The sequence below is a fragment of the Salmo trutta genome, chromosome 16 (genome assembly GCF_901001165.1).
Source record: "Salmo trutta chromosome 16, fSalTru1.1, whole genome shotgun sequence".
NCBI lineage: Eukaryota > Metazoa > Chordata > Actinopteri > Salmoniformes > Salmonidae > Salmo > Salmo trutta.
The window spans coordinates 39,632,671-39,899,665 of NC_042972.1; the positions used below are offsets into that span (position 1 = coordinate 39,632,671).

General features: G+C 42.7%; 3 protein-coding genes across 8 annotated transcripts; 1 reads left to right on the top strand and 2 right to left on the bottom strand.

Moving 5' to 3' along the window:
- Positions 1-2,251: 2,251 nt before the first annotated feature.
- Positions 2,252-25,086, top strand: LOC115150748 (protein-arginine deiminase type-2). Of its 2 annotated transcripts, XM_029694362.1 has the most exons (17): positions 2,252-2,500; positions 6,567-6,698; positions 7,605-7,773; positions 8,244-8,313; positions 8,835-8,896; positions 9,204-9,321; positions 9,584-9,736; positions 10,878-11,071; positions 12,042-12,145; positions 12,267-12,378; positions 12,629-12,736; positions 12,843-12,994; positions 15,407-15,554; positions 15,799-15,892; positions 18,398-18,474; positions 23,717-23,842; positions 24,088-25,086. In XM_029694362.1, exons 3-17 carry the CDS (start codon positions 7,738-7,740, stop codon positions 24,319-24,321), a joined length of 1,788 nt encoding a protein of 595 aa, XP_029550222.1. In that variant the 5' UTR covers positions 2,252-2,500; positions 6,567-6,698; positions 7,605-7,737; the 3' UTR covers positions 24,322-25,086. The 2 variants fall into 2 exon arrangements, with proteins under 2 accessions (XP_029550222.1, XP_029550221.1); XM_029694361.1 differs by lacking the exon at positions 6,567-6,698.
- Positions 24,438-193,892, bottom strand: LOC115150747 (rap1 GTPase-activating protein 1). 4 transcript variants are annotated; one of them, XM_029694359.1, is made up of 24 exons: positions 193,512-193,892; positions 156,356-156,392; positions 106,610-106,645; positions 57,146-57,239; positions 44,375-44,422; positions 43,958-43,996; positions 43,599-43,784; positions 43,129-43,232; positions 41,000-41,078; positions 40,809-40,862; positions 40,357-40,440; positions 39,994-40,094; positions 39,510-39,639; positions 35,968-36,123; positions 35,656-35,727; positions 35,473-35,559; positions 35,055-35,195; positions 33,886-34,005; positions 31,579-31,688; positions 28,362-28,478; positions 27,712-27,865; positions 27,458-27,569; positions 27,267-27,367; positions 24,438-26,686 (listed from the first exon to the last, which is right to left on the bottom strand). In XM_029694359.1, the coding sequence occupies exons 5-24, from the start codon at positions 44,411-44,413 to the stop codon at positions 26,603-26,605; spliced, it is 2,070 nt and encodes a 689-aa protein (XP_029550219.1). In that variant the 5' UTR covers positions 44,414-44,422; positions 57,146-57,239; positions 106,610-106,645; positions 156,356-156,392; positions 193,512-193,892; the 3' UTR covers positions 24,438-26,602. The 4 variants fall into 4 exon arrangements, with proteins under 4 accessions (XP_029550219.1, XP_029550215.1, XP_029550220.1 ...); XM_029694355.1 differs by lacking the exons at positions 156,356-156,392; positions 193,512-193,892 and adding an exon at positions 114,192-114,325; XM_029694360.1 differs by lacking the exons at positions 106,610-106,645; positions 156,356-156,392; positions 193,512-193,892 and adding an exon at positions 69,479-69,577.
- A 27,768-nt stretch (positions 193,893-221,660) lies between these two features.
- Positions 221,661-243,054, bottom strand: LOC115150749 (solute carrier family 2, facilitated glucose transporter member 1). 2 transcript variants are annotated; one of them, XM_029694364.1, is made up of 10 exons: positions 242,665-243,054; positions 235,153-235,248; positions 228,517-228,677; positions 228,123-228,363; positions 226,058-226,220; positions 225,630-225,817; positions 225,416-225,520; positions 225,201-225,302; positions 224,836-225,039; positions 221,661-224,657 (listed from the first exon to the last, which is right to left on the bottom strand). In XM_029694364.1, exons 1-10 carry the CDS (start codon positions 242,680-242,682, stop codon positions 224,460-224,462), a joined length of 1,476 nt encoding a protein of 491 aa, XP_029550224.1. In that variant the 5' UTR covers positions 242,683-243,054; the 3' UTR covers positions 221,661-224,459. The 2 variants fall into 2 exon arrangements, with proteins under 2 accessions (XP_029550224.1, XP_029550223.1); XM_029694363.1 differs by having other exon boundaries at positions 221,661-224,660; positions 242,665-243,052.
- Positions 243,055-266,995: the final 23,941 nt, after the last annotated feature.

Consider the following 266,995-nt stretch of genomic DNA (forward strand, 5'->3'; position numbering starts at 1 on the left):
GAGGGTAGTACGTACGGCCCAGTACATCACCGGGGTCAAGCTTCCTGCCATCCAGGACCTCTAAACCAGGTGGTGTCAGAGGAAGGCCCTAAAAATTGTCAAAGACTCCAGCCACCCTTGTCATAGACTGGTGGTACCGGAGCGCCAAGTCTAGGTCCAAGAGGCTTCTAAACAGCTTCTACCCCCAAGCCATAAGACTATTTTGCATTGCCCCCCTGCTGCTACTGCTATCTATGCATAGTGACTATAATAACTCTACCTACCTATTACCTCATACCGGTGCCCGCACACACTGACTCTGTACCAGTACCCCCGTATATAGCCCTGCTATTGTTATTTACTGCTGCTCTTTAATTATTTGTTATTCTTACCTCTTACTTTTTTGGTATTTTCTTAATTTGCCTCGCCTGGCTCACCAACTACTTCTCAGACAGAGTTCTGTGTGTCAAATCAGAGGGCCTGTTGTCCGGACCTCTGACAGTTTCTATGGGTTTGCCACAGGGTTAAATTCTCGGGCCGACTCTTTTCTCTGTATACGTCAATTGCTGCTGGTGATTCTCTGATCCACCTCTATGCAGACGATACCATTCTGTATACTTCTGGCCCTTCTTTGGACACTGTGTTGACTAAACTCCAGACGAGCTTCAATGCCATTTGGGACGGCAGGTAGCCTAGTAGTTAGAGCGTTGAACTAGTAACCAAAAGGTTGCAAGATTGAATCCCCGAGCTGACAAGGTAAAAATCTGTCGTTCTGCCCCTGAACAAGGCATTTAACCCACTGTTCCTAGGCCGTCATAGAAAATATGAATTTGTTCTTAACTGACTTGCCTAGTTAAATTAAGATACAAATAAATAAAAATAAATACAACTTTCCTTCCATGACCTCCAACTGCTCTTAAATGCAAGTAAAATTAAATGCATGCTCTTCAACCGATCGCTACCAGCACCTGCCCGCCCGTCCAGCATCACTACTCTGGACGGTACTGACTTAGAATATGTGGACAACTACAAATACCTAGGTGTCTGGTTAGACTGTAAACTCTCCTTCCAGACTCACATTAAGCATCTCCAATCCAAAATGTAATCTAGAATCGGCTTCCTATTCCGCAACAAAGCATCCTTCACTCATGCTGCCAAACATACCCTCGTAAAACTGACTATACTACCGATCCTTGACTTCGGCGATGTCATTTACAAAATAGCCTCCAACACTCCAGCAAATTGGATGCAGTCTATCACAGTGCCATCCATTTTGTCACCAAAGCCACATATACCCCCCACCACTGCAACCTGTATGCTCTCGTTGGCTGGCCCTCGCTTCATATTCGTCGCCAAACCCACTGGCTCCAGGTCATCTATAAGTCTCTGCTTGGTAAAACCCCTCCTTATCTCAGCTCACTGGTCACCATAGCAACACCCACCCCAGCAGGTATATTTCACTGGTCACCCCCAAAGCCAATTTCTCCTTTGGTCGCCTTCCCTTCCAGTTCTCTGCTTGCCAATGACTGGAATTAATTGCAAAAATCACTGAAGCTGGAGACTCATATCTCCCTCACTAACTTTAAACACCAGCTGTCAGAGCAGCTCACAGATCACTGCACCTGTACATAGCCCATCTGTAAATAGCCCATCCAACTACCTCATCCCTATAATGTTATTTATTTTTTTGCTCCTTTGCACCCCAGTATCTCTACTTGCACATTCATCTTCTGCACATCTAGCACTCCAGTGCTTAATTGCTAAATTGTAATTATTTTGCCACTATGGCCTATTTATTGCCTTACCTCCCTTATCTCACCTCATTTGCACACACTGTATATATACTTTTTTTTCTTCTATTGTGTTGACTGTTTGTTTATTCCATTCCATGTGTAACTCTGTGTTGTTTGTGTCACACTACTTTGTTTAATCTTGGCCAGGTCACAGTTGTAAATGAGAACTTCTCAACTTGCCTACCTGGTTAAATAAATGTGAAATAAAAAATACATAAATAAAAAACTGCATTGTTGGTTAAGGGCTTGTAAGTAATCATTTCACTGTAAGGTCAAATGCAATTTGACTGCTATGCCATTTTAGCCACATTTCCTTTTTGGGATCCTTATCCACCTGCACAGTAGGTGGTGGAATGCACATCCAATTGTTGCGTACGCCATTATACTCTAGAAGACTTATGCAAATTGGCATTGGTTTGCTGGGTAATTGCAGCCTCATATTACATGCAGAAAAACACCCCCTCAACAATAGGGCCAATCCTTAGACCTGTATACACTACACCGCCATGTCTCATTCCATAATTCTGATTCACTGCAACGTAGCCTATCACCATGAATGTTTCCCAGGAGCAAGTTTCTTTGACCGGGCACCCTAATCTCTTTAATAGGAGAATAGCCACCGACAAGCCAGTAGACCAGATGTACCAACGGACATTTCGCCTCGACCTTGACAAAACTTTGAGGGCTCTTTACGTTGTCGGCACAGTGTTGAAAGTGAACCTGAACAGGTAAGTGTCCATGCTACCCGACCCAGATAGAATTGTCTCTTCAGGCGGTAGTAGCTGGGTAGCCCTATTATTGTTAGCTAGTGTAGGAGACAAATTGACATTCAACACACTGATGTAATCTATTTTTAAATTGCATTGTTGGGAAGGGCTGGTAAGCAAGCATTTCACAGTAAAGTCTACACCAGTTGTATTCGGCGCATGTGACAAATACAATTTGATTACCTTTGAATTAACAGTAGCCCCGTTTGTCCCCGGTTTCCTTGTTTTGACTATCACATGAACATTGTTTTATTTCGTTAACGAAATTGTAAGCTATATGGCGATGCTACGGTGCAATAAAAGGTGCGCTATACAGAGATCGTGCCCCCATTTCCTCGTTGCTAAAATTGTTTCAATTCTGACATTGAAAATGTGATAACAAGCAAGTATACCCATACGGAAAAGTAATGTGGCCATATGATAATATATTTATAAACGTGACAAACATTTAAAATGTTATGTATTTTAATAACATACATCTTACACTCACAAAAAGTGATGTGTACAGTACCAGTCAAGTTGACACCTTATTCAAGTGTTTCTTTATTTGTACTATTTTCTACATTATAGAATAGAAGACAACACATGGAATCATGTAGTAACCGAAGTGTTACATCAAAACATAGAGATTCTTCAAAGTAGCCACCCTTTGCCTTGATGACAGCTTTGCACACTCTTGGCATTCTCTCAACCAGCTTCATGAGGTAGTCACCTGGAATGCATTTCAATTATCAGGTGTGCCTTGTTCAAAGTTAATGTGGAATTTCTTTCCTTAATGCATTTGAGCTAATCAGTTGTGACAAGGTAGGGGTAGTATACAGAAGATATCCCTATTTGGTAAAATACCAAGTCCATATTATGGAAAGAACAGCTCAAATAAGCTGAGAAATTAGTCCATTACTTTAAGACATGAAGGTCAGCCAATACAAACCACAACGAACTTTGAAAGTTTCTTCAAGTGCTGTCGCAAAAACCCATCAAGCACTATGATGAAACTGTCTCTCATGAGGATCACCACAGGAAAGACCCAGAGTTAACTCTGCTGCAGAGGATAAGTTCATTAGAGTTACCAGTCTCAGATTGCAGCCCAAATAGTCCGACAGTCCAGGTCACAACAGGTAATCCCACAGATATTGTTCTCTTTACTCCCTCTCTTCATATAGCACTTTGTTCAGGCTGATTCCTCCTTTATCCCCAAGCACTCCCTGGCTTAACAAACAACATCCTTGCCTCGTTGGGGCAGGAAGTCCATATAAGGCTCGGGGGTGGAGCCAGCAAGCTACAAGATATCTCCCCTCAATAACCACTCCTCACCTCTCCCTGCCGTCTGCCACAATACATAGAGTATATAAGCATATATGGGCATATGTTTCCACAATATATGCCAATACAAAACATACAGTATAAGTAATATACATATATTGCCATATTACTTTCCCATATGGGTAGTGTAGAGAATCATTGTACCATCTAAACAGCTGTGAAATTTATTTTCCATAACCAAAAATATTTTATTTTCAGCTGTTTTTGAAGCTGGTGAGCAAAGATCTACGACTTCTTAGACTTGTTTCAATGCGAATGACAGATCTATAGCTCATATTTCTATGTGAATTTGTTCGGGACACCCAAAAAGTTACGTATTGTAGCTTTAAGATACAATCAAAGACAGTACAGTATGAATATGGGCTAAAACTGCTTCTCCAATAGAAATCCCTGATCACATTTATAGGTGATGTCATGGCGACGTTGGCTAGATAAACTCATACGTAGAAACACGTCATCGTGTCTAACGGTCGTCTCGCACCGAACTGCCCATGTGCTCAAATATGGGTTGTCGTGTTTTATTTATTCATTTATTTGAATTGGATTCAAAATATTTACTAATGTCATGCGTTGGTAAAAATGGTTGATTTGAGGCTAATATACAATAATCTCTGTTATTGTTTGTGGAAAAATGTACCCCATTTGTTTTATTATTCAGCTATGAGTAAAATTAAGATGGCACACAAGATTGTAATAGTTACTATAGACAATTTGTCTAATGTAAAGTGGTGGTGCCATTTCATTAGCCTGAGAAGTTACATCAAATATCAAATGATGGTGATATATTTTCAAGTGACTAATTAGGCGACATGATCAACTGACTATTTTGTTGTCATATATTTGGGATATTCCAACTGCATAAATACACTGCTCAAAAAATAAAGGGAACACTTAAACAACACAATGTAACTCCAAGTCAATCACACTTCTGTGAAATCAAACTGTCCACTTAGGAAGCAACACTGATTGACAATAAATTTCACATGCTGTTGTGCAAATGGAATAGACAACATGTGGAAATTATAGGCAATTAGCAAGACACCCCCAATAAAGGAGTGGTTCTGCAGGTGAGGATCACAGACCACTTCTCAGTTCCTATGCTTCCTGGCTGATGTTTTGGTCACTTTTGAATGCTGGCGGTGCTTTCACTCTAGTGGTAGCATGAGATGGAGTCTACAACCCACACAAGTGGCTCAGGTAGTGCAGCTCATCCAGGATGGCACATCAATGCGAGCTGTGGCAAGAAGGTTTGCTGTGTCTGTCAGCGTAGTGTCCAGAGCATGGAGGCGCTACCAGGAGACAGGCCAGTACATCAGGAGACGTGGAGGAGGCCGTAGGAGGGCAACAACCCAGCAGCAGGACCGCTACCTCCGCCTTTGTGTAAGGAGGAGCAGGAGGAGCACTGCCAGAGCCCTGCAAAATGACCTCCAGCAGGCCACAAATGTGCATGTGTCTGCTCAAACGGTCAGAAACAGACTCCATGAGGGTGGTATGAGGGCTAGACATCCACAGGTGGGGGTTGTGCTTACAGCCCAACACCGTGCAGGACGTTTGGCATTTGCCAGAGAACACCAAGATTGGCAAATTCGCCACTGGCGCCCTGTGCTCTTCACAGATGAAAGCAGGTTCATACTGAGCACATGTGACAGACGTGACAGAGTCTGGAGACGCCGTGGAGAACGTTCTGCTGCCTGCAACATCCTCCAGCATGACCGGTTTGGCGGTGGGTCAGTCATGGTGTGGGGTGGCATTTCTTTGGGGGTGCCGCACAGCCCTCCATGTGCTCGCCAGAGGTAGCCTGACTGCCATTAGGTACCGAGATGAGATCCTCAGACCCCTTGTGAGACCATATGCTGGTGCGGTTGGCCCTGGGTTCCTCCTAATGCAAGACAATGCTAGACCTCATGTGGCTGGAGTGTGTCAGCAGTTCCTGCAAGAGGAAGGCATTGATGCTATGGACTGGCCCGCCCGTTCCCCAGACCTGAATCCAATTGAGCACATCTGGGACATCATGTCTCACTCCATCCACCAACGCCACGTTGCACCACAGACTGTCCAGGAGTTGGCGGATGCTTTAGTCCAGGTCTGGGAGGAGATCCCTCAGGAAACCATCCGCCACCTCATCAGGAGCATGCCCAGGCGTTGTAGGGAGGTCATACAGGCACGTGGCCACACACACACTACTGAGCCTCATTTTGACTTGTTTTAAGGACATTACATTAAAGTTGGATCAGCCTGTAGTGTGGTTTTCCACTTTAATTTTGAGTGTGACTCCAAATCCAGACCTCCATGGGTTGATAAATTGGATTTCCATTGATTATTTTTGTGTGATTTTGTTGTCAGCACATTCAACTATGTAAAGAAAAAAGTATTTAATAAGATTATTTCATTCATTCAGATCTAGGATGTGTTATTTTAGTGTTCCCTTTATTTTTTTGAGCAGTATATTTGGATCATTCCCTCTATTGGACTGAAAGGACTGTTTGTGCATGGCATTTGTATTCAGCGGAGGAGTCAGACCACATGTTCTTAACAGAGGGAGTCTGCATCAGTGATGTCTTTATGCTAGTCAACAGACTCTTTTGTTATTCTTACAAGCTGCCAATTCATATGACACCAGTCTTGCCAATCGAGGGCAAAGATACAGTGCAACTGAATTAGACGGGTTATGAACAATTATGGCCTATGATTTTGACGTTAACAGGATAGAAAAGAGTGTTAAGCCCAACACAAACCACCATTCTGAAGAAATAAACCTATCGTAGGGAATTCCAACTGGGATTTGAACCCAGGTCCAGCGACTGTCAAGCCAACACGTTAACCGTTACACCAAGAGGTAAGAACCTGTTGATGAGCTAGCTAGGTGTTAAGGTCGCTACAATATTGTGGAACTGTCGTGCCTCTGAGGCTGTGGTAGGTTTATTGGAGACTCCACAAGATATTATTACACAGCAGATACAGATGGTTTCATAACAATGGTATGTGCAAAAATGAAATGCTTCCTCTCAAGGGACATTTCTATTTGGTATTTTTTAGAGTAGCCTAGACTGTTGTTCAGGTAAATACTATTCTTCCGTGAAAAACTCTGTTCCTTTGGCATGGACCACCTCCCTGGGCCAGCCTGGAGCCCTGGACTTCAGGTGTTAGGTTTTACAGCCCGAGATTAATGTTTATAAACAGGTGTATACTTAGTATAAACACCTTGATGTAGTTTGATATATATAATATATATATACTGTAAGTACATCCTTATTGCCAGTATTCTTGTGAAATTATACTAGTGTAGGTTGACAGTCCAGTATTTCTCCCCCTTTGGTATGTTACTCATTTTAGAGGGATGTAGAAGACATCATACCTCTACGATGACTGTAACAATGTAACTGTAGAACGAGCACTACCATCTGCTGCCTCTGGAAATAGGAGATTATGAACTGTACTCACTGCTGGTGGTCCGCTGCACTATAGGCACAGTATATTCACTTGTTCTCTTATATTCTTTTCTTTTGTGTCGTTGACTGTACGTTTGTTTTTGTGTAACTCTGTTGTTTTTGTTGCACTGCTTTGCTTTATCTTGGCCAGGTCGCAGTTGTAAATGAGAACATGTTCTCAACTGGCCTACCTGGTTAAATAAAGATGAAATAAAAAGAAATAAATTGTGTTGTCTCTTGTTATTGCTATAGATTTGTGCAAGCAAAGCATCAGGATGTGACGTGTAACTGTCACGTGTATGTTTTTCCCCAAGGAGTGCCCCTCCCAGCTCCACGTACTTCTCTGTGAAATGCAGCCCCAACGTGCAGTACAGGATCACCCCACCCCCAGCGAAGAGTGGACCAATCCCCACCCCTTTCAATGGGAATACAGTGCTTCTTCTCACCATGGACACTGCCAGCGAAGTGGAAAATGATAGCAAGGTAAAGTAGGCCACAGGCACAGCCATGAAAACTACTCTGAGACGTCAGTATGTGAAATCATATTAAAATAATCCAGAGTTGACTATTCCCCCTTGTGACTGAACACGCTGCAGGGAAGTATTTAATTAAGACAAGTATCCGCAGCTCCTCTCAAGAGTGGCATGCAAACCACACGGAAATAATGCCAATGCGGCCCTGTCTCAACCTGATACCAGAGAAATGTCAAACGTTGGAAAGTGAAGTGGTACACCACAGTGCCAGTCCTATTGATAAGGGATTCCAGGGTTATGTTAAGCCAGTGCCAGTTCCAAAATGGGCCGGGTGTCCAGATTCTCCACTGAAGTAATGTACTGTACATATCTGGACAGGAATATAACATTGAAGACCCCCCATCAAAACACAACCACTGCTTTGGTCTAGAGATGTTATTACTTTACCTGTGACTTTGTAAATGTTCTCCTTTGTTGCAGCTATCGGTCATGTTTTATGGAAAGAAGAAGGAGGTGTTGGGTAAAGCTGTCGTTCACCTCACCGCTTTTGGTATGTCATGTCATGCTGATGACAGGAGAGCACACACATATAAACTACTCTGACCCCATTAATACCATACCTTTTGTACTGTAAATCTGTCAGTTGTACATTTTCGTGTTAGACAATCTGCGATTGCTACATCCATTTATGGATCTTTTCAAATAATGATATACTGTATATCCATTGATTCTTGAAGAATATAACCTCATTAGCGTAGGTCTACTATCGTACCACATCAGAACCCAAAATATAAGCTTGTTTTACTCCAGTGTTTGTAAGCTATGTAAACAAACACTGTATGGTCTCAAAACATGGTTAGAACTATCATTTTATATCATGAATGGTCATCTCTATGAATTTGTGGTTACATTTCTCTAGTGGTTACATTTCTTTAGCCCCATCCCTCAACTTTTTACAAGGGGCTTTGTTTGAACTGCAGATGGCCCCTTTAAGGTATATTTCATTAGTCTATTCTAGACCCAAAGCAGCTTATGAGCTTCAATGACACAGAGGCCCTGTCTATCTTGCAGAGATCTCCCTGGATGTTGATGCTGATCGAGATGGCCAGGTGGAGAGGAACAACCCCAACAAGGTTAGTTATATCTGCTGGGTTTGTCCAGGCAGGTTGCTTTCAGCACAGATGTCACTATCTCTGTCTCCTAACACAGCAGGACACAGAAGGAGACGCTCTAACATGAATAGGCATGTCAGAAGATTAGTGTTCATGCTATAATCCTGGAAGATTGTCAATGCATTCATAGGAAATTCAATTGAATGTTGTACTTTTCCACTCAGCTGTAAATGTAATCTAACCTCTTGCAAACAAATTGGGAAAAGCTAATTTGACAGGGCAGTGTTTGTTTGTTTGTCCCTGAATGAGAGTGTTCATCTCTCTTCAGGGATCCTGGATGTGGGGGCCTAATGGCCACGGTGCCATCCTACTGGTCAACTGTGACTCAGAACACACCTGTCGGAAGAGCCTGGACAGTGAGCATGCTGAGGTCACCAGAGTCTCAGGTATAACAACATCCAAGTCATCCTGGTCTACTGAGCTGACAGCCAGGCTGACAGTGCTGCAGGCATTGCAATAAATCAACATTTAAAGGCTGCAGGTCTCTTGTGTGGATTCATTAGAGAGGAGCAGCAGTTATGTTTGTGTTGGCTAAATACAAAATGCCTGAGCTAGGAGTGTCTTGTTTGATTAGATGGATCCTTGTGTCTTGTGTGGTTGATGGGTTGACAATTGATATACATTAATGCCAATATTTCGAAATGTCAGATCTTAAAGATATGTCCCCCATGGTGCTGCGGACCAGTGGCCCGGCCAAGCTCCCAGAAGGCTACAAGTTGACCATGCACATCTCCCAGGGTGATGCAGAGTGTGTGAGGGTCTTCAGGACCAGGTCCACAGCAGGCATGCACCAAACACTGAGTGAGTCAAATAAATTATGTAATGATTTCAGTCTGTTCAGATCTTGTATGTGGTGTGTGTGGCTGTCCTTGCATGTACAACGGGAGTGTCAAACTCATTCCATGGAGGGCCTGTTGTTTGCTGGTTTTATTTTTTTCCTTAAAATTAAGAACTAGACAACCAGGTGAGGGGAGTTTCTTACTAATTAGGGACCTTAATTCATAATTCAAGTACAAGGCAGGAACGAAAACCCGCAGACACTCGGCCCTTCGTAGAATGAGTTTGACACGTGATGTACAATGTGTGTACAATTACAGTTTTATGGCTGAATATTATATTAATGGGAGGTTAAAGAATTTAAGGAAAGTGTGTTTTATCACTTTACCCCAATTTGCTAAATGTTACTTAAGACAAAATCAAGATGTCAATATTCTTGCTGTTTTTTGTAAAAACATTTTTAAATGACAAATTAATTGGAGCAAATTCAGAATTTGCGATTGAGTTGAGGTCCAACAATTTTTTAAAATTTTTTATCCCACCGCCTCTGAAAGAGACATACAGGTTGCAGCCACACTGGGTGCCTGTGTAGCAGGTGTTGTGGGGGGTTAAGTGCCTTGCTCAAAGGCTCAACAGTATCTAGGTTTTGATACCAGCAATCCTCTGATTGCCAGGTCACATCCCTGTCAGACCCAGGATTCAAACTTACGGTTGCTGGTTCGCCTCTCTAACCGCTAGGCTACCTGCCGCCCTGTGGTTAACTTGATAACATTTGTAAAGATCACTCTGCCATATCCTGGTTGCTAATATTCTAATAGTTAATTTCAGTTTATGTGACAAAACAAGTAAATATAGTGTAGAGAATCCTTGTACCATCTAAACCACTGTGAAATATATTTTCCATAACCGAAAATATTGTTGCTTAAGCTGTTTGAAGCTGGTGAACAAAACTAAAAGAAAAAGATGGAAAAACTAAACTTTAAAACATGAAGCATAGAAATAGTGCACATAGACCTGATCTACTGCTTCTTAGACTTGTTTTCAATGAGAATGACAGATCTATAACTCACATTTCTATGTTAATTTTGTCAGGTCATACAAAGTGTTACATATTGCAGCTTTATGCCAGCCCTATTATTTACATTTAAAATATTATTTACTGCAGCAGAAAACCTGTTTTACAAGAGCTTTGTGAAGGACTACCCACTAGTGGTAGGAGGTGAGGATCTGTCCAAGGAGGTACCTTGCCTCTGGGGAAACTCTGAGATGAACTTTTACGTTGAAGGCCTGAGGTTCCCTGACAAAGACTTTGAGGGCTTAATCAGCATCAACCTCAGCATGCTGGAGCCGAGCTCTCAGGTACGTTGTAGTTTAACACTTTTATTGTTTGTTTGTTAGGTGTGCTTGCTGAAAGCAAAGCACAACTTTAGAAACTGTTCATACCTATTATTATTCCACTGGGAGCTCTAGGGCCAAAACCATAAAAGCTACCAACACCAAAACAACTTTAAAATGTGCAGACTGGCACCGGTCAATGTGCTTGAAAAATAAATGTTTATACTACTTATACTTTTCACACTACAATCATTTTTGCATAAATCCCAATGCAATTTAATGGCCATAGACACGAATGGGAAAAATTCAGGTCATAACTAGTCTTTACCGTTTAAGCTAGAAACACCATTCAAACTTTAAAAGGTGCAGACCGATCTGGAATAGTGTGCTTGTATACAGCTTTTTGATACCATTTTATGCTTTTGAACTATAACCATTTAAAGTGTACTTAAAAGCGCCATAGGCTTGAATAGGAAGTATTTGGATTCGCCTCTGCTCTTGAACTGTTAAAGCTACAAACACAACCCCAATGTTGGCATGGGTAGACTGACTGAACTTAGATTTCTTCAATACAGCTTTTTGCTACCATTCCTACTTCATAAACTAAAATGCTTGTTGTATCCCCATTTATTTAAATGGCGGAATGTAGACTTCAATATTCTAAACTGAAATCACAGGCACAAAACTCTCAGAATATTCAAACAAAAATATTTTGAGCTTAAAAACACTTGGTGTGTGATGATATAGTACTTACCCTAGCCTACTATATTAGCCCACTATAACCTCTATTGTAAAATAGGTCACTAATTAACACAGCCTATGAAAACTATTACTACTGCCATCACTACCACTACTACTACCATTTCACAACAATAAATACTTTGACTAGCAAGCACACCACATTTACGTCAATAAATGTAATTTTCTAGTTTAAAACTTCCAAGGTTATGTATCTCTATCCTGGACTCATGTTTTTTTTCTTTTCTTTTGCCAGGGCTTTCCTGAGACGCCCATCTTTACAGACAAGGTGGTGTTCCGAGTGGCTCCCTGGATCATGACACCCAACACACTCGACCCTGTGGAGGTTTTTGTCTGCCGGTGAGAGGCAATGATGATGATGATGATGAAGAAATGATGATGATGGCATTGATGTTGATGGAAATAATGATGCCAGCTGTAAACGTACTGAGACAAGTGTTTTTGTGCATTGGTAACACAGCACAACTGATAATGAACAGTTCTTAAAGAGAATGAGGAGGCTGGTGGAGAACAGTGGGTGCAAACTGAAGATTTGCCCTGAGGATATGAACAGAGGAGACCGTTGGATGCAGGTACTGTAAGCCGTGGGATTCAGCTCGGGGTTCAGCCATTTTGTGCTTGAACTCTTTGTCACTTGAACACTTTCCAATTCCAACCTGTTTTCAATCTAAACAAAATGTCTTCCATATGTTTGCTAATCATTGTGAATTTAAATTCTAGATACCCACTTCTTTAAATGAAAGACATCAGAACAAAGACCGGTGTCTTGTTTCTAACTGCACTAAAAAATGTATAGAAATGTAATGGAGGTTTCTCTCTCAGGATGAGATTGAGTTTGGCTACATTGACTCTCCTCACCAACGTTTCCCTGTTGTTCTGGACTCCCCCCGAGACGGAGACCTACAGGGCTTCCCTTATGATGTGCTACTGGTAAGAAAAGGCATTCACAACACCTAGAGTTAAAATGTACTTATCTCTGAAATGTGAGTGGTGTGGTGGACCTGTGTCTTAACCTCTCCCTACCTGGTGCCCTCAGGGCCAAGACTTTGGCTATGTGACTAGGACAGCATATGGCAAGGAAGTGAGCAGCCTGGACTCGTTTGGTAACCTGGAGGTTAGCCCTCCAGTCACTGTAAATGGAAAGAACTACCCACTGGGTAGGATCATCATTGGAGTGGCCTTCCCCACGTGAGTGTAACATATACACCTTTTAAACCAAGACATTTTCCCGCCAACTTTAGCATCCCACCAACTGTTTGCAGACTTTTATTTATATATGAAAGGTATTGCCGGTGACAAAGCTTCTACTTTTATTTCCGCCAAATGACCTAGTCATGATTGTGGTAAAGTTCTGCCAATGGCTTAGCATGAAATGTACTAAGGCATGTCACTTCACCCATCTCTATGCATAGCTCACCACATGGAGGGTTTTCTTAACCACAACTGGATGGATTCATAAAGAATTACTGTGGGAATAAATATTCCTGAACAACGAAAATATGGAATACAGTACGCTAATGCAATTGAAGGCATCAAATTGTTGGTTACTGAAACTCCCAAAGTAATCAAATTGTTATAATAGGCCTACATTTGAAGCAAAAGCCTACAGTGGGGGAAAAAAGTATTTGATCCACTGCTGATTTTGTACGTTTGCCCACTTACAAAGAAATGATCAGTCTATAATTTTAATGGTAGGTTTATTTGAACAGTGAGAGACAGAATAACAACAAAAAAATCCAGAAAAACACATGTCAAAAATTTTATAAAATTATTTGCATTGTAATGAGGGAAATAAGTATTTGACCCCTCTGCAAAACATGACTTAGTACTTGGTGGCAAAACCCTTGTTGGCAATCACAGAGGTCAGATGTTTCTTGTAGTTGGCCACCAGGTTTGCACACATCTCTGGAGGGATTTTGTCCCACTCCTCTTTGCAGATCTTCTCCAAGTCATTAAGGTTTCGAGGCTGACGTTTGGCAACTCGAACCTTCAGCTCCCTCCACAGATTTTCTATGGGATTAAGGTCTGGAGACTGGCTAGGCCACTCCAGGACCTTAATGTGCTTCTTCTTGAGCCACTCCTTTGTTGCCTGTGTTTTGGGTCATTGTCATGCTGGAATACCCATCCATGACCCATTTTCAATGCCCTGGCTGAGGGAAGGAGGTTCTCAGCCAAGATTTGACGGCACATGGCCCCGTCCATCGTTCCTTTGATGCGGTGAAGTTGTCCTGTTCCTTTAGCAGAAAAACACCCCCAAAGCATAATGTTTCCACCTCCCAGGTGCCTTGAGATCATTGACAAGATCCTCCTGTATAGTTCTGGGCTGATTCCTCACCGTTCTCATGATCATTGCAACTCCACGAGGTGAGATCTTGCATGGAGCCCCAGGCCGAGGGATATTGACAGTTCTTTTGTGTTTCTTCCATTTGCGAATAATCGCACCAAATGTTGTCACCTTCTCACCAAGCTGCTTGGCGATGGTCTTGTAGACCATTACAGCCTTGTGTAGTTCTACAATCTTGTCCCTGACATCCTTGGAGAGCTCTTTGGTCTTGGCCATGATGGAGAGTTTGGAATCTGATTGATTGATTGCTTCTGTGGACAGGTGTCTTTTTTACAGGTAACAAGCTGCAGTTAGGAGCACTCCCTTTAAGAGTGTGCTCCTAATCTCAGCTCGTTACCTGTATAAAAGACACATGGGAGCCAGAAATCTTTCTGATTGAGAGGGGGTCAAATACTTATTTCCCTCATTAAAATGCAAATCAATTTATAACATTTTTGACATGTGTTTTTCTGGATATTTTTGTTGTTATTCTGTCTCTCACTGTTCAAATAAACCTACCATTAAAATTATACACGGATCCTTTCTTTGTCAGTGGGCAAACGTACAAAATCAGCAGGGGATCAAATACTTTTTTCCCCCACTGTACTTGCACGTGGTCAACTATTTAAGTACCCAGATGTTGTGAAAATAGGATCCTGAGACTCGCATGCTTTTGAAAATCCAGATTGCTATTATTTTCTATCAGTATCGTGTCTGTTTTAATTAACAAAATAAATATTGATTTCATGCATGGCGTAGCGATGTAGTGTATATAGGCTACACAGACCAGTATAACAAAATTAAACTCAAAATATACCATTATATTCTTTTGAAAATGCATTTTATTACTTATGTTTCTTAGGACCTAAAATGAATTATTAATGGATTTCATTGTAATGGAGTATATTCACTGGATTTATTAAAATCTATCCACATCTACTCCCAATCCTAACTTGCTGGCATGTGCATGGGAGATATAAAAGGCTTACCCCGGCACGAATGTGGTAAAAAAAACATTGCTCGATTTTTGTATTTTTTTTATTTGTATTTTTTTACAGGCAACATACCGTAAGGACTGTCTGTAAAGGGTAATAACTAGGGGTTAGCTGCTTTGAAGGAAATTCATCTGTTTTTTTAGATACCAATATTTATCTTTAGTTGATTTAAGACTTCAATAACCTTCCTGGTACTTCCTTCTATAAAGTTCTTGCTAATGAGTATGTGGAACATTCAGATAAGTCTGTGGCCAGTGGTGATAAGGTTGTTTGACTTTTCAGGGCTACTAAGGGCCGCAACATGACCAAAGTAGTGCAAGACTTCCTGTGGGCTCAGAAAGTCCAGGAGCCCATTGCGTTGTTCTCTGATTGGCTCCTGGTTGGGCATGTGGATGAATTCATGACCTTCGTCCCAGCTCCGGACAAAAAGGTACAAATCTTCACAAGGAAAAATTTTTTTTTCACTCTTTCAAAAAATTATAGTAAAATGACATTGCTCTGTAATCTAGAGTAGAAATTAGTGAGATCCTTTGAGCACCAGAATTGTTCATCCCATCTATTTGCACTTGGACATGACACAGACTTTGGCTGCCCTGTGGTTATGTGATAGTGTAAAGCTCTCAGGATGTCAAAGGAAGGGCACAGCCAATGTTGTCTTTGTCTCCCTTTTGCAGGGATTCCGGCTTCTGCTCGCCAGCCCCGATGCAAGCTACAAACTATTCAGGGGCTTACAGAATGACGGGCATGGACAAGCCAAAATGTTTGATGGTAGGCCTTCTGTTAGGGTGGGTATTCCCAAACTGGGGTACGTACGCGCAATGCCGTTGGGGGTACGCCGACATTTTCAAACAGTCCATTTAGATTTGCCAACAGGGCTAAACATTTGGGTGAGGTTTTTTTCTCGCTTGAGTAGCCTCGTTTCACTGCCAAAAATAAAATGAAACCATCTAGTGTTCAGAGAAATAACAACACAATGTCAAATACAGGTAGTCTAGTCAAATAATTAACATCCAATCACATTAACCGTTTCACTCTCGCGGGGATTCCACTAATGGTCCGTATGTAGCCAAATGTAGCTGCTGCTCATTCCGTTTGTTCAAAAATTGATTAATGGTTAAAAAAAGTAAGGCCCGCGTCCATAGAGACACATACCAGCTCTACTGGTAGTACTGCTACTACCAGCAGTACTACACCTGCACCTGTCGACGACACAAGTTGTTCTAGTTCCACGAGCACATCCAATGCTAGCATCAGTAATTCTACGTTTGTTGTTAGCCCAGCTAGCATGGACACTGACAGTTGTGAATCTGATGCAGCCGAAGAGCTACTGCCCCCTTACCCGGGAAAGCACCGAACAACAGACCGGGACGTTGGACCAACGAAGAGGTGCAAATATGATGAGAACTACATTGATTTGGGGTTCACTTATATTGGGAGTAGTGCCTTTCCTCAGCCACAGTGTGTTATATGTGCAAAAGTACTATCTCACAACTCAATGAAACCTTCACTCTTGCGCAGACATTTAGAAACAAAACATGCCGATTTGAAAAATAAGCAACAGGAGTTTTTTGAGCGAGAATTAAGATGACTTCCGAGTAGTAAGACATGTATAAAAGCAACAGATACCATTAATAAGAAGGAGCTAGAAGCGTCTTATATGGTGAGCTACCGAGTGGCTAGGACAGGCAAGCCCCATACTATTGTGGAGGACTTAATTCTTCCTGCTGCTGCGGATATGGCTGGGACAATGCTTTACTGTACTGGACAGCTTTGTGACATCCAATGGACTTTGGTGGTCAAGATGTGTTGGTATCTGTACTGATGGAGCAAAAGCCATGACAGGGAGACATAGTGGAATGGTAACGCGCGTGCAAGCAGTTGCTCCCAACACCACTTGGGTACACTGCAGCATCCACCGAGAGGCTCTTGCTGCCAAGGGAATGTCTGACAGCTTGAAAGATGTTTTGGACACTACAGTGAAAATTGTTAACTTTGTTAAAGCAAGGCCCCTGAACTCTTGTGTATTTTCTGCATTATGCAATGATATGGGCATCGACCATGTAATGCTTTTACAACATACAACAAGTGCGCTGGTTATCAACGGGCAAAGTATTGACACATTTTTTTAAATTGAGAGACGAGCTTAAAGTTTTCTTTACTGACCATAATTTTAACTTGGCTGACCGCTTGCATGATGACGAGTTTCTCACACGACTGGCCTGTTTTTTTCTTGCCTGAATGATCTGAATCTAGGATTACAGGGACTCTCCGCATCTATATTTAACGTGCAAATTGAGGTTATGATTAAGAAGTTGGAGCTCTTCTGTCTGCATTAACAAGGACAACACAAGTCTTTCCATCATTGTATGATATTTTGTGTGCAAATGAACTCAAGCTTACGGACAATGTCAAATGTGATATAGCGAAGCACCTGAGTGAGTTGGGTGTGCAATTACGCAGGTACTTTCCCTAAACGGATGACAGAAACAACTGGATTCGTTATCCCTTTCATGCCCTGCCTCCAGTCCAGTTACCGATGTCTGAACAAGAAAGCCTCATCAAAATTGCAACAAGCAGTTTTGCGAAATTTTTATTTAATCAGAAGCTACTGACAGATTTCTGGATTGGGCTGCGCTCAGAGTATTCTGCCTTGGCATATCGCGCTGTTAAGACACTGATGCCCTTTGAAGCCACGTACCTATGGGAGAGTGGCTTCTCGGCCCTCACTAGCATTAAAACTAAATACAGGCACAGACTGTGTGTGGAAACTGATTTAACTCTGAGACTCTCTCCAATATAACCCAACATTGCAGATTATGTGTATCCTATCAAGTACACCCTTCTCATTAACCTGTGGTGAGTTATTCACAATTTTTGATTAACAAATAAGGTTTTATAAATAACATGGCTAAATAAAGAGCAAAATGATTGATTATTATATAATTATTCGTGCCCTGGTCCTATAAGAGCTCTTTGTCACTTCCCACGAGCCGGGTTGTGACAAACACACTCATTCTTATGTTTAATAAATGTATCGTATAGTGTGTGTGGCAGGCTTACAATGATGTCAAAAAACAATATTTGAGAGTGTGCTGACCCTGGTGCTAGATGGGGTACACAGCTGGAGGTTGAATGTTTGAAGGGGTACGGGACTATAAAAAGTTTGGGAACCACTGTGTTAGGGGACTCATTTCAGCGTGTCTGTGTGTTTCACTGTATTAATAATTGTATTTGTCACTCATCAACACCAACTTGAGCTTTTCGATCCCACAGGTCTTGGAGCAGAAGAGATTACAGTAGATAAGATTTTGAGTGATGAGAAACTCAAGGCAGAAAACAACTATGTCCAGGTGAGGCCAGAATGACTAGTTACTCAGAAGCAAGCAGAGCTTTGCATGGCTTGGTTTTTTCCCAAGATGGCGTAGCAGTGCAGACGTGTTTTGTTCGTCCTCGTGTACTTTTGTATTTTTTTTTTTGTATGTATTTCAATTTTATTTTCAGTCTCTTTTCCATTTTAGTTCAATTATACCTTCCGGTAACCTGCCTCACCCAATGTGATATGGAGCCGCTATTATTTTAAATTTTTGACCTTATAGCAAGAACTATCTAGCCATCAGAAGCTAACCAGCTAATTAGCTACAAGCTATTTAGTCATTGTTAGCCACTGCTAGCGGCCTTTACCTTCTGCACAGATACCAGCCCTTTTTTTAGCCTGGATAATACTCGCCAGCCTACCAGTATCGGACTGTCTCTCTACTACAACACCGGATTCCTGCCGTAATCCCAGGACCATTACTCCTGATCTTCACAGCTAGCTAGCACCCACCGAGTTACCTAGTACTGAAGCTATCCCTGAGGCCCACCTCCCGGCCTACTCAGTTGTTCACCCGGACTCCACCCAAACACGGCTTGAACCAACTACTCCACCGGATCCTCGCCGTAAGCTCTTGACCTTGGCACTGGATCACCGCTGCTACCGAGTGGCTATAGTGGCTAATTCCCCTGCCCCGAAGCTAGCACCAGTTAGCCGTGAGCCAGGCGCATCTCCCGGCTAGCAAACTAAATTACTATAACTAACTACAATACCTCTTTTGCCATCTGGCTTGGATCCTTTGTCGACACGGCGCCACCACGACTGGTCTGCCGGACGAATACTCCATCTGCTGTGCCTTCAACCTGCCTCCGTCGGATGTCGGAGCAGACGCTTCTACTAGCCCTGGGCTACTAACTTTAAATGCTGTGTCGCACGCGTGCTAGCGTAGTAGCGACTACTCCGCGGCTTCCCTGTTCCATCTATTGCTGCCCCCTGGACCCTATGATTACTTGGCTACATAGCTGATGCCTGCTGGACTGTCCATATATCACGGTACTCCATTCTGTTTTGTTTATCTGTCGGCCCCAGCCACGAACTCAGGCTCTGTGTGTAGTTAACCAACTCTCTCTGCCCAGTCATCGCCATTTTACCTGTTGTTGTTGTTTTAGCTGATCAGCTCTTGTTGTCTCACCCGTTGTTGTCTAGCTAGCTCTCCCAGTCAACACCTGTGATTACTTTATGCCTCGCTGTATGTCTCTCTCAAATGTCAATATGCCTTGGATACTGTTGTTTAGGTTAGTTATCATTGTTTTTGTTTACAATGGAGCCCCTAGTTCCACTCATCATACCTCTGATACCTCCTTTGTCCCACCTCCCACACATGCGGTGACCTCACCCATTATAACCAGCATGTCCAGAGATACCTCTCTTATCATCACTCAGTGCCTGGGCTTACCTCCGCTGTACCCGCACCCCACCATACCCCTGTCTGCACATTATGCCCTGAATCTATTCTACCACGCCCAGAAATCTGCTCCTTTTATACTTTGTCCCCAACACTCTAGGCGACCAGTTTTGATAGCCTTTAGCCGTACCCTCATCCTACTCCTCCTCTGTTCCTCGGGTGATGTGGAGGTAAACCTAGGCCCTGCGTGTCCCCAGGCACCCTCATTTGTTGACTTCTGTGATTGAAAAAGCCTTGGTTTCATGCATGTCAACATCAGAAGCCTCCTCCCTAAATTTGTTTTACTCACTGCTTTAACACACTCCGCCAACCCTGATGTCCTTGCCGTGTCTGAATCCTGGCTCAGGAAGGCCACCAAAAATTCGGAGATTTCCATACCCAACTACAACTTTTTCCGTCAAGATAGAACCGCCAAAGGGGGAGGAGTTGCAATCTATTGCAGAGATTGACAGAACTTTGCAGGCTTACTTTCCAGGTCTATACCCAAACAGTTCGAACTTCTAATTTTAAAAATTAATCTCTCCAGAAATAAGTCTCTGACTGTTGCTGCCTGATATCGACCCCCCCTTCGCTCCCAGCTGTGACCTGGACACCATTTGTGAATTGATCGCCCCCCCATCTAGCCTCAGAGTTCGTTCTGTTAGGTGACCTAAACTGGGAGATGGAAAACTCACACCATCAATCACCATTCTTGGTTGTAATGTGACTATACCATCTGAGGTGATCATACTCAACTCAATTGTTCTGCCACACAAAGACCTCAACAGGAGCTTCAAAAACCAAATTATACTGTAGTTCATTTGCTGCGTTCATTTAGTGTCAAACTAATTAAGGATTGTAGCTTGAAGAACAATGTCACTGCCTCTGGGTTATTGTATATAAGATGACACTGGGTGTTTGGAAAGATTGTGTAGGTTTTAGCCTTTATGAATTAAAGGATGTTATGAGATGGTTGGGAGGATGATAGTGGGTTGGTTAGATTACCTCGATATGAATGTCATCCCGTAACTCCCGTAACAAAGCGGCCACACGCCTGTGTTTCGGTGGAAAGCTGGGGAATGGGCCTGGAGAAATGTAACCACTCAATTTCAGAGCTATGGATGCAACCATGTTGAGGCTAGACAGTGTTTTAACATTGGAGTGGAACCAGCTTTTATTATTTCGGGTTCTGATGGGGTGCGACAGTTGAACTAAGCACATGCGGTATGTATAAGTTAATCTTCAAGAATCAAAGTGGGTGTGCACACAATTAAGTCAAATGGATGTAGCAACTAAGGATTCTAGTTTCACATCCCTATGATTAGCTCTGGATTCACTACCATGTAAGGGAAATTAAAACAATGGGTCCAAAAAAAAATGCATGAAATGTATGTATTCACTACTGTAAGTCGCTCTGGATAAGAGCGTCTGCTAAATGACTAAAATGTAATGTAAAAATGGGATATGCTTAACACCCCGGCAGTCGTACAATCTAAGCTAGATGCCCTCAATCTCACACAAATCATCAAGGAACCCACCAGGTATAACCCTAAATCCGTAAACATGGGCACCCTAATAGACATTATCCTGACCAACTTGCCCTCCAAATACACCTCCGCTGTTTTCAATTAGGATCTCAGCGATCACTGCCTCATTGCCTGTATCCGCTATGGGTCTGCGGTCAAACGACCACCCCTCATCACTGTCAAACGCTCCCTAAAACACTTCTGCGAGCAGGCCTTTCTAATCGACCTGGCCCGGGTATCCCGGAAGGATATTGACCTCATCCCGTCAGTCGAGGATGCCTGATCATTCTTTAAAAGTAATTTCCTCACCATCTTAGATAAACATGCCCCGTTCACAAAATGCAGAACTAAGAACAGATATAGCCCTTGGTTCACTCCAGACCTGACTGCCCTTGACCAGCACAAAAACATCCTGTGGCGGACTGCAATAGCATCGAAAAGTCCCCGCGATATGCAACTGTTCAGGGAAGTCAGGAACCAATACACGCAGTCAGTCAGGAAAGCAAAGGCTAGCTTTTTCAAGCAGAAATTTGCATCCTGTAGTTCTAACAATAAAAGGTTTTGGGACACTAAAGTCCATGGAGAACAAGAGCACCTCCTCCCAGCTGCCCACTGTACTGAGGCTAGGTAACACGGTCACCACCAATAAATCCATGATAATAATAAGCAATAAGCATTTCTCAAGGGCTGGTCATGCCTTCCTCCTGGCTACTCCATCCCTGGCCAACAGCTCCTCCCCCCCCCCCCCCAGCTACTCGCCCGAGCCTCCCCAGCTTCTCCTTCACCCAAATCCAGATGGCAGATGTTCTGAAAGAGCTGCGAAACCTGGACCCGTAGAAATCAGCTGGGCAAGACAATCTGGACCCTCTCTTTCTAAAACTATCCGCCGCCATTGTTGCAACCCCGTCCGAGATTCCTAAAGATTGGAAAGCTGCCGCGGTCATCCCCCTCTTCAAAAGGGGTGACACCCTACACCCAAACTGTTACAGACCTATTTCCATCCTACCCTGCCTATCTAAAGTCTTCGAAGGCCAAGTTAATAAACAGATCACTGACCATTTCGAATCCCACCGTACCTTCTCCGCTGTGCAATCCAGTTTCCGAGCTGGTCACGGGTGCACCTCAGCCACGCTCAAGGTACTAAACGATATCATAACCGCCATCGATAAAAAACAGTACTGTGCCGCCGTCTTCATCGACCTGGCCAAGGCCTTCGACTCTGTCAATCACTGTATTCTTATTGGCAGACTCAATAGCCTTGGTTCCGACCTAGAATATGTGGACAACTAAAAATACCTAGGTGTCTGGCTAGACTGTAAACTCTCCTTCCAGACTCATATTAAACATCTCCAATCCAAAATCAAATCTAGAATCGGCTTTCTATTTCGCAACAAAGCCTCCTTCACTCACGCCGCCAAACTTACCCTAGTAAAACTGACTATCCTACCGATCCTCGACTCATCTACAAAATAGCTTCCATTACTCTACTCAGCAAACTGGATGCAGTCTGTCACAGTGCCATGCGTTTTGTTACCAAATCACCTTATACCACCCACCACTGCGACCTGTATGCTCTAGTCGGCTGGCCCTCGCTACATATTCGTCGCCAGACCCCACTGGCTCCAGGCCATCTATAAGTCTATGCTAGGTAAAGCTCTGCCTTATCTCAGTTCATTGGTCACGATAACAACACCCACCCATAGCACACGTTCCAGCAGGTATATCTCACTGATCATCCCCAAAGCCAACACCTCATTTGGCCGCCTTTCCTTCCAGTTCTCTGCTGCCAGTGACTGGAACGAATTGCAAAAATCGCTGAAGTTGGAGACTTTTATTCCCCTCACCAACTTTAAACATCAGCTACCTGAGCTGCTAACCGATCGCTGCAGCTGTACATAGTCCATCTGTAAATTGCCCACCCAATCTACCTACCTCATCCACATACTGTTTTTATTTTATTTACTTTTCTGTTCTTTTGCACACCAGTATTTCTACTTGCACATCATCATCTGCTCATTTATCACTCCAGTGTTTATCTCCTAAATTGTAATTATTCGCACCTATGGCCTATTTATTGCCTACTTCCTCATGCCTTTTGCACACACTGTATATAGACTTTCTTTTTTTCTACTGTGTCATTGGCTTGTTTATTGTTTACTCAATGTGTAACTCTGTTGTTGTCTGTGTCACACTGCTTTGCTTTATCTTGGCCAGTTCGCAGTTGTAAATGAGAACTTGTTCTCAACTAGCCTACCTGGTTAAATAAAGGTGAAATAAATAAAAGTAATAACCATGCTGCCACCCTACAGAGCTGTATAGACTGGAACAGGGATGTCCTGAAGAGGGAGCTGGGTCTAGACGATGATGACATCATTGACCTGCCCATCCTTTTCCATGTGATAGAGAACAGGGCAGTGGCCTACTACCCAGACATGGTGAGAATACATTGGTTCTACACTAGAAAACCTCATGCTGACCCCTAACCCAGAACCAAAGTACTTCTTACTTTATTTCTGGGACCTATTATTCTTACAGAATGACAAACCTCTCAAAAATGCTGCCAAATCAGCTTTGTAGTTTTGTGATTTTCTACATGTGATTAAGGAGTATGTTCAAGTCATCTACTACCCAAGTAGCCCAAGAGGCATTTCCTAAACGAGGCATATGTCTCTACCTCCAGGTAAACATGATTGTGTTGGGAAAGAACCTGGGCATCCCTAAGCCGTTTGGGCCCAAGGTGGATGGCCGCTGTGCCCTGGAGGCAGAGATGACCTCCCTCATGGGGGGCCTGGGACTCAGCTGCACATACATTGATGACTTTGCCTCTTACCACAAACTGCTGGGAGAGGTTCACTGTGGCTCCAACGTACGCAGGGAACCGTTCTCCTTCAAGTGGTGGAACCTGGAGATGTGAAGGATTTTGGGGGGAAGGAACGGTTGTAGTTAGAAAGAAGGAATCATGCTTGAAATAAACAGCAGTAACAATCACCAGCAGCAGTTGCCTTCAAACAACCACAGTAGTCCTCCAACGGTATTACACCTTTGTCTTTATTAAACATATTTGGCTTCATTTACAAAAGGGTGAAAAGCAATATTTACAAACAAGACTTTGGAACTTGAACAAGGGCTTAAGCGGACTGTCAACGAGAAGAGCAATACAATCACCTGAATCAAGCACATTGCAAATTAGATCTGTTGTTTGAATTGGCTGGGGGCTCAATCCAAATGTCTTGCATGTACAAACAGAACAACAGGACCACAGAGAAATGTGCAAATATAATCTGGAGCCACCAGAGGGTGTAATCCAACTACTGGTATTCAAGCATTTTACAAAGACTAGTGATACCTTTTGTGATAGAATTTTTTTTTAAATATATTTTGAGTTTGTGTGCAATACACACTGACTCCAAAGGCTCTGTTAACATGATGAAACTTAACTTTATCATCTTTCCAATTAATAGTATTTTATTTCATCGTAATCTTCAGAATGGTGTTTTAATGATTAAATGCAAGACTAACTGCATTTTTGATGTAGTGTTACTTAGACAGGGATCCTTAAGATTCAACTGAAAGATTTCCTAAAGATTGTATGAAAACCAAATGTTCTAATGTCAACAGAGAAAGCACAACTAAATTCCACATTGGCTCTTAATTTTATTGAAATAAAAAGTAATGAAAACCATGCCTTCATATCAGTTATTTTCATCACATACATTGGAGGGAAAATGTCTCTACTCAGGCAATGTTAGACGTTTCACAAGAGACCCAGGTTCCATTCATTGAGAGCAGATATGTACAAATTAATAGACATCTGTTTAGTTTTACATTCAAACCAGTTGGTGATAGATTCCAGTTGGCAGAGTCCACCGTTGGATAGATTCCTTATATGAAGGGGGTTACCCTCCTACAAAGCAGCTTAACACAATCATCAAAAAGGCAACTTCAAGACTTGTCACAGTGTAATTATTTTTAGAAATAAATCAGATTTTCAAACTATCAGCAATCTGAAAACGTAGTGCCGGTTTCCCCATCTTTCTCAATCAAAACCTATATGAAACTGATAAAGTGATTGTATATGTGCATTGTGCACTGAATTTGGAGAAGTTGACTGGTTTGGAGTAACACATCACAGGAACAGTCCAGGGACAACACCTATTTCGAGCATGGTACCAGTTCACTGGGGGTTGCAAGCAGATTTACACTATGCACAGTTGTATACACATCCAAACACATACTTTATTCCAAACCACTAGCTTGATTTAAAGAAGAAGCTGAAGACTGTAGTCACTGGACAGTAGCTTGACTTTGGAGGCTGTCTGCTTTGGTTAGGTCACCTTGGTGGAATGTCTGCGGTATTATCTACAGTATGGAACAGGGATGAAGACTGATGAGTCATTTAGTTTGGACACTGGACCTTATCAGTAATTCAATACTTCCATGTTTTTTGCTCAGCTTAAATGGCATGAAATAGGATGAGCATAATTGTTGAGTCAGTAAAATATTTTCCATTTATCAACTGTGAACTGTAATTGTACAGTTTGTTAGGGGAAGTAGTGAAATTGAAACCAGCAGCAGCATGATGACAAAAGTACCTTCTATCAAAAACATGTAACATTTACTAAAAGTTACTAGTCAACATCCACCATTACACTCATAATTGAAACACAAGGATTGATGTGACAACAAAGGATCCAGGACACCAAGAGTAACACATGTACAGTATCATGGTGGAATGTGGTTGATGGGTGCAATAATGTAATTTCTTCCCACAATGGCAACAGGACAACACCCTGATATCCTCCTCATGCATTCCTCCTTAGCCTAACAGAAAGTCCTGTTGTACCTCATACATGGTCTCCTGCAAAACCAATCTATTGAATGCATAAGATCCACCCCTGCTTCGACCTTCAAAACAAAACAGTAAACAATGCCATTGAGAAGACAAGGGAGACTATACAATGAGAAACCACATGAACAGATGCAGGCTAAGCGAATCAACAGACGACAGCCAGAGGCGATGCTGTGTGAGTGGCATTCCTTTTGGATGGGGTGCTGGACACTCCTCTCCTTCACCCCTCTAGGCATGCTGGGAGTCAGCCACATGGAGTTAGAATGAGGGTGGGCTGTAAGTGCATGTCCATGGACCTGGCTGTACAGACTAGACTAGCCTACACCAGGTCTGCCTGTCCCAGCGACTAGCTCTGATCCTCCTCTGCGTCTGTGGTGGAAAACACATGTGCTTGCTTCATCTCCTGCAGGGGGTGCCTCTTATGGGAATGCTGTGAGAGGAGAGAGAGATTGGGGTTAGACCCTATCTGGTCATCACACATAACCAATCCAAAAACAGACATGGGTAACACATGGTTAGTTACATCTACTGACTTGGAAAACTCCAGGTACCTGCTAATGGACACCCATGTAGTGATCAATGGGGAGAGGCTAACAATTCTGGACAAACAGACAGACACAGAAAGAGATTGACAAGGTTAACAAAGACCACAATTACTGAACAACAATGAAGGGTAAGTTTATACATTTATAAGCCCATTTATTAACACCGATATATACCTGTATGTCAGTGGAGGCTGCTGAGGGGAGGACAGCTCATAATAATGGCCGGAACGGAGTGAATGGAATGTCATCAAACCATGTGTTTGTGTTTGATACCATTCCACTTTTTCCACTCCAGCCATTACCACAAGTCTGTCCTCCCCAATTAAGGTGCCACCAACCTCCTGTGCTGTATGTTAGCAGAATGAAATCTGTATTTGATTGTATTCCATTGTACACATCTAGTACAGTGAACGAACGTAGATGTTACAGTGGATCTGATTACTAAAATAGTATAACCAATCTTACCGATGACGACTTATCCTGTGACCTCTCTGTCTTGTCTCGGCTCTCTGCCCTTTTGAGCTCTACCCTTTTGCCCCCCTCAGTCTGATGGGGCAGTGCAGGTGCTGTCAGGGAGGGGCAGAAGATGGGCCATCATGACAAAGTAAACCTTTGGAGCCTTATGGCAGTATTGAAAACACTATTAAAAAGCTCACCTGGAGAGCCGACCTGGCTGGTGGCACTAGTATTGCTCATACTATCCTCTATCCAGGAGACATACGCAAATGAGTCCTTCTTGTGTGGTGTTCCAGAAGAGCATAGACTCTCCTGCAACAAACAAAAACACAAGAGCAAATGTCAGTCAGGATCTTTTTCGAGTGTGTGTCACAATTATATAGACACGAACCTCTATGTTACGGTGTGTTGTATGTTAGTGAGTGAGGGTGGTTTTGAAAACAGTGGCACCTACCAGTCCAGTGTTGTATTCCTCGATGCACACATTATCGTGTTCCTCCACCACGCTGGCAAAGCTGCTAGCATTGGATGAGGAGCGGGACAGGTCTTGGGCCTCAGGGATGTATGGAGCCCTGCAACAGATGGCGGAACTACACACCTGGGTCACTCTGGGGTGACAGGAAGCCTACCGGTTAAGCACGTTGGGCCAGTAACTGAAAAGTTGATGGTTTAAATCCCGAGCCGACAAGGTAAAAAAATCTGTCGATGTGCCCTTGACCAAAGCACTTAACCCGAATTGTTCCTGGATAAGAGAGTCTGCTTAAATGACTAAAATGTAAATGACCACTCTAATACACACTGCAAAAAGTGCAAACTAAACATGCCAAAATATCTTATATTGAGTGATAATTCACTTTTTTCCCCTTTTCTAGTTTCTTATCAAGCTAAATTATCTAACGTCATTGTCATATAATTTGTCTTATTTTAACCTAAAACAGGCTAAATACAAATAAATTATAATATTTCAAGATATTTTACCTTAATTTACCTTCATATGATGATTATCTTGAAAAGTATCTTGAAATATTATAAATCATTTTTTGCAGTACACACACATTCTTCAGCCTGGGTTCAACTGAGCCCTTTTGAGTGCTGTCAATTCACCTGGTTCTTGTGGTGGGCATCTCTGGTGAGCTCTGATTGGATGAGCTCTCTGATTTGGGGTCCTGGGAGATGTGTCCGCTGTCTGGGGTCCTCTGTGTGCTGGGGGACACTTCCCGACTGAGGGAGGTGGAGAGAGAGAGATCAGTGTGCAGTCACAGCAGCAAGATTTGTGACCTGTTGCCACAAGAAAAGGGCAACCAGTGAAGAACAAACACCATTGTAAACACAACCCATATTTATGTTTATTTATTTTCCCTTTTGTACTTGAACCATTTGCACATCGTTACAACACTGTATATACATAATACGACACTTGACATGTCTTTATTCTTTTGGAATGTCTGTGAGTGTAATGTTTACTGTTAATTTTAATTGTTTATTCCACTTTTGTTTATTATCTACTTCACTTGCTAAGGCAATGTTAACATATGTTTCCCATGCCAATAAAGCCCCTTGAATTGAGATCAGGATGCTGATGCCTATCGGTTTGTTGATTGGAAGAGTCAAACACCAACATGTCTCTCCAGTGAACTCACATATCTTCAGAGATGCCAACTGTCACACATTGGCCGTGAGACACACGCATTTGACCCTCTTCTCGCGCTCTCACGGCTAGCGTGTTTACTTTTCAACTGTGCTCCAAATCGTTTTGAAATCAAACCATCTGCTCCTGCGATTCACAGCACTCTGAAACGCGGCACATTAAAGCATATGATTGGTCTAGTTATGTGAGAGATCAAGGGGATTGGATGCATGTTTTAAAGAAACGCCTCTCAGATTAGGGTGGCGCTGAATGGAGAGAGAACGTTCTCCGCTGATTTTATATTTGTCTTAGTTTAACCTAAAACAGGCTAAATACAAATAAATTATATTATTTCAAGATATTTTACCTGTAAAAAGAGTAGCATGGTAGCACTATTTTATGTAAAATGTTGTGAACAAAATTAGGTTGCTGTTACTCCCGTCCATAAATCTATTGCAGAGTGCAGCCCTTTGACAGCATGTTCTAAAATCGATGTAATCCACACTTGCAACAAAAAGGCAGCAGACCTACGTTATGTTTTAGCAAGGAAGTTTGGTGGGGTGACCTGATTCGTAACTGTGAAAATAACTTTGTCAAACAGATTGTGAACCCAAAGTGTACATTTGATTCTAGAGTGGGGAAAAAATGTACTAATAATTTGGTTAGGGTGTAAGGGCAGATTCATGTCATCTTGTCTTCAGGAGATTTTATTATCTATTTACTTTATTTAGTCTGATCAGTGGAACAATTCTAATTCTTAACACTGGGCTAAAACATAGGGTAATTTATTTTCTTGTCAGCAAGAACACTACTGTTATTCCCCAAACGTATTTTATTATTCCACTTCTTACCAATTTTCCCAGTGTAACCACATATTTGAAATTTGATATGCGTACTATTTTTGCAGCCATTCATGGACAGTTTTGAATAAGGAATACAAATAAGCATTGGATATTAAAAGCTCCAGGAATCAAATATTATTTTTGACATGTTAGTATTATGCACATGCTAGGCAGAGATGGTAGGGGGACTCACAACTCATAAACACGTCATATTTTCTCTATGTGGAGTAAGATGATGGCAAGGATATTCAACTAGTAGGCATGAACCACCTGAAAATTGATATTCATTAGATGTTTCTTGAAGATTGGGTGATTTTGAGAAACCCAGCACTTGGGAAACATACTCAGGGGTGGCCAACCCTCCTGGAGAGCAAGCAGGATTTTCTTCCAGTCCTATTTTAAAGAGATAGTCCACCCAAATTATAAAATGCTTGTGTCCTTACCTTGAAAGCAGTCTATGGACAAGGAGACTGTAATCTATGATTTGGTTACCTTCTGCCATCAACCATTAATATAACACAATATCTGTGCAGAGCCTTGGTGTAGTGGTAACACTCCCTGGCACATGTTGCATATAACTTTCTAGCTGAGAACAGGGATCAATCCAACTTTCCCACTGTTTCTAGCATTTGCCTGTCTCCCTATTTCATTTTATTACTATCTGAATGAAGTGTCAAACCACCTAAAAAATCCCCCCCCCCCCCCACAAAAAAAATATTAGCATACTTTAAAATGTATCCCCCCAAAATCTTAAAGTAACAAAGTGGTCGAATTTTGAGTGTTCATTTAATGGTCAAAGCATCCTGAATACACCTGAACTGTGGTTTTTATTTAGATATTTTCCACTCTGGTCATAAACCTAAGCCATGTCAATATATATAGAATTGCAGGAAATGAGCTAGAAAACAGAACAATTTTCCTAGTCCCCCTTCTAGGGATTGTGCCAGGGGGCAATGAAATTCACACAACAAATCTCACTCCAAGATTTCTTCAAAAGTTGGCAGCCCTGTATCTTTGAATGCCTCATCTCTCTCTTTACCCCGTTGTCTCCCATCTCTTGAGGCATAAAACCGTGCCAAGGTGCGGGACAAACCCACTAGTTTGTAACCGTCGTACCATTGGCAAAAAAAAACACTAGGCAATCACGACGCCAGGACAGCGGACAATCACCACCTTACGGAGACACCTGAAACCCCACCTCTTTGAGGAATACATGGGATAGGACAAAGTAATCCTTCTACCCCCCCCCCCCTTAAAGATTTAGATGTACTATTGTAAAGTGGTTGTTCCACTGGATATCATAAGGTGAATGCACCAATTTGTAAGTCGCTCTGGATAAGAGCGTCTGCTAAATGACTTAAATGTAAATGTAATGTAAATGATGTCGTACGTTTTGGGAGGTACTTTAGACAGAAATAAAAGTAAGGAGGTTGTTGGGGAGGATAGGTAGGCATATAATACGAATGTTTTGCAACCTAAACGTTGCGTGTTTGAATCATCTCAGGGACAACTTTAGCATCTTAGCTAATTATAAAATCTAGCTAAACACAACCATAGCATTTTGCAACTACTTAGCATGTTAGCTAACCCTACCCTAACATGAACCTATCCCTAACCTTAACCTATCCCTAACTCTAATCTAACCTGCTATCTAACGTTAGCCACTAATGCTAACGCAACTGAGAGACTTCTGTAAAATGCAACCACGTAACAGCTGACAGCCATTTATAGTGACTTGTGGTATTGGCCTGCACTTCTGATATGTTTAATTTCTCCATCTCTTTCAATCCATTTTCTCTGACACTCCCCATTTTCCTCTTTCATCTCCAGGTAGCCCAAGCCCTCCTCTCACCTCCTCTCCTGCACCTCCTGGATGTTCTCGATCCCGATGGCGCTGCTCCGTCGGGTGCCGAAAGGCCCAGACTTCTTCCTGGTGGGGCTCTTTCCAGGAATGATCAGAGACTGGGGAGTAGTGGATAGGTTAGTCAGCCACAGTACTATATTCCTCTAGCATGACTTATAGTGAAACATGGAGGCTATAGTACACTGTCTAAGATATTACTTGGTCTGTTTTACAGCCAGTGAAAACATGAATTCCATTCAAATATGAGTGAAAGGCATTTGTTAAATGTCATTGAGAGTCTGCACAATGACTCAAATGCCTTCAGTATATGATACTTGCTATCTACAACACATGATAAACGTTATGGGGGGACTAAAATGAAGTGACAGCGGCTTGTTGGTGAAAGACACTTTGAGATAGTCCATCACTTCATCATGAGTGAAAGAGAGGAATTGATACACGGAGTAAGGTAATAAACCAGTAAGTATTCTCACAAACCAAAATCATTTTTGCGATGGATACTCTTCATAAACTCTTTATTACCTAAATGATAGCTTTATTATAACCCAGTGGTTTTACCCCACACTTGAGATGTTGAAAATGATTGCTTCATAAATGGATCTAAAAATATTGGTTTAGGCAGAAAGCAACAGTAATTGAGTTATGCAAAGAGACAGATAACCAGACAAATAAGCGAAGAAAACAGCAGAGAAACAGTGAATTAGAAGGGAGATTTATACATGAACCTCTTCTATTGTTCCTATCCCTATGGCACTGCCGCGACGTCCATGATACCTACTGGGACTTTTCCCTGGGACAAGTAATGACTGAATCACACAGGGCAGTAGAAAGCAGAGAAAGAGAAAGAGGGATACATAGAAAGAGATTGAGAGTTGCAGAGAAACGAAGTCACCATGAGATTTCATGCAGCAGGTAGCATTGGAACAGCAAGGTGCAAATTAGAACATGAGCTCACAGTATACCATAGGACAGAGAAGACAGGCGACATATTGAGCACACATTGAAAGGCCATTCATATTGAAAGCTCGACTAGAGTCCGAGACCACAGAGTGGCATAACGTACTGTATTTGGTAGATCTGGGATGATAAACCAAAAAGTATCGACACCGACCATACCGACAGCTTATCGTGGATATTTTGCAGATATTGTTCACTACGATAAGTAGCCTTTACTAAATAAGTGTGATGTTTAAAATGAAATCAGTTTGCTAATATGGCCGATCGTTAATGTAACAACATTCAAAGTACTATTTTTAAGGGAAACATTGTGGTGCACAATGCTATAAACTTATCCTTCAATTTATCGTTATCATGATCATTTAGTCAATTTATCTTGATTATGGCTTTTCAAAATAAAATATGACAGATAGAGAGAGATACAGGAGGGTCTGTCACAATCCAAAGAGTTAGTATGTGAAAGGGCAGATTTACTTTGGTGAACTAATTGAAAAACAGCAGCTGTTTCTTTGGATTGCCAGTCAGAGTATTCTGCAACAGTGTGTGTCACAAAGTGGAAATAGGTGCATTCATACACGAGACTGTGTACTAACTTCTCGTCTTCACAACTGGCCGCCCGGCACAGCTCCATACCAGATAGGCTTCATGCAGCGACAATGCTAGGCTGCATAAAGAGGCTACAGCAGCACATGCAACACTCATGCCAGCAAGGTAACAAGCGAGGGACTCTGGGTAGTCAGACAGCTCAACTCATCTCTTCTCAACTGGCTCTCAGGTTGTCAGAGAAAGCAAATCTGGATTCAAAATGTTATGAGAGTCTGAGTCAAAAGCCCACTAAGTCTGTAAAAGGGCAGAAAGGGTCTTTGGGATCATTCACATAAGAAACACTTTAAAAAAGGTGCACTAGTGCCTACTTTTACACCTCAACAGATCTGTGAACTGGGTTTCACAATATGAAAATTAATATGGTTTAAGATTGAGCATGACTGTATAACATTATCATGATATGAAAATGACAATCATTGCTGTGAAATTAACAGTGGTTCATTTAAAAATGCCATGGAAAAAGTAATGGAAAATGGCAAACTATGGAGGTGACGGATATGAGGGTTAAGGCGGGGGGCACATATATGAAACAGTGTGTTAAATAAAGTGTTTGAGCACAGGTAGGATAGACAAGGAAGGGAGGAGTAAGGCGTTTGCTACAGACGGTCTAGGCCAATCCCACAGGGCTGAGAGGATAGGGTATGAATGTATTGGGTGTTGTTAGGGGAGGGTCAGTGTTTACTACAGGGGAGTCAGTAGTTAGCCTCTGGTAAAACCAAAAGGGTTACTTACTATCCCTGGGGTTTTGGGGGTCTCGGTAAAGCTGCCGCTGAGACTAGTGGAGACAGTGTGTGGCTTCTTGTTACTGAGGCCCATGGCATCCATAGACTGGCTTCTGCTGCGGATCACCCGCTACATAGTACAGAGAGAGACGAGGAGACACGGTCGGTGAGTGTGTATGGACCCTAACCCTCGCCTTAACCACACTAACCCTGATTCTAATGATAACCAGTGATGGAGATCATGCAGGACCGTATTTGAACACTTGGGGGCAGTGTAGATATGTGAGAGGGATAGAGAGGCCAAGAGAGAGAAGATGTCTATTAGTGTAAGACAATTCCAGAGCTTCACACTGACAGGAAAGTGTAAAATAAGTCTGAGGTCTGAGAGTGGGTGTTCAGAGGAGAGTGATATAATCCTTCAATGTCTTGCAGGTGCTCAGTAGACTCATCCATGAATGATGTGGTGTGGCAGGCAGCCTAGTGGTTTGAGCCTTAGGCCAGTAACCGAAAGGTTGCTAGATTGAATCCCCGAGCCGACAAGGTAAAAATCTGTCGTTCTGCCCCTGAACAAGGCAGTTAACCCACTGTTCCTAGGCCGTCATTGTAAATAAGAATTTGTTTTTAACTGACTTGCCTTGTTAAATAAAAAATAAAATGTGCGGCGCTGGATAGACATAGAGAAAATAGAGAGAGAGAAAAGAGAGAGAGAGAGAGACAGACAAGACCGAGCCAGAGAGGAAAAGAGCATAGTGGCACATGGGTTGCCATGCGAGCAGCGTCATCAGCTCGCTAATGAGAGTCCATTACAGTGTTCTTCAGAGACATAATCACAGCTCCTCCACTGCCATGGCACACTGTCCTGCCCACACTCCACGCTCAGCCACCCTAATGGTCATTGATGAAGGACATAGAGTCAGAGTGCAAGATGCACATTGACAGGGATGCTCCCAACTCCCTGATCCTCGCCTGGTCACATGACACTAAAAGTGGAATGTGATACGGTAACAGCTAATTATGGAATCTTCAACAGCAACAGGGCACTGCCAGAGAGCACTTCCTTTTCTGTGCATTATTTTTCATGTTTGAATACCCAGAATCCCTTCCAGGAAATAATATTCAACCTCTCTCATGCATGTCATGTGCCCGATTAAGCTTGCACCTCGTATAGTGGAGGGTTACCTTAAAGGACTCAAAGAAGCCCCCCCCCCCTCCACCCCCATTCTCCAGTTTGTCCTCGTCCCCTCCCAGGCCCATCATGGACTGGCTGTTGATGTGTAGCTCCTCATACAGCGTCTCCAACAGGGCCGACCGTGTGCGCTCCTGACAACACACATTACGCCAGTCAGAACTATAGAAATCAATCGTATGTAAACACTTGTGCACTTGTTCAACACACACACACACACACACACACACACACACACACACACACACACACACGTGTAATGAGTATGTAAACCGACACGATCCAGTCATTCATCATCACATACAGCATCTACACACACACAGACAGACGTCATAGTAAAGTGGTGCAGCGAGAGCAGCGTGACTCCGCCCCCACACTGCACAGCATGCCGTGGCACGCTCGTGCTCTCACCTCCAGCTTGGCAAACTTCTCAGCCTTGTAACAGGCGTACTCCGCATTTATCAGCTTAGTGAACAGGAACTCATGGAACTCATGTCCCTAGAGAGGAAGGGGAGGAGGAAGGGCTACATGAATATGTTGTCCCTCTCATGGGCTCACCTAGTTTATGTATTACTTAGATTCATGACTTCTCACCTTTTTAAAGATGGCTGGGTCCGGTAGAGCGGGTCCGAAGAAAGGCACATCGTCTCTAGCTGTCACAGACACCTGGAGGGGTAGAAGAGAGGTGAAATGTATCCAAATGACAACAGCCCATTATGCTACCACTAAATCACATAACACTGGCTAGCCCCTAAAAACCTTTATGAGGAAGATAATGGGCAGTCAGTTACTGATTGATTTCTAGTAAGGAATATGTAGGTTGCCTTGGGCCGAATCTTTATGTATTGAAATAGCAGGCTTGAGCAGGGTTATAGACTGTGAGGAGTGTCCCTGGGCTTATAGTACCTTGTACGTGACGTTGTCTGAGCAGGCATTCTCCACCTGCACCACCACATAGGCATGCAGGAAGTTGGAGGCTATCATGTCTGGCACAAAGGGCGTGTTTTCCTCCTGAAACAAGATGGCCACGATGTCGTTGCCTATGTGCCTTTTCCTCTGCAGCTGCAAACACAACAGCACAAACAACAGTGTCACCATTAAGGACATAAACTTTACCACTGCATTAAGGTCAGCCAAGAACACCTAGATTAATTAAACAGGTAAAAACTCCCGTAAATGCATAGTACAGAAACAATTTGTGCTTACTAATTGTAAGTATGAAACATCTCTCTAAAAGCAGTTTTCAAGTAACAGTTGCGGTCATGTGATGCATATTGAAAGGCATAGGGCAGCCTATAGCCCATTCAGTGAGTGGAGACTAAAAAAGGGACAGCCCAGTGAGCACCGTTTTGATTTCAATGTCCACAGACGTCCCTTCAAATCTGAACCGGACCAAATCTGAACAAATCATAGATGTCTAGGTTTCAGACGTTTGGACAGTCAGTACACCACAGTACAGTACAGAACAGTTCAGTACAATACAGTAAATTAGAGTATAGTTCAGTACAGTAGAGTACAGTACAGTAATGTACAGTAAAGTAGAGTAGAGTATTTATACTTCAGTACAGTACAATACAGTAGAGTACAGTACAGAAGAGCACAGTAAAGTACAGTATAATTTACTATATTGTACTTTACTGTACTTTTGTGATTACCAACATTTCGGTTATTTTAAATGACTAATCGACCGACGTTGGATTAATTATTTGAATTCCATTTCGTTCTGTTTTTTTCTATGAGCTCAATGCGCGCATTGCGTAGTTTCTCTAGAGGTAAATCAGATCAAGCTCGAACTGTGCCATGTAGTAGGGAGTTGTAGATTCCAACAGGCACATATTCTACATAGTTTAGTGCAGAAAATGTGGTAATTAACTTCAATGACCATAATCCATTGCACGCCTACTTGTCTGGTCTGTATGTTTCTTTTAAGCCTGCTACGTTAGTGGGGGGCAGACATGGAGAGGGAGCGAAGAGACAGAAGAATGTGTGATCGAGAGGGATAGAGAGCAGTTGCTTCACAAGGTATCTCTACCTGAAAATACATGATCTAAGTGATTGATAGTTGGTATTCAGCAGTCATAAAAGTATGCCTTATTTACTTTGACGAACAACTAAAATTGTGATTTAGAGAGGAGCTCTATAGAGGAGATGATGACTTGGAATGAAATAATAAATTCATCAAATCAAATAAATGTAATATAAACAACAATTGCACATTTTTATTAAAGTAATGTGAATAAATTATGCTAATACTATGATAAGCAGTAATGGGAGGTCACTACCATCATGGGACTTTTATGAATTGTTTTATTCTGTGTTTTTACAGTATTCAACCCACATAATGCATAGTACATTTAATGTTGAAAAAATTATCGAAACCAAAATCGAAATCTGTGATAATTTTCCGAAATTGAACCGACCTTAAAAAGTAGTAATCGCTCAGCACTACTGTCTCTTACTGTACTGTTCTCTAATGTACTGTACTCTACTGAACTAAACTCTACTGTACTGTACTCTCCTGTATTGAAATAAACTCTACTGTGTTCTGCTGTACTGTGCGGTACTGTGCTGTCCAAACTTGTGACACATAGACTTCTGGTCCGGACCGACCAAAATTGGTCTTGTTTGGGAGTGGAGCTCATTACACTAATAAGAAAAAATGTAAAAGACGTATTTTCAACTTCTGTAAAATACGTATTTTCAAATTTAATTCAGAACCGAAAATGAACCTAATTTCAATGTCTGGAAAATCTAATCAAATCAAATTTGATTTGTCACATGCGCCAAATACAACAGGCCTTACCGTGAAATAGACCTTACTGTGAAAATGCTTACTTACAAGCCCTTAACAAACAATGCAGTTCAAGAAATAGAGTTAAGATAATATTTTCTAAATAAACTATAGTGAAAAATTAAATGAAAAGTAACACAATAAAATAACAATAACGAGGCTATAGGTTAGTCGAGGTAATTTGTACAAGTATATAGGGGTAAAGTGATTATGCATAGACAATAAACAGCAAGTAGCAGCAGTGTAAAAACAAAGTGGGGGGGGTCAATGTAAATAGTCTGGGTAGCCATTTGATTAATTGTTCAGCAGTCTTATGGCTTGGCGGTAGAAGCTGTTAAGGAGCCTTTTGGACCTAGACTTGGCGCTCTGGTACCACTTGCCGTACGGTAGCAGAGAGAACAGTCTATGACTTGGGTCACTAGGGTGACTGGAATCTATGACAATTATTTGGGCCTCTTTTCAACTTCATTTTGGTCACTGGGAGATCATATTTCCCTGCACTGTGATTATAGGCCTCTACAGCTTAGCACTTGCTCTCTAACATGTGTTGACTCACTGATCAGTCACCAGTTTGACATGTTATTCTGCACACCACTGTGAACATTGGGGAGTTATTCATGACACCTGTTGATTAATGACATTCACTGCAGAGCAAAGCTCTGCCATAAAATAGCACAGAGCATACTGATAGTATGCATGAAACAGTAAGGCAAATATTGATTTTTAGGGCTTTAGCTGCTGAATTGCTTTATAGTCCTGTGTTTTGGCACTGTGTTTTACACATGAGAACAATCAACCATCTGTTTCAAGCTCTAAAGAAATAAGGAAGTTGTTGTTGTTATTATCATAAAGGCTATATATCTATTCAATAATCACACACACACACACGCACACACACACACAGGGGCCAGTAGGGGCCAGATGGTACCAGAACAGCCACTATGCATGAGGGCAGATGGACAACAAGGGAGTGAGAGCTGTCATGTATAACCATGGTGAAACACAGACACTCAATAATGATCTCAACACAAGCTCAACACCAAGTAAACCTCCACTTTGGACTGCTAGTTGTTTTCCTTCCTCTTCCTCTCAACACATTGTGTCTGCTCATCTTTTCATCTTTGGTGTCACACTGAATCTCTGCTCGTCTTTGCCTACAAGGCCATCTTCTGTGTGCCCACATGGCTCAGCTCTGTTGCTCATTCGTCTGCTGAGAATATGGACTCTCCTTGGGATGACTCTCCCAGGGGGGCAGGTGAGGTAGCTAAAATCACTCACAACAGCAGGATAAAGCATTAAGCCACCAGACTGTCATCAAATTGGAAACTACATGTTGCTCATGCCTAGCTACTCCACATCCATCTTCACGGAAGTAACAACTTGTCATGAAAAATAGCCCCTTCAGGTCAAAGCAGACAGGGTCACTGAGGACACCAACAGGAGAAAATAATAACAGTGAAAAAGCATAACAGTGTTGTTCATGGTGGCTAGTCCCTCGGGCAAAAAAACATTTTCCACAGATTTTACAAACCGGTACTTATTACCCAGTGATGTTACTCAATAGAAATTAAGTAGATATAATATACAGCCAATCTACAGCTACTGACAGACATAATGACAGACAGGATAGGGCCTGTGAGTTGACTGAGACAGTTACCTGCTGGGTGTCTCCCTCTGTGTATGGCAGCTTGGTGGACACGTGGAACATGATCTCCTTGTTGTGAAAGTTAGTGTAGACTGACTCTGTTCCTGTCTGGCCATGGGTGACGTCCAGTCCCCCTCGGAATCTGCAGAGCCAGAGCGTGAACCAGACTGTTACAGCGGCAGCACACGTATTCTCAGTCTTAGTGCAACCAGACAGCCCATCCACACCACTCTGTCTCATCCATCATGTAGTGAATGCGAAGGGCATTTATTCCCTTCCACTCAATCATAATGTCAGTATCACTAAGAATATTATATTGCTCTAAATTGAGAGAATAAGAGCAGAACTACGGTAATAAACATAGATGTTTTATCTCCATGGCTGAAAGACTGCAGTGTCATCACCCAGGGAGTCATGTCAAAGTCAATTCTAATCAATAAGAGACATGACCAGTCTATCATCTGCCATGCCAATGTCTTTCTAAGCCCACTCTTACCCTTTAAAGTCATGGAGCTCAATCTTGTCGCCCAGAAACTCCAAGAACTCCACAAAAGCAGGACTCTCGTCGCTGTTCCCAAAGAGCTCCTCCTCAGTGGTCTGCAGAGAGAAATACAAGGCCGTGAAGAGGAAGTAAGACATCTGAACTCAACAGTTCCACAGGAGGAAGCACAACAAATCCTCTTAGTTTTGGGAGGGAGAAGCTCAGACACCTATACTCTATTAAAAGTGGCCAAGCTGTCATGCAATGATGAGTAGCACAGTCATAATAATACTCCAAACTCAGGAACCCATCAACTGCTATAAATACAGTATATATGACTTTATATGATTTTACTACCACAGGCTATATACCACTCACCTGGCCAAACTTCTGATAAATGACTCCAAACTTGAAGTTGTTGCTGATGACATGCTCATCAAAGGTGACAACGAGCCTTGAGGCCTGTAAAATGATAGTACTTTCAGCAGAGTCAAGGTGAATGTGACTACCTATTAGAAAAAAGGGTTCCCTCTGTGGAAAGGGTTCCACATGGAACCAAAAAGAGTTCTACCTGGAACCAAAAGGGTTCTACAAAGGGGTTATCCTATGGGGACAGCCGAAGAACCCTTTTAGGTTCTAGATACTGTAGCACCTTTTCTTTTTCTAATAGTGTAGCATCAATGTAGAGCAGTGATGATAAATAGATGAGAAATACAACATTAATACACCAATAAATGCTCCTTGCTGGACCATAATATTACTGTATAATAAAAAAGTAATAAAATAGTTTGCTACTCCATTGTACATTTCACGATGAATACAGAGCCTACCTTCGGGTAGAGGACTGGGTAAAATCTGTCCACGTTTACCTCTTCAAACACCAGCTGCAAAATAAAAATGTACTTTCAACTTTTCCTCCTGCCATTGCAACTTTATACAATAACTTTTGTTTCAACTCCACATCTAGAAGTCCCTTTCCAACCATTATCCACAACATGTCCTCTGGGCTCTGTCCGCCTACCTTGGCCATCTGGACCACGTTGGGGAACTCAGTCAGGCAGGAGATAGGAATCACATCATGGTGGGTTTTTAATTTGGTCCTAAAAGACAAAATGTTGGAACAGTCACATAGATATTCACCATTCTGTTTCTAGAGAGGGGATTCTATTTGTTTTCCATGGCAAGACCCTTCAACACTTTGGTGCCATTTCAAATGTGTTTCCTTCCCATTTTGTTGACATCCCTGCTGATGCAAATGTCATGCAGAACTATTGTAGAGAATCTTCCCTTGGATGCTGTGGAAACACAATGGTGATTTGCATAGCCTGCCTTGCCACAACCAACTATGAGCAACACAAACTGTTCAGACCGGCACTGTACAAAATTATTCAGGTGGTTAGTAAATTATTCTTGAAAATATCATTATTTTGACATAAAAACATTTACTTGAATAAAATTAGTACTTTACTCTTCACTTGTTCAACCAACCTAAAAAAATGATTTCAACATAAGATAAATGCATAATATAAACAACTATTTGTGTGTAAAAACAACTACAAGGGAAATTGTGTTTAACTTACTCAATTTTCATAATATTTCCTTTCATCTTAGGAATTTTAAGTTCTTCCAACAACTTGCCATGTGGCTCTGTTTTCAGAGCATTGTGGGTCATTTTGTTTTGTTCAACTTTACGATACTTTTACACAATGTTGTATGCATGTTTGAAGAATGAAAAGCCCATTTCTATATTAGTGTCAAACAATTTGATATGCTTTGAGGTGTAATGGATCATGATGAACGGATATCAAAACCGTTGGGGAAACTGACAATCAATGATGAGACCAGCCATTCGCACCATTAGTAACATCATGAGAGCCACTTTTGACAGAGGCAATACATCAAGCTACAAAGCTTTCAGCTTTACCTCCAATTAGTGTTAGTGGAATGAGCACTGCGCTCAACAATTCCTGGATACAAATGTAAAGTGATTAAATATGTAAAGCCATGTTTAACACTAAGACACGATCAATAAAAGTAACTCATCAGAAATATTAAGTAGATCCAATGTACAAAATCAGTTCTAGATTTGATTAAATTAAGTTGATCTTCACCATTTTTTATGCTGGACTTAATATATTAGTGTTTGTGAAACACCCCCACCTGCAAACTGAGCACACTAACTAACACAGCTACTCTCAGTCATACACCACCTGCAAACTCAGGCCACATTGGAATAGAGAGCCCCGTTCTCAATATTTTCTGTCTTCATGGGTCATTTCTCAGTATAGTCCTTGAGCCAACTCAGTAAATGTTGGTATTTGACGTAACTGAGGTCGTGACTGTACCAGAAGCATGGAAACTGCCCAGCTGATCATTAGACAGCAGGTGGGCCACCCGCTCGCCAGCTTCTTTCTTCCATCAAGCGGGAGGGGGAAAAACAGCCACTACTGCTGGAGGGTTCTCTCAAGGGTTGTAAAATTCATTCACAGCTTTCATGGAGCGTTGAGTGCTGCCTCCCGCCTTGCTACTTTATCATTAGTGTTATAACGGGGAGGAGTTGAGAATTTCAGTGGCCTGTGTTTAAGGCTAGAGTGCTAACTCTGAGCTAAATTAACCTCTCTCTGACCACATAGTGGACCTCGATAGGGATGGAAATGTGGACAGGACTGCTTAGAGGCTGAAGCAGACCGATGCCCTCTCCTCTGCTCTGGGTCAGGTGTTATTGAGCACTTCATGGTGGTCAAGCGCCTGCAGTCCATTATTGACTATACTGTCCAGGAACAGTATTTGTACTGCACACTAGGTGAAGAGAGCCTGAGGAGGCCACAAAGGGAGAGAGATACACAGAGAGATACACAGAGAGAGAGAGAGAGGAGAGAGAGAGAGAGAGAGAGAGAGAGAGAGAGAGAGAGAGAGAGAGAGAGAGAGAGAGAGAGAGAGAGAGAGAGAGAGAGAGAGAGGTTCATGGGAAAGAAATAGAAAGAAAGAGAGAGAGAGAGAGGAAAAGAGTGGCACATGGGGAGAGAAATAAAGAGAGTGCTGGAGACAAAAGAGAATGGGGGAGAACGGCAGTGGGCAATAGAGAAAAGAAACAGGAGAGGAGATAATGTGTAGAGGGAGGTGGCAGGGGAGAGATAAAGATAATTGTACCTTAGCAGCAAGCGGAGGTGCTCCTGGTCCCCGATGACGTCGTACTTCATGGAGAAGACCAGGTGGCCCAGGGCAGTGTCCATGGAGTAGTAGTTAAAGTGTTCCTATAGAGACATTACCAGGAGATCCCCTCAGATAACAACTCATCCATGCCTCAGGCACTTGTTCATTAATTCTCTGACTGGCCTAGTCCCCCTCAGCTCCACTGCTCAAACAGACAGAAGGTCCTCCAGCTAACCTAACAGTGGTAAATACAGAAAATACTTTCATTTGGTAGAAACAGTCTCCCCCCAGGAGAATGACTGGATGTAGGCTCACCCTGTGATGTAAGCAACCCGATGGAATCTGAGCTAGCAAAAAACATACTTCCTTCTATTTCCATTTCAGTTTCAATCTATTCCAATGTCAGCTGGAATGAATACTCCAGAAAAACATGGGGAGCAGAATGCTGCCTATAAGACTATGCTCACCTTGCCCATGAACTGTTTCCTGTAGATCTTGGCAATGCTGTTGGTCTCCAGCTTGATGTGGGAGGCAGCACATGGCTGCTGCTCAGGCCCAGGTGTGGCACTGGATTTGTGATTGGTCCCCTCGATCCAGTAGCCTCCAAACTGAGGCAGCAGGATAAGGGGGAAGGGGCTCCTACGACCCAGGACCTGATATCAACCACGGTGACACAGGTTAATGGTTACATGAAAACAAACACAATACATGGAATTAAATTCAACAGCAGATAAAGGGTTACCACACTGTGGGTTCACACAGAATGTTTATGACGAATCACAAAGCTCTATATGCGAGACAGATTTCAGTTTCAGATTGTTTGTACCTCGTGAACGCTGGGGTAAGGGATATAGTCCTCCTCTGTCTGCAGAGAAAATCACATGTCATACTGATGAACAACATTGTTCTATTTCCCATCATAGTGCCCTCATAAATGCAGCATGTGACTTTTGTGTTCAAAGCACAATCAATCAATATACAAATGCTCAATCTACAAAGCCCATTACTTAAATGATAGGAACCTACATTACATCATAGACTGAAACCACTTTAACTCTGAGTGGGCAACCCAACTAAAACGGCACCATTTTTAGAGTGGCCAACACAATAAACTCAACAATGTATTCACATCTGTATTATCCCCTATTGTGACACTCAGGGCCTTGGCGAGCATCCCTTTGTTTGGATACAGACTGTCAACCCGCTGAGGATATGTTACAAAGTCTACCGTTCCTCGACTCACTTTGAGGGGTGGAGGGAGGATGCATCTCTGCTCGTCCATTCTGCTGCCCTGTGGAGGGAGATGGAGGCATGCCAGGACACAGGTGATATACACAGCTGCACAAAATATTACACTTCTTACTCCAATGCCATTTTTAAACATTTTAATATTCAAGTTCATAATGTCTCAAATGTTCCGCTATAACGAACCTTGGCATTACTGCTACAAAGGAAAAGAGAGACATGAGAAGCTTTCAGATGAAGGGCAATACAATGTTTCAACATATCAACTAGACATATGTAGCATCATGAGGAAGCAAAGGCAGAGAATTCAAATGTAAGTGGAAGAGAAAAGAGAGGGTAGTAACTGAAGCAGAGGAGTGACAGTGTGAAAGACAGGGGACAACAGGGAAGGTGTCATCAACAGCCAGATCCCAGACTACACAGACCAGGGGTCTATTCACAGTATCCAAGTTCAGAACGTGTTTGGGGCATCGAACAGTACTGTATAGAGCAGTGGTGGCATGCAACGCTCTTCCGTCGCAGCTTGCTCAAGCGAACAGCAAGATGAGCTTTAAAAGACAAATCAAGCAGCACCTCACGGCAAATGACCTTAACGTCCCTCATTTTCTGTATATAGTTGGTTTTGGATTTGCATAATATGTATGATATGTAATTGTTTATGTTCTATTATTTTTTATTATTTTTCTTTTGTAGTGTATTATGTTGCGCTTTTATGTTTTTATGTTTGTGGACCCCAGGAAGAATACAGTAGCTGGGGCTTATGCAACAGCTAATGGAGATACATACAAACACACGTCATTGAGATAATCTGAGTGAGTAAACTAACTGAAACAGAAGCAGTTAAAAGGCCCACTGCTTCACGCAAGGAGCTAATTGGTCACTGTTCCAACAGGAAGAGTTTATAGCTTAGAATTAGCTTTGCTACACATAGAGATAGAGACTTTGATAGGCTCTTAAGGACTGATAGCTCTTGGAGCTGATAACGTAGATAGAGGGAATATTCCAATACGAAGACCCAGTATGTATTATGCAGTATAGTAGTAGCACTCATAATTCATCAAACCGTCTAAGATCTGTGTCACTTATGTACTCTACTACGCTGTGCTCATCAAATGAATAAGAATATGAGCTGGCTTTGTCTCCTAAACCCTAACAGTGTTACACAACAAATAAAGCACAAATGTTGTAAACAGGAAACAGGACGAAGACACTTTCCATCGCAGCCTCTCAGAGCACAGAGGAGAAACTACAAAGAAGACAAAGCAGTGAAGATAGTATACAGCAGAGCTCTCAGACCACTTACTGTACCTGCATCCTCTCGATCATTGCAAATAGGTCCGAGGTCTGAGGGAGAGAGACAGACAAATCGAAGAGGGAGAGTGGTTTACTGACTGGTAAAATATGCTGGCTCTCCAGTGTTCTTCACATGAGATTTCACTTGTGTTCATCCCAACACATTTGTGGATATGGAGCTGGGAGTTTTGTTGATCCAAGTCCTATTTTCTCCACAGCCTGCCTGACTCCTCCATGGCATTGATGTGCTGCACTTCTTTCCCAGGCCTGTCACACCACCCCAGCACAACACCAGCCCAACTGAGACTCCATTCAGTATTCACTGAATTGCTCCTCCACACTGGAAAACAATCTCCTGGAAACACATATATATATTCCTCTGAAGGAGTGCAGCCCAGTGCCTCTAAAGGCGGTGGAGGAATATTAAGGCTGCAAACAGCCCCTAACCACCTCAGCTGACTTCCTGGCACTGTGTGTTAACTCTGGACACTCAAGGTGTGTTGATGAGTGACCGTAATACACTTAGCCCATTAGATCAACATGGAATGGGGAGAGTAGATATAAGTCAGCAAATGAAAACAAATGAGATACCTGGCTTTACAAACTGGTTCTAATATTACCCTCCATCTGCCAGCCCTGTTAATTTCTAATCAATAGAAGTCTACTGTACAACTCCTGCAAGAAGTGAGGCAGAGATCCATCAGATTCATACTCCTCTAACCAAAAATCAACACCAATGCTGTAACCTCTTTACAAACTCTATTCACTATCAGCTCCCATTAACTGCAGGATCCATTCTATCCCAGATAAGAGACATTCATATAGAGTAAGAGAAGTAATACCCACAGCCAGGCAGTTGTTCTCCACAGAACCTGTTACCCTGATGCCGGGCAGCTCCACCCTGACCACAACGCATCGACTAGGGGAGTTACCAATTAAAGACTTTGTGAGCTAGAGCGTCACATAGCCAATGATAGCCCAGATTGTTGCGCAGAGAGGCCCTCTCTGTACCATGTAACAAACGTGGAATGAGGTGTCAAGCTGATGTTTCCACATGACAACATACATTTACTATGGGCACACCAGGACTTACTAAAAGGGTGCATACACACACTACTCACATACACACATACTGACCAACATTGGCTTGTCTCAATAAAGCCATGGGTGCAACCCATTGTTCCCTGTGTGAACAAACAGTGTCATATGATACGCTGGTAGATCCTACTGCCGCCTTGAAAACAAACATAAGTGCAAACCAACATGGACCAAATTACCAGTGTGTATCGGAACCCAAAACTAAGATATTACTGTTTTTCATACACAAATATTCACCTCACCAAATCTGTGATTGTGCAGTAATAACCTAGCCTGCACTTGCAGGACGACTGAACTATCTGCCAGAGACAAACAGACCGGTGAGAGGTGCTGACATGATAATGAGTAACAGTGATGGGACTGGAAACTGCACTAAAGACCAACCCTGACCTAATGGTCTCCTATACTAGACTCTCAATTGTCTCTGTAGCTACTGTAAACTGTCCTATCAAAACCAAGCAAACCAAATGAGTTGATCACACATCTGTCATGTTCAACCAATCTCTGTGCACATGAGAAATCAACAAATTAATATGAATGATAAGACACAGCTGTGCCTTCAAGTGAGAACAGCTGTTCAGACTGCTACAGAGTAATGTCGATCAGATATGCATTTAGAGTAACACTACACTGAAAGTTATCTAAGATTACAGTGATCTGTACTACAGTATCACTCAGTCTCTTACTCATTGACAACAGTAAGAATAAATACTTACATCGCTGTGTCGTCTCCTCTGGCCCCGTGTAATAACCGCAGGACTGAGGAACACATGGCCACTCTTAGTCATCCTGAAGTCAGTCATAACTTCAAAACTCAGACTCCAAAAAACAGTGTACTGGTATATTTGTCTCACTGTGTGTGTAGTGACCAGATGGTCAGAGACCTGACTACTACTGTCACTTTACACTGTATTCTACTGCATCTAAAGACACAACAGGAACTGCTGCTGTGTCTCATGTCTAAATAGCTCTGCATGCCCATTAGAATGCATGGGTGTGTCTGTGGGTATAGGTCTGTATGTACTATATCTGTGTGAGCATGTGCCTGACTGTAAAGATCCTCCCCCTCTCTTCCTCTTTTCACACACTCTGTCTGTTCTCTAGGAAGTAGAGAGAGAGAGACACTGCGTTTCTCCACCTCCCACTTTGAATAACTATGCCTCTCTCTGGCTTATTTGCCCTGCCTCGCTTGCTTTGTACAGTTCTCTTTTTTACCCTTTCATATGGTGAGAATACTATCTTCCTCTTTCTGTTCTTCCCCCTCTCTCTCTCAATCCAAAGGGCTTTATTGGCATGGTAAACATGCGTTTACACTGCCAAAGCAAGTGAAATAGATACTAAATAAAAGTGAAATAAACAATAAAAAAAATGTACAGTAAACATTACACTCACAAAAGTTCCAAAGGAATAGAGACATTTCAAATTCTCTCTCTCTCTCTCTCCCTCCCTCCCTCCCTCCCTCCCGAGGACAAAAGCACCATGAACTCATAAACAATCATCAGAGGCCTTTCCCACTCTACAGCATTTCCCCAATAAATGTACTTCAAATAAAGCTTGTTTCTCCACCACACACTACAAACAACTACAAAGTCAAATGGTCTAGCTAAATGAATTATCACACTGGTGATTTGTGATGTTTTATTTGTGCTACCAATGACTGTGTTTCTGTATTTAAATGTGTATGCATATCATATATTTATATAGTATTATACAGAGCGCATTTGGAATTGAGACTTAGGTATCAATATGTCTTCCCTGTTAAAATAAAGGTAAAATAAACACTGTATTGAATATAACAAGAATACACATTGTCTAAACTATCATACACACAGCTGTCAAACTATGCAAACATACAGTCCACGAGTGCCATAGTCCACACATCCTCTGAGCTAAACACATATCATAAATATACATTCTGTACATACAGTAGTCTGCTCAAAACTAGCTTATTTACACTGTAAAGTAAGTCTACCTTCCAGTCTGAATAACGTATATAAACTGCCTTCCATGAACTTAAGAAGAAAATGCTCAATTTATTGATGTGCTCTGTAAACACCATGGTTCTTGATGTTACAGTAAGACCCTCCTTCTTCCTGTATTGACAGCCATTTTCTCCAGGGGCCTTTATTGACCCTGTGAAAGTTTTAATAGGCCTGGTCTCAGATGACTCAGCAGGCTGCAGGAGCCCAAAGAGGGTCTGCTGATACTGCAAGGTCCAGGGTCAGAGGTCAGGGTATCAACATCTCATCTCTTCAACTTTCAGAACAACAAGAAGGGTAAACATTCTGTAGTATATTGGGTTGTATGTGTGAGTAAGAAGAAGAGAAAGAGGGAGGTGAGAAAGGGTAAGAGTCTAGTTGTATTATTATGTGGAAGTGTTTTCTGGAACTCCTCCTCTCTCTGGTACTCACCCACTATCACATTTACAACCAATACTGACCTACTTCCTACCACAGAGAAACACATTTCAGAAACCTCTCAATGAAAACCGATTGGGTTCATTTTCTAATGGCGCTGCAGTTGTACAAGAAGATGAACGCTGTCAGTTCATCCACCAAAATACATTTCTGCAGAGAGAAAATCAATGGACAAAACACTAGAGGGGAGAGTTCTGAGTTTCTATGATGAGGAGGCTATGTATGCAGCATTAAACCTCTAATACCGATTGATGTCCTTAAATAAAACACTTTACTGTGAAGGACCTTTTGTTGTACTGTAGGAAGAGCTTTGAGCGAAGCGTACATTTGCATTAATGGCAGCATATGAAGTTGGATTTTGTAGGATAACACATTGTACAGGCCAGGGATGGGCAACTGGCGGCCCACGGACCTATAAATACAATTTTAAAAAACTCAGTCTGGGTATCTACTTACTGTTGGGAGTTAGAGTAGTAGAATACATCAGGTGCAATTTCAACATTTTGATATGCATAAGCAGTCACTCAATTAGCCCATGTCAGCCAAATTGTTTTAGATTGGTAAATTAGTCTTGCGGCCAGCTATCTAAACTTGTAGTAAGCATGGTTGAATTACTGACCGGGGTGGGGCTAATTGATCATCAGTTATTATATTAAAAACTGAAAACATTAGCCTCCACCCTATGGCAAAATATGTAGAATTGCAGGAAATTAGCTTTAAAACTGCTAATCTTTCTCTACGCCATATGGCAAAATGAGTAGAATTGCATGAAATTAGTTATAAAATGCAGTCTTTTTGTGGCCCCACACCTATCAAAGTTGCCCATCCCTGTTCTAGGCTCTTTAGAATGTATTACATCTCATTTGTCAGTCTGTATACTCAGACTTTATATTAAATAACCAAACTTGGGTTCAGCAGTAATATCCTAGAAAAGGTAAACCCTGTCGATATTGTAAAGATGTGTGCAAATGTTTGAGAACATATCAGTGTATTATTATTAGACGCAAGGCTACAGGGTAATACAGTGCCTTCAGAAAGTGTTCACATCCCTTGACTTTTTACACATTTTGTTATGTAACAAAGTGGGATTAAAATGTTTTTAATTGTCCTTTTTTGTCAACGATCCACACACAATACTCTGTAATGTAAAAGTGGAAGAAAAATGTTTTTTACATTTTTATTATGAAAAATAAAACACTAATATATCTTGGTTAGCTAAGTATTCAACCCCCTGAGTCAATACATGTTAGAATTCCATTTAACGTTGATTACAGCTGTGAGTATTTTGGAGTATATCTCTAAGAGCTTTGCATACCTGGATTGTACAATATTTTCCTATTATTCTTTTAAAATTCAAGCTCTGTCAAGTTGGTTGTTGATCATTGCTAAACAGGCATTTTCAAGTCTTACAATAGATTTTCAAACCGATTTAAGTCAAACTGTAACCAGGCCACTCAGGAACATTCAATGTCTTCTTGGTAAGCAAGACTGAACCAGATTTTCCTCTTATTGCAAACCAGATGCATGTTTTTGAATATTTTTCCGTCCTTTCACTCTGTCATTTAGGTTAGTATTGCGGAGTAACTATCCATCCTAAATGTTCTCTTATCACAGCCATTAAACTCTGTAACTGTATTAAATTAACCATTGGCCTCATGGTGAAATCCCTGAGCGGTTTCCTTCCTCTCCGGCAAACGAGTTAGGTTGGACGCCTGCATTTTGTAGTGACTGGATGTATTGATACACCATCCAAAGCGTAACTGACAACTTCACCATGCTCAAAGGGATATTCAGTGTCTGCTTTTTTTAAATTTTCACCCATCTACCAATAGGTTCCCTTCTTTTCGAGGCATTGGAAAACCTTCCTGGTCTTTGTGGTTGAATCTGTCCTTGAAATTCAATTCTCAACTGAGGGACATTACAGATAATTGTATGTGTGTGGTACAGAGATGGAGTTGTCATGTTAACCACTATTATTGCACACAGAATGAGTCCATGCAACTTATTACGTGACTTGTTAACAGTTTTATTATTGTACTCATTTAGGCTTGCCACAACAAATGGGTTGAATTATTATTGACTCTGTCACACCCTGATCTGTTTCACCTGTCTTTGTGATTGTCTCCACCCTCCTCCAGGTGTCGCCCATCTTCCCCATTATTCCCTGTGTATTTATACCTGTGTTGTCTGTTGCCAGTTCGCTTTGTTTGTTCAAGTCAACAGCATTTAGTGTCTCAGCTCCTGCTTTTTCCAGTCTCTTTTCTCGCCCTCCTGGTTTTGACCCTTGCCTGTCCTGCCTGACCACTCTGCCTGCCCCTGAGCCTGCCTGCCGACCTGTACCTTTGCTCCCCTCTGGATTACAGATCTCTGCCTTACCCTGACCCTGAGCCTGCCTGCCACCCAGTCCCGTTGCCCCACCTCTGGTTTACTGACCCCTGCCTGTCTTGACCTGTCAATTGCCTGCCCCTGGTGGAATATTAAACTATTGTTTTTTTAACATGATCTGCATCTGGGTCTTTCCTTCATACCTGATAGACTCAACACATTTCAGCTTCTCATTTGTAATTAATTTGTAAAAATTTAAATAAAAAATCCACCTTGACATTATGGAATATTGTGTGTAGATCAGTGACCTAAAATATGAATGTAATACATTTTAAATTCAGGGTGTTACAAAACAAAATGTGGAAAAAGTCAAGTGGTGTGAATACTTTCTGAAGGCACCGTAGACATCAACTATTGACATTTAAACACATTGAGAGAGAATAGATCTTTATTGCCATTGAAAGTAGCCTAAACACAAAAAAACGATCAGGAAGAGGTAGAAAGTTGTGCTACTGTACCTACAGAGTACGAGGAAAGTATTCAGACCCCTTGACTTTTTCCAAATGTTGGTACATTACAGCCTTATTCTAAAATGGATTAAATGTTTTTTTGTCCCTCATCAATATAAACACTATCCCATACAGCACTTTGTTGAAGCACCTTTGGCAATGATTACAGCCTCGAGTCTTCTTGGGTATGACGCTACAAACTTGGCACACCTTTAGGTGACTTTTATCAAACTCCAAGCAGGCGGTCATGTGCCTTTTTACTGAGGAGTTGCTTCCATCTGGCCACTACCATAAAGGCCTGATTGGTGGAGTGCTGCAGAGATGATTGTCCTTCTGGAAGGTTCTCCCATCTCCACAGAGGAGCTCTGGAGCTCTGTCAGAGTAACCTTCGGGTTCTTGGTCACCTCCCTGACCAAGGCCATTCTCCCCCGATTGCTCAGTTTGGCCGGGAGGCCAGCTCTAGGAATAGTCTTGGTGATTCCAAACTTCTTCCATTTAAAAATGATGGAGGACACTGTGTTCTTGGGGACCTTCAATGCTGTAGAATTTTTTTGGCACCCTTCTCCAGATCTGTGCCTCGACACAATCCTGTCTCGGAGCTCTACGGACAATTCCCTCAAATCAAATCATAGTTTATCTGTCACCTGCGCCGAATACAACAGGTGTACACCTTACAGTGAAATGCTTACTTAAGGCTCTAACCAACAGTGCAAAAAAGATATTAGGTGAACAATAGGTAAGTAAAGAAATAAAAACAACAGTAAAAAGACAGTGAAAAATAACAGTAGCGAGGCTATATACAGTAGCAAGGCTATGACAGTAGCGAGGCTATATACAGGCACCGGTTAGTCGGGCTGATTGAGGTAGTATGTACATGGTTAAAGTGACTCTGCATATATGATAAACAGAGAGTAGCAGTAGCGTAAAAGAGGGGTTGGTGGGTGGTGGCTGCCGGGACACAATGCAGTTAGCCCGTTTAGCCAATATGCGGAGACACTGGTTGGTCGGGACAATTGAGGTAGTATGTACATGAATGTATAGTTAAAGTGACTATGCATATATGATAAACAGAGAGCAGCAGCAGCGTAAAAGAGGGGTTGGAGGGGGGGCACACAATGCAAATAGTCCAGGTAGCCATTGATTACCTGTTCAGGAGTCTTATGGCTTGGGGGTAAAAACTTTGAGAAGCCTTTTTTGTCTGGTACCGCTTGCCATGCGGTAGTAGAGAGAACAGTCTATGACTGGGGTGGCTGGGGTCTTTGACCATTTTCAGGGCCTTCCTCTGACACCTCCTGATATAGAGGTCCTGGATGGCAGGCAGCTTAGCCCCAGTGATGTACTGGGCCGTATGCACTACCCTCTGTAGTGCGCACTACCCCCCTACGCACTACCCTCTGTAGTTCAATCTCATGGCTTGGTTTTTGCTCTGACATGCACTGTCAACTGTGGGACCTTATGTAGACAGGTATGTGCCTTTCCAAATCATGTCCAATCAATTGAATTTACCACAGGTGGACTCCAATCAAGTTGTAGAAACATCTCAAGAATAATCAATGGCAACAGGGTGCTCCTGAGCCCAATTTTGAGTCTCATAGGAAAGGGTCTGAATACTTATGTATTTTTAATACATTTGAAAACATTTCTAAAAACCTGTTTTCACTTTGTCATTATGGGGTATTGTGTGTAGATTTGATGAGGGAAAAATAATAATTGTATCAATTTTAGAATACGGCTGTAACGTAACAATTGTCACGTCCTGACCAGTATAAGGGTTATTTGTTATTGTAGTTTGGTCAGGACGTGGCAGAGGGTATTTTGTTTATGTGGTTCGGGGTGGTGTTTTATGTAGTAGGGTGTTTGATTTATTATTTCCGGGTTTTTGCGGTTATGTTCTAGGTTTGTATTTCTATGTGGTCTCTAGTCTTTTGTATTTCTTTGTCTAGTTTATTGGGGTCGGACTCTCAACTGGAGGCAGGGGTTTTCTAGTTGCCTCTGATTGAGAGTCCTATATATGGGTATGTGTTTGGTTAAGTGTTTGTGGGAGATTGTTTCTTGTTTTGCTGAGTGTGCCTGACAAGACTGTTTTGTTGTTCGTGCGTTCTTTGTTTGTTATTTTGGTGTTCTCTTTTATTTAAAATTTAAGATGAGCATCCACATTCCTGCTGCGTTTTGGTCCTCCATTCCCGACGACAACCGTTACAACAATACTTTCCGAATGCACTGTATGTGGTCATTGCATAACACTTTAGTCAGATTTTGACTTTGTTTTTCATTGACATCAATTATAAGTAAAAATTAAACTCAAGTGGAAGTTAGAATTCACCCTGGATGTGGGAAGTGAATGTAATAAACAAGTCAAAACTTAAAATCTTAGCTCATTGTCAAATGAACGGTGTAGCGCTCAATGGAAACCATGTGGAAACCATGCATACACACAGAGAAGGGATGTGGGCTGAATGATAAAAGGGAAATACTGTAGAGAAGTAATAACCAGCATAGTGAATAGATAACAGCTCTCTTTCTCAAGCCCCAACATCATATTGAGAGTCCAAGTACACTTTACCTTGATTTCCTTTTACAAGTCCTTTAAGCACACCGTGTTATTGCCCTAGGATAGATGCAATAAGGAGCCTCTCTCCCACTGATGCACTCTCACTGCCCTCCCTTGCCTGGGGGTCTACACGCTACCCATTTTTGTTTTCTGACTTGATTACCAGAGCTACTCTGTGTGAGTGCAATGACGTTCCCTCCAACCATAAATATAACAGTGTGGCAACGCTTCAGTTAGAAGGCGCCTGATAGGCCCAGGACCTGAGGGAGAGACGATTCGCTGTGGCTCATCTGATACCAATGAGTTACACAGCAGTAACATTGACCCTATTGACCATGAATCAATGACTATGATCGCTACAAGGCTTTTGCATACAAGGACATGAACACTTTCAGCTATTCCTGACTATTTCGGTAGTGTTATAAACACATTGTATAACGGAAGGGATGTTGGTAAGATCAGTCAAACTGGGCTGAGGAAGATGGACCTGAATCCCCCATCACCACTGTAACCCATAGCTCACATCACAACTTTCAGCTCACTCCCACCACTTATTCCAACACCAGATCATTGAACTTCCCATCCCAGACCTGTGGAGAGACCTGCCAATGCTTTGGCCACGCCACTCTTCCGTCCACTTCTCTGCAATCATGCTCTCTGATTGACTAAAGGAGTGTTCAGTGTGCACAAAAGCCAATTGGCACGGGCCGGAGAAAATGCATCAGGATCCATTCATTGTGGCCGTCAGCAGCAGACTCCCACATGACCTTCCTCTGGCTAGCCGAGCTGAGGAGCACAAAGAGGCCTCAGTCTCCACTGCAGCAGCTGCTCTGGTCTGCTCTCCTCTGCTCTTCACACATTCATCCATCAGAGGGATTGACTGATGCAGAGGGCAGCAGTGTCTCCAGGACCACCACCACCACCAGAGAGACATCTGCAGGCTGAGGCACTGTACCCCAGCATACAGCAGTGGGAATATGGACCGATATACACTACGGCAATACAGTCTGGACCAAGAGCATTTACCGGATACAGTTATATTGAAGTACTCTGTGATTCATATTCTGCTGAATATGTTTTATATAAGAATGCAATGCATAATCATGGACATTATGCATGACTATAATGGACAGCTTCTTGACGAGGTCACTCACCTATAAACGTGCGCATTACTGCAGACCTAATCTTTGAGTATTCCTCATGTCCAAATGAGTCACAGCACCACAGCACCTGTGTTCATAGAGCAGCATAAATGAATGAGTGAGTCATCTGAGTGAGTGACAGCGGGATTGCAGAGGTTGAGGAAGGACCACTAGAATCTAGACCACAGGAACTGTTTACCTCACTCTAACACTCCAGTTCTGTAATGTGAAGGGTAGAAGTGGGTCTTTGAGAGACAGATATTCTTTATGAGACTCTAGCTATGTGCCTGTGATGAGCTGGGATTCGAGAGCCAAAACACTATGAAATATTTATTTCTATATGTACAATTTATAGTATACTTTTTCATTTTTTTTTTATTAAAACAAATTTACCCATTTTTCTCGCCAATTTCGTGGGATCCAATTGTCTTGTCCCATTGCCGCAACTCCCGTACGGACTTGGGAGAGGCTAAGGTCGAGAGCCGTGCGTCCTCCGAAAAACACGACCCAGCCAAGTCGCACTGCTTCTTGACACAATGCCCGCTTAACCCGGAAGCCAGCCGCACCAATGTGTCAGAGGAAACACCGTACACCTGGCGACCGTGTCAGCATACATGCATCCAGCTTGCCACAGGAGTCGCTAGAGCGCAATGAGACAAGGACATGCCGGCCAAACCCTCCCCAAACCCGGACGACGCTGGGCCAATTGTGGGCCGCCCTATGGGTCTCCCGGTCGCGGCCAGCTGTGACAGAGCCTGGACTCGAACCAGCATCTCTAGCGGCATTGCTAGCACTGCAATGCAGTGCCTTAGACCACTGCGCTACTCGGGAGGCTCAATTTATAGTATTCTGTAAATCTCTCAGCCCCCAGCATCATAAAACTATTTAAGGTGTTTGGTTGGTGCACCCACTAACAACTTCAGGACTATAAAACAAAAGCTTTTTCCTTGGCTGTTGGAATAACCTATGTATTATTTAATCAAAAGTAATAGATCAAAGGCCCCCACAAACAATAGCCTTGATAATAACTTTTGATTTTGACTTCAATGAATACCGGACCCAACCCCAGGAGCTTGTGGCATATAGGCCATCACTCAATGTGAGTGTAGGCCGTCATTGTAAATAAGAATTTGTTCTGAACTGACTTGCCTAGTTAAATAAACATTAAAGAAAAAAAAAAAGAAAAGAAAAAGAAAAAAAATATCAGAGCAGACTGTCCATGAGACTGGATCTGGAGCGATCTGATTGGTGACACCTTTCACCTGCACACAGAGCAGCACAAGGGAACACAACACAGAGAGGAGTGGGGATGAATAGAAAACAGGAGAGAAAGAGACAGGTAAGAGAGAGGCTTGTGAAGAGAGGTAAGAAGTCATGGCTGAATAGAAGAGCTGACAGGGTGGGTGCAGTGGGCGGTTTGGACCCCCCTCTTACCTTTGATAACGAGCGAGTGCGATACGAAGGGTGGGAGTGCGACAGCGAGGGCTCTAGTGTGTTAGAGATACGAGGAATCCTTCCATCCTCTTTCCTGTGGGGCACAGAGGAAAAGTCAGAGTCATTGGCATTTATATATCATGACTTTATGTGGGTATGATTAGAGTCTATTACAGTTGAAAAATCAGGTTAGGTTGTTTTTGAGTGGAAAATCTCGGGTAGAGATCACATAGTGTGAGTTTGGCACTCACCACATTAGAGAGAGAAACATGCTAACACTGTGGATCATGTGACTGAGCTGAATGTCTTTCCAGTCTCTCAATAGTAAATACTTGGGGTTAAACCAGACTTGTTTTTCTGCCTTGATCCACTAGCCTACAGTATTGTTTGCTGAGCCTGTGAAGTGGTGAGGACAGGCTATAACTAGGGCTGTCAGGAAACTGGGATGTCTGAACCATTGAAAAATAACTACTAAGTAATTCTAATTGTATTATCTGAACAACACAGAGGGAAAAGGGAGGTTAAGATCTCCTACTCCTTCCCTCTGCCTGTGCACGTTTTCTCTGTTGACAGGATCTTATTAGCATCCTGGCTAGAGCTGTATACTGAGTCAAAACATGTTACTTCACACAACGTCTCACAAAGCAGTCAACTGCTGGATTGACTGGCAGTCAGGCTTTTAACAGCCCATATAAAATCAATTAATGAGCCTCTGCATTCTGCACACAAACCTTGAGCAGAGGGCACCATTACTGAGCCTTTAAGCTGGAAGCGCTCTATTAACATTAGGTGTCTCTTCTTGAAAAGCATGTAGAAAAAGTTATTTCACCTTAAATTCCTATTTCTAACAATTCAAATAAGAATTTCCAACATTTATTTTTTGCATCTTGATGTTTTTTTGGTGCAATAACAAAGCTCTACCAGGCAGTTAAGCAGTTAGAAGAAGGTCACACCAGCAATGCCATACTAGAATTGCAATTTTCATTGCATTTTTACTAATTTCAACAATATTACAAAAATGACTTTAGGTCTGTTTTAATGGCTTTTATAGGTAGGTAAACATTGTTAAATAAGAACTGATGTTATTATGGTAATTCTGTATGTCCAAATATAAATATTCAATTACATTGAAATGAATATGCTTTCAGGTGGTGTATAGTGCAATGTAGGGGTACGAATGTTTTAACGTTATAATGTTTAAATGAAATTGGGATCTTTAATGTTAATATTTTTTTTAGTATTTTTTTCACAAAATTTTTGTCACAGTGAAGCTGGCTCGCCTGCTTTTTCTCTTTGCTAATGATGCGAGTGTGTGTTCAGTCTTCGGTCTGTTGCGTATAGAATATCCTAGCCTATTCTTTGATGACAGGCCCTGCATTACTGAAGTTGCGAGACATTGTAAGCCAAGAAATTATGAAAAAAAGCATTCCATTGCAAGCTCGCTCGCAAGCTCGCTATGAAAGATGCGAGTGCTTGTGTTCTCTGAAGTACTAATCAGTCTCCTCCGTTCCAAAAATACTGAATCTTAGGAGTCGATTCTTAGCGGAAGACGCGTTCTTTTTCTACTAAATATCTTGGTAAGTCACAGTATTTAACAAACTTTAAAGTACGTTTTTAGGAGAGTGCAGGCAGCTCAAGATTATTTGCTTGACTTCTGGTTGCCTAGTGATGGATGTTAGTGCTGCTTCAGAAGCGGCATTCCTTTACAGAAAAGTAAAATGCCAGTTCAGTGGCGCTTCGAAACTACGGTATATTCGGAAAGTATTCAGACCCTTTGACTTTTCCCACATTTTGGTACGTTAAAGCCTTATTCTAAAATTGATGAAATAGTTTTCCCCCCCCCTCATCAATGTACACACAATACCCCATAATGATAAAGAAAAAACTGGTTTTTAGAAATGTTTGCAAATATATTAAAGATAAAAAACAGAAATACCTTATTTACATAAGTATTCAGACCCTTTGCTATGAGACTTGAAATTGAGCTCAGGTGCACCCTGTTTCCATTGATCATCCTTGAGATGTTTCTACAACTTGATTGGAATCCACCTGACAACCCTCTTGTAGTTTGACGAAAGGCACCTATAGGACTCTGACCATGAGAAACAAGATTCTCTGGTCTGATGAAACCAAGATTGAAGTCTTTGGACTGAATGTCAAGCGTCACGAATGGAGGAAACCTGGCACCATCCCTACGGTGAAGCATGGTGGCGGCAGCATCATGCATTGGGGATGTTTTTCAGTGGCAGGGACAGAGAGACTAGTCAGGATCGAGGGAAAGAAGAACGGAGCAAAGTACAGAGAGATCCTTGATGAAAACCTGCTCCTTAGCTCTCAGGACCTCAGACTGGGGCGAAGGTTCACCTTCTAACAGGACAACGACCCTAAGCACACAGCCAAGACAACGCAGGAGTGGCTTCGGGACAAGTCTCTGAAAGTCCTTGAGTGGCCCTGCCAGAGCCCGGACTTGAACCCGATTGAACATCTCTGGAGAGACCTGAAAATACCTGTGCAGCGATGCTCCCCATCCAACCTGAAAAAGCTTGAGAGGATCTGCAGAGAAGAATGGGAGAAACTCCCCAAATACAGGTGTGCCAAGCTTGTAGTGTCATACCAAAGAAGACTCGGGGCTGTAATCTCTGCCAAAAGTGCCTCAACAAAATACTGAGTAAATGGTCTGAATAGTTACGTAACTGTGACATTTCAATTTTAATTTATTTATACATTTGCAAACATTTCTAAATACCTGATTTTGCTTTGTCATTATGGGGTATTGTGTGTAGACTGATGAGGGGGAAAAAACAATTTAATCCATTTTAGAATAAGGCTGTAACATAACAAAATTTGGAAAAAGTCAAGGGGTCTGAATACTTTCCGAATGCATTGTATCTCCAGAAAAGGTTATATGTCTGCATTTTAAAAGCCGTAGTTTACTCTTACAGACAAACATGTTGTACCCAAGGTGTTTTCAGGGTTATATGACTGCGTTAAATATAACTTTTCGCGGTCATACATATGTAATAGGAAGAAAAACAATACAAAAAATGGCTGTTTAAACATTAAGCAAAATTGTCCATTTGTCACATCCCAAATGGAATGTCCTTCAAAATGCTTTTCTTAAATTTCAAATCCATCCAGGTTCTTCCACCATGTTTCCCACATGTTCAGACTACATTGTGAGATAATATATGACAAAGAGCAGTTTTTTATTACTATTATAGGCATTATTTTACAGGCGACCTTAAGTCTGAATATTGATTAATTGACCCCATGGGTCATGAAATGTGATTTAACCAATTTATGTTGCCTAATATAGTGTGTTGTCAAAAATTGTATCATATTTTTCACCATATCAACCACCTGGTTGAACACTTTCTTGCAAAATTATTGCTTTTTAGCCTTTTTACATTTTAACTATTTATTTTCATATTCCTACTCTTTAAGGTCTTTACTAACAGAAATAATGCAAAATTAATCCCTCGCCAACTGAATTCCTGCCATTTAGCTCATATCTTTGGTGTCTGAGTTCTTACAGCCCTCTGAGTGGGCAAAGTTAGAGTGCCACAACACTGAACTACAACAACCCAAAAGGAAACAAATTATATAAATTGATGCAGGAGTGCTGGGGGAGTTGACGAATCAAGTTCAAGTGAAGATTCTTTTCATATCCACTTCTAAAGCCATTGTCAAAACATGCTCTACCAGCCGGTTGAGAACAGGGTTAAAGGGTTAAGGAATAAGGATTGTCACAACAACCAATCTCTGGTTGGCATGGGAAGGTGAGCTGCTAATATAGAAATCCCCCCACTCACACACAAATACACACACACACTCACACCACGCACGGTCACATGCATGAACACGCTCCGTACGCACGCGCATGTGCACACACACACACACACACACGCACATGCACACACAGACACACACGCACACACAGACACACACACATTTCCATCACATGGCACAGGGGGTGGTTTGGAGGTTCAATAAGCCAATTTACCAAGCGGTCTTGTTTCTCAGAAATACTTTATCTACAAATTGCAGCTCTACTCTGCCCATTAACCCTGCTGCATCCCTCAGTGCACACCACTGAACATCACTGACAATACACTGTTGACCTGGAGCCGAGGTGTGTGAATACATTTCTTAATCTCCTCTATAGCCTTTAGCTACGCCCACTTTTGGCAGCACTTCCACATTCCGATTAGCCAGTCTGCCTACTTCCTGTGACACCGGAAAATAGCTATTTACTTGTCTGTCACAAAGTTGTTCTACACTTGGTGCATATTATCAAAATGTGATGTCAGGTTTGAAGATGTAAGTACTATTTAGCTAAAGTTATTGAACACATCAATAACATGTTAGCCGCCAGATTGAATTAATTCATTGGACAGCTCAAATACATTAGTTAGCTAGCTAGTTAGCGACTGTTAGCTAGCTAGTGAATTAGCTTTAGCCATTCATGATATTTTGCTAGCTAGCTAGCTAGCTATTAAACTACTGTAGATATTTTTTTGTATCAAGCTAGTTATAGCTGATTTAGAAACCGTGGCTGAAGTCTCTACTCAAGTAACTTGCTAACTTGCTTTTTTTTTAAAGCTAGAATGGCTAACATTAGCTTGGTCTTGTCTAGGAATCAAGATGAGGGAAATATGCAAGATGGGATGTGTACAGCGAGAGAGAGGATAGGCGAAGCGAGAGCGATAACTGTGCCCAAAATCTTCTTCTCCAGCAGGTGGCGTTTGTTTTGTTTGTTTTTGAGTTTTTGTATGGAGGTCAATGATAGTGTGTCGAATTTGGTCAACAAAAATGTGTATGGCTTATTTTCTATGTGAGGCTTATTTGATCGAATAGAAGTTTCGTAATGCTGAGGTTGTTACAAGTGTACGAATATAAGTTGGATGTGACATCCCGGCAACTTTAAGAAAAAACACATTAAATTGGAGTTGTTCCTCTTGTATCTGCCCTCTCATTGGCTAGAATGGTCCCACCTGCCTAGCTTCTTCCTGACTGCCTTGCTATTTTAATTGTATGAGAGGCCACTTGAGTATCTGGTCAATACAATGGATAATCTGTGGTACAGCTATCTGTGGTGTGCCAAGACGACATCAGAGCAAGCTGCTGCAAAGATAGGAAGGTTAGGTGCGACCTTGGTAGATTTCAATATATCTTTTTGATTGGCTTTCTAAATGAACTGCTTTTTATGCAAAGTGTTTGCTAGATACATTATGATATAGCTAACTACCTGTGGTTCTCAGTATGCTGATTCATACTAAAGACTAAAAATGGGACCTGGTGCATCTCTGCTTGGCACTCAGCATTAAGAAGATAGATTGGGGGTGAGGCCCTGCGATAGACTAGTGTCCTGTCCAGGGGGTGTACTTGTACATCAAGCTGCCTCACGCTACAGAAACAGGAGTAGATCCTATGAGCCGTTCCGGCTCGCACAAGCTAATGCAACACTTTCCTTTATGTCTTTCCTTGATACCATCCACACCTCTGCCCAACATGGGCACGATGGATAAATAATTTTCAGTCTGACAAACTGTAGGCTACTGATTAACAACAGGTAGCCTACAGCCTATGCGCCCTGTCACCTCTGGCCTGGGAAAACAAAGCCGTTACATCACGCATTTAGCTATATAAGCCCGTTGATTTGCGTCGGTACAAATTGTGAATGTGATCAATTTTACTTTTTAGCCAAGCTTCGGCTGGTTAGGCTACCTAGACCTTTTCATTCCAAATTATTGACTGAAATGAATTTATCAACATAGTGATGACATAGACTATGTGAATAACTTTTTAATTATAGGTGCATACTAGACGATGCAACCCTGCATAAAGCAAGCTCAGCCCTATTCTTTCTCTATTGTCCAATTGTAGTTGTTATCTCTGTGTCCCTATTCATCCTCCCTAGGGTCCTGAAGATTTTTTAAATATAGTGACCTGATTAGAAAAACTCATAGCCCACTGTGAGTGTTTTACAGTTTTATGGTTGGAAAACTGTCCCATAGACATCTAAATATCCTTTCACTATTTACAGGAGTTCAGCTATCCAGAATACATCATTGTTTCAGTGCACCAGGGTAGAGAGAGGGGTGGAAACAGAGACATCTTCACTTTACACCTTCACATTTCATAAAGTTATCCCATGTTTGGTTTATGCATCATTATATATCATCCTGTAAAATAAAGTTAATTGTGTAATCTGTTTTCTTTAACATTACATTAGTAAATGTTGCATTAGATAATGCCAATCAATCGTATAATGGATTCAATCACCACTTGATGAAAAATGATACATATCTCTTTTGGTTTTATTGGCATACTTGCTGTAGTCTGATCTTTTTGGGACAGAATATGTTCTACTAATCTCTAGGCCATTTCATTCATCGCCAAAATTAGGGGGCAGGGAAGAAACTTGCCAGAAGTGAACATGGGTAGTATAGTAGAAGTTGGCTAGAATGCATTGGTGATTCACATTGTCCTATGTAAACATGTAAACAGGGGACATCCAAGAGATTTTATGAACAGTAGTTCTTATAACATAGGTTGACCCTATTACGGCAATAATGGTGCTCTTTGTTTGCCTGCTTCTTTCATTTTGGCTCTATAGTATTTTCAGATGGTTGAAAGTGGTTGTCAGTTTCTATGTCACCCTAGGCAGGCCTAGACAGAAACGCTTCTTTACTAGATTCAATATGAAAACACAGTAGACAGAGAGCTCATGTCAAAAGCTTTTCTAAACCAAAAGCATAGCCGTCATTATACTGTCCCATTAAAAAGCAGGGCCTTGCTGCGCTTTTATGCCAAACAACAACAGCGCAACACGTTGGCATCGGGTATTAGTCTGGTTTAGATAGCGGCTGGGTAAAGCCCAGGCACTAATACACAGGGAGTCACTACAGGTACGGAGCGATTAGAAGGATCAGCCTGAAACCTGTCACCTCACCCCAGGAACACACAAAGCCTGCTTAATGGCTCTGATCATGGGAGCAGAATGTGTGCGTGCGTACGCGTGCCTATCAATGGCAGCTTAAAAGCCACCTAACAACGCACACATACAGGGAGTGTATCATCATCATTTCACTAAGGGTGAGTTTTAACAGAGGGTGAGTTTTAACAGAGGGTGAGTTTGACAGAGATAAGAGATGATGGTCTCACAGTGTGACTGATGACAGCACCAATACTATCCTATATGTGTCACATCACAATACCAATTACCGGGACACCTACCATACGATGAATGTTCTAAAAAATACACTGATACACCAAGTCCAGATCAATGGTTTTGCACACCTCTGAGTTAGCACTATGTAATCTATTTTATTTAATAGTGACACTGGCTTAACTGACAGATTGGTGCTGGTGGTCATCCATGCGTGCCTCAGTTAACATACTCTAACGGAGGAGTGATTGGCAGACAGAGGGAATGTCTTGGTCCAGGGCTAATCTGGGGAACTGAAACAGAGAATGAGTCATGCAACCATTACATAATACAGCTGTCCAAAAATAGCCCCAAGCAAAGAGGACAAGAGGTCACCAACCTTCAATCACAACTGATTAAGATGCCACTACCATGAATGCTATGTGTGGGTGTTTGTTTGTGTGTCCCACACCGACTGTGGAAACTTCCAGTCAGGGAGAGCATTTTAAACCTGGACAGCCTTCCTCCTCACAGTACTGCTGGGTCATGGGCTCTGATAAGAAAATGCAAATTAGCTCGCTCTCCTCCCCTGGTGGGTGTGGAGTACACCTGGAAATACAAATGAACTGGACAGGTTTGCATGTATTGCAACAAAATGGAACGACATTAATTTCTGTAGCCCCTGAGCTGCAGCAATAGAGTGAAAGAGAAAGAAGATAGCGAGAGAGCGGGAGAGTGAGAGAAAGAGAATCTGGAGGGTCCTTTGACCTTGAGAGAGAGGAGAGAGAGAGGTAGAAAGGAGAGAGTGAGAGAAAGAAGAAAGAGAGAGGGAAAAGAAAGTGAGCGAGAACATGTTTGCGCCAAGACAATAGCTCAATATCCTCAGTCCAATGTTCCCAGTTGGGTATAATCCATACCAGTCATACTGTATAAACATATCCGGCAGACCACTGATACGCCTGCAATGTGGAGGGAAAATACTCACTGATTATTGGTGCAACCAAGAGATGGATACCATACAATTTGATCTAGTGATTAACTTCAGCAGCAAAATCAAGTCTGTTGAGGAGTGCTTATATTATAAAGTTTTATACCAACATGTACTTAATGAATGAGGTATCAAAGCGTAGTAAAAGCAAAATCAAGACACAGAGTATAAAACATTTTCATCCAAAGGTATTGAATGTGTCACTGACACAAATTGTTATCTCATCTGGATTGCAAACGTAGCCTACAGACATAAAACCATGAATCCAAGCACTATCAGATTATTGGATCGTTATCATGTATACAACCACTCTACTACGCCAACATGCTAAGTAATCCCCTGCCATCTTAAAGCTAACAACAGCTAGAGTTAATGTTCCTGTCTTCCTTTCCCTCTGCCCCACTCCACTGGTCATCTACCCACACACACATTATAGTTACCGGAGCTTATCCAGCCAGTCCAGCCAGCCAGGACACAAACAGACAGGAGGCAATCAAATAAACTGCAGCAGCTAATGCACAATGAAAGCAGAGTTACTTACTCTAGGCATCAGTGTGTGAGCAGAGCGAGCAGAGAGCAGAGCGCAGAGGCAGGGTCCAGCATCGGATGAAGAAATAAGCGGAAGATCAGCACTGCTCTATGCAGCAGAACCTAGCCAGGAGACCGTTGATGGAAAGTGCTGGAGACACCTATATTCTCTCCTTCTCACCCTCTCCGTCTCTCACCTGCTCTTAGTTTCTCCCTCCCTCTTTTACTTACTTGCTTCACAGAGTCGTCTTTCGCTATCCCTCACCACCAAATGTCTTCCCACTTTCTCTCTTTCCTTCTGTCACTCTACCTCTCTGTCTGACTCAGTCGTAGTGCTCTAACACCTGCTGTCAGAGCTCAGCCTCTCCTATCAGATGATACTGTGGAAGCTCCACCTACCTTCCTCTCACACATATACTCCCTATCTCTCTCTTTTCCTCTCCATCCCTCTCTCTTTTCCTCTCCATCCCTCTCTCTCTTTCTCTTTCCTCACGCACTCTCACATGTACACACACACCACATGCACATATTTTCTCTCTTTCCCTCTCTCCCCCCTCTCTCTCTCCTTTCTCTCTCTATTTCTCTAACTATAACAAGGGAGACGGAGAAGCATGTCCATCCAAGCTGTTAGTTATTGGTTGACTTAGCATTCCTCTCACTGTGACTCCTCAATAAACGAGCAATGTTTATATGAGTGACGAGAGTGCAGTGGGTGCATGGAGTGGTGGAGACTCATGATGTGAAGTGCTAACTCACTCACTCATCCCCGTTGCGCCAGCTGGCGCATAGGGCAGCAACAAAGCCACTCCATTTCTGTCTGTCTCTGGCCATCTTCTCCAGCTCTGCTGATGTTGTTGAAGCTCGGTCTTGATTTATCTCCGCCACGTTGTCTTGGGCCTCCCACTCTTACGTCTGCCCTCTGGAGTCCAAAGGACAGCTATTCTTGGGATAGAGTCTGTACTCTTTCTCATGACGTGTCCAATCTAGCTCCAGCGGCATCTCTTGAGTATGGCATCCATGGCTTCCTGCTTCATTTGCCTAAGTATGTTTGATATTGTGTTTGGTCGGAAGATGTGCATGATTCTCCAGAGACAAGTTGTGTGAAAGATAGATAGTTTTTTCAGGTCTGCTTCTGTTATTTTCCAGCATTCTGAACAATAAAGTAGAGTTGCCAGCACACAGCTCTGGTATATTTTGAGGTTTTATTTGTGCTATATTGTCCGGATTTCCAAAACTTCATAAAAATGACTCTTGCTTTATTGAATCTGGTGCAAATGTCTTTGCTGGTGCCTCCATTATGGCATTTTGTGCTAACAAGGTCATTAAAACTGCGGGTGAACTCCAGGTCCTGTTCCTTGATTTTGCCTGATTTTGCTGTGTTGATGTTGATGGATATGACCTTTGTCTTGCTGCAGTTGATAACCAGGCTGACTTGCTGGCCAAAGGACTGGACTCTGTCAGTTTAGTCTTGTAGATGTTGGTGTGTGATAAAAGAGCCAGGTAATCTGCGAAGTCAAGGTCTTCTAGAGTAGAATACAAGGTCCATCGTTCTCCTCTTGCCTGATCTTCTGTTCACTGCATGACCCAGTCTTTTGACAGGTTGAAGAGTACAGCTGACAAAACACAACCTTGACGAACTCCAGACTTCACAGCAAAGCTCATGTCGCTCGTTCCCACATTGCATGAAAGGTTGCTGTAGAACAGTTTTCTGATGTTAACAACATGGGTAGGGATCCATACATTCTTAAGATCTTCCATAAACTTTTCCAGTGGATGCTGTCAAAAGCCTTCTGGAAGTCAATAAAGTTGATGTAGAGTTTCCATTGCCACTCACTACATCGCTAAATGATGTTCCTGAGGGGCAAAGATCTGGTTTGTACAGCTCCTACCTCCCCTAAAACTTGCTTGTTCGTTCCTAAGCACTTTGTCAACAGAGGAAGACATCTGTTGTTCGATAATCTTGCAAAAGATCTTGCTGGGAACAGATAACAGTGTGATGCCCCTCCAGTTGTTGCAATCGGATAGCGTGCCCTTCTTAGGTACACTTGGTCCAATCTGAAGGTATCTTTCCCTTCATCCAGATGTTAGTGAAGAGTGGGAAAAGGATGTTTGCAGCCAATACAGGATCGATTTTGAACTGCTCTGCATTGAGGTTATCAGGATCTGGAGATTTCCCATTCTTTAGTGACTCGGTGTTAATCTCTAAATCTTCTGGAGCAGCTTCAGGTGTGTTAATTGGAGCCACAGGGGGTCCTCTATTGAGAACCTCTATGAAATGTTCTGTCCATCTTGCTTCCTGTTAATTTTCTGTAGTCAGGACATTGGCTGCCACCAATCACCAGGTTATTTGTGATGCAGAATGTTTCCAGTCTCTCACCGTTGTCATTCATCTCTCCACAGCCAAGCTTCCCCAGTGTTCTCTTGTAGTTGGTGTTGTAGGTGCCAACCTTTGCATTAAGGTCTCCGATGATGAGGAGCAGGTCTTGAGCAGGTGTCTTCTCTACTTCAGATTGGAGGGTGTTAGAGAAAAGGTATTGTTTTTATGGGAGCATAACGTTGGATTATTGTTAGTTTGGTATGTTGTCCAATAAGTCTGGCTTGTATCATTCTGATGCTGATTCGTTTCCATTCTATTAGAGTTCTCTACCCCTTGCTGTAGGATGATGGCGACACCTTCACGATGTTGTCCGTCCTTCCATCCAGAGTGTAGTACTGTTTCTCCAGTGCTGGTTCTCGTGGAACCAGAGCTAGTCCACCTGGCTTCACTCACTCCCAGGATCTGTAGCTTGTATCTCCTCATTTTGTTGGTAACCTGTGCCAGCTTTCCGGATGGAAACATTGTTTGAACATTCCATAAGCCAACGTGCAGTTAGTTTTTGGTGTTCAGTGCTTTCATCTTCACATCGCCAGTTTACCATAGGCTTTCACTGATGGCGGTCATACAAGTCAGGGACTCTAGGAGATCTTCGCATCCAGTTGTTGAATTGTCATTTGTTGCAGTAGCCCCATGCCCAACCGTCCACCATTTCTGGTTTAGGGAGATTTTGGAGTTGATTTGTTAGCTTTTTGTCCAGACAGGCTTTGGGTCGTGTACAAGCTGCCCTGGCGTGTCAAGCCCAACCAACTCCTGCTGCTGTGTGGTGAAAGCCATAACTGAAAGCCAACAGAATATGTTGGTTTGGTTTTAGCAGTTCATACCAGCAGTGCGAGAACCACCAGCAAAGTGCTAAGAGGGACATTATCTACCAGACAAGATATAGTATCAAATCACTCAGTTCCCATAGATACCTCATCACTCTGACAGGCTCTTCACTAACTTTATAAAACCACTTCTGCTCAAATGATCCCATCCAGCCCATGCTCCATTTGACTCTGTGGCTGACAGTCGCTCAAATACCTAAAAGCTCAAGCTTTGATAATAGATTCACATATTAAAATAGTTAAATAGGCAACGGACAAAGTCAGGTATCAGCCAATGATACTAATGAGAGTCTGTCTTTCATTGAGGACAATTCCAATCAAACACAGCCAAGTGAATCTGTAAATAGCATCATCATTAAACCACTATGTTTACCAGGTCTAGAAACCTATCTCATCCCCCACTGAGCCAGACTGATGTCTCTTTCCACCTCCCCTATCAGTCCTTACCAGATGGGCTGCAACTTACAGAGGATCGTATCAGAGAAGCTCCCTCTCCTGGTGCCAAGGTCCATGCTGCCTGCTCCTGTCCTCTTGCTCTGAGGCATGTTCTCTGGCTGCAGCCTGCTGCAGCTCTACACTGGAGGAGGGTCCACCTGGACCTGCCTGGACCACTGAAACTCAGCTAGACAAAGGACCATGGTGGATGCCCATTGTTAGAGAAACCAAAGGCCATTGACGGAAAGAAGACATAGGGCTCTTTTCAATCAGATCCACTTTAGCCGGCATAGCGGTTGTTTGGGGTGTCAGATGTGGAACTGCATTGAATCTGTCAATCCACAAGCTGTTCCTGGCATTATAACTAAAGTGGACATTGCCATTGGCTGCATGGAGTCACATTAACAGAAATTCCATGCAGCCTTGTTTACAAGTTCAAACACTGGAATGTGAGAACTAATCTACACCTCGATTAGGATGATAGAAATCTTCATTATTTCATTTAATGATTTTTCAATTTGAGCAGAATTATTCTTATATATAGCCTACACTTTCTCGTTTTTAACTTCTAACACGAGTGGGGTGGATGTGGCTTCATGAAAATTATCGCAAGAGCAGCTGCTCGGTTGATTTGACGGCTCAAATGCAGTCCTGACACCGGCAAAACATCCGCTATGCGGGTGTCTGCTATCGGCGGTTAATGCTTGATCTGATTGAATCTAGGCCTTAGTCCTGTGGCCCACACCAAGTTCAGAGTGTAGTCTTACAAGTCAGTCCAGAGCTCCCTAAAGCCCATCCAGAACACCCCTCTCAAAACAGTTTTTTTTATTTGCTTTTAACAGCCGGTGGTTTCCCCCTGTCTCTCTCCCAGGTGAACTACTTTGGCACTCAAACAGGGAAGATCCTTTTACCTCAGATAACGTTTCCCCTCAGGAGACAATGACCAGACTAATTCACAGGCAGCCTGGATGGGCTGATGAGGCACGTGGCGTGTGAGGCTAGACACACATCTCAATCTGGGCCTCTCAGATTTTGGCATGGCTGCAATAGGATTAGCAGGGGATAATTGTTCCCAAACAGAGAGAATCAAAAGTCAAACCAGCTCATGGGGAGTCAATATCCCAAATCACTCTCATTGTCAGCCCAGGCAGGGATCCACAAAATGTATTTGAGGAATATTTAGAAAACGAATGTTCTTTGGACTGCGCTGCTAATTAAAGGAATGTACAATACCTCATTTTACTGGAGTTTAAACTGGAGATTACTCTCTCCCTCTCATCTATCAGTTTCTATTTTCATCCCTCTGTTCATTTTCTCCCTTTCCGTTCACTCCCTATCCCTTTGTCACTGTCTTTTCAGTCCCTGCAGTCATCTGTGGAGGCAGCTAGGCTAAACTCTACATTTACACACTGTCATACTGCAGATAATTCACTCCATGCTGAGAGACTAACAATGACTGTGTAGGAGGAGGCATGGTCACACTTTATTTGGATAGTCCGGATAGAAGCTCTACAGATGGTCATATCAACAAACTATCTGTTGATAAACAACTGCTCACTAAGGTTACGGTTATGGTTAGATTTAGAACAAGTATGGGCAACTTTGATGGGGGTGAGGGCCACAAAAAATCTTAACTCATCATGAGAGGCTGCAGTGGCTTGCGGGTCAGCGTACCCACATCCATCCCCACACATGCAGTCATGTCAAATAGTGTCCCTAGCCTTTTGGGGGCTGTCATGTCAAATAGTGTTCCCCTGCCAAAAAGTGTCCTTCCCTGTGTCACAATGGGATTTGATGAGTTCTAGCTTCCGTTGCTAGGGCTGTTGCTAGAATTTTCAAAATTCTGACCGGCCTACGTAATGAACTAAAGCATACGTTGCTATTCTGGTTGCTTGGCTTTATTTTACCTAGCAGTTTTAGTTCTATATCACCTCATAAGTGCTCGCTTAGTTGTCACAAAATTATTACCTCATAATCACTCTCCAAGGACAGCGTTTTTGACGGTGACTACTTGCTGACTACCTACTGCTTCAGAAGACCGAAAAGACTGGAAAGAGAACACTCTTTCTTTACCATATATCGGTTTTTACATAAGAAAATATTGTTAAATAAGAATAAATAATTTAACCTGTTTTTAGATTGACATTGCTAGCTACTGTACTTATTTACCTCAGTCTGCCTAGTCAGCTAGCTAGCCAGACAGTTGTATTTAGCTAATGCTAGCTAGCTAGCTAACTGTTATTGTTGCTTTCTGTTGTATGTAGCTTGCACTTCAATGGCATACCTTGAGAAGATTTTCTTCTATCTTCCAACTAGACAAAGTACTATGAAGGCACCACTGATCTCGACAAGAGGCGCAACATTCAAAGAGGGCTGAGAAATTCACAATTCAGGGTAACATTAAGCAGTTAACTTACATTAGATAACTGGAAGGATTTAGCTACAGTACCAGTCAAAAGTTTTAACACACCTAAACCTAGGGTTTTTCTTTATTTTTTACTATTTTCTACATTGTAGAATAATAGTGAAGACATCAAAACTATGAAATAACAGATATGGAATCATGTAGTAACCAAAAAAAGTGTTAAACAAATCAAACTATATTTTAGATTCTTCAAAGTAGCCACCCTTTGCCTTCCCACATATGCTGAGTACTTGTTGGCTGCTTTTCCTTCACTCTGCGGTCCAACTCATCCCAAACCATCACCTCAGTTGGGTTGAAGTCGGGTGATTAGTAAGGCCAGGTCATCTGATGCAGCACTCCATCACTCTCCTTCTTGATTATATAGCCCTTACACAGCCTGGATGTGTGTTGGGTCATTGTCCTGTTGAAAAACAATTTATAGTTCCACTAAGTGCAAACCAGATGGGATGGCATATCGCTACAGAATGCTGTGGTGGCCATGCTTGTTAAGTGTGCCTTGAATTCTAAATGAATCACTGACAGTGTAATCACACCTTCTCCATGCTTCATGGTGGGAACCACACATGCAGAGATTATCCGTTCACCTACTCTGTGCCACACAAAGACACGGCAGTTGGAACCCAAAATCTCTAATTTGGACTCATCAGACCAAAGGATATATTTTTACTGGTCTAATGTCCATTTCTCGTGTTTCTTGGCCCAAGCAAGTCTCTTCTTCTTATTGGTGTCCTTTAGTAGTGGTTTCTTTGCAGCAATTCGACCATGAAGGCCTAATTCACACAATCTCCTCTGAACAGCTGAGGTTGAGATGTGTCTGTTACTTGAACTCTGTGAAGGAGGAGTTATTTGGGCTGTAATTTCTGAGTCTGGTAACTCTAATGAACTTATCCTCTGGGTCTTCCTTTCCTGTGGTGGTCCTCATGAGAGCCAGTTTCATCATAGCGCTTAATGGTTTTCACGACTGCAAATGAAGAAATTTTCAAAGTTCGTGTTTAGCAGATGTTATTGCGAAATGCTTGTGTTTCTAGCTCCGACAGTGCAGTAATATCTAAAAAGTAATATCTAACAATTTTACAACATTTACAAAATACACACAAATATAAGTTAAGGAATGAAATTAAGAATATACACTGCTCAAAAAAATAAAGGGAACACTTAAACAACACAATGTAACTCCAAGTCAATCACACTTCTGTGAAATCAAACTGTCCACTTAGGAAGCAACACTGATTGACAAAACATTTCACATGCTGTTGTGCAAATGGAATAGACAACAGGTGGAAATTATAGGCAATTAGCAAGACACCCCCAATAAAGGAGTGGTTATGCAGGTGGGGACCACAGACCACTTCTCAGTTCCTATGCTTCCTGGCTGATGTTTTGGTCACTTTTGAATGCTGGCGGTGCTTTCACTCTATTGGTAGCATGAGACGGAGTCTACAACCCACACAAGTGGCTCAGGTAGTGCAGCTCATCCAGGATGGCACATCAATGCGAGCTGTGGCAAGAAGGTTTGCTGTGTCTGTCAGCGTAGTGTCCAGAGCATGCAGGTGCTACCAGGAGACAGGCCAGTACATCAGGAGACGTGGAGGAGGCCGTAGGAGGGCAACAACCCAGCAGCAGGACCGCTACCTCCGCCTTTGTGCAAGGAGGAGCAGGAGAAGCACTGCCAGAGCCCTGCAAAATGACCTCCAGCAGGCCACAAATGTGCATGTGTCTGCTCAAACGGTCATAAACAGACTCCATGAGGGTGGTATGAGGGCCCGACGTCCACAGGTGGGGGTTGTGCTTACAGCCCAACACCGTGCAGGACGTTTGGCATTTGCCAGAGAACACCAAGATTGGCAAATTCGCCACTGGCGCCCTGTGCTCTTCACAGATGAAAGCAGGTTCACACTGAGCACGTGACAGACGTGACAGAGTCTGGAGACGCCGTGGAGAACGTTCTGCTGCCTGCAACATCCTCCAGCATGACCGGTTTGGCAGTGGGTCAGTCATGGTGTGTGGTGGCATTTCTTTGGGGGGCCGCACAGCCCTCCATGTGCTCGCCAGAGGTAGCCTGACTGCCATTAGGTACCGAGATGAGATCCTCAGACCCCTTGTGAGACCATATGCTGGTGCGGTTGGCCCTGGGTTCCTTCTAATGCAAGACAATGCTAGACCTCATGTGGCTGGAGTGTGTCAGCAGTTCCTGCAAGAGGAAGGCATTGATGCTATGGACTGGCCCGCCCGTTCCCCAGACCTGAATCCAATTGAGCACATCTGGGACATCATGTCTCGCTCCATCCACCAATGCCACGTTGCACCACAGACTGTCCAGGAGTTGGCGGATGCTTTAGTCCAGGTCTGGGGGGAGATCCCTCAGGAGACCATCCGCCACCTCATCAGGAGCATGCCCAGGTGTAGTAGGGAGGTCATACAGGCACGTGGAGGCCACACACACTACTGAGCCTCATTTTGACTTGTTTTAAGGACATTACATCAAAGTTGGATCAGCCTGTAGTTGAGTGTGACTCCAAATCCAGACGTCCATGGGTTGATAAATTGGATTTCCATTGATTATTTTTGTGTGATTTTGTTGTCAGCACATTCAACTATGTAAAGAAGAAAGTATTTAAGAAGATTATTTATTTCATTCAGATCTAGGATGTGTTGTTTAAGTGTTCCCTTTATTTTTTTGAGCAGTATATAAATATATGGACGAGCAATTTCAGAGTGGCATAGACTAAGATACAGTAGAATAGTGTAGAAGACAGTATATACAGCTGAAATCTGAAGTTTACATACACCTTAGCCAAAAACATTTAAACTCAGTTTTCACAATTCCTGACATTTAATTCTAGTAACAATTCCCTGTCTTAGGTCAGCTAGCATCACCACTTTATTTTAAGAAAGCGAAATGTCAGAATAATAGTATAGAGAATAATTTATTTCAGCTTTTATTTCTTTCATCACATTCCCAGTGGGTCAAAAGTTTACATACACTCAATTAGTATTTGGTAACATTGCCTTTAAATTGTTTAACTTGGGTCAAATGTTTCGGGTAGCCTTCCACAAGCTTCCCACAATAAGTTGGGTGAATTTTGGCTCATTCCTCCTGACAGTGCTGGAGTAACCGAGTCATGTTTGTTGGCCTCCTTGCTCGCACACGCTTTTTCAGTTCTGCCCACAAATGTTCTATAGGATTGAGGTCAGGGCTTTGTGATGGCCACTCCAATACCTAGACTTTGTGGATATGGATACTTTTAAATCTGTTTCCTCCAGCATCTTCACAAGGGCTTTGCTGTTGTTCTGGGATTTATTTGCAATTTTCGCACAAAAGTACATTCATCTCTAGGAGAGAGAATGCGTCTCCTTCCTGAGCAGTATGACGGCTGCGTGGTCCCATGGTGTTTATACTTGCGTACTATTGTTTGTACAGATGAACATGGTACCTTCAGGCGTTTGGAAAATGCTCCCAAGGATGAACCAGACTTGTGGATGTCTACCATTTTTTTCTGAGGTCTTGGCTGATTTCTTTTGATTTTCCCATGTCAAGCAAAGAGGAACTGAATTTGAAGGTAGGCCTTGAAATACATCCACAGGTACACCTCCAATTGACTCAAATGATGTCAATTAGCCTATCAGAAGCTTCTAAAACCATAACATCATTTTCTATAATTTTCCAAGCGGTTTAAAGGCACAGTCAACTTAGTGTATGTAAACTTGTGAAATAAGTGAAATAATCTGTCTGTAAACAATTGTTGGAAAAATTACTTGTCTCATGCACAAAGTAGATTTCTTAACCGACTTGCCAAAATTATAGTTTGTTAACAAGAAATTTATGGAGTGGTTGAAAAACGAGTTTTAATGACTTCCGACTTCAGCAGTACATATGAGATGAGTAATGCAAGATATGTAAACATTATTAAAGTAGCCAGTGATTTCAAGTCTATGTATATAGGCAGCAGCCTCTAATGTGCTAGTGATGGCAATTTAACAGTCTGATGGCCTTGAGATAGATTTTTGTTCAGTCTCTCAGCTTTGATGTAGTGGCTAGGGTGGTTGCTGTCCTTGATTATCTTTTTGGCCTTTCTGTGACATCGGGTGATGTAGGTGTCCTGGAGGGCAGGTAGTTTGCCCCCTGTGATACATTGGGCAGACCGCACCACCCTCTGGAGAGCCCTGTGGTTGTGGGTGGTGCAGTTGCCATAGCAGGCAGTGATACTGCCCGACAGGATGCTCTTAATTGTGCATCAGTAAAGGTTTGTGAGGGTTTTAGGTGACAAGCCACATTTCTGTTACGCATTCTTCACCACACTGTCTGTGTGGGTGGACCATTTCAGTTTGTCAGTGATGTGTACGCCAAGGAACTTGAAGCTTTCCACATTCTCCACTGACAGCGATGTGGATAACGGGGTGCTCCCTCTGCTGTTTCCTCAAGTCCACAATGATCTCCTTTGTTTTGATGACTTTGGGTGAGAGGTTTTTTCTTGGCACAACACTCCCAGAGCCCTCACCTCCTCCCTGTAGGCTGTCTTTTTACTGTTGGTAATCAAGCCTACTACTGTTGTGTCATTGGCAAACTTGATGATTGACCTTGGTCACGCAGTCAAGGGTCTACAGCGAGTACAGGAGGAGGCTGAGCACACACCCCTGAGGGGCCCCTGTGTTGAGGATCAGCGTGGAGGACGTGTTGTTACCTACCCTCACCACCTGGGGGCGGCCTGTCAGGAAGTCCAGGATCCAATTGCAGAGGGAGGTGTTTAGTCCCAGGATCCTTAGCTTAGTGATGAGCTTTGAGGGTACTATGGTGTTGAACGCTGAGCTGTAGTCAATGAATTGCATTCTCACGTAGGTGTTCCTTTTGTCCAGGTGGGAAAGGGCAACACCATCATTAAGTGTGCAGACGACACAACAGTGGTCGGTCTGATTACCGACAATCACGAGACAGCCTATAGGGAGGAGGTCAGAGACCTGGCCGGCTGGTGCCAGAATAACAACATATCCCTCAACGTAACCAAGACTAAGGAGATGATTGTGGACTACAGGAAAAGGAGGACCGAGCACGCCCCCATTCTCATTGACGGGGCGGTAGTGGAGCAGGTTGAGAGCTTCAAGTTCCTTAGTGTCCACATCACCAACAAACTAGAATGGTCCAAACACACCAAGACAGTCATAAAGAGGGCACGTCAAAGCCTATTCCCCCTCAGGAAAATAATAAGATTTGGCATGTGTCCTCAGATTCTCAAAAGGTTCTACAGCTGCAACATCGAGAGCATCCTGACTTGTTGCATCACTGCCTAGTACGGCAACTGCTCGGCCTTCGACTGCAAGGCACTACAGAGGATAGTGCGTACGGTCCAGTACATCACTGGGGCTAAGCTGCCTGCTATCCAGGACCTCTACACCAGGCGGTGTCAGAGGAAGGCCCTAAAAATTGTAAACGACCCCACCCACCCCAGTCAGAGACTGTTCTCACTACTACCACATGGCAAGTAGTACCGGAGCGCCAAGTCTAGGACCAAAAGGATTCTCAACAGCTTTTAACCCCAAGCAATAAGATTCCTTAACAGGTAATCAAATGGCTACCCGGCAATTTGCATTGGGTCATCTTCCCCCCAACCTGTCTTTTATGCTGCTGCTACTCTCTGTTTATCATATATTCATGGTCACTTGAAATATACATTCATGTACATAATACCTCAATTAGCCCGACTAACCGGTGCCCCCGCACATCGGCTACCCGGACTATCTGCATTGTGTCCCGCCACTCGCCACCCACCATCTACATGTTGCTAGCTCTGCATTTAGTTATATGTCTGTCATATTGAGGTACTGGTATCTAGCTATAAGTTAACCCTGATCAATCAAATGGATAGGTGTAAGCAATTATGGTAATTCCAACATCCTTTAACTAGGTATATTGGCTAGACAGACACCGACAGAGAGAGAGAGGGGGGAGGAGGAAGAAAGTGAGAAAGGATGAGAGTGAGAGAGAGGTGTGTGAAGAGTGAAAGATAGAGAAAGAGAGAAACAGAGAGAAATCAGTGCAAATGTACATAGACTTGAGTTTTTCGAAAACGCTCGTCTTTGAACTTGTTAGGAAATCACATCTACCTACGGGGAAAGGATACCCAGCCACACAGGAGGGTGATTTTCACTGACGAGAAGGAGGCCGTGCTGACCGAGAAGCATGCTGGCCATTTGGGAGTGAAGCACATGATTGCCAAAATCAACCCACGAATCTTCTGGTGTGGGATTGTCAAGGATGTGGATAGCTGGGCAAGTGAAATAACCTTTTGTTTATCAATCACATTGCATTATATCTGAAATTATTTGATTTCAATGAATTTCATATCAGAGAGCACAGAATGTTTAAATTTGTCACTGTGGTTAAAGGTCGGTACCTGTCTAACCTGCTAGAAGTTTGAGTGGGTAAAGACTGTGGTGCTGTAGTTGAAGCCCATCAAAAAGTGTCACAATTCATATTTCGCCCTAATACGTTTTTTTGTAATGGTTGCATTATTTGACCACAGCAGAGTTAAATATTATAGAATGTCAAATCAAATCAAATTTTATTGGACACATACACATGGTTAGCAGGTTATTGCGAGTGTAGCGAAATGCTTGTGCTTCTATTTCCGACAGTGCAGCAATATCTAACAAGCAATTCCACAACAACTACATAATTCACACAAATCTAATTGAAGGAATGAAATAAGAATATGTACAAATAAAAATATGAATGGGCCATGACCGACCGGCATAGACTAGATGCAATAGATGGCAAAAAATAAAATACAGTTTATACATTTGGGATGAATAGTGCAAGATATGTAAACATCCTTATTAAAGTGGCATTAATAAAGTGACTAGTGATCCATTTGTTAGAGTGGCCAATGATTTCAAGTCTTTATGTAGGCAGCAACCACTCTGTGTTAGTGATGGCTGTTTAACAGTCTGATGGCCTTGAGATAGAAGCTATTTTTCAGTCTCTCGGTCCCAGCTTTGATGCACCTGTACTGACCTTGCCTTCTGGATGGTAGCGGGGTGAACAGGCAGTGGCTCGGTTGGTTGTTGTCCTTGATGATCATTTTGGCCTTCCTGTGACATCGGGTGCTGTAAGTTTCCTGGAGGGCAGGTAGTTTGCCCCCTGTGATGCGTTGTGCAGACCGCACCACCCTCTGGAGAGCCCTGCGGTTGTGGGCGGTGCAGTTGCCGTACCAGACGGTGATACAGCCCAACAGGATGCTCTCAATTGTGCATCTGTAGAACTTTGTGAGGGTTTTAGGTGACAAGCCACATTTCTTCAGCCTCCTGAGATTGAAGAGGCGCTGTTGCGCCTTCTTCACCACACTGTCTGCGTGGGTGGACCATTTCAGTTTGTCCGTGATGTGTACGCTGAGGAACTTTCCACCTTCTCCAATGCTGTCCCGTCGATGTGGATAGGATGGTGCTCCCTCTGCTGTTTCCTGAAGTCCACAATCATCTGCTTTGTTTTGTTGACATTGAATGAGAGGTTTGTTTCCTAACACCACACTCCCAGAGCCCTCACCTCCTCCCTGTAGGCTGTCTCGTCGTTGTTGGTGATCAAGCCTACTACTCTTGTGTTGTCTGCAAACTTGATGATCGAGTTGGAGGCGTGCATGGCCATGCAGTCATGGGTGAACAGGGAGTACAGGATGGGGCTGAGCACGCATCCTTGTGGGGCCCCAGTGTGGAGGATCAGCAAAGTGGAGATGTTTTTTTCCTACCTTCACCACCTGGAGGCGGCCCGTCAGGAAGTCCAGGACTCAATCGCACAGGGCGGGGTTGAGACACAGGGCCTCAAGCTTAATGATGAGCTTGGATGATGAGCTTGGAGGGTACTATGGTGTTGAATGCTGAGCTGTATTCAATGAACAGCATTCTCACATAGGTATTCCTCTTGTCCAGATGGGATAGAACAGTGTGCAGTGTGATGGCGATTGCATCGTCTGTGGACCTATTGGGGCGTTATGCAAATTGCAGTGGGTCTAGGGTGACAGCTAAGGTGGAGGTGATATGATCCTTGACTAGTCTCTCAAAACACTTAATGATGACAGAAGTGAGTGCTATGGGGCGATAGTCATTAAGTTCAGTTACCTTTGCCTTCTTGGGTACAGGAACAACAGCCATCTTGAAGAATGTGGGGACAGCAGACTGGGATAGGGAAAGATTGAATATGTCCGTAAACACACCAGCCAGCTGGTCTGCGCATGCTCTGAGGACGCAGCTGGGGATGCTGTCTGGGCCAGCAGCCTTGCGATGGTTAACATGTTTAAATGTCTTACTCACGTCGGTCAGGGACAAGGAGGGGAGGTATGCAGTCCTTGGTAGCACGCCGCGTCGGTGGCACTGTACAATCCTCAAAGCGGGCAAAGAAGGTGTTTAGTTTGTCTGGAAACAAGACGTCGGTGTCCGTAATGTGGCTGGTTTTCTTTTTGTAGTCTGATTGCCTATAGACCCTGACACATACGTCTCGTGTCTGAGCCGTTGAATTGTGACTCCACTTTGTCCCTATACTGACGTTTCGCTTGTTTGATTGCCTTGCGGAGGGAATAACTACACTGTTTGTATTCGGCCATATTCCTGGTCATCTTTCTGTGGTTAAATGCGGTGGTTTGCGCTTTCAGTTTTGCTCGACTGCCGCCATCTATCCACGGTTTCTAGTCACAGTGGGAACAACATCTCCTATGCACTTCCTTATAAACTCACTCACTGAATCAGCGTATAAATCTATATTATTCTCTGAGGCTACCCAGAACACGCCCTAGTCCGCGTGATCAAAACAATCTTGAAGCATTCCGATTGGTCAGACCAGCGTTGAATGGTCCTAGTCACGGGTACGACCTGTTTGAGTTTCTGCCTATGGGGGGAGAAGCAAAATGGAGTCGTGGTCGGATTTCCCGAACGGAGGGCGGGGGAGGGCCCTGTATGCATCGTGAAAGTTAGAGTAGCAGTGATCCAACGTTTGCCAGCCTGGGTACTAAAATTGATATGCTGATAGAATTTAGGTAGCCTTGTTCTCAAATTTGCTTTGTTAAAATCCCCAACTACAATAAATGCAGCCTTCGGATATAAGGTTTCCTGTTTGCATAGTCTAGTGGAGTTCCTTGCGGGCCGTCGTGGTGTCAGCTTGGGGGGGGATATACACCACAGAGACAATAACCGACGAGAATTCTCTTCGGAGATAATAATGGCGGCATTTGATTGTGAGGAATTCTAGGTCCGGTGAACAGAAGGACTTGAGTTCCTGTATGTTGTTACAATTACACCATGAGTCCTTAATCATGAAACATACACCCCCGCCTTTCTTCTTCCTTGAGAGATGTTTATTCCTGTCGGCGTGACGCACAAAGAATCCAGGTGGCTGTACAAACTCTGACAGCATGTCCCCAGAGAGCTATTTTTCCATGAAACAAAGTATGTTACAATCCCGAATGTCTCTCTGGAAAGCAACCCTGGCCCTAATTTCGTCTACCATGTTATCTAGAGACTGGACATTAGCGAGTAAAATACTTGGAAGCGGTGGAGGGTGTGTGCGCCTCCAAAGTCTGACTAGAAGGCTGCTCCGTCTACCTCTCCTGCGGCAACGTTGTTTTGGGTCAGCCTCTGGAAACAGTTTGAATGCCTTGGGTGGTTCGAACAAAGGATCCGCTTCGGGAAAGTCATATTCCTGGCCAGAGTGCTGGTAAGTTGATGTCGCTCTGATATCCAATAGTTCTTCCCGAAAATTATGTCATGGCAAAGGACCTTGTGAAGATGCTGGAGGAAACAGGTACAAAAGTATCTATATCCACAGTAAAACAAGTCCTATATCGACATAACCTGAAAGGCCGCTCAACAAGGAAGAAGCCACTGCTCCAAAACTGCAATAAAAATGCCAGACTATGGTTTGCAACTGCACATGGGGATAAAGATCGGACTTTTTGGAGAAATGTCCTCTGGTCTGATGAAACAAAAAAAGAACTGTTTGGCCATAATGACCATCGTTATGTTTGGAGGAAAAAGGTGGAGCCTTGCAAGTGGAAGAACACCATTCCAACCGTGAAGGACAGGGGTGGCAGCATCATGTTGTGGAGGTGCTTTGCTGCAGGAGGGACTGGTGCACTTCACAAAATAGATGGCATCATGAGGAAAGAAAATTATGTGGATATATTGAAGCAACATCTCAAGACATCAGTCAGGAAGTTAAAGCTTCGTCGCAAATGGGTCTTCCAAATGGACAATGACCCCAAGCATACTTCCAAAGTTGTGGCAAAATGGCCAGCAAAGTCAAGGTATTGGAGTGGCCATCACAAAGCCCTGACCTCAATCCTATAGAAAATGTATGGGCAGAACTGAAAAAGCGTGTGCGTGCAAGGAGGCCTATACAAACCTGACTCAGTTACACCAGCTCTGTCAGGAGGAATGGGCCAAAATTCACCCAACTTATTGTGGGAAGCTTGTGGAAGGCTACCCGAAACGTTTGACCCAAGTTAAACAATTTAAAGGCAATGCTACCAAATACTTCTGTCACACTGGGAATGTGGTGAAAGAAATAAAAGCTGAAATAAATCATTCTCTCTGCTATTATTCTGACATTTCACATTCTTAAAATAAAGTGGTGATCCTAACTGACCTAAGACTGACCTAAATAATCAAATGTCAGGAATTGTGAAAAACTGAGTTTAACCTCTCTAGGGCAGGCGGGACAAAATCGTCCCACCTACGTAACAGCCAGTTGAATCCTGTGGCGCGATTTTCAAATACCTTAGAAATGCTATTACTTCAATTTCTCAAACATATGACTATTTTAGAGCTATTTAAAGACAAGACTCTCGTTAATCTAACCACACTGTCCGATTTCAAAAAGGCTTTACAACGAAAGCAAAACATTAGATTATGTCAGCAGAGTACCCAGCCAGAAATAATCAGACACCCATTTTTCAAGCTAGCATATAATGTCACAAAAACCCAGAAGACAGCTAAATGCAGCACTAACCTTTGATGATCTTCATCAGATGACACACCTAGGACATTATGTTATACAATACATGCATGTTTTGTTCAATCAAGTTCATATTTATATCAAAAAACAGCTTTTTACATTAGCATGTGACGTTCAGAACTAGCATATCCCCCGCAAACTTCCGATGAATTTACTAACAATTTACTAAATTACTCACGATAAACGTTCACAAAAAGCATAACAATTATTTTAAGAATTATAGATACAGAACTCCTCTATGCACTCGATATGTCCGATTTTAAAATAGCTTTTCGGTGAAAGCACATTTTGCAATATTCTAAGTAGATAGCCCGGCATCACAGGGCTAGCTATTTAGACACCCAGCAAGTTTAGCACTCACCAAAGTCAGATTTACTATTAGAAAAGTTTGATTACCTTTCCTGTTCTTCGTCAGAATGCACTCCCAGGACTTCTACTTCAATAACAAATGTAGGTTTGGTCCAAAATAATCCATAGTTATGTTCCAACAGCTACGTTTTGTTCGTGCGTTCAAGACACTATCCCAATGGTAAATAACGGTCACGCGCACGGCACATTTCGTGACAAAAGATTTCTAAATATTTCATTACCGTACTTCGAAGCATGTCAACCGCTGTTTAAAATAAATTTTTATGCCATTTTTCTCGTAAAAAAGCGATAATATTCCGACCGGGAATCTGCAATTAGGTGAACAGCCGAAAGAAAATACAGCACGGGGTCGAATCGGGCACGCGCCTAATTCCTTTGTCCTCTTATCGGCCACTTGGCAAAGGCGATTATGTGTTTCAGCCTGGGGCTGCCTCGTCATCGTTCAACTTTTTCCCGGGCTCTGAGAGCCTATGAAAGCCGTAGGAAGTGTCACGTTACAGCTAAGATCCCCACTCTTCAATAAACAGAGACAAGAAGAACGACTCCTTGTCAGACAGGCCACTTCCTGCATGAAACCTTCTCAGGTTTTTGCCTGCCATATGAGTTCTGTTATACTCACAGACACCATTCAAACAGTTTTAGAAACTTTAGGGTGTTTTCTATCCAAAGCCAATAATTATATGCATATTCTAGTTACTGGGCAGGAGTAGTAACCAGATTAAATCGGGTACGTTTTTTATCCGGCCGTGTAAATACTGCCTCCTACCCCCAACAGGTTAAATGTATTTGGCTAAGGTGTATGTAAAGTTCCGACTTCAACTGTAGGTCATATTCTGTCAAAAATGTTTTTTGTGAGTGTTTTTTTTGTCACAATTTGTTTTAGTTTTTCCGTTAATCAGACATATTTGGTTGGTTAGAGTGTTGGGCCAGTTATCAAAAGGTTGCTGGATCAAATCCCCGAGCTGACAAGGTAAAAATCTGTCATTCTGCCCCTGAACAAGGCAGTTAACTCACTGTTCCCCGGTAGGCCATCATTGTAAACATGAATTTAACTGACTTGCCTAGTTAAATAAAGGATAAATAAAAAAATAAAAAATTGTCAATAGATATCCCTTTCCTACCCTCTCCTCCAGGTTTGGATGAACGGACCAACCAAACCCTCAAGACTGCCATGGGCGAATCCCTTGATGGGTACCAGGAATGGTGGGAAGACAAACTGAAGGTAATTCTCTTTGCACACAGCAGCAGCGTCCAGGCCTCCACCAAGTACTCGCCCAATCGCCTGCTGTATGGACGGGAGTTGCAGCTGTTGACTGAGGTAAACAATGCAATTGTATATACAATTATTGTAATATTGTCTCGGTTGTCTTTCAAATTTGTGAATTACTTAGTGTTGTTGTTTGTCTATTGCTATTTTTGTATAAAATACTTTCAGATCACTGAAACTCCACCAGAGGTGCTCAAAGTTGTCGAACCAGATCAGAACGCCTTCAAGAACAATCTTCAGGCATGGGCTAAGAAGGATGTGGAGGTTTTTGACCAGGTAAAAATGATTGTCCGCTATTAATTTATTTTCTGTCCCTCCAAGACAAATGAAAGATATTTACTTGTAATAATATTAAATATAATTGCATTTATTTCTGTTATCAATCAAGGTGAGACTGAACATCGACAAGGTGCAGGAGAAACAGGAGAGATATCAGAGGAGAATCAAGATGGGGACTAAGTGCTTCGACATCCGGGCGAATGGCGGTTTGGAAGAAGGACGAAAGGAAGGCAAGACCTGGGAAACCTCGCTGCTCTTTCACTCCAAGCTGGGGTCACCATCCATTATGTACCTCTTCAATTTAACTCTTCAAATGACTTTAGGACCATCGACTGTCCAAATCACCTATGTGGTATCCCATCCATCAGAGCCAGTGAGTTACGATTAGTCTGATTCTCTGAGCTCAGAGCCAGAGGGGGACCAGCTTGAGGTAGGCTATACCTTCAAAAACTGTTGAAAAGTACATATCTCCCAGTTATAACGCTGCACTAATCCATCAAATTTTCTCACAGGTGGTTTGTGTCAGACTGGAGGTGGAAGACATCGCCATGCCATCAGCAGTACCAACACTGGCCCAGGGGTTTGTCCAGATAGTGACTTGAAAGGCTAACCACAGGGTCACGTTAAGTAACCTCCGCTGCCAGGTAGGTACTGTTAAGGTGTATGACTCCAGTGATCATGACACCACCCCAGAGTTTAATCGAACATTTAATTTAAATTCAATAACTGTATTTTTACATACCTGATCTTACTTCTCTGTTCCCTTTAACTCTGCTCCTGTTCTCCAGGACCTAGGGGTTCTGCCCAACACCCAGATGTGGATCCACCTGATGTCCTCCAACTTTTTATTACATCATCTACAGCTACTGTTGTTGTCATGTTGTCATTATCTGCTTAGAAAGATTATTGGTCTACCATAATGGGCACATAATATGTGAGATACAAAGATGAACTAAAAACCCTAGCATTGCAAACACTCAGAACAAAGGGAGCAGCAGTGCCTGGACTTCGCAGTCTCTGAGAACAAGTGACAGGCAAAACCTCCCACCCACACAGCACCCTCCTCTCTATTCCACACACAGCACCCTCCTCTCTATTCCACACACCAGAATTCAGTACTTCAGTCTCTGTTACCCATGTGAGTGTTCAAAAAATCTGTGAACATAATGACACACCTGAACCAAAAAAAGATCAATGTTTATATAGTTAAATCTTAAATATTGCCAGGTTGGTTTTCACAGCTGTTTCATATGGTGTTCATTGTTGCAAATTGTAAGGTATCCCTTGATGGTATTTGTTAGTTCAACATTATACATTGTTGTATCCTAACACCTACAATAGATACATATAGTACATTCAGAAAGTATTCAGACCCCTTGACTTTTTCCACATTTTGTTACATTACAGCCTTATTCTAAAATGGATGAAATAGTGTTTTATCCCTAATCAATCTACACACAATACACCATAATGAAAAAGCAAAAAGAGGTTTTTAGACATTTTTGCAAATTTATTAAAAACACAAAATATCACATTTACATAAGTATTCAGACCCTTTACTCAATACTTTGTTGAAGCACCTTTGGCAGTGATTACAGCCTTGAGTCTTATTGGTTATGATGCAACAAGCGTGGAACAACTGTAATTGGGGAATTTCTCCCATTCTTCTCTGCAGATCCTCTCAAGCTCTGTCAGGTTGGATGGGGAGCATCACTGTACAGCTATTTTCAGGTCTCTCCAGAGATGTTCGATTGTGTTCAAGTTTGGGCTCTGGCTGGGCCACTCAAGGACATTCAGAGACTTGTCTCGAAGCCACTCCTGCATTGTGTTGGCTCCGTGCTTAGGGTCGTTGTCCTGTTAGGTCCTGAGCGCTCTGGAGCAGGTTTTCATCAAGGATCTCTCTGTACTGACCACTCTCCCAGTCCCTGCCACTGAAAAACATCCCAAAAGCATGATGCTACAACCACCATGCGTCACCGTAGGGATGGTGCCAGGTTTCCTCCAGATGTGACGCTGGCATTCAGGCCAAAGAGTTCAATCTTGGTTTCATCAGACCAGAGAATTTTGTTTCTCATGGTCTGACAGTCCTTTAGGTGCCTTTTGGCAAACTCCAAGCGGGCTGTCATGTGCCTTTTACTGAGAAATGGCTTCTGTCTGGCCACTCTACTATAAATGCATGATTGGTGAAGTGCTGCAGAGATGGTTGTCCTTCTGGAAGGTTCTCCCATCTCCACAGAGGAAATCTGGAGCGCTGTCAGAGTGACCATCGGGTTCTTGGTCACCTCCCTGAGCAAGGCCCTTCTCCCTCAATTGTTTAGTTCAGCCAGGCAGCCAGCTCTAGGAAGAGTCTTGGTGGTTCCAAACTTCTTCCATTTAAGAATGATGGAGGCCACTGTGTTCTTAGGGACCTTCAATGCTGCAGACATTTTTTTGGTACCCTTCCCCAGATCTGTGCCGACACAATCGCGTCTCGGAGCTCTACGGACAATTCCTTCGACCTCATCAAATCAAATGTTATTAGCCACATGCACCGAATACAACAGTGAAATGCTTACTTACGAGCCCCTAACCAACAATGCAGTTTAAAAAAAATAACAAATAGAAGTAACAAGTAATTAAAGAGCATCAGTAAAATAACAATAGCGAGACTATATTCAGGGGGGTACTGGTACAGAGTCAATGTGCGGCACCGACTAGTTGAGGTAATATGTACATGTAGGTAGAGTTATTAAAGTGACTATGCATAGATGATAACAACAGAGAGCAGCATCGGTGAAAGGGGGGGGGGGTCAATGCAAATAGTCTGGGTAGCCATTTGATTAGATGTTCAGGAGTCTTATGGCTTGGGGGTAGAAGCTGTTTAGAAGCCTCTTGGACCTAGACTTAGCGCTCCGGTACCTCTTGCCATGCGGTAGCAGAGAGAACAGTCTATGAATAGGGTGGCTGGAGTCTTTTACAATTTTTTGGGCCTTCCTCTGACACCGCCTGGTATAGAGATCCTGGATGTCAGGAAGCTTGGCCCCAGTGATTTACTGGGCCGTTCGCACTACCCTCTATGGGTGCCTTGCGGTCGGAGGCCGAGCAGTTGCCATACCAGGCAGTAATGCAACCAGTCAGGATGCTCTCGATGGTGCAGCTTTAGAACCTTTTGAGGATCTGAGGACCCATGCAAAATCTTTTCAGTCTCCTGAGGGGGAATATCTTTTGTTGTGCCCTCTTCACGACTGTATTGGTGTGCTTGAAACATGTTAGTTTATTGCTGATGTGGACACCAAGAAACTTGAAGCTCTCAACCTGCTCCACTACAGACCCATCGATGAGAATGGGGGCGTGCTCGGCCCTCCTTTTTCCTGTTGTCCACAATCATCTCCTTTGTCTTGATCACATTGAGGGAGAGGTTGTTGTTCCTGGCACCAAACGGCCAGGTCTCTGACCTCCTCCCTATAGGCTGTCTCGTCATTGTCGGTGATCAGGTCTACCACTGTTGTGTCATCGGCAAACTTAATGATGCTGGAGTCGTGCCTGGCCGTGCAGTCATGGGTGAACAGGGAGTACAGGAGGGGACTGAGCACGCACCCCTGAGGGGCCCCCGTGTTGAGGATCAGCATGGCAGACGTGTTGTTACTTACCTTTACCACCTAGGGGCGGCCCGTCAGGAAGTCCAGGATCCAGTTGCAGAGGGAGGTGTTTAGTCCCAGGGTCTTTAGCTTATTGATGAGCATTGAGGGCACTATGGTGTTGAACGCTGAAGTGGGTCTAGGTTTTCTGGGATAATGGTGTTGATGTGAGCCATGACCAGCCTTTCAAAGCACTTCATGGCTACAGACGTGAGTGCTACGGGTCGGTAGTCATTAGGCAGGTTACCTTAGTGGTCTTGGGCACAGGGTCTATGGTGGTTTGCTTAAAACATGTTGGTATTACAGACTCGGACAGGGAGAGGTTGAAAATGTCAGTGAAGACACTTGCCAGTTGGTCAGCGCATGCTCGCAGTACACGTCCTGGTAATCCGTCTGGCCCTGCGGCCTTGTGAATGTTGACCTGTTTAAAGGTCTTCCTCACATCGGCTGTGGAGAGCGTCATCACACAGTCTTTCGGAACAGCTGGTGCTCTCATGCATATTCAGTGTTACTTACCTCGAAGCGAGCATGGAAGTTATTTAATTCGTCTGGTAGACTCGTGTCACTGGGAAGCTCATGGCTGTGCTTCCCTTTGTAGTCTGTAATGGTTTGCAAGCCCTGCCACATCCGATGAGCACCAGAGCCGGTGTAGTACAATTCGATCTTAATCCTGTATTGACGATTTGCCTGTTTGATGGTTCGGAGGGCATAGCGTGATTTCTTATAAGCTTCCGGGTTAGAGTCCCACTCTTTGAAAGCAGCAGCTCTAGCCTTTAGCTCAGTGCGGATGTTGCCTGTAATCCATGGCTTCTGGTTGGGGTATGTACATGCGGTCACTGTGGGGATGACTTACTGATGAAGTGGTACTCCTCAATGCCATCGGAGGAATCCCGGAACAAATTCCAGTCTGTGATAGCAAAACAGTTCTGTAGTTTAGCATCTGCTTCATCTGACCACTTTTTTATTGATCGAGTCACTGGTGCTTCCTGCTGTAATTTTAGCTTGTAAGCAGGAATCAGGAGGATAGAATTATGGTCAGGTTTGCCAAATGGAGGGTGAGAGAGCGCTTTGTATGCATCTCTGTGTGTGGAGTAAAGGTGGTCCAGAGTTTGTTTTCCCTCTGGTTGCACATTTAACTTGCTGATAGAAATTTGGTAAAACGGATTCAAGTTTCCCTGCATTAAAGTCCCCGGCTACTAGGAGCGCCGCCTCTGAGTGAGCGTTTTCTTGTTTGCTTATGTGTCACAAGTGTCGTAGTGGAGAGAAGACCAAGGCGCAGCGGGTATGTGGATACTCATATTCTTTTAATGAAAACACACAAAGCATCCACAGGGAAAACAATAAACAGTACTCACGACAACAGGAACAGTTTTGCAGGCTCACAAAACGCAGTGCAAAAACAACTACCCACAACCCCAAAGAAAAACACACACTACTATATAGGACTCCCAATCGAAGGCAACTCAACACACCTGCCTTCAATTGGGAGTCCAATCACCAACCCAACACTTAACACACAAAACCCCTGCCACGTCCTGACCAAAACTAATACAATTGCTCCCTCTGCTGGTCAGGACGTGACATTATGGCAGAATACAACTAATACAATGCGGTCTTAGTGCCAGCCTCAGTCTGTGGTGGTGGTAACAGCTATGAAAAATACAGATGAAAACTCTCTAGGTAGATAGTGTGGTCTACAGCTTATCATGAGATACTCTACCTCAGATGAGCAATATCTCGAGACGTCCTTAGATATCGTGCACCAGCTGTTATTTACAAAATACATAGTCCGCCACCCCTTGTCTTACCAGACGCCGCTGTTCTATCCTGCCGGTACAGCTTATAACCAGCCAGCAGTATGTTGATAGTGTCGTCGTTCAGCCACGACTCCGTGAAGCATAAGATATTACAGTTTTGAATGTCTTCCGTGTAGGTCATCTATTTTATTTTCCAAAGATTGCACATTTGCTAGCAGAATGGAAGGAAGTGGGAGTTTATTCAATTGCCTACGGATTCTCCGAAGGCAGCTCGCCCCTTTGGCCCCTTTTTCTCCGCCTTCTCTTCACGTAAATCACGGGGATCTGGGCCTGTTCCTGGGAGAGCAGTATATCATTCACGTCGGGCTCGTCATACTTGTTAAAGGTGAGTAATCGCAGTCCTGATGTCCAGAAGTTATTTTCAGTCATAAGAGACGGTAGCGGCAACATTATTGAGAAAATAAGTAAAAAATAAGTTACAAAAAACGCAATGAAATGAAAAAAAAAACACAATTGGTTGGGGACACGTAAAACGTGAGCCTTCTTCTCCGGCGCCATCTTATATAGACAGGTATATGCCTTTCCAAATCATGTCCACTCAATTTAGTTCAAGTTGTAGAAACATCTCAAGGATGATCAATGGAAACAGGATGCACCTGAGCTCAATTTCGAGTCTCATAGAAATGGGTCTGAATACTTATGTAAATAAGGTATTTCTGTTTTTAATGTTTTATACATTTGCAAACATTTCTAAAAACCTGTTTTCACTTTGTCATTTTGGGGTATTGTGTGTAGATTGATGAGGGGAATTTTTTTTTAAAGCAATTTTAGAATAAGGCTATAACGTAACAAAATGTAGAAAAAGTCAAGGGGTCTTTCCGAATGCACATATTCAACCACAAGGGTGTACTAATGAGATATGAGAGATTGAAAAATTGCATCATAATAGAGGAGTACTGAAATAATACACTGAAATAATACTATTTCAGTGTAGATAATACTATTTCAGTGTAGATAAGGGAAGGGCAGCTTAAAATAAAAACATGCTAGCCAGACAAGCCAGTGTATGAATGAAATGTATTTGCATATGGATGGAGTGGAAACTCACTGACTTTGTGATCTGTAAGGTAAGTAACAATGTTTCAAGCAGATTACACGTTTTCTTTGCTATTTCCGAAATGTAGCAACGTTTAAGACATGAATTTCATGTTGTTAAAATAATAACAAGGTACCCAAAAGTAGCTTGACGTAATGTTTTCATGATATTAGCTAAACAAAAAACTTCACGGAAATCAGCTTTGTTTGCATACTTTTTGGCAGGGGGACACTATTTGGCATGACAGGGCCCTAAATGAAATTTTGTTGCCACCTCACCTTGCAAGCAAAATAATTTGACAGCGGAGAGAAAACAATTGAAGTTTTAGAGTACATTTTCCTGCAATTCTACACATTTTTCCAAGGGACGGAGAGAAGATTTAGCAATTTTATAACTCTTTGAAAAAAGATTGTGGGGGATTGAGCCTACAAAACGGTGAGAATAAGGTTTAGGGTAGGGGTTAAAGGGGCTTGGGTTAGTTGATAGTTAGTTGAAATGTTACTGATAGTCTGTAGAGCATCTACAGATGAACTCGTACCACTGTACATCAACGTTGTACTGGTACCCCATGTATATTGCCAAGTTGTTGTTACTCATTGTGTATTTATTATTACATGTTTTACTTTTTTACTATTTCTCTATTTTCTTTCTCTCTGCATTGTTGGGAAGGGCCCATAAGTAAGTATTTCACTGTTAGTCTACAAATGTTGTTTACAAAGCATGTGACAAATACAATTTTATTTGATTTATTCAAATAAAATGTTACCGGAGGCACAGACACTATATTGAGTGTGTTGCAGAGAGAGGTGAGGAGAGGGGCAATGGCCTCCTCACTGAGTGTGACTGAAGGAGTAACTTCATCAGAATAAGTAACTCCTGTCTGGCCTGTCCTGGGGCTGTGGGATTCTGACTCATCGTTCCCTCTGAGTCTGCTGGGACTAGGAGGACTACATATGGCTGGCCGCACAGCAAATGAGAACCCTGTCAACCCTGCCTCCCTCCTCTGCTTCTCATAATTACATTGTGTTTGGAACTCTACCTCCATTGATTTTGGCAGCCCTGTGCTGGAAACACAGTGTGGAGTGAGACCAGAATGCTGCCCCTTTCCCCAGTTCCCTGCAGCTCAACGTGATTACACACAGGCAGGCAGCAGCATCCTGGTTCATTTCACAGTGTCAGCTCCAGTCACCAAGACCTCTGGGGATGAAGCGAGGCTGCTCTGCTCCGTAATGAGCCCCAGCCCAACCCAGGTGATCCTTTGTCCGTGTGCTTCAGTGTACTGTTCTGCTCTGCTCTCCACTGATCTTAGTCCAGGGGGAGCTAAGCTCAGACGTATTCCTCTGTGGCTTTTCCTCTGCTGACAAGGTGACTAATTGGGTGATTACCGTCATTAAGTGGACAGCCAGTGGTCTCAACAGGTGCTCCAGGTGGACCTCAGTGGCTGACTGAAGTGCAGTAAACTCCAACAGCAGCAGCAAACAGCATGGCCAGCCATACGCCAGTCTACCATGAATATACCACCAGATGAAAGCAGCAGAGTTAAATATTAAAACTGGCTTCAAAAGAACTGTTGGAGATGGATATGAATCATTCAGGTATTGTTATGCTGATGCACACAATGCCCAAAGCACTGGGATTTGAATAAGAACAATATAAGAACTGTGAATAGTTTAATTTCATTGTTACACTTATAAGTGGGTGGACAACATTCTTCAAACTGCGTCAAACCAGGCCAGATCCTTCTGACTGACGCATTAATTAGTCTGTGAATGACCAAGGCGTGACAACTCACTAATAACAAGTTAAAATTGACATTCCCTTTGTATCTTCATTGAGGTAGCCTACACACTTCAATTCATCTCGCGGCAGCTCCTTTGGCCAATCCCCTGAGCTCATACTAAACAGATTATAACAACCCTTGATTAGATGAGAATGACTATAGGGAAGGCTCACAACTGCATGGGACATTACTCCCTCAATGAGTCTCATCTAATCGATTAATTGCATGAATATATGGACCCTTAGTGGAAGGACTCTGACTGATTAACTAGATCACAGCTAAGTGAATGCACTCTCACATGCTAATGCAGAAAGATGCCGCAAATCAACACAATTCATAACAAGCCTCTACGGATGGGAGGGAGGTAGTGAAGAGGACAGAACACACTGATGCACGAAATGAGTTTCCTCTTCAATCCACTCAACTAGACACGCGAAGGAAGCATTTCTTAGTCATACACTACATGGCCAAAAGTATGTAGACACCTGCTAGTCGAACATCTCATTCCAAAATCATGGGCATTAATATGGAGTTGGTCACCCCTTTGCTGCTATAACAGCCTACTCTCTTCTGGGAAGGCTTTCCACTAGATGTTGGAACATCTCTACGGGCACAAGGGCACTAGTGAGGTCGGGCACTGATGTTGGGCGATTAGGCCTGGCTCACTGGAACTAAGGGAACTAGCCCAAACCATGAAATACAGCCCCAGACCATTATTCCTCCTCCACCAAACTTTACAGTTGGCACTATGCATTTGGGCAGGTAGTGTTCTCCTGGCATCCGCTAAACCCAGATTCATCAGTCGGCCAGATGGTGAAGCGTGATTCATCACTCCAGAGAATGCGTTTCCACTGTTCCACAGTCCAATGGCGGCGAGCTTTATACCACTCCATCCGACGCTTGGCATTCAGCGGTCCCGTTCTGTGAGCTTGTGTGGCCTACCACTTCGTGGCTGAGCCGTTGTTGCGCCTAGAAGTTCCACTTCACAATAACAGCACTTACAGTTGACGGGAGAAGCTCTAACAGGACGAACTGACTCGTTGGAAGGTGGCATCCTATGATGGTGCCACATTGAAAGTCACTGACCTCTTCAGTACGGGCCATTCTACTGCCAATGTTTGTCTATGGAGATTTTGTGTCTGTGTGCTGGATTTTATACACCTGTCAGCAACGGGTGTAGCTGAAATAGCCAAATCCACAAATATGAAGGGGTTTCCACATACTTTTGGCCATGTGGTGTATGTGGTATCACTGAGAAACATTTCCCTGCATGATTGGATGGTATTCACAGTCCCATGCATTATCATGTCATCAGATATGAGGGGGAAACTGGAGAGGTAAATGTGATGGATTGGCAGTCATTAAAAGGAATGGGGAGAGAAATCGCTTTAGACAGCTCCCTTCCTTTGTCACCCTTCAACACATCATCTTCCTAAAGGTATGATGATGTAAGTAGATGATGATTTCAATTCTAATTTCTCTTATTGCAATGATAAGGTAAGTGTTACGGTGGAGACAAATGCTGAGGACAGGGGGGTTTTTCCTATAGTATTAAAATGAGCCGATACAACTATAGCAGGGCGGATGGGAGATGGTCATATTGTTGGTCATATAATATTTCATACTTGAGTGGTAATGTGGGGTTTGGGACATTATTTAACAGGGTATGATTGGTGCAAATTACAAATCTGGAGATGGGCGGATATGTGTGTGCCTCCAGCTGCCTGCTCTCTACTATGCATTAAACAGAAAAGGCACTTCGACTAGAACTGAAGTGTAAAGACATCTACACACTCTTAGTAAAACAGGTGCTATCTAGAACCAAAAAGAGTTCTCCCTGGAACCAAAAAGGGTTCTCCTATGGGGCGAGCCAAAGGAGCCTTTTGGAACCCTTTTTTCTAAGCGTGTACAATCTCCACCAGTCACCTCATGGTAATAGAGGTCATACAGTAGAATGGGTTCTATCTAACTTGTGTAGACAACACCTGTCTGGATCACCACTAAGACAAATTGATTGCTCAGTGAATGCTCATCTTTCTCTGCTGTCCTCATGAGGCCAAGAGTACATGTTCAGTGACTTACAGTACCCAAAATAACCAGACCCCATTCCAATGCATAATCAGAATCAGTCAAGTAATCAGGATCCTAAGCACTCCCATTAGCAATTGAATGAGCAAATTCCGTCCTCCTCTTCTTTCTGTGCCATTAGAGATGCCAAGGGGACTACAGAGAGCAGTTTAACAGGTGAGACATTTACATTTACATTTACGTCATTTAGCAGACGCTCTTATCCAGAGCGACTTACAGTAGTGAATGCATACATTTTCATACATTTAATTTAATTTCATGCATTTTGTTTTGTACACACTGTGACACAGTTCAGCTTTTCCCTCACGACCTGTTGCTACTACCTGCATGCGTTAGGGTGGAGAGGAGGAACATCCTGTTAATGAAGTCCTCCTCATCACTCACCACTGACAAGCACTTCATGACTTCATGACACAGTGCTCTGGGGCCTGAACGGGAACAAGGCTGTGGCAGCAGTCAGAGGTGATACCCATAGGGCTCACTGACTCGCAAATACACACAAGCATGCATGCATACTCACACACACACCACCTCATTAACATTCTCTAACTCCAACAAATTATTACACACACACACACACACACAGACACACACACACACACACACACACACACACACACACACACAGAGGACAAAGTTCTTGCCATTGCTTATAGCTGGGTTATGTCCTTGGGGAAGTGTTATTTCCAAAAGCACAGTTAAGACTAACTCTAAAAATGTCATGACATTCAGAAGATATATATATATATATTTTCAGCGTGGCAGTGAAAAAGATTTAGAGGGTAAGCGGTTCCATAATCAACAGTAATAAAGTTTACAACTGTTTCACTATAGAACATTATGTTGTTAGAATTTCAACATCTTGAAAGGATTTGTAAGATACAGTATGTTGGCTTATCCCAAAACAGTTATTGAGCGGTGGAGAGGGTCTGAGATGGAGATGATTGACAATGAACCACTAGAGGGCACTTGCCACACATACACTGAGGGATGAACCGAGGCGGATGGGGTTTACTTTGTACCCACGGCACAAACTGGTTCAATCAACATTGTTTCCATGTCAATTCAACAACAAAAAATGTATGTGATGTTGAATCGATGTGGAAAACTGACTGGATAGGCAAAAAGTCATCAACGTGTTCTGTGTGGCTCAGTCGGTTGAGCATCATGCTTGCAGCGCCAGGGCTCGAGGGTTTGATTTCCGCCGGGGACCCATATGTAAAAGGTATGCACACATGACTGTAAGTCGCTTTGGATAAAAGCATCTGCTAAATGGCATATATCATATCAACGTAAAGGAATTTATCCCCCACAACTTTAAACCTAAATACAATGATTTTGTGTTGAATCCACATTAGTTGACTCAATGAACTCAATTAAATGTAAGTGGGTAGTGAGTGTCAAGTTAACAGGGTCATTCCACCAATTAGGTGCCTTTTGAGCTGTGTAACTTGGTGAAACAACTATAGTGTCTATGTAACCGATGTGAAATGGCTAGCTAGTTAGCGGGGTGCACGCTATTAGCGTTTCAAATCGGTGACGTCACTCGCTCTGAGACCTTGAAGTAATTGTTCCCCTTGCTCTGCAAGGGCCGCGGCTTTTGTGGAGCGATGGGTAACGATGCTTCGAGGGTGGCTGTTGTCGATGTGTGCAGAGGGTCCCTGGTTCGAGCCCAGGTAGGGGCGAGGAGAGGGACGGAAGCTATACTGTTACATTGATGCTGTTTACCCGGATCACTGGTTACTGCGGAAAAGGAGGAGTTCAAAAGGGGGGTGAGTGTAACCGATGTGAAGTGGCTAGCTAGTTAGCGGGGTGCGCGCTAATAGCGTTTCAATTGGTGATGTCACTCGCTCTGAGACCTTGAAGTAGTTGTTCCCCTTGCTCTGCAAGAGCAACGACTTTTGTAGAGCGATGGGTAACGAAGCTACGAGGGTGGCTGTTGTCGATGTGAGCAGAGGGTTCCTGGTTCGAGCCCAGGTAGGGGCGAGGAGAGGGATGGAAGCAACACTGTCACATCTATTAAGTGCCAAATAAAGTACCAGGGTTGACGACTTCATCTTAAATCAGCCATAAATCCACGTGACAGAGGGAATAGAAGCTTGTTATGTGCAATAGTGAAGAGCATTTGAATGCAAGCTTCACACACATATTTCAATTGTTAAACATTTCTAGCCTGTCTATCTATGGGTAACAGGTTTGACATGTTATGCTTGACCCACTCAGTTTTCTACCACAAAACACCAGAAAATGGCCATAAAGTGTAGAACAAGCTCACCTGCTTTTACGCTATGATTTGACTATTAGATGTTCAATGTCTCGTTTGAAAAAAATATTTAAAAAAGAGAATAGTTTCACCATATTAAAGGGATACTTCAGGATATTTTACTTGCCAAGTGTCAGATGAACTTGTGGATACCATTTTTATGCCTCTGTGTCCAGTATGAAGGAAGTTAGAAGTCGTTTTGTGAGCCAATGCTAGCAGATACCCATAGTCTTCCAGTCATTACGCTAAGCAGATACCCATAGACTTCCAGTCATTGCGCTAAGCAGATACCCATAGACTTCCAGTCATTGCGCTAATGCTAGTTAGCAACTTCCTTCAAACTGCACTCAGAAACATAAAAGTTCAAGTTCAACTGACTCTGGGGATTTACATTTACATTTTTAGTCATTTAGCAGACGCTCTTATCCAGAGCGACTTACAGTAGTGAATGCATACATTTCATATATGTATATATATATATATATATTTTTTTTCCTGTGCTGGCCCCCCGTGGGAATCGAACCCACAACCCTGGTGTTGCAAACACCATGCTCTACCAACTGAGCTACAGTGAAGGCTTATGATGTAATGGGCGTCGTATAAAGGGGACCAAGGCGCAGCGTGTTGAGCGCTCATCTTTACTTTTAATTAACACTTAAACAAAGAAAACAAAACGACAGCCAACAGTTCTGTCAGGTATACGAACAAAACAGAAAACAACTACCCACACAAACCAAGGGAAAAGGGCTGCCTAAATATGGCTTCCAATCAGAGACAATGATAGACAGCCGCCTCTGGAAACCATACCCGGCCAAAACATAGAAAACAAACACATAGAATGCCCACCCACCTATCACACCCTGACCTAACTAAACAGAGAAAACACAGCTCTCCTAGGTCAGAGCGTGACAGGGGAAGTAGATAATGGTTTTCATTGCCAAAATCCCGAAGTATCCCTTTAAAACGAGAGATCAGTTCATATAACCGTGTTGACCTTAAATTGAGAGAAAGTGTATTTTTTACTTTTAAATGAATCACTAATAACATGAAATAAATAATAATCTTCAGAAATGACATTGTCAAAGCAACAAAATAACTATGGCTTTACAGTGATGGTGAAAACTTTGAGAAATTTCTGAGGGTTAAAATCTTCCTAGAAGTCACAGAGGATGCACAGGAGGACATTGAGAGCTTGGGACTATAAGGTTCTACCTGCAAAAAGATGATTCTGAGATAATTTGCTTTAAAGTTCTGAACCCTAATTGGTTTGAAAGGTGGCAGCAATTTTTTTATCTGGTATTCTTTTTAACTTAACAACATTATTTATTCAATAAAAAAAAGGTATAATCTTTGGAAATTATTTCATAAATAGGACTGGTGGAGTTATGTCACACATGCAGCTAACACAGACATAATGTCTGCTCTACCCAAAATTACAACCAACTAATTGAAGCATTACCAGAAAAATGGAAGAGGCAAGTGGAAGGGGGGAAATGTAAGGAACTTGTCTGTCGGCCCTGCATTAAAGACCAAAAATGGTTAAAGAAAATTGTGATAAATAAATATACCAGTTTCATTTATGGACCAAAAAACTGACAGCTGGGCCATATAAATTGCAAAATAGTTGGCAAGAGATTTTCAATGTACCGATTCCATGGCACATGATTTGTGAATTGAAACGCAAAACGAAGCCGGATTCAAAACTTCAAATTTTCAATTAAAATGATTATACAAAATTATTGCAACCAATAGATTGTTATATACATGGGGGATACAATCTTCCCAGCTCTGCAGATTTTTCTACGAGGAGGAGGCAGAGTCATTGGATCATTTATTTTGGTACTGTGCATACGTAGCTTGTTTTTGGAGGGGTGGTAGGGTTTGCAGGGAATAATAAAAATATATTTTAAAAAAAGTGTATATGTGTATGTTTGTACATATGTGTATGTTTGTACATATGTGTATGTTTGTACATATGTATGTGTGTGTGTATATATATATATATATATATATATATATATATATATATATACACACACACACACATACAGTCGTGGCCAAAAGCTATGAGAATGACACAAATATACATTTTCACAAAGTCTGCTGCCTCAGTTTGTATGATGGCAATTTGCATATACTCCAGAATGTTATGAAGAGTGATCAGATCAATTGCAATTAATTGCAAAGTCCCTCTTTTCCATGCAAATGAACTGAATCCCCCAAAAACATTTCCACTGCATTTCAACTCTGCCACAAAAGGACCAGCTGACATCATGTCAGTGACTCTCTCGTTAACACAGGTGTGAGTGTTGACGAGGACAAGGCTGGAGATCACTCTGTCATGCTAATTGAGTTTGAATAACAGACTGGAAGCTTCAAAAGGAGGGTGGTGCTTGGAATCATTGTTCTTCCTTTGTCAACCATGGTTACCTGCAAGGAAACACGTGCCATCATCATTGCTTTGCACAAAAAGGGCTTCACAGGCAAGGATATTGCTGCCAGTAAGATTGCACCTAAATCAACCATTTATCGGATCATCAAGAACTTCAAGGAGAGCGGTTCAATTGTTGTGAAGAAGGCTTCAGGGCACCCAAGGAAGTCCAGCAAGTGCAAGGACCATCTCCTAAAGTTGATTCAGCTGTGGGATCGCAGCAGGCAGGTGTGAGTGTATCTGCACGAACAGTGAGGCGAAGACTTTTGGAGGATGGCCTGGTGTCAAGAAGGGCAGCAGAGAAGCCACTTCTCTCCAGGAAAAACATCAGGCACAGACTGATAATCTGCAAAAGGTACAGGGACTGCTGAGGACTGTCATTTTCTCTGATGAATCCCCTTTCCGATTGTTTGGGGCATCCGGAAAAAAGCTTGTCCGGAGAAGACAAGGTGAGCACTACCATCAGTCCTGTGTCATGCCAACAGTAAAGCATCCTGAGACCATTCATGTGTGGGGTTGCTTCTCAGCCAAGGGAGTGGGCTCACTCAGAATTTTGCCTAAGAACACAGCCATGAATAAAGAATGGCACCAACACATCCTCCGAGAGCAACTTCTCCCAACCATCCAGGAACAGTTTGGTGATGAACAATGCCTTTTCCAGCAGGATGGAGCACCTTGCCATAAGGCTAAAGTGATTACTAAGTGGCGCTGGGAACAAAACATCGATATTTTGGGTCCATGGCCAGGAAATTATGCAAGAATGGGCTGCCATCAGTCAGGATGTGGCCCAGAAGTTAATTGACAGCATGCCAGGGCAGATTGCAGAGTTATTGAAAAAAAAGGGTCCACACTGCAAATACTGACTCTTTGCATCAACTTCATGTAATTGTCAATAAAAGTCTTTGACACTTATGAAATGCTTGTAATTATACTTCAGTGTTTCATAGTAACATCTGACAAAAATATCTAAAGGCAGCAGACTTTGTGAAAATTAATATTTGTGTCATTCTCGAAACTTTTGGCCACGACTGTACAGTTGAAGTCGGAAGTTTACATATACTTAGGTTGGAGTCATTAAAACTCATTTTTCAACCACTCCACACATTTCTTGTTAACAAACTATAGTTTTGGCAAGTCAGTTAGGACATCCGCTTTGTGCATGACACAAGTAATTTTATCAAAAATTGTTTACAGACAGATTATTTCACTTATAATTCACTGTATCACAATTCCGGTGGGCCAGACGTTTACATACACTAAGTTGACTGTGCCTTTAAACAGCTTGGAAAATTCCAGAAAATTATGTCATGGCTTTAGAAGCTTCTGATAGGCTAATTGACATCATTTGAGTCAATTGGAGGTGTACCTGTGGATGTATTGCAATGCCTACCTTCAAACTCAGTGCCTCTTTGCTTGACATGATGGGAAAATCAAAAGAAATCAGCCAGGACCTCAGGAAAAGAATTGTAGACATCCACAAGTCTGGTTCATCCTTGGGAGCAATTTCCAAATGCCTGAAGGTACCACGTTTATCTGTATAAACAATAGTACGCAAGTATAAACACCATGGGACCACGCAGCAGTCATACTGTTCAGAAAGAAGATACGTTCTGTCTCCTAGAGATGAACATACTTTGGTATGAAAAGTGCAAATCAATCCCAGAACAACCTCAAAGGACCTTGTTAAGATGCTAGAGGAAACAGGTACAAAAGTATCTATATCCACAGTAAAACGAGTCCTATATCAACATAACCTGAAATGCCGCTCAGCAAGGAAGAAGCCACTGCTACAAAACCGCCATAAAAAAGAGACTACGGTTTGCAACTGCACATGGGGACAAAGATTGTACATTTTGGAGAATTGTCCTCTGGTCTGATGAAACAAAAATAGAACTGTTTGGCCATAATGACCATCGTTATGTTTGGAGGAAAAAGGGGGATGCTTGCAAGCTGAAGAACACCATTCCAACCGTGAAGCATAGGAGTGGCAGCATCATGTTGTGGGGGTGCTTTGCTGCAAGGGGGACTGGTGCACTTCACAAATTAGATGGCATCATGAGGAAAGAAAATTATGTGGATATATTGAAGCAACATCTCATAAGACATCAGTCAAGAAGTTAAAGTTTGGTCTCAAATGGGTCTTCCAAATGGACAATGACCCCAAGCATACTTCCAAAGTTGTGGCAAAATGGCTTAAGGACAACAAAGTCAAGGTATTGGAGTGGCCATCACAAAGCCCTGACCTCAATCCCATAGAAGATTTGTGGGCAGAACTGAAAAAGGGTGTGCGAGAAAGGAGGCCTACAAACCTGACTCAGTTACACCAGCTCTGTCAGGAGGATTGGGCCAAAATTCACCAAACTTATTGTGGGAAGCTTGTAGAAGGCTACCCGAAACGTTTGACCCAAGTTAAATAATTTAAAGGCAATGCTACCAAATACTAATTGAGTGTATGTAAACTTTTGACCCACTGGGAATGTGATGAAAGAAATAAAAGTTGAAATAAATAATTCTCTCTACTATTATTCTGACATTTCACATTCTTAAAATAAAGTGGTGATCCTAACTGACCTAAAACAGGGAATTTTTACTAGGATTAAATGTCAGGAACTGTGAAAAACTGAGTTTAAATGAATTTGGCTAAGGTGTATGTAAACTTCCGACTTGAACTGTTTATGGGTATGAGTATGTATGTATATGGATATACATATTTACCCCAAAAATATATGGGGGATTGGAAATGAGGCAGACAATTACATTGATGGAAGCAACAATCCATCCGCAATATTAAAGCTGATCCATCCATCTAAAAAAATATATAAAAAAATCTGACATTTACATAAGTATTCAGACCCAGTCCTTTGTTGAAGCACCTTTGGCAGCGATTACAGCCTCAATTCTTCTTGGGTATGACGCTACAAGCTTGGCACACCTGTATTTGGGGAGTTTCTCCCATTCTTCTCTGCAGATCCTCTCACGCTCTGTCAGGTTGGATGGGGAGCGTTGCTAGACAGATATGATGCTGCAACCACCATGCTTCACCGTAGGGATGGTGCCAGGGCACTTTGAATTCAGGCCAAAGAGTTCAATCTTGGATTCATCAGACCAGAGAATCTTGTTTCTCATGGTCAGAGTCCTTAAGGTGCCTTTTGGCAAACTCCAAGTGGGCTATTATGTGCCTTTTACTGAGGAGTGGCTTCCGTCTGGCCTGATTGGTGGAGTCCTTCAGAGATGGTTGTCTTTCTGGAAGGTTCTCCCATCTTCACAGAGGAACTCTGGAGCTCTGACAGAGCGACCATTGGGTTCTTGGTCACCTCCCTGACCAAGGCCCTTCTCTCCCTATTGCTCAGTTTGGCTAGGCAACCAGCTCTAGGAGTCTTGGTGGTTCCAAACATCTTCCATTTTAGAATGATGGAAGCCACTGTGTTTTTGGGGACCTTCAATGCTGCATAAATGGTTTGGTACCCTTCCCCACATCTGTGCATACATTTTTAATAAACTATTTTCGCTTCGTCATTATGGGGTATTGTGTGTAGACTGATGAGGAAAATGTTTTATTTAATCAATTTTAGACTAAGGCTGTAATGTAACAAAATTTGAAAAAAGCCATGGGGTCTTAATACTTTTTTCCGAATGCACTGTATACACAAATTTGAAAGTATGTGGACACCCTTTCAAATTTGTGGATTTAGCGTTTCAGCCACACCCGTTGCTGACAAGTGTATAAAAGTGAGCACACAGCCATGACCATTGACAAATATCGGCAGTAGAATGGCCTTACTGAGGAGCTCAGTGACTTTCAATGTGTCACCGTCATAGGATGCCACCTTTCCAACAAGTCAGGTCATAACATTTCTGCACTGTTAGAGCTGCCCCGGTCAACCGTAGTGCTGTTATTGTGAAGTGGAAATGTCAAGGAGCAACAACGGCTCAGCCACAAAATGGTAGGCCACACAAGCTCACAAAACTGGACCGCCGAGTGCTGGAGTGTGTTGCTCGTAAAAATTGTCAGTCCTTGGTTGCATCACTCGTTACCAAGTTCCAAACTGCTTCTGGAAGCAACGTCAGCACAATAACTATTCACCGGGAGCTTCCTGAAAGGGGTTTCCATGGCCGAGCAGCCGCATACAAGCCTAAGATCACCACTCGCAATGCCAATCGTCGGCTGGAGTGGTGTGAAGCTCACTGCCATTGGGCTCTGGAGAAGTAGAAATGCGTTCTGTGGAGTGATGAATCAATCACCAGTCCGACAGAAAAATCTGTTTGGCCTATCCCAGGAGAACGCTACCTGCCCCAATGCATAGTAACAACTGTAAAGTTTGGTGGAAGAGGAATAATTGTCTGGGGTTGTTTTTCATGGTTTGGGCAAGGCCCCTTATTTCCAGTGACGGGAAATCTTAACACCAGAGCATACAATGACATTCTAGACAATTCTGTGCTTCCAACTTTGTGGCAACAGTTTGGGGAAGGCCCTTTCCTCTTTCATGACAATGCCCCCGTGCACAAAGCGAGGTCCATACAGAAATAGTTTGCCAAGATCAGTGTGGAAGAACTTGACTGGCCTGCACAGAGCCTTGACCTCAACCCCATCAAACACTTTTGGGATGAATTGGAAAGCCGACTGCGAGCCAGGCCTAATCGCCCAACAGTGCCCGACCTCACTAATGCTCTTGTGGCTGAATGGAAGAAAGTCGCTACAGAAATGTTCCAACATCTACTGGAAAGCCTTCCCAGAAGAGTGGAGGCTGTTATAGCAGCAAAGAGGGGTTCAACTCCATACTAATGCCCATGATTTTGGAATGAGATGTTTGACAAGCAGGTGTCTACATACTTTTGGACAATGTAGTGTATGTAGAGGACATTGAACAGAACAAGGCTATATCAAAATCTATATTTGGACAATTTTCTCTATAACAGGCTTTTAAAGTGCAATATTTGTGCACAATATCTCCTTAAATATCAAAGGGACGCAAAAAGGCACTCATTTTGCGGAATGATCCACCAATATCACTGCTGCCATAATAGCAAAAGCAAGAGAGACAGTGGCTGAGTGGTTGGACATAGTCCCCTTGTCACGTACACACGCACACACGCACACCTCGCCGGCTGCTGAGAGAGAGGATGACTGAGGCTATGATGGATTCAAGAGGGATGCGATGGCATACTGTGTTTGATTTAGACCTGCTATCGTAAATCTGACCGAGAAGCTGCTAGTCTTACACAGTGACACCTTTCAGACCTGTATAATGTAGATGGAGTCCCGGACATCCTTCCTATGACTTGAGGATTAAACCCCTTCTTAGTAAGTCATACATGCCCTCCTAAATGATTGATAGCAGTGATGAATGAATTTAATAAATACAGATCAATGGTAGTTTCATTTTTAAGAAATAAGAGAAATTCTCACAAACAAACCTAAAAAAACAAGGCTTTTCATGACTTTGGGATTTTCATCTGCCTGTATGTAGAGGCTGATAGAATTCACCAGAACATAATGACTTACTGAGTGCAGCGAGAGCCCTGTTCAGAGCTGCACTGTTCAGTGGCTAGAAGGAGCCCTGTTCAGAGCTGCACTGTTCAGTGGCTAGAAGGCGTTTCTTCCATTTGGTCTCCCGCTACATTAGCATGCGCTACAGACCTGTTTGGAACACGGCACAGAATGAACCCCCAATCCCCTCTTAATTCAATTCAGCAGAAGTACGGGCCAAATGTTACCGTCTAATGATCCTGCAGAATCATCCTGGTCCTCTATTCGCTCCTTCCACATCCCCCCCTCTCCTGCTGCATTCACACATCTTTTTCTCATACTGCCAAGGACGAAATATTATATGGCCCTACTTCTCAATATTAATTTTGTTACCAGATGCCCTGATCCACAGCCATGACATTAGGCTTCCTCACTGCCAATATACAGCGAGTATACAAAACATTCCATGACATAGACTGACCAGGTGAATCCAAGTGATTCAAGTGATTCAATATGATCCCTTATTGATGTCACTTGTCAAATCCCCCTAAAATCTGTGTAGATGAAGGGGAGGAGACAGGTTAAATAAGAATTTTTATACCTTGAGATAATGGAGACATAGATTGTGTACCCCTATTCAGAGGGTGAATGGGCAAGACAAAAGATTGAAGTGCATTTGAAAGGGGTATGGTAGTAGGTTCCAGGTGCACCGTTTGTGTGTGTCAAGAACTGCAACGCTGCTGGGTTTTTCATGCACAACAGTTTCCCGTGTGTATCAAGAACGGTCCACCACCCAAAGGACATCTAGCCAACTTGACACAACTGTGGGAAGCATTGGAGTCCACATGGGCCAGCATCCCTGTGGAATGCTTTTGACACCTTGTAGAGTCCATGCCCCAATGAATTGAGTCTGTTCTGAGGGCAAAAGGGGGTGCAACTCAATATTAGGAAGGTGTTCCTAATGTTTTATACTCTCAGTGTATGTAACTGTCTGATGTAGCACTTCTCTAAGGAAACCCAAGCGTGGCTACAACAGCAGTATGGAACATTGATCATAGACATATTTGGTACAATATAAACAGTAAATAAAGACATTTGCTGACATCCATGTGATGTTTCATGCCCTGTTATTCTGACTGTAATCAGTACTTAACCAGGGGTGGACAGTATCGCTGGATAAAGGAAGCTATGTGGTGACCTCTATCTTTAAAACCTCTAAGGTAATCTACAGTACTTTTAAAAGTGATCTAGAACCAACTATGCATAAAATTAAGTTATCCCACACAACATTAACTGAATTTCTTAATGTCAAGGAGTGGGGTAAACTCACCATAGACTTCTGGTCCTTGAAAAGGTCTTGTCGACACTAGAAAGAGAGAGAACAAAGAGAGATAGTAGATCAGACTTCTGTCCCACTCCCACTTCACCTGGTCTGGTTTAATCAACTGGGTCCCACTGAGTGTGTAAGGTCATCTAAGACTGATGAAGTGTCTAGAACACCGCATTAACCAAAGACTACAATATCAAAACAGAGTTTTAGGTGAAACTTTGAGGTGCAAGCATCTGGGACTATTTTGGCTGAAAATAAAATCTACGACATTAATATACCTGTAAAAATCATAATTCAGAAGTGACTTTTAATAATAGTGTGTATTTAAAACAGAATCAACCTCCATGGACCCCTATGGCACCAGATGAATGAGTCTATAATTTCCTCTCACCACTTCTCCTCTCTCTCTCCCTCCATCTCTACCTACCTCCCTCCCTCCCTCCTCTGCCTGCCAACCAGCTGATGGGCACGCTCTCAGGCCGAGGCTGACACAGTCTCCTAGGTGAGTAGGCAGACTGGTTGAGGTGCCAGTCAGACAGTCAGAGCCCACTGTAATACCCTGAGCAGGCTGGCACATCATTACCCAAACCCACTCAGTAATACCGGCACACTTCAAATGAAAGTGTTTTCAGCCGTAGCCCACCCAGCCAAGATATGAGAAAAGCCATAGCGAATAGGATTGATGAGATAGAGGGAGCAACATCCCGTTTTATTGTCTTGGCAAATTTTCCATGGATTTGTTATTGGTGTTTGCACGTAGGAAAAGAGCGGTTGAAATTCTGACTACATTTACAGCGCTGCATACAAATCAAACTGGCAAATGCTCTGCCTGGATCAATCACAGGAGCCGTCGTGGGGTTGATGCTGAATAAATGCTGAAAATTGGTCAATCGATCAAGCGCTAATCACCGCTTATCCCTGCCCCCCTGAATACTAAGCCAATCAAACAAATGTCATTGTCCTTCATAGCAAATCAAACTCAAATGAAAGCCATCCATAATGGAAAATAACAAATAGGCAATCAAATACCCAGCCGTCTCTGACGGAAAGAATCAGAGAAATTCTGAGTGGTGCAACATGCTTTAGATGTATTGGTGCCACTGGATGTCTCAGTAGAGCTGAAGGTTCAGTCTGTAGAGAAGAGCCATGGTTTCCCTTGGGATCTCTTTTTTGTCTCTAAATGACAGAAGATATGAGTAACTATGGCTGAGGAGATGAGGAACTACCGAGAGACTTACTACTTGTAGTATGAGATAAGTAATGTGAAAAAACACAACATTTGCTTAACAATCCAATAACCAGAACCAACTGTGTAATTTCTTAAACAAACCTCGCAGGATCGCACCGTTAGTTGATCATACGAACAAGTAGTCCCACCTCGTCGTGCGTGACAACAGGAAATGGCCATGCTCTTTCTCCCTGTTTGTGTTTGACTGATAGGAATAAAAAATATCAGGCTGTCTTTCAGGGGTCTCTCTGCTCTACTTTCTGCTGATTGAGGAAGAACCTCTGTTTTGCTGTTAACATTCCACAGTGGAAAACACGCCTACACAAAAACAATGTCACAACCTTCTACCACGGGACATGCATGTAGGCCTACTCATATACTATGAAGAGTCAACCCTTTTTAAATACACTACTATTACTGAATGGAAAAATAATAAACCATAACACACTGGCTGTAAATGTTACCGGGCATAACAAAAAGCTCACAACAACAATAAAAATACAGAACATGGTATCAAACCAACCATAAGAGTAAAAAACATTTATTTTGGTCTTATCAAATAAATGGCAACGAGCATATCTTAGACAGTGATATCTAAAGCCTGCAGAGCCTAGAGGTTCTTCAAGGGAATCATACTGTGTCTTGCATGACACTTTTATCTTTTGTGTGTGTGTGTGTGTGTGTGTGTGTGTGTGTGTGTGTGTGTGTGTGTGTGTGTGTGTGTGTGTGTGTGTGTGTGTGTGTGTGTGTGTGTATATTCACTCTCTTGTGTCTGACTGCTGTATATGTTGGCATTGGGAGCATGTATTTCCATGCAAATGACCTTGTTTAGATGTTAGTGTGTTGTTGTCTGTAAATGTATGGATAAAACACATTTACATGTGAGCGTATACAAAATTGCATGTTAACAGTATACAGTTGAAGTCGGAAGTTTACATATATTTAGGTTGGCGACATTAAAACTCGTTTTTCAACCACTCCACAAATTTCTTGTTAACAAACTATAGTTTTGGCAAGTCGGTTAGGACATCTACTTAGTGCATGACACAAGTAATTTTTCCAACAATTGTTTACAAACAGATTATTTCACGTATAATTCACTGTATCACAATTCCAGTGGGTCAGAAGTTACACTAAGTTGACTGTGCCTTTTAACAGCTTGGAAAATTTCAGAAAATGATGTCATGGCTTCAGAAGCTTCTGATAGGCTAATTGACATAATTTGAGTCAATTGGAGGTGTACCTGTGGATGTATTTCAAGGCCTACCTTCAAACTCAGTGCCTCTTTGCTTGACATGATGGGAAAATCAAAAGATATCAGCCAAGACCTCAGAAAAAACAATGGTAGACCTTCACAAGTCTGGTTCATCCTTGGGAGCAATTTCCAAACGCCTGAAGGTACCACGTTCATCTGTACAAACAATAGTACGCAAGTATAAACACCATGGGACCACGCAGACGTCATACCGCTCAGGAAAGAGACACGTTCTGCCTCCTGTATGCGTGTGTGTGTAGAGTATGTGTGTGTACTTGCACTTGGCTAGACATTGACCGTTTTCAGTAGCCAACAGCTTACACAGTGATGTCAACACACCACCAGTATTTAGTGTAAATGTTCAGTTTACAAACACAACTCCAGCACTATTCACTGAATGGAGAATACACACCTCATCTGCACCAAATAACTATTTTCTGTATGTGCAAGAGGTCAATGTCCTCATCTTCTCCCCTCTAACCTCTGTGTTGAGAGGGTGTGGTACTATAAAGTGTAAACCGACAATAACATTCAAATGTCAGAGATGAACGGATCGTTTTTGGTAAGATTAGTTTATTTGACATCTCCTGTGCTGAATCTTTAACCACTCCTAAATATACTAGGTGTTTATGCAGTTCCTCCCATTTAAAATATTGATCATTTTCTTTTACATCTTCATCTACTCAAAATGATTGCCTGTGCTAAATTACACCCTCAAAACAGAGCTTAAAATGGCATATGAAAAATGGTATTTTGCGTGGCCCAAATAGATGTCATGCATTTCTAGTTTCACATTGATTAAATCCTCCGGTTTGAAATTACTGCATGTGTCAGTTTTGAACACGCTGTAGGAAGCATTATCTACTAATGGCAATTTCCATTTTTTCTGTGTACGTGTGACAAAGTAATTTCCGCAAAGACAGAACACATAAAGATAAATGATTTTGTGGCCTGAATTCTATTCCTGACAACAATGCATTTGTTGCCTAGGCTATTTGTTGTAATTTCCTTTCACAGCTTCTGTTGAAAGTTGGGGCATTGTCACGGCAACAGTCTTCCTATTTTCTCCTTGAATAAAACTAAAGATCTAATTGAAATATGTGCAGTCACAAACAAACCTTTCAATGTGTAGCCTAAGTCTGTTAGGAAGAGACAATCCCTAAAGCAAAGTGACTATGCTTATTACTTCATATAGTTTTGCAATATTAAGTGTCAATTAAGTGATTTTCAAAGGCTTTCTAATTAATAAAAAAAACATTCCCTGCATGTCTTTTCACTTCTCTGTAGAATGGAGTCCAATACAGCTATTGACTAAACTGAAGGTTGAGATGTCCGTGGTTTAATTTTCAGGGCCTTTCTCTCAAGGATTTCTCTTTATACTAAAAGCATACAGTCAAAGAAAACAAACAGAAAACCTTGTCCAGCCTGAACAAGTACATACAGTACAGTTATGACAGCATGGCTTTTCACCATGACATACAGTATTCCTTATTTTTACCTGAGGCCCACTGTCACGACACCTACGGAAGGTGGCGCCCCTCCTCGCCCGGGCGGCCGTCGTCGCCGGCCTACTAGCTGCCACCGGTTTATGTTTCACGTTCTGTTAGTTAGGCCTAGGTTAGTTACGCACCTGTTTTGTGTTAGTGGGGAAGGGTATTTAGGCTAGCTAGTTAGGTTTGTGGTTTGTGCGGGATTGTTCGTTGTCAGGGTTGATTGTTTGTTATGAGGTTCTGTGTTTTTCCCTCTTGGAGTTACGTTGTATTGTTTTTGGGCTGCGTCCCTGGTGAACGTTCTTTTATTAAGGGTGGTGCCTTTATTTTTGCACACCCTGCACTCCGTTCTTTGCATATTTTTCCGTGTGAATATTTTATTAAACTTTATTCCCGGAATCATCTGTCTCCTGCGCCTGACTCCACCTCTCCTGATTCCTCGTGACACCCACACTGTGTCCGCAAAAGGGTGGAGTATAGCTTTTTGAACCATGAGACTGAACTGGGTCTCGTTTACCAGTTGCGATGTAACTTAAGCAGTACAATGATCGCCGTATCAGATGCATCGTTATTTACCCACCAACTTTTTAAGTGTTTCCCCCAAAAAACACGCAGAGAGATTCGCACGGTGCATCGTTAAACCATGTGTCCATACCCATAGGATCGTAAGAAAAGCAGCGCAGCTCTTGGATCAGTTTATTCCATTCAAATCGTACCTTAACATTAGATTTATTCCACAATACTGATGACGGATCAGCTCCTAGAGAGATATTACCATCTATGGCTGAAATAGGTTATTGAGGCAGCTTATTATGCTTACCCAATAATAATGCACTAAATCATAGATTGGGTACGTCATTGCACACTCGTTGAAACACATTGCTGCAAAAATCCCAAAATATAACTCAATTGATTGAACATGACATCGATTTAAATAAAATTGAAATGGCCTATATAGACCCACGTAGCCTTTGCGTCTTTTAATGTCGTCATCTGTTTTCATTCACTTGTTTGTGACAATTGCAAATAATTTGGCAACTTTGTATTTGGAGTAAACCTCATTCTGAAGTGATCGGCAGTCAGACAGAAAGTCTAAACATCTTGACTCTACGTTTAGCGGAGATCTTCTGTGAATAAAGTAATGCGGAAGAGAAAAAAGGCATCTAATGATGCCCTTTGGCTGCTCTTCGAGTGGACTGGATCACTTGTAGACTGCAAAGGTTTTTAAGAGCCACATTAATAACCAAGGCTCTGGAAGACACCTTGGCTACTAAAGATACATCGTAAGAAGGTTCTAATGATCCTAGCGCTTCGAAGGCTCTGAGAAAAGAGGCCCTGAACAGTGTTGTTGTGTTTTATGTCTTGTTTATAGACAGCATTTCTTTGTATTAGTATTATCTCCCTATGTATTGTTCTTCTCTTATGTCCTGAGTTCCATTAAACATTTATGTGCTCGGGGGATGCTGTGTATGAAAAGATGCATGCAGTTATAAAGATGTGACAGAAAAATAAAATGGAAGAATAAAATGTTAATTTGGAGGAGACAAGGTCCATTTCTCAGAGTGCATATGGCGGTCAGGGGACTATCTAATTTACTCCACAATTCAGAGCACATTCTCACTGTGTGTGTGTGTGGGCGAACACATGCATGTGAATGTGGTTCCTCCCCCACTTCTATAGCTGTATAAACTAAACATCCTAAGAATCTCCCTCTGTCGATAGAATTCACTACAGTGCCAACCATAGCATGTAGAGCCTGAACTATCGGTTGATGCTGGGCTGGAGGATTATCAGCCTTGATGATCCAACTCTGAATCAAACCGTGTCCATGCACACTGTACACACTGTATGCACTGTTCTATTCACACAGTGCCTAAGGGTCAGCCAAAGTGGTGAGGTTGTACTCTGTCTCGTGAGTGAGATGTTTTCCTGCGTGTAGCTGTTAGTGCCCAAGGCCAGGGTCAACAAAATGATGGAAGTTATTCCAGTCCCAAGGGGTTTTCGATGCAACTAGTCTACACAGCATTATACATCATTGAATGCACATCAGTGCTGTGCTGAAGTGTATCATTTACACATCTACAGTAGAAATAGACCCTTATAATGCATGAGCCACATTCACTGTCTAGCTAACCTCTTCATACACCATACCATTTCCTATCCACAGACCACAATAACATTGAATGAATTGTAACATCAGAGTGTGTTTTACACAGAGACCGTATATAACATATAGACCCGTTTTACAGCGTCCTTTGAACTTTGGCCTCACCACCCGATGTCACAGGAAGGCGAAAATGATAATCAAGGATAACAACCACCCGAGCCACTGCCTGTTCACCCCGCTATCATCCAGAAGGCGAGGTCAGTACAGGTGCATCAAAGCTGGGGCCGAGAGACTGAAACAGCTTCTATCTCAAGGCCATCAGACTGTTAAACAGCCATCACTAACATTGAGTGGCTGCTGCCAACATACTGACTCAACTCCAGCCACATTAATAATGGAAAAATGTATGTGATAACTGTATCACTAGCCACTTTAAACAATGCCACTTTATATAATGTTTACATACCCTACATTACTCATCTCATATGTATATACTGTACTCTATACCATCTACTGCATCTTGCCATCTTGATGTAATGTATCACTACCCACTTTAAACAATGCCACTTTATATGTTTACATATCCTACATTACTCATCTCATATGTATATACTGTACTCTATACCATCTACTGCATCTTGCCTATGCCATTCGGCCATCACTCATTCATATATATATTTTTTTATGTACATATTCTTATTCATTCCTTTACACTTGTGTGTATAAGGTAATTGTTGTGAAATTGTTAGGTTAGATTACTCATTGGATATTACTGCATTGTCGGAATTAGAAGCACAAGCATTTCTCTACACTTGCATTAACATCTGCTAACCATGTGTATGTGACAAATAACATTTGATTTGATCAATGCAACAAATTCCAAGCATCCCTCTACCCCAAAAAGCCAAAGCAACAGGTTGAAGTGCACTTATTTCTCCAAATAAACAATCAAATCTAAAACCTATCATGAACCTCTCAAAGGCAAACTAATAAACATACACACCCCCACCATTCCTATCTTTGTGGTGCTGAGAATAAAAACAATAAAATGAAACAGATTACTCTTCTACACATGACTATTTTGTTTTGGTAAAGTTGACCTTGTCTTTAAAACCTAGGAAAGGGGGCAGCTTGACCAAAACATTGACAAAGTCATTTAAGAGCTAATTATGTTTCATTGACCTCCTTATGAGACCACTTCATTAACTTCCAGCGCTAATCAGACGCTAACAAGTTGTAGTTTAGAGCAGACACTGTTGTCTGACCTTGGTATTATCCTTTCACTGCTGGCCTGCTGAAGATGTAAAGCATGATTCCACAGGGGATCTCATTAGATCTTAGGCCTAAGTACTCATCAATTCTTCAGTGATGGAGTGAATTCCATACCAGGTATTACTGTCTGTAACACCTCCCCATTACTCTCCCCCACCGGCTATTTCTAACATGCAGAGAGACAGACATGAGTAAATGTTATCTTTTGTCCGAATGGGCTTCAACCTTACCCTCCATATGCTCCGAAAGTGAAGCTCCTCTTTCTCTGTGACATCCTGCTAGCTAGGGGCTGCTGAGGCTTTCTGGGGAGACTGTCCACATCAGCGGAGTTCAACAGCAAGTAAGCAATGGGAGCAGTCATACATCTCCCCTACCTCCCTCCCTTCCTTTCTCTTCCTCAGTTATTTTCTTTAAACCCTCTAGGCTGACGGAGGGTGCGTGTGTTTTGCAAGAGTACATTTCCGTCTGTAAACATCCCTGTCCTCCACCTCCCTCTCTCCTCCCTCTCTCCTTCCTTTCCTCCTCACGTCTCTACTCCTCTCTCTCAGTACGTCATATCTCCCTCAGATTAAGAGAAAGGTGCGTCCGACCATTCCGTCGCCCTGGTAACGAGCAGGTGCTCCTCTTCCTCACTTATACTGATTCTAAATTCATTTCCAGGCTATCAGAAAGAAAGAACCCACATCCCACTGGGCACAGACGTCAATTCAAAGTCTATTCCATGTTGGTTCAATGTAATTTTATTGAAATTACGTGGAAACAACATTCATTCAACCAGTGTGTGCCCAGTGGGATGTCCTCAATTTCAATCCTCATCCTAAATAGGTAACTTCTTGTGCCATCTTAAATCCTCAGTTGTATTATCACTGAGTTATTCAATAGAACATGTCCTTTACTCAAGTAATCTTAATATTGCACAAGGGAAATGTTGTATTCCTTAGCAGCAGCAGACATATTCAAGGCTCTGACAAAAGTTTGAAAAGTGTAAGTAAGATAATGACCTGTATTGACCTTGTACTTATCAGCTTACCCCTATTGGAATCCCATTACCTTTTTCCTACCCTACAGTCAAGTCAGATAAGTCTATGTAAAAGTAACCCAGTACACCAAAAGGTTAAAGAGGTCAAACCCAAACAAACACACTTGCATCTCATGTAGAAATGTTGATCATACAGAAAGCTGGCAAAGGGTGTGGTACTGGTGGAGTATGTCAGTTGATCTGCTGACAGACTGGGTCCTAAGCCTGTCAAGGTCAACCAAGGATGAGGGATGGGCCACCCCACCGATTTTCCCTCTCCCTTCCTCTGCTCTGCCCTCTATATAAGTGGATTCCCCTCCTACCTGCCCACTGTACCATGGTCAGAGTGTCCCGTCCAGGAACATCTAGTGGTACAGGGTGACCTCTACTCCTCTGTTCTCCATCCATCAGCTGTGGTGTTGGGGTGCCCTGGTGCCTGTCGCACCTCTTATTCAATTAGGCCAGAATGGACTGGGGCTAGACATAGGCTCTTAATCAAATCACAAACATGCACAGAATAGGAGTGTCCTGCCCGCACCAGTCTGCTCCCCTCCGCTCGCCTGCCTAATGCTTTTCATTGCTTGCTCTTGTCATTGAGTGGAGATTCATCAGACAACATCCAAGGGAGATATGACTTTAGGACGTGTCTTCTCCACAGCTTGGCCACAGAGCAATGGGATGTTGACTCTACTTCCATACTTCAGTAGTCTCTATCTAAAGTGGGCTGAGGTAATAAAAAGAAGAATACCCAGGCGCTGTGTTGGATTTTAGTTAGCCATGTTAGAAAGTCTTTCATTGTCGGCAGGGATTACCTTGTCCCATCGCGCACTAGCAACTCCTGTGGCGGGCCGGGTGCAGTGCATGCTGACACGGTCGCCAGGTGTACAGTGTTTCCCCCTGACGCATTTGTGCGGCGGGCTTCCAGGTTAAGTGGGCACTGTGTCAAGAAGCAGTGCAGTTGGGTTGTGTTTCGGAGGACGCACGGTTCTTGACCTTTGCCTCCTCCGAGTGCATACGGGAGTTGCAGCGATTGGACAAGACAGTAACTACCAATTGGATACCACGAAATTGAGGAGAAAAAGGGCTAATAAAAAAATCTATTTCATTTGACAACTGATGATTATATTCTTTGTCTTCATCTAACTTGACCAGTGTTAATATGTCCAGTATGAACTAGCTAATGACAGAAAAACATGATAAAGTATTTGCATAATCAATCATATTTACAAGATTAAACTGAAAAAAAACACATGTTGCTCTGGGGGAATATAGTCTTGGTTCCAGCTATGCTGTCTGTGTGCTGTGTCTGATAACCATAGCTAGTGAAATGTAATTTGTGACCGGTTACATGATCTGAGGCATTTGATACTAGTTCCTACTTCACAGTAGGTCCGTTTGATAAAAAAAAAACTTGCGTAGGATCTGTAAATATGAATAAACATTTCTAATTAGGAGCCTAGTTTAGCCAAGGAGAACGCACCGAGCTAAACAGGGAAAAAGACAGGATCGTTCCTGGCTAGTCATGATTGGCTGAGAAAATGGAATGGTTGGACATGCCGAGAGAAGAGCCCTAAAAATATAAATGCAAAATGAAACAATTTCAAAGATTTTACTGAGTTACAGTTTCTAGAAGGAAGTCAGTCAATGGAAATACATTCATTCGGCCCTAATCTATGGATTTCACATGACTGGGAATACAAATATGCATCTGTTAGTCACAGACACCTTTAAAAAAAGGTAGGGGCGTGGATCAGGAAACCAGTCAGTGTCTGACGTGACCACAATTTGCCTCATGCAGCGCGACACATCTCCTTCATATAAAGTTGATCAGGCTGTTGATTGTGGCCTGTGGAGTTGTCCCAGTCATCTTTTAAAAAATATATATTTTACCTTTATTTAGCCAGGTAGGCCAGTTGAGAACAAGTTCTCATTTACAACTGCAACCTGGCCAAGATAAAGCAAAACAGTGCGACACAAACAACAGAGTTACACATGGAATAAACAAACAAACATAATAGAAAAGTCTATATACAGTGTGTGCAAATGAAGTAAGATTAGGGAGGTAAGGCAATAAATAGGCCATAGTGGCAATATAATTACAATTTAGCAATTAAACACTGGAGTGATAGATGTGCAGAAGATGAATGTGCAAGTAGAGATACTGGGGTGCAAAGGAGCAACAACAAAAAAACAATATGGGGATGAGGTAGTTGGGTGGGCTATTTACAGATGGGCTATGTACAGGTACAATGATCTGTAAGCTGCTCTGACAGCTGATGCTTAAAGTTAAAGAGGGAGATATAAGTCTCCAGCTTCAGTGATTTTTGTAATTCGTTCCAGTCATTGGTAGCAGAGAACTGGAAGGAAAGGAGTTCAAAGGAGAAGTTGGCTTTGGGGGTGAACAGTGAAAGATACCTGCTGGAGCGCATGCTACGGGTGGGTGTTGCTATGGTGACCAGTGAGCTGAGATAAGGCGGGGCTTTACCTAGAAAAGACTTATAGGTGACCTGGAGCCAGTGGGTTTGGCGACGAATGTGAAGCGAAGGCCAGCCAACAAGAGCATACAGGTTGCAGCGGTGGGTAGTATATGGGGATTTGGTGACAAAACAGATGGCACTGTGATAGACTGCATCCAATTTGCTTGCTGAGTAGAGTGTTGGAGGATATTTTGTAAATGACATCGCCGCCAAAGTCAAGGATCAGTAGGATAGTCAGTTTTAGGGTATGTTTGGCAGCATGAATGAAGGATGCTTTGTTGCGAAATAGGAAGCTGATTCTAGATTTAATTTTGACTTGGAGATGCTTAATGTGTGTCTGGAAGGAGAGTTTACAGGCTTCCACATATTCTAAGTTAGAACCGTCCAGAGTAGTGATGCTAGACGTGCGGGCAGGTGCGGACAGAGATCGGTTGAAGAGCATGCATTTAGTTTTACTAGCATTTAAGAGCAGTTGGAGGCCATGGAAGGAAAGTTGTATGGCATTGAAGCTCGTCTGGAGGTTTGTTAACACAGTGTCCAAAGGGACAGAAATATACAGAATGGTGTCATCTGCGTAGAGCTGGATCAGAGAATCACCTGCAGCAAGAGCGACATCATTGATGTATACAGAGAAAAGAGTCGGCCCGAGAATTGAACCCTGTGGCACCCCCATAGAGACTTCGAGGTTCGGACAACAGGCCCTCCGATTTGACACACTTAACTCTGTATGAGAAGTAGTTGGTGAACCAGGCGAGGCAGTCATTTTAGAAACCAAGGCTGTTGAGTCTGCCGATAAGAGTGCAGTGATTGACAGAGTCAAAAGCCTTGGCCAGGTCGATGAATACGGCTGCACAGAATTGTCTTTTATCGATGGTGGTTATAATATCGTTTAGGACCTTGAGCGTGGCTGAGGTGCACCCATGACCAGCTCGGAAACCGATTGCACAGCGGAGAAGGTACCGTGGGATTCGAAATGGTCAGTGATCTGTTTGTTAACTTGGCTTTCAAAGACCTTGGAAAGGCAGGGTAGGATAGATATAGGTCTGTAACAGTTTGGGTCTAGAGTGCCTCCCCCTTTGAAGAGGGGGATGACCGCGGCAGCTTCCCAATCTTTAGGGATCTCAGACGATACGAAAGAGAGGTTGAACAGGCTAGTAATAGGGGTTGCAACAATTTCGGCAGATAATTTTAGAAAGAGAGGGTCCAGATTTTGTAGCCCAGATGATTTGTAGGGGTCCAGATTTTGCAGCTCTTTCAAAACATCAGCTGTCTGGATTTGGGTGGAGAAATGGTGGAGGCTTGGGCAAGTTGCTGTGGGGGGTCCAGAGCTGTTGACCGGGGTAGGGGTAGCCAGGTAGCCAGGTGGAAAGCATGGCCAGCCGTAGAAAAAGACTTATTGAAATTCTCGATTATCATAGATTTATTGGTGGTGACAGTGTTTTCCTAGCCTCAGTGCAGTGGGCAGCTGGGAGGAGGTGCTCTTATTCTCCATGGACTTTACGGTGTCCCAGAACTTTTTGGAGTTTGTGCTACAGGATGCAATTTTCTGTTTGAAAAAGCTAGCTTTTGCTTTCCTAACTGCCTGTGTATATTGGTTCCTAACTTCCCTGAAAAGTTGAATATCATGGGGGCTATTTGATGCTAATGCAGTACGCCACAGGATGTTTTTTTGCTGGTCAAGGGCAGTCAGGTCTGGAGTGAACCAAGGGCTATATATGTTCTTAGTTCTAAATTTTAGAATGGGGCATGCTTATTTAAGATGGTGAGGAAAGCACTCTTCAATGGCTGTGTGAAGTTGATGTATCTTTTGTGGGAATTCGAACACTTGTTTGTACACGTCAATCCAGAGCATCCCAAACATGCTCAATGGGTGAGATGTCTGGTGAGTATGCAAACCATGGCAGAACTGAGACATTTTCAGCTTCCAGGAACTGTTTACAGATCCTTGCGACATGGGACCATGCATTTTCATGCTGAAACATGAGGTGATGGCGGTGGATGAACGGCACAATAATGGGCCACTCATCATGGTATCTCTATGCATTTAAATTGCCATCGATTAAATGAAATTGTGTTCATTGTCCATAGCTTATGCCTGCCCATACCATAACTCTATCGCCACCATGGGGCACAACGTTGACATCAGCAAACTGCTTGCCCATCAGACGCCATACACGTGGTCTGCGGTTGTGAGACCGGTTGGACGTACTGCCTAATTCTCTAAAATGACATTGGAAGTGGCTTATGGTAGAGAAATTAACATTCCATTTTCTGGCAAAAGCTCTGGTGGACATTCCTGCATGCTCCCTTAAAACTTGAGACATCTATGGCATTGTGTTGTGTGACAAAACGGCACACATTATAGTGGCATTTTATTGTCCCCAGCACAAGGTGCACCTGTGTAATGATCATTCTGTTTAATCAGCTTCATGATACGACATCTGTCAGGTGGATGAATTAGCTTGGCAACGGAGAAATGCTCACTAAAAGGGATGTAAACAAATGTGTCTTTTATTTTAGCTCATGAAACATGGGACCAACATTTTACATGTTGCATTTATATTTTTGTTCAGTGAAGATAATCTTTGCTCCTGCTGATTTATGGAAAGATAACTGCTAAAGTGGTACTACATTTCTCAAAAACATTGCTGCCATTAAGTTAGCTGGGTTTAAGAAGAGAGACTACTTTCTGGAGGACAATGTCATGCTGACTCACATGCGTTTACTTGTGTGCGTGGGGTGGGGCTAAGGCTTAAGAGGGTGTGAATGATGCTGAATGGGCATAAACAAAGAAGCACTCTTTAGGAAGTGTGAAAATCTCATAAAAATCTTCCAAAGGGCATTTCTACTACTTGTCTCCTAAGTTTATCAACTTTTGAAGCAGAATAACTTTCCCAGGTTTCCTTCAACTACAATGTAAGCAAATTACTTACATTTTACTTAAGCCTCAATAGAGAAATCTGGACACATTTCTCCAACAGAATGACAGCAGAATCCTCAAGATTGGGGGTCAAACTAATTCCATGGAGGGCCAAGTGTATGCTGGCTTTTCTTTTTTTCTTTCAATTAAAACCTAGACAACCAGGTGATGGGAGTAAATTACTAATTAGTGACCTTAATTAATCAATCAAGTACAAGGGAGGAGTGAAAATCCGCAGACACTCGGCCCTCCGTGGAATGAGTTTGATATGTGCTCTAGATCCATACTACCGTCTCCAAATTATAATTGTTGCAAGGTAATGCACTTTGAAGTGTTCTTTTGACTACTGTTTTTCCACTTCCCCTCCAGAGATGTCCTTTGCTGGGATGCAAAAAAGGAAAAAAATGATTTACCCAGAGTAATTTGTGTGGGGCAGGTGAAAGGGAAGGTCACGTTGGCGTAAATAGTCTATGTCCGCCAGTCTCAATCGCCTATCAAATGGAACATCCAGATATATACATTACAATTATCAATAGGCAGTCCATGTCTACACCACACCATAAGGGAATGGGTATGTTCTGTGGTCAGCCACAAGTAATCTGAAGATGGATATTGCTTAATAAGGCTTGTTGATGGGGAGACTTTATGTGAGTAGAGTTTCCAGCCACAAACAGGGCCGATGGGAGTGTATACTAACATTACAGTGCAATAGCACATTTGTATGGATTTATTTTCACTAATCATTTATCTCAGCACTATTTCTTCAAATATGAAAGTATGCCTTTCCACTAGAGGGTAGCTTGTCCAAAAGAGGTCTGCAGGGGGGCAATTCCACTGTAACGGAATTACGCTGAGACTCCAATTTTCTACTTTAAAATGTATGCCAAAAAAATACATTGATTTCAAAGTTTTCCAAACCATGAAACTCTATGCATAATGAATACTTTGAACAATTTACACAGAACATTTTACTAAAACGAATTTACAGGAAGAACTGCAGATACAATGTTTGTAAACAGAATAAAACTGAGGGAGATTTTAGTGTAATTATGTTACCAAACTTTATCTGCACAGTTCTTCCTGTAAAAAATGTTGTTTTTTAGGGGGGGGTTGTTAAGAGTAGTCCTTGTGTGTAGAGTGCTACAGTTTGATACACTTTGAAATCAATGGTTTATGTTTGGTATACATTTTTAATTCAAAAAATATGAGTCTAAGCTTAATTCTGTTACAATGAAATTGCCCAGGGTCAACAACCCATTACATGATTCTCATGTTAACTGGGAAAGGCAATTTAAAAAAAGTATTAATCAATATGGTAGGGATAAAGCACAGCAAACAGAGGACATAGAAGGCACAGTATGTGGGTATGTGCGGGTGTATTGTGATGGAACGTGGGGTGAGTGTTTTTGTGTTTGGAAAAGTGTGGAGTTAAGTGAGTGAAAAAGAAAAATGGTTGCAAATGCCAGAACCCATGTGTGTCTGCGAGCAGGAGCTGTGACAGAGAGAGCTTTCAATTTTGTGCAGATATGGGATATACATTTTAAATCAAATTATAAATATAGTTCATTTATTTATTGTCCTATCATGATGGTCCCCAACCCTATAGCCTAAACAGCTGAGCGACCCACACACTAAAGAGAAGTTCTTATCTGTTTTATATGCCTACTGCAAGTAGCCTACACGCAGCCAAGACAGAAAGATAAACGCGGTCAGAGACTCACTAAAGCAGCACTGCCCCCTCAAGTGTCTAAGCCTGCCTGGCAGGGTAGGTCCAACAAAGCCAATGCCCCCGGATGGGTGAGAATAATATACAAGGAATTTTTCAAAGCTGCTAATGAGAACCCTGAAAACCTTGTACCTTGTGGGAATTCCGGTGGGGTGCCCCCACCCAGGTAGTGGCAGTGCTGGCAACACAAGCTGCAGTAACCCATTGGGAGGGGGTCACACTCAGAGAATCAGAGAGGGGGCGAATTATTGTGGCCCTGGTGGCACAAAATAATTAAAAGGTCTGACTGCACAGAGATGCTAGGGAAAATGGCCACAACGGGAGATCAGCGTGTGTGTGGTTCAGGGGAAAGGGTGTATCTGAGCTCCATCAGCTAGGACTTGACATTGGTTAATCAAATCTCCCCATTCTTGCTGAATTTTCCATGCCTTCTCAAACTGCCCCAACTGTATTATAAACCTGCACAACAAGTCTTCTCTTGAGTTGGGCTCAGGGATGGAACAACTGTTGAACATCTAAGCTTGTGGTTGTTTGTGGGGGAAGGGTGTGTGTGTGTGTGTGTGTGTGTGTGTGTGTGTGTGTATCCCACATCTGTTGCTATGGGGTAATGCTGTTTGGGACAATAGGATGAATCATAATAATTGCTTGCCAAAAATGTAATTTTTGTAACGCCAATCCTGGTTATAGGTAACAACCCTTCGTATGAACTGCCAACATTATTGCGCATATTATTAGTTAATTGTGGAAATAAATTAAGATATGCACAATTTTTTTATATATATATATTTTTTAATAATTGTATACAAAACAATCGAGGTGAGGGTGTTGGAAATGCTTTTGACAGTTCATCTGCTTTTGTTCTATGGGTGGCACTGTGTGTTCTTTTTAAAGGATGGGTCCCAGTCTCTCAAAGGCCCTCAGGTCCAGTTGGCCAGTCACTGGGACGACAACCCAACCTGGGATGGGGGGAGGTTTTAGTGGGTGGAATAGTGGAGAACAATTGGAGGTTTACTCAGTAGCAGTGTAAATATCATGGTACAGCTTTATAGACACTCAATCATTATGGTACTTTTTAATGGTACATTTACAAACATATATTATGATAAATACAAGTTTCAATTCTATCTCATTATGGTAAATGGTGATATAAGTATAGCCAGCTATAATTGTAATGTTTTAGCAGATAATAAGAAAAGAAGATCAGTATTTACCTGGCTAAAAGAGAAGGAATATAATATCTATTGTTTTCAGGAAACTCACTCAACAATTTTAGATGAGGTTGTGTTGAAAAATGACTGGGGGGGAGGTGGGGAGCAAATATAGTTCTACCATGGGTAAAGAAACTAAAAAGGGGTGATGATATTAATTAACAATTTTGATCCGAATGTGAAAATTGTCCAAACAGGTCCGCAAGGTAGATGGATTCTTTTAAATATGTTATTGGACCATAAACCGATTTGGCTCATTAATCTATATGGTCCAAATAGTGGGGGAATATAATATGGTTTTAAATACCTCAATGGACTGTAAAGGAAATCACACTATAAACTATCACCCTCATGCACTTAAGGAAATCACGAATATCATGGGACATATTGGAACTAATGAATATATGGAGCCTTAAATATCCATACCTAGTGAGATAAACATGGCGGAGGCAAAATAATGCTAGTCGTCTTGACTACTTTCTTATGTCATTCTCGCTGGCACAATTTTTTTTTTATAAGTGTTGATGGGGGACAGAATGCAGTCGGACCAATAAATTGGCATATACAGTACTCTTACAGAATTTCCAGGTGGGCGAGGATATTAGAGATGTAATCACAGCCTATTGGATGACAACTTGTTTTTAACCAGGACAGATACATTTAAAACTGACCTTTTCCGACATAACATAGGTATAACATATCCCCTTATTGTATGGGACCAATGTTCTCTCTAAGCTGCGCACTTCCTCCAGGACTGAGGTGCAGAAAACATGCCATGCTGCGCAGAGAGGCAAGAGATTGAACTTCACTAGGTTCAACCCATTAGTTTGCACTATATAGATCAACGTTTTTTGTGTGATCGAATCAACATTATAAACTGGGTGGTTCGAGCCTTGAATGCTGATTGTCTGACAGCCATGGCATATCAGACCGTATACCACGGGTATGACGAAACATTTATTTTTACTGCTCTAATTACGTTGGTAACCAGTTTATAATCGCAACAGGCCACCTCAGGGGTTTGTAATATATGGCCAATATACCACGTCTAAGGGCTGTTCTTAGGCACGACGCAACGCGTCCTTGGGCCTTATTGCTTAATTATATTAGCCCTTTTTCTATACAACAAACCAAAACAAATCTAACTTTGCAAGATTGAGTCTGTGATTTTGATGTAGGCAGAGCCAGACCACAACGGAGCAGAATTCTATTGGTGGAGGTAGCCCACTAGAGGTCTTTCAATCACCTGCGAGTGAAAGCGCACAGAGCGACATGTGCACATTTGTTATTAGCTAAGTTATAGATAAGTATAGGTCAGCAATGGGGAGTTACAGCTTCCTACAAGAGCACAAAGCGTTTAGGCTACATTTCAAGCTGCTTTTGAAAAGCCAGTTGGGTAAAAAGCTTATGTCTGAAATTGTTTAACTTGGGTCAAACGTTTCGGGTAGCCTTCCACAAGCTTCCCACAATAAGTTGGGTGAATTTTGGCCCATTCCTCCTGACAGAGCTGGTGTAACTGAGACAGGTTTCTAGGCCTCCTTGCTCGCACATGCTTTTTCAGTTCTGCCCACACATTTTCTATAGGATTGAGGTCAAGGCTTTGTGATGGCCACTCCAATACCTTGACTTTGTTGTCCTTAAGCCATTTTGCCACAACTTTGGAAGTATGCTTGGGGTCATTGTCCATTTGGAAGACCCATTTGCGACCAAGCTTTAACTTCTTGACTGATGTCTTGAGATGTTGCTTCATTATATCCACATCATTTTCTTTCCTCATGATGTCATCTAGTTTGTGAAGTGCACCAGTCCCTCCTGCAGCAAAATACCCCCACAACATGATGCTGCCACCCCCGTGCTTCACGGTTTGGATGGTGCTCGTCGGCTTGCAAGCCTCCCCCTTTTTCCTCCAAACATAACGATGGTCATTATGGCCAAACAGTTCTATATTTGTTTCATCAGACCAGAGGACAATTCTCCAAAAAGTACAACCTTTGTCCCCATGTGCAGTTGCAAACCGTAGTCTGGCTTTTTTATGGTGGTTTTGGAGCAGTGGCTTCTTCCTTGCTGAGCGGCATTTCAGGTTACGTCGATATAGGACTCATTTTATTGTGGATATAGATACTTTTGTACCCGTTTCCTCCAGCATCTTCACAAGGTCCTCTGCTGTTGTTCTGGGAATGATTTGCACTTTTCGCACCAAAGTACGTTCATCTCTACGAGACAGAACGCGTCTCCTTCCTGAGCGGTATGACGGTTGCGTGGTCCCATGGTGTTTATACTTGCGTACCATTGTTTGTACAGATGAATGTGGTACCTTCAGGCGTTTGGAAATTGCTCCCAAGGATGAACCAGACTTGTGGAGGTCTACCATTTTTTTCTGAGATTGTAGCTGATTTCTTTTGATTTTCCCATGATGTTAAGCAAAGAGGCACTGAGTTTGATGGTAGGCCTTGAAATACATGCACAGGTACACCTCCGATTGACTCAAATGATGACATCATTTTCTGGAATTTTCCAAGCTGTTTAAAGGCACAGTCAACTTAGTGTATGTAAACTTCTGACCCACTGTAATTATGATACAGTGAGTTATAAGTGAAATAATCTGTCTATAAACAATTGTTGGAAAAATGACTTGTCATGCACTAAGTAGATGTCTTAACCGACTTGCCAAACTATAGTCTGTTAACAAGAAATTTGTGGAGTGGCTGAAAAGTGAGTTTTAATGACTACTCCAACCTAAGTGTATGTAAACTTCTGACTTCAACTGTAGTACTGCAGATAGGTGCTGGAGGAGGCCTGATACTCCAGGGCCTATTCTTGCTTACCAAAGTTGTGGCAAGGGTCGTGCTATTTGGATTATGTCCTACCCCATGTAAGACATTCTGTGAATTCTCCTTTTTCACACCGTCATAAACGTGTGATTACAGAAACTGAGAGATCCTTTGTGATTGCTTTTCCATCTTATGGTATTTCTAAAATAGCACGGGAACTTATTAATATGGCTAACTCTTTGAAAATTCTAGCGAATAGAACAGCTGAGAGTCTTGAGTTAATTACAGCTGAGATGGTTGACATTCGGACTGTGGTGATGCAAAATCGTTTGGCTCTTGATTATCTTCTGTCCGCACAAGGGGGTACATGTGCTGTTGTTGGTGCTGAATGCTGTACTTACATTCCTGATAATTCTGAGGAAATAACTGACCTAATCCAAAAGATCAGGACTGAGAGCGCTAAATATCATGATTGCAATCCAGATTATTTAGGCTTGGTCATGTGGTTGTCTTCCACATTTGGTACATGGAGATGTTTTTTGATGAGCGTGATGCTTCCAATAGTGGGAGTTGTGGTTATTTTTTTCATCCTCATCCAGGTTATCAAGTATGCTATTGCCCGATGTTTGTCTGCTAAAATCCGATGGTTATGTGATAGGGGATAACATAAGATTCATCAACCGTGCCTTTTTGGAGATGGGTGTCAGTGGTGTCCACAAGAATGTTGTGGGGATCATAAGGGTCTTCATCATCATACCAAGCCTCATGATTGTGGTCAGGTTCAGGAATGGCTGAAGAATTGCAACATTTACCTGGAGCTAACTCTACAAATAGCACTGCTGGGTGATTTGAAAAGTCATAGTCAATTAATCAATAATATATTTATACTCTTAGCGAAAATGTTTATCTTTAATTTACAATGTGTAGAAACTATGAGAATAGAAAGGTTCAGAAACCTTGTGAAACGTTACAGCACATATATGGCAAATAATGGATGTTGTTCAGAGATAAATGAGAGGGGTTGAGGGTAGCTGAAGGATGGGACTAAAAACAAAAGATAACTATTGTAAAATATACTGTGTCCATAAAATGTATATAGTATGTATAAGCTGGAAGTAGAAGCCAAAATGTTGTCCATTAGTTTACTCCAATTAGCAGAAGGGTGGTGGGGTTAGAGGAAAATAATAAAAAGGAAAACAATGAAAAAGGCAGATTTAATATTTATTTTTTATATTTACTCTGTCCACACAACTACACCCATGACGCAATCTGAAGGTTTTTCCCATCTAGCCTGCAAAGGTCTGATAACTGACACAGAATCGCACACATCATGGTTGGACAACGTCTGTCTTGCAGTACTGCAATGTGTGCAGGATTTTGTTGCAGTGTCTATTTGTTATCGACATTTCTCGTGTCCAAAAGACATGTTTACTGTTTCTCAACTACACACAGGATGTACAACAGCATCAGTTACAGGCAGCAACACTAAACTGTTCTAGATTACACCTATCTAAACATACTTTACATTGTTTGCGAGATCAAAAATATTATTATTATAATCCGAGTGTTCATTTTTGGAAGTTGCATTCACTTTAGCGCATCTAATTTGTAAACATTTCAACTGTATTAAATGATAACTTTTTCAAGTGCAAGAAGCTTTAGTGTTCTTATAGATTCAACGGAAAGACAATGTATTCCATTGAGCCCATTTCAGCCATTACCGGAGTGTGTTTGACAGGTCATTACAAACATTTCCACGGTCATACTGTTAACGGGAAAAAACGTCAGACACAAGCAAGAGTATAAGAGTTGCAGGAGTAAAATGAAAGCAATCAATCCAGCGAGATTTAAATGACAAGAGGATTTTGCACCCCTCAAACGCAGGAAATAGATGGCTGAAAAAGACAGATCCTCAGGTGTGCGGGACATGCTCGTTGCTAGTTCTCCACCCTCTCCACCACTGACTGACATCACAGTTCCACACTCTGTTGTTTTGTTGCCAAGTATACTTAGTGCCGCCCACCATCCCACCCCAATTGACTAACCAGACAGATGTTGTCAGAAGCCTTCAGCACCAATTAAATCAGGAAACATTGGCAGAGAAAAGGACACAGACACAGAGGCACAGAGAGATGAGTGTGATAGCACCTTTCCATGAAAAAAAATACTGTTAACCATACTGTTTAATATGTTAGGTTAGGTTGATCTGAATCAGAATTCATACAATGTCTACCCTGTACTATTAGAGTCCCCTACTTAAAGTTTAACAGTATCTACTAAATCACAATGCACTGAAAAGCAATACCAGTCAAGGAGTGGACTAATGCAGTCCTCTTAGAGCACCATCACCCCCTCTGTTCAGAAGAGGAACTACTTTCCATTTCAGATGTGCAACGGAGGGGATCATATTAGGGGCTATTTCAAAAGCTGTGTGTGTCATATTTCATGCACTGTGATGTGTCACTTGCAAGCTACAGTTCTTTGTTGTCTTTTAACAGAAGGATCTTGCGAGAAACTCCAAAACTGCAATCGATTTCTTAAGTTTGAGTTAACAGATGCTGTCAGAGGCCCTGATACACCCCATACCAACAGAAGAGAATTAGAATAATGAGCCAGGTGAAGGAAAACATCTTCAGAAAATATATCCCATTAATTGACCAAGCCAGAGATGAAAATGATATTCAAATAGTAGCTATTTTATTATTGCCTGTCTCAAATTGTAAAACACACATTAACAGAAAGATAATGAATAACCCTGTCATCAAAGCAGACAGTTTCCAGTAGGAAGAAACCAGTGGCGGTCAGTGCCGTTTAAGATGAGAAAAGACGATTTCTTTCCTTTTCCATTACAGCATATTGGATGACTGTCATTCATATTCCATTCACCCAGTTCAATGCAACATCGATAGGTTTAGGCTACTACATGATACTCAAATTTTCCCTATACCCATCATGAGGTTGCTACAACCTAGCCTGTGAATGAAAGTTTACAATGTAGGTGCTAACAGGTCGGGAGACAAATTTGGATAGACAGTGACATTCAATAACGCCTTGCACACTCTTGCCTTCATCTAGCTGATATAGGATGTAACCATTAGTCCAACAGTTGCAAACGAGAGTTCTGTTGGACAAATTCAAGTATGTTTACGCCCGTTTTGTTCTGTTTAAGAAACGTTTAACAAAATTGGCGGAATTAATACACCCCTGATCACGTGTAAACACACAGCCACTTTGTATTCCTTCTCGCATCCATGCTCTCTCCTCCTCTCACCTCTCTCCAGCAGAGAACGTGGAATATGGCATAATCTTTTATCGCAATACTGCAGAGAGACATGGACAGAATCCCCGCCTGCCTGTCTCTCTCAACTGGACCAACCCACACAGACACTACAGTATAACAGATACACACCACACGCAACACATTCTCTTAGGTGAATACTGAGAGGCAGAGGCCTCTAGGAAAAACAACAGAGAGATAGGAAGAGGGAGAGAAAAGACCAGAGCTGATTTTTCTTTCAGCTCAACTAGGGAGAGAGCAGCCACGAGCCTGGGTTAATGACTGTGCAAACACAGAGGCTTGAAGGGCACAGTTTGAGATCTATTTTCATTTATCCAGAGGCAAGGGACAGACACAGAGAGGGACAGACACAGTGGGGATGTCTCATCACACTGCTTTATTGAAATAACACAGGCTTGCCTACTAGCTCTCACTGCGTTATTAATGAATTAAGGTGTTTTAACAACCTTGAGCTGCTTATACCTAATGTAACAGCCTCACATACATTTTGAAAATCATAATGAAAAAGCAATCAATTACAGAACTTCCACAAAATGCCATCCGAATCCCTGGAAACATTTTAGTCATTTAGCAGATGCTCTTATCCAGAGCGACTTACACTAGCAATAGTGGATCAGACCACACGGAAAAGGAGAGGCTGAAAATAATACTGCTTCAAAAGGACTGATCTCACTGGGAGCTTTTGGATGAATGACAGGTGCTGTTCCCCGGCAACACGCCACTCTTTGGGTTTTGCTCAACTCTATTGTTTTTATGTCTGGAGTGTGTTTCAGCACCCACGACTGTGTACGTCTCTAATTCTCTCACACACACACACACACACACACACACACACACACACACACACACACACACACACACACACGTTAGTCTAGTGGTAGGGATTATCCCTGACTATTTCCCAGATCCTGAACCTGATGCTTTTCAATGACAGCTGTATTGCTGAAGGTATGGACAGTACATTAGTGGAACGGCCCCTGTGCGTAGTGTGATCCCTGTGATAGGTCTGTAGTCCTTCCACCCTGCCCCCTCCGATAGCCTTCGTCTTCAGTCACACCATCAAAGGGCCACTGCCCTCTTTCATTTTCCTTTGTAGTGGGCGGCAGAGGCATTTACTTTATTTTAGTGCCATGGCCAGCCCCTGCTGTGCCTCACCCTCAGGGAACCAGGCTCCAGCCTCGCATGCTTATAACAACTATATAGCCTTGCGTGAAACACATGGCCCCAGGAACCACCTGGGGTAGGCCTATTTGGTTGCATGTAGTCCGGTCTACTGTGTATTCATAAGCCCCCCCCTCCCCCTGTCAATAAGTATCCTAACAATATAATTACTTTTAGCCCCATAGCCATAAAAAATGTATTACAGATTATAAACATCAGCGGCCCTCCAGTAGTTTTCTTCATCACTCGCTAGTATTTAATCGTCAGACATGTTTGTAAGTTGTTGTTTACTTTGTATAACTAATCAGTAATGTCTACACTTCTCCCCCGAAAAATAATCACATCTGTGATTGTGAATAAGGGCCTTATGATTCCCCCACGAGAGCACACATGCACAGTTGTTACCTATTTCCGCTGTTGTTATAGTCGGCCACATAAAAAAATGATAGCAAAAATAATAGTTTTAGGTGGAAAAGTACACATTTCCTGACTCCGATAGTACGTGCGATAAAAACAGCTATTTCGGCCGTACACTTTCAATACAACAAGAAATGTGTCAACAAATTGCGGATTTCTCAATCGCTCTTTGACTGACAACGTAGCAGAGCTAGCAGTGCACAAAGATACATCACAACTGAGCCGTGTGGCTCAGTTGGTAGAGCATGGTGTTTGCAACGCCAGGGTTGTGGGTTCGATTCCCACGGGGGACCAGTACGGAGAATTTTTTTAATGAAATGTATGCATTCACTACTGTAAGTCGCTCTGGATAAGAGCGTCTGCTAAATGACTAAAATGTAAGTCACAAGCCTGCTTTTTGTGCAGATTTCCAGTTCTAGACTAGGGAGAGAGAGTGGGAGAAGGCAAACTAGTTTCAATGTATGGAATCACTTAGAACATTTTAGATAAACTTTCACTTTAATAAACATTTTATTTGATTTTACCTCTGTGTGCCTATTTCCAAAAATAAACACACACACACTCCATTACTCTTGCTGCAGTCTTCCTTTCAGTATATGGTACAGTGCATAGTACTGCACAAGTCATTTGGGAATGGATTGGAGGACAGTGTCTTTAAAAGCCATAAATAGTGTTGGAGAGTGAGGGGGTGACTAAAGCAGAGTGACAGAGGTGTAGGTCAACAGCAACATCCCATTTCATCATCATAATAGTGTTCTGCTAAGGGATGAAAAACTGCCTCTCCCCCGGTCTTCCTTTCACACCAAACCCAATCACCATGGGTGTGTTGGGAATGATGGACGACCTGAGGCACTGAGAGATGGTAAGGATAAAATACGAGTTTGGATTTGCCTTTATGGCATCTACGCTTGTAGGAATCCAACTCGTCCAGACAGCGAATTTGGCCCCTTGATAACCTATGGCTATTTCTACTAGTGTTTAATAAAATGTCAAAAAACAAAGTGTTATTCAAATGGAGTTTGATGTTTTAATGCAGTGTAAAGTAGCACCTTGAGATGTGAACACTTTTTTAAGACCCATTAGAGCTATGGTAAAAAACAACAACCGCAGAGTAGTTTGTAATACTTAAACTAAAGCCAAGAATTTACACAGTAGTGCTGTTTTTACTACCAGTTGGATACAATAAACTAAACTTTAGCATTGGTAAAAATATTCCTTAGACCTTTATTATGTTAGAAAAGAGGTACCTAATGGTGAATAATTACATTTAATCAAATCCTAGGCCACTGTCTAAAATGGCTTTTTACAAGCCTTAAAAAACACAATAATTGGAATGGAGTTTTTCTGTTTTTTTTTCAGAGAAACTGTGCTTTATTACTGTTGTCTTGTATGATTGGAGAGATTGGAAACCCAGATCTTCTGTGGCTATATTCTGAAGGCAATCAGGCTAGTCCCAGCAAACTGGGAACATCCGCTAATGCTAATCGCTAGTTAGCTGGCTAGCTAATAAATGTACTGAGTCAGCTAGCTAACACAGCCTGATACCAGTGTTGGTGTAGGCCTTAATCAGCATGGTGCTTGTGCAACAGTATCTTCTAAATCAAAGACGAATAGGCAAAGCATGAATATGTTGGCTACATGTAAGACACATTTAATGTAGCCAAAGATTATAGGTTCACCTAAGAAACAATGACCAACACTTTGGTTCCTAAACTGTCACAATAACTCCTCCCTAGCATTTTCATTTGTTGTCATGTCAACACTGTATTCAATGTGCCCACTATTATATTCTAACTATAGAATTATAATAATCATTCTATTTCCATGATTCTAACAGTTCACCCAAATGTTTTCATCTAAATCGCAAGTCAAATCATAATTGCAACATTTGGTTAAAAATAAGGCCTAGTCTTTTTGCCCATACCTACGTGGCATTGTGAAAATGATCTCAAATGAGAAATGATCTCACATGCACAAACATTTTTTGGGTTGAAATGAACAGAATAAACCAATCAGAATGGAGAAAAACCCATTGAAATCACTTAGAATGTATGTGTTGCCATCGTAGGACCAAAAAGCTAATTTAGAACTTGTATTATTCAAAAACATAAAATACTGTCAAATACCATATCAAAAACATAAAATACTATGATATGATATTTTGGCCATATCACCCAGCCCTAAAGGTGTGATTTAAATCCAAACCAGTATTACCTGCCCACCTATCCTCACGAGGTGGCACTGCCCAGGTAAGGCCTAGCATATACAGTATGATGCAATATTGTAATATTCGTCGTAAGGATAGGACCAAGGCGCAGCGGGTATAGTGCTCATCTTCTTAATTTATTTAAAGATTACACTTAAACAAAATAAACAAAACGACGAAACAGTTCCGTAAGGCAACACAGGAAACAACCACCCACAAAACACAAGTGAAACAAACCTCAACTAAATATGGCAACAACAACCAGCTGCCTCTAATTGGAGGTCCTACCAAAAACCCAACATAGAAATAGAAAACTAGATTTAAACATAGAAATAGAAAACAGAACCTAAACCAAAAACACACAAACACACAAAACAAACACCCCCTGCCACGCACTGACCAAACGACAATGACAAATAACCCATTTTACTGGTCAGGACGTGACAAATATATACAAAATATTTCTTTGCAAACCCAATGAATGCCAACTGTTTTGGCTCAAACAATAGCAGAAACCTAGGCATAGGTATTTATAATTTTGTATAGTGATCAGAATATTATAGTTTCTGCTCTGTGTTTCTGTCTAGACTATATATTAGGAACAGACAGTACTTGTCTAATTTCCATGTTCCCTGTGTTTCTCTCTCTTGTCAGGGGCAGGATTTATTTCCTCTTCTTCTCCCTGGGCCAGCCTCTGGTCATGGTTAGGACCGGCACCAGTCCTGTGGTGGTCATGGTGAGCCCAAGACCCGGCCAAGACCTTGCCCATCTCCTGATGTCCACCATAAGGCTCATCAAGACAGCGAGGAACCGAGGACACATGGTGCGAGCAGATCACCAACAGAACTGTTACTCCCATTATTCAGGTTTCTGTTCCAACGCTTATGTTGCTACTGTAGGTATCTCTAAAAAGGTTGTCTTTCAGGCCTACCTGATGACAGAGGTTCCACAAGAAGGATAGGTTGCAGCACAGTAATGTGATGATCAATAAAAGGCTGGTACCAGCATTAACAACCACTCGCAGCAACTCTACTGACACTCTGGATGTTGTCTTTGGGGTTTTTCTGCCATCTGCATGTGTTTATCCTGAACTGCATTAGGCTGATCAAGTGAAGTTTGCATCATAGTCAACAGGTCAAGCTTCCTCCAGTTGAAGCCAAGGTTGCATAAATTATGCTGAATGGGCATAGGCTACCCATGAAAGGTACTTAAGCACTGAACGTTTATTTTTCTGTTGTGATCATTTTACTATACCGTATGAGCCAATAGAGGATGCTTGAATTGATGGAGCTGTTAGCATCTTGGCCTAGCCCAAGGCTTTAGCGATAGATGCCTCTACATCAGCCACTCAACAAAAGCTAGTAGCCATCAGAGAGAGTGAGTATGTGCCTTGCTTCCCTTTTAATTTAAATCATCACCTCTGATGGCTACCCCACTTGATCCCAAATGGTACATAATGCTATCTGCTTGTCACTACAGAACTAACTTATATACTATGAAACACATAAGATCTAGCGTTAACAAATCATGACTCAAGAGGTGGAGTTTTCTTTAGATTGATGAGATAACGCTCACAGAGAGAGGGAGAGAGAGGGGGAGAGAGAGAGTGAGTCATAACTGTAGGCTCATGATGCCATCCTCCAGTCTATGAGGGGGGAGGGGAGGAATCATCCATGGAGATGAAACTCACAGACCAAAACATGGCAACTCAACAGTAGTGTTACAATTGTCCCAACGGTTTTTCATACAAATAGACTGGGTTTTAGGCAGATCCTGGTGAGAACATGTTTGACAAGTTAACATGACTAGTATACCTTGACAGTTACAGACATAACAACAGTTGTGTATCACATGTTGTTGGGGAATAGTACCATGAAGGATGTGGGGATGTTTGTGTCTAATGAAAATGAGGCAGGTGGTAGCTGTTATATTACCCTATAGTTATAGTGAGTTCTTCTCTGCTTATGAGTGCAAAATAAAACAAAAAGGAGAGGAGAAAAATCATCTTTGCTGAATACATTCCCATTCCTCTTTTGCTGACTCACACACTAAACTTAAACTGCTTTGAGGGCCAGACCATTCATCACATAACATCCACAAGCTCTTTCTCTGCTAGTTCTAGCCAAGTACTAAACTCAAAATAAATTAGGCTATAGCGCAATAAAGCAAGATGAGTTTTTCTCTTGCTTTTTTATTTTATGTCAAATTATGTTTTATGGAAAGTCTCTGAACATGCATAGTCAAACTGCATTAGAGATGATATAGAAGATTCTTCATCAATCTTCGGTAACATTAGTATTTGGCCGGTAGCCTAGTGGTTAGAGCATTGTGTCAGTAACTGAAAGGTTGCTGGATCGAATCCCTGAGCTGACAAGGTAAAAATCTGTTATTCTGCCCCTGAGCAAGGCAGTTAACCCACTGTTCTGCAGGCGTAGTGGATGTTGACTAAGGCAGCTCCCCGCACCTCTCTAATTTAGAGGGGTTGGGTTAAATGAGGAAGACACATTTCAGTTGGACAACTGACTAGGTTTTCCCTATTCATACTGCCACTTTTGGTTGATGGGATATGGGGATGCACAGCCTACGTTCAGCAGAAATAACAGGGGGAAATCTTCAGCTCCCTTGTATGATGATGAATCTATTCGGCTCAAACACTTTTCAAATCAGAACCTCGAAATCCCTCACAAAATTATTCCACTGTCACAAAGGAAACACAAGGTGATCGCCACATTATTTTGGAGAGATTGGAAACCCTAATTGGTCTACACGGACAAGTTCTTGCTTGGTTTAGATCTTATCTGTCGGAAAGATATCAGTTTGTATCTGTATATGGTTTGTCCCTTGAGAAATGAATGGTAAGTTTCAGTGTTCTTCAAGGTTCCGATTAAGGACCACTATTGTTTTCACTTTATAGGCTACCTCTTGGTGATGTCATTCAGAAACACACTGTCAACTTTCACTGCTATACAGACGACCAACAGCTGTACATTTCGATGAAACTTGGTGAAGCCCCAAAATTGTCTACCTTAGAAGCCTGTGTTTCAGACATAAGGAAGTGAATCTTGGATTTTTTTTAATTTATAAATTCAGACAAAACAGAGATGCTAGTTCTACGTCCCAAGAAACAAAGACTCCTGCTGTTTGATCTGACAATTAAATCTCAATGGTTGTACAGTCATCTCAAATAAAACCGTGAACGACTTTGGCGTTACTCTGGACCCTGATCTCTCTTTTTTCTTTCCTGCCTCAGTCTCCAGTGTCTATGCTGCAAGTCTATGTGCCGGGGCTAAAGTCTGTTTTATCTGGTGTAATTCTCCTATCTTATCTGTGTCACGACTTCCGCCGAAGTCGGCTCCTGACCTTGTTCGTTCGGCGGTCGCCGTCACCGGCTTTCTAGCCATCGCCGCTCCATTTTTTCATTGTTCTATTTGTTTTGTCTTGTTCCCTGCAAACCTGGTTTACATTCCCTAATCACACTGCATGTATTTTTTTCCTCTGTTCTCCCCCCCCATGTCTTTTTTTGAAATAGTTTTTGTCGTGTTTCCTGTTACGTGCCAGGCTGGATTTTCCCCTGTATTTCCGTGGCATTTCACGAAGGATGTTTAATTGTTAAACATTTGCTAATTTTTGTAACTGTTTCGCGCCTTGCACTTTTTACCTTTGGCTGGAGGTTTTGATGCAGTGGCGTCTGTCTGTTTTATTGCCTCTGCCTAAATAAAGTGTGCGCCTGTTCACAACTCTCTGCTCTCCTGCACCTGACTCCTCCACCAGTAGCGCACAACCTTGACAGAATTTCACACCACCCATGGAGTCAGCAGGAGCAGGTACCCCGGTCAGAGGAGTCGAGGAGCACGTCCGGGAACACTCGGCAATGCTGCAACATCTCGGTGCCACGATGGACCGCGTTGTCCAGACCATGGATCGCTGGGAGAAACAGGAAGTCTCTCCAGCGCCTCGACCAGCGCAACCGGGGTTACCTCTACCCGTCCCTCCTGGATCCAGTCCCAGTGGGATGCGTCTCACCCTTCCTAGGGAGTATGATGGGAAGGCAGCACGGTGCCAGGGGTTCCTATTACAGCTGGACCTATACCTGGCCACCGTTCACCCAGCTCCCTCGGGGAGGGAGAGGGTGTCCGCCCTCGTCTCATGCCTCTCGGGGAGAGCTCTGGAGTGGGCAAACGCTCCACTTCGAGGAGTTTATCCGCCGCTTCCGGGCCGTATTCGACCATCTGCCTGATGGTAGAGCGGCGGTGGAATGGCTCTTCCACTTGAGGCAGGGGACAAGGAGTGCCCAGGAGTTCGCCCTGGAATTCCGGACCTCTACCGATGCAGCCTGCGCGAGGACGTCCGGCGGGAGTTGGCCTGCAGGGATGCCACCATCACTTTTGACCAACTAGTGGATCTGTCCATCCGGTTGGATAACCTGCTGGTCACCCGTGGACGTCCAGAGAGGGCTCTGTCGGTTCAATCTTCCAGCACCCCCTGCTCCGGTGTCCATGGAGCTGGGAGGGGCTGCGCTTAGGGAGGCTGGAGGAGGGGCCTTCATGTGCACCATCGGTGGCCGCAGAGGGCACACTGCCGGTCGGTGCCGGGTTGGTCCCTCTGGGAGTCGAGGCAGCAGGCAGGGCACTCTGGCGTCACCCCAGGTGAGTCTGCACCACTCTCATCCAGAGTCCTTTGGTGTCCACCTGTTTGTACCTGTTTGTTTTCCTGAGTTTCCCCCACATTCCCAGCATAAGGCGCTCGTCGATTCAGGCGCGACTGGGAATTTTATTGGCAGAGCGTTCGCCCTTAGTTTAGGGATCCCCATTATTCCTGTGGTTAGACCTTTCCCGGTACACGCTCTGGATAGTTGACCATTAGGGTCCGGGCTAATCAGGGAAGCCACCATCTCCCTGGCCATGTTAACGCAGGGGGGTCACGAGGAGAGAATCAGTCAGTCTTCCTCATTAACTCTCCTGTGTTTCCCGTGGTACTAGGCCTTCCCTGGTTAGCTCGTCATGACCCCACCATTTCCTGGCAACAGAGAGCTCTCACGGGGTGGTCGCGAGAGTGCTCGGGGAGGTGTGTAGGGGTTTCCGTTGGTGCTACCACGGTGGAAAGTCCAGACCAGGTCTCCACCGTGCGCATCCCCCCAGAACATGCCGATTTGGCTCTTGCCTTCTGTAAAAAGAAGGCAACTCAATTACCACCCCATCGACGGGGGGATTGTGCGATAAATCTCCTGGTAGACGCTGCACTTCCCAGGAGTCACGTGTGTCCCCTGTCGCAAGCGGAGACGGTGGCTATGGAGACATATGTCTCTGAATCCCTGCGTCAGGGGTACATTCGGTCCTCCACTTCACCCGCCTCCTCGAGTTTCTTTTTTATGAAGGAGAGAGGTCTGCGCCCGTGCATTGACTATCGAGGTCTCAATCAAATCACGGTGAGGTATAGTTACCTGCTACCTTTCATCGCCACGGCGATTGAGTCAATGCACGGGGCACGCTTCTTCACTAAACTGGATCTCATGAGCGAGTACAACCTGGTGCGTATCCGGGTTGATGAATGCGCCATCAGTCGTGCAATCCTTTGTAGACAAGATTTTCAGGGACCTGCATGGGCAGGGTGTAGTGGTGTATATCGATGACATTCTGATATACTCCGCTACACGCGCCGAGCATGTGTCCCTGGTGCGCAGGGTACTTGGACGACTGTTGGAGCATGACCTGTACGTCAAGGCTGAGAAATGCCTGTTCTTTCAGCAGGCTGTCTCCTTCCTAAGATATCGCATTTTCACATCAGGGGAGGAGATTGTGAGTGACCGCATTTCAGCTGTGCATAATTGGCCAACTCCCACCACGGTAAAGGAGGTGCAGCGGTTTTTAGGGTTTGCCAATTACTACCTGAGATTTATCTGGGGTTTTGGCCAGGTGGCTGCTCCCATTACCTCACTGCTGAAGGGTGGTCCTGTACGTCTGCAGTGGTCAGCTGAGGCGGACAGGGCTTTTGGGAACCTAAGAGCTCAGTTTACCTCGGCTCCCATGCTGGCACATCCAGATCCCTCTTTGGCGTTCATAGTGGAGGTGGACGCATCCGAGGCTGGGATAGGAGCCGTGCTCTCTCAGCGCTCGGGCACGCCACCGAAGCTCCGCCCCTGTGCTTTATTCTCGAAGAAGCTCAGCCCAGCGGAGCGGAACTATGATGTGGGGGAGCAGGAGTTGTTGGCTGTGGTTAAAGCTTTGAAGGCGTGGAGACATTGGCTTGAGGAGGCTAAACACCCTTTCCTCATCTGGACTGACCACTGCAACCTGGAGTACATCCGGGCAGCGAGGAGAGGGTCCTCGTCAGGCAAGGTGGGCCATGTTCTTTACCCGTTTTGTGTTTACCCTGTCCTACAGACCAGGTTCCCAGAATATGAAGGCAGACGCACTGTCCCGGCTGTATGACAGAGGAGCGGCCCATGGATCAGACTCCCATACTCCCGGCCTCCTGCCTGGTAGCGCCCGTTGTGTGGGAGTTGGACGCAGACATTGAGCAGACATTGCGTACAGAGCCCGCTCCCTTCCAGTGTCCCGTCGGGTGTCTGTACGTTCCGTCTGCTGTCCGTGACCAGTTGATCTATTGGGCCCACATGTCACTCTACTCTGGTCATCCGGGGATCGGTCGGACGGTACGCTGTTTGACTGGGAAGTACCGGTGGCCCACCTTGGCAAAGGATGTGAGGGTTTATGTTTTCTCCTGCTCGGTGTGTGCCCAGTGTAAGGCTCCTAGACATCTGCCCAGAGGTAAGCTACACCCCTTACCCGTTCCACAACGGCCTTTGTCACACCTGTCGGTGGATTTTCTGACCGATCTGACCGAACACCATGATCCTGGTCATTGTGGATCATTTCTCTAAGTCCTGTCGTTTCCTCCCTCTGCCCGGTCTCCCTACAAACTGCGGAAGCCTTGTTTACACACGTCTTCCGGCACTACGGGGTGCCTGAGGATAGTGTCTGATCGGGGTCCCCAATTCACTTAGAGTCTGGAGGGCATTCATGGAACATCTGGGGGTCTCGGACAGCCTCACCTCAGGTTTCCACCCCAAGAGTAACGGGCAGGTGGAGAGAGTGAACCAGGATGTGGGCATGTTTCTGTGGTCTTATTGCCAGGACCGGCCGGGGGAGTGGGCGGCGTTCGTGCCCTGGGCCCGAGATGGCGCAGAACTCGCTCCGCCACTCCTCCACTAACTTCTCCCCCTTTCAGTGCTTATTGGGGTACCAGCCGGTTCTGGCGCCGTGGCATCAGTCAAACCGAGGCTCCTGTGGTGGATGACTGTTTCAGGCGCGCTGAGGAGACATGGGAAGCCGCCCATGTTCACCTCCAGAGAGCCGCGCTGTGCCAGAAAACCAGCGCGGACCGTCACCGCAGTGAGGCCCCGGTGTTCGCACGGAAGCTGGGTCCGCGGTTTTTGGGGCCATTCAAAGTCCTGAGGAGACTGAACGAGGTGTGTTACAGGTTACAGCTTCCCCCCCGATTACCGTATTAACCCCTCGTTCCATGTGTCTCTCCTCAGGCCGGTGGTGGTTGGTCCGCTCCAGGAATCTGAGGTACGGGAGGTTCCTCCGCCCCCTCTGGACATCGAGGGATTCCCGGCGTACTCCGTTCGTTCCATCCTGGATTCGAGGCGTCGGGCGAGGGGCCTTCAGTACCTCATGGAGTGGGAGGGGTACGGTCCGGAGGAGAGGTGCTGGGTTCCGGTGGCAGATGTGTTGGACTCTGAACTGCTGCGGGAGTTCCACCGTCGCCAGCCGGATCGCCCTGCGCCTCGCCCTCCGGGTCGTCCCTGAGGCCGGTGTCGGCGCGCCGCTGGAGCGGCGTGTCAAGGGGTGGTACTGGTACTGTCACGAAGTCGGCTCTTCTCCTTGTTCGGGCGGCGTTTGGCGGTCAACGTCACCGGCTTTCTAGCCATCGCGGCTCCATTTTTTCATTGTTCCATTTGTTTTGTCTTGTTCCCTGCAAACCTGGTTTACATTCCCTAATCACACTGCATGTATTTATTTCTCTGTTCCCCCCCATGTCTTTGTGTGAAATTGTTTTTGTCGTGTTTCGTGTTTCGCGCCAGGCTGGGTTTTCCCCTGTATTTCACGAAGGATGTTTAATTGTTAAACATTTGCTTATTTTTGTGACCGTTTCGTTAGTGCACTTTTTACCTGGAGGTTTTGACACAGTGGCGTCTGTCTGTTTTATTGCCTCTGCCTAAATAAAGTGTGCGCCTGTTCACAACTTCTTAAGTCTCTCTCTCGCTCTCTCTCGCTCCAACTCCTGGCTGGTCGTGCTGCTGATCAAGTTTCTGCTGTTCTGCCTGTGGCTATGGAACACTGACCTGAGGTGCTGACCTGTTATTGATTATTGGCTGCTGGTCATCTATGAACGCTTGAACATCTTGAAGAATAACCTAGCCTTAATGGCCATGTACTCTTATAATCTCCACTGTGCACAGCAAGAAGAGGACTGGCCACCCCTCAGAGCCTGGTTCCTCTCTAGGTTTCTTTCAAGAGAGTTTTTCCTAGTCACCGTGCTTCTGCATTGCTTGCTCATTGGGGTTTTAGGCTGGGTTTCTGTATAAGCACTTTGTGACATCTGTTGATGTAAAAAGGGCTTTATAAATACATTTGATTTATTATATTGATAGCAGGATTGGCCAAGTTAATGAATTGTTTAAAAAAAGACATGTGCAACCTATATTGATTACAGTCTTACTGCTGCTAAAAAATGACTCAAGTTACCTAACTGTAGATAACTGAGCAACCAGCTACATAGATAGCTGCACTCAATTATTGCACTGGAAATAAGGGTGGATTTACATTATTAAAATATGTCTAGTGAGATCTCACTCTCTTTAACATCAGATTTGCAACTTTTCTGTTTACACTAGCCTAGCCAGGTAGCCTCGTGGTTAAAAGCATTGGGCCAGTAACCGAAAGGTCGCTGGTTTGAATCCATGTTAATGTTAATTAACCCTAATTTATCCTGTAAGTCGCTCTGGATAAGAGCATCTGCTAAGTGACTAAAATGCAATGGTGTGGCCAAAACCACATTCCTGCTTCATGTGAGTGCAGCTATTAGCACACTGTAAAAACACCATAGTATATTGACAAACAAAATAAGGACAGCAATTCAAACTGTACAGGAGCTTCTCATCTAAACCATATTGCACATAGTGTTGCACACTTGATTAATGCAATGATTCACACATATGTGGATATTTTAATTTTCAATTTGGCTAATAGTCTATTGGTATTAAAGGGGCAGTGCAGTCAAACGTGATTTTCATTTAAAAAAATTACACTATGAGGTCAAAAAACACTGAAATTTGGAAAATGATGATACACTAAAGGGCATTAAGAGCTTTTTGAGAGAAAAAAAACACCTGGATTTTCAGCCTGTTAAGGTGGGATGGAGTTTTTGGCACACAGCATGACATCACAATCTGATTATTTTGACCAATGCCCAGTCATTTTTTATTTGCATATGTATCCTCCTATTTTTAAGGGGTAAACGGGGTAGTCACTAGAGTCTAGACGATCCTATCCGCCAATCAGGGCTGTGAATGTTATTATGGCGAAAGAAGGCTCAGGGAAATAGGTGTGCCTAAACTTTTGACTGATACTGTATTTGGAATGACTTTCAATAAATAATAACTATGTGGTGTAGATGAGATTTGAGAGATTTGAATCTAAAAAAGAGATTTGAACTGGATCCGTCTATTTGCATTACACAAGTATCTCTTTCTGTCGTCAAAGAAGTGTTGTGTAAAGAGGCCCTAAACTGTGATTTCCTACAGAATCAAACCATGTAAATTGGGACCTGCAATTTTGGGGGTGGATTTTGGGACCTGTCCTCTATTTCTATAAATAATCAGTGGTGGAAAAAGTAACTAATTGTCATTGAGTAAAAGTAAAGATACCTTAATAGAAAATGACAAGTAAAAGTGAAAGTCTAGAAGTGTTTGGTTCTAAATATACTTAAGTAACAAAAGTAAATCTACTTGCTAAAATATACTTAAGTATCAAAAGTAAAAGTATAAATAATTTCAAATTCAAAAAAAACATGCCACCTTGTTTTTTTTTTTATTTACAGACAACCAGGGGCACACTCCGACACTTAGATATAATTTACAAACGAAGCATGTGTGTTTAGTGAGTCCACCAGATCAGAGGCAGTAGAGATGACCAGGGATGTTCTCTTGATAAGTGCGTGAATTGAACCATTTTCTGTCCTGCTAAGCATTCAAAACGTAACGAGCACTTTTGGGTGTCAGGGAAAATGTATGGAGTAAAAAGTACATACATTTTCTTTAGGAATAAAGTAAAGTACAGATACCCCAAAAATGACTTAATTAGAACTTAAGTATTTTTACTTAGACCAATATTATTTACAGTGGTGTAAAGTACTATCTGAAAAAAACCTGCAACAGTCGGCAGATGACACTGTTATGTACGCTACTGCCCTTACTGCTGACCAGGCTGTTACAGCTGCAATCTGATTTTGTTGCCTTGCAGAAAGCCCTTGTTGATGTAATATTGGTACATATTGCGGGAAAAACAAAAATGTACAGTATGTTTTCTAATTCTCTAATAAATATTTCAATGGTTTACACATTTATGCATTGGATGGTTATTTCATCAAGCAGGTTCCCGATGTTGAGATGGGATGTGTCTGCTGTATCTTGTAGTTTATTATCTGCTTTTTATTCAATTATCATGTTCATGAGTTGTTTGTTCTCAGAGCAATATTGAGAATGATACCCTGGTCTTAATTGGGCTCACCTGAATAAATACAAGTTAAATACATTTAAAGAAAGCCAGTTTAATACGCTTTCCAGACTAAGTCAGGTATGGTGAGTGATCTGTATTCAGAATCACAGTGACAATTACATTCCAGTCACAGCCAAGTCTCCTCTCCAGACCATAAGACTCTTCATACACATGGCCAAACAGAGGGAGACACACATAGAGAGAGGAGAAGAAATCAACAGGTCCTGGGGCTTAATTTATCAAAGGTGTGTGTGCACAAAAAAATACTCCTTGCATGCGGCAGTTTTCCTGCAGAGATTGGTATTTATCCAAGTGTGCCCCTCTCCACAAAGATCTCAAACCATGCATGTGCACAACTTCTAGAAGGTTGATCAACTTATTGCAAGTAAATAGGCTTATTGTTCATTTTGGGGTGTTTGATGCACAGGAATTATAACGGTAGGCTAATAAAAACATTAAAACATACGTCTAATGATAAAACAGATGCATTTGCCGTTGGTCAAATAATATGTTTATTTAACTTTTATTATATAGGCCTAAATCATACTCATATTGCAGGAGAGTTCTCTCCTTTTCTGACATACTGTAACTCATTTAAATTATTCCCGCTACACAACAAATAGTAGGATATTTATGTCTCTGTAATCTTCTCACTCATCATTATTCACGATTCATTCAGGATTATCCGTAATCATGGTAGCATCCACATTAATGTAGAAGTGTTTAGAAACATATTCTATGCTTATTTACAACAAAAGTTACTCAAAAGTTACATACAGTGACTTGCGAAAGTATTCACCCCTCTTGGCAATTTTCCTATTTTGTTGCCTTCCAACCTGGAATTTAAAAAAAAAAAAATTGGGGGGGGGGGGGGGGGGGGGTGTGTATCATTTCATTTACACAACATGCCTACCACTTTGAAGATACACTTTGTACATCTTCAAAGTCAGTAATTTGTAGAGCCAACCTTTGCAGCAATTATAGTTGCAAGTCTCTTGAGGTATGTCTCTATAAGCTTGGTACATCTAGCCACTGGGATTTTTGCCCATTCTTCAAGGCAAAACTGGTTAAGCTCCTTCAAGTTGGATGGGTTCCGCTGGTGTACAGCAATCTTTAAGTCATACCACAGATTCTCAATTGGATTGAGGTCTGGGCTTTGACTAGGCCATTCCAAGACATTTAAATGTTTCCCCTTAAACCACTCGAGTGTTGCTTAGCAGTATGCTTAGGGTCATTGTCCTGCTGGAAGGTGAACCTCCGTCCCAATTTCAAATCTCTGAAACAGGTTTCCCTCAATAATTTCCCTGTATTTAGCGCCATCCATCATTCCTTCAATTCTGACCAGTTTCCCAGTCCCTGCAGATGAAAACCATCCCCAAAGCATGATGCTGCCACCACCATGCTTCACTGTGGGGATGGTGTTCTCGGGGTGATGGGAGGTGTTGGGTTTGCACTAGACATAGCATTTTCCTTGATGGCCAAAAAGCTAAATTTTAGTCTCATCTGACCAGAGTACATGCTTCCATATGTTTGGGGAGTCTCCTACATCCCTTTTGGCGAACACCAAATGTGTTCGCTTATTTTTTTCTTTAAGCAATGGCTTTTTCTGGCCACTCTTCCATAAAGCCCAGCTCTGTGGAGTGTACGGCTTAAAGTGGTCGTATGGACTGATACTCCAATCTCCGCTGTGGAGATTTGCAGCTCCTTCAGGGTTATCTTTGGTCTCTTTGTTGATCTCTGATTAATGCCCTCATTGCCTGGTCCGTGAGTTTTGGTGGGTGGCCCTCTCTTGGCAGGTTTGTTGTGGTAACATATTCTTTCCATTTATTAATAATGGGTTTAATGATGCTCCGTGGGATGTTCAAAGTTTCGGATATTTTTTTATAACCCAACCCTGATCTGTACTTCACAACTTTGTCCCTGACCTGTTTGGAGAGTTCCTTGGTCTTCATGGTGCTGTGTGCTTGGTGGTGCCACTTGCTTAGTGGTGTTGCAGACTCTGGGGCCTTTCAGAACAGGTGTATATATACACTGAGATCATGTGACACTTCGATTGCACACAGGTGGACTTTATTTAACTAATTATGTAACTCTGAAGGTAATTGGTTGCACCAGATCTTATTTAGGGACTTCATAACAAAGGGGGTGAATACATATGCACTCACCACTTCTACATTTTTTGAAACAAGTCATTTTTTTCATTTCACTTCACCAATTTGGACTATTTTGTGTATGTCAATTACATGAAATCCAAATAAAATCTATTTAAATTACAGGTTGTAATACAACAAAATAGGAAAAACGCCAAGGGGATGAATACTTTTGCAAGGCACTGTAATACATTATTTACCATTCATTTATATTGGGCATAAAATAATATGAAACAACCAAAACAAACAGCAAAATGCATCCAACAAATTTCTAGTGTCACAAGCTTGATGTAGTCATTACGTGCTATGAATATGGGACCAAATTCTTAACTTTAATACACATGTTAATTTGTCCCCAATACTTTCGGTCTCCTAAAATGGGGGGACTATGTACAAAAAGTACTGTAATTTCTAAACATATGGATGAAAATACCATCAAATTAAAGCTGACAGTCCGCACTTCATCCTCATAGTCATTGTATCAAATCCAAAGTGCTGGAGTACAGAGCCAAAACAACAAATATGTCACTGTCCCAGTACTTTTTGCAGCTCACTACATATTCCAGACTCGGACATTGCTTGTTCTGATATTTATTAATTAAAATTTTGGGGGATTTGTGTGTATTGTTAGGTGTTACTGCACTGTTGGCGGTAGAAACATAAGCATTTCGCCGCACCTGCAATAACAAATATGTGTACGCGACCAATACAATTTGATTCGATTTTTATGAGTAGGCTACAGTATTGCTGTGCAATAGGATTAGGAGCATGACATCAGCCTAGCTCATTTAATTTCAGAGCCTATACAAAGGCAGGTAATAGAAACACAATCATGCATTGATAAAAATAGAACGACAATTGTGGGCTGTAGCATTTACTTTTAAATTGTTCGAAAGGACAAATCTTGCAGAATGTGCGGCCCGTATTTGCACTCGCTAGGCGGCAATCATTTGTACTTTGGGAAAGACACTGCAGCATTCTGCCCAGACCTCTACATAAATGTGATCAAATTTGCCATTAAGCTTTCTTTTAGGAACTATCATGGCCCAGTTCCAAAATCTCCAATCATACAGCAAATAAGGGCGTCTTTGTTACCATAAAATCTAATCATTTGTGGTGCACGCAAATCCTAGAATCTCCATGTACACCAGAATTAAGTAAGTAATGTACGCACGGTTGTTAAATGAGGCCCCTGGACTGGAGAGATATTAAAGAGAGAAGGAAAACGAAATACCTATTTCTCCTATAAATACTGAACAAAAATATAAATAGAACACGCGACAATTTCAACGATTTTACTGAGTTACAGATCATAAAAGGAAATCAGTCAATTGAAATAAATCCATTAGGCCCTAATCTATGGATTTCACATGAATGGGCAGGGGCGCAGCCATGGGGGGCCAGGGCCAGACAGTCAGAATGAGTTTTTCCGCAAAAAAGGGTTTTATTTCAGACAGATACTCCCCAGTTTCATCAGCTGTCTGGGTGGCTGGTCTCAGACGATCCAGCAGGTGAAGACCGGATGTGGAGGTCCTGGGCTGGCGTGGTTACACGTGGTCTGCGGTTGTGAAGCTAGTTGGACTGACTGCCAAATTCTCTAAAATGACATTGGAGGCGGCTTATGGTAGAGAAATTAACATTTCATTTTCTGGCAACAGATCTGGGGGACATTCCTGCAATCAGCATGCCAATTGCACGCTCCCTCAAAACTTGAGACATCTGCGGCATTGTGTTGTGTGACAAAACTGCACATTTTAGAGTGGCCTTTTATTGTCCCCAGCACAAGCTGCACCATTGTACTGAATACTGTTTAATCAGCTTCTTGATACTGTATGCCACACCTGTCAGATGGATGGATTATCTTGGCAAAGGAGCAATGCTCACTAACAGGGACAAATTGCTAAAAAAAAAAATGTGCGTATGGAAAATCTCTGGGATCTTTTATTTCAGCACATGAAAACATGGGACCAACACTTTACAAGTTGCATTTATATTTGAGTTTAGTATAGAACAATCATTTGGAGCTCTGGGTAAAGACCTGTAGTTGAAGTCGGAAGTTTACATACACTTAGGTTGGAATCATTAAAACTTGTTTTTCAACCACTCCAAAAATGTCTTGTTAATTAATAGGGATATTAATAAGCAAGGCCCCTGTTTCCGTCCACGTGTTTCCGGTCACAACTTGCAGACTTGTTTACGCTGCTGTGCGTTTTTGTTGCCGTTTTTACTTTGCTACCTGACGGTTTTTACTTTTTCATTACCGTATATTTTTACTTTTTCCCTCACTCAACTTTTTTTTTTTTTTCATTCAACTTTCCTACCCCGGAGGTTTTATCTGGACATGGTTCGTCAGGACTTCAAACAGCCGAAGCTAAGTAACATTAACATGATGCCTTCTAATTGCAGTCGTTGTACTCATAATATACAGGAGAACGATCGCCTTACGGCAAGGATAGCTGTGCTGCAAGCCCAGCTTCAGACGCAATCGTTAGGCAAGGGTAATTTCAGTGTAGGAAAGGATGAAACAGCGTCTGTGCCACCAGCAAGTATAGATAGTAACGTTAGTATAAACCCCCTCGCACGGTCCCCGCAGCCGGACATCTTTCTCATGGCGTCTGGAGGGAAACGCTGTAGGAATGCTCAACCGGTGTCGCTTATTCAGCCGACAGAAACTTTCAACCGGTTCTCCCTGTTAAGCGAGTCGGAGTCGGAGGCCGAGACTTCTCTGGTCTCTGCTCCTCCCGTTGTGGGGTCTGAGACGCCGACGGCTCCCACCATTAGCTCTGACAAATTGAAAACCCTAGTCATTGGCGACTCCATTACCCGCAGTATTAGACTTAAAACTAATCATCCAGCGATCATACACTGTTTACCAGGGGGCAGGGCTACCGACGTTAAGGCTAATCTAAAGACGGTGCTGGCTAAAGCTAAAACTGGCGAGTGTAGAGAGTATAGAGATATTGTTATCCACGACGGCACCAACGATGTTAGGATGAAACAGTCAGAGGTCACCAAGCGCAACATAGCTTCAGCATGTAAATCAGCTAGAAAGATGTGTCGGCATCGATTAATTGTCTCTGGCCCCCTCCCAGTTAGGGGGAGTGATGAGCTCTACAGCAGAGTCTCACAACTCAATCGCTGGATGAAAACTGTTTTCTGCCCCTCCCAAAAGATAGAATTTGTAGATAACTGGCCCTCTTTCTGGGATTCACCCACAAACAGGACCAAGCCTGGCCTGCTGAGGAGTGACGGACTCCATCCTAGCTGGAGGGGTGCTCTCATCTTATCTACGAACATAGACAGGGCTCTAACTCCTCTAGCTCCACAATGAAATAGGGTGCAGGCCAGGCAACAGGCTGTTAGCCAGCCTGCCAGCTTAGTGGAGTCTGCCACTAGCACAGTTAGCGTAGTCAGCTCAGCTTTCCCCATTGAGACCGTGTCTGTGCCTCGATCTAGGTTGGGCAAAATTAAAAATGGCGGTGTTCGCTTCAGTAATCTTACTAGTATATAGACCTCCTCCAATCCTGCCATTATTGAAAGAGATTGTGATACTTCACATCTCAAAATTGGGTTACTTAATGTTAGATCCCTCACTTCCAAGGCAGTTATAGTCAATGAACTAATCACTGATCATAATCTTGATGTGATTGGCCTGACTGAAACATGGCTTAAGCCTGATGAATTTACTGTGTTAAATGAGGCCTCACCCCCTGGTTACACTAGTGACCATACCCCCCGTGCATCCAGCAAAGGCGGAGGTGTTGCTAACATTTACGATAGCAAATTTCAATTTACAAAAAAAAAACAATGACGTTTTCGTCTTTTGAGCTTCTAGTCATGAAATCTATGCAGCCTACTCAATCACTTTTTATAGCTACTGTTTACAGGCCTCCTGGGCCATATGCAGTGTTCCTTACTGAGTTCCCTGAATTCCTATCGGATCTTGTAGTCATAGCAGATAATATTCTAATGTTTGGTGACTTTAACATTCACATGGAAAAGTCCACAGACCCACTCCAAAAGGCTTTCGGAGCCATCATCGACTCAGTGGGTTTTGTCCAACATGTCTCTGGACCTACTCACTGCCACAGTCATACTCTGGACCTAGTTTTGTCCCATGGAATAAATGTTGTGGATCTTAATGTTTTTCCTCATAATCCTGGATTATCGGACCACCATTTTATTGCGTTTACAATTGCAACAAATAATCTGCTCAGACCCCAACCAAGGAAGATTAAAAGTCGTGCTATAAATTCTCAGACAACCCAAAGATTCCTTGATGCCCTTCCAGACTCCCTCTGCCTACCCAAGGACGTCAGAGGACAAGAATCAGTTAACCACCTAACCGAGGAACTCAATTTAACCTTGCGCAATACCCCAGATGCAGTTGCACCCCTAAAAATTAAAAACATCTGTCATAAGAAACTAGCTCCCTGGTATACAGAAAATACACGAGCTCTGAAGCAAGCTTCCAGAAAATTGGAACGGAAATGGCGCCACACTAAACTGGAAGTCTTCCGACTAGCTTGGAAAGACAGTACCGTGCAGTATCGAAGAGCCCTCACTGCTGCACGATCATCCTATTTTTCCAACTTAATTGAGGAAAAAAAGAACAATCCGAAATTTCTTTTTGACACTGTCGCAAAGTTAACTAAAAAGCAGCATTCGCAAATGGAGGATGGCTTTCACTTCAGCAGTAATAAATTTATGAACTTCTTTGAGGAAAAGATCATGATCATTAGAAAGCAAATTACGGACTCCTCTTTAAATCTGGGTATTCCTCCAGGGCTCCATTGTCCTGAGTCTGCACAACTCTGCCAGGACCTAGGATCAAGGGAGATACTAAAGTGTTTTAGTACTATATCTCTTGACATAATGATGAAAATAATCATGGCCTCCAAACCCTCAAGCTGCATACTGGACCCTATTCCAACTAAACTACTGAAAGAGCTGCTTCCTGTGCTTGGCCCTCCTATGTTGAACATAATAAACGGCTCTCTATCCACCGGATGTGTACCAAGCTCACTAAAAGTGGCAGTAATAAAGCCTCTCTTGAAAAAGCCGAATCTTGACCCAGAAATTATCAAAAACTATCGGCCTATATCGAATCTTCCATTCCTCTCAAAAATTTTAGAAAAAGTTGTTGCGCAGCAACTCACTGCCTTCCTGAAGACAAACAATGTATACGAAACGCTTCAGTCTGGTTTTAGACCCCATCATAGCACTGAGACTGCACTTGTGAAGGTGGTAAATGACCTTTTAATGACGTCAGACCGAGGCTCTGCATCTGTCCTCATGCTCCTAGATCTTAGTGCCGCTTTTGATACCATCGATCACCACATTCTTTTGGAGAGATTGGAAACCCAAATTGGTCTACATGGACAAGTTCTGGCCTGGTTTAGATCTTATCTGTCGGAAAGATATCAGTTTGTCTCTGTGAATGGTTCGTCCTCTGACAAATCAATTGTACATTTCGGTGTTCCTCAAGGAGCCGTTCTAGGACCACTATTGTTTTCACTATATATTTTACCTCTTGGGGATGTCATTCGAAAACATAATGTTAAATTCCACTGCTATGCGGACGACACACAGCTGTACATTTCAATGAAACATGGTGAAGCCCCAAAATTGCCCTCGCTAGAAGCCTGTGTTTCAGACATAAGGAAGTGGATGGCTGCAAATTTTCTACTTTTAAACTCGGACAAAACAGAGATGCTTGTCCTAGGTCCCAAGAAACAAAGAGATCTTCTGTTGAATCTGACAATTAATCTGGATGGTTGTACAGTCGTCTCAAATAAAACTGTGAAGGACCTCGGCGTTACTCTGGACCCTGATCTCTATTTTGAAGAACATATCAAGACTGCTTCAAGGACAGCTTTTTTCCATCTACGTAACATTGCAAAAATCAGAAACTTTCTGTCCAAAAATGACGCAGAAAAATTAATCCAGGCTTTTGTTACTTCTAGGCTCGACTACTGCAATGCTCTACTTTCCGGCTACCCGGATAAAGCACTAAACAAACTTCAGTTAGTGCTAAATACGGCTGCTAGAATCCTGACTAGAACCAAAAAATTTGATCATATTACTCCAGTGCTAGCCTCCCTACACTGGCTTCCTGTTAAGGCAAGGGCTGATTTCAAGGTTTTACTGCTAACCTACAAAGCATTACATGGGCTTGCTCCTACCTATCTTTCCGATTTGGTCCTGCCGTACATACCTACACGTACGCTACGGTCACAAGACGCAGGCCTCCTAATTGTCCCTAGAATTTCTAAGCAAACGGCTGGAGGTAGGGCTTTCTCCTATAGAGCTCCATTTTTATGGAATGGTCTGCCTACCCATGTGAGAGACGCAGACTCAGTCTCAACCTTTAAGTCTTTACTGAAGACTTATCTCTTCAGTAGGTCCTATGATTAAGTATAGTCTGGCCCAGGAGTGTGAAGGTGAACGGAAAGGCTGGAGCAACGAACCGCCCTTGCTGTCTCTGCCTTGTCGGTTCCCCTCTTCCCACTGGGATTCTCTGCCTCTAACCCTTTTACAGGGGCTGAGTCACTGACTTACTGGTGTTCTTCCATGCCGTCCATGGGAGGGGTGCGTCACTTGAGTAGGTTGAGCCACTGACGTGGTCTTCCTGTCTGGGTTGGCGCCCCCCCCTTGGGTTGTGCCGTGGCGGAGATCTTTGTGGGCTATACTCGGCCTTGTCTTCGGACGGTAAGTTGGTGGTTGTAGATATCCCTCTAGTGGTGTGGGGGCTGTGCTTTGGCAAAGTGGGTGGGGTTATATCCTGCCTGTTTGGCCCTGTCCGGGGGTATCATCGGATGGGGCCACAGTGTCTTCTGATCCCTCCTGTCTCAGCCTCCAATATTAATGCTGCAGTAGTTTATGTGTCGGGGGGCTAGGGTCAGTCTGTTACATCTGGAGTATTCTCTTGTCTTATCCGGTGTCCTGTGTGAATGTAAATATGCTCTCTCTAATTCTCTCTTTCTCTCTTTCTTTCTTTCTCTCGGAGGACCTGAGCCCTAGGATCATGCCTCAGGACTACCTGGCATGACTCCTCCTTGCTGTCCCCAGTCCACCTGGCCATGCTGCTGCTCCAGTTTCAACTGTTCTGCCTGCGGCTACGGAACCCTGACCTGTTCACCGGACGTGCTTGTTGCACCCTCGACAACTACTATGATTATTATTATTTGACCATGCTGGTCATTTACGAACATTTTAACATCTTGACCATGTTCTGTTATAATATCCACCCGGCACAGCCAGAAGAGGACTGGCCACCCCTCATAGCCTGGTTCCTCTCTAGGTTTCTTCCTAGGTTTTTGGCCTTTCTCAGGAGTTTTTCCTAGGGAGTTTTTCCCAGCCACCGTGCTTCTTTCACATGCATTGCTTGCTGTTTGGGGTTTTAGGCTGGGTTTCTGTACAGCACTTTGAGATTTCAGCTGATGTACGAAGGGCTATATAAATAAATTTGATTTGATTTGATTTGATCCCGCTGACGGGACGCCTATCCCTATTAATTAACAACATCCAGTGAAATTGGGGGGCGCGCAATTCAAATAAATAATCGTAATATTAAACATTTATGAACATACAAGTATCTTATATCGGTTAAAAGCTTAAATTCTTGTTAATCTAACTGCATTGTCCAATTTACAATAAGCTTTACAGCGAAAGCATACCATCCGATGGTTTGAGGAAGGCGCCACACAACAACATATTTTTCAACCAGCACAGGCTTCATAAAATCCCAAATAGCGATTAAATAAATCACTTACTTTTGAAAATCTTCCTCTGTTTGCAATCCCAAGGGTCTCAGCTACAACATGAATGGTCATTTTAGAAAAAAATCCTTCTTTATATCCCAAAAAGTCTGTTTAGTTGGCGCCATCGATTTCGGTAATCCACTCGTTCAACACGCAGACAAAGGAATCCAAAAAGCTACCGCTAAAGTTTGATCAAACAAGTCAAACTATGTTTCTATTTAATCCTCAGGTACCCGAAAATGTAAATAAACTATAATATTTCATACGGAAAGAAGTATGTTAGATAGAAAACAAAAATTAGCAGACTGATTTTCCACTGACTCTTTGTACCAAAACTCAAAATTCTTCCTCGTTTTGAAGAAACAAGCCTGAAACCTTGAACAAAGACTGTTGACATGTATTGGAAGCCATAGGAATTGCAATCTGGGAGCTAGAATTGCATAGCTTCCCATTATAAGAGCCTGGGACGTAAAAAAAAAAGATTCTGGTTGGTTTTTCTTTGGATTTTCGTCTACCATATCAATTGTTTTATAGTCTCATACATTATTTTAATATTTCTACAAACTTCAAAGTGTTTTCTATCCAATGCTACCAATTATATGCATATCCTGGCTTCTGGGCCTGAGTAACAGACAGTTTACTTTGGGCACATCAGTCAGGCGGAAATTTAGAAAAATAGATTAACATACTACAGTTTTGGCAAGTCAGTTAGGACAACACAATACATTTTTCCAACAATTGTTTACAGACAGATTATTTCACTTATAACTCACTGTATCACAATTCCAGTGGGTCAGAAGTTTACATACACTGTGCCTTTAAACAGCTTGCAAAATTCCAGAAAATTATGTCATGGCTTTAGAAGCTTCTGATAGGCTAATTGACATAATTTGAGTCAATTGGAGGTGTACCTGTGGATGTATTTCAAGGCCTACCTTCAAATTCAGTGCCTCTTTGCTTGACATCACGGGAATATCAAAAGAAATCAGCCAAGACCTCAGAAAAACAATTGTAGACGTCCACAAGTCTGGTTCATCCTTAGGAGCAATTTCCAAACGCCTGAAGGTACCACGTTCAAACGTTTTGGGTTCAAACGCCAGACTACGGTTTGCAACTGCACATGGGGACAAGGATCATACTTTTTGGAGAAATGTCCCCTGGTCTGATGAAATAAAAATAGAACTGTTTGGCAACAATGACCATCGTTATGTTTGGAGGAAAAAGGGGAAGGCTTGCAAGCCGAAAAAACACCATCCCAACCGTGAAGCACGGGGGTGGCAGCATCATGTTGTGGGGGTGCTTTGCTGCAAGGGGGACTGGTGCACTTCACAAAATAGATGGCATCATGAGGAAAGATAATTCTGTGGATATATTGAAGCAACATCTCAAGACATCAGTCAGGAAGTTAAAGCTTGGTCGCAAATAGGTCTTCCAAATGGACAATGACCCCAAGCATACTTCCAAAGTTGTGGCAAAATGGCTTAAGGACAACAAAGTCAAGGTATTGGAGTGGCCATCAGAAAGCCCTGACTTCAATTCTTTAAAAGATTTGTGGGCAGAACTGAAAAAGCGTGTGTGAGCAAGGAGGACTACAAACCTGACTCAGTTACACCAGCTCTGTCAGGAGAAATGGGCCAGAATTCACCAAAGTTATTGTGGGATGCTTGTGGAAGGCTACCCAAAACGTTTGACCCAAGTTAAACAATTTAAAGGCAATGCTACCAAATACTAATTGAGTGTTTGTAAACTTCTGACCCACTGGAAATGTGATGAAAGAAATAAAAGCTGAAATAAATAATTCTCTCTACTATTATTCTGACATTTCACATTCTTAAAATAAAGTGGTGATCCTAACTGACCTAAGTCAGGGAATTTTTACTAGGATTAAATGTCAGGAATTGTGAAAAACCAAGTTCATATGTATTTGGCTAAGGTGTATGTAAACTTCTGACTTCAACTGTATCTATAAAACTCCTGAGAAGAGAGGCACGGCAGGTCAGAGTACTAATGTCAGTTGAAAATACAAAATACAGGAGGCCTTAACGTGCTATAGCAGATAAAACAGGCAGAGCGCAGAACGCATGCTGCCTCCGGGCAGATGAAACACTCACATCAAAACACAACCATCCATCCCTCTCCAAATCGATTCAGTACTGAGGCGCGTAACAGACAGAAAGGGCTGAAGCCATGCATACTCCTCCTGCTGCTGCCTCCACGCTGGGGCAATAATCTGAGCCCATGGAGTCACCAGACTGGCCAGTCCCATTTCAAATGCCACATTCATAACCTGGAGTTATTCTCACTGCTGCTGCTGCTCGCATCAACAGCAGGGAATAGTGCTGCAAGTGCTCTGTTTGTTCCTGGCTGACAGACAATGATGACTGGAAATGTTGTGTTCATCAGTTCACCAACAAACACACTACAGGTTCAACAAACAGCTTGATTTCATTTAGCTCTTAATATTGTCGGCAGTGTGATACACATGTCCATTTTCTTACCTGTTTTATGTCTGTGTATTCTCCTCTTACGGTTTTCCTGAAAAAGAGGAAATGACCTTTTAAAATTACAAAGAAAACGTAAACATCCTAATTAACACCCTACCCATTTCAGGATTTGATGTATTCTACCATCAGTGTTGGAATAACATTTTTCCTAAAATATATATTTTTTTACTTCAAACTTGTCATAGTCACTGGCACACTAAACTGCATAGTGCTGTGAATGCCATCTTTCTGCATAAGTAAACTGAATTAAACTTTCAGCTGCATGAGTATGCATCATGAATATCAATTATTCCTAAAGTGGAGCTGTGAAAATGTGCAGGCAGTTCCATTGTGTGGGCTGATGGAAATGCACATGGGCGGTTAACATCACAGGTTAATGCCAAAACAAAGCCACCAGGAAAATTCTTACTTTGGGGGCTGGGTGAATTGATATGTATGGCAACATACACTGAGTGTAGAAAACATAAGGAACACCTGCTCTTTCCATGACATAGACTGACCAGGTGAATCCAGGTGAAAGCAATGATCACTTATTGATGTCACTTGTTAAATCCACTTCAATCAAGGGGAAGGGGAGGAGACAGATTAAAGAAGGATTTTTAAGCCTTGAGACATGGATTGGGTATGTGTGCCATTCAGAGGGTGAATGGGCAAGACAAAAGATTTAAGTGCCTTTGAACAGTGTATGGTACTAGGTGCCAGGTGCACCAGTTTAAATGTGTCAAGAAATTCAACAATGCTGGATTTTTCACACAACAGTTTCCTGTGTGTATCAAGAATGGTCCACCACCCCAAGGACATCCAGGCAACGTGACACAACTGTGGGAAGCATTGGAGTCAACATGGGCCAGCATCCCTGTTGTTAGGTTCTTATTTTTCAGAGTAAATAACTCACGGACACTAGTGAAGCTTTAACCAAATGTAATTCTTCCCAAAGGTCTGTACAGCTCGTTACCTGTATAAAAGACACCTGGGAGCCATTAAAATGCAAAACAATTTATAACATTTTTGACATGCGTTTTATCTGGATTTTTAGTTTTTTTGTGGGACACAAAAAAAGGCAGTGTAGAACACAATTGCCCAAAATGCATTGCTCCAATAACGTTCAAAAGATTGTCCTGAAGTTTGCCTGCCCCCCCCCCACCCACAAAATGAATTTCCTATGAATTAAGTCGCACAAAAATTAGCATTTTCCTACAAATTCAGTCGAACAAAAATGTGTGCATTTTCACACGAATTAAGCCACACAAAAACGCACAATTTCTGTTGAAATACTTTTTGTACATATTTGCCTGAATTGAGTGTGAGAGTGTTGATTAAAAACTGCAGTGTGTTTATCTCAAAGTAAATATTTGCTGCAGAGATGAGCTTATTGAATCTGACTATGCTGTATTTAGCTCAGACAGTCACGTGTTGAACAAGTAATAAACAATGTACTCTGACAATTATCATTGTGACTGTACCAGCATCATCAGTTATACTGTAATCTGTCAGCCACTATGTCTAATTAGTGGGAAAAACAGTAGGTAATTAGTTAGTTTGTTATCAAGATGGAGGCCTGGGCAGGCTACACTCATTAACTCATTGGTAATGAGGAGCTGGAGGGAGAGACCAAGGACAACAATACTCAAACATATTTATTTATATCATAGTTTTTAAATGAATACCTCCTACATATCCTTCTTTCCAGGTGGAACTAGAATATCAATAGCCATGGGGCAAATTATACTGTACAAATATATAGAAATACTGATATAGAAGTAATAGAAAAAGTACCACTGACCTTTCACAAATCAATATTTTTTAAGGTACAATGACGCAACATGAATGTAGATGACATACTATCAATACAGTGATACGGTGATATATCCGCAACCTTGATTATGATGAGAGGCTTCATAGACAAGGTACCAGTCAAAAGTTTGGATACACCTACTCATTCAAGGGTTTTTCTTTATTTTCACTATTTTCTACAACGTAGAATAACACTTTTTGGATTATTTAAACCAAATTGAACATGTTTCATTATTTATTTGAGGCTAAATTGATATTATTTACGTATTATATTAAGTTTAAATAAGTGTTCATTCAGTATTGTTGTAATTGTCATTATTACAAAGATTTTTTTTATTTTTTTTTATATATCATTTATTTTTATTTTTAATGTATTTATTTATTTATATATATATATATATATATATATATATATATATATATTTTTTTTTTTTTAAATCGGCCGATTAACCGGCATCGGCTTTTTTGGGGTCCTCAAATAATCGTTATCGGCGCTGAAAAATCATAATCGGTCGACCTCTAATGCCAACTGTGGTTAACAGTCATTCAAGCCCAGCATGCAGTGGGGGAAAAAAGTATTTGATCCCCTGCTGATTTTGTACGTTTGCCCACTGACAAAGAAATGATCGGTCTATAATTTTAACGGTAGGTTTATTTGAACAGTGAGAGACAGAATAACAACAAAAAATCCAGAATAATGCATGTCAAAAATTGTATAAATTGATTTGCATTTTAATGAGGGAAATAAGTATTTGACCCCCTCTCAATCAGAAAGATTTCTGGCTCCCAGGTGTCTTTTATACAGGTAACGAGCTGAGATTAGGAGCACACTCTTAAAGGGTGTGCTCCTAACCGCAGCTTGTTACCTGTAAAAAAGACACCTGTCCACAGAAGCAATCAATCAATCAGATTCCAAACTCTCCACCATGGCCAAGACCAAAGAGCTCTCCAAGGATGTCAGGAACAAGATTGTAGACCTACACAAGGCTGGAATGGGCTACAAGACCATCGCCAAGCAGCTTGGTGAGAAGGTGACAACATTTGGTGCGATTATTCGCAGATGGAAGAAACACAAAAGAACTGTCAATATCCCTCGGCCTGGGGCTCCATGCAAGATCTCACCTCGTGGAGTTGCAATGATCATGAGAACGGTAAGGAATCAGCCCAGAACTACACGGGAGGATCTTGAACTTTGTAAATGATCTAAAGGCAGCTGGGACCGTAGTCACCAAGAAAACAATTGGTAACACACTACGCTGTGAAGGACTGAAATCCTGCAGCGCCTGCAAGGTCCCCCTGCTCAAGAATACATATAAATGCCCGTCTGAAGTTTGCCGATGAACATCTGAATGACTCAGAGGACAACTGGTGAAAGTGTTGTGGTCAGATGAGACAAATGGAGCTCTTTGGCATCAACTCAACTCGCCGTGTTTGGAGGAGGAGGAATGCTGCCTATGACCCCAAGAACACCATCTCCACCGTCAAACATGGAGGTGGAAACATTATGCTTTGGAGGTGTTTTTCTGCTAAGGGGACAGGACAACTTCACCGCATCAAAGGGACGATGGACGGGGCCATGTACCGTCAAATCTTGGGTGAGAACCTCCTTCCCTCAGTCAGGGCATTAAAAATGGATCGACCCAAAACACACGGCCAAGGCAACAAAGGAATGGCTCAAGAAGAAGCACATTAAGGTCCTGGAGTGGCCTAGCCAGTCTCCAGACCTTAATCCCATAGAAAATCTGTGGAGGGAGCTGAAGGTTCGAGTTGCCAAACGTCAGCCTCGAAACCATAATGACTTGGAGAAGATCTGCAAAGAAGAGTGGGACAAAATCCCTCCTGAGATGTGTGCAAACCTGGTGGCCAACTACAAGAAACGTCTGACCTCTGTGATTGCCAACAAGGGTTTTGCCACCAAGTACTAAGTCATGTTTTGCAGAGGGGTCAAATACTTATTTCCCTCATTAAAATGCAAATCATTTTATAACAATTTTGACGTGTTTTTCTGGATATTTTTGTTGTTATTCTGTCTCTCACTGTTCAAATTAACCTACCATTAAAATTATAGACTGATCATTTCTTTGTAAGTGGGCAAACGTACAAAATCAGCAGGGAATCAAATACTTTTTTCCCCCACTGTAGCTATCAAGCAAGCAAGTCATTTACAGCATCCATCTATTCTACCAACAATGCCTTACTCTACGTCATATAAATATTTAAACCTCTTATAAAGTTGGTGTGGTAGCATAAACTGGAAATCTTATATTTTTGACTGTTTGTTTCATATCTTCAAAGTAGTTACAATGCTGTCAGTTCCACTTTAAGCAGACTAACATTCTCTGCTTATCTTCCATCATGATGTTTAATCATATCCAGCCAAATGATGGCAGCAGCAGACAATATGATTTTCCATGATTTTTCATGTACAGTGGCAAGAAAAAGTATGTGAACCCTTTGGAAATACCAGGATTTTTGCATAAATTGGTCATAAAATTTGATCTGATCTTCATCTAGGTCACAACAATAGACAAACACAGTCTGCTTAAACTAATAACACAAGCAATATGTTTTCTTGTCTTTATTGAACACACCATGTAAACATTCCCAGTACAGGGTGGGAAAAGTATGTGAACCCTTGGATTTAATAACTGGTTGACCCTCCTTTGGCAGCAATAACTTCAACCAAACATTTTCTGTAGTTGCGGATCAGACCTGCACAATGGTCATGAGGAATGTTGGACCATTCCTCTTTACAAAACTTTCAGTTCAACAATATTCTTGGGATGCCTGGTGTGAACTGCTCTTTTGAGGTTATGCCACAGCATCTCAATCGGGTTGAGGTCAGGACTCTGACTGGGCCACTCCAGAAGGCGTATTTTCTTCTGTTATTGATTTACTTCTGTGTTTTGGGTCGTTGTCCTGTTGCATCACCCAACTTCTGTTGAGCTTCAATTGGCAGACAGATAGCCTAACATTCTCCTGCAAAATATCTTGATAAACTTGGGAATTCATTTTTCTGTCAACGATAGCAAGCTGTCCAGGCCCTGAGGCAGCAAAGCAGCTCCAAACCATGACGCTCCCTCTACCGTACTTTACATCTGGGATGAGGTTTTGATGTTTGTGTGCTGTGGCTTTTTTGTCCACACAGTGTTGTATGTTCCTTCCTTCCTTCCAAACAACTCAACTCTATTTTCATCTGTCCACAGAATATTTAGCCAGTAGCGCTGTGGAACATCAAGGTGCACTTTTGCAAACTTTAGACGTGCAGAAACGGGTTTTTTTTGGACAGCAGTGGCTTCTTACGTGGTGTCCTCCCATGAACACCATTCTTATTTAGTGTTTTACATATTGTACACTTGTCAATAGGGATGTTAGCATGTTCCAGAGATTTCTGTAAGTCTTTAGCTGACACTCTGGGATTCTTCTTAACCTCATTGAGCCTTTTGCGCTGTGCTCTTGCAGTCGTCTTTGCAGGACGGCCACTACTAGGGAGAGTAGCAACAGTACTGAACATTATTTATAGACAATTTGTCTTACCGTGGACTCATGAACATCAAGGATTTTAGAGACACTTTTGTAACCCTTTCCAGCTTTATGCAAGTCAGCAATTCTTAATTTTAAGTCTTCTGAGATCTCTTTTGTTCGAGTCATGGTTCACATCAGGCAATGCTTCTTGTGAATAGCAAACAAACATTTTGTGAGTGTTTTTATAGGGCAAAGCAGCTCTAACCAACATCTCGTCTCATTGATTGGACTCCAGGTTAGCTGACACATGACTCCAATTAGCTTTTGGAGAAGTCATTAGCTTAGGGGTTCACATACTTTTTCCAACCAACACTGAACGTTTAAATTATGTATTCGATATAGACAAGAAAATACAATAATTTGTGTTTTATTAGTTTAAGCACACGATGTTTGTCTATTGTTGTGACTTTGATGAAGATCAGATCAAATTTGATGACCAATTTATGCAGAAATCCAGGTAATTCCAAAGGGTTCACAAACTTTTTCTTGCCACTGTAGTTTGAGAAAACGTGTTCGTATCAATAATTGATCTACCAATGTATCTGCACCTCTGCACACAGTTGTGTCACCTGCACAGACAAAGTCTGCATAACTAGCCCACTTCCTCTGGATGGTAAAATAGCATGGCCGTATTGGATTTATCTCTAAGTGAGAGATAGGAGAAACGGCAGTAAAATACAGGGTTTATAAAGGTTGACAAGGGCTTTTCTTTTGGAAATCAATACATCAGCAACCCAGAAATACATTGCCAGAGAATAAAAGAGATAATAACTAATACCCTTATACTGTGGTAAAGAAAGCCTTCTTCTTCTTGAATCTATTGATTTTAGTATTTTTTTGTTCATGTTATCTGCTAGATGTGACTGTTACCAAAAGCTCAAACCCATGGAGGCTGTTGTTGTATGCCAAAAGAAAGGCCACAGCAAACTGACCCTTATCTGAAGTTCAGAAAATGCAGAGAATAACGAAGAGAAACTGGGAAAGATGCTCAAGCTTCACATCTCAGAGTGCAGTAGCTAGGCAGCATGTTCACCACCAGGTGTCTTTGTATAATACCATGACACGTTCCACCAAAATAATGTTGACTATAAAACCTCTCGGGCTATAACACCTACACAGAACCCCACGGACAACAGAACCCACACACATCCATCTGATGATGATAGTTGTGATCCTCCATCTGCAGCATACAGAGAAACATCTTCAAGCAGAACAGAAAGGAGGAGGAGGATGTTACTGTTATCTCACATTCAGCTTGCTCCACAGAGACTGGGATGAAGTTCTGTGAACAGATCAAGTGACACATGCAGAGCATGTGCAATTTTATCGAACAGTGTTCTCCTATGGTAAATACATCATAGGGCTTGACATTACACATGTAGTCATACATGACATTAGGCTAATGTTTTAAACATTATTAAAAATGATCTGGTTTTGGCTGCTCAGACACATGCAATAGTGCTGAATGATTAGTGCATTTTGAGGTCAGTTCTAAAAAAAATTAGCAAGATTTACTATTATGGTTTCGATTATTTTTTTTTAAACTCAATTTGACTACTGTAAAAACACAGAATAAAACAATAAATAAAAGTCCCATGATGGTAGTGACTGCCCATGACTGCTTATCACTTATTAACCTTCAGTTAATTCACATTACTTTAACAAAACATTTGTTGTGTATAATGCATTTGTTTTATTTGGCGACTTTATTATTTCATTCCAAATCATAATCTCATCTCTCTAGAGCTGCTGCCTATGCTGTCTGACAAAATCACTATTTTAATAGTAAATAAGGCATATTTTTATGACTGCTGAATACCAGATATCAATCACTTAGATCATGTATTTTCAGGTAGAGATACCTCACGAAGAAACTGCTCTCTATGTATCCCTTCTTGACCACACATTCATCTGTCTCTTATGTAGCAGGCATAAAAGAAACACAGACCAGACAAATAACCGCGCAATGGATTATGGTAGAACATTGGCCTGTTGGAAACTACAACTCCCTACTACATCGCACAGTTCGGATGTGATCTGATTTAGCTCTGGAGAATATGCAGTGCAATGTGCACATTGAGCTCACAGAAAAAATCTGAACGAAATGTAATTCAAATCATCTTTAATATTCAATTATTACATTTGAAACTTAAAAGTGAATGGGTAGAACGATCTAAATGTTTCATATCTAGAGCATACAAAATTGTTTACACAATCTCAAGAATGGCGAACACTAGAATGGCACCGGAGTGGATGGCTGCCGTTTTACCGGCTCCTAACCAAATGTGCTATTTTGTTCATTTTTTCGCGTTGTTTGCAACTTATTTTGTACATAATGTTGCTGCTACTGTCTCTTATGACCGAAAATAACTTCTGGACATCAGAACAGCGATTACCCACCTCGAACTGTACAAAGATTTTTTCTATAATGAGTCCGATGCGAAGGATATACTGCTTTTTTAGGAACAGGCCCAAATCCCCGTCAATTGGGTGAAGAAAAGACGGAGAAAAAGGGGGCGGAGGTCGGGCTGCCTTCTGAGAATTCATAGGCTAGTGAGTAAACCCCCACTACCATCCGTTCTATTGGCCATCGTGCAATCATTGGAAAACAAAATGGATGACCTACGATCAAGAGTATCCTACCAACGGGACATTAAAAACTGTAATATTTTATGTTTCTACGAGTCGTGGCTGAACGACAACACGGATAATATAGAGCTGCCGGGATTTCCATGCATCGGCAGGGCAGAGAAGCTACGTGAGGGTGTATGTCTATTTGTCAATAACAGCTTGTATGCTGTCACGTCTACTCCCGCTCCCTGGCATCGTCCTGCGCCTGGGACCACGCGTCGGGGGGACGGGACGGGACGGGGTGGGGGGGTAATTGTCACGTACTCCCACTCCCCCTCTCCGGCACTCGACCTTGCTAGTTTACTTATCATTACACACACCTGGCACCATCGTTACGCGTACCTGTGCCTCATGAGACTCGCATGGACTCCATCACTTCTATGATTACCTCCCCTATATCTGTCACTCCCTTTGGTTCATTCCCCAGGCCGTATTAGTTATGTTTTCATGTCCAGACGCTACTCTTGTTGTGTATTGTTCCATGTTTAATTAATTATTAAATTCACCCCCTGTACTTGCTTCTCGACTCATTGCTTGCCTGAGGTAGAGTACCATATGATAAGCTGGAGACCACACCATCTACCAAGAGACTTCTCATCTATATTATTCATAGCTGTCTACTTACAGTACCACCACAAACCTATGCTAAGACTGCACTCAACCAGCTGTATAAGGCCATAAGCAAACAAGACTTTAATGCAGGCAAACTTAAATCCATTTTAACTCCTTTGTACCAGCATGTCACATGTGCAACCAGAGGGAGAAAAAAATCTAGACCATCTACCTACACACCCCTCACCCTCCATTTGGCAAATCTGACCATAATTATATCCTCCTGATTCCTGCTTACAAGCAAAAACTATAGCAGGAAGTACCAGTGACTCGCTCAATACAGAAGTGATCAGATGACGAGGATGCTACGCTACAGGACTGTTTTGCTAGCACAGACATTAATATGTTCCAGGACTCATCCAATGACATTGAGGTGTACACCACCTCAGTCATCGGCTTCATCAATAAGTGCATCGACGATGTCGTCCCCACAGCGACCGTACGTACATATCCCAACCAGAAGCCATGGATTACAGGCAACATCCGCATCGAGTTAAAGGCTAGAGCTGCCGCTTTCAAGGAGCAGGACTCTAATCCGGACACTTAAAAGAAATCCCATTACTCCCTCAGACAAACCATCAAACAGGCAAAGCGTCAATACAGAATTATGATTGAATCCTACTACACTGGCTCTGATGGTCGTCGGAATTGGCAGGGCTTGAAAACTATTATGGACTACAAAGGAAAACCAGCCGTGAGCTGCCCAGTGACGCGAGCCTACAAGATGAGCTAAAAGCTTATTTTGCTCGCCTCTCGACCCACTCCACTACAGTCCCATCAATGTTAATGGGGGCCTTTTCGGCCCTCCTTTTCCTATAGTCCACAATCAGCTCCTTTGTCTTGCTCACATTGAGGGACCGAGTCTCCCTGACCGAGTCTGTAATACCTACACTACCGCTCAAAAGTTTGAGGTCACTTAGAAATGTCCTTGTTTTTGAAAGAAAAGCAATTTTTTTCTCCATTTAAATAACATCAAATTGATCAGAAATACAGTGTAGACATTGTTAATGTTGTAAATGACTATTGTAGCTGGAAACGGCAGATTTTTATGGAATATCCGGGATGCTGGCCTTCTAGGCAGATTTGCAAAGAAAAAGCCATATCTCAGACTGGCCAATAAAAATAAAAGATTAAGATGGGCAAAAGAACACAGACACTGGACAGAGGAACTCTGCCTAGAAGGCCAGCATCCCGGAGTCACCTCATCACTGTTGACATTGAGACTGGTGTTTTGCGGGTACTATTTAATGAAGCTGCCAGTTGAGGACATGTGAGGCATCTGTTTCTCAAACTAGACACTGTAATGCACTTGTCCTCTTGCTCATTTGTGCACCGGGCCTCCCACTCCTCTTTATATTCTGGTTAGCGCCAGTTTGTGCTGTTCTGTGAAGGGAGTAGTACACAGCGTTGTATGAGTTCTTCAGTTTCTTGGAAATTTCTCACATGGAATAGCCTTCATTTCTCAGATCAAGAATAGACTGACGAGTTTCAGATGAAAGTTCTTTGTTTCTGGCCAGTTTGAGCCTGTAATCGAACCCACAAATGCTGATGCTCCAGATACTCAACTAGTCTAAAGAAGGCCAGTTTTATTACTTATTAAATCAGGACAGTTTTCAGCTGTGCTAACAGCTGCAAAGAGGTTTTCTAATGATCAATTAACCTTTTAAAATGAAAAACTTGGGTTAGCTAACACAAAGTGCCATTGGAACACAGGAGTGATGGTTGCTGATAATGGGCCTCTGTAAGCCTATGTAGATATTCCATTTAAAAAAATCTGCGATTTCCAGCTTCAATAGTCATTTACAACATTAACAATGTCGACACTGTATTTCTGATCAATTTGATGTTTTTGTAATGGACAAAAAATTTGCTTTTCTTTAAAAAAAAGGACATTTCTAAGTGACCCCAAACTTTTGAACGGTAGTGTACATGTTTCAAGCAAACCACCATAGTCACTGTGCCCAAGGAAGCGAAGGTAACCTGCCTAAATGATTACTCCGTAGCACTCACGTCGGAAGCCAGGAAGTGCTTTGAAAGGCTGGTCATGGCTCACATCAACAGCATCATCCCGGATACCTCAGACCCACTCCAATTCGCATACAGCCCCAACAGATCCACAGATGATGCAAACTCAATCGCACTCCACACTGCCCACACTGTTCCTCACATAGGAACACCTATGTGAGATTGCTGTTCATTGACTACAGCTCAACGTTCAACATCATAGTGCCCACAAAGCTTATCACTAAGCTAAGGACCCTTGGACTAAACACCTCCCTCTGCAACTGGATCTTGGACTTCCTGACGGGCCACATCTGCCACCCTGATCCTCAACACTGGGCCCCTCAGGTGTACGTGCTTAGTCCCTGTACTCCCTGTTCACCCACGAATGTGTGGCCAAACACAACTCCAACACCATCATTAAGTTTGCTGACAACACAACAGTGGTAGGCCTGATCACAGACAATGGTGAGACTGCGTATAGGGAGGAGATCAGAGACCTGGCAGTGTGGTGCCAGGACAACAACCTCTCCCTCAAAGTGTGCAAGACAAAGGAGCTGATCATGGACTATTGGAAAAGGAGGGCCGAACAGGCCCCCATTAACATTGACGGGGCTGTAGTGGAGCGGGTCGAGAGTTTCAAGTTCCTTGATGTCCACATCAGTCGTGAAGAGGGCACGACAACACCTTTTCACCCCTCAGGAGACTGAAAAGATTTGGCATGGGTCCCCAGAGCCTCAAAAGGTTATACAGCTGAACCATCGAAAGCATCCTGACTGGTTGCATCACCACCTGGGATGGCAACTGCTCGGCATCTGACTGTAAGGCACTACAGATGGTAGTGCGTACATCCCAGTACATCACTAGGGCTAAGCTTCCTGCCATCCAGGACCTATATACTAGGCGGTGTCAGAGGAAAGAACTAAAAATTGTCAAAGACTCCAGTCACCCAAGTCATAGACTCTTCTCTCTGCGGCAAGCTGTGTCGGAGCGCCAAGTCTAGGACCAAAAGGCTCCTTAACAGCTTCTACCCCCAACCCATAAGACTGCTGAAAAATACTCCATGGGGAGCTGCAAAACAATTTAGATTATCTCCCTGGCATTTCACTTCAGCATGTGCACTGCGTGTGCTGTGTGCATCAGTGGAGGCTGCTGAGGGGAGGATGGCTCATAATAATGTCTGGAATGGTGTGTAATGGCTGGAATGAAATGGTAAATGGCATGAAAACCATGTGGTTGATACCATTCCATTCACTCGATTCCAGCCATTATTATGAGCCGTCCTCCCCTCAGCAGCCTCTACTGGTGTGCATGCCTCCCAGCGTGGCAGGATGTTCTCTCTCTTTGTGTGTGTGTTGTTACCTACAGTAACAAACTACAGATTACAGTTTAATAAGAAAAATCATAATTTGTGTTTGTTGTGTCTGGGCTTATCCATCCACACTATGGGGCAGTATCAGACATAGGGAATGTATGGCTTTCCTACCACTTGTCAGTATTTGGTATCATACTTACCTTATCCAGTAATGTAACACCCTTTGCAGATATGGCTACCTTGCGCGCTGTCTGAATAAATGTAATTGAACTGCTGAAAACCCTCCCACTTACTGGCCAACAGATTTTCTCATGGAGTTTTCATACAATAAGGTTATCTTAAAAGAAAAAAAAATATCCGATTAAATACAGTGTACCTTTAAGTTATAATATCTATAATATCTGTAATATCAAGAGAACGGGTTCAGAATATTAGGGCAATGAAAGAAAATGATCTAAATACAGTTGAAGTCAGAAGTTTCCATACACTTAGGTTGGAGTCATTAAAACTCTTTTTTCAACCACTCCACAAATGTCTTGTTAAACAAACTATAGTTTTGGCAAGTCGGTTAGGACATCTACTTTGAGCATGAGACAAGTCATTTTTCCAACAATTGTTTACAGACAGATTATTTCACTTATAACTCACTGTATCACAATTCCAGTGGGTCAGAAGTTTACATACACTAAGTTGACTCTGCCTTTAAACAGCTTGGAAAATTCCAGAAAATGATGTCATGGCTTTATAAGCTTCTGATAGGCTAATTGACATCCTTTGAGTCAATTGGAGGTGTACCTGTGGATATATTTCAAGGCCTACCTTCAAACGCAGTGCCTATTTGCTTGACATCATGGGAAAATCAAAAGAAATCAGCCAAGACCTCAGAAAACTAATTGTAGACCTGAAGGTACCACGCTCATCTATACAAAAAAATAGTACGCAAGTATAAACACCTTGGGACCACGCAGCCATCATACCGCTCAGGAAGGAGGCGCATTCTGTCTTCTAGAGATGAACGTACTTTGGTGCGAAAACTGCAAATCAATCCCAGAATAACAGCAAAAGGACCTTGTGAAGATGCTGGAGGAACAGGTACAAAAGTATCTATATCCACAGTAAAACGAGTCCTATATCAACTTAACCTGAAAGGCAGTTCAGCAAGGAAGAAGCCACTGCTCCAAAACTGTCATAAAAAATCCAGACTACGGTTTGCAACTGCACATGGGTACAAAGATCGTACTTTTTGGAGAAATGTCCTCTGGTATGACGAAACAAAAATAGAACTGTTTGGCCATTATGACCATCGTTATATTTGGAGGAAAAAGGGGGAGGCTTGCAAGCTGAAGAACACCATCCCAACCATGAAGCACGGAGGTGGCAGCATCATGTTGTGGGGGTGCTTTCCTGCAGGAGGGACTGGTGTACTTGACAAAATAGATGGTATCATGAGGCAGGAAAATTATGTGGATATATTGAAGCAGCATCTCAAGACATCAGTCAGGAAGTTAAAGCTTGGTCGTAAATGGGTCTTCGAAATGGACAATGACCCCAAGCATACTTCCAAAGTTGTGGTAAAATGGCTTAAGGATAACAAAGTCAAGGTATTGGAGTGGCCATCACAAAGCCCTGACCTCAATCCTATAGAAAATGTGTGGGCAGAACTGAAAAAGCGTGCGCGAGCAAGGAGGCTGACTCAGCTGCACCAGCTCTGTCAGAAGGAATGGGCCAAATTTCACCCAACTTATTGTGGGAAGCTTGTGGAAGGCTACCCAAAACGTTTGACCCAAGTTAAACAATTTAAAGGCAATGCTACCAAATATTAATTGAGTATATGTAGACTTCTGACCCACTTGGAATGTGATGAAAGAAATAAAAGCTGAAGTAAATTATTCTCTATTGTATTATTCTGACATTTCACATTCTTTAAAATAAAGTGGTGATCCTAACTGACCTAAGACAGGGAATTTCTACTGGAATTAAATGTCAGGAATTGTGAAAAACTGAGTTTAAATGTATTTAGCTAAGGTGTGTGTAAACTTCCGACTTCAACTGTATATGCATATCCATCTCCGTTTCAGCACCAATTCGTACATTTAAAAATACTCTGATCTTGTAGATTATTAGGGTTAGGAAAATATTTATGAATCCTAAAAAAAATAGTTTTGAGAGCGTTTATGCACGAAAGAAAGAAACTTAGACCGTATTCATGGTTTCCTCGTAAGTAGAGGTAGTGGAATTATTAAGTATTTAAGTCAAGGTCAGAATACGTAGACACACCTTCATTTATTCAATCACCATCCAAACGAATAGTGGGTGGAATGTATATTGAGGAACCAAAGAAATAAGGTGTTTGCCGTACTCCTAACTACCTGTACCCAAAACTACACAACTAATCACAACAGCAATGCCATTGCCTTTAACAAATCTTAGTTCAGTCACCAGTTTAAGTTGAGAGTGGGGGTATACATGGCATTTTCCAATTATGTTCCTATTTTACAAGTAAAAAAAATTGAGAACCTTTCATAATGTTGTCTTACAAAGACTCAACAAACTTACCTGAGACTCCCTGTCTCTGCCAGTCTGTCCCTGCATATCTGTCCCCAACTCTGCTGTCTGTGTGCCATCTGTTGCCTGCTCTGCCTAATGACATCATTGTGAAACATTTCCATTCGAATTTCAGTTCTTTCTTATGAACATTTTATCAACTAGTCTTTGAGATATTAGGCTACTATGGTTCTTACTTTGCGTTTTGGTGTACTGAAAAATACTCTGATGTACGTCTTTTATTTTTCTGCCATTTTTCTACCTGGCTGGCTGGCTACACACACACACAGTGTGTAGGTTATTTACAGTAGGAGATGGGCTTCTATCATCTTATATTTTATCATTCTATTTGGGCTTCGATCTAAAAGGTAGCTAGCAAATGTGAAACGGATTAAAATGACAAGAGTTGACAGCTGTATGAGTTCACCATTTACACAACATATGCTGCAACCTTTTGTAATTTTAATAGTTTGTTTCATATTGGCTGGCTTCCAACAATAGCTGAATTTGCAAAGCTAGCGAGCACCAATTCCGTTTCAGTGGTGTTTGCTATAATCTTTGCTACCCGGGTTAAATAAAGGTGAAATAAAATAAATAAATAAAAGTTCCCTTGCGACAATTTAGCTTTTGCAACGAGACCATTAAATATATTTAAGACAATGGTAGAAGAGAGTCTAGTTCTGTTCAGTTTGGACTTCAGTTTAATCGCTAACCTTATCACAGGGACTTTGAAGCACTAACTTACATCATCTGCATGCTGATCTTGGAATAAATTGACGATAGCAAAGATTCCATCTTTGACGAGGCCACATAAATGGAATAGGTACTAGCTAGCTTAATAGTTAATATTTGCCCGCTAGCTCTGCATATTCAGCTAGTGTGTGTACGCGATTGACTGGATTAACCTCACGTCAGTTACGTTCATTGAGTGCCTTTCAGACAGTGGATACCACCCCTCTGTTACCTTGCCAACTAAGGAACTGGCAGTGGATCAAACCATTGTGAGGCAAAGGGTGGGGGGGGTCGCAATCTTTTGAAACTTAAAAACGCGCTATTAAGTGTCTATAATAAGCACAATTGCTTTCATTGCGTATTATTAATATTATTTAAATTACATAGTTATGTTTCAGTGATATATTGGGGGGGACAAATCATATTTTTCCCAGGATGGGGGGGTCGTGTCCCCCCCTGGATTTCCGCCCCTGGGGTGGATAGCATGCTATTCTCATGCTTAAGTTCAAGGTCAGAATACACATAGATAAAATAGTGCATAAAAAAGGAATTACGTTCCATTTACGCATGCTTAACTCGGGTCGGAATTTCCCCCTATGTGCATTACTTAAGTGTCAATCAAATATCAGCTCAAGCTGGGAATTTCAAACCTCTGAGTTACACATCGTTACATGACGACCAATGTCACTCCAGGAAGCAGAATGCTAGGAGAAACAGGAACAAGCTGAGATGTGATTGACATTTGACGGAGCGGAAAGCTGACAAACAGGTCATCATCTGTTCGTCACAAGAGTGACTCATGACCCTTGCAGGCCTATAAGCGTTGCAGAGAGCCCCAGCTAACCTTCCCTCTTCCTGCTGATGTCATGATGCTGAAGGCGAGCTTCACAAGAGCATCTGGACCTTGGCTGCACACTGCAGTATTCATTTCCTAATTCCACTCCAGTCAATAGGCCACGCTTACACAACTGTGACACACACACACCAACTGTTCAGAAAACAATACATTTACGTTACTGAGATCAACTTATTTTCAAACCTTTAAATATTCTGATTGACTTGACTGTCCAATAATCACTCTTCTGTCCATGAATTAGACCAAAGAAAAGCATTGAGTCAGGCCTTGCTGGGCCCTTACTTTTATGTAAGTCCTTAATGTTGACTTGGAAAAGATCCTTGTAACAGGGAAGCAACCCAAGAAACCAACCATCAGCTCTCTACGTCTCCCTGGCCATTAAGTGGCTACTGATAGGGTGGTGGTGAGTCCATCTGTGGTCTAGATAATGACAGAGGCGGTGCCAGCCAAGGTCCCCATGCACACTGCCTGAGTAATGGTGGAGGTGGCACTGCCAAGATGCCCACTGAGCGGATAATGACTCTTATACTGGGCTCATCCTTCCTTCCTGACCTTTTAGCAGGGTTGGGGAATAAATGATTCCATGTAATTAGTTACATGTAATATATTGTCCACCCACTCTACCCAGTGTGGGTGAAAATGTGCTTTGGTGATGAAATTTCACTTCCTTATGTTCTAAAATAAATTTTACCAAGAAAAATATGATTATTCACGTTGGGGTCTTTCGCGAACATATCATTAACATTATTTCCAAAAAGTCTGATTTCGTAAACTAATAAATCTGTTGACATTAGGATTGCACATTTTGGGGAATATTCAGAGGTGGAAACTTTCCGTGGGAATTAACAGGAATATTTGGGAATTTGTAACAGGTGTCGTTGGGTTGAGATGACGAAAACGCAGCAGGAATGTGGATGCTCATCTTTATAATTTATTAAATAAAGAGAACCTCAAAAACAACAAAACAAAGAACGACAGAAGACAGTTTCACAGGCTAAGACAACTAGCAGTGCAAAAGATAACTACCCACAAAATCCCCAGGTGAAAACAAGCATCTAATATATGACTCCCAATCAGGAACGTACAGCTGTTCCTGATCGGGAGCCACACAAACCACACAGAAATAGACAGACTAGAAAACCATAGAAAACCAACACTAGAACATATACTCAAACCCCAGACTACATAAAGCAAACACCCCTTTAATAACACACACAACCCCAACCATACAAAACAAATACCCTTCTGCCACGTCCTGACCACATTATAATACAATTACTCCCTCTGCTGGTCAGGACGTGACAATACCCCCCCCCCCCAAAGGTGCACACCCCAAATGCACCTAAACAACAAAAAACAACCCAAAAATAAACCCCTAACTAAAGGGAGGGAAGGGAGGGTGGCTGCCGTCAACGACGGCACCTGTGCTACACCCCCCCCTCCCCAACCCACCTATACTGGAGGTGGCTCAGGTTCTGGCCTACTGCCCTCCAGACTGTAGGCAGACTCTCTTGGTTCTGGACCGTAGGCAGATTCACTCGGTTCCGGGCCGTAGGCAGACTCACATAGTTCAAAGTTATAGTCAGACTCACTCGGTTCCGGACCGCAGGCAGACTCACTCGGTTCCGGGCCGTAGGCAGACTCACTCGGTTCCGGACTGTAGACCCATTCACCCCTCTCCGAACTTTGGGCCGTCTCACTCGGTTCTGCACAGTGGGCCGTCTCCCTTGGTTCCAAACTGTAGGCCGTCTCACTCGGTTCCGGACTTAACACTCACCGGATACTCATGACGGGGTACTGTCGTCGGATACTCTGGACGGGGCACTGTCTCCAGACACTTGAGGCTGGGCTGACGCACTGGAAGCCTGATGCGTGGGACTGGTACTGGAGATACCAGCCTGGGGATACGCACCTCAGGGCTAGTGCGGGAAGCAGGAACTGGCCGAGTGGAACTGGTATTACGCGCTGGAAGCCTGATGCATGGTGCTGGTACTGGAAGTGCCAGTTTGGGAACACGCACCTCATGGCTAGTGCGAGGAGCGGGAACAGGCTGAGTAGGACTAGGCTGACTCTCTGGAAGCTTGATGCGTGGTGCTGGTACTGGACGTGCCAGACTAGGGGTTCGCACTTCCGGGTCAGCACGAGAGGCAGGAACTGGAAATACTGGGCCATGGAGGCGCACAGGCGGTCTTGATCGCACCTCCTGCACAACCCGTCCTGGCTGGATGGAACTAGTAGCCCTGTACGAGCGGGGTGCTGGTACAGGGCGAATTGGGCTGTGCAGGGGCCTGATGGTTGCCGTGCATGGGCGAGATCATGCGCACTTCTTCAAAACTCGCCGCCCTCCACTCCATACGGTCCTCCATATAAACACGGGTAGCTGGCTTATGGCTCATCCTTCGCCCAGCCAAACTACCCGTGTGCCCCCCCAAAACAAATTCTTGGGGGTGCCTCTCCGGCTTAAACGCCAGTCGTGTTCCCCTGTAGCGTTCCCGGTCTTCGCTCCACTTTCTCCATGGACCCTCTCCGGCCATAATTTCCTCCCATGTCCATTTCTCCCGTTGGTCCAACTCAAATTCCCTTTCCTCCTTACTCCGCTGCTTGGTCTTTTTCTGGTGGGTAGTTCTGTAACGGGTGTCGTTGGGTAGAGATGACCAAAACGCAGCAGGAATGTGGATGCTCATCTTTATAGTTTATTAAATAAAGAGAACCTCAAAAACAACAAAACAAAGAACGACAGAAGACAGTTTCACAGGCTAAGACAACTAGCAGTGCAAAAGATAACTACCCACAAAATCCCCAGGTGAAAACAAGCATCTAACATATGACTCCCAATCAGGAACAATGACGTACAGCTGTTCCTGATCGGGAGCCACACAAACCACACAGAAATAGACAGACTAGAAAACCATAGAAAACCAACACTAGAACATATACTCAAACCCCAGACTACATAAACCAAACACCCCTTTAATAACACACACAACCCCAACCATTCAAAACAAATACCCTTCTGCCATGTCCTGACAAAATTATAATACAATTACTCCCTCTGCTGGTCAGGACGTGACAGAATTAAAGGGAATATATGGGAATTAACAGAAACATATGCAAATGAATATTAATACAGTTTCAATGTAGATGTATTTTGCATTGGATATATTTAACATATCATATGAAGACAAAAACATCAACATTTTACCTTATCATAAGTAGACAAAATTGCAAATGATTAAATCCTTCCAATAGAAAGAAAAACAACTATTTAGTTGCAAATTGAACTTTAATTAAATGAGTTGACTCTTCACATGGGATGATTTCATTGAACAACAAAAGAAAGGGAATATTGAATGATCCCCAATGATCCATCGCTTCTCCCAAAAACATTTTCAACATACTGTAAAATGATAGTCTAGAAACTAAAGCTTTGGTTGACTTCCATGTCTTCTCCGTGGACCTCCTCAATGTCCACCTCTTGAACATCAGACTCTGAGGCCTCATCTTCACTGTCACTTTCCAACCTTGTTGAGGATGGCTTGTAGCAGGCTCAAAAAGACTCAAAATTTCCCAGGTAGCCACCAATTTCTCAACTCTTGTATTGGTCAGCCTGTTGCGTGCTTTGGTGTGTGTGTTCCCAAACAAGGACCAGTTGCGCTCTGAGGTGGCTGATGTTGGTGGGATTTGGAGGAAGATGGAGGCAACAGGGGAAAGAGCCTCAGATCCACAAAGTCCCTTCCACCAGGTGGCTGATGAGGTATGTTGGCACAACTGCCATATTGCATCTCCATCCTAAAGCCCTTGCTTGGAAGAGGACTTCGCCAGACTGCCAAGAACATTGCCATCATCCAGGCCAAGGTGGCAAGACACGATAGTGATGACACCATAGGCCTTGTTGATCTCTGCACCAGACAGGATGCTCTTGCCAGCATACTTGGGGTCCAACATGTACGCTGCAGCGTGTATGGGCTTCAGGCAGAAGTCTTCACGCTTTTTGATGTATTTTAGAACTGCAGTTTCCTCTGCTTGGAGCAACAGTGAAGTGGGCAGGGCAGTACAGATTTCTTCTCTTACATCTGCAAGCAGAGTCTGAACATAAGACAGGATGGCATTGTCTCCCTCAATCCGTGCAATGGCTACTGCTATAGGTTTCAGGAGTTTCAGACTGCTTACCACTCTCTCCCAAAATACATCATCCAGGAGGATCCTCTTGATGGGGCTGTCCATATCGGCAGACTGTGATATGGCCATTTCTCGGAGAGACGCCTTCCCCACCCTCAAACATGATGACAACACCACCCCAATGGACGTTGCTCTTATTCTTCTCACTTTGCTTGGTGAGGTAGATTGCTGCTATAACTTGATGTCCCTTCACATAGCTAACCATTTCCTTGGCTCTCTTGTAGACGGTATATCCATTGTTTTCAGTGCCATGATGTCCTTGAGGAGCAGATTCAATGCATGAACAGCACAGCCAATGGATGTGATGTGAGGGTAGGACTCCTCCACTTCAGACCAAGCAGCCTTCATGTTACAGCATTGTCTGTCACCAGTGAAAATACCTTCTGTGGTCCAAGGTCATTGATGACTGCCTTCAGCTCATCTGCAATGTAGAGGCCGGTGTGTATGTTGTCCCTTGTGTCTGTGCTCTTGAAGAATACTAGTTGAGGGGTGGAGATGATGTAGTTAATTATTCCTTGCCCACTAACAAACGACCACCCATCAGAGATGATTGCAATACAGTCTGCTTTCTCTATGATTTGCTTGACCTTCACTTGAACTGTTGAACTCTGCATCTAGCAAACGAGTAGATAAAGCATGTCTGGTTGGAGGGGTGTATGCTGGGCGAGGAACATTCAGAAATCTCTTCCAATACACATTGCCTGTGAGCATCAAAGGTGAACCAGTTGCATACACAGCTCGAGCAAGACATTCATCAGCATTTCTTTGACTACGTTCCTCCATTGAGTCACAAAAACTTCTGATTCCAGGAGGACCATGAGCTGTTGCTATCGGTAAGGTGTCTGATTCATAATTTTCACCTCGAATAGAGGTAGAGGGACTTTTGCTTGTTGTGAGCGCTGAGCGAACTTTACGCACTTTGCCAGATGATTCTGTAGCTTTGTTGCATTCTTCACATATGATTTGGCACAGTATTTTCAAATGTACACATCTTTTCCTTCTACATTAGCTGAAATGAAATGTCTCCACACATCCGATAGTGCCCTTTGTTTTTTCCTGTAAAGTGTAATGTCTGCTTCCAACTCACACCCTCAAACACGTAGATCCCCTGAACGCAGCTCACTTTCCAGCTCACACTCTCAAACACCTAGATCCCCTGGAAGCAACTCACTCTCAAGATCCCAATCATCTGAATTCTAATCACCTGTTCACACACCTGTATGTCATTATCACACACTATTTAGTTCAGTTCTTTGCACCCCATCACTGTGAGGTGTTGATGTTTTGTGACACACGTCATTCAGAGCGCTGGGTTTCCAGTGATTTATTCCTCCTGTGTATGATAGTTTTTGCCTGCCTCACTAACGACACCTTTTTGCCTGTTCCCTGCCTGTACTGTAGCCCTTTAGGTAACAGGATTTCCTGTTATCTACCTATTTCCTGATCTCCCGGACTACGTTACTAGCCTTTTCCCTGCCTGTACTATTGCCCTTTTGGACCCCCTGTGTATGACGTTCTGCCTGCACCTGGACCCAGCTACCTGCCTCCTCCTGTGGTCCTTTGCAATAAACACCTGCTGCGCCCTGCATTTGAAACCAGCTCTCTGTCTCCCCTCGTGTTCATTACATAAAGATGAGAAAAAAATGAGTTAAAAAAACTACTACAATTCCATGTACAGATAAATAGTTCAACTCCTTTGTAAGATTAATGTTTTCAAATGAAACATGTATGGAAACAGGTGAATTAACACTCCTCAGTTGGCAGGCTCAAGCAAGCTAAAACCCACATGGCAGCAAAAACTAATTAGCAGAAATTGTTAACAAGTTAGAAATGTTTTAAACATACTTTGCTGTGGGCTACTATTTACTAGTTAACAAAAAATATTGTATGTCATATAACATATATTCACCCCACCCAGTAATGTAATCAAAACTTACCAGAAAGCATGTAGTCCTTGGCTCAGACAGTGGAAGAGTGCACTGCAGTGGAAGAGTGCACTGCACATGTGATGGAAGAATGCACTGTGCATGCAGAGGTTTGCAATTCCTTTGAATTGGGGATAATATGCCACAAGACCTAGAATTGCCATATATATGTCCCACAAAAAAGGTTCACTGTTATAAGCTAACTTTTTTGATGAATTTAAGCAAAACTCCCTAAATTCCCAGGCTTAACTTCCCATGGAATATTTACGGGGAAAAATCTGGAAATTTACTGGAAAGTTTCCGACCCTTTGCAACCCTAGTTGACATAGAGGTGCAGGGCTTCTCATAACAATTTTTAGAGAGAATGCTGCACTACAGTGCACAGGAAGAGAGGCTGCAAAGACTGAAAGAAAAGATTTTAAATATTTCTCCATTAAAACTCAGCTGCCTCATAGAACACAACTAGAACAAGGAGAGAGGGGAAAGAAAGAAAGCAGCGGCCTCGGGAGTGTCATTGTCGCACCCAGACTGAGCCCTGTGTGGAATCCACTCACAGCAGGTTAGATGTGCTCCCCAGTGGCTCCAGGCTTTAGCTATTAAACTGATTAATCATTGCTCTTCATGTTACGCCGATGACCCCACTGACCCCACAACTCCTTAAACAATGACTCACAAATCAAATTCTATTTGTCAAAAAAGCAAAATACAACGGTGTAGACTTTACCGTGAAATGCTTACTTACGAGCCCTTTCCAATGACGCAGAGTACAAAAATTATAATACAAAGAAAAATAGTAACACAAGATTAATAAAATACACAGGAATTAAGCGATATACAGGGAGAACCAGTACCAAATCAATGTGCAGGGGTATTAGGTATTTGAGGTAGATACTCTATATATACAAGTATGTGGACACCCCTTCAAATTAGTGGATTCAGCTATTTCAGCCACACCCGTTGCTGACAGGTGTATAAAATTGAGCATCTTGACAGGCTGCCTCACCCCTTGGTATGGCAAATGCACTGCTCTCAACCGCAAAGTGCTACAGAGGGTGGTGCGGACAGCCCAGTACATCACAGGGGCCGCATTCTCTGCCATCCAGGACCTCTATATCAAGCGGTGCCACGTTGAAAGTCACTGAGCTCTTCAGTATGGGCCATTCTACTGCCATTGTTTGTCTATGGAGATTGCAAGACTGTGTGCTGGATTTTATACACCTGTCAGCAATGGGTGTGGCTAAAATAGCCAAATGCACTAATTTGAAGGGTTGTCCCCATATGTTTGTATATATAGTGTATTTGGTGGTCAGCTTGAAACATGTTGGGATTACAGACTGGGACAAGGATAGATTGAAAATATCTGTGAAGACACTTGCCAGCTGGTCTGCACAAGCTTTGAGAACGTGCCCTGGTTTTCCGTCTGGCCCGGCAGCCTTGTGAGTGTTAAACTGTTTAAAAGTTTTACTCACAGCCACAGTGAGCGAGATCACGCAGTCATCTGGAACAACAGGGGCTTTCACGCAAGACTCTGTGTTGTATTTCTCGAAGCGAGCATAAAAGGCATTTAGTGTAGTTTGGGAGTTCTGCATCACTGGGCCACTCATGGCTGGATTTCCCTTTGTAAACCGTTATCGTCTGCAAGCCCTTCCACATATGACGAGCGTCGGAGCTGGTGTAATAGGATTCCACTTCCTCCTATATTGTCATTTTGCATGGTTGATTCCTCTTCGGAGGTCGTAGCGGGCTTTCTTGTATGCATCCATGCCGGGTCCCGTTCCTTTTAAGCAGTAAATCTAGCCTTTAGGCTAACGCGAATATTTCCTGGTTTTTGCTTTGGATACATTCGTATAGTCAATGTGGGGACGACGTCATCTATGCACTTAATGATGAAGCCAATGACTGATGTGGTAAACGCCTCAATGCTATCAGATGAATCCTGGAACATATCCCAGTCTGTACTAACAAAACAGTCTTGTAGCCTCCTGTCTGCTTCGTCGGACCACTGCTATTGTCAGCGCCTCACTGAGACCGTTCAGGGGTTACTGTCTGTTAGCAAAGAAGTTGGTCTGATGTTCCAACAACATCTACAGTAGGCAATTTCATATTCTAGACACACAGTAAACACAGAGAATTGATCAATCTCACACCAACATCATGGGGACATTTTGACAAAGTGTTTTATAACGGTGGAGAGGACAAGACAAAAATCGAATAACATTTCAGGATTCTTTTGATAACCTACTCTGTCTCTGCAACGGTGCGTGTGGTTACTGGAACGATAATGTATTCCATGTTTCTATGAAATGTAATAGTGAGGCAATCAAAAACAAATCTGTGTGCAAAACAAACCGCACAGCATATCTTAGGCTTGTCTCAGAGAATCTATAAAACAGCTGGCAGGCATGCATTACGCATGTAAACAAATCAGACACACTGTTAAACTATTCTGAAAAGGGAGGAATTAAGAATTTGGTCTGGAGCTTCTGTCTAGCAATAACCAGAGCCATTGTGTGATAAGGCATATCTTAACAAGCGGCTTCCTGGAATACTGAACATAGTTTCCACTCTTCTCGAAGGCAGAGAGCCACAGTAACTATGTCTTACTTTGCCTTTCGCCGTCATAACAGATGCAGCAAATTACTTTCTGGCCATAAGAAAATGTTTCCATTTGAATGCAAAACATGGGCAGTGACCTTGCACTTAGAGCACAGTGAATTAGTTTCTATAATGAAGACAAACTGGAGAGGGTGGGGGAAATCAGAGGAAGGGAGCGATAGAAAAAAGGACGGCAATTAGGGAACCGTTGTCAAATTAGAGTGGAAGGAAGTCAATGGTCAGGTCCATAGTAGTAAAAGACTGACAGTTATTCATTGGTCAAGCAGCTGAAATGGCTGTTATGATAAAGAAAAATAAAGGAAACCATTATAACATGAGACCCTCTACAACTTCAACCATCTTTTAGTTGATGCTGGAGTAATATACTGTACTGTATACACTGGACCAAATCGGTATTCTAAAAAACAGTATATGATCTCACAATATGAAACCACTACAGAGCGAGAATAATCTGAGAACCAATTATAGAATCCTTAGATTTGAATCAATTAAACTTGCCTTTCCACATACCATTACAGCGACTATAGGGATTTGTTTTCCATACAGAACGAGGATAAATCAGCTTGCTACTACTGAGTATGCATGTTCTCCCCCCAAAAAATCTGCATTCATTCCTTTTTCGAATGTTTTATATATCTATATTTTTATCACATCTCTATTTCAGATAAATGGTGTGGTTTACAGATCTTCTGAATATTGCACAGTATTACATTTTATTACTGACTGGAGGCTGCTGAGGGGAGGACGGCTTACAATAATGGCCGGAATGGAGCAAATGGAATGGCATCAAACAGATGGAAACAATGTGTTTGATGTATTTGATACTATTCCACCTCTTCCGCTCCAGCCATTACCACAAGCCGTCCTCCCCAATTAAGGTACCACCAACCTCCTGTGGATTCCATTTTTAAATTGACTTTTTATTAACGTAAAAAAAAAATAGATTTAATACAAGGTCAATAAATACAGCATCACCGTTAACTGTGTGGGTAACACTAAAATTATAGACAACCATTTACATGGAGTACATTCAGCATCTGAATCAATTGTATGCTAATGTTATGTTGTTGTATGCTGTGTTGAAAGCATGGAAATAGTAACACCTGAGATGTTCCATCATCACTAATTATTTCAGGTCAGCTTCACACCAATGCAAATGTTGAGTGAATTGGGCTCTCCTGTTTTATCGATTTTCATAACAGGAGCTTAACACCTGAGGATAACCCCAAACCTAACCTGCATTACATCAAAGTCATTGGTTACACCACACATGAAGCCACCTATCTCTTAAAAAGGTCACAATCAAGAGTGTGAGCTGTCAGCCATTTACCTGTGGCCATTGACACTGGTCCCTGCAGCCATAGAGATATACCAGCGCTGTTACTAAGGACAGATGGAAGAGTCCATCACGTTGGACAAGCCAAATTGCCATGGAATTAAACCTGTGTTACACGGAGTGGTGTAAATTGGCCATTACAGATACATGTCTGTGTCAGTTGACTGAAGGGAAACAATGGATTTCTCGCTGTGTAAAAAAGCCATCAATCCCCTCTCAGCACCAGACACTCTTAAAGGGATCAATAGAAAGGTCATAAACTGCAGGTAGAATCCTTAGTTGCTATGTCCATTTTTGGACTTATAAATTAATTATACATACCCATTGATTCTTAGAGAATATAACTTAGAAATACTGTTAAACTGTCATACCCCATCAAAATCCAAAATATACAGTAAACGTTTAACCTAAATGTAAACAAACATGGTTAAACTATAATTATAATTTTGATATCATCGATGGCCAGTCCTTGCATCCGTAGGTCTGTATGAATTTGAGAGTGATTTATTTCTCCAGGCCCATCCCTCAGCTTTTTACTAAAACAGAGGGGTGACGCTTTGTTATTTTTTCAACTAAGGATTTTAGTTTTAAAGGAAAGCCACTGGTTTTGTTCATTTTCAGCTGCATATATGATTGATTATTAAAAAAATTTAAATGATCACTCTTTTTTTGTAATATCATGATTGCTTTCAAACATGCTCAATTTCAATGTCTGCATAGAAAACAAAAGGCTAAACTTTTATGATTTATGTAACCTAAGAAAAACAGTCTCTAACAGGGAATCGCAAATTGACTGACTTCCTTATGCATGCATTGTAAAATAAACACACCAGGAAACAACTCAGACAGACAAACAGAGACTCGTTGGAGCATACATCCTGCAATCGAGGGGGCAAACACTGAGTCATGGGGAAAGGATGCTCATGGTGTGCCTACTGGCACTTCAACCATCAAAGACATGTCTTTATATAGCTCTGCCCCTCTATCTTACAAGCAACCCTTTTTGGAAATGTCAAAAGACAAGGCAATCAACATATGTTTTATGGTGACAGCTCTTCAGGTACTGTAGCTCCAGAAATGAGTCATTCTGTTCTAAGTCAAAATCATTATTTTTAGCCCTTCACTGATTACAGTTTTCATTTGATCAAAACCCATGAATAACAAAAAATATTTCAGCAACATCCCACTCATTCACTTGGGTGTAAGTTTATTAACGTTTATTACAGTAGGTCAATATGTTATTCAATTTGCAGACTCGCCCATTAAAAGTCATTAAAGAAACTTGAAAACGACTAATTTAGCAATTTCTGCAGAATTTTCATGTAAAACCTAACTGGAATGATAACCATGTCATTCCCAGACACTTCAAACACCTCAGATATTATTTTCAGACCAACAATACAATTATTCTGTGTTCACTCCATAGTTGGACGGAAAAGCTCTGAAAGAAAATACAGCACATTCGTAAATTATTCAGTCTTCTTGACTTTTTCCACATTTTGTTATGTTACAGCCTTATTCTAAAATGGAATAAATACATTTTTTCCCTCATCAATTTACACACAATATCCCATAACGACAAAGCAAAAACAGGTTTTTAGAAATGTTTGCAAATATATGAAAACTAAAAAACAGAAATACCTTATTTGCATAAGTACTCAGACCCTTTGCTATGAGACTCAAGATTGAGCTCAGGTGCATCCTGATTCCATTGATCATCCTTGTGATGTTTCTACAACTTGATTGGAGTCCACCTGTGGTAAATTCAATTGGACATTTATTTGGAAAGGCACACACGTGTCTGTATAAGGTCCCACAGTTGACAGTGCATGTCAAAGCAAAAACCAAGCCATAAGATCGAAGGATTGTCCGTAGAGCTACGAGGCAGGATTGTGTCAAGACACAGATCTGGGGAAGGGTATCAAAAACGTTCTGCAGCATTGAAGGTCCCCAAGAACACAGTGGCCTCCATCATTCTTCAATGGAAGAAGTTTGGAACCACCAAGACGCTTTCTAGAGCTGGCTGCACGGCCAAACTGAGCAATCCGGGGAGAAGGGCCTTGGTCAGGGAGGTGACCAGGAACCCAGTGGTCACTCTGACAGAGCTCCAGAGTTCCTCTGTGGAGATGTGAGAACCTTCCAGAAGGATAACCATCTCTGCAGCACTCCACTAATCAGGCCTTTACGGTAGAGTGGCCAGATGGAAGCCACTACTTTGGAATGTCAATGCCAATGCCATGTCAATGGCTGTGCGAAGTTGCTGGATATTGGTGGGAACTGGAACACTCTGCCGTACGTGTCGATCCAGAGCATCCCAAACATGGTCAATGGTGAGTATAAGAACTGGGAAATTTTCAGCTTCCAGGAATTCTGTATAGATCCTTGCAACATAAGGCTGTGTATTATCATGCTGAAACATGAGGTGATGGCAGCGGATGAATGGCATGTCAATGTGCCTCAGGATCTCGTTACGGTATCTCTGTGCATTCAAATTGCCATTAATAAAATGCAATTGTGTTCGTTGTCCATAGCTTATGTCTGCCCATATCATAACCCCACTGCCACCATGGGACACTGTTCACAACGTTGACATCAGCAAACCACTCGCACACACGTCGCCATATACGTGATCTGTGGTTGTAAGGCCGATTGGAGGAAGTGCCAAATTCTCTAAAGCGACGTTGGAAGCGGCATGATAAATAAATGAACATTTAATTCTCTGGTGGACATTCCTGGAGTCAACATGCCAATTGCACACTCCCTCAAAACTTGAGACATACATGGCATTGTTTTGTGTGCCAAAACTGCACATTTTAGAGTGGTCTGTTATTGTCCCCAGCACAGGGTGCAACTGTGTAATGATCATACTTTTTAATCAGCTTGCCACACCTGTCAGATGGATGGATTATCTTGGCAAAGGAGAAATGCTCACTAACATGGATGTAAAGAAATTTGTGCACAATATTTGAGAGAAATATGCTTTTTGTGTGTATGTAAAATTTCTGGGATCTTTTATTTCAACTCATGAAACATGGGACCAAGACTTTACATGTTGCATTTATATTTTTGTTCAGTGCTGGTTTGTAACAAACAGCTTTGAAGGATATTGGGACTTGGAGTGTTGGCTTCAGTAAGTCCTGTGCAACACCGCTGTACTCAGAGGGCCAACTCTGCTTAAAATATCGGCGCCCCAAGTCCCAGTCAAATTAATTTGTCCTTCTCCCAAACTATTAGACTTTCCTGGTGGTAGCACATTTAAAACGTTCTCCATTCATTGACTCACTTAAGGCCCTTTCTCACCAAGTCCATTATTTTCAGCCAAATAATTCAGCCAAATAAATAAATCTTGTTTATGACTCCATTCACACCAATTGCGAAATATCATCCTGCTGCAATTATATATTCGGAACAGGTTCAATTTTTGCGTCTTTTTTCGCATTCGAAAATAAGCTGTTGACCAATAGAAATTGTTATCTGGGACACTGACAGGCCACGCATGGCCACTTAGAGGCCTGTGGGTTTGTTGTGTGAATTAATTAATTAATTTCTCTCTGCTTTTTATTTTACGTTTGCAATGAATCAGCGCAGCATTGCATCAATTTAGCCAACACATCTCACCAGAGCTTCACATCGCTCTCACCATTATAACTTCACCGCAAGTTCATTGCCATCACTGTAGCCTATTTTATACCCATTCAGCAAGCATGAGGATCGATCTATGCTTCTCTCCTCGAATAGGCCTAGGCCTATTAGTTAAGTAAGTTTCAAACTATATTGCTATTCACTGCCTATCTAGGCTACTCGTTCAAGAGCTAGAGAGACGAACAAGAGATAGGCCAGTGCAGTTGCCAACGGAGATGCGTGAATTGTGCAAGAAGGGAACAATGAAGAATACAGAGAGATGTGTAATATATTAATGCATCATTCTTATTATTTAGATCCAAGATGGCGTAGCAGTCAGGCATCTTTTGTCTACGTCTTGTCGTGTCCCGTGTATATATCTTTTTATATATTTTTTTCTTCGCATATATTTTTTTATATTTTTCTTAACCCCAACTTCAAAATACTCTCCTGCAACCCGCCTCACCCAATGTGGTATGTATCTGCTATTTTCTTTACTTTAGAACCGGAACCCCCAACAGCAGCTAGCCATCTAACTACCTACTAGCTAGTAGTCAGCTAGCCACTGCTAGAGGTCATCAGCTAACCTTTAGCCCGGACAACTCCTGCCAGTCTGGACAACGCGATTCAACCCAGAGCTTATCGGACATCTTTTTCTCCAGATCCCCGGATCTTCACCTGGATCATCGCAGCTAGCTAGCTGCTATCCGATTGGCTTCTCCTGGCAAAAATCTCTGTCCCGAAGCAAGCACCAATTAGCCTGGAGCTAGCCTGTGCTAAGCCCATCTCCCAGCTAGCTGAAGAGGTCCATCAGCCACTCCTTGGGCTACAATACCTATTTTGCCATTTGGCCTGGACACCTTTTATTGCCGATACGGAGCCCCGCCGATCCATCACAACTGGACTACCGAAGTAATCCGCCCGAGGGGGTTTTCAACAGGCTTCTCCATCGCGATGTCCCCTGAATGCCCATCTGCTAGCCTGCTAGCCGCGACCTGCTAGCTGTCTAGAGCATACCGGAATGTTAGCTGAAGAGGTCCATCAGCCAATGTTTTGGGCTACTATACCTATTTTATCAATTGGCCTGGACCCTTTTACTACACGGACACCTGCTGATCAATCACGACTGGTCTGCAGACGTAACAGCACGAAGGGGCTACAACAGACTTATTCCGTTGCGACGTCCCTCTAAGGCCCTTCTGCTAGCCTGCTAGCCCCAACCCGCTAGCTGTCTGAATCGCCGTGTCTCCAGCCCTCCCAGCAACTCACTGGACCAAATGATCACTCGGCTACGCATGCCTCTCCCTAATGTCAATATGCCTTGTCCATTGCTGTTTTGGTTAGTGATTATTGTCTTATCTCACTATAGAGCCTCCAGCCCTGCTCAATATGCCTCAGCTAACCCTCTTGTCCCACCTCCTACACATGTGGTGACCACACCTGGTTTAATTGATATCTCTAGAGACAAAACCTCTCTCATCGTCACTCAATGCCTAGGTTTATCTCCACTGTACTCACATCCTACCATACCTTTGTCTGTACATTATTCATTGAATCTATTCTACCGCACCTAGAAACCTGCTCCTTTTACTCTCTGTTCCGAACGCACTAGACAACCAGTTCTGATAGCCTTTAGCTGTACCCTCATCCTACTCCTCCTCTGTTCCTCTGGTGATGTGGAGGTTAATCCAGGCCCTACAGTGCCTAGCTCCACTCCCATTCCCCAGGCGCTCTCATTTGTTGACTTCTGTAACAGTAAAAGCCTTAGTTTCATGCATGTTAACATTAGAAGCCTCCTCCTTAAGTTTGTTTTATTCACTGCTTTAGCACACTCTGCCAACTCGGATGTCCTAGTCGTGTCTGAATCCTGGCTTAGGAAGGCCACCAAAAACCCTGAAATGTCCATCCTTAACTATAACATTTTCTGACAAGATAGAACTGCCAAAGTGGGCGGAGTTGCAATCTATTGCAGAGATAGCCTGCAGAGTTCTGTTGTATTATCTAGGTCTGTGCCCAAACAATTGAGCTTCTACTTTTAAAGATCCACCTTTCAGAAACAAGTTTCTCACCGTTGCCGCTTGCTATAGACCACCTTCTGCGCCCAGATGTGCCCTGGACACCATATGTGAATTGATTGCCCCCAATCTATCTTCAGAGCTTGTGCTGTTAGGTGACCTAAACTGGGACATGCTTAACACCCCGGCCATCCTACAATCTAAGGTGATGCCCTCAATCTCAAACAAATGATCAATGAACCTACCAGGTACAACCCCAAATCTGTAAACACAGGCAACCTCATAGATATCATCCTAACCAACCTGCCCTCCAAATACACCTCTGCTGTCTTCAACCAGGATCTCAGCGCGATCACTGCCTCATCGCCTGCGTCTGTAATGGGTCTGCGGTCAAACGACAACCCCTCATCACTGTCAAACGCTCCCTAAAGCACTTCAGCGAGTAGGCCTTTCTAATCGACCTGGCCGGGGTATCCGGGAAGGATATTGACCTCATTCCGTCAGTAGAAGATGCCTGGTTATTCTTTAAAAGGGCTTTCCTCACAATCTTAAAGAAACATACCCCATTTAAAAAAATGAACCAGGAACAGATATAGCCCTTGGTTCACTCCAGACCTGACTGCCCTTGACCAGCAAAAAAACGTCCCGTGGCGTACTGCATTAGAATCAAATAGCCCAGCGATATGCAACTTTTCAGGGAAGTTAGGAACCAATATACACAGTCAGTTAGGAAAGCAAAGGCTTTTTAAAACAGAAATTTGCATCCTGCAGCACAAACTCCAAAAAGTTCTGGGACACTGTAAAGTCCATGGAGAATAAGAGCACCTCCTCCCAGCTGCCCACTGCACTGAGGCTAGGAAACACTGTCACCACCGATAAATCCATGATAATTGAGAATTTCAATAAGCATTTTTCTACGCCTGGCCATGTTTTCCACTTGGCAACCCCTACCCTGGTCAACAACCCTGCACCCCCCACAGCAACTTGCCCAAGCCTCCCCCATTTCTCCTTCACCCAAATCCAGATAGCTGATGTTCTGAAATAGCTGCAAAATCTGGACCCCTACAAATCAGCCGGGCTAGACAATCTGGACCCTCTCTTTCTAAAATGATCAGCCGAAATTGTTGCAACCCCTATTACTAGCCTTTTCAACCTCTCTTTCGTATCGTCTGAGATCCCCAAAGATTGGAAAGCTGCCGCAGTCATCCCCCTCTTCAAAGGGGGAGACAATCTAGACTCAAACTGCTACAGACCTATATCTATCCTACCCTGACTTTCTAAGGTCTTCGAAAGCCAAGTTAACAGACAGATCACCGACCATTTCGAATCCCACCATACCTTCTCCACTATGCAATCTGGTTTCCGAGCTGGTAATGGGTGCACCTCAGCCATACTCAAGGTCCTAAACGATATCATAACCTCCATCGAAAAGAGACAATACTGTGCAGCTGTATTCATAGACCTGGCCAAGGCTTTTGACTCTGTCAATCACCACATTCTTATCGGCAGACTCAACAGCCTTGGCTTCTCAAATGACTGCCTCGCCTGGTTCACCAACTACTTCCCAGACAGAGTTCAGTGTGTCAAATCGGAGGGCCTGTTGTCCGGACCTCTGGCAGTCTCTATGGGGTGCCACAGGGTTCAACTCTCTGGCTGACTCTTTTCTCTGTATACATCAATAATGTCGCTCTTGCTGGTGGTGATTCTCTGATCCACCTCTACGCAGACGATACCATTCTGTATTCTTCTGGCCCTTCTTTGGACACTGTGTTGACAAACCTCCAGACGAGCTTCAATGCCATACAACTCTCCTTCCGTGGCCTCCAACTGCTCTTAAATGCAAGTAAAACTAAATGCATGCTCTTCAACTGCTCGCTACCAGCACCTGCATGCCCGTCCAGCATCACTACTCTGGACGGTTCTGACTTAGAATATGTGGACATCTACAGATACCTAGGTGTCTGGTTAGACTGTAAACTCTCCTTCCAGACTCACATTAAGCATTTCGAAATCAAAATTAAACCTAGAATCGGCTTCCTATTTCACAACAAAGCCTCCTTCACTTATGCTGCCAAACATACCATCGTAAAACTGACTATCCTACCGATCCTTGACTTCGGCGATGTAATTTGCAAAATAGCCTCCAACACTCTACTCAGCAAATTGGATGCGGTCTATCACAGTGCCATCTGTTTTGTTACTAAAGCCCCATATACTTCCCACCATTGCAACCTGTATGCTCTCGCTGGCTGGCCCTCGCTTTATATTTGTCATTTGCACACACTGTATATAGACTTTTTCTATTGTGTTACTGACTGTAAGTTTGTTTATTCCATGTGTAACTCTGTGTTGTTGTTTGTGTCGCACTGCTTTGCTTTATCTTGGCCAGGTCGCAGTTGTAAATGAGAACTTGTTCTCAACTAGCCTACCTGGTTAAATAAAGGTGAAATAAATTAAAAATTAAAACATTTGGCTAAATATGATAGGCCTGCTAAAGTGAATCTAGGCTACCACCTGTGCTATAGGCAACCCTAAAAGACAGAGACAAAAAAATAGCCCTGAGTTAGCCTGCCCCAGAACAGTTTAGTTCTGAAGGATTTGTTGCCATAGAAATGTACCTGGCTAAAAGGTGAGCCACTTTCGTACAACCTCAGATAGAACTCAGAGCTGACCAAAGTTACCTAGCTAACTCCTCAAATAAACCTACCTGAGGTTATTTCTTAGAGGTACTTTTGTCTTGAGTGCTTATGTACTGTTTGTGAACTCCTCAAAAAGGAGCATGTTGTAACTAAAATGAAAATAAATGTAATGTTAACCTGTGGGCCCAGAAAATGTGCCTATTCAGTAGCGCACCAGAGATTTCAGGATTGTGGACAGTGGTAGAAAGCGCTGCCTGACAGCGAGTTTTAGCACCATGGCAGCAGAGAGCGCTACTGCAGGTGGGCCCGCCCCTCACACAAGCAGCACTCATAACGAGCAAATTCGAGACACCAGAGGGGTATACTACGTATTGGGTTTGAGGATTTAGCGAGGTAACTTTGATCCACTCTGAGTTCAACATTCAGTTCCCATTCAAGTCAAGACTGGCAGCCATTGCCATTGCCATAAACACATGAGTTTAACAGTCAAATTGCCAGGTTTAGAGTTTACAAAACCCTTCTATAGGTTATATGCATATTCAGTCATTGATTATATGTCTATGGCCAAAATGAAACAAGCTGTTCCACAGATAGAAGAAAGATCGATAGGAGTGGGGAAAAGGTGCTTTAGAGTATACCACTCTGGGAGAAGAGAAAGAACTGCGATGTTTGGCATGGGCTGCAGCATCAGGGGGAACGAATGCTCCTTCTGATTGTGATTATTGTTCCAATTTCCCTTTCCCTAAGTTTAGCATTGTAAAACAATAGGGAATAAAACGATCAATTAGATTAAACTGCAAGTGCTTCTTCAAGACTCCTGAATATACACCACAGAGTGTAGATTCTGAGATTGTTGAGTAGGTCGCAATGTTTTATGGTTAATCTTGAGTTCACTCTAATTTTCATTTTGCATAGAAGAATTAACACAGGCATGTTCCAGAATATAGAAAGAGGGATACATGGGTTCCAGCTCAAGTGTTTTTAAAGACAAACCTGGGAAATTTCAAGGCAATGGAATCTTAGTTTATATCTTTGCTTATTTAGCAGACTTATTTCAGGAAAATGTTGGGCTGATACCAATGAGGGATGCTCAGATGGCTCCTAAAGTATTGGCATATCTGCCAACAGATCATCTGGATGATGTTAACTTACTTAATTGCATAGAAAACTACTGGAGGGAGGGAGCGTTGTAGTTTTCCAAGGAACTTCATGACAACGTCTTAATATGGTAACAAGAGCAACGATGACAACATCACCAATGACAACAGTCTGTCCCTGAAATACACGGCCTCATAGGTACATCATCAAGTGGAATTTACATAAACAAACCAAAAACTGAACTAGGCCAACAGACTATCAGCATTGGCCAGCGGCAAAATTGAGCCGTCAGTAGGCTCCCACTCTTTCAGCAGAAAATAATGGAATTTTTCTGTTTTATTCCTGTGAAGTGTAGAGGCCCATTAATTACATCCAGAAGGTCAGTCTAGAAGGAAACAATAAGCAAATAGCTTTAGGACCCTGGACTACATAGCACCCAAGCAGCTGTCAGTTTCTCTTCACAGAGAGGAGGGGACAATGTAAGCCTATCCACCCATAAGCAACAGGGGAATACTATGTTGATGTTAAGGCTTGGAGACACTGACAGTCTTACATTTTTCTCTCAATATAAAATATCTCAATCCATGAATTTCTGGAGTGCAGTCTTTTTTTAACCTTAGTTAACAGACCTTCCTTGTTGTTGCAAATGGTTTGCACAAGCAATCAAAAACCCATACTGAATCAACTGCTAATTTGTTTTTCCAATTTCTGCTGAGACATAAGGCTGATGAAGCAAACTAACTGTGGATAGAGAGAGAGATAAAATCGTCTGCCTGCTTGCCCCCGCTCCACCGCAGCAGGCAGCACTGAGTCTAACTCTCATTGCTGAGATGGAAAAAATATCTCTGGCAATGATACAAACAGACAAGGGTCAGAGTCTCATTCACCAGGCTTATAGCTTGCACCCTAAGATAATTAGTCATAGTATACTGTAGATAAAACATCTAGATATGACTAACAGGTATTAGTACACTGAGCAACCCCTGGAAAAAAATGACTTTGACACTTGACCTAAAGCCAACTGTTTTTTAAATCAGCTTTTGTAACTGGAAATTAAGCCTTTATCCCTTTTCTGGATTGGGCCTTCAAGGATATATTTGGAAATCAAATCATGTATTTATCAACTGTAGTTGCCATCATAGTAAGGTAATAGGTATTCATGATCAACTGGAGGCCATGGACAGTACTATTACAGGTGCATAATAAGGAGCTGTGTGACACCTGCTATATGGACTTTATTTTACAGCGGGCCATACGTCTAAATGTTATTATTACAGTCTTATAACGTTAACTACCTGGTAACATGCCTACATAACAATATATCAACTGTTCTGTTTCATTGGGACTCATAGAGCAGAGTCGTGATATACAACTTGATATACCAGGTAGTAAGAAACTGTGTAGGCTGCTACATCATAAATAAAGGAGTTGCCACTCCTTACTGCGCTCTCGACAGGCTACTAGAGCGCAACAATGTATTGTGCTATGTACATCAGCGGAGCGTGTTATGGTCAGTGAAATAAACACGTGAGGGTTGTTTCGGTAGATCGTACGCTAATTTAAGTATAGCCTAACATAGAAGACAAATTAGATGGTTGAACGTTGCGCTTTATGAGACTTGATAATCAGTGAAAGGCAATAAAAACTACAACCATATGGGCACTATAAAATGCAACACGCCGACTATTAAAAAACAAAAACAATATCTTACCTTTTGGTGGAGCCCGTACGGCTGAATCCACTGGATGAATCGGTTATTGTATGTATGCTTGGCGCGCGACTAACCGCAATACAGGTGAACTCGTTGAAGGAAGGCTGCTTGCATTACTCAAAAAAAAAAAAACAGTTCATCGATGTTTCTTCAAGTCTCAAGCGTTTGGGTCGCTCTCAATGTTTAATTTGGCCAATTTTCCCTATTCAGAAAGCCTGAGCAGAGCAGTTGTGATGTTCGACAAATCCGCTCTCGACGTATCAGCGCAGATCTGGTACAGTGTAGCCTAACGTAGCAAGTGAAATAAACAGTTTTTCCTTGAGATCTTATAAAATATGCTGTCACTGTCACGTGCTCAATCCCCACAGACCTCTCAATACCCAATGTTCGATACACGCCAAATAGTAAGGTAGCAAAAAAAAGCCATCCCTACAGTGGAAGAATAAAGACTATCATATTTTATTATCGCCAATTAAAAAGTAATTGTCCAATCTCATTGACCAGCACTCACTTCCGTGGAAGGGAAGATGTGTTTGTAGGCTTAGCCTTTTAATATTTTCTCACTGTTGAAAAAAAATATCTATATTGATTGATCGATTGATTGATTAGTCATGTTTATGTTAACATACAGGCTACCTGCTGATAATCGTTATTCTCCTTGATAGAATACCAGAAGTAGATTGTTATCTTCCCTTTAGAAGGCTGCTCAAATTCTATACGTCCCCCCCCCCCCAAAAAAAATACTTATAGACCTAGAAAAATAGCATTGGCCAGCAGTTTGACACACCCATTGGCCCAGGGGGATACTGGCTCTCTTCTGATCTGACTACTTGACAGGACATGTACAGGGTGATCTACAGATGAAAACTTTTATTCAGTCCTCCCACCCTCTGCTCTGTTAAATATATCTCTGTTCTTTTACATCCCTCTCCTTTAACACCTGAAAGACAGAGTGAGTCTGACTCAAAATGTATTTTAAACTGAAATATCTCTGCCATTTTCAAAGTCATGACCCCTCCGTCTGTGACTTTTCTTAAATAAGTCTCATCCATCTTCATTTCTCTCACTCTCCCTGTCAATCAAAGATAATAACAGTAAATGTACTTCCCTGGCTGTGTCACAACGTATCCCAGACAGGGTAACTTGTTTTAGTCATGGACCATGTCAGTACAAGAATCATGCAACAAGTGAATAACAGTCCAGTATCCATTCTTAAAATACACCAAAAATATTACTCCCTGTAGAACTGCATGTTTGATCAGTTCTTACTGATGATAATCTTGATTTGAATCTTGGACTTGTTTCATATGATAGTGTCACACTTAAAAGCACAAATGTTCATAAAGTGTATACAGATGTAAGATTTTAAATTGAGCCAGTTTGCTATAGCAGGAACATAATCCTGCAGCAACAGGAAATGTCAATTATTACATGAATGTCAATTAATGTACATTTTTGTAGGGGCTTATACATTTTTCGTAAGGGGAAATCAAGTCAGAAATTTCAAACTTCGCCTTTTACAACCTCAATATACCCTACAAGTTTAAAATGTCCTGTTTAAAAGATCCTACATCTGTATCATTTTATCTCATCCTCAGTTTAATCAGAGTATTTGATCTCTGCTTTTCATAGAGAGATGTGAAACTCGTCTGCTACCGGTGAACATACAAAACATACTGATATCCAAGTCCCATTTCCACAGCCACATTAGCTCTCTTGAAACTCCTCAAGACCTTTAATGTCACGTCGTGTGTGTAGGTGGCAGGGAAGTCAGGCGCAGGAGAAACAAACTTGGTGTAACTGGAGTAGTTTAATAAAGTAAAAACAAACTCCAAAACCAAAGTACATAATAAAATAAACATGGGTACAATAACCCATCGCACACCAATCAAACAACACGAGCACATAACAACAAACAATCTCTGACAAGGACATGAGGGGAAACAGAGGGTTAAATACACAACATGTAATGAATGGGATTGGAACCAGGTGTGTAGGAAGACAAGACAAAACCAATGGAAAATGAAAAATGGATCAATGATGGCTAGAAGACCGATGACGTCGACCGCCGAGCACCGCCCGAACAAGGAGGGGCATCGACTTCGGCAGAAGTCGTGACATTTAATATATTTTCAAGTGTCTTGTATATTTATCATCATATGAATGGAAGGCTTTGAGACAGATATTCTGCTATTAGTAGAAGAGATTTATGTATCTAATACGAGGGCCTTTGAGTGACTCACCATTGAGTTCCTTTGTAATCTTTCTTTCAAGAAACAGTGCTTTCGGAAAGTATTCAGACCCCTTGACTTTTTACACATTTTGATAAGTTACAGCTTTATTCTAAAATTGATTAAATAAAAATCATCAGCAATCTACACACAATACCCCATACTGGCAAAACGAAGACAGGTTTAAAGAAATAAAAAAACAGAAGTAACTTATTTACATAACTATTCAGACCCTTTGCTATGAGACTTGAAATTGAGCTCAGGTGCATCCTATTTCCATTGATCATCTTTGAGATGTTTCTACAACTTGATTGGAGTCCAACTGCGGTAAATTCAATTAATTGGACATGATTTGGAAAGGCCCACACCTGTCTACATAAGGTCCCACAGTTGACAGTGCATGTCAGAGCAAAAACCAAGCCATTCCTCCAAGCCGAAGGAATTGTATGACCCCAAGAACACAATGGCCTCTGGAACCACCAAGACTCTTCCTAGAGCTGGCCGCCTGGCCAAACTGAGCAAGGAAAACCATCTCTGCAGCACTCCACCAACCATGCCTTTATGGTAGAGTGGCCAATCGGAAGCCACTCCTCAGTAAAAGGCACATGATAGCCCGCTTGGAGTTTGCCAAAAGGCAGCTAAAGACTCACAGACCATGAGAAACAAGATTCTCTGGTCTTGTGAAACCAAGATTGAACTCTTTGGCCTGAATGCCAAGCGTCACGTCTGGAGGAAACCTGGCACCTTCCCTACGGTGAAGCATGGTGGTGGAAGCATCATGCTGTGGGAATGTTTTTCAGCGTCAGGGACTGGGAGACTAGTCGGGATCGAGGGAAAGATGAATGAAGCAGAGTACAGAGACCTCTAACTGGGGTGAAGATTCCTATTCCTACAGGACAACAACCCTAAGCACACAGCCGAGACAACACAGGAGTGGCTTCAGGACAAGTCTCTAAATGTCCTTGAGTGGCCCAGCCAGAGCACGGACTTGAACCCGATGGAACATCTCTGTAGAGACCTGAAAATAGCTGTGCAGCAACGCTCCCCATCCAACCTGAAAGAGCTTGAGAGGATCTGCAGAGAAGAATACAGGTGTGGCAAGCTTGTAGCATCATACCCAAGAAGAATCGAGGCTGTAATCACTGCCAAAGGTGCTTCAACAAAGTACTGAGTAAAGGGTCTGAATGTGATATTTCAGTTTCTTTATTTTTAATAAATGAGCAAAAAAACTTTTTGCTTTGTCATTGTGGGGTTTTGTGTGTAGATTGATGTAATCATTTTTAGAATAAAGCTGTAACGTAACAAAATGTGAAAAAAGTCAAGGGGTCTGAATGCTTTCATGATCGAAGGCACTGTATAAGTGAGGTTAAAGGCCATTGAAGCTTTTCATTTTTGGTTTAATATAACATTTTTAAACCTATTATTCAATAACTTGTTGTTGTACCTCTACTGTACTGTATGGTAAATTCCACCCCATTCCAGGACTCAATTTATTAGCTCCCAAACATTTTAAAGGTAATTAAAAATCGGAAAGGCAAATGCCTTGATGACTGTCTTCTCAACTGTAATACATGTGTAACAGTGTACCAGCACCGGAGCCTTTCTACATGTCATGACATCAATTAGTGCAAGGTTTACGGGCAACTTAATGGAAAGCTAATTAATTACAGCAACCTGCTGCTTGCCCTCTGTGTGGTTCCTCTTTTGTCACTGAAGAGGCCTGGAGGGGTGCTTACACCTGCACAAGTTGCTCGGAAATGACTGCACAGTTCAATGTACAAAATGCACAGTGGCCTTTTTGAAAGCTCTTTCATTCCAGTGCTTTGTGTGGAAGGTCATTAAAAAGCTTCTTACTTCATTCAGAACCAACTTTGTGACTTGGGAAACATCCGGTCCCTTTTTATCTAAAAGTGAAGTGAAAGACTAGCCTCTCAGCTGATCACCCTGACTTTGAAAACTCTGTAAAAGTGTGTATTTGGTGGAGGTCCAGTATGGTCAGGCAGGATGTGGCCTTGTAATCCTTCCAGAGCAGAGCCCGCTCACTTTCTTTCTCTCTCTCTTGCTCCCCCCACCCCACCCACGTCCTCTCTCTCTCTCTGACTCTGGTTATCGGCCCACTCAGTCCTCCCACACAGCAATAGATTTTGGCTTGAGGTATGGTACTGATCATCAACAATCATGTCAAATCAATATATACCCAGATGAATCATTTGCAGCTTTTCTCAGAAACCAAGCTTTTTTAAAATTACAATAACAAATCCTTGCCAGGTATAGCTGGTAAGCAGCTTTAACAATCTAATTGATCCAGCTTTCTAAAATCATTTATTTGTTTGACTGGGATGCTCATGAAAGGAAATATAATATTTGACCCTTATAAATAACTACCATCTGCTGCACAACAAAGCCACTGGGCTATGATGACAGTAATAAGTGGCTGCTGTGCAACAATGGCAACACTGCTCTCTCTGCATCAGCATCTGACAGACCTGCCTGCAGATACACTACCTTTGAATGCAGACCTGTCAATCCTATATATTTTGTCTGGGTAAAGATGGAGGGTATCTCGTAGAACTAATACCTGGGTTAAGCTCCTATAGGAGGACTTCCAACTAAATTATCCCCAACACCTGTTCAATGGATGGACATAGAAACCCTTAGGACTGAGGCCAGTGCTATTATCCAAACCTTAATGAAGAGGCAGAAATCCATTGCTTGTTCAAAGCAAATAAATCTTCTTTCCTCACCTGATTGCTATTCCCTTTGTTATTGCCCTTCTTGTTATTGGATTTTTATTTTAATGTCAAATTCTATTTCAGAAATCAAAGCTTGAAATTCAGAACACAAATGGAGATTATGGATAAATGTCATCTTGAAAGTTGTTGCCAAGTGAAAGAAATTACATTTCAATAAACTTTGATGAATAAAGTTTGATTGCTTGCAACATGAAATTAGTCATTAAGTGTTCACTGAAGGTACATTTCACACCTAGTGTACATTCCATACTTTGGGAAGCAGACCTGCAAAACATGTAGGACTACCATCCACTAAGTATTGGTACCAAGGTTACTGAGTGTCTCTGTAGGATGAAGAGCACTCAATGGTCTTCCATACGTTGCTTTAAAGGCTCATAGCAATTTTATGTGGCTGGAGCCACTACAGGAATGTGAGTGGCTGTAAGCCTGATAAGGTTATCAGAAGATTTGGTTTGGTAACATCCTCATTTTAAAATTAAACACATTTGCTACACTCTTTTTCTGCTACTGCGGTCAGCCCTCATTGGAGAGTCTGACTGCATTTACTTTTTTTTTTACATTTACGTCATTTAGCAGACGCTCTTATCCAGAGCGACTTACAAATTGGTGACTGGCATTGTGATGTACAGTACCACAATGTACTGTACTAATGTAACATGCTATTAAAGTGCATTTCAAGGGCTGAGACAGAACACAGTCTGTCAGAAGTGGATCAAGGCTGTGGATTCATTATTCAGGCCCTGCCTGGCTACAGTGGAGAAATATGCAGTGATATGTCATCATCGTATGCCCCGAAATGAGATGCATTCTCATCCCATTTAGAACCATGCACAAGAGGTTGGTGGCACCTTAATTGGGGAGGATGGGCTCGTGGTAATGACTGGAGCGGTATTGGTGGAATGGTATCAAATACATCAAACACGTGTTTGATGTCATTCAATTTGCTTCGTTCCAGACATTATTATGAGCCGTCCTCCCCTCAGCAGCCTCCACTGGAACCATGGCTTATGAAACAAGAGGTAGTAGAGCCTTGATTAGGAGAGGGCTTCTCACATACTTTATTACACACTCCTGGTTTTTCATCTATTTCTGAATACATTTTACATGTACTATGTAAGTACAGCATGCTGTGAATATAAACCCTAATGAAAAAACCATAAGCTCAGAAAGGTCTCAATGATCTCAAAAAGATGTTATACAGTGACAATGCGTTTTAAAGATCCTACAGGATGTTCCCCTATATAGTACTATATGCATTCTTCCTGGTGTGAAGCATTCAGTATTCTATCACCTTAATGGACTAATTGGGCCAAAGCAAAGGGGCTGATTATAATAATGTCTTTCCACTCCATACCTGCAACTCAATACTGGGGTAATGAAGTTAACACTCACACTGACCTAATTCACCATTGTGATGTTCATGAGCCCTATCTGATTATGAGGAAAAATAGCCTTTGCCTCTAACAATGATCTGAGCATGAGTCACGCTCTTCTTCCACAGCACTCTCCCGCAGAACATTCCGACCCATCATGAACATGGTACAGTATTAATAGATTCTCTTCCAATCAAGGTTGTTTATTAGCCAGGATGTGCTTACAGATGTAGGATCTTAATTTGATCACTCTTTTGTTGCTGCAGATTTTCCAGCACAGCAGGAAATGCAAACATGTAGTGTATTTGTAAGTGTAATTTGTAATTTCTACTTTGAAATTTCAGACTTGATTTGCTGTAACAAAAAATGGATCAACCCCTACAAAAATGTCCATTAATTATAATCACCATAAAACTTTAATTTCCTGTTGCTGCCGGATTATTGTGTTTCTCCACATTTTGTTATGTTACAGCCTTATTTTAAAATGTATTTAAAAAATATATCTACACACAGTACCCCATAACGGCAAAGCAAAAACAGTTTAAAAAAAACATTTTTGCTAATTTATTAAAAATAGAAAACAGAAATACCTTATTTACATAAGTATTCCGACCCTTTACTACGAGACTCAAAATTGAGATCAGGTGCATCCTGTTTCCATTTATCATCCTTGAGATGTTCCTACAACTTGATTGGAGTCCACCTTTGGTAAATTCAATTGATTGAACATGATTTGGAAAGAGATCTGGGAAGGGTACCAAAAATAACTGCAGCATTGAGGGTCCCCAACAATAGTGGCCTCCATCATTCTTAAATGGAAGAAGTTTGTAACCACAAAGACTCTTCATAGAGCTGTCAGGGGAGAAGGGCTATGGTCAGCGAGGTGACCAAGAACCCGATAGTCACTCTGACTGAGCTCCAGAGTTCCTCTGTGGAGATGGGAGAACTTTCCAGAAGGACAATCATCTCTGCAGCACTCCACCAATCAGGCCTTTGTGGTTGAGTGGCTAGACGGAAGTCACTCTTCTGTAAAAGGCACATGACAGCCCGCTTGGAGTTTACCGAAACGCACCTAAAGGACTCTCAAACCATAAGGAACAAGAAGACTTGAGGCTGTAATTGCTGCCAAAGGTACCAAAAGTACTGAGTAAAGGGTCTATATACTTAAGTAAATGTAATATTTTTTTTTTTTTATAAATTAGCAAACATTTCTAAAAACCAGTTTTCGCATTGTCATTACGGGGTATTGTAAACTGTAACTTCACAGAAAATGGAAAAAGTAAAGTGGTCTTAACACTTTCCGAATGCACTGTATCAGAGAGACTTTTACATTTTACATTAAATGGTGTGGATGTATAAGAGAGAGATTTTCATTAATGCCGATGGGGATGAGGATGATGATGATGATCATGATAATGATAACTTGATGATAATGATAAGTGCTTTCTTTGTAGTTACTTTTCCCTTAGGTGTAACTGTGGTGATGCAAATGTTCCACACTGCCGCAATTTAAATCAAATTGGTCTGATAGCCATTGTGCTGTCACACCCTGATCTGTTTCACCTGTCTTTGTCCTTATCTCCACCCTCCTCCAGGTGTCGCCCATCTTCCCCATTATCACCGGTGTATTTATACCTGTGTTCTCTGTTTGTCTGTTGCCAGTTTGTGTTGTTCGTCAAGCCTAGCAGTGGTTTTCCCTTGCTCCTGTCTGTTTCTAGTTCCTGTTTTCTACTTTTCCCGGTTCTGACCATTTTGCCAGCCCTGACCCTGAGACTGCCTGCCGTTCTGTACCTTTTGGAATCTGATCTGGATTACTGACCTCTGCCTGCCATTGACCTGTCGTTTTTTCTGCCCCTTGTTCTACTAATAAACTGTTGTTACTTCGACACTGTCTGCATCTGGGTCTTCCCTAAAACGTGATTATGCACGATGCCTGGGTGGAATGGTCTAAACATTCCTCTGTAATCAACATGTAATTCATGTTTATAATAGACTTTTGTTATTATTGACAATGTTAACTTTGATGAACTGGCTGAGAAATCACATGTCGACCAAAATTGCGGCAATACATTTTTTTTTCAGGGGAAGACCTAAGGAAAGAAAGTGGAATCATACTGTAGAAATTAGCCAATTCTAACAAAAACCTTTATAATTTACTGTTGAAAATACACCTCATAACTCTTCCCACTTCACGTTTATCCAATAGTATTTAACCCTGATGTCACACAGTGCTGCAATCAAGGAACGTTTCTTGTGTGTTACAGTCAATGGCCGTAGATTATTTTTATTTCTTTGTAAGATGTCCTCTCTCCTCTCCAGGGCTGGATGAGTGCATTTTAAATCCTTAGAGAAGGAGGAACTTGGAGAGGAGAGACAGACTGCTTGGTCCGTTGAGCAGGGGATCAATATGTCCCAATTTAATATGTATGTTTGTGTAATCAGCTAGTGCATTAGTGGTGGGCACCCCTGAGTAAAGAGCCTCACTGACTGGTGCACCCCATGATTGAAAAGCAGGCAGGCCCATGAAGAGAGAGTGGGGGTGTTTAATTGTATTTTCTGCGGGTTGAGGTGCAAGGGGTATTTTTTCTCAGTCAAGACCTGGGTGAAATTTGATAAATAGTTTGTTTGGTAGGTGACTGAAGCTGTAGGTGTTGGTATTTGTGAGAGAGCATTCATTGTGGACTTAGCCCTCTACTTAGTCCTGTACAGTATCTTCAATATTCAACATGATCTTGGTTCAGATCAAAATGCACAGAGGTTGTGGTAGCCAGTAGTGACATGGGTGTGCTCATCATCAATGCACGTGAACTGCTACACCATGCATGAAATACACATTTGTGAGGATTCATTGAATTCATCAATCAAAACAGGTATTTCTTTCTGATCATTCATCATGTGGCAGATGGGTTATGAGCCATAAAAACTATAGAGAAACTATACCTAGGGAGAGCACAGCTGCACATATGCTGCTGTATGATCGTCCACACATTGAAATGCAACATACCTACCTTCTCCCACCACTGTGGTCATATCATTCTTTTCCAGCATCCTGCACTATCACACCATCACTTTATCATCACCATGCAGCTCCATTCCTCCTACCCCCAGAGGCCTTTCTAACCTATAACCAGGTGGGAGCAGCTCAACAGAAGCTCCAAACCAAAGATGACAAAACCAATCCCCAGTGCTTAGTCACTCCAATATTTGCACAGCTCATTTACAGGAAATGTGCTATTACTGGGAGACTGGGAGACTTCTGATTATTTCTATTCAACTATGTAAGCATTGTTTGCTAATTAATGGGTGAGATGGTGTGCACCTTGCAACATACATTCAGCTGGGCTTCTGCTCTTTTTCTGCAGCTAGCTTGTATATTTGTCACGTCCTGACCAGGTAAAGAGGTCATTTGCCATAGTAAAATGGTCAGGGCGTGGCAGGGGTTGTTTTGTGTGGGTTTTGGGGTTTTTGTTTCTATGTGGGAGTGTTCTAGTTTTCTATTTCTATGTGTTGTTTTTCCATGTTTGGCCGGGTATGGTTTCCAATCAGAGGCAGGTGTCTTTCGTTGTCTCTGATTGGAAGCCATACTTAGGCAGCCTTTTTCCTTTGGGGTTTGTGGGTAGTTGTTTTCCGGTCTAGTCTAAGTACCTGACGGGACTGTGTTGGTCGTTTTTGTTATTTTGTCAAGTGTCTTCATTAAAAGATTGAAAATGAGCACTATCCATGCTGCGTCTTGGTCTCCATTTCACGACCCCTGTGACAATATTTTGATTCGTTCGTACTGTGTGCGTTGAGCCCTCTTAAAATGTGAGCAGTGATAATTGTTCCACCACGTAAGCACGTTCCACAGAAAACTCATCCTATGCAACTACAATCCCTATACACCAGAGATGAGATTAAGATGTTTTTTAGTCAAAAATCAAATCAAATGTATTTGTCACATACACATGGTTAGCAGGTGTTAATGCAAGAGTAGCGAAATGCTTGTGCTTCTAGTTCCGACCATGCAGTAATATCTAACAAGTAATATAACCTAACAATTTCACAACAACTACCTTATACACACAAGTGTAAAGGAATGAATACGAATATGTACATATAAATATATAAATGAGTGATGGTATAGAACGGCATAGGCAAGATGCAGTGGATGGTATAGAGTACAGTATATACATATGAGATGAGTAATGTAGGGTATGAAAACATTATATGAAGTGACATTGTTTAAAGTGGCTAGTGATACATTACATCAAGATGGCAAGATGCAGTAGATGGTATAGAGTACAGTATATACATATGAGATGAGCAATGTAGGGTATGAGAACATTATATAAAGTGGCATTGTTTAAAGTGGCTAGTGATACATTTAATTACATCAGATGGCAAGATGCAGTAGGTGGTATAGTGTACAGTACATACATAAGAGATGAGTAATGTAGGGTAAGTAAACATTATATAATATAAAGTGGCTAGTCATATATTGATTACATACATTTTTCCATTATTAAAGTGGGTGGAGTTGAGTCAGTATGTTGGCAGCAGCCTCTCAATGTTAGTAATGGCTGTTTAACAGTCTTATGGCCTTGAGATAGAAGCTGTTTTTCAGTCTCTCGGTCCCCACTTTGATGCACCTGTACTGACCTCGCCTTCTGGATGATAGCGGGGTGAACAGGCAGTGGCTCGGGTGGTTGTTGTCCTTGATGATCTTTTTGGCCTTCCTGTGACATCGGGTGGTGTAGGTGTCCTGGAGGGCAGGTAGTTTGCACCCGGTGATGCGTTGTGCAGACCTCACTACCCTCTGGAGAGCCTTCCGGTTATGGGCGGAGCAGCTGCCGTACCAGGCAGTGATACAGCCCGACAAGATGCTCTCGATTGTGCATCTGTAAAAGTTTGTGAGTGTTTTTGGTGACAAGCTGAATTTCTTCAGCCTCCTGAGGTTGAAGAGGCGCTGCTGCGCCTTCTTCACCACGCTGTCTGTGTGGGTGGACCATTTCAGTTTGTCACCCATGTATATAAAGTCAAATTGCCGCTGATCCCATTTTGGTTGTGAAATGCATGAGTGCTTTTACCCCACCTTTGTGTTTTCCTTTCTAATTTGTGTGCGTTGCACTGCAGCATGCTGAATGTCCTTCTACATTATGGCTGAGCTGGGGCTCAGAGTCAGAAAGTCCTGTCCTGGTAGTCACAGTGACTGAGTTAGGTCCTCTCCCAGCGGTTGTGGGATGCTGGGTTCAGGAATAATATACCCCAGGCATGTCACCTTAGGTCTGCCACAGGCCGGGCCAAAGAGGGACAGAGTGTTTCTCCTCCACACTGAGAGAGAGCGGGCACCAGCATATAAGCTCAATATGGCTCCTGTGGGACGGGAAAGCCGTCTCTCTGTGGCAGACCCTGGTGAATTATGGATGCCTTCCTCCCTGAAGCAGAACCACACAGCCATGTTGTTATGACTGTGACCAGCTTGATCTCTCTCTACACCTCACTGAAACTTCAGTGAGGCATTTTTATTCTGTGCAGCCATTTGTAAGGATTGCAAATACACATCCAATTGGTTCTTTTGTCCCCTCTCCTCTCCCCTGTAACTATTCCCCAGGTCGTTGCTGTAAATGAGAATGTGTTCTCAGTCAACTTACCTGGTAAAATAAAAACATAGATACACGATAGAGACATCCGGACCCATTCATTGAAATGTAGCGTAGGTTCTTAGCACCAAGAAAATGGACCAGCAGCTGTTAGACATTTGCCTTCCTAGTAGGGGTATTACTTTATCATACCATTGACAGAATGACCTCATCAGCTTAAGACACTTTAAGAGCACTTTTGTGGTCTCATTCTAATTAGTAACATTCATTACAATATGATGGCAATGCAGTACTATAAAATAAAGAGCATAAGTATGTGGTACATTTTCACAACTCCTAGTGTAACGTCTGCTTCCAACGCACACTCTCAAACACATAGATCCCCTGAATGCAGCTCACTCTCCAGATCCCCATCACCTGAATTCTGATCACCTGTTCACACACCTGTATGTCATTTACACACTCTATTTAGTTCAGTTCTTTGCACCCATCATTGTGAGGTATTGTTTGTTTTGATACACATTTCTATTCAGAGCTCTGTTTTGTTCCTGTATTAATCCTCCTGTGTATTGTAGGTTTTTGGCCATCCTCACTAACAATGCTTTTTTTGCCTATTCCCTGCCTGTACTTTTGCCTATCGGATTTCCTGTCATCAACCTTTTGCCTGATATCCCAGACTACGTTACAAGCATTTTCTCTGCCAGTACTTGTAACAATCGTCATTGAAGAGGGTCTAAAAAGCAGCGGGTAAAGTGCTCATCCTCTTATTTATTAAAGAAAACACTTAATCAATACAAAACAAACAACGAAAACAGTCCAGTAAGGTTCATAGACGGTACTAGAAACAACCACCCACAAAACCCAGTAAAAACAAACACAACTAAATATGTTCTCCAATTAGAGACAACAACAACCAGCTGTCTCTAATTGGAGGTCATTGACAAAACTCACATAGAACTAGGAAAGCTAGATAAACATAGAAAACTAGAAAACTAGAACCTAAACCCACAATACCCAACCACACAAAACAAACACCCCCTGCCACGCCCTGACCAACTACAATGACAAATAACCCCTTTTACTGGCCAGGACGTGACAGTACTGTTGCTTTTTTGGACCCCCAGTGTATGACCCTCTGCCTACCCCTGGACCCAGCTACCTGCCTCCTCCTGTGGTCCTTCACAAATGAACTCCTACTGCGCCCTGCGCTTGAAACCAGCTCTCTGTCTTCCATGGTATTCATTCAACTTAGCACAAAACACCAAACTGGTCACACTTGCAATGCAGCCAGTCTTTCATTCAAAACCTGTCATTGTTTATTAATTTGGATTGTAAACATCTCTCACCACAACCATTGATTCAAAATATATTTCTTGTGAACATTGGTTTAATCACCAAAACACAACATAATTATATATTATCAATTGAGTCGTTTTAGCTATCAGTTAATCCAATAGCAAACAATGCAAGATACTGTATGTGTTTCAAATCATCCTTAGAAGTGCTGAAAGTAATAACCAGTAGATTACAACGTTTTCACATAAGGCGCCACTTACATTACCCAACAAAGTTTTGAGAAAATCTATAATTTCCATAATATCTATCCAATATGTACTCAAAGGTGAAAAAACAATCATTTTATTTTTCAGATGTAATTGCAACATAGGTGTACTGTCTAATCAAATGTAAGAAATGAAAGTTGAATGAAAATAAAACAACGTTTAGCACGCTGTCACGTCCTGGCCAGTATATAAGGTTAATTGTTTTGTAGTTTGGTCAGGGCGTGACAGAGGGTATTTGTTTTATGTGGTTCGGGGTGGTGTGTTTGTGTAAAGGGTGTTTGAGTTAGTATGTCCGGGTTTTGGTTTATGTCTAGGTAGTTCTATGTGGAATCTAGTGTGTGTGTTTCTATGTTTGGTTGATTGGGGCTCTCAGTTGAAGGCAGGTGTTGTCTATCTGCCTTTGATTGAGAGTCTCATATATGAGGGTGTGTTTGTGATTTGTGGGTGATTGTTCTGTGTTCAGCCCTAGGCTTTGCCAGACTGTTTTGTTGTTCGTTTGTTAGTTCTAGTAGTTTTGTTATTTTGTATTCAGTTGTTTTTTGTAAGTTAATAAATCTAAATATGAGCATACACGTACCTGCTGCATTTTGGTCCTCATTCCCCGACGACAACCGTGACACACGCATTAATTTGCATCAAGCCCATCTTGAGCATTTGGCCATAAATTCTCATCCACATCACAGTGAATGTCTTCATTTTTCATGCACTGTGGGAAGAACCTTTTGGCATGGTGAATCCAAGCTTAACATCACTCTGCATTGATGTCGTCGCATGCCTCATCTGTGGCCAGAAGGAGGGTGGCACGCTCATGGGGATGGGGTTGTGGAAAGGAGAGTATGGGGGCAGGTATAAGGTATAAGGTCACTATTCGGGGATGGGCCCGAAACCATGCCTGAACCACCTGTGCATGGTGGAACCTGACATTGTCCCACTCAATGACATAGGTGACCCCTTCACCTTGACAGGCCTGCTCAATTTCAGAGAAACACAATGAAGTGTGCAGCGTTGTAGAATCCAAATAATGGTCTACGTCCTACCACACCATCTTCAGAGATAACTGTGTACAGTACATAGAGATGTTTCCCCCATGTAGTCCAGAAACTTGGACGGTCGCCCGTTGGCTGATGAGGATCTGCCCACGGCGTCGAGTTTTGGCCAGGTTGAAGCCTACCTCATCAACAAATATACTGCTCAAAAAAATAAAGGGAACACTTAAACAACACAATGTAACTCCAAGTCAATCACACTTCTGTGAAATCAAACTGTCCACTTAGGAAGCAACACTGATTGACAATACATTTCACATGCTGTTGTGCAAATGGAATAGACAACAGGTGGAAATTATAGGCAATAAGCAAGACACCCCCAATAAAGGAGTGGTTCTGCAGGTGGTGACCACAGACCACTTCTCAGTTCCTATGCTTCCTGGCTGATGTTTTGGTCACTTTTGAATGCTGGCGGTGCTTTCACTCTAGTGGTAGCATGAGACGGCGTCTACAACCCACACAAGTGGCTCAGGTAGTGCAGCTCATCCAGGATGGCACATCAATGCGAGCTGTGGCAAGAAGGTTTGCTGTGTCTGTCAGCGTAGTGTCCAGAGCATGGAGGCGCTACCAGGAGACAGGCCAGTACATCAGGAGACGTGGAGGAGGCCATAGGAGGGCAACAACCCAGCAGCAGGACCGCTACCTCCGCCTTTGTGCAAGGAGGAGGAGGAGGAGCACTGCCAGGGCCCTGCAAAATGACCTCCAGCAGGCCACAAATGTGCATGTGTCTGCACATGCACAAATAGTAACAGTAATATAGTGTTGTACCTGACCATAGTCGGCCCGGAGTTGTTTCACCCGGTCGTTGTTTCTCTCAAATGGCACCAGGTAAATGTGTTTCAGAAATGCATGTTGCCTCTTCAAAAGGCGGGTGATTGTTGGTAGGCTGATGGATGCCTCATTGGCAAAGGTGTCATCGTTCTCAATGGCCTGCTTTATTTCAGACAGCCGACAGCCATTCCTGGCCCTCACCATTTCCACCACTGCCCACTCCTGCTGGTCGGTCAGCACACGTCCTTGGCCACCACCATGGGTCTTCTGTCAATTCTGAGGGTAGAACAGAGTATACTGTCAATAGATCATACTGTGACTACTGTAACGTTTTGTGAATTTACATGCATTATAATATGTAATTTACTGTAAATGTAATGGTTAAGCATAGTGCATATCCTTCAGACTTACTGGTTTTCTTGGCGAAATGTTCTCATGATCGAATTGACAGTTGATCTTTTCAGATTGGGGTGAACTAATTTGACAGTCTCTGCCATGGTAAGGACTCTGTTTAACATGCGTTCAATGACGATGACCTGGGCTTCATTAGACACAACAGTTCCTGCCATCTGCCTCCCTCTCTCTGATGTCCACCTCTTTGATGGGGCCCATGCTCACCTCTTCAATCTCTTTGACGAGGCCCATGCCCACCTCTTCGATTTCTTTGATGGGGCCCATGCCCACCTCTTCGATCTCTTTGATGGGGCCCATGCCCACCTCTTTGATCTCTTTGACGAGGCCCATGTCCACCTCTTCGATTTCTTTGATGGGGCCCATGCCCACCTCTTCGATTTCTTTGATGGGCCCATGCCCACCTCTTTGATCTCTCTGACGAGGCCCATGCCCACCTCTATTATGGGGCCCATGGCCAACTCTTCGATCTCTTTGACGAGGCCCATGCCCACATCTTTGACCTCTTGGATGGGGAGATTTGCCCACCTCTTTGACCTCTCTGACGGGCCCCTTGTCCACAACCTCCTTGATTTCTTCCTCTCCCTTGCTGTCTATGCTGCTCCATGTTGAAATAAATTGCAGGTGTTCACACACCCCCTTTTATATTTTGACCAATTGTGGTTACCACAATGTTAAATCAATTAGCAATAACGAGTGGTCATTATGTATGGTTATCATGTATCATACATGTCATTTAGATGTTTTCAATTTACAAACACATTTTATTTCTGTAGTTCTCAAAATCCATATATAGCAGTCAAACCAGTTTAAAATCTATAGGTGTACTAAACGGTTAAGTGATGAACCATTAAGGGCAGTTGGATTAAGTGATGGTCAAATGTATTTTAAGAAATTAGAAGAGAATCATATGAAAAGTACTGTGAGCATTTCATTGTGAAAGGCAATTACTTTATATGAAAGGTATTTGTAGATGAAACACTATTTAGGTTTGGTGAAAGAGTAACTGCGATTTTGAGTGTTGTGTGATTTTGAGTGTTGTACTTGAAAATGTGTGTGAAGTTTTGAGAAAATATTATGATAATCTGTTTTGAGTTTTGTACTAAGAGTTGTGAAATTTGACCACATACAGTACATTCAGTAAGTATTCGGACCCCTTCCCCTTTTCCACATTTTGTTATGTTACAGGCTTTTTTCAAAAATATTTAATAAAAACAAAAATACCTTATTTACATAAGGACTCAGACCCTTTGTTATGAGACAAAAAATTGAGCTCAGGTGCCATTTTCCATTGATCATCCTTAAGATGTTTCTACAAATTGATTGGAGTCCACTTGTGGTTAATTCAATTGATTGGACATGATTAGGAAAGGCACACATTTGTCTATATAAGTTCCCACAGTTGACAGTGCATGTCAGAGCAAAAACCAAGCCATGAGGTTGAATGATTTGTCCGTAGAGCTCCGAGACAGGATTGTGTCTAGGCACAGATCTGGGGAAAGGTACCAAAAAATGTCTGCAGCATTGAGGTCCCCAAGAACACAGTGGCTTCCATCATTCTTCAATGGAAGAAGTTTGAAACCACCAAACCTCTTCCTAGAGCTGTCTGCCAAACTGAGCAATTGGGGGAGAAGGGCCTTGGTCAGGGAGGTGACCAAGAACCCGAGGGTCAGTCTGACATAGCTCCAGAGTTCCTTTGTGGAGATAGAAGAAACTTCCAGAAGAACAACCATCTCTGCAGCACTCCACCAATCAGGCATTTATGGTACAGTGGCCAGACGGAAGCCATTCCTCATTAAAAGGCAATGTCAGTCCGCTTGGAGTTTGCCAAAGGACTCTCAGACCATGAGAAACAAGATTCTCTGGTCTGATGAAACCAAGATTGAACTCTTTGGCCTGAATGCCAAGCATCACTGTGGGGATGTTTTTCAGCGGCAGGGACTGTGAGACTAGTCAGGATCGAGGGAAAGATTAACGGAGCAAAGTACAGAGAGATCCTTGATGAAAACCTGCTCAGGATCTCAGACTGGGGAGAAGGTTCACCTTCCAACAGGACAAGGACCCTAAGCACACAGCCAAGACAATGCAGAAGTGGCTTTGGGACAAGTCTCTGAATGTCCTTGAGTGACTCAGCCAGAGCCCGGACTTGAATCCGATCTAACATCTCTGGAAAACCTGAAAATAGCTGTGCAGCGACGATCCCCATCCAACCTGACAGAGTGTGCCAAGCTGTAGCGTCATACCCAAGAAGACTAGAGGCTGTAATCGCTGCCAAAGGTGCTTTAACAAAGTACTGAGTAAAGGGTTTGAATACTTACACAAATGTAATATTTCATTTTTTGTATATATACAGTACCAGTCAAAAATTTGGGCACACCTACTCATTCAAGGGTTTTTCTTTATTTTATTATTTTATACATTGTAGAATAATAGTGAAGACCAAAACAATGAAATAACAGATATGGAAATAACACATATGGAATCATGTAGTAAGAAAAAAAGTGTTAAACAAATCAAAATGTATATTATATTTTAGATTCTTCAAAGTAGTAGCCGCCCTTTGCCTTGATGTCAGCTTTGCACACTCTTGGCATTTTCTCCACCAGCTTCACCTGGAATGCTTTTATAACAGCTTGAAGGAGTTCCCACATATGCTGAGCACTTGTTGTCTGCTTTTCCTTAACTCTGCAGTCCAACTCATCCCCTCACTCTCCTACCACCCCTACCTTGTCACAACACAACTGATTGGCTCAAACGCATTAAGAAGGAAAGAAATTCCACAAATTAACTTTCAACAAGGCACACCAGTTAATTGAAATGCATTCCAGGTGACTACCTCATGAAGCTGGTTGAGAGAATGCAAAGAGTGTGCAAAGCTGTCATCAAAGCAAAGGGTGGCTACTTCGCAATAAATAGTACCCGCAAAACAGCAGTCTCAACATCAACAGAGAAGAGGTGACTCTGGGATGCTGGCCTTCTAGGCAGATTTGCAAAGAAAAAGCCAAATCTCAAACTGGCCAATAAAAAGGAAAGATTAAGATGGGCAAAATAACACATAAACAGGACAGAGGAACTCTGCCTAGAAGGCCAGCATCTCGGAGTCGCCTCTTCACTATTGACGTTGAGACTGATGTTTTGCGGGTACTATTTAATGAAGCTGCCAGTTGAGGACATGTGAGGCGTCTGTTTCTCAAACTAGACACTCTAATGTACTTGTCCTCTTGCTCAGTTGTGCACCGGGGCCTCCCACTCCTCTTTATATTCTGGTTAGAGCCAGTTTGCGCTGTTCTTTGAAGGGAATAGTACACAGTGTTGTACGAGATCTTCAGTTTCTTGGCAATTTCTCGCATGAAATAGCCTTCAATTCTCAGAACAAGAATAGACTGACGAGTTTCAGAAGAAAGTTCTTTGTTACTGGCCATTTTGAGCCTGTAATCGAACACACAGATGCTGATGCTCCAGATACTCAACTAGTCTAAAGGCCAGTTTTATTGCTTCTTTAATCAGGACAACAGTTTTCAGCTGTGCTAACATAATTGCAAAAGGGTTTTCTAATGATCAATTAGCCTTTTAAAATGATCAACTTGGATTAGCTAACACAACATGCCATTGGAACACAGGAGTAATGGTTGCTGATAATGGTCCTCTGTACACCTATGTAGATATTCTATTACAAATCAGCCATTTCCAGCTACAATAGTCATTTACAACATTAACAGTGTCTACACTGTATTTCTGATCAATTTGATGTTATTTTAATGGCCAAAAAATTTGCTTATCTTTCAAAAGCAAGGACATTTCTAAGTGACCCCAAACTTTTGATTGGTAGTGTAAAAAAAACATTACAGTTTTCACTTGAATGGGAATCATGGTCACATTAATTCAGTGCCACCCTGCCACCTTTTGTCTACGATTGCCCTTTCGAACCCAAGACTCAGATCCCAGCACTGGTGACATAATTGGGACGTATCCCCTGCTGTGCTTTCAACACATCATATTGTCCTCCATTATGTTCCTTGTAAAGCTCTCTCCTCCCCCATGTCCTCCTCACCCCTTTCTGTTTGCTTCAGCTCTTCAGCATCCACCAAATGCTGCCATGCTGCTGCCCTGCTTGCTGCTGCTGCCTGTTCTGGTAGCCTCACTTTCTCTCGTTCAAGGTTTATGTAATTGTTGCTGCTGGGATTGTGTCACTCCCTGACATCTTTCAGCATTTCAAATTGTCACAGTTCGTCACAGCTGATGTATGGTGTCTGCAGAGCTCATGGAAGAAACAACTGAACATCAAAAGAAGGAAAATGCCAGTTGGAATGATAAAAGCATATAAAGCTATCCTACTGAATATGCCTTGGATTTGATTGAAGAATAACTCATTTGAATGAACCCCCTGCAAACCACTGTCAGACTGTCTTACATTCTAAAACCAAAAAGCACCATGTTTTAGTTGAGTTGTCTGTATGTGTTCTGACATCAGTAAGCCATTTGGAGGGCAGAGAGAGAGAGAGGGAAGGGCTGCATCCTTGCTAAAATCATGCAATCCTGGGAATGACAGGATTTGCATAACGGTGGCCTTGACGACATGCCGTCACCGTAATTGCTATCAGGAGGGAAACGATTTCAGGTGAACTATAGAAATGAGGATAGAGGTATTCTCTTCCCCATCCAGATGTCATACCTCTGTGATTCCTGTGACTGAGATGGGAATTACCATAACAAACCCTAATCATTGTCAAGGATCTAACACACAGATCTAACACACAGATCTAACATACAGGACTAACACACAGATCTAACACACAGATCTAATACAGATCTAACACACAGATCTAGCACAGATCTAATACAGATCTAACACACAGATCTAGCACAGATCTAATACAGATCTAACACACAGATTTAACACACAGATCTTAGAGATTCTTGTGTAGGGATTCTTATTTTACAGTATATTTTTAAGCTTATTTTACAGTTTAGTCTCACCTAGGTCAAAGGGACTCTGAGGGACTCTAAATTTACAGGTCTCTGGCAAATTATGACAATTCCTCTGATTCCCCTGAATCATTGGATTTCAGAAGGAGAATGTAAAATCTAGCTGAGGTCTGGGGTCAAAGCTGTCTGTCGGGCTGAGAGTCAAACTGTGGGTTTCATTTGAATTTCCGCCTCATGTTACTGCATGCGATTTAAAATGCACATTAGAAAGTATAATGTATGTGAACACATCCAAGAGATGAACAATGACAATAGTCATCACTTGTTGTTGATTTTCTGCAGGACTCGGTTCTAGGCCCTCTCCTCTTTTCTCTATAGACCAAGTCACCCGGTGCCTTCATATCCTCCTCACATGGTCTCTCCTATCATTGTTATGCGGATGACACTTAACTACTCTTCTCCTTCCCTCCCGTCTGACACCCAGGGGGTGACACGGGTTTCTACGTGCCTGGCAAACTTCTCAGCTTGTATGTCGGCCAACTACCTCAACAAAATGGAGCTGTTCTTCCTCCCAGGGACCCTGTTGTCAACCATCACGGTTGACAACCGCAGGGTGTCATCCTCCCAGAGCGCAAAGAACCTTGGCGTGACCCTGGACATCACCCTGTCATTCTCTGCAAACATCAAAGGAGTGACTTGCTCCTGCAGATTCATGCGCTACAACATCCGTAGATTACGACCTCTCCTCGCACAGGAAGGGGCACAGCTACTAATCCAGGCACTAATCACTAATCTAGACTACAGCAACTCTCTGTTGGCTGGGCTCCCTGCTTGTGCCATCAAACCCCTGCAACCTATCAAGAATGCCACCGCCTGCCTGTTGTTCAAGCTCCTAAGTTCTCCCATATCATGCCACTCCTCCGCCCACTCCACACTCGAAGTTTGCATCATCTTCAAAACAGTGGTGCTTGCCTACAGAGCTGCAAGGGAAACTGCCCCTCCTTACCTTCAGACTATGCTCAAACCCTACATCCCAACCCAAGCAATCCATTCCGCCACCTCTGATCTCTTGGCCCTCCCACCCCTATAGGAGGGCAGCTCCTGCTCAGCCCAGTCAAAACTCTTCTCTGATCAGGCACCCAAATGGTGGAACAAGCTTCCCCCAATTCAGGACAGTGGTGTCCCTGCCCATCTTCCAAAAATATCTGAAACCCTACCTGTTTGAAGAGTATCTTAAATAACTCTCACGGCACCCCCGACAACACCCCCACCCCCTGTATATATGAGGGTTTTTCTTAATTTTACTATTTTCTACATTGTAGAATAATAGTGAAGACATCTAAACTATAAAATAACACATATGGAAAGAAAACATATGGAATCATGTAGTAAGAAAAAAAGTGTTAAACAAATCAAAATATATTTGATATTTGAGATTCTTCAAAGTAATCACCCTTTGCCTTGATGACAGCTTTGCACACTCTTGGCATTCTCTCAACCAGCTTCATGAGGTAGTCATCTGCTATGATTTTCAATTAACAGATGTGCTTTGTTAAAAGTTAATTTGTGGAATTTCTTAATGCGTTTGAGCCAATCAGTTGTGTTGTGACACGGTAGAGGTAGTATACAGAAGATATCCCAATCTGGTGAAAGACCAAGCCAAAATCATGGCCAGAAGAGCTCAAAATAAGCAAAGAGAAACAACAGTCCATCATTACTTTAAAACATGAAGGTCAGTCAATACGGAACATTTCAAGAACTTTGAAAGTTTCTTTAAGTGCAGTCGCAAAAACCATCAAGCGCTATGATGAAACTGGCTCTACCACAGGACTACCACAGGAAAGGAAGACCCTGAGTTACCTCTGCTGTAGAGGCTAAGTCCATAAGAGTTACCAGCCTCAGAAATTGCAGCCAAAATAAATACGTCAAAGAGTTCAAGTAACAGACACATCTCAACATCAACTGTTTGGAGGTGACTGTGTGAATCAGGCCTTCATGGTCAAATTGCTGCAAAGAAACCATTACTAAAGGACACCAATAAGAAGAAGACACTTGCTTGGGCCAAGAAACATGAGCAAGGGACATTAGACCGGTGGAAATCTGTCCTTTGGTCTGATGACACCAAATTTGACATTTTTGGTTCCAATCGCTGTGTCTTTGTGAGACGCGGAGCAGGTGAACGGATGATCTCTGCATGTGTGGTTCCCACCATGAAGCATGGAGGAGGTGTGATGGTGTGGGGGTTCAGATTGCTTTATCTTCTGGTTTTAATGTAAACAACCCAAAAGCACATTTTTGATTTCTTCAGAAAAGCCAAGACAAAGGTAAAAATAGAAATGTGTCCACAAAAACCTGAAGATATGATTTTTAAGAGGTACAAAATTTCAACAAACTATTCCAGGTATTTTAGATTTGATGATAAAGCAAGGGAAGAGGTTCATGTTTGTAGATCAGCAGGTTACAGAGTAACATTTGACAGCATTGAACCAAGTTCCTCAATGCTGCTAGTAAATTACTGCTATAGTACTGTAGGCTACTCAGATACAAAGGGTGTATCAATGGCCAACCCTGTGTTTATGTAAATAGGTCCCAGCTGCAAACACCATTCTGGAAAGTGCATGAACAAGAAGCTACAGGAGAGAGACATGGCAGCTGGAAAAGTCTTGCCTCCCATCTGCAAATGATCTACACAGTATCAAAGTTGACATGATGCGCAACGCTACAGATATCAAAACACCCAATGAAAAAGTCAAGCCCAGTTTAATGACTGTGATAGGAGAACACTGATTATGGATCAACAACATTGTAGTTACTACACAATACTAACCTAATTGACAGAGTGAAAAGAAGGAAGCCTGTAGAGAATAAAAAACATTCCAAAACATACATCCTGTTTGTAACAAGGCACTAAATAATGTATTCAAAAAATGTGTCAAAGCAATCAACTTTTTGTCCTGAATATGAATTGTTTGGTGTGGGGGTGCTTTGCTGGTGACATTGTCTGGGATTTATTTTGAATTCAAGGCACGCTTAACCAGCATGGCTACCACAGCATTCTGCAGTGATATGCCATCGCATCTGACAATAGACAAAGCAAAAATAGTGTTTTAGAATTTTGGGGGAAATTTATTACAAATAATAACAGAAGAATTACATTTACATAAGTATTCAGACCCTTTGCTCAGTACTTTGTTGAAGCACCTTTGGCAGCAATTACAGCCTTGAGTCTTCTTGAGTATGACGCTACAAGCTTGGCACACCTGTATTTGGGGAGTTGCTCCCATTCTTCTCTGCAGATCCTCTCAAGCTCTGTCAGGTTAGATGGGAAGTGTCTGCACAGCTATTTCAGGTCTCTCCAGAGATATTTGAGTCCGGGCTCTGGCTGTATTTTCAAAAATTTCTAAAAATCTTGGTTTACTTTGTCATTATGGGGTATTGTGTGTAGATTGATGAGGAAATGTTTTTTATTTAATCCATTTTAGAATAAGGCTGTAATGTAACAAAATGTGGAATAAGTCAAGGGGTCTGAATACTTTCAGAATCCTCTGTATATATATACTGCTCAAAAAATAAAGGGAACACTTAAACAACACAATGTAACTCCAAGTCAATAACACTTCTGTGAAATCAAACTGTCCACTTAGGAAGCAACACTGATTGACAATAAATTTCACATGCTGTTGTGCAAATGGAATAGACAACAGGTGGAAATTATAGGCAATACGCAAGACACCCCCAATAAAGGAGTGGTTCTGCAGGTGGAGACCACAGACCACTTCTCAGTTCCTATGCTTCCTGGCTGATGTTTTGGTCACTTTTGAATGCTGGCGGTGCTTTCACTCTATTGGTAGCATGAGACGGAGTCTACAACCCACACAAGTGGCTTAGGTAGTGCAGCTCATCCATGATGGCACATCAATGCGAGCTGTGGCAAGAAGGTTTGCTCTGTCTGTCAGCGTAGTGTCCAGAGCATGGAGGCGCTACCAGGAGACAGGCCAGTACATCAGGAGACGTGGAGGAGGCCGTAGGAGGGCAACAACCCAGCAGCAGGACCGCTACCTCCACCTTTGTGCAAGGAGGAGCAGGAGGAGCACTGCCAGAGCCCTGCAAAATGACCTCCAGCAGGCCACAAATGTGCATGTGTCTGCTCAAACGGTCAGAAACAGACTCCATGAGGGTGGTATGAGGGCCCGACGTCCACAGGTGGGGGTTGTGCTTACAGCCCAACACCGTGCAGGACGTTTGGCATTTGCCAGAGAACACCAAGATTGGCAAATTCGCCACTGGCGCCCTGTGCTCTTCACAGATGAAAGCAGGTTCACACTGAGCACGTGACAGACGTGACAGAGTCTGGAGACGCCGTGGAGAACGTTCTGCTGCCTGCAACATCCTCCAGCATGACCGGTTTGACGGTGGGTCAGTTATGGTGTGGGGTGGCATTTCTTTGGGGGGCCGCACAGCCCTCCATGTGCTCGCCAGAGGTAGCCTGACTGCCATTAGGTACCGAGATGAGATCCTCAGACCCCTTGTGAGACCATATGCTGGTGCGGTTGGCCCTGGGTTCCTCCTAATGCAAGACAATGCTAGACCTCATGTGGCTGGAGTGTGTCAGCAGTTCCTGCAAGAGGAAGGCATTGATGCTATGGACTGGCCCGCCCGTTCCCCAGACCTGAATCCAATTGAGCACATCTGGGACATCATGTCTCGCTCCATCCACCAACGCCGCATTGCACCACAGACTGTCCAGGAGTTGGCGGATGCTTTAGTCCAGGTCTGGGAGGAGATCCCTCAGGAGACCATCCGCCACCTCATCAAGAGCATGCCCAGGCATTGTAGGGAGGTCATACAGGTACGTGGAGGCCACACACACTACTGAGCCTCATTTTGACTTGTTTTAAGGACATTACATCAAAGTTGGATCAGCCTGTAGTGTGGTTTTCCACTTTAATTTTGAGTGTGACTCCAAATCCAGACCTCCATGGGTTGATAAATTGGATTTCCATTGATTATTTTTGTGTGATTTTGTTGTCAGCACATTCAACTATGTAAAGAAAAAAGTATTTAATAAAATTATTTCTTTCATTCAGATCTAGGATGTGTTGTTTAAGTGTTCCCTTTATTTTTTTGAGCAGTATATATATGTATATATATATATATATACACAGTACCAGTCAAAGTAGCCACCCTTTACCTTAATGACAGCTTTGCACACTCTTGGCATTCTCTCAACCATCTTCACCTGGAATGCTTTGAGACGCATCTAATGCAAAAAGCAGGATAAAAAAGAAATGGAACGCACCTAAGCACAGGCAAAATGCTAGAGAAAAACCTGGTTCAGTCTGTTTTCCACCAGACACTGGGAGATTAATTCACCTTCAGCAGGACAATAACCTAAAACAAAAGGCCAAATCAACACGGGAGTTGCTTACCAAGAAGACAATGAATGTTCTTGAGTGGCCGAGCTACAGTTTTGACTTAAATCTACTTGAAAATCTATGGCAAAGACCTGAAAAAGGTTGTTTAGCAATGATCAACAACCAATTTGACAGAGCTTGAATCATTTTGAAAAGAATAATGGGCACATGTTGCACAATCCAGAAAGACACAGCTGTAATCGCTGCCAAAGGTGATTCTAACATGTATTGACTCAGGGGGTTGAATACTTATCTAATCAAGATACAGTATATTACTGTTTTATTTTTTACTAATGTTAGAGTATTTGCTGTGGTAGATTTTTGTAAAAAAAAAAGGCAATTAAATCCACACAACAAAATGTGGAAAAAGTCAAGGGGTGTGAATATTTCTGAAGGCACTGTATGTATCAGATAAAAAGGTGCACTGAACGTTTCCTATGCAGCATTTTGAATAAACCACGAGAGAGTGGTGAGACTCCATAGCCATAAAGTCCCAACCGTATAGTCAGTATATTCACCCATTATAAACTCAGCAAAAAAAGAAACTCCTCTCACTGTCAACTGCATTTATTTTCAGCAAACTTAACATGTGTAAGTATTTGTATGAACATAACAAGATTCAACAACTGAGACATAAACTGAACAAGTTCCACAGACATGTGACTAACAGATATTGAATAATGTGTCCCTGAACAAAGGGGGGGGGGTCAAAATCAAAAGTAACAGTCAGTATCTGGTGTGGCCACCAGCTGCATTAAGTACAGCAGTGCATCTCCTCCTCATGGACTGCACCAGATTTGCCAGTTCTTGCTGTGAGATGTTACCCCACTCTTCCACCAAGGCACCTGCAAATTCCCTGACATCTCTGGGGGGAATGGCCCTAGCCCTCACTCGCTGATCCAATAGGTCCCAGACGTGCACAATGGGATTGAGATCCGGGCTTTTCGCTGGCCATGGCAGAACACTGACATTCCTGTCTTGCAGGAAATCACATACAGAACAAGCAGCATGGCTGGTGGCATTGTCATGCTGGAGGGTCATGTCAGGAACCACCTGCAGGAAGGGTACCACATGAGGGAGGTGGATGTCTTAGCACTGTTTTAGGCATCTCACAGTATGGACATTGCAATTTATTGCCCTGGCCACATCTGCAGTCTTCATGCCTCCTTGCAGCATGCCTAAGGCATATTCATGCAGATCAGCAGGGATCCTGGGCATCTTTCTTTTGGTGTTTTTCAGAGTTAGTAGAAAGGCCTCTTTAGTGTCCTAAGTTTTCATAACTGTGACCTTAATTGCCTACCGTCTGTAAGCTGTTAGTGTCTTAATGACCGTTCCACAGGTGCATGTTCATTAATTGTTTATGGTTCATTGAACAAGCATGGGAAACAGTGTTTAAACGCTTTACAATGAAGATCTGTCAAGTTATTTGGATTTTTACAAATTATCTTTGAAAGACAGGGTCCTGAAAAAGGGACGTTTATTTTTTTGCTGAGTTTATGTGTAGATAGGGGTCATTCAGAATCTACTGCCTTCTGTTGTCCCCATGTGATTACATGTGTGTGAGGGGAATGTGCACTCACCCAAATTTTCTCTATGTCTGAATCTCTTCTATAGAGAGTGAGAGTGAGTGTGACACGGAGAGGGAGAGGGAGAGGGAGAGAGAGAACAGTCTCTGACTGCATGATTTTCAAAGCTTCCTTCCTTTGATGCAGGGAGAATCGCATCTGGCCACTTACCCAGACACGGACACACACTCACTGATGCACATTTACGGTCACACACATACACACCCAGGAACGCACGCACGTGTACACACAAACAGACACACACACATCTACACTTACATAGGACGAGACACTTTTGTTTCCCTGGCAATAGCATGGTGGCACTCAGGAACCAATAAGGATCTTCTCCTACTTGCTTATGAAAATACTGTAGTATACATCAAACCATTAACTGCATGATTTAGATCGGAAAGCACATAAATTATTAGAAAAGTAGATAGGTTTTAGAGCATCTGTAGTCACTGATTACAATCTGAACTCAATTCTTGTGAAAATAAATAACCCAGCTAATTTCCATGTTTCCCTGTATGCTTGTTTTATTTTATTGATTAAAAAATCCAACCACACATCTTACAAAAGAAAAGAAGACTATCAGGACATTGACATCATAGCACACTGTTTTACAAAAGATTGTTCTGTTGGAGGTTCATATTCACCCAACATACACACAGGTGCTTTTACAAAATGTAAATTAATACTGTACTAAAAAAAAATTGAAAATAAAAACATCTAATAAATTAGACATCTAATAAATAGTATATATCATTCAATGGTTCATGTACAAAGTTGAAATAAGATTGTGTTAATAGTTATCTCAAACAATATTTCTTCAGAGAGCAAATCTGAGAAAATAAAGGCAGGTGTGTTTATTATGCAAAAATAGATGTACAACTACCGATACGAGTAGTAACTATAATAAAATATTTATACATTTGGGTTCTCTACTATCTATTGTATTTACATTAAACGTCTTGTGGCCTCATTATGTGCAGTGATGGATTTCTTCAACTGTTTTATGCAAACATCATGTGTTAATAAATGTGTTTATAAAATGCCCAAACATAATTGTCAGAAACTTAACACACAAAGTACATTGCATTTGATTTCAGTCCATAAGTGCATCTTTTGCTCTCCATCACAGGTTCGGAGTTCAATCCGACATATGCCAAGTCTTTGGTGCCAACATTGATCCTGCCATTTGATGACTTAGGGCGACTTACAGTCAATGAGGTTGCAGTGTTTAACCGACAGATTGTTGGGGGAGGAGACAGTACTATAGAGTCCCATATCATTTCAAAGACGCATACATATATTTGCATGCATGTGAATGCACACAAAGTCGTCATGGAATGATTACAATGGATGTTTCTTGTGGAGTCCTGTTTGGGTCAAGGGCCATTACGAAAACCATTTAAACCACTTTAAAACCATATTCACTTTAGACTCGCTGGATTAGCCTATATTTGATAGCAAAACATATTCTGCCTACCTTTTGATTTCTAATAACATAGATCTGTGAATGTAGGGAGAGGTTAGGCTAACCATGTAGTTAAAAAAAAAACAATGACATCTAAACCAATCTCTTTTCATTAACATAACGGGGCTCCACATTTTGTAGAACATTTTGAGCCATGCTCCAACTACTATTACGGAATATTTTTTTGTGACAAAACAACCAACATTGTGGATGATAAAATGCCGCTATAAACTTTTCTCAAAATGCCTTATAAAATGAAAGGAAAACTTATTGAAGTGGCACAGGTGGAGTCGCCTGATTCAGCCACCTATACAGGGTAGTCAGCTATGTGTCACAAAACATAACTGAACAATATAACAGCCCCTACAGTGCTGAACTATGCAAAGGCATTGTGGAGTTACAATAACAAAAATCACAACTTTTCTAGAAACATGGAACATTAGTTGTGAGTCTGACCCCAAAGGGTGTAAAAGCACTTTCAGGATGAAGCAGACCTTGATAAGGCTGGAAGCCACATTACATATTAGACCCTGTTTGAAAGGAAGCCTGTTGTGAGGGACTTCATTTTAGTTTTAGCGGGGAGTTACGCTCATATTAGCATGCAGTGAAACAGGCTTACGTTGCTTTTCAACAGTTTGCTCTTATGAAGAAGCGGATGAGTGATTCCAATGACCAAATCTACTGTCATATTCAAGGCGCCAACTACCATCACAAGTGCCAGAGTAGAAATATCTCAACTAGTCCTATGATTTCATAGTGTAAAATTCATGCTCATGGGTATTGCTTGGGAATTAAATATTACATGTACACATACAGTACTTACAGCCAAAAAGTATGCACCCAATGTTTGATAACATTTTTCTAACAGTGCTGTAATTCACTAAGAAATAAACCTCATAAAAAATGACTCTTCATGATTTGATTTATTTTTCCATAAGAAACAAATATTTCTAAAATAATCAAAAACCTATCTGGACAGAAGTTAAACATTTGTTGGTAAAAAAATATTTACATGGCATGCAATGTCTTGAGGGTCTTGATTGATCCAGTAAATAATTTAGGTCATAAACAGAGGGTCTGTGTAATAAAGATACATATTGTTATATGTAGCCTCAGACATCCCCTATGTGGAACACAATAACCATTAACTGTGGTTTAGTCTCTGGACTGGCAAAGCAAGTCAATTTGTGGTACGATACAGTAGAAGGCCTTTCATTGAGGGCACTGCTCCCCCTGTTGGAAAACAGTACAAATGTCATATTTCAATTCCACAACAATTGCTCAAATTTGCTGTGGCTACAGTGTTGCTACACAGTATGCTCTGTTTCATCAAGTAACAAAGGGAACAAAAACACAAATTCTGAACTTTAAAATCATCCCTTACTTCAATGAGAAGTACTGAGACCTACATAAGGGACATAAGCATGGATATCTAAACTGACAAAATGAGTAAGGCAACAGACAAAATAAGAGAAAATAAAGTAAAAGTAACTTAGCGGTGACCGTTGTATAATTGAAGACCCCCCTTTTCGTTCGTCTAACCATCTACCATTCCAACCCACCTTCAGCCACCCATGTCCCTGCTCCCACCAAGTTAGTGTTGTGATGAGAAGAGAAAGGAGCTAGAGACGTTGAGACAGGGGATCGGGAGGGGGGATCAGGGCATCTGTTCTCTGCTTGGTGAAGATGCCTGAAATGTAATGACAACCAGTGTGTCAGTTTAGTAGTCAGTTTGCACGCAGTTAGTGAGTGGTCCCCTCAGGTTGGGGTGGCCAGAGAGGGTTCAGGGCCGGGCCTCATCAGCGGGAGTGGAACGAGAGGAGAGGGGAGGGACAGGTGCTTAGAGCTGAGAGTCAGCCCCCAGGCTGTTGAGCTCCTCTGGCGAGTGCTTCTCTCCACCAGTGCCAGCCGACTGGCGGAACCCGGCTGAGATCTCGTCAAACGTCCGGCCCTTGGTCTCAGGCACCTTGAAGTAGGTGAAGATGAAGAAGCTGAGCAGCAGTATGGTGAAGATGACAAAGACATAAGGGCCACACAACTGCTGTAGGGCGAGACGGAGAAGAGAAGAAGAGAGAACATTGATGACACAGTTTATTAAGCAGTCGGCTCCAAACGAACATGTATTCAAACTACGAGTTCATATATATCAAGATTAGTATTTCTACAACATCTACCATGTTGAGCATCTGACTAACAAGGTTGTGCTCAGTGCTTACCTCTACATACGGGAAGGCCATGCCCACTATGAAGTTGGCAGTCCAGTTGGAGAAGCCAGCCACAGCGAAGGCCGAGGGCCGGGGTCCCTGGGAGAACAGCTCAGCCACAATGAACCAGGGGATGGGACCCGGGCCGATCTCAAAGAACGCCACAAAGGCAAAGATGGCCACAATACTCACGTAGGACATCCATGGCAGCTTGTCCTGATGGAGGACAAACAGACAGCAGGGGGTTAAATTACTGGTATTCATTCTACATATTACATTAACAAGGACTAGTATGAAAAAACCAAGTGTTTTTCCTCATTGATTCCTTATGAGAGCTGCTACCATTATGTGAAGTGTGTTGTAGTTAGTCTAAGTACCAGCAGAGCTAGAGCAATGGTCATCAGGATGGCAGCGCCTGCCATTCCTATCAGCCCCAGCAGGTGGAGAGACCTGCGTCCAGCACGCTCTACCACAAACAGCTGAGGAACGGAGAGAGGGTTGAGTTATACTGTCTAAACACAAATGAAGTGCATCATGCATCATGTGCACCAAAAATGACACAAACACACCAGTATCTGCCATAGTTACTCACCGACACCACAGTGAAGGCTGTGTTGACCACACCGGCACCAATTGTAGCATAAACAGGCTGAGCAACTCCGGCCTTCTCAAAGATATCGGTAGAGTAGTAGAAAACCTGGAGGAAACCAACAGCATAGTTTAAAGTTACAAAATAGACATGGCAGTATAGGTGTTTGTGTATGTGGAGTGTGTGTTAGGGGTGAGAAGAATGAGAAGTAACTCACAGCGTTGATGCCAGACAGCTGCTGGGAGAGCTGGAGCATGACGGCGATGAAGATGGGCTGGCGGTAGAGTGGGGAGCGGAACAGCTCTGGGATGGTCACCTTCTTCTCCCTCATCATCTGCCTGGCCTCCTCCTTCATCTCCTGCATGTCTGCACTCACGTCTGTGGTCCCACGCAGCTTCTTCAGGACTGACAGAGACAGAGAGAGAATGGAGGTTACATTACAGTCTGCTAGGGCTGGGTCACTCCATACCTGGTCAATTCAGACAATTCAGGGATGAGTTTAAATTCAACTAATGAATTGAAAATAAGCCATTATTTTCGATTCAGAATTTTTTCAAGTCATTCAAACTGACAGACCTGAAATTGGCTGAACTGATGACATAAAGCGTATGAATGTGTGATTGTGAGTAAATGTACTCTACTCACCAGTTTTGGCCTTGTTCTCCTCGTTGCGGTTGATGAGGAGGAAGCGGGGGCTCTCGGGGCAGAAGGGCAACAGGGCACACTGCGCCAGGGCTGGGATGAAGGTGAAGCCCAGCAGGAAGGGCCACAGAGATTTGTTCCCCATTAAGGCCTCCATGCCAAACACCTGAACCAAAACACATTGTTAGACCACCATCAGATTAAGCCTTCTTGTGCAAACTTCTGCCATACCTTACTTATTTGTTAACCTAAAGACGTACGAGCAGCCAGACCGAGCCGGTCTCAGGGATGGCTAACTCTGGAGATCCATTCGATCTATAATAATAATAATATATTCCATTTAGCAGACGTTTTTATCCGAAGAGACTTAGAATCATGCATGCATACATTTTATGTGATCCGGGCAATCAAACCCACTATCCTGAAGTTGCAAGCGCCATGTTCTATCAACTGAGCGGTAAATACGCTTGTGTTTTTTTTGCATGTTTACGTGTGGAATAATCTTCAAAATCAGATATTTTATGATTCGGTGCTTCTAGGGCAATTCAGACGGCTGATTGAGGACATATTTACTGAAACATATATTTATTTTCTATGATTGTGTTCTGTATCTCTGTTTTGCTTTGGTAGTGTATTGATGTGTATATTTTTGTAATTACTGGGCTCATCTGTAAATGAGACCTTGGTCTCAGCCTGACTCCTTTTCAAAATAAAGGTACAACATTTTGTTTCGTTACAGCCTTATTCAAAAATGTATAAAGTTGTTTATTTTCCTCATCAATCTACACACAATACCCCATCATAACAAAGCAAAAACAGGTTTTTAGAAATGTTTACTAATCTATAAAAAAATTGAAATATTACATTTACATAAGTATTCAGACCCTTAACTCAGTACTTTGTTGAAGAACCTTTGGCAGTGATTACAGCCTCAAGTCTTCTTGGGTAGGACACTACAAGCTTGGCACAGCTGTATTTGGGGAGTTTTCCCCCTTCCTCTCTGCAGATCCTCTAAAGCTCTGTCAGGTTGGATGGGGATGGTTGCTACACAGCTATTTTCAGGTCACTCCAAAGATGTTCGATCGGGTTCAAGTACGGGCTTTGGCTGGGCCACTCAAGGACATTTAGAGACTTGTCCCGAAGTCCCATGCTTCACCGTAGGGATGGTGTCAGGTTTCCTCCAGACGTGACGCTTGGCATTCAGGTCAAAGAGTTCAATCTTGGTTTCATCAGACCAGAGAATCTTGTTTCTCATGGTCTGAGAGTCTAAGGTGCCTTTTGGCAAACTCCAAGTAGGCTGTCATGTGCCTTTTACTGAGGAGTGGCTACCGTCTGGCCACTCTACCATAAAGGCCTGATTGATGGAGTGCTGCAGAGATGGTTGTCCTTCTGGAAGGTTCTCCCATCTCCACAGAGGAACTCTAGAGCTCTGTCAAAGTGACCATCGTGTTCTTGGTCACCTCCCTGACAATGGCCCTTCTCCCTCGATTGCTCAGTTTGGCCGGACGGCCAGCTCTGGGAAGAGTCTTGGTGGTTCCAAACTTCTTCCATTTAAGAATGATGGAGGCCACTCTGTTCTTGGGGACCTTCAATGCTGCAGAACTGTTTTGGCACCCTTCCCCAGATCTGTGCCTCGACACAATCCTGTCTCAGAACTCTACGGAGAATTCCTTCGACCTCATGGCTTGGTTTTTGCTCTGACATGCACTGTAATCTGTGCGATCTTATATAAACACGTTTGTACCTTTCCAAATCATATCCAATCAATTGAATTTGCCACAGGTGGACTTCAATCATGTTGTAGAAACATCTCAAGGATGATCAATGGAAACAGGATGCATACATTCTCATAGCAAAGGGTCTGAATACTGTAAATAAATAAGGTTTTTGCTTTGTCATTATGGGTAGTGTGTGTACATTTCTGAGGATTTGTATTTACTTAATACATTTTAGAATAAGGCTGTAACGTAACAAAATGTGTAAAAAGTTAAGGGGTCTGAATGCTTTCCGAAGGCACTGTATTATCCATTATTCTCCATATAATATCCCTGTGGACACTGGCACTGACCTGTGCCATCAGGATGCCTGTGACAATGCCCAGCTGGTGGAGGGTACCCAGGGCTCCTCGAAGGGCAGTGGGGGCCACCTCACCCACGTACATGGGTACAAAGCCAGTTGAGAGGCCGGAGTAAAGTCCCACCACGAAGCGCCCGATGATCAGCATCTCCCACGACCTACCCATCTTAGAGAAGCCCATGAGAGCAGCGGAGACAAAGGCCAGCACGTTGGCCATGAGCATGGAGTTCCTCCTGTAGGCAGCACAGAAATAGTCATGTCAATTACAGTCCAATTATTGTACAAACCTTTACATGTCACACATATTAAATAGTACATAGGCCATCCATGTCATATAATCTCACATAACACAGTTGTAAATAAACATTGTGAAGTTACATATTTACCTGCCAAAGCGGTTGACAAACAGGCCCACGGAGAAGGAGCCAAAGATGCCGCCGACAGAGAAGATGGCAACAGAGATGGCCCACAGGGTGGTGAGGGAGGTCTTGGGGATGGACTCCTTGTAGCGATCCTGCCATGTCTCATTGAGGAACATCTCAATAACCTAGCAGAGAAGGGAAACGAAACAGTGCCAAAGAAAGAAATCACAGTCAAATGTTCACTTGTTTTTTTAATTGAAGTTTCCTTGTCCTCATTGGCATTGGCCAGGTGACTGCTGTTTTGGTGTCTGGCCAGTAGATGACGGTATAGGATTGGATTTCAGGGCCATGTTTCGTACGAAAGCGTTCTGAACGTTGTAGATAGAATTGCCACAAATAGAGCCGGCATTCTTATTCTACATGTCAGAGATGCATGTTTGTTCTACATAGCATATTTCTATCTGAACGTTCCAAAAAGTTGCGTCCTGCTGAACACGCCCCTCGTTTTCCTTCAACAAGGAAGTTTATGAAAGAGCGAAGTGTTGGGTTTCAGCCCCTTCCCCCACAATGACTTATCAGTGTTGACAAAAATACATAAGTCCGCCCAGCTTGTGATGGAAGTTAAGTAGTACAGGCTGGGAGGAATGTGCCCTCTATCTAGAACTTCTAGCACTCAGCACTGAGCCCTGCCTCCTCCTGTTCTCCTCTCCCAAATATCACCGCTGGCTCCTGCCATGTGCTTTGCTGATAGATTATACAATATACTTTTTTACCGATACTTACATAACGCTGAGCGATTCATATAGAACTGATAATGTATGTATAAGTCAGCTGAGGGGTAGACTGTTCAAAATATGGCATAGGGTATATCATACATTATACAGACCCAGAAAGTTATCCTAATTATTCTGCAAAGACGTGATGACAAATCTTATATAGCCTAGCCTAGTCAGCCTAAAACTGTTAATAGTGTCCAATAAAATAAACATTCTTACAGATAGAGAATGGCTGGTGTCTGACTCAAGACCTAGCAAGCACCTGGCCACAATGAAATACACTGTTCATTCATGACCGTTGACCCTGCTCTGATTAAAGTGTTACTGCCTCTGTGGACTCCTTCCTGGCTGGGCAGGCAGTCAGGTCTGTCTGTGCTACAAGGTGCCCAATTTGGAGCGGGCAGGGAGGCAGAAGGACAAACAGGACAGCAGCCCAGGGCCCTTGAGAGACACCTAATCTAATCAGTGCTGCACTCTTTAGAGCGGAGGGCCTGCGTCACAACAACCAGCATCACTCCATCCCTAATCATAGAGAAAGAGAGAGAGGGAGAGAGGGGGAGGTGGGTTGGGTTGGGGATAATCTAGGGTTTCAATATACAGTAGTAATGCTGTTCTTACATTTACCCTAAATCTGGATGTGTCTCTATGTTCAGCAACACTGTCGTTTCTGTGAACACTTCCCTGCACTCTGTATGTTGCTCCTAAACGGCTGTGGCATGGTGTGGTATTACTGAGCATGTGTCAGTGTGCTTACAGTATTAGTGTTTTATTAGAATTTTTCTTCCACTTTGACATTGCAGAGTATTTTGTGTAGACGTTTGACAAAAAATGGCAATTAAATACATTTTAATCCCACTTTGTAACACAACAAAATGTGGAAAAAGTAAAGGGGTGTGAATACTTTCTGAAGGCACTGTATGCAGTAATCAATATCAGTAGTACTATAAAATAATGTAAAACAGTGCTGGATCCCAGACAACAAGTGGCAGCGCAAGGTAGCCACTTATGACATAATGACAGACAGATGAGTGTGTGTGATGGAGCAATAAGTTGTCTCCTGAGAGAGGAACACCAGGAGGAGTAAACTCAGACTGCAGATTAGTGGGATGAAGGGGCATGTCTACAGATCCCTCATTTGCCAAAGTTAAGGTAGAGGGCCTGTGTACCCCGTGTATCTAGAGTAGAGGCTGACCAATATGTTTTTCTGGGGTCCAATACGAATTCCGTTTTTTGGGGGGGGACAAAAGTTACCGATACCGATATATCTGCTAATATACTGTTTTACGCCGGGGAAATTAAAAACCAAACAACTATCCAAGAAATATGCTTCAAATGTTGATTTCTTACATTGTGACAATAATGACATATCATGAGAATGGACGCAAGTGTTCAGATAAGCATGAGATTCACGTTTTTCATCCTATTTATTGAATATCAGTTACCGGTGGAATTATCGTCCGATACTGATATAGCAGTAAAAGGCCAATATGTAAGGGATACATTACCTTGGAAATAATGGACAACACAGCGGGGCGAGGTAGAGCTGAGTCCCTTTGCAGAGTTCATTTTTCCAAGGTAATGTTCAGAATGGTGGTGTTTATCTCGCTTATACCACAATTGCCAGAGAAAACAATACTTAAGCACACATTTACCGGTAAAAATAAAAAATTATATATTTTCATTTTTATAAGCAAATTCATACTTTCTCATCATTTGGTTGCTCTCATCATCCAGCAAAGTAGCTGCATTTATGTTTATTTAAGCTATTTTCTATTGACATTCATTTCGATACATCCATAACAATGAGCTGATGATGCCCCCGTTTTGCCTGGCATAGCTAGAAAAGTTGGCCTTCTCATCAGGACACTTGTTGACACTGACTGCTAGTTACAAGGAGATCGCACTGCATATCAAACACTAGGCTTGAAGATAGCTAAATAGTTTGTTGCTAGTAAACCTGCCAATATGACAACCGAATTCTAAAATATCAGTTGCTGAAATCAGCTGGTCAAACTAGAAACATGTGGGAGGATTTGACAACTTTAGTGGCGGAGGGCAGAGGAGAAATATATGTTCATCACTCACCACGTCAGGTGATCAGATGTTCCCCAAAAAATATGTCTCTGCAAAAACAAATCAATGCCAGTAAGCCAGCTATTTTTTATCCTCGTTGGACCTGCGTTTATAATGTATTCAATTTTAGTTTGTGTGGTTGTTGGATTAGCTTTCTGTAACTTTGTAGCAAGTACTGTCTGCATGTGTAGGCGGATATTGCGTCATGATTGCAAGGCGTCCTGATATCTTTTCAAACTTTTCCACGTTATCTGGTTTGTGTCCATTCTAGTATGCCCTTCTAGCCAATCAGAAACAAGTATTCAACAATGCTGTAGTATAACATCTGACAATATCAGTAAACCGATATATCGGTCGGGCTCTAGTATCCGGGCAACAAGGCACCTGGAACTTTGAGCAGAGCTGAGCGCCACAAGGTTTGTTCAGACAAAGAGAAATACTGTGTGTGACTTAGCCCTTTTACCTAAACTAAGAGATTCTTAGAGCTTCTGGTCAGCGGGGTGGTGGCACTGGGATCCTCATCTCTCCCAAGTGGACATTCTCTCTTTCTCCCCTGACCCATCTGTCTATCGCCTCCTTTGAATTCCATGCTGTCACAGTTACCAGCCCTTTCAAGCTTAACATCCTTATCATTTATCGCCCTCCAGGTTCCCTTGGAGAGTTCATCAATGAGCTTGACGCTTTGATAAGTTCCTTTCCTGAGGATGGCTCACCTCTCACAGTTCTGGGTGACTTTAACCTCCCCACGTCTACCTTTGACTCATTCCTCTCTGCCTCCTTCTTTCCACTCTTCTCCTCTTTTGACCTCACCCTCTCACCTCCCCCCCTACTCACAAGGCAGGCAATACGCTTGACCTCATCTTTACTAGATGCTGTTCTTCCACTAATCTCATTGCAACTCCCCTCCAAGTCTCCGACCACTACCTTGTATCCTTTTCCCTCTCGCTCTCATCCAACACTTCTCACTCTGCCCCTACTCGGATGGTATTGCGCCGTCCCAACCTTCGCTCTCTCTCTCCCGCTACTCTCTCCTCATCCATCCTATCATCTCTTCCCTCTGCTCAAACCTTCTCCAACCTATCTCCTGATTCTGCCTCCTCAACCCTCCTCTCCTCCCTTTCTGCATCCTTTGACTCTCTATGTCCCCTATCCTCCAGGCCGGCTCGGTCCTCCCCTCCTGCTCCGTGGCTCGACGACTCATTGCGAGCTCACAGAACAGGGCTCCGGGCAGCCGAGCGGAAATGGAGGAAAACTCGCCTCCCTGCGGACCTGGCATCCTTTCACTCCCTCCTCTCTACATTTTCCTCTTCTGTCTCTGCTGCTAAAGCCACTTTCTACCACTCTAAATTCCAAGCATCTGCCTCTAACCCTAGGAAGCTCTTTGCCACCTTCTCCTCCCTCCTGAATCCTCCTCCCCCTCCCCCCCCCTCCCTCTCTGCGGATGACTTCGTCAACCATTTTGAAAAGAAGGTCGACGACATCCGATCCTCGTTTGCTAAGTCAAACGACACCGCTGGTCCTGCTCACATTGCCCTACCCTGTGCTTTGACCTCTTTCTCCCCTCTCTCTCCAGATGAAATCTCGCGTCTTGTGACGGCCGGCCGCCCAACAACCTGCCCGCTTGACCCTATCCCCTCCTCTCTTCTCCAGACCATTTCCGGAGACCTTCTCCCTTACCTCACCTCGCTCATCAACTCATCCTTGACCGCTGGCTACGTCCCTTCCGTCTTCAAGAGAGCGAGAGTTGCACCCCTTCTGAAAAAACCTACACTCGATCCCTCCGATGTCAACAACTGCAGACCAGTATCCCTTCTTTCTTTTCTCTCCAAAACTCTTGAACGTGCCGTCCTTGGCCAGCTCTCCTGCTATCTCTCTCAGAATGACCTTCTTGATCCAAATCAGTCAGGTTTCAAGACTGGTCATTCAACTGAGACTGCTCTTCTCTGTGTCACGGAGGCTCTCCGCACTGCTAAAGCTAACTCTCTCTCCTCTGCTCTCATCCTTCTAGACCTATCTGCTGCCTTTGATACTGTGAACCATCAGATCCTCCTCTCCACCCTCTCCGAGTTGGGCATCTCCGGCGCGGCCCACGCTTGGATTGCGTCCTACCTGACAGGTCGCTCCTACCAGGTGGCGTGGCGAGAATCTGTCTCTGCACCACGTGCTCTCACCACTGGTGCCCCCCAGGGCTCTGTTCTAGGGCCTCTCCTATTCTCGCTATACACCAAGTCACTTGGCTCTGTCATATCCTCACATGGTCTTTCCTATCATTGCTATGCAGACGACACACAATTAATCTTCTCCTTTCCCCCTTCTGATAACCAGGTAGCGAATCGCATCTCTGCATGTCTGGCAGACATATCAGTGTGGATGACGGATCACGACCTCAAGCTGAACCTCGGCAAGACGGAGCTGCTCTTCCTCCCGGGGAAGGACTGCCCGTTCCATGATCTCGCCATCACGGTTGACAACTCCATTGTGTCCTCCTCCCAGAGTGCTAAGAACCTTGGCGTGACCCTGGACAACACCCTGTCGTTCTCCACTAACATCAAGGCGGTGACCCGATCGTGTAGGTTCATGCTCTACAACATTCGCAGAGTACGACCCTGCCTCACACAGGAAGCGGCGCAGATCCTAATCCAGGCACTTGTCATCTCCCGTCTGGATTACTGCAACTCGCTGTTGGCTGGGCCCCCTGCCTGTGCCATTAAACCCCTACAACTCATCCAGAACGCCGCAGCCCATCTGGTGTTCAACCTTCCCAAGTTCTCTCACGTCACCCCGCTCCTCCGCTCTCTCCACTGGCTTCCAGTTGAAGCTCGCATCCGCTACAAGACCATGGTGCTTGCCTACGGAGCTGTGAGGGGAACGGCACCTCCGTACCTTCAGGCTCTGATCAGGCCCTACACCCAAACAAGGGCACTGCGTTCATCCACCTCTGGCCTGCTCGCCTCCCTACCCGCTCAGCTCAGTCAAAACTGTTTGCTGCTCTGGCACCCCAATGGTGGAACAAGCTCCCTCACGACGCCAGGACAGCGGAGTCAATCACCACCTTCCGGAAACACCTGAAACCCCACCTCTTTAAGGAATACCTAGGGTAGGATAAAGTAATCCTTCTAACCCCCCCCCCCCATTAAAAGATTTAGATGCACTATTGTAAAGTGGTTGTTCCACTGGACATCATAAGGTGAATGCACCAATTTGTAAGTTGCTCTGGATAAGAGTGTCTGCTAAATGACTTAAATGTAAATGTTATGGACCACATGACCAAACATCCCCAGGCTATTGTGAGCTTTCAGTAAGCAAAACCATTCTGTAGAGTTAGCACCTACAGTAAAAAGCTGTCCAGGGGATACACTTACATGTGCAACAGTTTGAAGGTGTAGGGTCAAAGAAACTTGTTTAAGTTAATGGAAAAGAGGTTCATTTAATTGATGGAGTCAGATCTCACTAAGAGCTCCTAAATTATGTTTCCTTAACGGGGTGAGTAGCACTCTCCTGGCTTTCTCCTCACCTACAGCATGGAAACACTCCTTTACACATGAATCACATCACAGAGGTCCTCTAATGGAGAGAGCCTTGGACGAGATTGGCCTACGTCGAGTTATTATTAGCCCCCTTCTTTTCACGTGTTGCAGGGAACATCTTGTCTGGCCTAGACAGGCACAGGGGGAGTCCTGTCTGGGAAAAGGTGTCAGTGACGATTTGAAAACGGTGTCGTTGGGATAAATATAGACAAGCCTTCCACGCCCAATTCCGATCAGACACATCAGCCCCCCCTCCCCACCCAATCTCATCCCTGTGGACTCACCTTCTGAGGGGCGTTGATGACACCTGTGTTGTAACCGAACTGCAGCGAGCCAATCACCGCTGTTCCTACTGCCAGCATCAACTGGAAGGTTACTTGCTGCAAAGAGACAGGAGAGAGTCAGTTAGAAATCACCTATCCTCCAAATCTTGAAGGTACCTGGAGTTGACAGGCTAATTGTCTTATGATAACAAATCTGTAGGCGAAGTTATCCCATTGATGCCATTCCATATAGGCCTAGGCTAGATAGGCCTTTAGGAATATTTTGAGTGAGAACCTCAGTACTGTACTGTAAGGGTTAATCAACTTAGTTTTACAACATCCATTGACTTCATCCTGTTCTACTAGTTAGACAAGTAATTTCACTATGAACACCCTGAAGAGTGACAAGCACAATGTCCTGATTCTCCTGACTCATGTCCTTTGCATGGACCTTCTGTGTTGTTTTGACTGCACATCACTTTAATGAATGTGGCCCTGGTAATGTTTTAGTTCCTAAATGCTTTTTGTCCTCCTCCAAAATGTAAAAAAACTTGCCTAACTTGAGCTGCAGTTTCCGTAGAATGGGCTAGTATCCGACATTGTGCAATAGGTGGTTGTACTGCCCCAAATGTGTGTGATAGTGACGCAACTTGCACGAAGGCAACCTAGCCTCCGTCCAAGCACACAGGAGGGGGGAGTTCATCCTCAAACTGTCCACCTTAGGTGGTTGACTGTAAATATTGGTGCATTAGGATCATGTGTCCTCACCCAGCTCTCTCAGGGGAGTGGTGGTTTAGTCCCAGGCATTGTTCTTGTTCCGGTTAGTTCTAAAAATCATTTGATGGGCTTAATCCCAGTGGAGCCCCAAGGCAGGCAGAGATTATCCTCATACCATCAAGTTAACACTCACACATAATCCTTTTCAGATGAGCCATTATGCCACTTTCACATTTCATGTAGTGTGTCTGTGGCTAAGTCAGTATTGTAGGCATATTGGGGTTTAGGCTACCCATGAGTCGATTTTTTGAGTTGGTTACAATCGTGTGGAGAAGAGGTATGTGGGTTACTGGTAATGGGAGTTTTCCACTGTTTGGGAGTTGTCTGTATCTGTGGTGATGTTTTGGTAGTGACATGGCTGTTCTGTTAAAGTTAGAGTTAGCCTTAGTGGTTCACACCAGTAGTGATGGCAGCTGAGATCCACTTTCTTACTCATGTTGTGATGTGACTATATTGGGATTCCAAACTTAAAGCCAGTGTAGTTATGACAAGGTCCCACATGTCTGTAAAATATGTGTGAAAGTGAACCCTCCCAAAACTATGACACATAGGCTTTAACACATTGTTACAAAAAGCACTCAACTATATTAACTAAGATATTGAACTTGCGTGATTTCAGAGTTGCATCATTAGTTGTTATAGCCTACATGTGTTTCTTATTCATGGGTTAAACTAGGCCCACAAGCAGGACTATCTGACAGGGAAAAGGGTTTATATAAGGCAGCTTTTAAGGGCAGTAGTGAAATAAGGTTGTTAATGTCTTAAAATATTTGTTGAGAAGAAATACTCAAGGCTATTCTAAACAAAAGGGGAGGAATAACATTTTTGTGAATTCTGAGATTCTTGCCTGAGGGTATGAAGAGGGTAGGAAGCCAGTAAGTTTGGAAACACTCACTGCGCAGTGTAGCTCAGTAATAGAGACCCAAAAAAGGGCAGGCCTGAATGTTTTGTGGCCCCACCCACAGTAGCAGGTTGACCAATAAGGTTCCACACAATCAATGAGTAGATGGGGTTCAACGAGTGCATCACTGGGTTGTTATAACCAGCCCAAGTACAGGATGTGAACACACACCACACACAAATACACATGTTCAGGAATCCAGAAGTTTTAAAGCTGTTGGCAAGGTTCTTAAAGGAGCCATGCTTCCTTTCAGTGAACCAGTTATGTCATTCTTATATAGACAATAACTCACTTTTGTAAAAACACCAGTTTCGAAATTAGCAAGAGACATAGTCTTCCTTCAACACCACACTCATAGGCTACCTCCATCTTGTTCACTCAAAAGATGTGCAAGATTTAAATGGCCACTGCTTGAGTGAGTCTGGGACCCTTTAACACAGACAAACTGGTTTGCAAACACTCCATAAATATGGAACTTCACTGGAGTGTGTGTTTGTATATGTATGTATGTATGTGTGTGTGTGTGTGTGTGTGTGTGTGTGTGTGTTTTGTGTGTGTGTGTGTGTGTGTGTGTGTGTGTGTGTGTGTGTGTGTGTGTGTGTGTGTGTGTGTGCGTGCGTGCGTGCGTGCGTGCGTGCGTGCGTGCGTGAGGAACTATGAAACACTCCTCTGTGAAACTCTGTGAAACTACATACCAGTGCGTAGAGGGAGACCATGCCTTCCCCCTGGCCTAAACACACACACAAACACACACACTGCAAGGAGGAAGAGTTAGGGCAGATCTTGTGTTCTATGCTATCAGAAAACATTCCAGTGTGTCCTTCCTGAAAGGGGATGGTCATGTATCATTTACCTTGGAAACAATAAAGTCACAACCTCCAGCTCGTAGATGGTTGTCGCAGCCTTACAGACTAACACTGGCCATTTAAACACATCATTTCACCATCTTTGTAAAACAGCTGGCGCCACCAGCCGTGTTAACATTCCGGCTAAAGATGTATTAATTTGCATTCAAATGTTTACTTTGAGTCATTTGATTAGTTAAGCTATACAAAAGGACCTTGTTATCACATGATGACTGATGACTCATGCCCATGTTCAATAAGGAACTAAAGGTACAGGTTATATAATAAAACAACAACATTGTCAATGAAAACAGCTTTCATTGAGACAACAAAATCAGGAGAGTTTAACTGGCATACCGACAGCATATTACCATTTTTAGAACGTGTTTATGTTAACATTTTCCTGGTTCTGTCAGCGCAACCGAACCTCCATGCAAATAAATCTCCTTCTCCTCAGGAGTGAGTCTGTGAATTTCTGCCCAGTCATAGTGATGTGGCTGGCGTATTGTTGACTGTGGCTTTAGGCCTAGTTGGTTATAATTGAATTAATCTAACTTGGAAAAATACAAATGGAATATTTAGATATACAACCTTTTTCCAAAAAAGTGTTTTGCATGATTACAATCAACGTTTACATTTCAGGCCTGCCTCATCTAATGCCTCATCAGTGAAACCTCTTCACATCGATGTGATGCATGAGATGAGCAAACATCTAAAGTGATCATTCGGCCTGTCCTTTGAGTAACAGTTTACTCAACAAAGTCCAATGGTTAAATTCTTGGAGGTAGTTAGGTAAATGAGATCTACTTCATAAGATCAACACAAGCAGTCCATTAAGGAAACACTGACGCAGGAGCCAGTGTATACTGTGCTGATGAATGACGATGGTGAGACTGTTCTTAAAAGGAACGAAGAACAGGGGTTGGACCAAAGTTGTATGTAGAGTTGTGAGAGTCAATTCCAAGTGTAAGATATAACCTTTTTTCACATAAGCACTTTGTTGCCTAATGTCTGTGATGAAAGCCCTAAAGCAGACTACTGGTTTTTGGAGGATGTCTGGTGAAATAGAATTACTTCCTGCTCTGTAATGTTTACAGCCACATCTTCCCTGTAAATGGCACCTATAACGCAATAGTTTAGTTCTAGTGAATTGAATCACCTTTGTCTATAATCTAGAATTGTCAGTGGTCCCTCTCTTCTAACACCCTAGCCTCTTCTAAAATTACTGCTGGTACACGTTGCATCATATTGAGTGGTAGTCTGTGAGTAAACTGTCGTGGACAGATCTAAGTAAACATAACTGGTATCGTAGAATCTGTGTGGAAGGAATGGGATGCCTGGGATAATGAGCAGCAATAGTTCCGGTGTTTGGCTTTTTTCATCACTGGTTATTTGGACAAATCATTCTTTATGTAATTTATCTGTTTCATAGTGTCAGTTTTTCTTCTTTTTCTTCAGTTTAGTCACATGATTTCTCAATTTGCAGTACGTGTGCCCATCAGTTGTGCAGCCAGACTTATTTGCAATTCCTTTTGCCTCATCCCTCTCAACTATACAATTTTTCAATTCCTCATCAATCCACAGGGATTACATTTTTTGTACAGTCATTTTCTTAATGGGTGCATGCTTATTAATCACTGGCATAAGCAATTTCATAAATGTGTCAAGTGCAGCGTCTGGTTGCTCCTCATTACACACCACGGACCAACAAATATTCTTTACATCAACAACATAGAAATCACTACAAAACGTATTGTATGACCTCTTATACACTACATTAGGCCCAGCCTTTGGAACTTTGGTCTTCCTCGATACGGCTACTATATTGTGATCACTACATCCGATGGATTTGGATACTGCTTTAAAGCAAATTTCTGCTGCATTAGTAAAGACGTGATCAATACATGTTGATGATTTCTCTCCTGTGCTGTTTGTAACTATCCTAGTAGGTTGACTGATAACGTGAACCATGTTGCAGGCACTGGTTACAGTTTGAAGCTTTCCAGGTTGCAGGTACTAGTTACAGTCTGAAGTTTTTTCTTAAGTGGGCAGCCTGATGAAAGCCAGCCAATATTTAAATCAACCAGAAAATATACCTCTCTGTTGATATCATATTATCAAGCATTTCACACATGTTATCCAGATACTGTTAGCACTTGGTGGTCTATAGCAGCTTCCCACCAGAATGGGCTTTAGGTGAGGCAGGAATGTGGTTCTGAATATAAACGGCAACACCTCCTCCTTTGGCATTTCTGTCTTTTCTGTAGATGTTACAACCATGTATTGCTACCACTGTATCATCAAAGGTATTATCTAAGTGAGTTTCAGAGATTGTCAGAATATCAATTTAATCTTTTACTTGCAAATGATTGATTTCCTGAACCTTGTTTCTTAAACGACATATGTTAACGTGGGCTATTTTTAGCACTTTCTGGGAGGCTTCATTGTTTTCATTGCTTTACTGGGAAGCTTAGCAGAGGCAGACATGCTCATGTTATTTATGTTAGCGCAGGGTGAGCTGCACACAGTGGTCTTCCTACTAGGGCACACCACCTCAGTGCTAACAGTATAACTGGTTCATAGGCCCATGATTACTGCATGCAATAGCTGTGTGATCAACAGAGCCATTCAGGGCAGTAAGAGGGACATACATTATGTTACTTACATTGTGTTTTCCAATGCCCCTAGGATAATGTACATTTGCTGAAGCATTATGACCACTCAGCAACACAATGGTAGGGATTAACTGAGCTGGGCTTGGGTCATGGTCTTAAACATACATAGAGGTCAATGGATAGACTGGGTGGTAGGCATGCAGACTGTCTGCTACTAGACATATGTGTGTATTTAAGATCCATCTCATTTCCCACTGATTCTGGTGCAAGAGTTGGTTCAAACCTAACACAATCTCAGATACAGTACAGCTCTCAGGAGAACAAGAGAATGGGCCTTACAGATGTAACCAAACTCTCCTTCACATGAATAGCAATTAGCAGAGAGGTCAGTACAGTGTGTACAATGCCTTCCACTTCTTCTAGAAAACTAATTAGGCTCTACGTTTGTGCCAGTTTCAATTACAGCATTCCCAGATCTCTTAATCCCATATTTTATAGAAAAGAGTCATTAGGCCTCATTAGAACAAACACACTGACACATACATTAACGGGCATACTGAAAGGGCAGTCATGCAGAGGGAAATACAGCTAGTGGACCGTCTTGAAGGAAGGCAGTGGATTGAGTGGAATTAAGCTTTTAGAAGGAAGGAACTGAATGCCGGCTTTGGGCTTAATCAAAAGCCTAAACTGTCAGCTCTGCCAAAAATGTAACTGTTTCTTAGAGAGTTATTCCACTCAACACAGACCAGGTCAACTGTATACTTGACCCCAATTACCTTGTTTCTTACCCAAGAAAAAAGAGGCCTCCACTGAACTAAAAAAAAGCCTATTGTTTAGAGTGGAGCTTTGAAAGGACTCACAATTTGTACACTAACTGCCCATGAATTCAAGTCATGTTTTGATTGTTACGCTTTGCGCCGGAGGGGGAAAGCCCTATTAGTTGAATGCTTGTTATCTAGTCTGTAAAGGGAACAAAGATGTTAGACGGTATTGTTATTTGGAGAGAGGAAGTTAAACAGCCACTAGGTGAGCAGTCAAACAGGGGAGGTGTCTATCTGAACAGGTGTATCAAAGTGAGGTCAAAAGGTACTACCTTGCAGACAGATGGGCCAGAATATCATGTGTGCTCAGAGGTGAGTATGGACAAATGCTTAATATTATGCACACATGATTGAACCATGGCTGGTGACAGCTTGATGGCTTTTTGGCTGTTAATTTTCAACCACACCCTGGGTCACCAACACCTGGTTCCACCCACACGCTGACTGCACCTTCCCTGCCCTGCTGCTCACACACCCAGAGATCATAAAAACCAGCCCGGTATGAAAATCCCAACCACGAGATGCTGATTAATAACACGCTCAGCGCGGTATTAGCCTGGACGCACGCTCAAAGCTCAAGCTGCCTGTCGAAAGCAAAACACTAGCCTAATGGGAATTATAGCTTTGACCCCCTGGTGTTTTCCTACTGTGAGTATTCCCCTGTCCGGACCGCCCCTGGCCATCTGCAGTCCTTGTATCTGTGGGAACAGAACAGGACCATTCCCATCACGTCCATGACATAGCTTTCCAGCTGAGCGCCAGGAAATCACACAGCTCTGCCAAACCAAAAAAGGGGATACAGAAAAATAACAATATACATGTTCACCATGTCGACCAGAAGTAAACAGTAAGCGAGGACTGGGAGGGACTTTGAAGTGGTCAGGGGTTTAACTAACCACACAGGATCAGCGGTAAGAGTCAGCCATATCAGAGACCAGACGAGTCACGTCTCTTCCTTTTACTACTGTAAACCAACAATAAGCAAATGTTACATTGGACAAATAAAAAAAGTAATAAGTGAAGACCTCATATACTGTGATAAAACAGATAATCTCAATCTAGACTTTAATGTGCTGCCTTCCTGTGAGTAATGGCATCATGCTTACATGATACAGGCATGATGTCAACAGAGGGGGATGCAGGTTTATTAGCCAGGATACAGGTATTTTATAGTCTTTAAAAAGGGATTATGAATAGCCAATTAGGGGCCACACACGTAGGCATACCCCACGATACGACTTGATGCTGGCGCGCATGCTTCATTTCCCCAGCAGCCGGATATCCCACTGCATCCAAATATGCTGGTGAGCATTTACATTTCAATGAAACAATGAAATGGTGAGTTAGGCAGTGTAACTTCTTTAAAAAAAGTCTTACCATTCTGAACCCATTGACATTAACAAGCGAACCCAACCAGTTTTTCAGAGAAGCTTGTCCCTTTCTCTCTCTCTCTCTCTCCCTCTCTCTCTCTCTCTCTCAGAGGCACAGACAGACACACAAACACACCGTTTTGTATATTGGTTTCTAAGAATGTTTCTAACTAGTCGTTAGCCTCACTTAAGAGTCACAATTACCTTGCCGCCTGAATCCATCGCCGCAGCGTGGCTTGTCGATATTATTGCTGGCAATCTTTAAATGTCAAGACTTTAGTTTGGGTAACTTCCGCGGATCTTCTTTTGGCTCAAACGACGTGTCTCATTTTTACAGATTCCCGTTTAAAAAAATATGACTGATACAATATGTCATAAAAAAATAGTAGCTTCTTCTTTATTTTCAGAGTAATTCTTTGCTTCCAAAATGACTTCAGTTCATCTTGTTTATTCCCCCAGTGTTATTTCTGCCGTGAGCTCAAAACTTCAGATGAATTATGTCCCAAAGTTTTATTGGGTTGTTGAAGTAGTTCGTTCTTCGAGTAGCCTACAGACTGCTCTTTAGGGAAATAAGACCGTGAATATATGTCCTCTAGTCCGACTACAGTGATTGGCTGAAGCAAGAGTTTAGTTCGGCCCATGGAGGTGTGTAGGAGGCCGGTTTCTATCTCTGAACTTCTATTGGTTTAAACGTGCACCGCTTTCACGAGGTTCCGACATTAATTCCGAATAGTGTCACGTCGTTGTGTTGAAGAAATAAGGTAGGTAGTTGTGTTAAGCACATCCTCCTTACTGTGTTTAATTGCACTGATACATTTTCTGGTGTTATTACAATTTGGTGGAGGCGCGAGCCATGTAATAACATGGTTATTATTATTCTGGTCCGCCGCATGCATCAAGGGGGCGCAAATTTACCCACCATTGCTGATAGTTTTAGTTCATGGCGTGAAATGACACTAACAGTGGATGATGCGCCACCTTTTCATCTAATTTGCAAACCCCAAGTAGGCTATTTATAGGCTAACGTGATCTCGCCTACTATAAGGATAGCATCTTCATACTTAATAATTGCTCTCAGTACTTTATCCCAATACTAACAGAGAACAGGTAGCCCAGGCCTTCTAATGATAACTTTGAAGGACAGCCCTGGTTATTAGGCACACACACAAAAAAGCATCCAGCCAGTCATCCTTTGTTTCTCAGCATCTTGCTGTGTCCCTGTGTGTTCAGTCCTTCATAAACAATGTTTCAAACATCCAACATCTGATCTTTGACCAACGCTGGTGATGTGACATGGGTGCCCTCTATTCAAAACCATATTGTGATGGAGATGTTTGTTATTAGAGGCGTGTAAAAACAAATATTTTCATGTGAATAAATGAAACTGCGTAATACCTTTTGTTTCAGATGGCTGGGAAGTGTCCGGTCTGAGCGCATGCAAAAAATTACAAAAATAATCTTGAGTACAGAAAGGAAAATGCGTGTGTTTATACAGTGGAAATGAAAGAGACGGGAACAGGATAAAAAAAATTATAGAAATGGAAGAAATGTGTTCCCTTTTAGTTTCATCTATTCCCTTTGAAACCTTGAAAAAACAAAAACAGGCAAATACAGAGACAAAGGCCGGTGGGTATGCCATTTGGAGCGACCTGGCCTAAAGCAACAGGCTGAGGTACAGAGGTAGAGGAAGACCAACATGGTATTTCACATATTCTGGGTTTGTCATGTCTGAATAATCATGAGGCAATCTCAAATCAAATTTTATTGGTCACATACAGTACAGGTGTTTAGCATATGTTATTGTGAGTGTAGCTAAATGCTTGTGCTTGTAGCTCTGACAGTGCAGCAATATCGAACAAGTAATATCTAACAATTCACAACAAATACCTAATACACACAAATCTAAGTAAAGAAATAGAAAAATAGTATATAAATATATGGATGAGCAATTTCATAGCGGCATAGGCTAAGATGCAATAGATAGTATAGAATATAATACAGTATATACACATGAGATGAGTAATGCAAGATATGTACGAAACACTGAGCTGACAAGGTAAAACTCTGTTGTTCTACCCCTGAACAAGGCAGTTAACCCACTGTTCCTAGGCTGTCATTGAAAATAAGAATTTGTTCTTAACTGACTTGCCTAGTTAAATAAAGGTAATATATATATATTAAAATGACTAGTGTTCCATTTATTAAAGTGGCCAATGATTTCAAGTCTGTATGTAGGCAGCAGCCTCTCTGTGTTAGTGATGGCTATTTAACAGACTGATGGCCTTGAGATAGAAGCTGTGTTTCAGTCTCTCGGTCCCAGCTTTGATGCACCTGTACTGACCTCGCCTTCTGGATGATAGCGGGGTGAACAGGCAATGGCTCGGGTGGTTGTTGTCCTTGATGATCTTTTTGGCCTTCCTGTGATATCGGGTGCTGTAGGGTGTCCTGGAGGGCAGGTAGTTTGCCCCCAGTGATGCGCTGTGCAGACCGCACCACCCTCTGGAGAGCCCTCCCGTTGTGGGCGGTGAAGTTTCCGTACCAGGCAGATGCTCTCAATTGTGCATCTGTAAAAGTTTGTGAGGGTTTCAGGTAACAATCTAAGTTTTGATTTGTGAAATAAAAAATTGTCACTCAAAACTAGTTCCACTGGTGACACTAAAAATAGCCTAGTTATTTTCTGACATAACCTTGTGATGCAAAATCACAAGCTTATTTACCAAGGAATGTTGTAGGAATGACAAGGCTGAGGAATTAACAGATCATCAAAGATTGTCAAAACGTGTTATACACGTTCAGGAGTTATAATGCAGTGCTAGAACACCTGATTGTTGCTTGTTGCTGTTTAATTTATTTGCATAATCTTACCAATTACTGATTGACCTGGCAGATAATGTGTTCTTAGTCAATTTACTATATACAATGAATACATTTAAAAAAAATCACTCATCTTGAATCAAACAGACAATGTAATGTCTAGTAGTCTCGCTTTCCAGATTCATGGCGCTCCACAGCGGTTGTGTGAAGAGACTGGGTTGTGTCTAATTGACTAGTATACTCTGCCTTGAGTATGCTAGTGTTCAGGTCATGTTAGAGTACAATTGACCATGTAAAGAAGCATTGAGACGACAAAGTGTGTTTCGTCTCTGATCCTCTGAGCCTTATGGTCCGCAGCACTCAGATACAGGATGAGGGGAGGAGGGAAGAGGTGTATAGTCACTTCATTACAACACACACAATGCACCAATCTTTTGTTAGAGATGGCGGGGAGGCGTCCTGCCATTTAAATAGAAAGAAAATAGCCAAGAGAGCGTAATGGGAAAAGGGACGGAGACTGGGAAAGACTGACAGATTTAGGAACTGTGTTTTTTTTGTCTTTTAAGAATTTCCTTTGAAATCTATTAAAAACAATAACAGACATGGCTTTAAACAAAGAGGGGGTGGATACTATGAAAGGTCCTGTATTGTGCACTAAATCAAAAGCCAAGGATGCCAGTCATGAGAGGGTCACATTGTCCTCTGAAATGGAAGCAAAAAGATTACAGGTAACACATTACAATTACTCACAGTGAAAACATTATTTGCCCAGGTTAGGTTCCTATTTAAATATTCAACATGCTACCTGCAGTAAGAATGCGTAAACTCATGACCTGACTCATAGCTTAGTTGTCCCCCCACCTCTTCCATAGGTTTTTGGAGCTTATAGCTTTTCTTTACCTCTGAACACAAAGCTGCAGGGCAACTTTACAGATGAGCAAAAGCCAATTACTCCATTTATTACGAGGCCATACGATACGTGGTGTCACGCCTGCTCCTGCTCTTCCTCCGAGCGCCAGGATCCCCAGCATTACGCACTCAAGCCGCCATCAGTACGCACACCTGCCTTCCCCCCTTCACACGCATCAGCGATCATTGGACTCAATTACTTGTGTCATTACCTTCCCTATATCTGTCTGTCCCCAAGCTCTGTTCCCTGCTTCGGGATTAATTGTCATATGTCCGTGTTACCCGTGTTCTGACGCTGTTCCTGTCTTGTTCTATGTCTGTTCCCTATTAAATGTTTGACTCCCCGTACCTGCTTCTCCTCTCCAGCGTCACTTCTTACACGTGGGCTCATGCATATTCTCCTGAGCCTCATTCACCAGCCTCGTTGTCTCAATAATGCATTGCTCAATAGTTGCTCTTGTCAGAGATGTTCTCATTGAGTGTTCTTTAAATGGCCCTCTCGTCATTGCCCAATGCTCCGATTAAGCTGAAGCCTATTCCATCACTATTGTCTTAAAAACTAATGAGGCTTAGAATGTGGTTAAACTTCACATTAAAAAAACTCCAACCACATTTTGGACCTAATCCAAGGAAAGTCCTGGAAGGTGAGTCATGGTCATCCATCCCCATGCTCTAATTTGAAACAAGGCCATGTGCACATGAGCAGTTGATAAGAATGAACCTATCAGTTATCTGAAGCAGCATTCACACAATGTGTGGCTGTCAAAAATGAAGGCCACACATTCTCCAATGTCCAGAACCGTCAAGTATCTGCCTTCTCTTTCCATGTCTAGTCCATGTCCTTTTGAAAGACCCATCTACACTTATTGTAACATCTCACCTTTATTCATTGACTGGAATGGAATCTTTATGTTTTCAATTGAAGTGGAACACATGCAGATGGGCGTACCTTTCTGCATTGTTTTCCTTAGGGAGTAGGAGGTGGGCTACTGAGAGCTGGTTTTGATTCATACCGGGATGACGAATTTCAAGGATTTGTATCAGCGGAAATGCGACAATAGAAAGCATCTTACAAGATTGATCCATGAAAGACAAAGAACAAGAAGCGTGCCTTGCATCTTTGCTGGGGCTTATCCTCCAACTGAGCAGGCAGACTCTCTCTGGAGACATGCAGACGCTTGGGCTTGGGCCTATCTGAGATACACTTCAAATGCCTTCTTTCATTATGTAGCCACAATGCTCTACGTCAGTGATGCCTTTATTTCCTCCCACTGCTTGGGTGCCTGTCTGCCACAAGACCTGCGCCCGTTAACCCTGTTTCTCTGGGGAACTTTAACTCATTATTCCTCTGTGGCTGCGTATTCTGATTTTAACCCGTGGATGTCCTTTTCTCAAAATAACACTTGGAAGTCTGCTGCAAGCAAACAAACTGTGGTGTTCATAAGTGAGAGTAGAGAAACCCAAGAGCGTGAGACTGTAGTAGGAGACACAGGACCCTTTTAGAAGACTATAGACCTTCTATTAGACATTGTTTTATGTCACCAATGGAAGAGTAACAGGTCTAGTCTATAGATGAATGGGCTTCTTTGGCTCAGTAATGCAATGTTTGGTGGGCCAGGGCCACTGGCTGACCTGCCATCCAACTTTTTCTTCGTCACTTGAATGGTACTTGGCCAGCTGGCACCATCACCAAAGCCATGCCTGTCAATGATCGTCCTCCTCATTGCATGTTCCTGCCTGCCCTTACAAAAATATATGTTTTCACGTGGTGTTGATCTTAAATTCCACACATGAAACCATATTTTCACATCTATTAAATGCAGAGTTCCCATGTTAACACCACATATTCACATGTGAGGAGAATAACATGTTTTCATCTCACATGTGAATTGCACATGAAAAACATTGCAAGTACATTCACATGTGAAAATCACATTTGCTGTTTCATATGTGAAAAACCTCCACATCTGATTGTTTTTCACATGTAAAACTGCAAATTATATTTTTTACATGTGATTGTTTTTCACATGTGGAATTGCAAGTGCGCATATAAAAAACAATCACATCAGAAAATTAAATTTGCAGTTTCATATGTAAGGACACTCCAACTGTGAAAATCTCACTTTTTCACATATGTGGAATGGCAAATTCACATGTGGGGTTGAAATAATGTTATTCTCCTTACATGTTCAAAGATGGTGTTAACATGTTTCAGCAATGTTTCCACCAGTGGAATTCCTGTAGGGTGACCACATCTAAAATAAAACTGCGGGACAAGGAGAGATATTGTGGGACATTCGCTGAACAGTATGATATAGAGTAGGTCGGGCGTGACAGGGGGTGTTTGTCCATTTTTGTATTTCTATGTTTAGTTTCTAGTTTTGTATTTCTAGGTTGGTTTTAGTTTGGCATTACCTCCAATTAGAGGCAGCCGGTTGTCGTTGTCTCTATTTGGAGGTCATATTTAAGTTGCTTTTGTCCCACTTGTGTTTCGTGGGTGATTATATTTTGTGAGTGTGTTTGTTCCTCCTGCGTCACGGTTTGTTGTTTTGTTCCTTCAGTTTATTTTTGTATCGTATTAAGTTTCACAGACCAATAAATATGTGGAACGAAACCGACGCTGCATTTTGGTCCGATCATTTAAACAGCCGTTTACATACACTTAGGTTGGAGTCATTAAAACTCGTTTTTCAACCACTCCACACATTTCTTGTTAACAAACTATAGTTTTGGCATGTCGGTTAGGACATCTACTTTGTGCATGACGCAAGTAATTTTTCCAACTATTTTTTACAGACAGATTATTTAACTTATATTTCACTGTATCACAATTCCAGTGGGTCAGAGGTTTACATACACTAAGTTGACTGTGCCTTTAAACAGCTTGGAAAATTCCAGAAAATGATGTCATGGCTTTAGAATCTTGGGGAGCAATTTCCAAACGTCTGAAGGTACCACGTTAATCTGTACAAACAATAGTACACAAGTATAAACACAATGGAACCACACTTCCGTCATACTGCTCAGGAAGGAGTGTCACGACTTCCGCCGAAGTCGGTCCCTCTCCTTGTTCGGGCGGCATTCGACGGTTGTGATTATTTGTTTGAGTAAAATTGCAACATTACTCATATCTGCTGTCCTGCGCCTGACTCATCTACACCAGTTACACACAGATGCATTACAAGGAGACGCGTTCTGTCTCCTAGAGATGAATGTACTTTGGTGCAAAAAGTGCAAATCAATCCCAGAACAACAGCAAAGGACCTTGGGAAGATGCTGGAGGAAACGGATACAAAAGTATCTATATCCACAGTAAAACGAGTATATCGACATAACCTGAAAGGCCGCTCAGCAAGGAAGAAGCCACTGCTCCACAACCGCCATAAAAAAGCCAGACTATGGTTTGCAACTGCACATGGGGACAAAGATCGTACTTTTTTGAGAAATGTCCTCTGGTCTGATGAAACAATAATGGACCATCGTTATGTTTGGAGGAAAAAGGGGGAGGCTTGCAAGCCGAAGAACACCATCCCAAACGTGAAGCACGGGGGTGGCAGCATCATGTTGTGGGGGTGCTTTGCTGCAGGAGGGACTGGTGTACTTCACAATATAGATGGCATCGTGAGGCAGGAAAATGATGTCAATATATTGAAGCAACATCTCAAAACATCAGTCAGGAAGTTAAAGCTTGGTCGCAAATGGGTCTTCGAAATGGACAATGACCCCAAGCATACTTCCAAAGTTGTGGCAAAATGGCTTAAGGACAACAATGTCAAGGTATTGGAGTGGCCATCACAAAGCCCTGACCTCATTCCTATAGAACATTTGTGGGCAGAACTGAAAAAGTGTGTGCTAGCAAGGAGGCCTACAAACCTGTCTCAGTTACACCAGCTCTGTCAGGAGGAATGGGCCAACATTCACCCAACTTATTGTGGGAAGCTTGTGGAAGGCTACCCGAAACATTTGACCCAAGTTAAGCAATTTAAAGGCAATGCTACCAAATAGTAATTGAGTGTATATAAACTTCTGACCCACTGGGAATGTGATGAAAGAAATAAAAGCTGAAATAAATAATTCTCTCTACTATTATTCTGACATTTCACATTCTTAAAATGAAGTGGTGATCCTAACTGACCTAAGACAGGGAATTTTTACTCAAAATAAATGTCAGGAATTGTGAAAAACTGACTTTAAATGTATTTGGCTAAGGTGTATGTAAACTTCCGACTTCAACTGTAGCTACCATAACATAGCAATGTTTATTGTTGTCAGGGAAAAAATACAAACATTTTACACCGGAGAAGAATTCTACTGTCTGAAAAGGTACAGACAGACCCAGGGCCAGCGTTATGGGCGGGCAGGAACCGTACCTCTGTGCCTTTCCAAATGAAATATTGAAATATTGATAATTTATTTGACCGTTTAAATACAGAAGACAACAAATTGACAATACAAAATTCATAACAATTCCCGCCTTTGGGACAACGATTCACATTGTTAGGGCGGGGACATGAGCATCTCGTCATTATATACAGATCTCTGGTTTTGGTTTATTTCACAACCATTATGAGTTTTGTAAATATTTGTATTGTATTTTGATTGGAGTGCTCCTTGAGAAATGAGTATGTGTCTGGTTGCTATGTCCTAATAACGTAAAGGGAGCGCGCACGCCTGAGCACGCATAGACATAGCCCTACCTGGCCTGCTGCATGCAAATGTAGGTATGTGCCCATTTGGCAGTGTGATTTCTGATTGTCATAACTCACCATGTCCACCACTAATAATCTGAGTTTGTCAGACATTTTTTCTTCACCTCACACATTGTAAACGAAGTCTGTTTTTATCATCCATTGCAAATGATAGTTCCTCAGTAGGCTTATTCTCTAATCGCCAAGCCTCAGTGTGAAAGTGTAAACTATCATGATCTGATTATCCCATATACCCAGTGGAAATGTAATAAACAAACAGCTGTCTGTCCCTAGCTCACTGGCGCAGGGTACACTGTTGCAAGTTCGCTAGTGACAGCTTTCCCGGATCCAGTTGATGATTTAATACAATGTTGCACTTCACTAGCAATAGCTCAACTCAAGACAGATAGAAAGGGAGGCAGACATGTGGAGTAGAAAGATTAATGTGATTGAAAGAACCAGAATTTTAATCAGGATTTTTTCTACTGCTTTTATTTGTCGGCTTTTATTTGTCGGCTTTAGGCCTATGTATTTTACTTAGTTGATGATGGAAGTTATAGGCCTACTGTTGCATTTATAATTTTACCTCAGATTTTTGATTAACCATGTGACAATGGTTTTGAGAAACAAAAACGTCACTTTTGAAATGAAACTGTTCCACGAAAATGCACATACACTTACAACTTTCACGCAGATCCGTAGAAATGGTAGGAACAATTGTAAGCTTCCCCCAAACTTGAAACTCAGGAGCTGCTATAACGCTCTATAACGCTCATTACTATAACGCTCATTAAAGCGTGTGCACACATAGGAGGTTCCTTGAAAAAATGTGCCCGCCGATGGATATCAAAGGACCGTCTAATAGATTCGCTCTGCCGCCGGCTCTGTACAGACCTGATGCGGCACTGTTTTTAATTGTCTGAAAAGTTTTTAATTGTCACTATCGACATGTTACTGTAGCTGCGTTCTATGTCTGTAAAGGGTTGCTGTAGATATACATTCATTGCCTGGCCCTAGCGGTCATACATAAGTAATAGGGCCATTATTCTGCATTGTAATTTGACGTGGTATTTTATGTTTTCTTCTTCTTATCGTTTTAATAAAAAACATTAACAATAAATGTCAGTTTAAATGTCGAGAAAAACATGTACATTTGTCACATCCCTATTCACAACCTCCTATGCAGGACAGCAGTTGTGGTTCTTGTGCTGAACAGATTTTTGGTGAATGACAAAGATAACGATGATGTCCTCTAGACAGAAGGGCCTCCCCTCATTATGCAGACTGCTGTAGTGAGTCACTAACCTTTCTCAGCAAGGAATGTGTCACAGGTGTTTCTGATAACCAGACTGGACCGCTCCTGTTTGGAAGCCCATTCTACAATCTGAGCATTGCAACAGTATTCAAGACCATCCCAGACAAGGATAAAACAGAAGTTGTACTTCATCAGAGAGAGCTTTACAAAATCAGTGTAAGGCCTGTTGTTGTAGAAGATGGCTGAAATAGGTTAGTACAGTATTCGTCAATGTAATAATGATTATTCACCCTTTGCCCAGTGACCGCTGCCTCAGCTGACAATGTTTTTATGTTTTCACAGCTTCATACAAATTAAAACACACCTCTCAAATGGTTTTGCTGGCCTTAAGTCCATGCTCTTCCCAGCAGCACAATACAATTGGACCTCTGTTATTAAGGCTAAAGCCATGGCATGTTAATCTGGACCCATGGAGATTGTTGGCCTTCTGAACTGCTTAAAACTGTGGCCAACTTCCAAGAATCCTTTCCCAGCCATCTTGCAGCTAATGCTGAATAGCATTGAAACGTCATCTTCCCAATTATTAGCTCAATGGTTGTATGTTTGAGTTATCTTAGAATGATTAAGGATTATTCAATTGTTATCCCTCTATAGGATGAAACTGGGCTTTGAAGACATCCCTTTGTTAAGATGGTATTACAAAGCCAGCTTTAAGTGGAACTGTACTGAAGGAATTGCCACTTTTCATTGGCAGGCAATGGACATCACATGGTTTTCGTGACTACTAACATCTAAGTTCTACAGTATATTAGGCCTGATAGTGAATCTGACCTACAAAAAGTATGACTGTATTTTTGTAATAATGCAGTGCAGTCCATGAGGGTTTTAGTGCCAAAGCAATGAATTATAAAGTAAGAGACCTGATCCTGTTCCTTGTCACCACTCTCTCATTTGAGACAGGAAATGCCATGTCTTCCTCATGGTACTCTGTCAGGATCAGAGGTGTTGATTGGGTGCTGATATTTTTATGTAAGCTTGCTTCACACCTGAGCCCATGACTCGTATGCTCCTCACCACTGTACAGTATTTACAGTAAACTCCCAGATAACAAATGCATTCTCCTTCTTTTATGGCAGTTGTTACCATGATTTCCTTCCTCCATTCTGATATGAACCATGAACAACACTGTGAAACACTAAGCAGGTATGTAACAATGGTAATAACTTTTACATTTCTAATGTAATAAAACCGGTTAATGTAATAACTTGCCGGATAATGTAATAAACATGTTGAACAAGGTAGATGCATATTACGCAAACCTCTACTACTTTGTGTGTCAACAAAGGCCTTCTTTGTCAAGACAGACTTTGGAATAAACAAATATCCAAACAATGCATGTGTGTTGAAATATGTCCCTCAATTCTGCCTAAACATTTTGTCAGCTTAGCTATGCCAATTGATATCAGAAACATAAATTGACCACTGAACTGACACCCTGAAATGCCTAGAGAAATGACCCCAAGTCCCAACTTTGCTTTACAGCATTACAGATTCATAAAGTTATGTAATGTTTGAGGGTATTACAGAAGACATTGAGCAAGCACACCACAACATGTTTTAATTATGATTATTTCTTTTTTACACATAATTGAAAGAGTCTTTGGCTTACACATGGCCAAAGTCAGACCATTACCCTTCCTATAGAAGCACTACTGTATTTGGAGGATTATTTCTTTGGATGTGTGGATTTGGCATACTGCCATGGGCTCCAACTAATGTCTGTTTGCATTAATTCATCATGTCAGATCGGACTGTTTAAATGACCTTATAAAGCAGTGTAAGAGGATCCAAGAATGCAGGACTATCATACTGAAATATTTACTGAACTATTACAATTTACAACTGAACTTCCATTCACACTAATCTAATGACATAAAATCAAATCAAAGTTTATTTGTCACGTGCGCCGAATACAACAGGTTACAGTGAAATACTTACGTACAGGCTCTAACCAATAGTGCAAGAAAGGTATTAGGTGAACAATAGGTAAGTAAAGAAATAAAACAACAGTAAAAAGACAGGCTATACACAGTAGCGAGGCTATAAAAGTAGCGAGGCTACATACAGACACCGGTTAGTCAGGCTGATTGAGGTAGTATGTACGTGTAGATATGGTTAAAATGACTATGCATATATGATGAACAGAGAGTAGCAGTAGCTTAAAAGAGGGGTTGGCAGGTGGTGTGTGGGACACAATGCAGATAGCCCGGTTAGCCAACGTACGGGAGCACTTGTTGGTCGGCCCAATTGAGGTAGTATGTACATGAATGTATAGTTAAAGTGACTGAGCATATATGATAAACAGAGAGTAGCAGCAACGTAAAAAGAGGAGTTGGGGGGGGGGGGGCACACAATAAAAATAGTCCGGGTAGCCATTTGATTACCTGTTCAGGAGTCTTATGGCTTGGGGGTAAAAACTGTTGAGAAGCCTTTTTGTCCTAGACTTGGCACTCCGGTACTGCTTGACAATTTTTAGGGCCTTCCTCCCAACACCGCCTGGTGTAGAGGTCCTGGATGGCAGGCAGTTTAGCCCCAGTGATGTACTGGGCCGTACACACTACCCTCTGTAGTTCCTTGCGATCAGAAGCCGAGCAATTGCCATACCAGCCAGTGATGCAACTAGTCAGGATGCTCTCGATGTTGCAGCTGTAGAACCTTTTGAGGATCTCAGGACCCATGCCAAATCTTTTTAGTTTCCTGAGGGGGAATAGGCTTTGTGGTGCCCTCTTCATGACTGTCTTGGTGTGTTTGAACCATTCTAGATTGTTGTTGATGTGGAAATCAAGGAACTTGAAGCTCTCAACCTGCTCCACTACAGCCCCGTCGAGGAGAATGGGGGCGTGCTCGGTTCTCGTTTTCCTGTAGTCCACCATCATCTCCTTAGTTTTGGTTACATGGAGGGATAGGTTGTTATTCTGGCACCACCCGGCCAGATCTCTGACCTCCTCCCTATAGGCTGTCTCGTCGTTGTCGGTGATCAGGCTTACCACTGTTGTGTCGTCTGCAAACTTAATGATGGTGTTGGAGTCGTGCCTGGCCATGCAGTCGTAGGTGAACAGGGAGTACAGGAGGGGACTGAGCATGCACCCCTGGGGAGCTCCAGTGTTGAGGATCTGCATGGCAGATGTGTTGCTACCTACCCTCATCACCTGGGGGCGGCACGTCAGGAAGTCCAGGATCCAGTTGCAGAGGGAGGTGTTTAGACCCAGGATCCTTAGCTTAGTGATGAGCTTTGAGGGTAATATGGTGTTGAACGCTGAGCTGTAGTCAATGAATAGCATTCTCAAATAAGTGTTCCTTTTGTCCAGGTGGGAAAGGGCAGTGTGGAGTGCAATAGAGATTGCATCATCTGTGGATCTGTTTGGGCAGTATGCAAATTGGAGTGGGTCTAGGGTTTCTGGCATAATGGTGTTGATGTGAGCCATTACCAACCTTTCAAAGCACTTCATGGCTACGGACGTGAGTGCTACAGGTCTGTGGTCATTTAGGCAGGTTGCCTTTGTGTTCTTGGGCACAGGGACTATGGTGGTCTGCTTGAAACATGTTGATATTACAGACTCAATCAGGGACATGCTGAAAATGTCAGTGAAGACACCTGCCAGTTGCTCAGCACATGCCCGGAGCACACGTCCTGGTAATCCGTCTGGCCCCGCAGCCTTGTGTATGTTGACCTGTTTAAAGGGCTTACTCACGTCGGCTACGGAGAGTGTGATCACACAGTCGTCCCGAACAGCTGATGCTCTCATGCATGCCTCAGTGTTGCTTGCCTCGAAGCGAGCATAGAAGTGATTTAGCTCATCTGGTAGGCTCGGGTCACTGGGCAGCTAGCGGCTGTGCTTCCCTTTGTATTCTGTAATAGTTTGCAAGCCCTGCCACATAAGATGAACATCGGAGCCGGTGTAGTATGATTCAATCTTAGCTCTGTATTGACGCTTTGCCTGTTTGATGGTTCGTCGCAGGGTATAGCAGGATTTCTTGTAAGCTTCCGGGTTAGAGTCCCTCACCTTGAAAGCGGCAGCTCTACCCTTTAGCTCAGTGTGAATGTTGCCTGTAATCCATGGCTTCTGGTTGGGGTATGTACGTACAGTCACTGTGGGGACGACATCCTCGATGCACTTATTGATAAAGCCAGTGACTGATGTGATGTACTCCTCAATGCCATCGGAAGAATCCCAGAACATGTTCCAGTCTGTAATAGCAAAACAGTCCTGTAGTTTAGCATCTGCTTCATCTGACCACCTTTTTATAGACCGAGTCACTGGTGCTTCCTGCTTTAATTTTTGCTTGTAAGCAGGAATCAGGAGGATAGAGTTGTGGTCGGATTTACCAAATGGAGAGCGAGGGAGAGCTTTGTATGCATCTCTGTGTGTGGAGTACAGGTGATCTAGAATTTTTTTCCCTCTGGTTGCACATTTAACATGTTGATATAAATTTGGTAGAACTGATTTAAGTTTCCCTGTATTAAAGTCTCCGGCCACTAGGAGCGCCGCCTCTGTGTGAGTGGTTTCCTGTTTGCTTATTTCCTTATACAGCTGACTGAGTGCGGTCTTAGTGCCAGCGTCTGTCTGTGGTGGTAAAAAAACAGCCACGAAAAGTATAGCTGAAAACTCTCTAGGCAAGTAGTGTGGCCTCTAATTTATCACAATATACTTCAGGCGAGCAAAATCTAGAGACTTCCTTAAATTTCGTGCACCAGCTGTTGTTTACAAATATGCACAGACCACCCCCCCACGTCTTACTGGAGTGTGCTGTTCTATCTTGCCGGTGCAGCGTATATCCCGCTAGCTGAATATCCATGTCGTCATTCAGCCATGATTCCGTGAAACATAGTTATTACAGAACAACTGCTATAAAAGCTGTACACATATTTGTTATGTTGTACTACACAATAAAAAACACTACAGTAGAACTAACTAAAATACTGAAGGCTAGTAAGAGCATTATACACACCACTCCAATCTTCCAATACAATGTAAAGTTGCTCCTAGTCTAACATTCAAAACCTTTCACACCTTATGATCTAACCATAATCATTACTAAAGACAACATTCCTGCGAAGCAGATTTAGACTGACACATATACTCTACATAGAACCCAAAATAGTTCTACCTGGAACCAAAAAGGGTTCTCCTATGGGGACAACCGCAGAACCCTTTTGGAAACCTTCTTTCTAAGAGTGTGGAGGTGTGGCAGATTTGACTTATGAATTATGCATGCATCAACTGTGTAGCTGTGTTCCACTCTTTTCACACCATTTTGATACAAAGTGATTTTCATAGCAGTTTAGGAGAGCATTTTCGCTAACCCTAACCCTTTTCCTAACCTTAACCTCAGTCTCCTAAACGGCTACATTAATTATCCTAAACTGCTGGGTAAGTTCTCCTAAACTGCTACAATTATTCCTGGGGCGTTATGATTGACAGTGACCTTTATTTGAATTAATTGGCATGATGTTCTCTCTGATTAAGTTGATGCTTTATGTAACACATTAAAAAGCTCTCAAATTTGTCCAGTTTTTTTCCTCTGGGGTCCAACTATCATTAGAAATGGATCTACCTGAAAAGATTTTGGCATTTTTTAGGGAACATGTTTGTGCTCATTTTAAATGCCAAAGTCTTGGCTGTATCCAATGGTTTGAATCATGCTATCCAGCTACACAATGGATTCTACTCAATGGGGTAAAACATAGAAAGGTTTTTCTCAGATAGATGTGTCTATTAATGTCGTGTGTGTTGTAAATGACAAAAGCAGTAGGGTCGTTCCACCAATTCGGTGTCTTTTGAGATGTGTAACTTGGTGAAAAAAAACATTTTAATTTCACCTAATTTAAACATTCTGCCAAATAAAGTAACAGGGTTGACCATAACAGGGTTGAAGATTTCATCTTAAATCAGCCAAATAAAAAGTTGTGAAATTTTCGGGTTAAATGGCTTAAAATCTTCCTGGAAGTCACAGAGGGTGCACGGAGGGACATGTCAAAATGCTGAATTTTGGCACTTTAGCAAATATTTATTCATATAAAAATCTGATTAATTGAATTCTCCGTGTGGTCTATATTAAAGGCACTTCATTGAATATAACAGGCTTTTAAAATACAATATTGGTGCACAAATGTCTACTTAAAATATCAAAGGGTTGCAAAAGGCTCTCATTTCATGGAACGGCCCAGTCGTAGCTGGGTCGGTGTAGTTTTGCAACAGTAATCTGAATTCATGCCAGCTTCCTCGCCGCAGTAATAGGAGGGGAAACCATTGCCAGCCTTCAGTGACAGTACAAATGGCCATTCTCTCTGAGGGTTTGACAAGCAGCTTAGCAACCTTAGGACTTCTGACTGATGTGTAGATTATAAAGAGTGGTGCAAATTTTCACTTTACAGAAACGTACATTATTTTTATGCTTCTCTCTTATAGACCTGAAGAACTTACTAAACTTGATGTGAGTCAGGCTGTATGAATAAGCCCAAAGAGTTTGTTGGACCACTCTCGTTCCTGGCACTTGGCCACTTGGTCCCTTTCTTCCAACAGTGTTTATTGAGTTTGAGCTGGTGTGGACCAGAGAGGACCATTAGAGTAATTAACTGACTTGTGTGAGCATGGTATGAGGACCAATCCCCTCAGGATTTACCCACGGTCACCCTCTAACTCCACACTCTTCCCCCTTCTCCCTTTCCTATCACTCTCTCAGCTGCTCTCTGCCCATTAAGCTGGGGCTGCCACTTTGTCCAGTGGCCCTGCCATGGGGCATGTATGTGGCAAGCAGGCTGGAGGCCAGAGAGGCCATTAGCTCTCCCTCTCAAAGTGCTGACACACTCCTTTCTCTGCAGGGCCTCTGGTCTCTCTGCCCTTAGTGCCACAGGGCCCCTAAGCCCACTGTGATTAAGGTGCCTGACCCATGTGGAGGGGGAAGAGATTTGGGGAGCTCTAAATGTGTTTAATCCCACAGTAATTAAACAGTAAGAAACAGTAGGGTCATTCAGAAATATGGGGGTTTATTGTAAATGTTCACCGGTATAATGTTCACATGCCCTTTTCCATTGTTAGAAATAGCCTCCTACTTATCTTTCTATAGTAGTGTCACGTTCTGACCAGTAAAGGGGTTATTTGTTATTGTAGTTTGGTCAGGACGTGGCAGGGGGGTATTTGTTTTATGTGGTTCGGGGTTTGTTAGTATATGTGTTTATGTAGAGGGGTGTTTGGTTAGAGTATTCCGTGTTTTTTGGGTTATGTTCTATATTTCGTATTTCTATGTTCTGTCTATGTTGTGTATTTCTTTGTTGGCCTGGTATGGCTCTCAATCAGGAACAGCTTTACATCGTTGTTGCTGATTGAGAGTCATACTTAGGTAGCCTGTTTTCACCTGTCCTTTTGTGGGAAGTTGTTGTTGCATAGCTGTGTGTGTAGCCTGCAATACTGTTCATTCGATCGTTTTCTTGTTTTGTTTGTTCAGTGTTCAATAAAGTCACTATGAGCACTCAACCCGCTGCGCCTTGGTCCACTAAGTACGACGACCGTTACAAGTACGGTGTGGTTGATTACATTCTTTCCCTCCATTCAGTATGTTTTGGTCACTGTTTCTTGGTATCGATGCAGTTAGTAAGAATACTTTATCAGTGCCTGGAAACAATGGCACTTTGCAGGGTCCCTTTAATGACATCTTTATACACTGCTCAAAAAATAAAGGGAACACTTAAACAACACAATGTAACTCCAAGTCAATCACACTTCTGTGAAATCAAACTTTCCACTTAGGAAGCAACACTGATTGACAATACATTTCACATGCTGTTGTGCAAATGGAATAGACAACAGGTGGAAATTATAGGCAATTAGCAAGACACCCCCAATAAAGGAGTGGTTCTGCAGGTGGAGACCACAGACCACTTCTCAGTTCCTATACTTCCTGGCTGATGTTTTGGTCAGTTTTGAATGCTGGCGGTGCTTTCACTCTAGTGGTAGCATGAGACGGAGTCTACAACCCACACAAGTGGCTCAGGTAGTGCAGCTCATCCAGGATGGCACATCAATGCGAGCTGTGGCAAGAAGGTTTGCTGTGTCTGTCAGCGTAGTGTCCAGAGCATGGAGGCGCTACCAGGAGACAGGCCAGTACATCAGGAGACGTGGAGGAGGCCGTAGGAGGGCAACAACCCAGCAGCAGTACCGCTACCTCCGCCTTTGTGCAAGGAGGAGCAGGAGGAGCACTGCCAGAGCCCTGCAAAATGACCCCCAGCAGGCCACAAATGTGCATGTGTCTGCTGAAACGGTCAGAAACAGACTCCATGAGGGTGGTATGAGGGCCCGACGTCCACAGGTGGGGGTTGTGCTTACAGCCCAACACCGTGCAGGATGTTTGGCATTTGCCAGAGAACACCAAGATTGGCTAATTCGCCACTGGCGCCCTGTGCTCTTCACAGATGAAGCAGGTTCACACTGAGCACGTGACAGACGTGACAGAGTCTGGAGACACCGTGGAGAACGTTCTGCTGCCTGCAACATCCTCCAGCATGACCGGTTTGGCAGTGGGTCAGTCATGGTGTGGGGTGGCATTTCTTTGGGGAGCCGCACAGCCCTCCATGTGCTCGCCAGAGGTAGCCTGACTGCCATTAGGTACCGAGATGAGATCCTCAGACCCCTTGTGAGACCATATGCTGGTGCGGTTGGCCCTGGGTTCCTCCTAATGCAAGACAATGCTAGACCTCATGTGGCTGGAGTATGTCAGCAGTTCCTGCAAGAGGAAGGCATTGATGCTATGGACTTGCCCGCCCGTTCCCCAGACCTGAATCCAATTGAGCACATCTGGGACATCATGTCTCGCTCCATCCACCAACGCCACGTTGCACCACAGACTGTCCAGGAGTTGGCGGATGCTTTAGTCCAGGTCTGGGAGGAGATCCCTCAGGAGACCACCCGCCACCTCATCAGGAGCATACCCAGGCGTTGTAGGGAGGTCATACAGGCACGTGGAGGCCACACACACTACTGAGCCTCATTTTGACTTGTTTTAAGGACATTACATCAAAGTTGGATCAGCTTGTAGTGTGGTTTTCCACTTTAATTTTGAGTGTGACTCCAAATCCAGACCTCCATGGGTTGATAAATTGGATTTCCATTGATTATTTTTGTGTGATTTTGTTGTCAGCACATTCAACTCTGTAAAGAAAAAAGTATTTAATAAGATTATTTATTTCATTCAGATCTAGGATGTGTTGTTTAAGTGTTCCCTTTATTTTTTTGAGCAGTGTATAAAAAGCAACGGTGTCAGTTTAATGTATGTGGTCAGCACTTAAGTATGCAGGTTTCCATGAAGTTCCATGGGACTCGCTGTATACAAACCCATTTAAGAAGAGGAATACCCTGGATACTGAAAGCAGCTAGTCTTTCTTGCCATAGTTACAATTGCAATCATTTCCCTGCTGGCAATCGTCTCAAAGTATACAAACATCTGTAGTAGAGGATTTATACCATGAACCATTAACTCTTCTTCTGTTTAGGAATGTAGAGGAATGGACAAATATTTACGCATAACAGCCCACAATGAAGCATGATAAGAAGAGTTTAGAAACAATACCAGTCAGAATTGCCTGGGACTGGTCTATGAAAACGTTTTACATTCACACAAGTGTCCACACTCATATATATGGATTTGGTTGGACACATTCTTTGCTTATCCACACAATTACCTGTAATTCTGACTTGAAGTGGGGTCCAAGAGCCCTAGAAATGAGAATAATTTAAAACGGTGAACTCTTTATGAACACAGAAATAGTGTGCTATGAGAGGGTTAACCTGTGAATAAGGAAGAAGAAGAAAGGTCAGCTCATTATAAGCTCAGACACACATCACAGCTATTCAGACACATGCCTCTGAAATCCTCTCCCTCATTCATTATGTCTAATTAGGAAAACGTCACACGGCAGTTCCTCCTAGAACAGTGCAAAATAGAAAAACATACTGTCAACCATGATTAGAGGCGAACCCTCTGTTTTCAAAAGTCACTGAAGCATCATTGAGCCTTGGAGGCCAAGCCAAAACAGGGTAGGGTCTGGCTGCAGTTACCAGAGTTAGGATAGGTTCCTCTTCACAGGGCTCAGTCAGCTACTATAATGTTACTGTTCTCTACTGTACTGCCTGTTGGCTGACCCTCCACCTACCAGGAAAATTGTAAAGTTGAATCTATTTAGGTAGCATTTAATACCAAATGTACCAAGATTTGACACAAGTCTATTAAATATGAAGTAATATTTCTCCTCATCATGTAATAAATGTTACATACGATATCTATGGCTCTATGTGGTTATCTGATGAAGAATGTGGTGAAAACTCTGTAGGCTAGCTACCAGTTGACATTGGCTGTAAAGGGAAAGCGAGCCAGGCTATCACACACTGAGTCCCTTTGTCTGCATGGAAGATGTTGACGCATTATTAAAGCATTACTAGTGTGAGGCAGCGTGCGCCTGCCAGTACACTCAGGATCAAGCTGGTTTGGCCTCACAGACACTTGAGGTTGAGCTGTCAGAGGCTGGGTCTCCGTGCTGTTGCTCTCGTTTCTCTACTTCTCTCAGATGTGCAAATGACCTCCTACGTCCTCTCTCATTCTTTCTCTGAGTCATGCTGTAGTGTAAACCTGGGCAGCCTCTGTCTCACTCTCTCTAAACCTGTCAACCCACAGAGGTTTAAATCTAACACTCTCGCTGACATAATATGGGTCATTCTACAGAAGTGGTGCAGATTAGGGTTGGAAAGGAATGCTAATTTGTACAGTGCCTTGCAGAAGAATTCATCGCCCTTGGCGTTTTTCCTATTTTGTTGCATTACAACCTGTCATTTAAGTGGATTTTTATTTGGATTTCATGTAATGGGCATACACAAAATAGTCCAAATTGGTGAAGTGAAATTAAAAAAATTACTTGTTTCAAACAATAAAAACAAATACAAAAACGGAAAGTGGTGTGTGCATATGTATTCACCCCCTTTGCTATGAAGCACCTAAATAAGATCTGGTGCAACCAATTACCTTCAGAAGTCACATAATTAGTTAAATAAAGTCCACCTGTGTGCAATCTAAGTGTCACATGATCTGTCACATGATCTTGGTATATACACTGCTCAAAAAGTATATATGTTCAAGGGAACACTAAAATAACACATCCTAGATCTGAATGAATGAAATAATCTTATTAAATACTTTTTTCTTTACATAGTTGAATGTGCTGACAACAAAATCACACAAAAATAATCAATGGAAATCCAATTGATCAACCCATGGAGGTCTGGATTTGTTGTCACACTCAAAATTAAAGTGGAAAACCACACTACAGACTGATCCAACTTTGATGTAATGTCCTTAAAACAAGTCAAAATGAGGCTCAGTAGTGTGTGTGGCCTCCACGTGCCTGTATGACCTCCCTACAACGCCTGGGCATGCTCCTGATGGTCTCATGAGTGATCTCCTTCCAGACCTGGACTAAAGCTTCCGCCAACTTCTGGACAGTCTATGGTTCAACGTGGCGTTGGTGGATGGAGCGAGACATGATGTCCCAGATGTGCTCAATTGGATTCAGGTCTGGGGAACGGGCAGGCCAGTCCATAGCATCAATGCCTTCCTCTTGCAGGAACTGCTGACACACTCTAGCCACATGAGGTCTAGCATTGTCTTGCATTAGGAGGAACCCAGGGCCAACCGCACCAGCATATGGTCTCACAAGGGGTCTGAGGATCTCATCTCGGTACCTAATGGCAGTCAGGCTACCTCAGGCGAGCACATGGAGGGCTGTGCGGCCCCACAAAAAGAAATGCCACCCCACACCATGACTGACCCACCGCCAAACCGGTCATGCTGGAGGATGTTGCAGGCAGCAGAACGTTCTCCACGGCGTCTCCAGACTCTGTCACGTCTGTCACATGTGCTCAGTGTGAACCTGCTTCATCTGTGAAGAGCACAGGGCGCCAGTGGCGAATTTGCCAATCTTGGTGTTCTCTGGCAAATGCCAAACATCCTGCATGGTGTTGGGCTGTAAGCACAACCCCCACCTGTGGACGTCTGACCCTCATACCACCCTCATGGAGTCTGTTTCTGACCGTTTCAGCAGACGCATGCACATTTGTGGCCTGCTGGAGGTCATTTTGCAGGGCTCTGGCAGTGCTCCTCCTGCTCCTCCTTGCACAAAGGCGGAGGTAGCTGTCCTGCTGCTGGGTTGTTGCCCTTCTACGGCCTCCTCCACGTCTCCTGATGTACTGGCCTGTCTCCTGGTAGCGCCTTCATGCTCTGGACACTACGCTGACAGACACAGCAAACCTTCTTGCCACAGCTCGCATTGATGTGCCATCCTGGATGAGCTGCACTACCTGAGCCACTTGTGTGGGTTGTAGACTCCGTCTCATGCTACCACTAGAGTGAAAGCACCGCCAGCATTCAAAAGTGACCAAAACATCAGCCAGGAAGCATAAGAACTGAGAAGTGGTCTGTGGTCACCACCTGCCGAACCACTCCTTTATTGGGGGTGTCTTGCTAATTGCCTATAATTTCCACCTGTTGTCTTTTCCATTTGCACAACAGCATGTGCAATTTATTGTCAATCAGTGTTGCTTCCTAAGTGGACAGTTTGATTTCACAGAAGTGTGATTGACTTGGAGTTACATTGTGTTGTTTAAGTGTTCCCTATATTTTTTTGAGCAGTGTATATACCTGTTCTGAAAGGCCCTAGAGTCTGCAACACCACCAAGCAAGCGGCAACAAACAGGTCAGGAACAGGTCAGGGACAAAGTTGTGGAGAAGTACAGATCAGGGTTGGATTATAAAAAAACATCAGAAACTTTGAACATCCCACAGAGCACCATTAAATCCATTATTAAAAAATTGAAAGAATATGGCACCACAACAAACCTGCCAAGAGAGGGCCGCACACCAAAACTCACGGACCAGGCAATGAGGGCATTAATCAGAGAGGCAACATAGAGACCAAAGATAACCCTGAAGGAGCTGCAAAGTTCCACAGCGGAGATTGGAGTATCTGTCCATAGGACCACTTTAAGCCACACACTCCACAGAGCTGGGCTTTATGGAAGAGTGGCCAGAAAAAAAGCCATTGCTTAAAGAAAAAAAAAGGCATCTGGTCAGACTACAATTGAGCTTTTTGGCCATCAAAGGAAAATGCTATGTCTGGCGCAAACCCAACACCTCTCATCACCCCGAGAACAGCATCTTTTTTCATCTGCAGGGACTGGGAAACTGGTCGGAATTGAAGGAATGATGGATGGCGCTAAATACAGGGAAATTCTTGAGGGAAACCTGTTTCAGTCTTCCAGAGATTTGAAACTGGGACGGAGGTTCACCTTCCAGCAGGACAATGACCCTAAGCATACTGCTAAAGCAACACTCGAGAGGTTTAAGGGGAAACATTTAAATGTCTTGGAATGGCCTAGTCAAAGCCCAGACCTCAATCCAATTGAGAATCTGTGGTGTGACTTAAAGATTGCTGTACACCAGCGGAACCCATCCAACTTGAAGGAGCTGGAGCAGTTTTGCCTTGAAGAATGGGCAAAAATCCCAGTGGCTAGATGTGCCAAGCTTATAGAGACATACACCAAGAGACTTGCAGCTGTAATTGCTGCAAAAGGTGTCTCTACAAAGTATTGACTTTTGGGGGTGAATAGTTACGCACACTCAAGTTTTCAGTTTTTATGTCTTATTTCTTGTTTGTTTCACAATAAAAATATTTTGCATCTTCAAAGTGGTAGAAATGTTGTGTAAATCAAACAATACAAACCTAAAAAAAAATCTATTTTAATTCCAGATTGTAAGGCAACAAAATAGGAAAAATGCCAAGGGGGGTGAATACTTTCGCAAGCTACTGTATCCTATTTTTCTCAAACTGTGTCTTCCAACATATGTCAGGTAGACAGAGTGGGGTCTGAAATTATTGACACCTTTGTTAAAGATAAGCAAAAACGTCTGTATAAATTATTCAAATACTGAGATATATTGCATGGAACATTTATTTGGGAAATTATATTTCAAACAAATACAAGTTTTTTTAACAAATAATATTTTTTTGTTATTGCCTTGGATTGAATTAGAACATATCATGATGTAAATAAATGTCTCGTGTTTTTTTATATATATTTTTTGGAGTGGAACTGCAATTTGCATCACTTCTGTAGAATCACCCATATACAGCACTTCATGGGAATAGAGGCAGTGTCATGCCCTGACCAGGTGAACTCGGGTATTTTGGGTCAGGGTGTGTCATGTTGGGTATTTTTCCTTGGTTTGTTTTATGTTTACGTTTTAGCCTTGTGTTGGCTCTAGGTGGGTTATTTCTATGTTGGGTTCTGTCAATTCCCAATCAGAGACAGCTGTCGCTAATTGTCTCTGATTGGGATCACATTTAAGTTGCTGTTTTCCCCATGCTGTTTGTGGGGTGTTGTCTCTTTGTCCGAGCAGTTAACGTATCGGCATCTTTTCTTGTTTTGGTGTACGTGTTTATTCCAGTGTGTTGAATAAACATGTGTTCGCTCCCAGCTGCGCTTTGGTCCGCTTCCTCATTACCTGACGCCGAACGTTACAGAACACCCCACCGAACCAGGATCAAGCAGCGGGAGGAAAAGGAGCGCGAGAGATGGGCTCGCGAGGGGAAGGAGTTCTGGACCTGGGAGGAGATCAAGTCGGGGAAAGGACCCTGGCGGAAGGATTCCCAGGTCGAGGAGGTAAAGCCAGCCGGTGGAAGGAGTCGCAGGCGGCGGTCAAGGAGGCCCGGAAGACACCCCCAAGAAACATTTTTGGGGGGGCTAATGGGGTGGTCCGGAAGGGCAGA

Excerpts from the sequence above, each read along its gene's own strand:
- LOC115150748 (XM_029694361.1), top strand. The coding sequence starts at position 2,325 with ATGAATGTTTCCCAGGAGCAAGTTTCTTTGACCGGGCACCCTAATCTC. Across the intron at positions 8,314-8,834 it reads CGTTCACCTCACCGCTTTTG|AGATCTCCCTGGATGTTGAT; the intron begins GTATGTCATGTC and ends TCTATCTTGCAG. Across the intron at positions 8,897-9,203 it reads AGAGGAACAACCCCAACAAG|GGATCCTGGATGTGGGGGCC; the intron begins GTTAGTTATATC and ends ATCTCTCTTCAG.
- LOC115150747 (XM_029694355.1), bottom strand. The coding sequence starts at position 114,322 with ATGACTGCTCCCATTGCTTACTTGCTGTTGAACTCCGCTGATGTGGAC. Across the intron at positions 43,785-43,957 it reads CTTACCCCAGCGTTCACGAG|GTCCTGGGTCGTAGGAGCCC; the intron begins GTACAAACAATC and ends GGTTGATATCAG. Across the intron at positions 27,570-27,711 it reads AGGAATACAACACTGGACTG|GAGAGTCTATGCTCTTCTGG; the intron begins GTAGGTGCCACT and ends TGTTTGTTGCAG.
- LOC115150749 (XM_029694363.1), bottom strand. Across the intron at positions 228,678-235,152 it reads TCATCAACGCCCCTCAGAAG|GTTATTGAGATGTTCCTCAA; the intron begins GTGAGTCCACAG and ends CTTCTCTGCTAG. Across the intron at positions 226,221-228,122 it reads CAGGCATCCTGATGGCACAG|GTGTTTGGCATGGAGGCCTT; the intron begins GTCAGTGCCAGT and ends GTTTTGGTTCAG.